At 40.7% G+C, this 288,358-nt stretch overlaps 3 protein-coding genes across 18 annotated transcripts; 2 read left to right on the top strand and 1 right to left on the bottom strand.

Moving 5' to 3' along the window:
• Positions 1 to 55,773: 55,773 nt before the first annotated feature.
• On the top strand, positions 55,774 to 120,861 carry ACVR2A (activin A receptor type 2A). 2 transcript variants are annotated; one of them, XM_086750325.1, is made up of 13 exons: positions 55,774 to 56,848; positions 56,991 to 57,643; positions 93,425 to 93,632; positions 95,895 to 96,004; positions 97,402 to 97,556; positions 106,469 to 106,492; positions 112,005 to 112,148; positions 112,463 to 112,606; positions 114,329 to 114,474; positions 115,491 to 115,605; positions 116,974 to 117,112; positions 118,768 to 118,898; positions 119,921 to 120,861. In XM_086750325.1, exons 2-13 carry the CDS (start codon positions 57,589 to 57,591, stop codon positions 120,113 to 120,115), a joined length of 1,566 nt encoding a protein of 521 aa, XP_086606451.1. In that variant the 5' UTR covers positions 55,774 to 56,848; positions 56,991 to 57,588; the 3' UTR covers positions 120,116 to 120,861. The 2 variants fall into 2 exon arrangements, with proteins under 2 accessions (XP_086606451.1, XP_086606452.1); XM_086750326.1 differs by lacking the exon at positions 106,469 to 106,492 and having other exon boundaries at positions 55,774 to 57,643.
• Positions 120,862 to 123,725: 2,864 nt separating this feature from the next.
• Positions 123,726 to 142,759, bottom strand: ORC4 (origin recognition complex subunit 4). Of its 7 annotated transcripts, none has more exons than XM_086750333.1 (14): positions 142,703 to 142,759; positions 140,395 to 140,468; positions 138,548 to 138,624; positions 136,741 to 136,831; positions 134,814 to 134,889; positions 134,321 to 134,406; positions 131,997 to 132,045; positions 131,329 to 131,480; positions 129,353 to 129,526; positions 128,911 to 128,997; positions 125,679 to 125,787; positions 124,964 to 125,059; positions 124,809 to 124,876; positions 123,726 to 124,050 (listed from the first exon to the last, which is right to left on the bottom strand). In XM_086750333.1, exons 2-14 carry the CDS (start codon positions 140,464 to 140,466, stop codon positions 123,862 to 123,864), a joined length of 1,326 nt encoding a protein of 441 aa, XP_086606459.1. In that variant the 5' UTR covers positions 140,467 to 140,468; positions 142,703 to 142,759; the 3' UTR covers positions 123,726 to 123,861. The 7 variants fall into 7 exon arrangements, with proteins under 7 accessions (XP_086606459.1, XP_086606454.1, XP_086606455.1 ...); XM_086750328.1 differs by lacking the exon at positions 142,703 to 142,759 and adding an exon at positions 142,013 to 142,032; XM_086750329.1 differs by lacking the exon at positions 142,703 to 142,759 and adding an exon at positions 141,972 to 141,990.
• Positions 142,629 to 275,620, top strand: MBD5 (methyl-CpG binding domain protein 5). Of its 9 annotated transcripts, none has more exons than XM_086750317.1 (16): positions 142,629 to 142,768; positions 191,727 to 191,824; positions 215,604 to 215,739; positions 219,356 to 219,547; positions 224,152 to 224,209; positions 232,993 to 233,110; positions 233,540 to 233,674; positions 237,359 to 237,461; positions 238,125 to 238,305; positions 241,533 to 243,671; positions 257,510 to 258,538; positions 260,339 to 260,550; positions 262,278 to 263,486; positions 267,861 to 267,973; positions 270,686 to 270,764; positions 272,511 to 275,620. In XM_086750317.1, the coding sequence occupies exons 7-16, from the start codon at positions 233,562 to 233,564 to the stop codon at positions 272,580 to 272,582; spliced, it is 5,250 nt and encodes a 1,749-aa protein (XP_086606443.1). In that variant the 5' UTR covers positions 142,629 to 142,768; positions 191,727 to 191,824; positions 215,604 to 215,739; positions 219,356 to 219,547; positions 224,152 to 224,209; positions 232,993 to 233,110; positions 233,540 to 233,561; the 3' UTR covers positions 272,583 to 275,620. The 9 variants fall into 9 exon arrangements, with proteins under 9 accessions (XP_086606443.1, XP_086606444.1, XP_086606441.1 ...); XM_086750318.1 differs by having other exon boundaries at positions 233,487 to 233,674; XM_086750315.1 differs by having other exon boundaries at positions 233,245 to 233,674.
• The last annotated feature ends 12,738 nt before the right edge of the window (positions 275,621 to 288,358 follow it).

The following is a 288,358-nucleotide window of genomic DNA, read 5'->3' as shown; positions in this document are numbered from 1 at the left end:
ACAACTCAGCCTCAGAGTTGAGTATGACAGAAAATAATCATAACTTTAAAAGACACAGAAGAATTTACCCATCAGACCACTTTTGTCCATATAATAATATATTTTTTAATTTAATTTAAATATTTAATACAATGAAATTTTGTTATAAAATACTCATGCTGTACATATTAAAAAATTACTGGTCTCAAACTCTTCTCTTTTATATTCCTTCTGTCAACAACTAGACACATTTTGCTTCTTTTTTTTTATGCAGCCATTTCAAGAAATGTCATTATTCTCTAGTCACAACCCATAACTTCATTATAGTTGTCAGCCTGCTCCTTGAATATTTATCTCTAGGATTTTTTTCCACTTCAGTGGCATAGAAGGACTTGGAGGGATGAAGATCAAACAGACTTTTTTCCACCTTGTGTTTTATATTGTTAGGGCTTCATTCAGGAATATACGCCTAATTTAACCAGTACGCTTAATTCTAAATACCCAAACAGTCCTACTGACTCGAAAGACTCAGATTTTGACAGAATTAAAGAAAATAAAAGCATATCTAAAAGCAAAAAAAAAAAAATAATAATAATAATTAGAGATGGAACTGCAATAAAGGTAGATGTTCCCATGCTGGCTTCACTCTACCACACCCAGGTTAACCATTGCAAACCTGGCTTTGACAAAGTGACATAATGATATATTTAGAAATTAGTAACAAACAAAAATAATTCTATTAGCATAAGATAAATAAAGTTACATGCACATTTGTAGCCATCTGCTATATAGAAAGAGCTGGATGTTAGAAGCATTTCCCCAGAGCAATCTCATCTGTCTTGTTGTCTGGGGAGTTAAACATTTTGATGACTAAAATTGAAATCTATAAATAAAGATTCTGTATAGTTTTTAATTTATACTCTGGAGCCTTTCATATAACACAGCTTTTCTGTATTCCATAGCTTTCTCCATTCTGCTTTCATACTCCATATGAATTCTTGCTATTCATATAGCTTTTCTGTAATCTGGAGCCTTCTGGTCTGATTTCCTTTCAGACAGAGATCATAGACTCATAGAATGGTTTGGGTGGGAAGGGACCTTCAAAGCCCATCCAGTCCAACCCCCCTGCAAGAAGCAGGGACATCTCCAACCAGATCAGGTTGCTCAGAGCCCCGGCCAACCTGGCCTGGGATGTTTCCAGGGATGGGGCATCCACCGCCTCTCTGGGCAACCTGGGCCAGTGTCCCACCACCCTCAGCGTAAAAAAATTTTTCCTACTATCTAATCTAAATCTACCTTCCTCTATTTTGAAACCCGCACCCCTAGTCCTGTCACAACAGGCCCTGCTGAAGAGTCTCTCCCCATCTTTCCTGTAGGCCCCCTTGAGATACCGAAAAACCACTATAAGGTCTCCCAAGAGCCTCCTCTTCTCCGGGCTGAAGACAACTCTCTGCAGACAGGCATTTCAAGCCCTCTCCTCCTCCTCACCAAGGTCTTGAGGACATAAAGCCATACACCAGGAAGACGATCTCCCATGCCCACCATCTGCAGACTCCAGACCGGAGTCACCCCTGCCAACAGCTGCTGAGCGTGCACAGCTCCGGTGGGTTTCATTTTCCATCCAAGGCACCATGTCACCATTCTGTTCAGATCTCCCTGCAGCTGCTGAATACAGAAAGCCAGCAGGCTTGCAAGGAACATTGATTCAGGGTAAAGTTTCAGATGCTGACAGATGAGAGGAGCACCCACCTCTCCTCGTTACTAAAACAAATTCTAAAAGCAAGTGCTTGCACTGAGAAGTCTCTCCATGAGATACAACGAGCTGGATCCAAACAAGTCTGGATTTAATCCAGCTACCTGATAACCTAGAGCACAGCTGGAAGTTATTTCAGTAAACAGCTCGAGTGAAAATGAAATACATGACATGGAAAATGTGTTTGTTTTCAAAAGTTCTCCGAAATACATTACTGCAGCTTGTGAGAGACCCTGTCTCAGCAAGCTACCAAGAAGGTGGGCTTGGTGCTCCTGAAGCACTGGTCGTGTAGAACAACATCAGCTCGGCTAGCAGAGCAAATAACCAAAGGGAAACTCTGGAGCTCTCTACTTTCCCTGGCTAAACAGATTAGCAGGCCAATCCCACCCTCCTCAGCCAGGCACCCATTGGTGAGGAGAGCCCAGCCCTGCCCATGATGGGCTTTGTCCTGGTCTCCGACTCCGACAGGAGGAAGAGCGCGTGCCAGTTTAACTGCATCCATCCCTCCTGCACTCTGAGGGTGGACATCACACAAGGAACTCCCCCAGAATGCCTGAAGAGCCCAGGAATTACTGCTTCTGCGAACAGCCAGGACAAACATTATCCCAAAACAACCAGGAGAAGTAGGCATCACTTTCGCAGGCACAGCTCTCAAACCACACAGCTTACTAATTGCTTTTAAGCAACGAGCCACAGTGGAGAAAATACCCTCCTTGCAACTTCTTTTCGGATGGATACCGTTCCGCAGCCAACAACATATCATTAGTAAAAGATAAATATCCAAAAATCACATGAGCACACATGAAATTCACTCTTACCCTTTTACTTGTCACAGCTAAGCTAAGATTTATGAACCTCTCATTTTTTTCCCTGATCCCGAGAGAAAGGAGCTGATGGAGGAAGCTATTTCTCTGATGCAGGGCAGTTTGTTTGCAAGAACACAGGAACACCTTTTTCCCCGAGCACAGAAGGAATTCAACAGCAGAGCTGGTTTCTCCCTCTGCTTTCTCCCTCTCCTCCTCAATAACCCTCCAAAACACGCTGCTCTAACGAGCAATACCTGATGAACTCCTTCGCTCACACCCTGCTAATTAGCTCTGCCTAGACTCTTCAGCAGTGACTGTTAAACCATCTATCTGGTACATAAATTGGGGGGGGTTAACATGAGTAAGAGGCAGAGCCCACTAATTAACTTTTACTCAAACACTAGCAGAGGTTATTAAAAAAAAACAACTAATCAATGTTATTAGTAAAGAGTGTATTGATGCTATTAATTACAGAGAGTCTATTCTACAGAATCAATGTAGGGAACCAGTACAGAAACGTGCCTCGACAAAATTTTCATGGTTCCGTTTGAAGGCTTCTGGTTTCACCACAGACACTCTCTAGGTGCGAACATACTTGAACAACAATTTTAAAAGGTATTTAATGAGGCAGCTTTACAGTCTTGGTTAAGATACTGTCATACTTTTTGTAAAAAAAAAAAAAAAAAAATAGAAAAAATGTCTGTCCCTCAAGACAGACAGTCTTCAATTTTACTTTTCAATTACATCAGTTTAGGCATAAACATTTCTTTTATATTGGTAATTTTTATATATACAGTAATCTGAATTTTAAAAGTATCAGTAGCTTTAAAGGTATTCTCTCTCAAATCAAGAACTCGGTGGTCAGGTTATCAATACCTATTTTAAATTATATGATCCAACTGAGAGGCAGTGGGAATTCTATCTATACATTTATTATTTGAAAATAATGTATTTTGGGAGCATCTCTAGATTTAATATCATATGACATATGTTATAAAAGTGCTTTTCCCTCAGATTTCTCAGATTCAACCTACGTCCATGGTACCTGTGGGACATTTTCTAGTGATTTCATGTCTGATCAGAGCATAAAGACAGAATTCAAACACAGGGTTTTGTTACCTATTTTTCAAGAACTCTATGGAAGTTACCAAAGAAATGATGATTTGGATCACAAATAACACTGCTTTTTTTTTTTTTTTTAAGTTCTGAAATCAATCCATAAATAAAGAAATATGGTAGTATAAATGCATAGTATTTTTCTTTTTACTCAAAAAGCTATTCTAACAGTGTGTTTCCATTCTGCTCCTTGTAACTTCTGCTGCAACGGAAGCTCACATAGAGCTTTTAATTTTTTTTCAATGGACCGCACTGTGCAAACTCCATTCCCACCTACAAAGCAGCTGTTTGGCGAATTACAAAACACTAAGAGATGAATATCGTATTATTATAATGTCCCTACAACATACTCTGTAAAGAATACAGCCTGCTCGTACGGAATAACTGAGATAAAACATTTGCTTTTAGAGAAGCCAACTCCCGAGAAAACAAACAAGAACACCCTTCCGCTGTTCAGAAGGGTCATATGTGAAAATACTAACCAACGTTGCCAGAAATAAATAAAAACACCAAAAAAAAAACCACCCAACCACTTACATGTTGCAGATATTTTCTGCTAACAGCAAAATTCAGCAAATACTGGCACCTACTTCCACCAGCTGGTCTCCTTGACCCATTCCAATCCAAAACACAGCAATAGAAAATTCTTAAAATTTTGCATGGGTACTCTAAAAGGGAATTGCAAGAGTGGATTTTTCAATGTAAAAGTTCAAAGTTTATGGACTGTATCTCATAGAACTGTGGGAAAGAAATTATCATAAATTACTTTGCTAAAAATTAACATCTCTGATGTTCTGAAAATTTTCCCGTGGATTATAGTCTCAAATGACGCCCTTCCCCGGCAGTGAAACTCTGCTCGAGAAGTATGAAACATTCTCTTCTGCAGAAATGGGAATACACAGATGCTAGCAAGAAATTTCCATTTGAACAAATTTGATTTCCTAGAAGAAAATATAACTACAAACTTAATCGGGCCACCTGTCCAGTAAAGTATTCAACATTTGAATCTGGATCTGATTTTAACATGATCTCATATCTAGCATCAATAGATTATTCAAAAAAGATTATTAAAGTATTATTTTCAAAATGCAAATTCTTCACTTCCAATTGCAAACCAAATGTCACAAACACCATCATGGGTTTATGAAACAGTCTTCAAAAATAAATGTCAAAATTATGACAGAGACTTTTTAATCAGTAAATGTTTGTACTGGGGATGACAATCCATAACTTTCAATCCCCTCCCAAAAGACGGGAAATTCAGTACTAATCTGGGTTTAGCCATAAAAGAAAATATTCCCTATGGTGACAGGATACTCATGGGCAACTTCTCCCTGAAAGTAGCTTTAAAACAACTGTGTGTGTTTGATTTTTTTTTTTTTTAAATATATTATTGTGTATACTGCATATATCAATTTGATGGGTTGCAATGTATCGGTTGTATCCAAAAAAAAATCAGAAAGCCCTTGCAGCAAAACGCTTCTCATGTTCAAGTCTGGTTGCTCAATAAACAATTTCCAGCAAAACTGATCTGCTTGGGCTCTGAGCAACCCTGAATTTCTTGTTGCCTCTAAAATACGCTGTGATTACTCAACTATGATAAATATGTTGAGATAAAAGCCACATGGATGTCCTGAGACTCACTCTGATATTTTTAACTTTAGCCACAAAATGAACATAGTTTTAGGGCATGATTCTCATAAACAGGATAAATAGTGAAGTCGAAAATGTCACTGAGAGCTTGTGCTGGTTTTATTTCGGCTCCCCAGGGAACCCACCAGGCTGAAATAATGATAATAAAAAAATACTTTCAACTCTACTAAGCTAACCTCACCAAGTGTCCCTGCAAGCAAGAAAAATACATACATGTTCAACGAGGCACACAGGTTAGTTTTCTATTTGGCTCACTTAAATAGGAAAAAAAAAGTTATTCATAAAATCAGAATCAATGGTTACAGTAATAAATGCTTTTCTAGCTCCCTCCATTATTTCGTTTCTCGCATACAGTGACAGGTGTTGCATCTCGTCTAGCTCACGAACCACCAAATCAATACGTGATACTGGCACAGGACTCAAGCTCCAGATCAAGATCACAGAGGCTGAAGATCCGAAATCACAAGGGGACCTTGTTTGTCAGGTTATGTATGCGGAGTACGGACCGTGTCGAGTGAATAAGTACGTTATAGGAACTCATGTAATTTGTCAGCAGGTTTTAGAATGAAGCTGTAACAGAACTTGGTAAGCCCAAAGATCTGATCAAAATGAACATGGAAGACCAGGAGAGGCTTTCACAGAGAAAGCTCCCATCAAACAACGCAGCCTGCTTACAGATCCATAAAGTTTCAGTGCTGAAGTCTGACCAAACTGGTACTTAATGCAATCAAATCACTTCTAAAGTTCAGAACGAAACTGGTATTTATTTAGTAAACACCATTCAGCCATGCAGATCTAATTTTCAGGACGCCAATAAACACTAGAATTGGCTAATAACAATGAGCAGAAATAATCACTCGGTGTCTGAACTAGGAGAAAATCAGCAATGATTTTTTTTTTCCTTTTTTTTTTTAATTAGCTCATTAGCTTAGGAGCATCTTATGATTAGCTGTGGACTTCCATGTCAAGTTACCAACACCGATGAACGGGTAAAGAAGATACTTACACAGCTGCTGAGCAATTTTTTGCCAAATTTGGATGAGGAAAAAGAGAAGCAGCAATGCAAACGTACGAGGCAGGCAACCAGCACACAAACACCGTGGCCAAGACAAGGAACTTTGCTGTGTTGCCCGAAGTGAGAGGTACACAGAGAGTTGTAAGGGCAGAGATGTAGTAAACTCCATCCCTCCTCCAGTTCACTACGTAACTTATTTGCTTTTGAAACACAGATTGAAACCGAAGAAAAAACTTCTCATTTGAAACCAAAACTTGCAACAATGAATTCAGTTTTGCTGTATTGAAGGTTGTAGAAGTGTTTTATTCACCAAGTTTGGCAAATAACCTTAGCTCTAATTTCAGAAGTAAAATTTCAAGCAGTTTTCATTGAACAAATTCTTCTTTGTAACATTTCAACACGCACGCACATTTGTATCTTTTTAACGAGTTGATAGGATTTCACGGTCTTTGAGCCTGCTCCTACTTAGGGCAGTGTCAAAACTTTGGCAGAGCTCAGTGAAAGCAAAACAATCCACGGGCAAGAAAACTCATACCTCTTATAACAATCTGGTTTTCCTCTGATTATTGGAAGAAAACATAGAAAGAAAAAACGTTACCCTCATTGTCACCTACTTAGTACTTCATTTACAACTCTTCAAATACTTTCTCAATTTTCATTTCTATTCTTAATCGGACACTTTATCATCCCATTTTAGGGGCTGCCCCAGTATGGGATCCCAATTAAGGCCACAGCCACACCAGTGGAAAGCTGCGTTTGCTGTTTAATCACAGTTACACACGCGTTAGGCTAAAACCCTTTGTAAAACTGCTATGCCCGATTTACAGCCCAGACAAACCGTTTGAACGGGACCCTAAGAGGATTCTGCGTTAATGCTCAGAAGGAATAAGGCTCTTTAATGCAGAAAAAGCCTCCTAATGGAGTCTGCGTGTAAGTCTTCGCGACACAAGCGGGACCAAAGTACCTGGCAGTCATTTCGCACCAACACTCCCAACCTCCAAATGCTCCTGGCTCTGACTTTCAAATGGCTAATGCTTACGGAAACGCTCAAGTTAAACACTTCAATTTTTTTTTTTTTTTTTTCCCTAAGTGAGCAATGTTTTCTCACCACACAAAGTGCTAGACGGCAACATTAAAATTGGAACTGTTCCTTTCTAACCTCCCCATTTCCACAATAAGTGTTGTCTCAAAGTTTGTGTTTCAAGGGAAAGGTTCAAAGGCCGAGCATCGGATCACACAAAGAAGTCTTCTGTACTGCAAGCTCACAAAATCATCCATTTTATTTAACGCCTAACTATTTAGTAATTGCTCATATTCAAGCACCCCAGCTTGAATGATTTCAGCTTTTAATGTGCCTCATCTCATTCTGAGGCACATCAATCCAGGAGGAGATCGCAGCACCTTGAAATACTAATGCTTGTCACACACTTTAATCTCCTCTAAAAGGTCTTGTTCCTTGTGTGCTTAAATCTCTTAACAGCTTTTTCCTCTCCTCAGGTTTTTACTTTTGTGGCAACCGATTCTAGTTAGGATGAAGTTTGTTTAATTTTCATTTTAGTGAAGTGCAGGAACAATAATTGAAAAGCCTGAATTAGCACTGTATTAATAGAAAGGTAAAATTGCTCTTTCTAAAAAATGACTTTTTTCCCTGAAGCATAAAACTCTCAAAAATGTACCTATAGTAATAAAATTATTTTTTCAGAATGTAAGAAGACATGCAAGAATTTATATTTGATCACATACAAGGATCACTCAGGTATGCACAACTGGATATCACAGCTAAATTTCTAACATTATTGTACAGCACAAAGTCTGGGAATAACTGACAGTGCTGCAAAACACCTCTCGCAATAATGAGATTACTCTTTTATTCCAGGCTCATTTTTATTCTATTGTCTATTTAACTAGGAACGTGCACTTGCTATCGTTTTACCTCCCTGCACGCGTTCCAACTCCGGATACCCTGCTAATTTCCCTCCCACTCCATCCTCTGTAGAGGACTCGCCTTCGCGGCTGCGGTGAGGTCGGACGCGCGCTGGAGGCTGACGCTGCAGCATGGTAAGATCTTGTTTGCCGTAGGGGCTCCGCTGAGAACTGATGCCTTCACACACAGGCCTGCGCAAAGCGCCGCGTGCTGCCCCCCGCGTGCCGTGGTTCGGTTCCATGTTGTGTCAGCTCTGTGCTCAGACTGCTGCAGGAGTGAGTCACCATTTCACATCACGCCAGCCCTTTCGACAACTTTTCCTTACAAATCAAACCATACCATAACCGATTTCTGCCATTTCCCCTTCCAGCATTCAAAACAGAAATCCAGTTTAAAAAGAATTGCTCAATGGAGCAAACCTTTAGGACTTTCCCCATGGAGAACAGCCATGCCTCTTGGGAGAGCATTTTGAGGCTCAGCTAATACTATCTGGACAATAGCAACAGTTCTTAAAATGATGCTCCTCTGAAAAGCCACTGCTGTCACATACACTTTTTTTTTCATCCTTTACTCATTGCTTATTTCAGACCATGTGAAGACACAGCGTGAAGTTACCTCGTCCCATTATTCAGCCCACAGTTTCAGACTCTGACCTTCAGCCACCTCCAGTATATACATCAAGTACTCTGCTAGTCAACATTACTAGGGACCTGCTATGTGATAAATAAAAAAAACCAAAACCTAAAAAAACCTCAATATTTTTATCTCCTCTGTGGAAATATCATGCAATCTTCCGTGTTTGGGGCTTTTTTCCATCTGCTGTTACCCAGTATACTTCACAATAACTATCCCGAGTCTTTAAGATGGCTGTATTTCAGTCTTTATTTTTAAATGAATGATACTTGATAATTTGAAGTGCTCTTACCTTGCAGTTCCTACTTAAACAGTATTTTTGTAGTAATAGTACCAGAGATGGGGCAGGGTTAAAATATTGTCTTGTTTTAGTCTGTCAAAATACTGGTTGAGACTAACACACCTGATACATTAAAATATTTATGTGAAATCTGTCTGTTCAGCACTCGAGCACAGAACTGATAAGTACAGTCAAACTCTTACCAGCTGTCAATCAACTCACAAACAAACAGAACCGTTCAATTAAAGAGCAAGGATACAGAAGCAGACACGCATTTACACCGCGCGATGCAGTAAATACTGCCCATTTGCACTTCAGTATGCGGGACAATGCCCTCCTCACGCTGCTCCACAGTTCTTCATATTTTCTTTCAAATCCATGAGGTAAAGGAGATGAAAATCAATACATGAGTGTTTCTGAAACTTCACTCGGGCAGTGTAGGAATCTCGCTCTATTCATCAAAGACGATACTTATTTTTTCTGTCAAAACTTTTACTCAAAAAAGGGCCAGCTGCAAAGGTGTTGGCACAGTTCAAACTTTATTCCCATTTGGTTACAATTTCCAAATAGTTTTTCTATTGGCACACTGGGGTTTTTGTTTGTTTGGCCTCTATATATGACCTCCACACTTTAGGAAGAGATCACCAAAAAATACAGCGCAGGTCAACAGTCATCTTGACGACTAGATTAAGTTCAGGTAGCACCTGAACTTCCACATTCTTCTTCCAAACCCAGAAATAGTCAGTTCTGGAGAAAAACTATTTTCTCTCAACACTTCTCATATTTTGTGAGAGGGGAGGGAAGTTCAGCATTTCCTCAATACACACTTCCCACACACTAATACATCTGGGGTTTCTCTTCTCTCTCTCACTGTTCCAAGAGGAGCAGGGCAATCCCAGGGCCTCATGAAGTAGCTGTCCACGGCCACCCCACTGGCAGGGGATGAAACGCCCCGCCTGTTCGCCGCTCTACGTGTGGGATTTCAGCAGAGCCGTCATGGAGCAACAAACTGGGGACCAAGCAAGTGGCAAGCGTGACACTTGGCAGAGCTGTCTGCCAGGATTTGAACCTGTGGTTCCAGAGAGTCTAGATGTTAGTCTAGGAAATTCAACCTGCTGCTTAGATGATGAAACCATCCCCAATTTAAAACTTGCAGCCTTATTCCTCTGGAATGTCCCTTCAGATGAATGGAATATCCAACCATGCTGGATAAGCACATTAACTGGATGCTTTTACTAAAATGATCAGAAGTAAAATAACTCTGTGACATTTAAATCATCATAATCTCTCTGCAAACCTAACACTCCATTGAGGAGAACAGGAACACTTATTACTTGAGTTTGTATCCTTATACAGTAGGATTGCACAATATCCACTTAGATTCAAAAGATTACCTTTGTAGTCAGAGGGCAGTTACATTAAAAAGTTGAAGACAACATCCATTGCACATACATATAGTCATACGGTAAAGGAAACTAAGAATATGATTCCACACATTTTTTAACAATTAATGAGAAATATTGCATCCACAGTGAATAGAACTGCTGGCTGATCAGAAAACAAACTATCTCAAACACATTTTTTAAATAATCAAGTGTTGATTGACCACTGAAGAATGGAATGATGAACTGTCAACAAAAAGATTTCACTCATTTTCCCAAATACTAAATGCCTGTCTTAAAATTACTGGTGCTTAACAGCTGCAGTAACTATAATTGGGTCACTACAGCTTTAATCCCTGCTTTCACATTTGCATCTTGAACCTAAACTGAAAATAAAATCAGAAATGAAGCAGCAAAACACACCTTACATTTCTGAAGCAGCAGCACTATTCTAACACTCCAGAGGTAATTATTATCCTTAATCACACCAGAAATGATTGAGGCTTTTAACAAAAGGAATGCTGCCTTGCAACCGTCTGCTACTACTCAGAATTTGACTGCTATGAAAAATTGTCAGCTGGGGAATAAGCGTGCATTATTCATGATAGGTACGTGATGGGATGTGCAAACTCTCTGCCCAGAAAGGGTTGGGAAAGGTTAAATTCCTTCACTGTTACAAGGGGCAAGTTGCACAACATGCCTTCGCCAAGGCTAAAAGGAAGACCTTCTAACCGTGATATCAAAAATAACAGGTTTGAAAGAAGAGGGTTTAGATCAGGATGTGTTTGTGGGTAGGAATGGATTTCCTAAATACTGAGCACCATTGTTTCTGAACAGTTATTGTTTTAATAACGGTTCATCCGTATACAGTGTTGTTGGACACTGCAATCAAAGATAAAAATATTTTGTAATTTAAAGTCTTGTTATTGAAATTTGTCAAATCAGGCAGGATTTATCAGGTACGATTCACATTTTTCATACATTATCTAACATTTTCTGTTGAATAGCTCCTGAAAGTATGTGCATATTTATATCAGCACCGTGTGAAGAGGACTGCTGGTATTTGGTTTGAAGAAATCAGGGATGTTAAAATATGCTCAAAACAACAGAGCATAGTTCTTAGAGTTTTCCCCAAAGGATTTTACATAACTCGAAACCAAACTGGTCTTCTGTTTTTAAGATACAGAGCAAACCAAAAATCATATGTTGCCTCCTGAGTCACCCTCTGCAGCTCAGATTCAAAAGTCTTTCAACAACAGCTCCAAATTATGTCACCTACAGACAGCAGTTCATGCAAGCACAGTACCTCTGTAAGTATGTGATTAATACACTGACATCTCTCTCAAACGTGCTCGCAGGAACAGTGATGTATTCAGGTAACAGTCTGGAAAAGAAAATACACCTGATCCTGAGAGCTGCTGTGTAGATTCCTTTTTTATTTTGAACTTCTAATGCAAAGACCACAACAGTGACTGTGATCCTGCTGCTGACTCTACCATGTATTCTTTCAAACTCTGTTTTTAAAAAGATAGAGTTAAAAGGTTGAACAGATCTTTGAGAAACACTGGTTTGACTGGGATACTTTCCTTTGAGTTTTTAAAGATCCAGTTTTTTAGGAGAAAGATATTAGAGAATAATAAAGAATCTGAAAATTAACCTCGCAAAACACTCTGATGAAAATTATCCCCATTAGGACAAGCCTGTGCCAAGTCCAACACTGGAGAGTCCTCTCAGGAGAGCAATCCTTTGGAGGGCTGGAACCGTACAAGCTGCCCTTTCATTGCAATGGTGTTCAGATGTGTAGAACACATGAAAAATCCAGATGGATTTATGGAGGTCGAAGGAATATTCTGCTATGCTATTATTTATTATGTTGCAATGCTTTCCCCTTTCTTGTAATACTCCTGACCAGTACTGCTCTCTGGAACAAAAGATGAAGCCGTGGCTTCTAACCATTCTTGCCTTCCTTATATTTACATATTTTAAATAATTATTCCTAAATACTACAATAGATACTATGACAAATACCTTTATGCCTCTCTCTGTTACATGCCAAAACACAGAAAGCCCTTTCTTATATTATAAAGGAAGCCTGTGACAAACTGGGAAGAGAAAAGGTATTTTCTGAATCTTTTAAGTGCCAACGGCATCCAGAATTGGTCCCAAATTCACTTTTTCCATCTTAGAAAGGAAAGCTGTTTGACACACAAGACCGCTAGGTCAATATCAAAAAGCATGACTCATGAGAAAAAGTGATAATAAGAATGTGAGGACAGAAAAAAAATTCAAGAGCATGTGCCACAACATGCAGAAATACTGGGAAAGTTGTGCAAGAAGTGGGAGAGAAGGATGAAAAGCCTAAATAAAGCACAGGCCAAGGGAAGAAGTCCTGTGGCAAGCAGTGACCACCGCATTGGTAAGTAAAGGTAACACTGACAGAGCTCCACTGTTGGAATTACAATCAGTAATTGTCCTATTCTACCTCTTTCAGCGCTCTTAGGCTCCACTACCAATAGTGTGATTATAAAATACGGTTTCAGAAGTTCTCCGTTGAAAGGGCTTTTTGACAACAGGAAAATGTCAGCAATCACCATGCTTTTACACAAAGAATTCAACTCAAGTCAAGATAGATTTGAACTTTGACAGAAAAAAAAAAAAAAAAGCAGAGAAAGATTAGCTGGCAGCTTTTTAGGCAGTTGGCAGGGAATAACTATAAATTCACTTCTCCCACTGGCTTAAAAAAAAATTTGCTCAACTTATTACTGGAAAGAGACTCAGAGTAGATTGTTCCAATCAGAACATTATACAGTACAGCAGCATTTGAGTTCAGAGTTTCAAAAATATTCATGCTGAGATTTCTAAGTCATGTGAGCACTACCTTATTTTCTAATTATTCCTTCTACACTTCGGATTATTTATTTCAAAAGGTATAAACTTAGTCCCCCGCATTTACTCAGTCTCTTCAGAAGTCTCACCTTTCTCTTTCTTACTAAGATTTTTTTCACCAAAGACAAAACATTGTCTGGTACACAGACACAGAAGTGCGATCTTCAGTTTCTCACCGCAAGACACGGTGGCAAATTGTTTAATTTTAACTTCACGGATTACAAGGTGCGCGAATACGACATCTCTGCTCCCAATGAAATAAACACGAGCAGAAAGACACACGGAACGGCTAATCTGCCTTATACAGCCAAGGTCACGGAGGGCACGCCAGGTCAATGCGCTAAGTCCCGAGGGCCAGTAATAGCTGCGCTTCCTTTAAGATGTCACTTTGCATTTGTCTAGAGAAATCAAGGAAGGAGTTAAACAGGCTGTAATGTAGGGTGAGAGGCAGAGCACGCAATTCTTAATCAGTAAATTGGTTTGCAGAAGCAAAGTTTCTGTTAAATTGGCTTTCAACATTACAGCAATACCAGATAAATACACTTTGATCACAGAATGATTCTATTCATAAAGAACTTACCTCATGTAGGACTGTATGTTTTTTGGGTGTTTTTTTTTTTCCCCCCCTGAATTCAGATGTGTAGGTGATCCATGTTCTAGACTTCACATTAGATACAAAATCATAAGAAAACACAACCGCAGTTAACAGTGAAGGCGAGACAGGCTAACACATACTGTCACATTAAGATTTCCAGGCCAGCCCAATTCCCTTTAATTTTCAAAAGCAGACGATAGGAGTGCTTATGTCTCTTTTTCCTATGAATACTCCATATGCTTTGGACACCTAAATATCTCTCGGGCTCCTTTAAATCATAAAATTATCAGAAGGCCTCAAAATATATCTTAATAAGGTAAAGATTTTTTGTGGGTGGTTTTTTTCCTTAAGTCATCGTTGTTGTGCAATATGGCAAAAAGTCAGAATTCCCAACATTTCTTTCAAAGTATTTTTTTTTTTTCCTGGGAACGTACATAAGAGGTGAAAGAATGGAAAGAACTGTAGTATCTCTGGTCGTTGTATATTCTAAATGCCTCAGCAGTGGACATTTTGACTATAACCAGATGGCTACGGGCTGCCAAACTATTCCCATCTTCAGCACAAATAATATTTTAGTAACTCTTGTTTTTCTCAGCAGCATCACACAGGTCAGCCTGTGCCACCCACCTTTTGTCAAGTGTCTAAAACAAGGCTGCACCGCGGCTTCCAACCTTTTATAGCCCAACCTTACAGTCGCTACCTTCTGCCCTTCATACCTCGTCCCCACTACCAGACTACTGCCTCTTCGTTACTTCAAGCCTTCTACCCACTTCATTACAAACCTCAGAATGGACACAATTTTGCCAGTAGAAAAGTGCTTAATTAAAAGTCATCATCTTAGGCTACTTCCATGGAAACAGAGCACAGCAACGCAAGGCCTCAAAAAAAAAAAGAGAAATGTACAGCTTTAAAACCACTGATTTTTATTTTTTTTTTTAACTCTCTGCCCAAGAGCTGCTGCTTAACCAGAGTCGTAACTACTCCGCTATCTGCTGTTCCCTCCCATGCTCCAAGCCACGCAGAAGCATCAGCTGCTGCTCCTGTCCGAAAACCACACAGCGCTTGGGTTTGGCTTTGGGCACGATGAGTTGCTTCTGCACCCTTCGCTGCTGCCTTCCTGTTATACTTGCACTCTCAATATCTGCACTGCACCCAAATTCCTGCTTCCCATGCCCTCCGCTGCCCCACAAACACCTTGCACCCAGCCCCACACCTCTTCACTGCCTCTTCTATAAGCCCCTTATAGTCTCCTTGAGTACCTTTGGGTTTGCATCCTGAACTCTCTCTGGTTCTCTCGCTCCCAGATCCCTCTCCCACTTCCCCACTCTCCATTTCCCTATTTTTCAAACTCTTTCCACGTTTCCAGAATCTACATTGGTCAGAACTTGCCTGTAAGTTTGGTCACTTTCGGAGTGAAATTATATTCACAAATATAACCGTGAGGTCACATCATCTCCGTTCCTAATATCCTGGCTAGGAGAACTATTCATTGTAGAAGATGAATTCTGTATGACAGCCTTGATTATTAAATACTAATTCCACAGCGTAGAAGCCAGCGCAAGTCACTATCTTCTGTGGAAGGCTGTAAGCCATCCCACATCAACAGCGAGTTGTGGGGGACTGAATCATTTGTCTCATTGCCCACATGTCTCCCACAGAAAATACTGGGGAGAAAAGGTGATTAGCATTCCAGTTAATAGAGCCCAAAGCTATTAATAATAAATCCATTAGAACTTTTAAGACCTCAAAAATAGTCAGACAAAATCCACCTCATATAATAAAATAAATCTATCAGTAATAATTAGTGATGTATCCTGTAGGATCAAAAATAATTAAAATAATCACATTTTTAAGTATTTTTAAATAGGTAATAGACTGCTTCAAATAAGCTAATAAAATTACATTCAGAACCTATAGGCTACTGTCCTGGCAGGATATACTTTGAGTATAGTTGAAAATAATGAATTTACAAGTAATTAAGAAGTATCAGACTGATAACTGTGATTAGAGTGGTATACAGCAGCATATGCAAAGATGAAGCACAAAATTCCGATGTAGACAGTAAAATAAATAGTTGTCAGGGGTGGTAGGGACGGGCTTTACTGGTAATGGGTAAAATAATTTCTGATAACCTGGAGATTTTTTTCTGGGGCAGCTGATACGAAAAAAGGTGGTGAGTAAAGAGCAAAGCAGTTAAGAAGCCAGGGCAGCACAAACAGAAAGAACTACGTGTGGCACCATAAAGCTAAAGGAAATTTAGAGTGGGCATAGAGGAAAACACAAAAAAAAAAATACAGAAAAACCAAAATTATTTGTATTTTATTATATAAAGTCTCAATGAACTTGGGCTAAATCTCACCAAAGAAGGCATCCTCTAAAGCACTAGAGGGAAATAAAATCACTGCTGTATAAATTCATTAGTTGACTGGAAGTTTAAATGATCTTATTTGTCAGAGGTTTTCTGCTCACAGGCACTACAGATTTTTTTTTTTTTGCAGAAAATATACAAAAGCATGAAAAACATGCGAGAAAGGGAAAGAGAATTGTACAATTTCTAGGAGGCCTGACAAGTTTAGGCATACAGCTGAAGATTTTAGAAAGCAGTTCTACTGTACATAACTGGCTCTCACCCAACAATTTAGCTCAAATAAGATTTATGTAAACTCCTGTTTCTCAAGACTGAGATCCAAGCTGCGCTCCACCCTTACTGAATCTGCCAACCTTTTTTTTGTTCTTAAACAACCCCATTTGGAGATGTATAGGGCTTCGAGAAAGAGAAAAGGAAAGCTCCATGCTAGAAATCCCCCATTAGGAAATATCTTCCTGGAAAAATTATCAGATGCAGGGGAGCGTAAACAGCTTAGCAAAATTGAAAACATTCTTGAAGAACAGACCAGCATTACGTGGACAAACTGAGGTCCCATGCTACAAGCCTACAGGAAATGGCTACGCTTACAAAACCACCTCTGTGTATAACACAAGAACGCAAAACCCAGAAGCAATGCATTTCTTTGCCCAAAATAAAGATTTGTTTCAATTGAAAATGACAGAATAACATAATAGCAGTGAAAAAGCAAGCCAAACAAAAACTGTGGTAGATTAAATTTCATGCACCTATATAACTGAAGACTCAAAAAATCTAAATTTCCCCAAACAAAACTGATGGCACACTTCTGGTTATTCCTCTTTGAACTGTAAACTGAATTTTCAACCTTTGCTGCAAAACTCCTCAGGTAATATTATTAATACCTCTTTCAGAGAGGAGATATTTGACGCATGGTTTTGGGGTTACTTTGTGGTTTGTTTTTTTTTTTTAAAGTTCTTGGCTTTGCTCTTCAGCCATGGCATAAATAGTAAATATCTTGAAAGGATATTAATAAAAATACGGGAGAATTATTGGGAACAGAAAGCATTTTATTACAATCAGAAGTATAAAATCTTAAGAGGTGATTTGGAAGACAAGGACAGAGAAACCAAATAACTGAGGCATCAAAGTCACGTTTGTCACTCCCTTTGAAGCCCTTTCAATTCACTGAAGATTGCTCTACAAATTTGAACAGGAAAGAGGACCAAGAGAAGAACCAGAGCTTTGTTTTGCCTGGCAGCTGTACGCAGAGGTGTGAACTGTGAGACACTTGTATGTCACTGAGCTATATTGCTGACTGTTAAGCATTCCCAGATGTTTACCAAAGCAGCTACGTTCCCTCTCTCGTTTAGATTATATGTGACCAGAACGCGAGGTGAGATGGTCAGATGTTACGGACGAACATGCAGGAAATGCACAGCCATGATTCTTCTCATCAGAAGTACAGAATGGTGCCATTTAGCTTACCAAGCACCTGACAGGCCGCCACTCACCTGTTCTCACTAGCAGAGAACAGAAAGCAATTTGATAAACGGCTGCTTGCCTGATCCTGTTGCTGAAGACATTTGTCTCTGAGCAGTGAGCAGACTTAAACTTCCTTGATACCACCTTCACTTGACATCAAATCAACAAATATCCCCAAAAAATAAATTTTCCAGAGATAAATAGAAGGTATCACAGACATATCTTTGCTAACTTTGTAATTAAGATGCCACAATCTTTCTATACCCTGGAATGGAAACAAATGCCACGTAAGAGCTCTGCAATTCCACACCGTTAAACACCTCCGATCCCAACTGCATTAGAGAGATCCCATCCTACTGCTGTTTTCTGGGTATTTGTCCAGTACTAAGATCAGATTCTGCACATCCATCTAGAGACCACAGGCACACACACAGAGACTGAAAACACATGCTGCTAATAAATAGAACGCAAAAATGCAGTCATTAAAAGCAAATGTAATGAACTGTTACGTCTAGACTATTCCACAAAGACTGGCAATAGTCTGGATTTTTAGCTCTTTTATTACTTGCCCTAGAATAAGAAGTAACCAACATGAAAATGAATACTAAGAAAAAAAAAATCCCTCAAAGGTGTTGCAGTTTTAAGGAAGAACAATAAAAACATTTTTAAAGGAATCAGAGAGAAGGCAAACTGACAGAACAGGATGAAAAAAAATCTTCAGCTTAGAAAATTTGAAAGAATCAAAAGCAAAGAAAATTATAGAATCACAGAATGGTTTGGGTGGGAAGGGACCTTCAAAGCCCACCCAGCCCAACCCCCTGCCAGGACCAGGGACATCTCCAACCAGATCAGGTTGCTCAGAGCCCCGGCCAACCTGGCCTGGAATGTTTCCAGGGATGGGGCATCCACCGCCTCTCTGGGCAACCTGGGACAGTGCTCCAACACCCTCAGTGTAAAAGAATTTTTCCTTTTATCAGGTCTGAATCTGCTTCCTTCTATTTTAAAACCATCACTCCTCATCCTATCACACCAGGCCCTGCTGAAGAGTCTCTCCCCACCTTTCCTGCAGCCCCCTTTGGGCACTGGAAGGCCGCTCTCAGGTCTCCCTGGAGCCTCCTCTTCTCCAGGCTGAACAGCCCCAGCTCTCCCAGCCTGGCCTCACAGCAGAGCTGCTCCAGCCCTCTGATCATCTGAAATGCTTTTGTAGTGGAGGAAGAAAAAAAAAAATCAATAAAAACCATCTAGCATGGTAATAGTGAATAGCAACTCTATGAGTTAGCAATTGGCAGCTGAACCGATACACGTTTGCACACACTGAGATCCAACTGAGGTTTCTCATTACCAGAAAGACTTATAGTAATGACAGGAGATTCATGGAAGAATAATAAAAATTATAAATTAACAGAGACAAATGAAAAATCATTAGAGCTTTGAAAAAAACCTCAGATATAGACGCCATAGTTCAACACAATTATGAATAAACTGGGGGGAAAACAAGTACTGCCTACACATTTTTAAATTGTATAAATATTAGTGCTGAAACTGCTGTACTTAACGGGAGTTTTGCTATTGTCTTTATGGGGGCAATGAGTTGACTTAGAAGTAAAAAGGGAAAAAAATGTAAGAGACAATCAGAAACTAACTTCAAGTTAGACTTGTTAAATTTGTTAAAAGTAGGGTATTTTGAACTGAGAAGGCTACTTAGAAAAATTGATGGAAGCTTCAGTACATGTGGTACTTAAACTAGCCTGAAAAACAGGGTGGAAAGCACATAGCAGGTGTAGTCCTACACTGAACTTAAACATTCTCAGCAGATTTCTCTGGCTTGTAAATTCACTAATAGTGTTGCAATAATTTAAGAAGTCAATAGAGAGATTGTCCAGAGACAAAGAAAGTTTGTGTCCACCAGTGCTAATTCTAATAATAATCACAGCCCCATAATAGGCTCTGTGCCCCTGTCAGTCCCTATTCTATATTCCTCTGACTCACCATCAGATTCTGTTTCTATATCCTCCTGCTTAACTTGGATGTAGATTGAGCTGGTATTAGACAGCAACACATGGTACAATCTCAGGGAAACTCTTAAATACTTGCTGGTTCTGCAACAGACTTCTGTAAGATCTTAGTCCTTTATTGGGACACGTCCACACATCGCAACAAAGCATGGTGCACGGACCTCCAAGTTAATATTGGCCAAACTGCTGCCACAGCTTGAAATTGGGCCCCTAAAGCAACACAACTGCACCCTCAGAGGGCTGTGTCCAAGCTAACATGCTCTACAAGAAGCTCTTGCCACAAAGGCATGAAGGCATTGCTACCTCGCCCCCGACACCAGAGCTAACTCAAGTGGGACTCAAGTCCTCATCATACCCTGCTCTTCAGAACAGATGTGCTCTAATTACTCTTTTTCAACAGAGAAACAAAATTAGAATCTGAGATGTTTCTGATTATGTTTGGTAGCACCCTAAAATTAGCAACAAGAAAACTCATAAAATAGCAGTCCATAAGCTCTACGCAAATAATTTACGCGTCTCCCCCTCCCACCCAAAAGAGGATGTGTCGGCGTGAGTAGAAGGGAAACGAGCTATCTGCAGAAGCAAACTTGAGAGAAGTGGGAGGTTTTAAGTAGTCTAATGCACTTAACACAGAACAAAAGCTGCAACAATCACCCTTACAAACATACACAGAGATAAATTCACAAAAGTTAAACCCTGCAGAGCTGTGTTAATTTATTTTTTTTTTTTAGATAAAGGATGCCAATGCCCTTTTCTAAGACACACAACAATTCATGTTTCGTATCACTACTGTCAGTGGATCAAGCCTGGGCATTTCAAGGACTACAGAAAAACAGACAGTAATTGAGCTCAATGCAGGATTTTTATCCCTAAAGTAGTATTACATGTACTTACATCACCTCTTCACCTGAACCAGGCTCATATTTACAATCACGGTGTGAAAGACACCCTGCCATCTGTGATTTTTATTGAAAGAAAATACCAAGCCATAAGAAGCAGCTAATACTAACTGCAGCAGCTGTGCACTGTCTCCAAAGAGAATTATGGGACGTGCACTGAACGCACGGCATTGCTTTGTCAGGATTTGATTAGATACAGTTTGGTAAGAAAAAAAATGTTATCCAACAAATAAACAGGCTGCTATTGTAGAAGTTAACTTCCGTATGTACAGCCTAACACATTTTATTTCCTGTATTTCAAACGCAGGGTAATTCCAAAACCAACTTCCCTAGTTAGAGAAGTAATTAATTCTGTCTATAGAATAGAGAGTGAAGCTAACTACAGATAAAAAGTATCTATAAAATGAATTAAAATTCACAAGAAAACATTACTAAAGGCAGTTGACCATTTATTTTTAATGCTTTTAGGAGCATCTACTCTTGAAACGAAGAGCATAACACCATCTAGTAAAAATTTCCCTTTTGAAGAATATAATATTTTTTAGTTAAATACACAGTGTGACTGCATTTAAGATGTTATCCTACAAGTTCTCAAGCTACGACTGACACATATGGTACAAATTCTGTTGTCTTTGAAGTCATAAACTTACTATAACAGTGGAAGCATACAGAGGATTTATTTAAATTTTAGCTCTGTCTACATAAAATACTGGAAAATATTGGTTACTTCTGACTTTTGTTAATCATTTATATCTATTTAAGAAGATTAACAGAAAATAAACAAATGTGTCACTGGAATAAATTTCTCATTTACTATAAGCACCACATAACTCCTACACAACTATCGTTATTGCATATTAGGAAAAATTATGTTACACCCCTTACGATGCAGTTGAAAACTCAGTCCCATTTACTTAACAGCTGTCAGTAACACAATCTACACATTCTGACCTGACATCATCTACAGAACCTTTACTGATGCAATACTTCATGCATCTCTAAAACTTAATGAATGAACACAAAATAATCTGCATTTATTTCCACTGCTTTCTTTGAGTTCTACCATCCTCATTTCTTTCTTTTAATAAAGCAAAAAGATTATCATGTGATATTGATTTTGCAAGTTCTTGAGAACTTTTCTGTTCTAACAGACAGATCACAACTTGTAAGAATCAAGGATGCAGAGCTTTGTTGTTTTGTTTGATCACAATATAAAGAAGACTAATAGTAAATCCCATTACACACACAACTATAATTTTTTGGTACGTGAGAATGCATGACACTTACAAATCATCTTGAATGGTAATTTCTGCTCATGTGACGCTTCTCTAAAATCTAAGAATAAACAAAAGTGAGAACACATCAGGCAATAAACAAGTGGCCGTTCTTTTCTTATAAGGATTTTATACATCAGAGGCTTGAAATAATATGGGTGCTATTTCCATCCACTTAAAAATAACTCATAGTGCAGTATTTTCTCGTTACTATTGCGAGTGGGAGCAAAAATAGCTTTCCAAAAGAATATTTGGCATAGGCACAGTGTGCTATATTTTTTTTAAATAAAAGATCTCATGACACACAGGCATTTGCAACTCAAGAACATGAAAAGTCAGCTGGAACGCTCACACCAGCAAATACAACAAAATGCACTTTTTATTCCTCAGAATTCTTGATATGCAAAGTACATCATAATAATGTGGGATGATAAAATTAAATATACTGCAGTAAGTTGATTTATAGTAGAAAATAAAAACACTATCAGGCAATTAATATACTATTAAGTGCAGTTGAGGCATCCATCAGTGTAAGTAAACTTCTTCCATTAGCTCTTTAGTGGGGTCTGCCACTACACTTCTACTTCAGGCTCTCTTAATTGAGGGATTCTCACTTAGTGCAAAATTAAAGAACTCGCTTACAGGATTTCTTTACAGCAAACTTACAGCACTAGAAGGAAAAACAACTGTACTGGCATTAGTTTATTAGTTGACGATCAGTCTTTCTGCCACACTTCATTCTTACCCCAGTGCTGGACTCTTCCCAAGTATGTGAAAGGAAAGGAAAAAAAAAAATATCACTGACCCCTCTGATACACCATAAAGCTAAAAATGTTGTCCTGGGTTATCAAAATGACTCAAACCAGCAGAGCTAAGCGCAGTAAACAGCTGGTCACATGGCTACACGCAGCAACCCAGGAGGTCATTCTGTAAGGACAGTGTGAGCTTAAAAAAGATCTCGAAAGAAATAGGAAACTGAACCATTAACCGAAATGCTACCATGATCTCATCCCTCATTTTAAGAGATACTGTAGTAGCAGTAGAGAGAATATTAGGACTATTTTGGCTTCAGCTATGCAGGGATGATTAGTTAGCTGTCTACAGGGAAATACTGTTCTTTAAAAATGGCCACATGGCTTTTCAAGTGAAACTGTATCATGGCAGGCAAATAACAGCACTCATTCAGGAGCCCAGCTTCAGACGGTTCACACAATCATCTACCGACAATCTCACCTGGAACTCATTGCAATGAAAACACAGAAAGATTAAAAAAAAAAATGTACGGTCAAGGCAAATCCCAGCACAAACTGACTCAGGTATACTGTAATGTATTGCAAATGACACAAAGCAGTTATTATCCTTATGCTCAGGGATCCATGAGTTGTGGACCTTCTATCTTCCTTTAATTTCACCTACATCCAGCGCCGATGGAGGTACAGAACCTGGGTCTGTATCCCTCACTCAGGGGACAAATCACCCCTCAAAGACGACTCAAACAGCACAGCTTCAGTCAAGTGTTATTTTTACTGTCATATTATTTGTTCCCAAGTTCTAGCCATAATCTCAGAAAGGGCTGGTCAAATCTAAAATGAAATAAAACAAACCATTCACAATATCAAATGTTTTACGTGAGGCCTAGATTTAGGTATCACAGCAAACTTGCACAGCTGGTTTCTCATGTTTACATCAATACTCAAGAGCACAAAGGAGCAACACCTCCATTTTAGAACAGACTAGACTATTTCAGCTGGATCTACAACGATCCTCCGGTCCAATTGCCTGACCAACTCACGGCTTACAAAAATTAAAGCATGTTACTCAGGACATTGTTCAACTGCCTCTTAAACATCACCAGGAGGCACTGACCACCTCTCTATCCCTCTCCTCCCAGCAAGACAAGGATGAAAATCAAGAGAAAAAGAAAGGCAAAACTCATGGACTGGCATAAAAACAGTTTAACAGAGCAGCAGAGAAAGAGAAAACAGAGAGGGAATACAAAAACAACAACAGAATACCGGTAAATACGTACTTTACAGTACAATAGGTCCCACTGGATCCCGAAGAGCTGCTCCCTTCCAAGTAGCAAAACCTGCCCCTCAGCACCTTCCCCACTTTATACACTGAGCAGGGTGTCACATGGGGTGGAACAGCCCCTGGGCTAATTGGGGTAACCTGTCCCAGCTGTTGGCTAATTGGTAACCTACCCCAGCTGTGTCCCCAGCCACAGGTGCCACCAGCTCCAGCTCCTCTCCCAGCTCCAGCCAAAATTAACTCTACCCCAGCCAGAACCAGGGCATCTTAATTAGTCATCTAAATGTCTTCTCATTTCATTCCGTACCTCCACTGCTACAGATAAAATACCTTATTGCAATGTGAAAGCCATTTTTTCTTCAAATTCCCCCTTAAAACTCACTTCTGTCTCCAATGCCCATAAGAAACTGTCAGCTGATAAAGCTTGGATATCTCAGAGGATGGGGCCTCTTGGCTCTACTGACTTAGTGGGATTTTTGTACTCCACAAAGGAAAACTGCTGGTATCACGATCTAGTTTTGTATGAGGAAGTATAGAAAAATGCAATATCCCAATGGATCTCAGAGAATCCTGTTCCTCTCCAGAGAATCCTGGTCCACTTTTTTGGACCCTACCTGCGGGACCGTGACTAGAGTTTTTGTTTCCTATAATGGGATTTCCAAACCCAACACATTCAGGAAATCTAAATGCGAGTACCTGCCATACTAAAACCAAAGGATTAAAATACTTGGTCATTAATACAAGGTACTTTTCCTTCAGCCACACTCAACGCCCGGCAGATTGGCGTGCGCTACACAATAATGAGTCCTGCTCCTCTCCACCAATGTTTCCTGTGCCAACAGTGAAAATGTTTCATGGTGGAAAATGTACAGGACAGCCTGGTCTGCTGTGAGACCCTAACATAACCTTTTTCTTTTTTTTTTCCCTTGTTTAAACCGTGAACTCTTTCTACAGACATAGTCTTTCAAACATCGGTGATATCTAACACAAAATGAAACCCAAGATCAAATGGCACTTTTGTAAAGTACTTAACAGGCAGCAGCTTCTGTACGAGTACTTCAATTTTCCTTTCGCAGATCTTTCTTTCCAAATGAAGGTGGAATACCGATTAATTTCTACAGCAACTACAACAGTGTATAGCGGGCTCATTAAAAAATGTTCTTAGGGAAGGTTAACTCTATCAAAACAGAAAAAGCCATGATAAAGAGAAAAGCTTTGTTACATGGTTACAGCAGAATTTACCTGCCATTTTCTAAGGGTTACTGACAGATGTAGAGTTGTACAGTCCTCTTAGTTAAATGTAAAGGAAGAAAAAAAAAATGATGCTGTGATTTTCTTCCTATAAGACAGTTCTGACTTCGTATTCTATTCTTAACCCTTATTTAATAAATCAAAATAATTGTATCATTAAATAATAATTCATAATAATTATCCTAATTCTCAATGACTTAAAGACATTTTTTTACTTACCAGGTATGACAACATATGTTGTAAAATGATAAAAGTGGAGGACTAAACTAATATCTCCCCCAGATTAGTAAAGTACTGCATGTATGCGAACCACTAACAAGTACGCACTACAGACAGACGTAACAGTTCCTCTGCTAAGATGTTTGCAAGTAAAGAAAAAGATGGACAGCTAGTAAAAGTGAAATTCCAGTCTCTCACTTCTTAGTTAAAAAAAAAAAACCCTGTATCAATGGAACTGTATTAATTAGGCAGACAGAGCAGCCGAAAACGACTTAGCAGGGAACAGCAGAATCTACTGCAGGTCCGCTTACAGCAACGTTCCTGGACCAGCTCTTGGGATCTGTTCTCCACGGAGCAACAAAACTTTCTATTTCAAGACCTCATGAGAAAGACAGTGGATCGCTATTCCAACAATAGGATTAGGAATTTTCTTTACAGTCTTAGGATAATGAAACTTAATTTCTTGCCTGGAAGCAAAGAAAGGACATTTTTAGTCTGGCTAATTATTTGATGCAACTGTAAAAAAAAAAAGCAGGCTATTCAATTAGTTAGGATTGGCAGCAAAAGCTGTAGCATAAACCTAAAGATATAGCAAAAACTCAGCTCAAAAGCAAGCTTTTTAATCCTGATGTATAGGATTTCCTGAAGCACAAAGCTTTGATGACAAAAAAAATTAAGAGATCTTATGAAAGATACGTGATGGGCATGGGCTGTATACCAACACAGCGAACATGAGTTCAGCCACCACCTCTAACCTACAAGACTGCTTGCTGTCTCAAACGTTCAGACACAAGAAAGAAATCAGTGCACATACAAACACTACGCAAATGTTTCCACCAATCCATTGGCAGCCTGAAGGATGTCAACCTCAACAACAGAGGCACTATCAAAGCCAATACAAAAATACTAAATTTTCCACAATTTTTAAAACAAACACTGACAAACTTCATATAATATTTGGGCACAATACCCTTTGAATAGTAACCAGGGGCTCTAGAGAGCTTATGAATGACTATATTCTCACCAACTAAGCAAAAGCAGACCTCAGCATTAACACACGTACTGAGGAAATACACCAACAATTTAAAGTACAGCAAAACCTCCGTTTGAACCATCACGGACTATTACACAAGCGCTGCGCTCAATGCCAAAAGCTGGCTGCGTTTCAGCCATGAGAGAGTGAGTCACAGTTTGCACAATCGGAAAAACTCTTGGGATGAAAAGTACCGTACAAGTCATTCATAGTATCACTAGTGTTCCAGTACTGGAACTGGCTACGCGCACGAAAACACTCCCACTTACTGAAAAAACAAAGCACGACTGTCAAGTGTTTGGCTATACATCCTATATCTACTTACACCTGTTATCTTTGTTATTTTTGGCAACAGCGGTGGAGGAGTCCAGTTTAAGTGTAGATTTCACTCCAGCTCCAGCATACCACGCAACCTGTTGGCAAATTCAATCAAGCGGAGTTCTCCACGCTTGCTGTCGCAGACAGGGAGGTGCAATACAAAGGAAAACACGAAAATTGGAGGTGTGAGCCCCATGTTACGACGCTCCCTTCCAGGATGATGTGCGACTGTAAAGGAAGTAAACAAGGGGATGAATTCTGCAGTGCGCCCGTGCTATTTGTATTCTCTGTTCTCTCCGAGTTCTGCTACTTTGGAGCCATTTCCCTTGGGCTGTGTAGGCAAAGAACAGCTTAAATGGAGAATAAAAACACGGAGCTGAAGATCAAGGACTTTGGATAGATTTTTACAAAAGGGACTGATATCAACAAAATTCAATTTTTAAAAATTTTTCTAGTGATGGAAGCAAAGATAAATCATAAAATGACTATGTCCGCGATGGACAACCATTTGGGTCTGAATAATGCGCATCTAACACATTACCCCGGCTCTGGGCGTCACCAAGGCCCGAAACACCTCTGTCTCCTGCAGTCAGCTCCTTAGGATCTTCCTGAGCAGGAGTTTGTGCCCTGAAAAGTTCTTTCGTGTGTGTGTTTTTAGGTTTTTTGTTTCACTGCAATAGTCACTGATGACGATTTAAAAATCTATTCATGCTTTTGGCCTCCACAGTCTCCGGCAGTAGTGCATTCCAATATTTAATTCTGTGCTATTTAAGAACACTTCACGTTTGTATACTGCCTATTTCATATTATGAAAAATGATGAAAAATGATGTCCTGTGCACCTTTCCCATGCTATTCATGAATTCACAGGCTCCCTCCATAGCTCTCTATTTAGTGTTCTCTTTGCAAAGTAGAAAAATCCTAAACAATTCAATCTCTCTTCACAGAGCAGTTGTTTCATAATTTCAATCACTCTATCTCCTCACTGTACCTTCTCATGTTACTGTCTAGGCTTTGTAAGATCCCAGTGCTGTTTAAATAAACCATTGTTTTCCTAGCCATCGTTAAAAAATCATACTTACAGTTAAAAAACAAATCATAATCACAGCGAAAAAATACAGTTAAAAGTTCTCTCATTCAGAAATATAGGGAAAAAATGAGCACTCACAAGCGACTAACAGCACTATATCACTTACATATGATATGTTGGTCCAAAGATCTCTCATATAAAAGTTTTAGACCTTAGGGCACTGCCTTAAAATGAAAAATCATAATTAATGTTGAGCAGAAAATATGTTTTCTAACCTATAAACAGATTTCAATTTTAAATTTGCAGGAGTCAGCCATGCCGTGAAACTTCCCCAAGTCAGCACGGAGCACTGTGACTGGAAGCTGACAATTTCTTTGTAGCTACCAAGTAAATTTCCCACTGCACGACAGACGGAAAGTCAAAATAACGTTCTGGCTGCCTCATAATTCTCTTCTCTAGGCTTCTCAGAGTACCCAAGTGGAGCAGAATGAAAACTCTTTCCACCACAGAGGAGCAGAGAATCTTAACAGTTATAAAAAGGCAGATTCTATCCATGACACAGAGACTGCATGAGAAGGATGCTGGCCATATCTGTAATTAGAGAAAAGCAGCAGTTATATACAGGTATAAGGTTGTCACTCTGGGTAGATCTATACTGTGGAGAAATACCAAAGAGAGCATATGGGGCAGTAAATCAGCCATTGTGCCTAAGAAGATCTCAGACAGGCAAAAAACCACAGCAAGCTGAAACAGCTGTGCCCCAGGAAACAGCAGAACGAATGGATTTATTACCTCCTGACTGCAGCGATACCAATACCTCTGTAGAGAGCAGCGGGGCAAATAAGGGAAATCGAAAACTGTAAGTTAATTTATTTGATAAACAAGTTATAAATATCCAAAATGCTGCTTCATTTCAGTATTTAACATTGTGTTTTGCTCAGAAAGGAAAATATAGACGACTAACATTAACAGGATAACTCTGACATCAGACATTGAAAATTGGGTGCTATGTTTCACACAAGCTTATGTTACACAGTGCTGACCAGCGACAGCAAAGACAAAAGGATCTGCCTTTCCGTCGCTCTATTTACACTAAACAATGTAGTGCAGCTCTGAGATACAAGACAAACTCTGAATGAGGTCGTATTTTTACGTGGCAGAGCATTGCTGTGCCCAGATACCAGGGCAGGTCTTTAACGTAGTACAGCTGCTTCAGTGTAACCCAAGCTAGCTCACGAGAAACACGATAATCCTAACGCAGCTCGACTGCTTTCGGTTCTGGAGAGGACTTCAACATCGATCTGGGTAGCTCAGCTTGGCACTGCATTGCACAACATGAGCATGCCATGACAGATCCTCTGTTCTTAGTAATTTCTGTACTGTAAAATAGAGAGGATGCTCCTTTATCATGGAATTTGAAGGTGAGAGGTGCGGAGGCAGAACGACTTTCCACTAGAATTATTAACTGAACACGGCCAGCGCACATCCCGTAACACTCTTGGCAAATTCCACAGTATGGAACTGGCAATAAGCAGAACCGAGGTCTTAATCCAGACCAACTGTACAAACCCATAGCCTATAATAAGATCTATTTTGGATTCAGGTGACTGGGTTAAAAGATCACTGCCTTTGGCTGGAGGCATCTACATTGCCATCTTCTTTCTCCTAAAGCAGGTTACCATCCTCTCCAGCATTCGCATAGGCAAATGTTCTCTGATCCACCTGCATCAAAAAGATCCAACCCACCATATAGTAAGTACACTGTATGTCAACAGTCCGCTTCAATTTAACCTCAGCCACTTTCACACAACTGGATTAAGAAACTACTATACGTGCAGTTTTGGCAGAGGCTTTGCTAGCTTCTGGCATAAATGGAGGGATGAAGAAATGTGGAAGTGCCTTCTAATAAGTCTCAGTTGCAACTTGAATGGTACGTCTGGCCACAGTAGTATGTTTTTGCTGCTTTTACAATAGTAAAAGAAAATTATGTAAGCTTGATTTACAATTTATCCACCTGAATTCATTATTATATCCTATTTTTTCTGTATGCTGTAGAATAGGTATTTCATTTTAGGCACCACCTTGTTACCCTGAACATTTGGTGAAGACATCTGATTAGCTTTTAATTAATTCTTCCAGACTTTTTGACAAAGGCCTGGCCTACAGAATAATTATAATACTGAGACTTGTTGGTATGCGGTGAGAATATTGATGCTATTTTATTTCTGTAGGAGGAAATAAAGTAACATTAATTTTAGCATTTAAAAACACACATGAAAGCCCTAAAACATGGAGAAGAGAACAAGGGAGTTAAGTATCAAAACTCATAATGATGTAAAGCTGCTACTGCAAAAATAGCCAAGATACTATACAGTACATTTTAAAAACCTGTAATTAACTGGGCAATTTTCTGTTGTTAATGACTTTGGGTTACTGTGTCCCTACATATAACTCAAGGCCCAAACTGTCTTTTTTTTTTTTTTTGCTAAGTTAGAACTTCTTTTCATTCCAACAAAGATTTTTCCTGAAAAACTACTGAGAAATAAAAGCTTTCTTACAGTTGGAAGAACATAAAATGGTATTTTTAAATCACAGCATGAAAGAATCAAAAGACCCTGAACAAACAGTTCAAATTAAGATACTGAACTAAATTTTGAAAATTCACATAGGGGTTTATTCCAAATTGGCACATACATTACAGGAAATTAAGATTTACTTATAATTATGAAATTGATATGACAAGCATTTCTTCTGAAAAATAAGCTAGAGAAGAAAAAAAAAAAAAAGAAAATTAGTACTAAGGACTAAGTTTACTAACATATGAGAGTTCCATGGCACATAAAAAGAAAATTGCATCTCCCATGCATTTTGTTCCCAGAATTGTTTATTAACGACAAACAAAGAAACTCAAGTTAGAACGGAATGCTATCTTCTCTGCCACCATCTGCAGCGGGAAACCATCCACCAAAAATATTCCTCTGAAAAACATCTAACTAGTATTGGATATCACTCTCAGAAAATTCCAAGTACTGCTGAACACCATCAAACGCTCTTTTTCATTAGCTTGAATTAGTGATGCTACACAAAGCCTTTGACTGGCCAAAGACAAGTCAAACGCAAATCAGACCACAGTCTTCAAGAGCCGTTACCATCTGATTAAATGCTTTACAGCCTGTGTGAAAGAAAAGGCAGGTGTCCTAACAAAAACTGGTAACGCAACTGGCGTAGTATCAATGGCAGTAATGTTAATGTGGTTTTAGAATAAAAGTGCCTAGTTTTACCCTCCAAAGAATAAACTGCCACCTATTTTGTTAATACACATCTAGAAAGGACATACTGTTCCTTTATTTAGCATTATCCTAATATTTAAGGCAAAAAAAATAGCCATTATTCCATCTATTTAACATTCTCCAGCAGCCACCATCAAGTTTCAATCAGTTACACTGGAACTGATCTCGTGAAGGATATTTGATGAGTGTAACTATGTTTAGACACCAAAAAAAAAATTAATTTCCATATTTATCAAAAACAATATTAAGGATGTAACGAGCCATCACGATGGTGTGTAGAGTCAGTTAAACATTAAAATTGATCATAAAATGTTATTTAAAAGTTTATTCATTTGCAGTTATAATTGGGAAACAGGATTCAAATGAATCAGCTTAAATAAATTCCAAAACCTTCTCTAGCCCAGTCATTAAAAAATGTTTTAATGCACCTAGAAGACTGTAAGTATTAAGATATGGCAAAAAAAAAAATTCAAACTGAGTAGTTCTGTATACCAGCACGTATTTCAGAACTGAATTTTTCCACTCCTGTTCTATTGACCCATTTTAAGCAGAAAACACAGCTGAATATATCTGAGTCAAATATAAGAAATGATCCTCCATGTATATTTTATTTGGTTTGTAATGGGTGTTTTTGAATGCTTAACTGAATGTTCATAATAAAGTACCATGTAATTAGACTTCTGAATTTCAAGTTGATTTTTCAATATTTATGTGAATCACATGGCATTATCTTTTATATCAGGCGCTAACTGTCAAAAATGACTGAGAAAGATTAGCAACACAGCACGGTTTCTTGCTGCTGTGTCTTTTGAATTCAGGTGAGGTTGAATCCTTAAACGTTATCAAAGCACTCGCAGTTTACTTTGAAATCTAAGCAACCTAAAAATAAGCTGAAAGAATTTCTGTAAAAAGAGAAGTGTGTAGTAAACTTATTCCAAAACAGAAACTTCATAGCAGAACAAATAATCTCTTAGGCAGGAGATGATGCATGTGAAAAGGATAACCGGCCATTAGAAAAGCTCTATTTGATAACAAACTATGTATCTTTTAAAAATATGTAAAAGTATCTTTTTGCTTATTTAAAAGAAACAGATTAAAAAGAATCTGTTCTGCCAATGATAGCCTATTTTTAAACTAAATTCTATTTACTTCCTGTATATGCTATCATTGTTTACTTAAAGTGGCTTATAAAGATGTATTACAAAAAATAGCATTACATTATTAAATTAGTAATTGTTCAGTAGATGCACTGCATTTTCTTTTCCTCAAATTACCATTGACTTTTAACAAGATACAGATGTACTACTGGATTTACTACAGGAAACACAGTGGGAACTTGGAGGTTCCAAGAGCCTTCCAAAATGATGGGAGAGGAGGAAAAAGCGGAGTTCTGTGTCACCACGTACCAGCACCAGTTGGGTGCAGAAGAGGAAGTACTTTGTGCTTCTAAAGGATGCGCTCTTCTCCATGCTTGTTAATTAATGGCAGACTGAGATGACCGCATCTGTGGCACCATCCTACCAATTTCACTAGCTGTTTTCTCATATATTGGCGTGAGGATTATTGCTGTGCTTCCCCCGTGAGTGATAATGGTCCTTTCCTAAATAACAGAAAAGAGAAGCGGCATCAGTAAGAGTTTTTGAGATGAAATTAGTAGAATTAGCACAAAATAGTCCAAAATAGAAAAGCGGCAGACCACAAGATGAGACTTGTTTCATTATCTATAAGTAGCACGATGTGTAGGAGCATATAAAGTGTGGCTACATTTCAAATATAAAAATATTACCATGAGGCTTCTCCCTCCCACTCTATTATACTCTCCAAGAGAAAAGAGAGTAGGTAGACAATGAAATTCTTAGTTCACTGCCAAGAATTCCAGTGCAAACAAATTATCAGGAGAATCAGATAAGAATAATGATGTGATATTGATAGAGAAAGCAGAAGCTCGGTATAAATTAAAGTTTAAAATAAACTGTAGGAGTGACAGAAGGAAAAGGTAAAAAGGCAGGCAGAGAAAAAGATCTATGTTTTGATAGAGAAAAGGGTATGTACATCCTGTACGTACTACTGGTAACAGCATGAACAAACAGCTCTCACATTCTAGACAGTCGCCTCCTTAGGTAACAAGAGCATCAGCCATGCAAGACACAGCTTATGTAAAAAAGCAGTATGTTGAGCAGAAAATAGCTCAAATTAGTCACTTGGAAAATAACCTGCACTACTAGACTGTGCTAGTATCTGTACTAAACAATAAAGAGCATAGGTTTATTCTACTATTTCTAAGTAAGTTTAAGATTTCAGTAGCTCAGCCCATTTTGTTTAGCTGATGGGAGTACTACCATAGTCTCCTGAATTGCAACACACAAGTAAAAATACTTTTAGCCTGCCTGGCTTACTTTCCAAGGTTATCTAGTCTGAAGTGATCAGGTATGAAATCAGAATTCTCCTTCACAGGCTTTCTTGAACAGTCTCAGCGATAATTTCAATTGACCTAGTTTTTCTCCTTCTAGATAGTCATGCTTCATGGTATCTTACGCTGATGTATTTGATACAATTCTGCAGGGAATTCCCAGAAAGATATATCCCTACTCAAGGACATAGGTTTACTTAGTCTGTTGTAAATGTACGTACCAAGAAACATTGATCACTCCGACAAAGACAGAGATAAAGAAATCGTATATTGAAATCTGCAAAAATATAAATTATGGTAAGATGATTTCATTTGGTGGCAAGTCAAATTTAATCAGTTCAATGAATTGGCAATAGTATGGTACATAATCACAGAATCAGCATTAAATGAAAACCTAGGGGAATTCAGGTGAATGATTGTTGAAAGATAGAGTAACTGTTAAGAAAATGAAAAAAAATTAAGGAGAAGAGGATAGCGTAGCATCATATGGGAAAACATAACAACTTACAAAATAGAAACACTATAAGAAGAGGCAAAACAGCACACAGGCAGACAGTCATGCAGCCGTCAGCAAGGCAATCAAATGCCAACGCAGCTGACCATTGACTAGAGAACTGGCCATGCAGACGCTCAGATTTAAGAAAGAACAAATCACACCTAGTAAAGAACATTTATATTGAACTTTCTCCCTTGTAAAGATGCTCTAAGATGAAAAGTCAAACACTTAAATAAAAAAATATCACCCAAACTCCTGAAGATATGAAGACAACTGATTAAAACATTTTATTTTTTTTTCCACACAAAAGAAAATTTTGACTGTAGAAATTACATGCTTTCCAGCTCTACAACTGGTTTATTATATGGAGAAAAGCAAAACTGCAGTATAGCTCTGTCCTACATTCTTCACCAAGATCAATGATTGGAACTGAAATTAAGCCATTAACATGGATAGTTTTGAATGCTGTCTTAAAACAAAAAGAGGTAAATTAAAAAACAATATTGCTTTGTATATAGTAATGAATCACATCTAACCTAAAGAAAAAAATCCATTACAATCAGAGGAAAAAAAAAATCTTAAAATGCTGATGACTCCTTCACATTTTACACACCTTAACACAAAAAAAAAATACTATGTAGAAGTTAGTAACTCACAAAAGGAAAATTCTGTTACTCAAAGAAGCTGTGAATTAGGTTTCATAAAGCTGGGAAGGTCTTTGCTACCATTTATTTTCCTATGTTTTATTTTGAACGTACTATTTTATTGTATGTAAAGAGCAGTATACGCTTTGAGATACAATGGTAAGGTGCATATAGGCATCCAGCTTGAAGTGTACTACAGACTTAAGTATTTCAACAAAAAAGAAACATTAGAAAGTGAATTGTCCAGCTCTACAGACTTTCTAAAGGCTGAAAATACAGATAACACCTTTCACGCTTCTTCCTCCTTCTTGCTAGACTGCCCGTAATGCTCATACATTTAAACAAGTGCTGGGTCTTATTACTTACCGGGCTGATTCTGAGTGCTTACCCAACACTGAAAGTTGGATATTTTTTTATCTTTAATGGCCAATAGATCCATGACGCTTCTGAACAGGACACTGCTTCTTAGGGTCAAACTTAATATAACAATATTAACAAAAGTATTCATTTCTAAATCATCTGGACTGCTACCCTTGCAAACTCATGTTTACTGTACCATATCCTCACAGTCATTCATCTTTGTCTCATTTGCAACTTCTCATCAATATGAAATATGGTAAGAAACCCTTGAATAAACCCCAAATAATGCATTTGTTGATATTTCAATCGAAAGTGTATTGATTTTCCCTGTCTACATCAAATACTACAAAATGAGTGAACATAGTCACCGCATAACAAGTTAGTTGTAGAGCGGCTGAAACTTTATCATGATCAAAGCTATAAATAAAACCTTATGGAAAATATTAAATATATAGGCTCTAATTTTTTTTTGTACGCATGCTTGTGTTTCACATACAACAATAGACAAAAAGGACAAAAAAAAATGATGTTGAAGCATTTTACAGTGTTTGGTTCTCTTACACTAATTTGACCTGACTTGAAATCTAATGATTTAATAGGTAAAATGGTGGAGAACTACATAGGGAAACATTAATTCCCTTATTTATTTTGATAAGCAGGTCTGCTGGAAAATATAATAAGGGGTACCTGAATAAAGGGGTAGATCACAGTTTGGCTTCTGAATTCATACAGAGGAATCTGATTTTACCTCCTTGCTTCTTAACGTAGCTCCAGATACTCAACAAAATTTGAAATTAAAGGAACAGTAGATCTACAAATCTGTCACAGATTATTTTCTTTGAAAAAGTAATAACTGTAAGATCAGAAAACATTACTCTTAGCATCAGGGTAAGAGCAAATCCAAAGATCTTTGAAGTAATGCCTCGTGTCCACAGAGCCGGTGGGTGAAGAACATGGCTAACGGTCAGAAGCCCTCAGATGTGCCAGTAATGATATAGTTACAATGGTTTTCTATGGGCCAGTTTATAGAAAGAACATCCTGAAAAGCACCTCATTTATATAAAGTATTTGTCATTATCGTATAAATAGAATTCCTTGGAGATACATGAGTTGGGTCTCAACTCCTATTCTATCGCAATAGATTTGTTCTACAAGTACCACTGGATGGGGTACTACATAAAAGTTGATGGAATTTCACATGTCTATGTCCACCCATGCTTGTGCCTAGCTTTATCTGAAGTATTCAGCAATTGTCTTTACCCACATAACGCAATTAAATCTGAATAACCTAGGTACAGTCAAACAGTCGTGGAAGATAAAGATTTTATGTTAGCTGTTTCTGAACAACAACAAGAACAAAAAGACTAAAAGGTCTGAATCACCTGTGTGAGGAGTCAACCATATCAATAAAGTTTGACATAAATATCTTGGAACTCATAGAAACTAATGCTATAAACAGTCTTACTAAGACGAGCTGTAGAGTTAACTTAATATGAATGTTACATGTATTTCATAGAACCATAGAATGGTTTGGGTTGGAAGGAACCGTTAAAGCCCATCCAGTCCAAGCCCCCTGCAAGGAGCAGGGACATCTCCAACCAGGTCGGGTTGCTCAGAGCCCCGGCCAACCTGGCCTGGAATGTGATTCTTTAGCACTTAGAAGTACTATAAATAATAATAAAAATGTAACGTACTACTAATGTTTTACACCTATACTCCACTTAACCGAGAAGTTATGATACAGTTAGAGAGTAGAACCGTGAGTAGTACAGTAGTACAGGACTTTGACTCTTTCTATTTAATGACACCAGAAATCTGAATTGTTTTTTGGAAGTGTCCATATTACCTTAAAGGATGTTTAGGCAAACTTTTTAAGCATTGTGTTTATTACATAATTTGTTTTGAAGGAGTTATACTTTTCTGATTCTTTAAGCTCTTTATAAGTCCCTCATCTCATTTGCACTGCTGGAGATCTTTAAACCCACCCTCCTCATAGTTAAAAACAACGTAACGAGATTAGGCTGAGAGCCAACAAAATCAACTGTGTGCCAATTCAGTCTTCTGAATTCTAATTAGAACATCATTTGTATTAACCTCCATTTTTCTAACATAAGGGCAATACTATTATTTCTATGATTCTATCAGTGGAGTAATTGTCTATTCCGGGAATATATTGCAAGATAGAAACAATAAAATGTAGTACTAATAGGACAACTTGGAGGAAGCTATTAACAGGCAATTATTTCAGAAAACTATATATTAATCTAAAAATGTTTAATAGAAATGCAATAAGGAAATAGCCATTCACAGACAAGAAGAATTTGATAAACAAGAGTATTTATGTCCTAATGTAGGACATAATCTTTCTAGCTGGGCAAGGAATTTCTATGCTTTCACCTCTTCTGACTAGCTTTACCATCTATATGATAACTTACTCTAAACAGAGAATAGCTTTTCCAGTCATCCTTGAAAAATATTTTATTTTCAGCCTCTAACTTAAGGATGACAAGCACTGCTCTTTTTTTTATTCATTTGTACAAATCAGATTACCTAGTGCTTACTAGACGTGCATATTACTAAAACAAATGATCATGACTATTCTATAAAAAAATAAATATCTATAGTCTCCTATTATTTTGTTTAAATAAAACATTAAATATTTTTCATTAACAAAATAAAATTTAAAAAGACTTCATTAAAAACATACATACATAGATTGGAAATGTAGTCTAGAAATGGGATGAAGAGCTTGTTGGATATATGTTGTATATAAATCCTCTAATACCCCAAAATCTATTTAGCCACCAACTAAACACATTCAATGCTTCAAAATACTTTCCTTTCATCAGATCAAGTATGCAATCTCTGTTCCAAACGCTGGTATTGCTGCTCTCTCCTGTCACGTCGCATGTCATTCCATGAAGTGTTCTCTTTCTAATATTTTGTGATCAATCTAGGTGTCAGATGCCTGCTCTACTCTAACCTCTCTCTCCCTTTCACAGGGAAGATCTCCAGAGGCTCCTTCCAACCTCAATTGTTCTGCACAATTCTGTGATTCCCTCATACCCTACATGTACCTCTCCAAATTCCTCCTATGTTTTTGCTATTGTACTCCTTGGGTTAATCTCCCAAGCTGTATTGAGATATGCATTGAAAGAAATCTTAAAAATACACTTAGAGCAATAATTTACCTAACTGCAACTGGTTAAATTAAAATAACATTCATATTTTAAACAGAAAATTACCAAAATTCATCAATGGGCATATATACTCACTGAAACCCATGGCACTCTCTGTGCAAAATAAACCTAACGCAAACCGGATAAAACCGGGGGGTGTATGGAACGCGTGTGTTTATCGTAATACACTTACCACAGTAGAATCGTATATTAACATGAATCTCAAAGTGTGAAAACGCTTATGGCGCATGCTTTAGCACTTGTTTTTCAATGAAGATGCTATTTTTGCATCTATATAAAGACAAGCAAAAAAAGAAATTAGAAAAATCCTTTTAGGTCCACAATCTTAAAATATATCTGCTAAACTTCTAACAAGACAGGTCAAAACTTTCAAGAGATTATTAATTGTGCCTCAGGTTACGGGTGTACAGTTTGAATCCTGGCAGTGATCAATACTGCCTTAAAAAATATTTAACTTCTTCATAGGGCATCTCAAGCTGAGCACCAAAATTATTTATCATCTATGAGAATTTCAGTACATATCTTCTTTGCAGGCAGAGTATTTCGTGCAAGGAAAGACACTTCCTATAAGTCATGAAAAGATCTTTGAATATTATACAAATTAATTTCTCTACCATATAATTTCTTATAAAACACAAACTTATCTATATAACAATCATAGAATGGTTAGAGTTGGAAGGGACCTTCAAAGGTCATCTAGTCCAACCCCCCTGCAAGGAGCAGGGACATCCCTGACTAGATCAGGTTGCTCAGAGCCCCATCCAGCCTGGCCTGGAATGTTTCCAGGGATGGGGCATCCACCACCTCTCTGGGCAACCTGTGCCAGTGTTCTATAACTCGCATCGTAAAAAATTTTTTCCTAATATCCAATCTAAATCTACCCCCCTCTATTTTAAAACCATTACCCCTCGTCCTACTGCAACAGGCCCTACTGAACAGCCTTTCCCCATCTTTCTTGTAGGCCCCCTTGAGGTATTGGAAGACCGCTATCAGGTCTCCCCAGAGCCTCCTTTTCTCCAGGCTGAACAGCCCCAGCTCTCTCAGCCTGTCCTCATAGGAAAGATGCTCCAGCCCTCTTACCATCTTCGTGGCCCTCCTCTGGACCTTCTCCAACTGGTCCATGAACTTCTCACGTTGGGGGCTCCAGAACTGGACACAGTACTCCAGGTGGGGTCTCACCAGGGCAGAGTAGAGGGGGAGAATCACCTCCCTCAACCTGCTGGCCACGCTCCTCTTGATGCAGCCCAGGATGCGGTTGGCCTTCTGGGCTGCAAGGGCGCATTGCCTGCTCATGTTAAGCTTCTCATCCACCAGCACTTCCAAGTCCTCAGGTCTGCTCTTGATCCATTCTCCATCCAGCCTGTATTTGTGCCTGGGATTGCCCTGACCCCCGTGCAGGAGCTTGCACTTGGCCTGGTTGAACTTCATGAGGTTGGCGCGGGCCCACCTCTCCAGCCTGTCAAGGTCCCTCTGGATGGCATCCCTCCCTTCCAGCATGTCGACGGCACCACACAGCTTGGTGTCGTCGGTGAACTTGCTGAGGGTGCACTCTATCCCACTGTCCATGTCGCCGACATACATGTTGAACAGGGCCGGGCCCAACACGGACCCCTGAGGGATGCCACTCGTGACCGGTCTCCACATGGACATTGAGCCGTTGACCACCACTCTCTGAGTGCAGCCATCCAGCCAACTCCTTATCCACCGAGTGGTCCATCCATCAAACCCATGTCTCTCTAGTTTAGAGAGAAGGATGTCGTGCGGGACAGTGTCAAAAGCTTTGCACAAGTCCAGGTAGATTATATCCGTTGCTCCTCCCTTGTCCACCAATGCTGTCACCCCATCATAGAAGGCCACCAAATTGGTCAGGCACGATCTGCCCTTGGTGAAGCCGTGTTGGCTGTCACCAACCACCTCCTTGCTCTCCATGTGCCTTAGCATGGTTTCCAGGAGAATCTGCTCCATGACCTTGCCAGGCACAGAGGTGAGGCTGACCGGCCTGTAGTTACCCGGGTCCTCCTTGTTCCCCTTTTTAAAAATGGGGGTTATGTTCCCTCTCTTCCAGTCATCGGGGACCTCACCAGACCGCCACGACTTCTCAAATACAATGGTCAGCGGCTTGGCAACTTCATCTGCCAGTTCCCTCAGGACCCGCAGATGGATCTCATCAGGTCCCATGGACTTGTGCACCTTCAGGTTCCTCAGATGTTCCCGAACCTGCTTGTGCCTTCCACGGCTTGGGTGGTGAGACAAGAGCCCTTATCGGAGAAGACTGAGGTGTGCTATGCAATTGTTTGTACAAAAGTACACCATTGCAGAATCACCTCTTTGTGTTTAAAGGACTATTAGGGGTTTGATTACCTTAAATTCAACATTATAGTCCCATACTTTAAAAAGTAACTTTGTTGTCTTTGGAAATGAGTACTGCAAGACAAAGGATACTGTAATAAATATGCTGAGACAGATATTGAAATCATTCTCTCTTAGCACTGGTCCTCATACACCTCATTGAGAAATAAGAAATCACAGAGGAAGGAGCGGCCATCTGCAGTACTACGAGCAAATCAAAGCAACTCCAGTGTTTCCAATGGGCCTCGTAGCAATTTTGCCGGTTCTTGCTAAAGGCCTTCTCTTACATCTACGCACCGTGTGAGAGGTCAAGAAGAAACACCTACCTCTGATATATCTAAGTCTCTCAGAGACCAGTTTGGGAACCATTTGAGTAGAAAATTCACCGTTTCTTTATCTTGCTTCTACTTTTTGCAGAAGATTTTACTTCCTCAGGAATTTTTCAGAGGAGTTAGGAGAACAAAGACACTAGAAAGACACAATTGGGAAGGAGAGAAGGTTAGGGAAAAGAAATGTTATGAAAATGAAGAGTGCAAGTTGCAGGCTTAATAAGAGAAGAGGCTGCAAAGAGGAAAAGTGGGAGGATTCCACAGCAGACAAACCAACCCTGTTCTACAGATTGATGTGGAGAACCCCATAGATTCTGTCAGCCAAGTGGGAAATACATATGGGAACTTATCGCTTAAAGCTTTATCAAACCTAGCTGTAACAAAACTTTTTTGATTATTTTTAAAGCCTCTCAGAATTTATCATGCTTTGGTTGGTGTTTTACAAGTCACTATGTCTATTTTTGAATAGTCTTGAAGACAAACATATGACTGGACCTTCCACTTGATTCTCCCCCAAAATATATTGCCTCTGCAGCTCATTTTAACACAGAGCAGAGCAATCTTACATTTTAATGCATTCAGAACTAGGTGAAGTTCCTTCCACAAGAAAATATGATTGATTGTTACAATGACAGTAATTGCATTTTAGTAAAAGTAACCATTATGGTAATTTTCCTCCAGAAAGAGACATTTAACTAACTTAAGTAACTTGTTACTTTTCAACACATTAACTATGGCAAATTTAACGTTACAAACGTACAGAGTTCACAGACACAACAACATGCACCACTCAGGGACTGTGCACGCTTTTCTCATTCTATATATCAAGCAGTGTTTCCAAATAGTATGTGCTAAAAAAATGTGCATACATAACACAGCATTAATTAAACTGTTAAGAGCAGCTACAGTACATCTATTGCCAAGTCTCCTGTTTAAAAATTCTGACTTCAAAGTAGCAAACTTCACATCATTATGAGACACTAATTCCTAAGCATCTACAAAGATAAAATGCCAGCTCTGAGAAAACCATAATAAAAGATCCCGGTGAAGCAAAGCAGATCAACAGTAACTCATGACACACCATGAAGAGAGGTGGGCGGGTGAATGACAGACACAGAAAAGCACTCAGACTACAAAAAATCCCTATAGCTATAGATCACAGTGCAGCAGAGAGGGACAGCGGTGTTTAAAAGACATGTAGATGTGGTGCTTAGGGACATGGACTTGGCAGTGCTAGGTTGACAGTTGGACTTGATGATCTTAAAGGTCTTTTCCAACCTAGATGATTCTATGATTCAGCGAGCACAATTTCTGTGACAGACTACCTGCTACATCACTGTAGTATCTCTAAGTTACTAAAAACCAATATCAGCATTTAATTTCATGTCTTGTTTCCAAGCACCACCTGAACACTAGTTAGAAACCAACCACTGAGAAGTCTGTAGCACCGCATGTTTGAAAGCGGTGCATTATTTTTTCCCAACCTGCTATGTATGAACATTCAATGCAACTAAGGTTGTAGTAACTTCTTATTCAAGGTGTAGCTCCTGATAATTAGGAACTACATCATAAGATAATTTACACATCCGGGTTTTTTTTCATACTACTTTATATGAGTTAACATAAAAAAAACTCCACCTCTACTTTAAAGTTGCTTAATCATTCCGTATGCTTTAAAGGGATTCTAAACCGGAGCGGGTTAAATTTCCATACTATTGAACATTTTTACACTAGAAAAGAACTGAAATTAGTCTTTCTTTAAATGGAAATATTAAAAATTTCAATAAACCAGATTTAAAATTTTCAAATCCTCTTTCCTACCTTCTCTGAAGAAACAGCTTTTGTATCTCCTTCTACCTCCTATACCCTCTTTGAATTGCATATAATGTTTACGGTGCAGAATTACATGTTTGCAACTTGAGTTTTCATATATGACGTTGCAAGGAGAAGCAAATCCTTAGTCTTTCCAACAATTTTTCCTCAGCCCAGTACCATGTTGGAAAACTCATCTGCTCCTCTAGTTTTTCACACCTTGCAAATGAAATACCATTAGCTAATTCATCATAAGAAGGTTTTGGGGTTTTTTTTTTTCCCTGCTTTAGTCAAAGGAGTACTATTCTAAAAGAGGCTCTGCTTCCACGCTAACAGTGTCTTGGCTGGCAGGTCCAGATGAACAGGTTCTGTCCTCCATATCATCAGTAGTGGTACACACTCCTCCCTCCTGAAAATTGCTGACCTTTCAGGTGTGTTAGTTCAACTATGTCAATGTTTAATACTCTAGTCTATATTTTAAGAGGATTTTTAAAATTTATTTAGATTAAGGAGCTTCAGTTTAAATGGTGATTTAAGTATTTAGCTGGAATGACCAATAGCTTTACCCTTCTCTTATTTAAAGCTTCCAGTTCTACTTTTAAGATAAAATAACATAGCTGCTGTAAGGAGACACTAGAGAAAATTCCGGAGAAGCGGGCTAAGAAATAAAAAGTTAGAATATTCATCTTATTATCTCAAAGTCTGATGAACTGCTTTCTCAACAGAAGCCTTCCAGGTAATTTTGGAGAAAACCTTACTTTTTCTTCCTTTTTTCTCTTTTAAATTTTAAGAAATTTCAAATCTTTTCAAGACTTTAATCCTTCCACTGCTGGCCATCTTCTACTACATTATAATGAAAGAAAATTCTTTAAAATTCAAAAATAGTTTGGTTGCTCAAAGATAAAGTGAAAACAGAAATAAATCAGTCACTGACACACAAACAGCAATAACCTGGGGTACATGTTAAGAGCTTACTAACACCCATTCCACTACGGAATTTTGTAAGACTATTTTTATAATGCAGTGTCCTAGTTACTTTTCAGAAGAGAAGGAAACTTACATTTTAAACAGAATTGGCAGTTAACCTCTATAATTAATTCTTTACCTTCTCCATGTCTTCTAAATTTCACGAGGCAAGCTACATTCCTGAATTTTGCTTTGCAGATGGTAGGAGTTAATTCTTCAATACCAGCTGAAGAAATTAATTTCTTAGTGTCTCTGCAGTTCCAGAGGTGATGTGCTTTACTCGATGCAACTCAGAATAATGTCTCGACGTTTGACCAGATGTTGAGGTTAACTGTTAAAAAAAACCCCACAAACAGAAGCACCAATCAGTGGTGTAGCGCAACTTTTCCATGCCCATGCCCATGGACTGCCTACTGCAGAACTGCTGCCTATTTTCTGTAAAGAAAGGTCTATGCTGGTCAGGTCACCCAACACAGAGAGACCGCAGCTGGGAAGAGAAGACCTTCCAGTGGAGCAAAGCGACAGCTTTGACAACTCCAGCAGACTGCCGTGCAGCGTCACAGCCTCCTTCCATCCTTTCCTTCAAGCATCAGGTCAGAGAGAAGCAGCAGCTGTGGTGCAGGCTCGCAATGTATTAGATACAAGTGCCAAGCAGGGAACTACAAATTGGGACTTACAAGAATAACTCTTGCACATAATGCATTAAATTTGGCAGGCTTATAGTGGAAAGATGGGGAAAAAAATAACATAACTAGTATTTGCATTGTACTAAAAGATTATTTAAATTAAGGAGAATTTATCTCAAAAAAAAAAGGCATTTAATTTTTATTGAATTAGCTGTAATTGTCTCAGAAATTCCAAGAAATACAGAAGTATGCATGAGTACTATGTAAGACCTGTAAGATTAATGAAAGGAGTTGATGCAACTATGATCCATAATTTTATTCTGATGTCCAACAATGTAATAAATGAGACGTGAATGTGTTTTCTAGTATGTAATTTGGGATGAGTGAAACTCTGTAATTCTTTGTAATCCAGAGATAAAACACTTAGGAAATGCATAAATTATCTTAGCACAGGTTTGGAGAAAAGCAATGAGCTACTTAAACTGTCAGACTGTAATAGTGACAAGCACAATCCATCTAAGTCCCGTATTTTTCTCCAATTGTTTCATTGCATAAATGCTAAATGTAACTACCTAATATAGAAAATATCTGTTGCGAGAAGTCGTTAGAGGGTAGAAAAACATTTTAGTGGGTGTGGAAACGTGTTTTGGTTAGCCATAGTTTGGATCTCAGCCAATACAACTTGAAGTTCTTTAGAGAAAAATGGTTAAAGGCAGGCAGGTGATGTAGGCAGAATTAGTCCACGGCCACACCCTGGGCTCTATCCAAGGTGTGTCTGACACAACTCAGGAGGCAGGGCGTACAAAGATGACCATTAAGCCTCCTTTAAAATGCCTGGCTGTTTAGCAAGGAGCCACAATTTAAACTGCAATTCTACAAGCCCTTTAAACCAGCCCTTGCACAAAAAAAAAAAAAAGCAGCTCCTGTTTTGCGAAGGTGAAGACCCTGAAGCCAGCATAAATATTTGTGAGGCTAGTTATGAAGTGAGTTCAGAAACTAGTTTAAAGCTAACATTTTGTTTTGGCTTGATTGCTGGCCTAGTTGTACCCCAAATCCGTTCCCCAATCAATTAAGCATGCAGCTGCAAGAACATTTGTGCAGGGCAGGGCAGCATCTCTTGGCTTACGCTGGCTTAAAGTGTTTGTGGAAGTACAGCATAGATGTAACTAAAGATATGCTATAGCCTAACACTGCTCATAATCCACAAATGCCATTCCAGAACACAGGAATAGCTGAAGCATATAAATGGCCTTGCCATGTGTCTTGTATAGGAGCTTAACAGAGGAGAGCTTAGAAATTGCTATAATAGCTTAAAAAATACGTACGTTTTGAGGTAACCGTATGTTCCAACGGCAAGGACAAAAATCTGATTCCCAAGGCACTTGCATCCAACTACAGTATGATTGATGATAACATGATAAATGTACTTACCAGATCTCTCTCAATGCAGCTTCCGTGAGAAAGCTGATGATGCACTTAGTGCACTCTTCCCACCTCTCTAACCCTAACCTGTCCTGCCATCATTTGATCCTCTTCAAACCTGCCTGCAGTCAACAACTTTCCTTCTCTATAATAAGGCCACTTCTAAGCCTTTCAGCCTCTGCCCTAAAATTTCCAGTAATGCTCCGCAGGTAACAGAGAATCAAACTGGAGTAACAGGAGAAGTCCCAGAAGAATCAAGATGACATTCCAATTTTCCCATTATTACTTCATTGGAATATAAACACCAGCCCCAGACAATCGGAACGCCCTTACTGTGTGATTGCACAAAAAGCTGGACTGGACATGTGCACATTCACAAGCGTTGTCGTTACTTGGAAGCGCAAGCTTGGTGCGTCACTATAATCTACAGTGCCTAGCCTGTCTGAACAGTTTATCTTCACTGCTGTATTGACACAGCAACTCTACCAAAAGTATTGCCTGTTTCAAGTATTAGGAGCTATCTATCAGAACTTGCATTAAAAAAAAATTATTTCATGCTGACTGTTTTCCATAAGATTTACATAAGATTTTCATTTTATCTACCTATTTTTAAGAAACTTTAGATTAAAAGGTTGCAATTACATTCTAGTTAAATAAAAAAAAAAATCTTGCCAAAAAAGCACGTCTTTATCTTGTACAAATCTTAAGTAGAATTTATGCCAAGCGATAATGTAGAAGAATAATCACCTGCTAACATATGTACACAGACATACATTATATATCGTGCATATGCCACTAAGTTTTCCTCAGGTGGGAATCAGCTAATAGGGCTTAAAGATAACAGCATGCTATTATTGAAGAATAATAGTTTAAAAAGGTTTTTTTTAATATTTTGAAGCTTGTTTGCTAAATATTTGACAAGAAGTCTTCACTACAGTCACTAGTCTAGAAAGCAAATCTTGTGCCTGAGAACAGTTTTTCAACTGTCATATATAACTGGTATCGGGCTGCTAGAAGATGTAGCGTAATGCTGATGATCCTAAGAAGGTCCACAAGTAAAGGAGTTATTTATACAATTCCTAAAAATATTTGGACTATTTCCATTATGAAATTATGAAAAAGCACAGCAAATAATCGATTGACACACTAAGCTGAAGAATGCTCCACAGTTGCAACGTTACTGCAGTTCAGTCGTATTAACTTCATTAAACCTGCTTCGGAAACCATGATTAACTGAGTGCTTCCATAGTATTTAGTTGGAAAATGAGAGGGAGAGAATCTGTTCTTACATTCTAATTTGGTTTCTCCATCACTGCTACGAGAGGCAAAATGGTTCTATAAAATTCTTCCATGTTAGCCAACGCAGGTGAAACATCCAACCACATCTTAGTCCTTCCCACCCATCGCACAGCTGTTTACATGACTCACTGATATTTCAATGACAATAAAACTTGTAAACCAATCTAGATTGGGACTAGTAGTTGTAAAAAATCATTAAAAGAAAAATGTGATCCAAATAAGAAAAAAAACCTGCCTCTTTCCTTCCACTTGCCGTAGCCAGTGCTTGAAAACTTCCATGGCAATGTCCATTAAACTTGGCAAGAAGTGTTGTCTGAGCTTTCTTAAAGGTGAAGCACTCAGCGTGACCTCAAGATTCAAACTCTGAGTAAGCTTAATAAAAAAAAAAAATGTAAAACTAGGTAGTGCCATGCACATTTTCAGGAGAAAAAAAAACCCTGATCTTTCAGCCCAAATTGCAGCCACGCAACTGTTCCAGTGGAACAAGCCTTCAAAACCATGGGAATCTCTCTCCTGAGAGCTGTTTAAGCTTCCTCAATGCTTCTAACCCACCTTGATATTGAAATGCTAGACACACTGGCACCCATCTTCCTACTTCCAAATAGCTGGTCAAGTGTCTGAGAGTTTCTGTTCTCTCAGCGTAGATCCTAAAAAGCTCCAGGACACAGGCTAACTGGAGGTTTCCACAACTGTGCTTGTGGCCTTCAAGAAACACCTTACTGGAAGTGAAAACCTCTCATGAACTTTGAGAAAAAACAGACTATGGTAATGCTGAAACAACTAAATAAACCCCTCCAGAAAAGAAAGACATTGTTTAGGAATCAGCACAGAAAGAGGGACCTCTAAACTACACTGCCAGCTCTACTGGCTATGCCATTAATTAGTTCACCAGTATTCACAGTAAAAAGATAAATTACGGTCTTCTGGCTGAGATGATCCCTGTTTGCGTAGGAATCCTAGGCCAAAAAGATCTCACTTTCATTGCACACCTTTAGAAACTCCATTATCTTGCCAACAAATATATATCCTCCCAATGCACTCATTATCAGAACTAATCAATAGCTTCGAAACAGTGGTGTTCAAATGGAATCATTCAAATATTTCGGGGCAAGTATGCACATGAGTGGAATTTAATTTTTAAAAATCTAAAAAAAATCTAGTATCTGTGTGTGTGCACTTCAGCTTCCCTCCTTCTTCATATAAAACAAAAATACTTTCCTCTCTGCAGTTTTATGAAAGTTAGTTACTTGATGTTCCTAAAACAGGGTGGATGCACTATGTGTCACTGAAAAACAACCTTAGAAGCATGCTTTCGTTGTCGAAAGAAATTGAAGGAAAAAAAAAATGAGTCTTTATATTAGAATGGTTGACTGCTAAGTACAAAACTTTCTAGTTAAACGGAAAAAAAAAAAAAGGTTAGCTTCTGCTCATTTTAAAATACCCTGAACTGAAAGAACATCTCACTATGACAAATGAAATTTTGTCACCTCAGACATTAAAACATTGTTTGTTCAATGCCAGAATTGTAATTATTATAAAATATTTTGTAGATGAATCTACCCCAAAACTATTTAGCAGTAGAAGCTGGAGAAGGATTTCGCTACCCAATGAGCTGGACAACGACTAAGCATAGGTAACAGCAGTAGGCTGGGATCTTCTGCTGGTTGCAGAAGCAAGATTATAGGTTTTACCTTACAGAACTTTAAATCGCCTTGGATTGGCTCACCCCATCCATTTTGCCAAAGGCACAATCATCAGAAGGAAATGTTACAGTTGGATTCTCTTTACAAAAAAAAAAGACGGGGACATCTAGTAGGCGTTTCTTGAGAGACTCCTGAGACTATAAACATGCTCCATCCTTCTTTAGATCTCAGACAGGTCAAATTTGGGAATTTTCCATACTCTTCACAAGGAAACCTGTAGTGTGCCAGATTTTCAGGAATTACAGCACCTGGGGAGAGGTTTGCTTTTTGTAACAGTGAACAAGAACAAAGGGGTATCTGCAGGCTGAGCTGCTGTTGACAGGATTATTTTAATGCTACTTAAATTCTGTGCAGAAATTACGAAATCCCTAAATCACTGATTATGGGCTGAAACCAAAACACATTAACTTAGACCAATTCACATGTATTAGGCAACGCTGTCCCAGAGCCACACTTCTGACTTCCTCGGGATTCCTGCTAGATTTCTACAGAACTACCTTCAATAAAAAGCACTGCTGGTTACTTGGTCGATCAAAGAAGTGAGATGCTATGACAGGCCTGAGGAAGATGCAGTTTAAGATGAAGCACTGAGAGGCAAGAGCAGCTCTCACCTTTAATGCTGTCAGATCTCATTGCTCAGGCACTGATGGAATAGATTTTTTCTGCTACCCATCATTTAGAAACAACATTTCACTGCGCTACAAAAATACAACCCACAACAAATACAACAGAAGCTCTGGAAGCTCCCCTCCCCGTTGTAATTTTACTCTGTATCAGTATTCATTAGACGTAGCTGTTCCCCTTTCACAATGGGAATTCTAACAGTCACTATTTGCTGCCTGGAGTGGAGTATTCAGATAACAGCAGGAGCATCCTTTCTTTCAAGGCAGTGGGCCTCAAATCATATTCCAATCATTTTTCTTTGCAGGAAGGCTTTATTAGCCCATAACCGCTGCCTCTAGGCACGGGACAACTTCTTCTGCCACGTAATATATTTGTGAGGGTGAAGTCTACGTTCTTCAGTTATTAGCCACAATGAAACACAAAATTATTAGTAGCTTGTTCATTACCACGGTTCCTCACATTTCTTTTCTAAAATTCCAAACGACCAATTTTCAAATGCAATACCCACAGATTTTTTTATAGATACTCGACTCCCAGCTGCCATCTCCTTCTGAAACCAACTAGTCACATTTTGGAGCCTCAATTTCTTAGCCTTTTAGCAAAACCAGTAACTAATGTTTGAGCCCCAGTATCCTCCAATCCATCTGAATCTTCAAAAATTCCACTTCCCATTACTGTTCTTTAACAATACTGTTGGGAACTTTCTTAGTAAGTTATCTATTGAACCAAAAACTGGCACTCATTCATCTTCCCCAGCACTCACCTTGTCTATGACATCAAACTGAATCAAATAATATTGCCAGGAATGTTATACTTATTGAGGTTTTAAATTTCTAAAGTGGGATAACAAGACCTCTCTGATGGATAAACTCAGAAACGGCTGTAAACATGTAGTCTCACCCAAGGCCTCTCACTCTTGCTCCAGGCAGCCAACTTCCATTCGGACCTGCAAACCTTTGATTCACTCCTCAAAGCGTTTCTTCAGCCAACTGTCACTGCTCATCTCTGCTGGTAAACTGTAAAATCCACAAACACATATCTCAAATTCCCTCTATTTCCTGAAAACCTTATCTGTGACAATTTGGCTACTTGTAAGCTGGCTGGCTCACCTGATCACTCCTGGCTGCAATTATTACAATGTAATTTAATAACCTATCGAGACCTTCTGATTTGTTGTTCCAAGACAGACTTCCAGAAGCGATATTTTTACTTGTTTTCATAATATAGATTAGGGTTTTAAGAATTTATCTTGTACTCTTCATGGCATTAAAAAAAAAAGAAGATTGTATAGTATAAATGAGGACTAGAGAACAATATTTAGAAAATTTAATTTTACTATGAAATAGGCATGGAATCATACATGATAAATGCCACAGTAATAAAAATTTTGACACAACAAACTGCCTCTAAGAGACAGTGTTGCATCTGAAAGCAACAGGAAGCTGTAGTCAGATGATCTTTTCTGACAAGACAGTGCAAATCCTAGAAAGAAACATCACTCTATCCTGCAAGAAAATAGGTTAGATATTTTTGAATCTCTGCACAAGTATTGTAAGGAAACAAAAGCGTGGACAGTAGATCAAAAAAAAGAAAAACAACCATTGGTATAAAACTAGTCTTTAATGAAAATTACTTCATGGAGATTGCATTTACGTGTTAATTTCTGTAAAACTATGTATCCATGCATTTGTTTTTAAACATGAAGCAGGGAAACATTCATCTTATTGTGGTCTACAGGCTCCAACTGATTACATTTAAAAGGACTTTGTCACACAGACAAACTTGCTGTAGGAACAGCTTTACATAACACGATACACGCCAAATCCTGTTCATTTGTAGTTATTGGTACTGCTCACATGAGTAAAATGAGCACGATTTAGCCAACATACCCGAATCCTAAATACGGCTATGATTTCAGCACGTATTTCACTTTGTCTTTGTGGATATCAGTTGGATTCATCAACTGCATGTAAAATGTGTAAGCTGGATTACAAGAGTAAAAGGAGAAAATTTTCATGGACGTATATACTGACCCAATCCAAAAGCACACCAGAGGCAAGCTTCTGATTTCATTTCAGTCCACCAGCACTTAAAAGGTTGATTAATTCTACATTTTCTTGGGCTTTGTTATCCATATAACTGCAAAGCATCTCAATAGTTTTGAAACAGAGTAAAACAAATGCAAAATAATGGATAATTTGTAGTAATTATGTTGATCTGTCCAGTGCACTAAAATTGAAAATTTGTATTAAAACGCCTTTAAAGTATTCAGAGTTTCAGATAAGTTATGCGTACTCTTATGAAATCAAAATAACTTTAAGGCACTTGTTTTCCCTTTTTTTTTTTTTTTAATTAGGCTGTTCTCCACTATTTGCACTTCTCCCCACAGCATGGAAAGCTAAGCTGGGTGGTAAAGAGGAGATCCCTGAGAGAGACTAATTTCGTGCGGTTTCCGTCATTTTCGTTTTGGTTATGTGAGGTCAGTGTCTGAAATGTGGTTCTCTCTTCCTTCAGAGTTTCAAAGGGAGAATTACTTAGATCATGAGGGAAGACTAACGAGATAATGACAAGGGTTGTATCTGTCGATGCTACTCCTGATGTTATAAACCCCATGTTTCCCAATCTACACCCTAAAAATGCTCATATAGACACTATGAATGAGTCTGGCACAATAGCTTCTTACCTACAGCGCTGTTTCTGCGTAAACAGCATTCATTCCGTGGCAAGTGTGGAAACAGCAAAGGCACAGCCGAAATCCTCCATTCCTAGCAGTGTTCTGACGAGAAAAAAAATGAGACATTGCTGGGTTTTAATTCTTCTCATTATTCCCTAGAAGGAAAGTTATATTTGTGCTGCCTCTAGGCAAAGTACCAGCCCACATGAACAAAAGAACGAAACTAAGATCACATCCATTTCATCTTGCTGCTGCTATTCCTGCACAGAAGCTCCCCACAGATGCTCAAGTCCCTGACACTGTATCTTCAGTGCTCATATGTCACAGTAAATGATTCATTAAAAATGCACAGGCAGATTGATCTTGGAAGAGGGAAAAAAAGGTCTGGATAGAAACGAAAAGCCAAAAGGTAAAAAAGGGACACACTCCCAAAATTCACGTGAGAAAGGCACGCAAAAAGACATTGAAAAAGAAAGAGGAGACAGCAACTGTGCTGACATTTAATAAGTCTACTTGGGATAAAACTCATCCTTTTATTAGCAATAAAAGCCACAGCCTCAAGAAAGCCCAAAGCCCTTAAAGCATTTTGCATCAAGTACCTCACAAAAACAATAGACAATTTCTGCTAAGGTCTGTAAAATATTTGCACCAAACCACTTTTTTTTTTTTTTTTTAATGTAATTAAGTGGAAGTAAACCCCTAACACAGGTATAGATAGCTCTACTGATATTGTGCCTACAGTGACAACGTTATGGTGTTGCACCCATGCGACAACACTGGGTTTTACTGTTTGCATACCAAAAAATGAACGTATTTGTACCACCCCTTATTTGTTTCTTTTCCTGTGCTACATTAGGTAGGTCTGCAAAGGATGCAAGGCTTACACGCAGCACCAGTAGGGCTGGAAGCAGACCGAGTCGTACAATAACGCCGATGCTTCTGGAGCGGTAGGAAAGTCCGATCTTAGTTACCAGTAGTCATCCTAATTCATATACCACTTGCCACAGTCCCATTCAGCCTCAGAACTGGGAAGGTAAAAAGAGAAAGATGTGCTTCATTTGTGATCCCTGTGGTCTTGATAAACACGTGATTGACAAGACTAATCCTATACTATTACTAGTTTCGTAATATTTCCTGGCTGGCCAGAAGGCTTTACTCTGCCAGAGGGATCCTGGAAGCAAAAAAAAAACACCCATGCTTAAGAATAATAAGCTACTTGAGAAAGAGGCACCTCCTTACTATGACATTCATGCAAATGGTGTCATACAGGTGACATATTGATTCCTTTAAAAAAAACCAAAAGGTAAAATATGAATATGGACCATAATTTACATTCTATCAGTAAAAAAAAAATTAAGCTGAATACCTACAACGGGAAGTATATATATATATTCACACACGCACATGTACAATAGCAATATTTTTAGCTGTAATTTCCTTCATGTGGCAACATGACGAGCATTTAGAAGAAGCTGAGCCAAGTGAAAATACAACCTGCAGAACAGGTCACGTTTAAATATTCTGCTATTGAAGAATATTAAAAACTACAGATTAAGTAGGAGTGTTGTAAGACTTAAATTAATTAATGCTTGTAAATCATTCTGAAATACTTGGATAAAAGATGGCATAAAAAGTGTTGCCACATGTCTTGATGCTTCTAGATGCACACAATCCCTCACATCTTGTTTTGCTTTATGGATGTTTCAAATCGTCAAAAATAGGTCAGTGGACGAATTTCGTGCTGGTAAGTGTTTGAACACAGCGGAGAAACACCAAGGATGCCCAGGTCCTGATTGAGAACTCCAGCAGACACCTCAGTATAAACAGACTGAAATATCTACGTTTCTTCACGTCTGAATCCCAAGTACTGGTGGTGGCTCACCGGGTCTAGTTACTGAACGCCTCTGTCGATTAGCGAATTAGCACGGCTCAGAGAGCTCAGCAATGTTGCTCAGCCTTGACTTGGGGGTGTACCCGCATACGTGAAGCATCTTATACATAATATACATTTCAATCTAGTACCACCTAGTATTCATATCACCAAAAACCTTAGAACATGCCATCAAGCGGCTTGAAAAGGAAGGTATCCGAAACCACTCAATGCATGTCCATGGTTAGTAAACCACATACCAGTTTTCAGAGGACTTGGTACTTCTTGCTTATGCAAGCACAGCCCTTTATAAAAATACAGAAACGAAAGGCCAGTGTTAAGGCCCTTATGCTTTCCCGCATTGTTCTCCATATCTAAAAGACACATTTTCCTTTTTATTCAGAGACAGGTAACCTATTTTAGGCATCCATGTGAAAAAAATAGTGTAAGGAGTCTCACCAAATGCACGAAGCAGCAAAACTGCTGTCCTTAAGAGGGATAGTTTAGCGCAAAAGTGTTTTATCTGGAGGGACACAGAGCACCACTGACGTATGCATCTTCCTCAAAAGGTGAGAACACTAGAAAGTATTCATCCTTGCTGCTCTCTCCCTCCTCCATTCCCAACCGAGCACGTGTGCGACTTTGTACCCATGTTCCGGAGCACAGAGCGTTTGTTTCGCTCTTGCACAGCACATAAAACAATGTAGTGTTGTGCCCGTCTCAGGAACTTCTGAAGGCTGTCTCACCACAAATAAATACTGCAAGCCGCTGGTCTGCGGCAGGCGGCGGACGAACAATGATAGGAAACAGGAGCCGGTTGTGATTCGGAGGGAGGCATGGGACGAGCAGAGCACCCTGTTCCTCAGGGCAGCCAGCGCAAACGCAATTAATTGCACGTGATAAGGCCGCGTAGGTACAGCCACTCATTAATGTCACGTCTTCGCGTGACAGCGCCCGAAAGCAAGGCTGCGAACGCTCCGGATGGGGCAGCAGCAGCCATCGCCTGCCATGGGGACCACCGCACGCCCCCTCTCCTAGAAGGACTCCCTGTCGGGGGGCAGCCGGTGGCATTTTGGGCGCGGGGAGAGGGGCTGAGGGCCGGGAAAGCAGCGTTTGGCGGCAACTCGCACCCTCGCACCAGGTCTCACGGCGGTTTTTACAGCAGGTTTTGTTTGTTTGTTTGTTTGTTTTTTCAATCTCACGCCCCCCTGTCAGCTGAGAAGGGCCGCGGTGAGGAAGAAAAGCTCCCGAACACCAAAAAGAAGCCCCGCGAAGGTGAATTAATAATAACGGCGGATGGGACCGGGAGGCGCCAACCCTCCTCCTCCGGCGCCGGCAGGCCCGGGCGCAGCCAGGCCCGTCCCTCGCACCTGCCGGCCTCCTCCGGGCCGGCGCCGGCAGCCCCCCGGCCGCCTCACCGAGGCGAAAAGCGACGGAAGCCGCCCCCACCGACCTTCGCTCGGCGAAGCGGGCAGGACGGCGGCGGAGGGGCGGTGGCCGCGCCCAGGAGCGGGCGGGGTCGGGGAGGTGCGGGGAGGGGGGGGGGGGGAGAGGTAGGGGCGGTGGGAGCGCGCGCCGCTCCCGCCCTTCGCCGCGGCGGCCGCGCTCCGCCCCACCCCGCCCCCCGCCCCTCGAGTAGGCGGGGCCAGGATGCCGTCGGGCTGGGTCGTGAGTGGGTAGGGCGGCTGTCAATCCGCGGCGAGGAGGGCGGGGGGGCCGGCGTCGCGCGATTGTGGGGGGGAGGGTGGGGGAGGGGGGAGGAGGAGAGGAAACAAAAACAATCGTCCGGGCGCCGCCATCTTGGGTCCGTTCTCCACGCCACCCAAGTGAATGGGTAGATATGAAATTACCACAGGGGAGCAGCAGCGGCAGCAGGGTACGGAGGGCTGTTCCCAGCTGCCGGCTGGATTCGGGAGACTGTAGAGACGGCTCCTGCCGCCGCTCTGAGGGTATCCGCCGGCTCGGCCTTTTCTCCTCGCCAACCCTTAAACTGCACTCCTGGAGGGACAAAGTTGGTCTCAGCCGCCCTGCCTCCGCCGCCCGGGAGACGAGAGAGTTGCGCTCAGCGGCGGTATTTTCCTCGGAGCCGGGAGTGAGGCGGGGTCGGAGTTAGGAGAGAGGGTGCCGAGGGGGTTCCTGGCCCCTCCGCCCTCCGGCCCGGGCTCGGCGGGTGCCCTGTGCGAGAGACACGAGGAGGAGACAGCGGGAACCCAGCGGGCTTTGCCTTTCCACCCTTGCCATTTCTTATTCCTGTCTCCTAGAAGGAAAAAGAAAAAAAAAAAAGAAGGGCGAGATACTGGATTGGCGGGGTGGACGACGACTGCTTGAGGTGTCGGCGTGGACGGCCGTGGGGCGGGCGGAGGTGGCGGCCAGCGAGAAACGCGTTCGTGAGGAGTTGGAGAGGAGCGGGCGCCGGAGCGGAGGAGCCACAGGCCGGCTTGGCGCGGAGGGAGGAAGGAACCTGCTGACCCTCGGACCCGCACCGAGCGAGGGAGCCGCCGCATCCTCCCGGCAGCCTGCTCGCCTCCAAAGAAGCCGAATTCTCCTAGAAGCACGGCACTCAAGGAAGGAAGGATTTGCCACAAAGAATATATCACCCTCCTCCCCAGCGGCTGGATACTGCATTTTTTTTTTTTCAGTCACTCTTCTGTGTTTAAATACCAAATATAGCCTCTGGGGGGGGAAGGGGATGGAAATCTCTTAGAAGAATTTGAAATCTTCCTCGGATTCGGGAGTGCTGGTGTTGCACGGCCCGGGAGAAGGACTGCGGAGACGGGGGAGAGAAGGGGAGGTGTGCTGCTCTCACTGACTGGCGGCAGGACGACAGATTTGCCACTTTTCGTGAAAACCGAAGGTTGGTTTTTTACCAAACTGTTGTTTCTCCCCTTTTCATCTTCTGGGTTACGCTAAATCCCTCAGCATTGTTAAAGAAAACCGAAGTGTTGCCCACGTGTAGCCGGTGGCTTTCCTTTTTTTTTTTTTTTTTTTTTTTTAAGGTAGTTTTTCATCAATAAGCTGACAGAACTTCCTCCCTTCACCCGGAGGCTTTTGATGTTTGAAGCTGAAATGGAGCTACTTTTCTCCCAAACACTACATGTTGTATAAGGGGAGCCGGGACGAAAAAGATCGTGTTTACTGATTTCGCTAGGACTCCCCGACCGACGCTCGGCACCCACGAGGGATGCTTCACGGAGCTTGATGTGGAAAAGCAAAGTTGGAGTGTGCTCAGAGACTTCGTCGTGTCCAGCGGCTTAGTTGTTGACTTTTTTTTTTTTTCTTAAAGTGGATTCGTAGCATACTTTTATGAATTAAATTTTGCCACCGTTTGTACAGAAGCCAAATGACACGTGTGTTTTGAAACACTGTTCCAAATATATCCATCCCTCGACTCGGATTCTCACTAGAAGGAGCCAGAGGGAGATCGTCAGTGTCTGAAGAAATCTGATTTTACTGTTTTATGAACATTTATCTGCTGCACAAATGTTGCTATAGATTGCTTTATAACGGTTCAGCAAGAAGGAAGATTTTCCAGCTTGCAGGACCCAGGAAACTGGATATTTAAAAGTCCCGTAAATGTTTTAACAGCATTGGAAAATGGGAGCTGCTACTAAGTTGGCGTTTGCTGTTTTTCTTATCTCTTGTTCTTCAGGTAAGTGAATGTTCTTGCTTTTGTGGCTTTAAACGTAAGGCTTGGCGGTTAGCATTTGAAAGCTTGAGGTAACTTTTTGGAAATTCGCGTGAGGGGAAACGTTTCTTTTTTTCAGGTGTCAAATGTTTGGGGATGGCAGTGACTGTACAGGCAGAAGCTGTTTCCATCGTTATTCTTAAAAATGTATCATCTGAGCCTTTCAGACGCGTGCAGCGCTGGGGATGCAGATCAGTTTTGTAGAACAAATGTGGAGACATAACCACCTAGTGTCATATCCAGTAAGCTGGCAGTACAATTGTTAGTGTTTCGTGGTAGGTTTTAATCAGGAATAACCCAGCTTTTGAACATCAATTAGATCTTTTACTCCGAACTATCCACTGGTAAATGGCAACCTTCATTAATGCTTCATTAGTTCAGGATAGGTACTCGTCCTTTAATGATAGCGAGGGGCGTGTGCGTGTATAGATGTGTGCACAGAATCGGGCTGAAAAGGCAGGCTTTCAGTTTCTAAGTAATTGGTAACGCTTTGTATTATGCTATTGAAATACGTCACTGCCTTGTAGTGAAAAACAGACAAACAAAAAATCTACTACTTCTATCTTTTAGAAGCAGAAGTTGGGTTTCAAACGCCGGCTCTTGAGTCCTGAGAAGCCAGCGGGCCGTGAGGACTTTCCCAGGCTTCTTGAAGAGGGAAATGGTTATGGGAGCAACCAGTGGCCGGGGGAACTCTTGGTACCCTTCTGCTTCCAGCTCCATCAGTTTCACAGAAAAACTGTTACGGGCTGTGTATTTGTTTACATGGCCATCCTGACGCTTTCTGCTTACCCTTTGGATGTCTATTTAGTCTTCTGTAGGTTTGGATGCACTTTTCAGCGTTCTTGCAGGGCGTGCAAAGGTATTCTTGTTTATCAGGCTGAAAGCTAGCACACAAGTGCTCGGCTTTTCCAGTGTAACTGGTGTAAGGGAGTAATGAGATCCATGTAACAGTGCCTTTTAAAATTTCAGTGTTATAATGTGCAGGATTTTGCTGAACAGGATACTTTCTTGTGGTTAGTAAATGGATGGTCTAGTCTTATGTCTGTAGCGGTATTGATCGATTCCGTGTGCGCTAAATGTGCTGTGAAATGGCGAGCGCTGCCAGAAATAAACAACAAAAAAAATCCTTTCTCTTTTAGCCAGAGAACAACAGAGCAGGTTAAGGACAGTCAGAGGTCTGGGGTTTGTTTTTTTTTTTTTTTTTTTTTGCTAGAGTATGCCATTTATCCGCCTCTTGAAACAAAACACAATTTCTTCTGACAGTTTTGTTTTGCAGTAGAAGTGTCTTTCATCTTTTCTGGATACCTTGCTTTTAAGTTACTCGAACAACATTCCTCTTAACTCCGGAATATTTTCTGAGGGGAGCTACCCCCCCACACACCCCCAGGACAGTTTCTGAAAGACTTGGTGCTATCTGCCCTTCGTATCTGCCTCTCCCTTCCAGGTCCTTCTCTTAGATCCTTTTACCCAGAGCACAGAATAATGATCTTGTTGACATTACCTATCCTGCTTGTCAAAAAGAATGCTTAAGGAACAAAAGCTGTCTTGTCTTCAGCGTTTCTTGCTCAGGTTGTTCTTGGTAAGGCGAAATGAATGTTTCTTTTGCCTGTGAAGATGAAATTATCTTTGCTAAATGAGCAGGAAACTGGCTGCAATTCGGACTGCTGCTCATGTTAATGACATTGTTTTGGTGGTTATTCCAGCATTACACATTAAGTGTTCCGGTATTTAACAGTTATTAAACTATTTTCTACTCGCCTAAAATTTTAGAGTATCTGCAGTCCCAGTGTAGGTCTAAAAACAAATAAATTCAACAGTGAGCTTTTGTTTTTACGATCGAAATCACACGGTTATGTAAGCTTTTAGCACGAAGTACAGGCGTTTGGATAAGTAGTGTTTCTTTTCTTCACTGTGACTTGTGTCAGTTTAAAGTCACACCTAATCAACTGATGCTGTCATCATGGTCAGAAGAAGTGGTTTCCTTTCCACTCTTTAGTCTGAAAAGAGTCTACCCAGGCTATATATTTAAAAATACTGGCAGTGGTTGAAGAAATCCTAGAGTTCAGGTGTGAAGCGATCTGGTTTGTCTTTTCTCCGGTATGCAGTCTCCAGCTACTTGGAGTGTTTGTGTCAGGGAGTGGGGGTGTTGGGTTTCTGTATTTATTAATTTATTTTTATACGGAGCTATTTTCTGCGCTTGTTTACATAGCCAATTAGTACCAGTGTTCTTTAAACAGGTGAAAAAGTTGTAGGATTTTTTTTCTACGTGGTGAGTGTGGAAGTGGTCTTAGGTTGAAGACACTTTATTTTACTCTCTGTAAACTTGCTGGGTGCAATCCTGTAAGTGTACTTCAGATAGATAGGAATTCCCCTAAATAAATCTAATAATCTTTGCTAAGGGAGTTTAAATATTTCTCCTTTCTGACTAAGATATTTGAGAAAGAGCATCTGTGTTATGTTATTAGGCTTTTAAATATTTGTAGATGCTTGGATAAAAGTGGGTGTAGATTTGTACTAATTCAAGAGAATGAGGTGAATACATATTAACTAAACATGGAAACAAAGTGCTGGGGTCAAGGTTCTCCATGTGCCCTCTAATATACTTTTTAGATAAACCTGTGTGTATTTTTGATTTAATAAAGAACAGAAGATCCAGAAGTAATAATAAAATACTTAGGAACTATTGAATATGCTTCCTGTGCCTGTCCTGTAGGCAAGCTTAAAAAGAAAAATAGTAAATAAAATAGCTTGTTCATCAAAGAACACCTCTCTTTAGATATTATCTATGTTTTCCCCTCCCCCAAGGAAGTGTGCTTCTGCATCCTCCAGTTTTTGTGATTGCTGAGTTAAACTTTGTGACATTTCAGGAACAGAGTATGTGTACTTACATACTTTTCTGTGATGTTTCAGAATATGTATCCTGTGCAGCTGAAAGTGTGGGAGATGTTGAAGGAGTGGATTGTCTTCAACCAAAATCATCTTTTATGGGTGCTATAGTTTGTAACATCTCATGGTTCCTTTTATTACTCTTACATGCACTCCGTATTTCCCAAACCGTAATTTCTTCTCTTCTGAGGTGCCTGCTCTGTGTTTGGTACCTGGCTGGTCGGTCATCAGAGTAGTTCTGCAGCTCTTAAGTCTCTTGCAAGGGAGGAGACCTGTATTTGTTAAAACTCCCTTAAGGCTTAATTCATGCTAAAAATCACCTAAGCAAAAGGAAGCACATCAGAAAAGTCTTGGTCCTCTTTCTTTTTGCTAATGCTAGGTCATTCTCAAGCCACTCAGAAGGTCTTGAGTAATTTTGCTGAAGGAGATGGCATGTCAAAGATTCCTTTGTAGTTGAAGTGGGATTTTCACTGCATGGAGAAAGTTGTATTCTTTGATTTTTAATTTCTTCTTCTCTTGTCTCACATGCATTATTATCGGGGAAATTATTTTTGACATTTTTTTTCCCAAAAAAAAAAAAAATTCTAGATGGAACTGTGAAGTCCAAGATGCTGCTATGGCTTCAGCTGCTGAATGGTTAGGTGTTCTAAAGGAATTGAGGGGTGGGAGGTGAGGCTCTTTCTTTAATTTTACTAGTGTAGCATTTTTTTTTTTTCTCTCTGATTAATTGGTAGTGCTTGAAAATCCTACCAGAGATTTAGGAGTGTTGTTTGTGAAGTTGTTTCTGCTGGTGTGTTCTCTGCAAGCTGTCCATAATTGTAGTTGAACTCTAATCACTTTATTGCACAGGCAGAGCAATAAAACACTTGAGACTTAGTACTGCTTTTAAAGTAAAATCCTGCTCAAGATTCCTTTTTGATAACTGTATGCTGTTTTTATACTGAATATGTTAGCTTTGGGCAATACCCCAGCACTCCTGATGTCACTGTTGAGAGCAGGACTTGTAAACCTACTTAATACTGGTTTTGGGCATAGATACATTTAAATAGATGTAAATATTATGTAGTTTACAAAGTTTCATGGCTCCAGGTTGGTGTTATAACTTTCATTGCGGATCAAAATTGTGTTACTAATTCTATGTAATCTGTTAATACTTAACAACAGTTACAAACCGTAAATCTCCTGGGTTATGAAAAATAGCTGTACTTGTGTTAATGCAGTATTAGAACATGTAAGCGTAGTCCTAGTGGAACTCTGCTTGACAAATGTTTCCGCAGAGATGGGTTTATTTGTGTGTCTAGCTTTCAGATAGAAGTCTTTTCTCGTAGGAAAAGCTTCAATAAGTTTGTCTTCAAATGCTGGATGCGATGTGAATTGGTGGGGGGAGGTGTTCTGTATGAGGGCAAAGCTGTTTTCTGCTGTATGGGGGTGAAAGAAGGTAATTACTGCTATCATGAATAATCGTTTTCAGCTGATTTAATGGAAAGTATTTGAATGCCTTTTTTTTTTTTTTTTTCCTTACCTATGTTTCTGGAATTTTGGGGCAAAAGTCCTCAGGTGAAGGGGTTTGGATTATTTGCAAACGAGAAGAGATAAGTACTCACCCCCTACCCTCTGTTTAATTGTAGAGGTTCATTTTTGTCATATCATTAGTTTCAGGTAGGAAAAAAAAAAATAACAGTAACTCCAGTGTATTTGATTCTTACTGATTGTACATTCTCCTCCAACTCACAGAGCTTATTTCTCTTTGGAACTGGAATACAGTTCTATTTCAAATCGTCATTATGAAGTTTACATGTGAAGTGTCTGAATCTCTTACAGGATGGTAGTAACATTTTGTTTATGCACAGACAAAATGTGGTGGACAATATGCGAAAGTAGTCTTTTGGAGACCTATATGATTCGTAGCTCAGATAGCGAGTCCTGGGTACTTACCCTTGGCAAGTCATCTGGAGAATAACCGTGGGCTGTAAAAAGACAGAGGTTGACAAGGAGTCTGATTGTGGAAGAGATTTCTTGGTGAAGGGGAGATGCATTTCCACTACTTAATTAACAGAGAGCAGATTAATGCAAATGTCTGCTTCAGCTGGTTGGTAGAATACATGGTCTGTTAGCTATCTGATGTTCCTGAAAATGAGAACTCTTTAAAAAGATCAAGAAAATTGCCAATTTTACAGCCAAGTTATTGTGTGATGAAATCTTAATGTGTTTTTGTTGCCTTGGTGCTTAAAATTCAGCACATCTTATTTCCATATGGAAATTGAAGTGTTATTGGATGCCAGTGACTTTATGTGGCATCTCTTGTCTTAGCTACGCTATTTCTGTGGTGGTGGAAGTTGGTTTTTTTTGTTTTGTTTTTGTTTGTGGTTTTTTTTTTTTCCTTAGAAACAGTTTGACTATGGTGCCAAACAGCAGAGCATATTTAGGCTTAATCCCACAGAAAATGAATATTTACTGCCATATTGTTTATATTGCATATCTTTGTGGCTAAGAATGCCAAATGTAGGTTAGGTACATAAAATATCTCAATTGTTGGTGGAAAGAGAGTTTATCCACTGCAGTAACTATTGCTAAGGCACCATTCCTTAGTAGTTTCACAGTGAAGTAACCCTTGATGAGAAAGGTCAACATGACGTTTTCTTCTGCCTTTCCTAGTTAAAGCTGTAACTGGAAGCAGTAGTCTGTGTAGGAAAAAAAAAATAGACAATTTGCTTGCTAACTGGAGGCATAAATCTTTGGTTATGTGGTTAGAGGTATTTGAAAAAAATTTGGAAACGAGGGAAGCATTTGTGGGAAGACTGCCTGTTCCTGCAGCTGGGGGTAGCACTGGTGTTATTAAGATGGGATGTACTGAGGCTGGATATTGGAGGCATGAAGTACTTCTTTGTACCCACCTCTAGTTAGGTGCTGTCACAGAAAACGGAATTACTTTAGATAGTTCAGTGAAAGAATGTACCTTCTCTTTCTGTCTGCCTCGACTTGTATTCCACTGTTCTCCCAAATTAATCCCGTTTTCAGACTTGCAGTCAAAGAAGGATGAGCAGGATGGTAGCCTTTACCTCTCTTTCTTTGGGACTTTCTTTGTGATGGTCCTCCTAATGAACTGTGCTGCTCTTGCTTTCAGGCAGGAACTTCGTTATGGAGAAAATGGGCAAGTGGCATACTTAAAACGGTATTGATGCCAGCAAAGGTCTGAGTGAGGGCTGTGTAACCTAAAGTCTTGGTGACTTTATATTGTAGCAGTGGAAGAACAGGAATGCTTGTGCGTATTACCAACTCGATGTTTCATTGATTTTTTGAGGGTAAATTAAGTATTGCTGAATTCTAAAAACATTCCCTGTACTGATATTCTGGTATTCTACTGATATTTCTTGTTAAATCGGTGCAACATGATCTGTTTCAATCATGATGCAGAGTCAGTCCAAAGTTGTAATTATTTCAGTGTTACTCTTGAGTTTTTCACTGGGAAGGCTGGTTAATAACTGTTAAGCCACGTTGACTTGGCTTTCCTAGAATGTCGAGTACCTTTAGTTGCTGAGAAGGCTGTGTGTTGTTGAAGTAATTTAAATGCCAAGATACCACCTTTTGAGATTCCTTATTTTGTTAAGGTGTAATTTCTGATTTTAAGGATTTATACAAAGCTGTAATTAGGAGGTAATCCAATTCCAAGTGGTGAAACCAATGTAATTAAAAGCAAACCCCTATATGCTCTTAACTGTGGGCATGTAAGAAGTGCCACATTATGGGGTTTTTTTGCTTTTATAAGTCTTTGTTGCAGGAGGGAAGCATTGCCTATGGCTAGTGAATTGATCTGACTGAAAGGTAAGGTACTTGGGAAGTTAACTTTTACTGGTTTAATTGTTAACATTGACACATTTTAAAACTAATACCAAAGAGTTACGTAAGAATCCAATGTCATTTGAAAGTTTGTAGGGTTTGTTTTTTTTTTTTGTTTTGTTTTCCAGAAAGTGTCTATAATTCTTTTTAAAACTGAGAATAAGAATCTTGCTCAGAATTTGGTTGTTTCATATAGCTTTAACTCTTTGCATGTTCCATTTCTAAATGGAATGTGTTCATTTCACTGGAAGAGAGTCAGTTTTTGTAACTAAAGTTGCAGAGTTTGTTGTGTCAGGTATTTTAAGTTGGATGGTATATCCATCGTTTTGAGAAATGGAGAAGGGAGAAAGTGGTAAAAAAAAGTTTAGGATATTGTTTCTGTATTTTTCTGAAAGATACCAAATTATTTATGAGGGGAAACTGACATGCAGTTCTTATTCTGGAAAAAAATGGAAAGGAGTAAAGCAACTCAGCGATTCTTAAGTTTTTTTTACATGGTTGACTGTAGATCTGAAGAATATTTTACAGATGATCTGTGGCTTGTCTCTTTTGACTGTTTCTGAACTTCTTAGTGAAATGAGGCTGCAGAGTGAATGCAGATACCGTTTAAATACTAGTGCAGTCTTTCTTTTCTGATACTTTCTTAGCTTGTGCCAACTGGTGTCTAATGAGATGGCATGCAGGCACAGTTTGAGGGATAGTGCGGGCAGGGGGCCAGTGCCAGTAGGCAGCACAGTACCAGAATTCCTGCAGCTTCAGCACTTCAATATGCCTTCATCTCCTATCTGAGCATGGAGAATATCATCGGTATGCTGTGAAAACATGGTGATTTACACTGGGTACAGCTTTGCTTTCGCATTATTTTGGACATTTAAACAGAAAAACTGTCCTACTTACTACAGAAAAAAACCAAAAAAAACCCACAACCCGAAACCTAAACAACAACAACAACCCAAAACAACAAGCCAACCTATAACCTGTTTTGAAGCCAGAAGAGCGTCACACAGAGCCATGAGGGGTCCGTGATCAAGTGCGACGTGGAGTGGACATGCTCAGCCTATGGCATGTAGCCTAGGGGCCTGTCAGCAGTCCTTGGGCCTGTTGTGGTCTGCAGTGTAGATACGTGCTTTGAATTAAAAATGCCTGCTTCGTATTAAAAGATTATTTCTATTTTAGATTAGTATGAAAGTTTTGATACAGGAACAGTGCAGTGGCGGCTACTGTAATCTTGCAGTCTACCTGGTTGTTAATGGATCTGAATAGAAATGGTAGTTTCCTATTTGAAATTACTTTTTAAAAACATAGGAGCATAGATTCACTTGGATCATGAAGCTGTCTTCTCCAGTATTGTGCTCAAAGCAGTGAATTGTCCCCCACACTTCCAAGCTCTTTTTAGCAGTGCTGCTACCTGGTCTGGCAGTCGCTGCTTGTACTAGTGCAGAAGGTGCTCTCTTGGCCCACCCCACTGCTCTTAAGTCCTCCTGAGTGCCATCCCTGCTGTTGAGAACATCACCCTCTGACATTGTCTGCAGACTTGCTGAGGTGCTTACGCCGCCTCCGCCAGCCATCGCTGAAGGTGTGAAACAGGATGGGTCCTGGGTAGGCGCGTGGGGGACTCCGATTGTGGTACTTGGCGTCCCGCTATGGACGTGTTCTTGCGTGAGCGGTTCTATTGCATTCACATGCAGGCTGTATCTCGAGCTTTATTTACTAGCTTGCATAGCTGATTTTAACTTCATTTCAGCAGCTTCCTTCCTTTTGGTGGCTTACAAACTTGTGATTCAGAGGTTTTTTGTAATTGACGTTGTAATAGCATGACCTTATTTTTTGGGGGGGTTCAGAGTTCTTATCTTGTCTAGATAACGCTAATCTCTAGTCTTTAAATACTACCTAAACTATCATTGTGATCTTTATTCTGTCAGCTGTATTTTGAATGCTTGGATTTCAATATCAATGTCTAAGTTGAAATTTCATCTGTTTTTAAAAGCTATTTTTAAATACAACTAATCATTTTATCAAGCTTTCTAACTAACTAACTATTTCATTCTAGGAATTTTGTGGGAGATCCACATAAACATGGAAGTGGTTTAATTTTGTTGTTCAGTTAGTGTTAAGTGTATAAGACAAAATTAAGCTTTGCAGTAAGTAACTTAACTTAATTTTAGGAATTTTTGGTAGTATTTGTCAGTAGAGGGTACAGATCGTTCTCTTTAGCTCATAGCAATTACATGATGGAAGAGTTTTAAATATTTCCATGTTTCAGGGTTGAAAAACATTTAGACTGTGAATACTGCAAAAATTTTAAATTGCACACAATTGTTTGAATTACTGTGCTTTTTATAATAAATGTATATATAATAATATGACTGGTTTTTATAATTTATAAAGCTGCTTTTAAAAGTAGCATAGAGAAGACCACTGGTTAAATATTTTCATTTTAATTCTCTGATCTTTAATTTTGGAAAGGATCTGTTTTGCAAGTTATCCCTGGGCATAATTGTATTTCATTAAATTTAACACAGAGCCTGTCAAAAAGATTGTCTTAAATGACTTTTTAAAATGTTACAGTTTGATTACATTTCATTTAGCTTCAGATTGTGGCACGTACTGAGGGGGACATACCCCAGCAAATTAAGCCTCATCTAACCTTGCTCACTTGGAATAATAGAAATCAGGAGTGAGATCTTAATTGGTTTATATGTGCCATATATGTACAAAGAGCAAGATTTGGAACCGCAAATAAGTTGTGAGAAGGTTATTTAAAACCACAAGATGGCTTTGCTCCCATTCCTGCCCCTAAATGAATTCCCCCCCTCCCCGAATAAAACAACCACCCCAAACTCAGTAGTGAGGGGTGACTTAACACCATTCTGGAAAACTCTCTATGGAGAAAAAAAACAAACCCAAAACTGAAAGTCTTATATTTCTATTCACTTGAAAAAATACCAACTCACATCCTATTAGGTGAGAGGGTTTCAAAGAAGCCAAGAGTGCTCACGTCCTGCTTCTTATTCCACCGGAAATGGAGTGGATCCCTCATGAAAAATCTTGATGCTTTGGTGTGCAGCTGTACTTTTCCAGTGGCTTAAAAACATCCTGAGGGATGGCAAATAGAGCAAAACTCTATTGGGCTTTTGTCTCCTTGAAATGAGGGATCTGTACTTTTGACAAGTTGAACTTCAGTGTCCCCCAAATGATGTATAATAATTTCTGTGAAGCATTACTTTTTAAAACAAATTTTAAATTTTTTATATATATGTATATATATTTGAGATAGGTGGAATGTATTCAGAAAATACATTTGAATGCTGTTTGGACCTGTGGCAACAGGTGCTCTGGAAGCTTTGTTTGAGGGAGGGAGAAATTTTGTCCTATCCTCACTTACACTATTGTGTCCCAGCGGACTGTGTGAGGGCAGAAACTTTTGTTCTTTTCTAGCATCTCTTAATATACTGACTGTGTGCTTTTGAGAATAGATAATAGATAACTTGCAAAACACCCATTAGTAATCCAGCTCTTCAAATTATGAAGAATTATGACTGGAAGGAGAATAACCTACAGCATATCCTAAGGAGAACCATCTTCTAATGATCTGTCTTGAGGATTCAGCCATAAAACAAATACGGTTTTTGTTGTTTTGATGTTGGTTTGTTTTTTGCTTTTTTTTTTTTATTTTAAATCTTGCATGTAAAGAGTGATGAGAAAATGTACCAAAGGGAAGGTATTCATATTATTCTGATAATGTGTGAGAACAGATATGGATTAATCCTTGGATTTCATGTAATAAATGATTAATGTGTTTTAGAATTTGGTGAAATATCTTATCTTATAGTTTTGGAAGGAGAATGGTGCCAAATACAGTGGGGTGAACTTTTTAGTTGGCAATTGATGAAGATTTTTTTTTTTTTTTTTTAAATTAGAACCTTGCTTTGACAAAATATTTCTTCTGAAATTTAGTAGTCACAGAAGTTTTTTCTCTCACCATTATTTAAAAATACTTTGGTGCTGGAAGCTCTTGAATTCAAAGTGAGGGTGAGGAATGGTATCTGTGTAAAAAATCTATTGGCATTTTTTTTACTTGAGAGTAATCACCTTGGCCAAAGTATGAGGCTTCTTTTCAACAAATAATACATAGCGCATCAACTCTGGCAGTTAAAATCCTACCAGCTGAGTGCTAGCAGACTTCAGTATGTGAGAGAAGAGGTAAACGACAAGTTCCATTTCTTCATATGTAAGGGTAAAAATGTGTGTCTGAATTTGATTTTGATAGACTTTAGAGATAGTTGCATGCTAACGAAGTATGGTCTGGAGGAGTTTCAGCTGGCCATCTGAACTCTTCCCCCCCACAGTTTTCCTTCTAGCCATAGTCAGTGTAGGATTTTTCTGAGCGAAGAGCTTGTTTGCAGCTTCAGTGCTTGTTTGAGAAATCTGTTATTCAAGCATGGACTGACACATTCACCATGCAGTAGGTCGCAGACTTTGGTAGAAACTCTTGGAACGTTACCAATAAACTGCAAAGTCCTTCTTGCAGATAACAAACAAGTTGAGTGTCTAGCGTGTGTCGGATTTTGCTGGTTGATGGTATCATTAGACAGGATATTCAAGCAGAAAAGAAGTCATTTTGAAACAGAAGTTCAGCAGTGAAATAAAGTTTTAAAAGTAACCCAGCAAAGTGCATGCGTGTTAATTGTTCCTCCAGTAGCTCAGCCAGCTTGAAAAAACAGCTGATTAGCTGCTTCTTGTCCAGAAGGGTTATTTCAGTTGCACCTGTCGCTAAAGGTGAGAGCCACTATTTCTTAGTTTAGCCATTCAGGGCAACTTGTCCTGCTTTAATCAAAACCAGAGGAGTTTCCTTCTGTGGAGAAGTGCTTGATTCCTTGTGTGGTAGAAAGTTATGTATTGCAAGAAGTTAAGTCTTTCTTTTCCCCAGGTGTCTTAGAAGTGTCATTACTTAAAATTCCTATTGTATGGCACTTGTAGATTATGTTTGTAACTTCAGGCCAGCTTCTCTATTTGACATAGTTTGAAGAAGACTTCACAAATTATACTTAATAAAAAATATTACATGGTAGAGTCCTTTCAGTTCGTGTCTTGTAGTACCATCAGCTTTATGTAGGGTATTTAAGAAAAAACTGATCAGAGAACTGTGAGACTGACGGTTCCTATTCTCCGTGTCCTCTTCCTCATCCACATGCCCACTTTGTGATGAAGTTACACTTCACTGGTGGTTCAGCCCTCTTGTACACCAGCCCTTGTGGCTGTCTGACATTGTGCTGGGCTGTTCCAGTTTGCTAAACCAGCAAAAGTGACTTGAAAAAACAGCAAGTAGCTTTCTGCGAGCAGTATCAAATGAGGGCAAGAGTTGGGTGAAAGGTGATAGGAGCAAGAGAAGAGATGGGTGGAATAAGGCCTGGCAGTGAGTCTGCATGAATTGACCTAGGAAATAAATTATCAAGGGAAAACGACGCATCAGAGTTGGTGAATAAAGCTGTTCTGTGTACATGCTGGATATGAAAGGAAAAATGACAAAATTAAGTTGCACCCTCCTCCATTGCACTTGTGCATATTTCACAGCGGAAGGTGAAGTTTCCATACTTAGGGAGAGCATGTCACAAACTGGTAGAGCTGGAACTGCATCTGTGGAACCTGATTCAAAGGAATAGGTGATAAAATTCACTCTGGTCTCCCAGGTTCGCTGGTTACAGTGAGGTGGGAACAAAATAGGAGCTTCAGACTGATACAGTGGGCTGTGAAACCCAGTTGCATCCCAAGTTTAAGGAAACAATTTGGAAAGACTATTTGCAATATAACCTTACTATTGTCTCATTTGTGGTACTCAAATATTAACTGCAAGTTTTCTTAGAAACTTATTCTGAGCAGGTACTGATAAAACTTTATGCAAAAACTCTGGGAAAATTCAGATCCAAGCAGAGAATAGACAGTGCTCACGGATCTGCAAGTGATGGGGGAAGAGTGTAGGAGAAGTCTTTAAAGTAATGAACCTCATTTGATAATGCCTGAATGCACTGAATTCAAAGGATTAAACACAGCATCAGTAACCATGTTTACAGAAAATAGCTGATCTGGTGATTTTCACACATTGGCTAAACAGCCGTGTAGCAGTTATGTCCAGGATCCCCATCTTCCCAGTCTGAGAGGACTCCTGTCTCATGAGCGTCTTCCAGTTTCCAAGAGAGCACGTAAGAACCAAGCTACTTGTCAGGAGCTTGTCATGCTCTTACCATGACGAGTGTGAGTGTGTCTACGCCAGATAAGCAAGCTGGTGGAACCAGGGCAGTCAGGAGTGCAGAGCAGTTATAGAGTGTCATTGAATTGACAAAAGTCATAAACCAGGGAAATCTTCCAGGCAGCAGGGCACGCTTTCTGAAAGAAAAGGCGTGGCTCTGACAGGTCAGGATGAGTTTTTGGTGCTGAAGAGTTCAGCTGCTAAACAAGTCTTTGGGGCACCTACCAAAACTCCTCAGCCTGTTGTTACACTCTATTGTGGAGTATGTCTCAGATTTTTATTAGGCTATGTTCAGGCTTGTTGCTTTTAACTCTCCCTGAAACTACATGAGGATGACTTCTGTACTAAAATACAAGCATAAGCACCAAAAATTAGATATGCTAGTCCCCAGTAGCAATATTCTAAAATTCTGAATAAAACATGTCTAGAAGTCCAGATCAGTTTCAAAAGCATGAAGGAATCTTGCCCTAGGTGTTACGTGAAACCTGTCATCTTTGTTTCTTCCCAGCCATGGCCTTCTCCAGCTCAGCACAAAACCTGCTTCCCTTGTAGGGAAGAAAGCAACTAATGTTCCAAGACCGAGGCTGCAATTTCCAGCATCCTGTTCTTTTGTCTGCTTCCAGTTAACTATGACATTTAAGTTGCTTTCTATTTAAACAAAGCAGATTTTTTAAACCCTTTCTTCCCGGAGGTGATAGCTTCTGCTGAGGGCATCTAGGTTAACACAATAACTTATTGCTGCCAGAAGGCAGAGGCTTAAATCTGCATTGTGTTTTCTTTCTGTCCACCTTCCCTCTAGTGAGGCTGTTCATTCTTCTCCTGGGAGCATAATGTTCCGTTGTTATTTACCTTTGCCAGCACACCTTTCTATTCACCTCAACAAAATCTCCACCCTACCCCCTAGTCCCTGAAAAGTGTGTGTTTGTTTGTTGCTGGAATAGTTTTCTGGACTTGTAGAGACTAAACTATCTTATGGAGAAGTCTGGTAAGTTCTGGAGGTTAGGATGAGATAATGGCCGTGGAAGCAGAGGGGCAGATAAGGGGCTAGGGAGCCTCACACTCTTCGTATCTTTTTCCAGGCAGATTCAGAACATTACAGGCAGAAAGCACATCACCTCTTTTTGTTAGACTGGTCTTCAGCTTGGCACGTGGGAACAGTGTATATGTACATGGAAGGAGGCAGAGCCCTGGTGGGATTGATGTGGGCTGCCCTGGAATTGCTTTCACAGAGAGGCTGAGGCAAATGGAAGTGAATGACTGTGAAATTCCCTGGTCGGATGATCTTCAGCCCTTTGTGGAGTCTGACTGCTCTGAGGCTGACAAGGTAATTGAAGCCTGAGCACCCTCTTCTGAACTGCTGAGCTTTTTACACAAAAAGCTTTTATGCAGAATAGTTGGGATATATTTTATGCTGTAGCTGCCTTCTCCTGGAGAGTGAGCTCTTCTCTAGTATGTGCATTCCTGAAAAAAAAAAAAGAAAAGGTAATCTAAGTGAATGACTTCAAGCCTGGGAAGGATGGACTGGATGGAGTCATCAAGTCTGGAAATATAACTTCTCCTGATTCGCTTAGGGCAACTCTCCGCTCTATGATTAGGAGTCCTGTATTTCTCCACTGACCGTACAGGGAACCTGAATACCTGAGTTCACGGCGTTACCAATCTTGGTGTACCTGCATACGTAATACTGTAGTCAAATAAACAACGTGCGAGAAGAAACAAAGGCAGTCTGAATGTAACATCCACCTTAACTGTAGAATATTACTGTTAGATATATTCAAGATGAAGGTAGGTGTCAGTCTGTTGTTCAATTTGTTTTATTTGGTTTTTTTTCAGGGAAGCTTTTGTTACAAGGAGGGTGGCTCAGAAAAGCCTAGAACTCCCTGTGTTGTCTCTAAAACACCAGTCTTGCCACTCCTGATAGGACAGAATAAGCCACTCCTAAGAGTGCTACGCAGAGAAGTTGAGTCACTCTTGCTGTTTGGCCACTGATTTACCAAATACCTCTTGGCTGTGTTGACTACCTGTAGGTAATCATTGTCCTGGGGGAAAGGAAAAAAAAAATTGTTCTCATTTGAAAAGGCTGTTTTGTCAATCTTAGTGATACAGCTTTTTGTGGACCCGTTTAAATACTCCTTGACTACTGCGGAAGAAACACCTTGAACAGGCAAGACACAAGAATTCTCCCATTAACTTTTTTTTTTATGCAATTGTGAGCTTTGATGTTCTTCTGGACTGCCAGGAGAACTTATTGCTGAATGAATTCCTCACTTCTGACCAGAGAAACACCTGTTTCTGCCTGAGCAGAAGCACTCCGCCATCAAAGACAACATCTGGCTGTAGAAGCCCTTAAACTTCTGTTTATGACTTCCCTTTCTGTGTAAGAAACTCCAAATACATCCTTGGAAGTTCTTTTGAGAAAATAAACATCAATATAATAGGGATTGCTGGCTATCTTAAAGAAAATACAGCTCTAGAAATACGTTGTCATTCTGTCTTTAATACCTGAAGAGACTTTATTTTACTACTAGAAATGCCTTCTTTTGGATATTTATTTTTCTCAATAACTAGGATTAGAAGGTTCCATATGACCGCATATGTAACATAATCTAAACTAAATGTAAACAACTTGAAATCTGCTTAGTTGTTTTCTGTTCTCTTATAAGTGTCGTAAGTTTAGAATTCCAAACATCAGACTGGAGGATTTGGCTATTAAGCATCGTTTTGTTTTTTTTTTTAAATCAGGTTGGGAATTTGAAGTTGGTACTGTAGACACAAGTGCTGAGCAGTACTTTCTCCATCTCTGTCCGCACCAACGTACTGCCGCTGCCTGATAACTATGAAAATGCATTTGGGGATGCTTTGGGGCTGACCTTGAGGACTTGTCTTTTCTTCCTGATGGCCAGCTGCTTCACATCAAATCCAGTGGAGTGATTGATGAAGGTTCTTTAAAAAGAAAAAGTGCATTTACTAATGATGAGTAATTAAACTGTAGAACTCAGTGTTTTAGAACATGTGGAAGTAAAAAATGGTCTCTCAGATGAACAAATTCAGGGAGGATAGTTTGTTAAGAGGTGCTTAATCATGGTCTGGAGGGAACTTCGACTCAAATAATTCCTGATTGCTGAGTACTTCTGACAAAAGCCTTTAGTTAAACCTACAGTTAATATTGTCTTATGCTTTTGAGACATTCTCCCCAAAAGGATATTTCTGATGAGAATTAGGCAGGCCTGCTGTTTTTACCTGAATGTGCTCTTACACTGAGCTGGCACCTTAATATCAAAATCCTTTTATAACAGGGAACTGCTGTTTCAACACGCTGGTTTTCTCATCCCTTCCAAGCAGGAGTTCTAGTCTCAGTGTTTGCACTTTGCAATTTTTGTATGACTATGTCTTTTAGAGGGCAATATTAAAGAATTGTTCCTTGCACTTAAGATTCCCTTTTGCTTCACAGTTGATCTTGTGTAACTACTGATTCCCGCTGAAAAGGGAGCGGTCCTTCCCCTCCCGGGACAGGTTTCCACAGCCTGCCTCGTGCTGGACCCAGCAGTTGTGTGGCAGAAGGGAGGGAGTTGAATCAGCAGTTACAGTCTTGTGCAAAGTTCATTTTGCTTCCATTTACCATATGTTTTTGCAAACTTAAATTATAGGTCGTGTTGTAGCTGTGATTCTGCAGTTACTTCTTTTGCGTAGTCCCGAAAGAGTATTTTTTAGGGCATGAAGGGGACAGAGGGTGCAAGTAAGGCAGGTCCTGAACAGTTAAGTCTATGGTGGTAGGTTCATGGGAAGTGCTGGGTGGTTGATCTCCCTTTCCAAGTTTGTACTATTGATCCTGGGCGGAGTTAACGTCTGAATTCTCTCCAGACTCTGCATGTTTGAATTGTACAGTGTCAGCATATTCAGTGTAATGTGCTGCTTGCTTTAAACTTGCTTATTCTGCGTTACTTTAGTCATAGTGTCAATGAAGATATTGCAAATAATACAGGCTAATCCAGAGTAAGGATCCTGGATTCTTTTTCAGTTGAAGTGTTGAATCCTCTCTTTCTGCTGCTTCTTTATGATCAATATTGCTTAACCAAAATAGATCAAAACTAGTTTATGTATAATGATGCAGTCTGTGACTTGTACTCCTGATGTCTTTTCCCTGGTCCTAAGAATTGTGCATTAGAGAACTGTGGGTTAAAAATTCTGATTTTCTGGTTATCTCACCTAGGTCATTTATGGTCTGAAAATATTCTTGATCCTTTGTGCTGTGTGCTGAGGTGGATATTCAAGGAGTTGTGTTGCCAGCTTTGTCAAAGCCTGAGTTGACACAGGGTAACCTAGGCTAGTCTTATTTTCCAGAATGCTGTGAAACTAGAAACTCAGCATAATTACTTAATATTAGCCCACGGTACAGTCCATTAAGAGATGCTTCTTTGCCTCTTACCTGCCTCCATGTGCAGTGGGTGGAGTACTGTTGCTAAGGGATCTTGTGAGAAGCTGGCATTATTGTAAGCAACTATGCAACTTCTACCACGGCTTAAGGTATAAATTGGGAAATTCTTGTGCTTGTTAGAGAATGACGTTAATAGGCAGAATTATAACTTCTTTTTCTGTTATCTTTTGGGCAGCATCACTGAAAAACTGTCATTTTCCTCTTGTACTGACAGCGTCTGATATTCTGGTAATTTTTTAGAATTGTTGTTAAAGACGTCTGATAACCTGTCTGATAGATGCTCTCAGAAATAAACTAGGGGAGTGTACCTGGGTGTCTTTGCCCTCTTATCATTGATAGGCAGGAGAGATTGGTGCCATTGCCTCTGGGTGGGGGGAGAATGTGTGGAAAACACGTTTAAGGGACTCTATTTGAGACTCTTATTAGTGTAGAACTTAAGAGATTTAATCATCAAATTTAAGGCTGTTGCTTTGTCTAAGTGTGGAGAGGCATTTTAATGTAGTGACAGCATTCATGTTCTGGCTTACACTGTGTTCTTGAATAAGAAAAATAAGGTCAAAATCATCCTAAAGTGCCTGCAGGATTTCAGGTCAATAGATGTCCCTTTCTTAATTGTTATCTAAATTTAGAAGATAAATTAACTTCTAGTAGCAAGTACAGTACTTTCACCTGAAAGCTTTTGTTTGTGGTGGTGTTTTCTTCTATCACATACATCTCTGATTCATCCATGGACTACCAGATTTTTTTCTACTCGCAGCTTGATGAGAAGTGTCAAAACCCGAGTTGTCTTTGCATAGCCACAATGTTATTTCTTCTAGGCTGTTTCATTCCTTATTCCACAAAAAAAAAGGCAGAGTAATAATTCTTACCTGTGAGTGAGGCTAGCTTTCCTAGGTGAATTTGTAATCCAAAATGTGCATCCGTGAGATTCTCCTAATAAACTGTAGTTCTTTCATATCAAGCTCCTTAGACAGAAGGGGCGTATGCTCCCAACTTAGATTATTAGAGTTTCCAAACAGCAGAGCTTGTCTTCTGAAGGGCACAGCAGTTCCCTTAGCAAAGAGGTAACTCGGGTCTGGGGGAAGAAGCCAGAGCGACAGCCTTGAACTTGATGTGGCCGAGGGAGCGGATCTCGGTAAGTCACAGACACTGCCTGGTTGGTAGTGATGGGCTGTTGGGCGGAATTACTGCCAAATGTGCCAACGTTGTTAAATAATTTATAGAAGTAGATCAGTATACAGTTGCACTCTAAAAGAATGAATTTTTCTTTTTTTTCAGAAACTTTCAAAGGTTAAAGTGTTCTTCGGGCTTCTGGGGATATGTATTAGCAGCATAGCCGTATATTCATTGTGACATTAAAAACAAACAAACAACAACAACAACAAAACCCCAGATAATAAAAATTCAAGTTTATATAGCTGCAGTGTAATAGAAACTACGTTTCATTTGCTAGGTACAAACCAATAGTAATCTATCTAGTTTTATTCTGTGAAATTTACCTAATGAAAATTAAACACAGTAAAAACTTTTGTAGCCAAAACCAATCCCATATTTTCCAAGATAAGTAGCCAAGCTCTGAAAAAGTCTCTGCGTGATCTTTTGGTACTTAAAATTTCCTACTCTCTTAAATCCTTTCTTTTTTTGTTTTTCTAAACTTATAATATTGTGGTGCAATTCATCAGGTAAGCAAATTGAACAACTGGCCAGAAAGTAAATTGCCTTGGTGTGCCACTACAAGGTGGCCCAGTTAAATAACAAAATAACGCCATGTGTTATGTCCTTGTGCACTCATTGCATATACCAGTCCTACGTGCTTTTGTTTGCTTTTTGCCACCATCTCGCTGCCCTGGCAGCTCTGCAGAATTCTCCTGCTAACTCTGTCTCCTCTTCCCAAGGAAATGATGAACTTAAAGCACAGTGTATGAGGACATTTTGCAGAGCAGTGTATTTTCCACAGGTGTAGGAGTCTCAGAAGGTGTGCAGAATATCCCTTTGTTAAACTGCGGTTTTTAGGAGATTAAAGTTTGCTTTAAAAAAAAAAAACCTGTTGTCAGTAAGACTAAAATAGGTAGTTCTTTAAATAGATCATAGGCAAATGAGCTACAGCACTACAGAAATACTGCAGAGCTTTAGGATGCTACTGCCCCGCATGTGCAAGAAGAATAAAACACAGGTGCTGGCCATATTGGCTTCAAAGAACTGGTGACTAGTGCAAGAGAAAATTACTGTGGCATTGCTGAGATTATTGCTGAAAAAAATAGCTATTTTGGTGCTTTGACTTCAAAAGTGAAGTTGACAAGTTGGGATGGATTCAGAAAAAAGACCTGCAAGAATAATCTTTTTGTTTACAAATCCTGTGTTATTGAGGAGCTAGGAAGAGTTGAAGAAGCAGCATGATGGCTGGCAGTTACCTACAGTGAGAAGGGATTTATGACCTTAAAGGTGTTTAAGACAGTATAAATATTAAAAATCAGTATTTAGAGTGAATCCTGATGAAGATGAGATTCTGTACAGTGTCCATTTTCAACTGAGAAATTTAACGCTGAATAAGAATCATGAATTTTGAATTGGCTGCTGCATTTTGTTAGGTTTCTTGTGGGATGTGAGGTTGTTTAAAAAGTTGTGAGCTTGATGCAGAAGTTAGAGTTCTTTGCTCCTGCGAGTTTAAAAATGTTTTAAATTTTCACAGCTGTTGCCTCAGGTTTAAAATATTTTTTGTGAGTATGCTTAGGAGGTGCCTGTTGAAGAGCAGATCGTATGAAAATATTGGCAGAAGGGAGAACTTTTAATACAAAGATATTTTTAATAAAAGAAGCAAAATGATTGCGAGTGAGTATGCAAAATCATAAGTGAGAATGAACCAGAATGTAAGCAGAACAAATGTGCTCAAGAAATAGATTATTTTTGTATTAAGTAATATGTATTAAATCACATAAATATTCCATATGTATATAAGCACCACTTCTCCAATTTTTAATTTCCTTTAACAATGTAGGAGCAAGATAATTTTTTAAATAGAAAAAAACAATCAAAAGAAAGCTGATTATATTCTCAAGTCATTTCCCAAAGTTTAAGAAAACTGTGTGGGGACGATATCTTACACTTTATTGCTGCCTGCTGAGTTACAGTCTTAAACGAAGAGCAAATCGGAACTGAATTCAGTATTCAGAGCATCCCCGTTTTCCACCAGCAGTGCAAAACCAATTCTGTTGCTGTTCAGTAGGTTTCCTTACCATTGCTTTCTTCTGTCCTGTACGTCCCTGAATCCTTTATCCAGGGAAACATGCAAGCGTATTGAAAATTACCTTAGCGTATTTCAAAGTCAATTTAATAGCTTTGTAATCAGTGATAAATATCTAATTTAAAGATAATTAAAAATACTTGCTGTATGTAAGCATATGATTTTAAAGTAAAAGTTGTTTCTGCTTGCTTGGGAGGTGATAAGATTGTGGACTAAACGTGATTAATGTTTTTGCAGATGTTGCTTTATATGCTTAGGCTTTCAGAAGTAAAGCAGTCTAGACTGTCTGTCTGCATTCTCCTGCAGCTTTGATCTTGATTAAAACTTGTTATATTACATTTATCACCTTCCTTTCTGGAATGCCAGAAAGTGTCTTAACTGGTTTTTTGTATGTATATATGTTTATATAGAAAGAACCTAAGTATCTTTTTTGAGTACTGTAAAAATTACACACTTGGATATCCTCAGCAAGTGGCAAAAATCAGTATTTTGTGTCTGGAAAGCCTTGAAACTGTAACTTGGCTTATTTCAGATACAGCTGATGTTATTCAAAATGTTAGTTAAATTCATAGGGAATGAATGGGGTTAACATTTTTAAGTGGTTTTTTCCCTCCTGTTGGATATACATCTAAAGATAGGCAGTGGCTTCTTTGATCTTCTTGGTGCAGTCATCTGTATTTCTGTCTGATCTGATATATTAGTGATCTCTCATCAGTTTCATTTTACTAAACCAAGATTTTTCTTCCTGACTACCACCCTTGCAGCTTGGGGTGATTGAACGGGACCTCTTCAAGCTGTGTGAAGGGGTCAAACGCAGCAATGACATGTAGAGTACCTGAACAGAATAAAATTCATCAGGTACTGATAAATTTTTATCGTTTTTTTGCCCGCTATGTGGCGAGCAAAAGCACTGAAAGCAGTGAGATTCTCAGATCTTTGTCTTGGTATTAAATCTTTCACTACTCAGGAGATGATCCATTCAACACTTGTGTGCACCAAGTACAACTGGAATGATTTTTCAGGATTTGGAGTTGTCATATTCTCTGATTATTTGCTTATTTATGAATTGAAGATTGTATAGAACTGATTTGAAAACTTAATATATTTTGTGGGGAAGTTTTAAGTGAAAGGAATCCTTTTTTTGCTAATAAACTGTTTGATGGTCAGTCAGTAAAACATTTTGGGTAGTTCCATTGAATACTGAAGTAGGTGAGGTTTATTTCTGTTAGAACTTCTGCTGTTGCCGCCACTGAGTGCTTTATGTAAATCTGTTGGTTAGAGGTGTTTATGAAATGTTTCTAGCTTCCAGACCCCGGAGGTGTCTTAAATCCAACTTTGGGGACGTGGCTTCATGCACTCATCAAGTATAGAAAATGGATGGAGAAGCAACTAGATAATAAGATAAATAATAATTAACTCTCGTAAAACAGTCGTAAATCTATTATAGGAGGTAGAGAGTTGTGCGTTGATCTGTACTTTGAAATTCCCTAATTTTTTTGCAAATCCTTACATACAGAATGCTAAAACTGCTTTGATTTTGATGTGTCTGGGCAATGATGTGTGTGGGGTTTTTAAATTTTTTTAATTATTATTTTAAAATTTTGTAACAAAATCTAGTATTTTTCTATTAGAGCACAGTTATCATTATGGAGATCTGTAATCTTGCCTGAATGTTGACATAGCTGTCAGGAAAATGAATTAAAATAAAATATTTGAATACCAATCTCCCACAGCAAATCTGGATTCCCTCTGTTTTAAAAGCATTACCCAGTACGTAATTGATGTAGTGGCTCAACCGGAGTTGCCATTCTAAATGTAGATTCTCCAGGAGCTGAGAACTGTGTAGGACTCTAATATAAACCTGGGCTTCTGGAGAGTAATTTCTTAATAAAATTCTGGTAAATTATCTTAATACTTTGAATTAGCATATTGAAAGGTTAATAATAAAAATGTTATACAACATTTTCTAAAAAATGGATTTTTAAGGCTTGCTTTCAAAGTTAAAATGAACCAAAACTGGTTTAATTGAGTACTTCAAGGCAATTTTTTCATTCATTTGCATGCTATAAACTTCTTTAAATAGTTTAGGATTATTTTATGTCCGAGGTGGGCTATACATGTGATATTAAACATGTGATTTGCTAAAAAAAAACAAAAAAACAAACAAAAAACCAAGTAGCAGGAAGTTTTAGTGTGGTTTTGCATACTTTTCACAACAAACATACGGTAAAGAATGGTCCTGTTGACTTTACTGAGCTTATGTACATGATTCTTAAATAAGAATTTAATTTGATATATTAATTAGAAAATGTTTAGATGTTTAAAGCCTTTAAAACATGCCTTCAGCCTCTTCATGCTTTGAGATAATTCCAGCAATAATCTTGAGTTTCTAAAAGGTTTTTTTTTCTGAAGTGAGACATAGTAGTTTGATATTAAATTACAAATTTTTTGTTGTTCATACATAAATAAGAATATTTTGGTCTCTTTATTATTTTTTTTTTGTTGAATTTGTTTCTAAATTACTTGATGTTGGTGGATTATAAAAGTTTTCAAATATTTTTATTTGTGCATTTTAGGGAATAGAGAGATGATTTGAAGATTACTAGAATTGAACTGGTGTTCACTCCAATAAGGGAAAAGAGGAGAGGTTCCATACTGTTTTTCTAAGTTTTCCAGTCTATATGTTAACTTACAGCAATTCAGAACCATTTTTCTGGTGGAAGAATAAGAGCAATTTTCATCCACTTTGGGATTTTTTTGAGAAGACTTTCTGGAGATGTTTATTTCTTTTGCCACTTCAGCAGGACCAAATGTGAGAAGCATGTATGTAGTTACCTCTTTGTACACAAGGAACTGTTGTAGTGTTTATTTGGAGTTAGCTCATCTGTCGTTGAGCTCTGATATTTTCAAATGTCTATGTACCTTGCTTCATGCTGAACATCAAACAGCCTTAGAAAATGCACTTCCCCCCCCCCCCGTTTTCTTAAGAAAAACACCGAAGATAAAAACTTAGACTATTTGTAAGTGCTTGTAGGCGGGCAAGAGAAATAAAAACCGCTATCTTGAGTTACTTTTGTATTGATTTGATTCTCGTGTCAGATGAGTGCTGATTTATTTAAGGCAGCTGTTGCAGCAGTTGCTGCATTTAACTGTTCTAATGACAATAAATGTGCTGGTCGTCCAATATGTGGCGTATTGTTCAAGTCACTAGTACAAAGTTATGCTTTAGAACACTGATGAGGGTTTTACGAACGTAGTTTTAAATTGTTCCCTTTTCCAGTCAGCTATTCTTAAAGCTCTGACAGTAAATACAAAATGAGTTACGTTTTAGTATGTAGCATCCTGACTTCAATAACCTCCTTCTGGTTTTGAAGTACTTTCTTTTGGGGTTTGTTCTTCTAGTTGTTGATCTTGCTTTTCTGAGTACAATTAGTAATAATATAAAAAAAATAAATGACTAGTGGATAGCAAAATCTACTTCATGAGAATCCATAAAGATTACAAAAAAATGAGCAGGAGTGTAGTCTAATCTTGAGGTATGTTAGAAAATTGCTTTGTTCTGTTGCTTTTTTCACCTTGTTGTGAGCCTTAAATACCTGAAGTTTTTTGACAGTTTACCAGTCACTTATATCAGAATTTATTCTACATAAAAAATGACATAATGATTTCTAGTGAAATTCTGTCAATTCTCACTTCAGGGTAAGCTCACTTTGATGTAGTGTCTTCAGAGCATGGGAAGATGATGATGGGAGGGTTAAAAGTAGTAAGAGTATTTTAATTATTACATATGGTGAAAATGTTTGTTTAATGAAGACTCCGTAAGATAGTTGGAGTCTGGGTTTCCCTGATCTTCTCTAGAAAATAAGTTCAGAACAGGTACCTCCAACAAAAAAATCCTGGTACTCTTCTGTTCCATCCTTCAGTCAGTACTTGGATGATCTTGGTTGAAGATGGGCGGTGTGGTTGAAGAAGAGTTGAGCTGCAGCTGAGGTGTGGCATAGCTGGAACTGCCTGCGGCGCTGTGTTTGCAGCTTGGGACAGAGCTGACTTAGGAGCGTGAAAGCAAGAAGAGTAGGTGCTTGCCATATGAACAATGCTCTTGTCCATAAAAATGCAGGTTGTTTCAAGCTATGTGAATGGGAATTTCTACATAATCTTCAGATTTACAGTCTGATACAGTGAGCGAAATAAGGCAGCCTGAGAGGGGACAAACAGAAAATCCATTTCAAGTGACAGCCAGTTTAGCTAGAGGTAGAGATAATATAATCTGTACCAATTTTGGAGCATAAAGGCACAAATTTTAAAATTCTTCAATGTAGAAATGTTTGGAATTTTATATATATAGGACTGGACAGTAGAAATGGAATTGAACAGACACAGCAAAGTTTGAGGTTATGCGGATTTTTGCTTTAGGTAGAGGCTTCAGCAGTCAAAAACACATTAGCATTTTTATGATGATAGGTATTTACTCAGATGTGTAATGCTGCAGTCTGACATTTGTAGAAGTTTAGTGGCTGAAGGAAGGAATTACTTCCACTCGTTTGTGCCAGTTCAGCTATTTGTGAAGCTGTACAGCAGAGTTTGCTTTTTTGATTGCACTACAACTTAAAAACGTATTTCAGACTGTGGTGTTGCATTCTGACGGATACCACGAGCTACTGATGTGATTTGACTGTGATGCATGCGATCCAAAAAGGCTCCTGAAGGAGCATTTCCTAGTGAACAAAACCAATGTCGATACCAGACAAGTCTGGAAGTGTCAGAAGTACAGAACGTAGTTCAAGCCAACCTGTGTAAGAAAGATGAACTTGGAAAGGCCTGTTGTTGTGAGGAGGTAGTGAAATGAAAAGGAGAATGAAAATACAAAAAAGCCCCTGGATGATTGACTATGTGGAGTCAAGACTGAAGCTAAACTTGATGATTCTTCTTAAATATGTTGGAGAATTAAAATAAGGGAGGGACAAGGATTGGTTTCTAGCTCAGTTGAATTGGGTGAACCTTTGAAGGCTTGAATTTTTTGATACTGGATCCTGCTTTTTCTCCACTGTGTTATTCTGTTTGCCTGCATGTCCAAGGTAATCCCTCTTTCTGTTTACACAGATCTGGAACCTGTCTTTCGTACTGTTTAGCTGCCATCTGGACAAGGGCAGCTGTAGCTTGTCTGGATCTGCTGGTCAGTGTACGTGCGCTCATGAGCCAGCCAGCTACTGCCAGTCAGCTGCTGGCGGAGCCAGGCCAGACAAATAGCTTAGCAGTTCATAAGTTTTCTGGGCCAGTTTTAAGCAAAAAAAAAAAAAAAAAAAAAAAAGTTGATGCTTTAAGAAAAAAAAAAAAAAGGTGGAAACCAGTTGGAAGTATGTTTCGGCTGGGATTTTGGTTGTAACCACAGAAAAAAAAATGAAGTATAGTGATGGGAAAATAATGCTAATCTTAAATAAGAAGCTTGATCAGCATATGAAGGATAACTGTGTAGTGTTTTTGCTTGCAATAGCACAGAGTGGGACACAACGCCCACGGAGAGACTTGTTTGAGATCTGAGTTTTGAGACAAGATCACACTGGTCTTGTTGTCTTTTAAGTAGTTATATAAGATTCTGAAAGACAGCGAAAGAAGCGGGGGTAGGATGCATCACATGGAGGAAACATCAAAAGTGAAGTTGGATGCTTGCCTCAGAGATGTCTTGACTGTGTTTTTGTTTGACTTAGTGTTTTGTTTGACTGTTTTCTTTGCAGTCAAACTGTTAAAAAATTGCATTGAACTTGACTGATTTGGAAGGTGGAAGGTATACTAATTTTTCCTAATTAGCCTGACTTAGTTCTTCTGTGGACATTTTTTTGAGGGGTCAGAAGGGATTCTCCTTGCAGGGAAGTGGAGACACTCCTGATTTCTCTTTATATATACTGGTGAAATGCTGATGCTGATCATTCTGGATTCTGGAAGATACATGAAATAAACACTACAGGAAAGGAGTTGGAGAAATATCATTTACTGGTCTTGTCTGTCTTATAGTCTAATCAGATAAGGAAATTTGAAGACAGAATTCTTAGGAAGCTTTAAAAATGCATTTTCATGAAGTGATTAATACACTAGAATTTCCCATCTCCATGAGATTGCAGGAATTTCAAGCTCTTTCATGTTAGAAAGTTCTTTGAAATGTTTCATAGTTCACAGTTGGGAAGTTCTTACAAAGTTTCATATGTCAGAGAAAAACTTTTACAAATACCAGTATTGAGAAAGGATCCTTTGGATCAGAAATACCATGGAGATTCACAGCTGGGTGTTACTGAGGCATTGCTCTGACCAAGGTGGGAAGCAAACTCTCATCCCTGAGAAGTCTCCACTTTTTTACAGCTTTCTGCAGACTGATTCTCTCTTGCTGTATGGAGAGTTCAGATTATTCACTGCAGTCTGTAGAGAGGGAGGAAGTTTGATTACATCTCTAAGCTGTCAAGACAGCATTTATTTGAAAGTAAATCTTTTTTTCTCATAGTTACCAGAATTCTCTGTGACCCCTGTTTTATCCTTGGAAAATCCAGCATGATAAAGAAGGGTATGAAGAAAAGCAGAATGTTTTCACCTGATTAGTGCCCTCCATGTTAGATGACTGCTTGTGTAGAAGCTTTGAACGGATGTGCAGGCCCCTACGATGAAAAGAGCCTACCCTTAGTCTGTGCGCTGGCAGCGAAGCACTGCAGGATTCCACTTGCTGTGGGACTCTCAAATCAGATGAACAGCTGTGACAGGTATCTGAGATCACTGCTGGGAAACTCGCTGTCAGGCCTCAAAATAGAAATTCTGCTAGTTGCCACCACCAGCATGATAGTCATCCTTCAAAACGATTCATATCTTCCTAATCTAGTTTGGATATCCTGAGGTGGTTTGTTTAGGCTTGAGGCTGGGAGTGTGGCTGCCAGTGAAGCGCCTTAGTTTTCAGTTCGGTAGCAGCGTTCTAAGACTCTGTGTGGAAATGGCATTACTGACATGTGTACAGCTACTTGATGAGCAGCTGCCTTATCTGAGCTTCATCCGGAGATGATTGTAGATGATAGCTCCCAGATAGTCAGGGTGCTGCAGAACTGCAGTTTTCAAGTTTTAATCTCCAAAACTCGGTTGAGTTTTTCAGTTTTGTTTATACATTCAAACCTGGATACAGTATTGAGGGACAGTAGTGCCTGTTTAGCCCTGGTCTTTTTTTTTTTTTTTTTTTTTTTTGGTCTGAATCTTGTATAATGTAAACTTTTCTGGTGAGTATTGAGCCCTGTGTAACTTGTTGTGGCAGATTTTTGTCATCTTGTAATACCTTCCCTGTTGGGTTGAGGAGAGGATGGTTGACAGGTAACATCTATAAAAGCTACCGGCATGTAGTGAGTGCAGTCCCAAGGCTGTGCTTCAAAAAAAATCAAACAATTTACAGAATCTTTCAAGCTTTTTTCCCTTACAAAATCGTTAGACAGTAGATGAGAAAGTTTGTGGTTTGTGCTGCTCACGTCTTGCAGTGACAGGAATGGCATGTTTGAACTTGAAAACATCAGCCTGTGTTTTAGTGTGTTCCCTTGAAGTAAAGAAGTGTGAAAAATAGCACTTATCTTATTTCTAGAGATTCCCAGAGGATGACAGTCTTTATTTCAGAGGTAGCAAGCTGATGCTATAGATGCCAGTTGTGCACCTTAATTTCTGCCTAAAGAACATAGATGTTGACTGACCCTTTTTCTCCATTTTGTGCCACATGCTTTGCTCTGAGATGATTTTGGAAAACTTGGACAGGAGAGGTCTTCCCCCCCGCCCCAACTTCCTTAAATTCAGTCTTAAATAAGATATTCGGAACTACAAGGCAGAAAATGGGAGTTCTTTACAAAATCCTGTTATGACATTATTAATTTCTTCTAACAATAGGACAAACTGCTTGGAGGGACTCTGGGGAGGAACACGTATTGCAAAAGTAATTTCAGCTGCTTTTTTTCCTTATGCAAGAGTTCATGGAGATTTAGATGCCACTGTTTTGCCTGCAGTGGCCTATTTGAATACTCCACATATGACAGTTGCCTCCTCATCATCTTTAACCACCCAGTGGAGACTTGACTTTGCGTAGTACGAATGGGGTCCCTCAAACTAACAATTGAGCTAAGAGGTTCCTCATATTTACTTGCATCCTTTTTCTTGAATTGTGGCCTCACCTCTTGAAGAAGCTTTCCATTAGTTCTGCCACCACCATTTCTAAAATCTGAGGTCTCTGAAGACTGAAGCTCTTTGTTTAAATTAATAAAAACTTCAATAGCCTCTCTTAAATATTCCTCTGGAGAGGTCACAAGACTGAGCCGACAGTTTTATAGATGCATAGGTTTCTTCAGTGTGGCTAATTACTGAAGCTTGAACTTTGAAAGGTCAAATGGCCACTTTGCGTAAGGATTTCCAGGTAGAGAGTATCTACTGTCTTGGATATTCAGCATGTCTTAAGGGCATCTCTTCTAGAAATTCCAAAATCCTAGTTCTTTCATTTGATTGTATGTAATTTTGTGTTGCAGGTTATGTGTGGATAGTATTTCTTATTCTGAAGTGCTCTTTCTGTTCAAAAAATTGTATCAGTTATATGGTACTTAAGTCTGCCAGATCTCTTCTACTAGAACTACAGCATTGCACTGCCTTTAAATACTAAGTGGAACGTGACTATAAAAATGAGGTGTTGATGACATTAAGAATGTTGAAGTGTTTTGGCCCATTGCTTGCACGCTGAAGAGAAACAGCGATCTACTGAAGCTGTGTACAGGGTTCTTCAAGTAGGTATTAATTCTGTAGCTCACCTCAGAAAGACTGATGCGTTGTGCACTGGCTGTTTAATGACAGAAAAAACCTAATGAATGGTCCAACTCCAGAGCACCGACCTTTGGATCTGCGACAAAAAGAGAGATCAAATGCCATGTGTGCTGTCTGATCATTTGTTTCCAAAGTAAAATATGTGTATTACCTGTTTTAGCTCTCTTGGATCCAGGAGTGATACCTAACAGCTTTTGAGTTGCTTAATTTCAGAAGCAGTTGAATGGTTCAATATATTGTCTACACGGAGTAGAAACTGTATTCACAGTCACTATTTTTTTTTTAATTAAACAGAGATGTGTAGGGGTGTGTGTATATATAACAACAACATCGAGTGGCTCTAGCAGCTGGCTTGTTTTGAAATGATCATCTGTACTGATACCTGTAAATGCAGAAGACACATTTCTAGTATAAAAGTGTTTTCTTCTTATTATCTGTCTAGCAGACAAGGGGGTGCAAGGAATTTTTTAGCAGTAGAGTATTGGAGTGATGATGTCTTTTTTCCTTCCCCTCCTTTCTCAGCTGTATTTATTTGTAGGTGACCTCATCCTCCATCATTTCCACTGTATTCAGGAACTTACAACTTAGTGTAGTGCCGTTAGGTAGATCATTCTTCAGTATTTCAGCACTGGATTCTTCCTCTGGAAAGGTTTTTTTTAGAAGTGTTCATCTCGGCTAGAGAATTTCATACTTCCATGGTAGGCTTACCTGTACAAGTTTTCCATTTTAACAACTGCAAAAAAAAAAAAAAAAAAAAAGAAATACTTTTGAAGTATACCATGAGATATCTAAACAAATACCTAATATTTCCTGATATTCCTTCCCTCCTCCCTCCCACCCCGGGCGTTCATACTATAGTCCTGGGGAACTGAAGTTTAATATAGCTATTGTTTTCCAAAAAGCTACACTAAAACTTCCAAGTTTACTGTAAGACTCATGTTGAGCTGCAAACTCATTTATTTTTTACTGTTTAATTTTTATTTTAAGAAACAAGCCTTTTAGAACGTCTGATCAGTTTTTGTTTTTATTTTAAGGTTAACCTTTTAGCCTCTTAAAAGATACTAAGTCTTGCAGATTTCTGCGCAGAGGTGCAGCACTTTGGTGGCATTTCTCCATTCTTACCCAATGACTTTTTGATTAACTGTGATGCAGCCTTGGTGGAGCGTGCTGAAAAGGAGAATGATAATGAGAAATCCTACTCTGAAAAAGATAAGCATCTTCTGTATAAGGCAGCGTGACAGCAGTTCAGGTCATTTGTTACTTTACCGTCTGGTTTATCTTTTTCCTTATTCTCACATTGTTTAAGTTCACTGCTGTTGTGTTTGTATGTAATTCATGTACTTTGGCTCAGATTATATGAAGTACAGTCTTTGTTTGACCTGTGAGCCTTGAGAACAATGGTAGCAGGACTAATTCTTGTCTAAAGAGCAACAAAATATGTTTTGGGACATAGTGGTGTATGTAAGAAGGACAGAATAGGTGCCTTCTGTTGTAACTCAGTTTGCTTCCTTAGGTTGAAAATAACCTCTTCATTTTTCCTTTGAGAAACATTCACCTGGGGTGTTCCCAGAAAAAACACAGAATGATGAAAACTTGCTTCCTGCTTGCAGAAACATCAAAGTTGGGCCTTTTTAGTAGTTTCAGTAGCACTTGTAGTCTGTTAAATGTATTTGTGGGTCTAGAAAGTGTATATGAGATCACTGTGGAAACAAATAGGATACAGATATGGACAAGTACTTGAAAAATGTACCTGTACAGTAACTTAAGTTTTTTTCAAGGTGCTATTTCTATTTCCGCTACATTTTCTGCCCTTTTTTTGTTCCTCTAGAACAGCGTGTGCCAATTCGTATCTCTTAGCAAATGGGCTGTTCTGCCTGCTCAGTAACTCTCTGTCCAGTCCCTGTGGTGCTTCAGGCCATTCTGCTCAACTAGTTTATTAGAATCAAGTCCTTAATTCCTTGTATATTTGTGGATCTCGGTGCTCAGAATGAGCTCAATTAATCTCAAACATAATACAACTTAAGTAACCTTTCTACTGTAAGTGTGGGTAACTGCCACACTGAACTTCACCCTTACACACTTATATACTAGGTTTTCTAGAGAACAGCAAAAAAAAAAAGTTATTTTCTATCATATAAGTATCCCTGCATATAAATCCTTACCAATACTGTCATTAGTGCTTGTAATAGAATCAAGTTGAAGTGCAGTATAATGGACTTGTCTGGGTAGATTGTGCAGCCATCAGATACAGATGTGATTTACTCTTTCCAGACCTCAGTGTGGCCCGTTGCATCTCAGGCCTGAGTATAAGTGCATCTGAGAAGATACTAGGTGGAGAAAAAGTCTGCAGTTCTGTCTAGTGCTGGAAGACATGCAGAAATCAGTTCAAGATTTTGGTTTTAGTTTTCTTATAGTTAAGGATGTGAAGTACACACTGGGGAGCATCCATCAGAGCAATCTACAGACTGGCTTTCACAAGACTTGAGGTTTTTTTCCATGCAGATGTCTTAGATCTCAGCACCACCAAACTAATCTTTGTAGCCTTTTCACTGGTTTTCATGACTTCAGCTTAAAAATTTTGCTAGATTTCATAAACCAGCAAGCAATTGCAGATTCGTCTTCCTTTAGACTGGAAACCTGTAGTATTTATGTGGTGTCACCAACCATGTATGCTGCCAAAGTAATATTTGGGCATGGGGGCCCTCTTTTGAAGTCTTCTCGGGAAACAAGGGAGATCATGATCACGTTTCAGGCTTTTTATGAAAAATGTCATGAAACTGTTTTGCGATACAGACCAGTATGACTGTGTTGCTCAGTTTCAGGTTTACTAAACAAAGCTGGATGATAAACTCCCAGAAGCTGTTTTTTTCCCGCTGAGTGTAATGTAGTGGTATCTGTAACAGAGAATTCATATTTCATCCAGTATCTGTTTCCAGTAACCCCTTTATTTATAAAGACTATGTTAGTGTAGTCGTTCTTATTAGCTATGCATAGATTTCAATTTTTGCTCCTTTTTTAAGAGGACAGACATTCATAAGGTCTTTCTACTTGAAATCATAGTAGCCAGTCCTTCCAATTCCTACTAAGGTGAGGTTTTCCAGACTGCACATGTGCACTCTAAAATTGCTTTCTGTACTGCTAACAATTACAGTGTATCCTGTATTAACAGCGGTTCAGAAGTTCACTAGCAAATGTTTGGTTTTCTTTTCTTACTGCAGCTGTTGTGGGTGAACACAAATGTATAGTGATACAGGAGCACACTGACTGCAATGTGGTAACAGCAGATATTAAATGTGATCTCTCTTAACATGCTGAAACCAAACTCTATTATATACTGGGATATTCTTTGCTTTTTCAGTATGTTTTCCTCTCAAAAGCTTTTAGAATTTTAAGTTCGGTCCATAGGATACTGCTGGTGCTTTCCTGATGGCTTCTTTCTACAGCAGCATTTTTCCTTTTGAGATTCAGTAATACATTTCCTGAAGACCTGACAACTTAATATGAAAACAACTTGTCAGCACTCAAAATAGTTATAGGAGTTTCATTATAAACATACTATGCCTGAAGTGGAATGCAAATGAATTTTTGCTTTTGTTGTAAATGCCAGCTGCCCTTCTCCTCTAAGAGTTTGGTTCCTGTGGAGGGGTGGCAGAGCTGGCTATAAGCAGGTGCTTCCTTTGTGCAGTGGGCTCAGGGCTGCCTTCTTTGTGTGGTTCCCCTTCTCTTCTTCCCTTGCTTCCACTATGTTCTGCTTTTCTACTTCGAAAGATTAAGCCAAGGTTGTCCTGGTATGTCCATACATCAGGTTAGTCTGGCCAAACCTATTGCAAATGTCTGCTCAGTCCCTAGAGAACCCATTACGGTTTGATGCTCCAGTCGGATCCAAAGGCACTAAACCAACAGTGTGATTGCTGGCCAGTTGGGTAGGTTGAATGGATTCAGAGCGCTAATGGATAAGAAAACCTGACTGTAGAGAAGACATGTATATAGAGAATATTTGTACAAAGTTAATTTTACTATAGTTTCTGAAATTTATCAAATTCAGCTTGTCTGTGGTCCTTCAGAGCTAGACTTGGCAGCAGAAGGAAAGGAATGGCACGTATGAGATAAATCCAGGACTTCTGCTTTATTGCACTGACAGAACCAAATTGTTCAATCTGTTGCCTCATCTGTTTCTTGCCGTAGCTGCGAGTTGTAAAGGTCAGGCCATCGCAGCACAAAGAATATAATAGTTAACATGCTGCATCTCGCAGTGTTACCAGCTGGTTAGTGCATTTCTCCCATTGAACATCCAGGCTCCTTCCCAAAAAGCGTAAGCAGCATCCTCTGCCTATTTTGGGAATGCGTCAAAGTCAAAAGTTTCCGAAGGTGGTAATGTGGGATGCCCAGTATGGTCCATGCTGCGCTCAACTCTGACGTCCTGCGCTGCACTGCAAGAGGGCTGCAGCAATTTTCAGTTTAAAATAATTCTCGTTAGCCTGATAGGTGCTGCTTTTCTGGTCCCTGTACAGTTAGATCTGTAAGAAAAATTACCTTAGTGTCAGCTGTGTGTGCTTGAGGGGGTGTTGTGTGATGGAAACCAGTGTACCAGTCACCCTGATCCCCACCTCCTACCACTTTGGGGTAACAAAGATTTCATCCCCCGAGAGATGTCAGGGTTATAGCTGCTCTGCTTACTATACCCTTGTGTAGGAGAATGAGAAGTGTGGCTACAAGGCAATAGCTAGTGTATTGAAATTATCGTGAGTATATGTGAATAAAGGAGGTAATGAGTTACACAAATAGGTGTGAAACTTACTGCTATGGAAGACCTTTTCTGTTTAACATGGTGTCTAATGTACCTGCCTCTCTTGGAAACACCGTGTGGGTGCATAGGCAGAGTAAACATGCTTTGTCATCCTCCTGACACTTCGTAATTTTTAAGTGAGTCCTCTGACTCTAGCCCTTCAGTCTTCCTCTCTGGTTTTCCATGTTTTTCATACAAGTTAAATAATGAAGCTTGCATGAAGATTAATGGCACACTCTTGGCAGTATTTGACAAGATAAACACAGAAGTAAAGGCCAGTTATTTCTCCCTTTCAGTGTTTTTGTTAACGGCTTTGCATCTGAACAAGCTTTTACCTTTGAAGAAACCAGAACCATACTTGGTATTGCATTGAAAGTATGAATTAGCTCCACTCTGAGATGCCCCAGTCTGTTAATATTTGCTGGATTCTGCTGTAGATTGTCAGTAGGCATCGATGAATCCATTACCTTTGTAATTTAAAAGACAAAATTCAATTCAAAAATTCAGAAACTCTTACTTTAAAGAATACTGGAATGAAAAACAACCAACCAACCAACCACATGCTATCAGGGTAGGGTAGCTCGTCTGCTAGTCTGTTCCGGTTCACCGGCATGTTTAATAGAGTGCATCGGTGCTTTGGCCTCCGAACACCACTTGGCTTTTGTTGCCTGAAGTGTGCGCGTTGGCTGTTGTGACTGATCCCACTGCGTATGCTGGACGTGCACTGTGGGAAGGGGAGATGTGGCCACGGGCCCTCGGAAGGTGGAAGCACCTGGTTATCGAGCTGTGACAAAGATCTAATGCCTCTGATGTTGCAGCTGATGGAGTGGGTGGGACCGCACAGCAGAAAACCAGCGCTGTCTGTGGAGATTAGGGACCGTTGCCTCACACCTATTGGTCTCGATTCCAGTTGCTCGCTTGGCGTATCAGAATGACATGAAAGATACTATTTCAGCATAGTGTGTCTTACACTTCAGTGCTTTGTGTTAAGAAGCTACATCGCAGATGAAAGCTAGGGGAAACGATGTTGATGGTTTAAAACTGAATTTATTTGTTGGATTTAGGTTTTGAAGACTTACTAACTGCTTTTTTGGCATATGTGAAAAGCTAAGAGACAAAAATGGCTTTTGGTAAATTCCACTAGCTAAAACTTCTTGTTTATTGTATTGTAACTAAATCTTTACTGTTTAGTATTTAAAATACTCTGTGCTATTTTTATTCAGGGAAAAGTATTGCCATAGCTTGTTATTTATTTCTTCAAATCTTGGTAAGTTATCCAGGTCACAGTTTGACTTAACAGAAGATCTTTGTTTTATGTTTCAACACTTGGAGCACTTGTGAACTTTAAGTGTTCTCTTTCTTTATTGAAAAAAAAAAAAAAGGAGAGAGGGCATATTGATACAAGTGGTGTATGATATTTTAGTACATCTGGATTTTGACTGTTCATCTCCCTCATCCTTCAGAACGCAGTTTAATTGTGATTTCCTTTTCATTCCTAAAAGGTGCCATACTTGGCAGATCAGAAACACAAGAGTGTATCTACTACAACGCTAATTGGGAAAAAGATAAAACAAATCGCAGTGGTATTGAACCTTGTTATGGTGATAAAGATAAAAGACGACACTGTTTTGCTACGTGGAAGAATATTTCTGGATCAATTGAAATTGTGAAGCAAGGTTGCTGGCTGGATGACATCAATTGTTATGACAGGTGAGTGAGTTTTTCTATAAACTTTAAGTTTATTTGTAATTTATACGTGCCCCTGCTCTGCAAGCAGTACTTCAGACAAATGATAGTACAGTAGTTAATGAATAGTTATCTTGTTTTAGACACATACGTGGTTTTTTTGCTTGCTTGCCTGTGTTTAGGGACCTGACTTCATCTAAGTACTTTATCTTGTTTGCAAGACATGCAAGAACAGCATCTTATGCCTTCTTTTATTTACTTACTATATATTAAAAAAAACCTCTTTTTCAGACTATTTATAGTAGATTTTTCTAATGACTTGTAACTGTCAAACAGTAATTATTGAAACCAGAATGCAAAATTCTGTAGTTCACTTTTCTTTGGAGTAGCAGAGTCAGCACTTTGCATCTGCTCTTTACATAAATGTGGACATATTTTGCCAATTTATTAAAAGCTCATCTCAATGGCAGCTCTAAGAATATTCTGAAATTCCAGTCATTTTTTTATAACAGATGGTCTAGCAAGTACCTGCGAGCAGTAACAGCAGGACGTGGAGTTGGTTAGATATTGGCTGAATAAAGGTCGTGACTCTCTTAGGAAATTGTATTCTAGTTCTTTGAAGTACTGTACTAAGTTTTATTTGACCGAAACAGTTATTGTTTGGAAAGGGAGAGAATTAAGAAAATAAATGCATAATAGATCTTCATTAGAATGTATTTAGAAATTTTTTTAGCTATATTTTAGGAAATACTCCTTTTTTTTCTTAAGTGTTGAATGAGTAGAAGAAATCATTATAGTTATTTCTACCAAATAAAGTTTCCCCACACACTAGGATGTTTTCTCTTTTGATGACAGTTTAAAGCTAGGTTGAACAGTAGTTCTGATTTATCTGTTTCTCAGGGAAGTAGCAAAGCATCTGCAAGCTTGCTTGCACAGCATGGTTGAAATTTGGCGATGCTGGAAGGCAGAGGACAATTTTAAAGAAATCTTATTTGTTGCTATTAGTATCTAGAAATTGTAAGTCGCTCAGGATGGGGAAGTACTTTTGGGTTTGGGTTTTTTTGAGGGGTTTTTTTTTTGTTTTTTTTTTTTGTTTTTAATCCGACTTGTAGCTTTGCAGAAGAAGTGGGGATAATCGCAGCTTCGGAACTAAGTTTATTTCTGCTAAATTTTTAACTTTTAGGACAGAAATAAAATTTGGAAATAGAATTCAGTTCTGAAGCATTGTTATCCCATTAGTTCCACGTGTATCTTTGAACAGTCTAAAATAAGTATATAAAATTCTTCCTTGAGCAAAGAAAATAAATTGGAAGATGAAATAAAATGCAAGAAGGACGGTAAGGAAATAGTTGAAAACTGAGTAAGAAGTTTGTCTAGCTCCAAGGCCCCATTAACTGTAACTTGTCCTAAGAATGCATGCTGCTGTGTTTGTCTAAAATATCCATTAAACAAAATCTTATCTCTAGGAGTGAAGAGTGGTTTACTAAACAGGGAGTTACAATATGATGAACTCCAAACAGCAGCATATTAAGAACATCAAAGAATAAATGTTTTCTGGAAGATACAATACAGAGTAATTGTAATAGCTGCTTCTATGAAATAACCCAAGGTTTTGAAGATGAACCCCAAACTTTTTTAACAATCTTCAACTGTATTTAGAATCCTCAACTGTTTCAGGAGGTTTTTCAAATTCTTCTCTTTCTGCTGTCAAGTTATCCTGCGTGATGCCTGTTTTTCTTTCCTGACTTGAAGAGTTGCTGCTTATTTGTTAATAGAGCTCCTTTCCTGCAGTTAATTCATTGAGTGAAATATGCCCTGTCCCTGAGCATAATATAAGCAGGAGAAGTTATAGTAATCTTCTCTTTTTTTTTTTTTTTTTTTTTTTCTAAAAATAAAACAACTTTTAAAAACTCTCCTTTGCACTTCTCTCCAACCTGTACAACCCTGCCCTGTGAGATTATGGTTAAGCGCTAGCCGTTTGATCTTTTGTTTGTCCTGTTTAAATCTGAGTTGTGAACTGTTCTTCAGCATCCTGTGGTGGTTTTCTTTAACTTTGTCTTAAAAATAGCAAAAATGTGCTGTTAGAGTTAATAATGTCTCATTGCAATATAAAATAACAAAATTTTATTTTGTTTCTTCAGATTTAACTCTTCTTTGGATAATATGTAATCCTGGATTATTTAATGAAGTTCACTTTTAAATTTTAAATACGAGCAGAAGTTTTCTGTTGAACAAATACCCCTCAACTTAAGAGTAGTAAATTCAAGTTATTTTTATCTTTTGTAGGAATGACTGCATAGAGAAGAAGGACAGCCCTGAAGTGTTTTTCTGTTGTTGTGAAGGCAACATGTGTAATGAACGCTTTTTCTATTTTCCAGAAATGGAGGTCACGCAACGTAAGTTAGTCTAACACATTTATGAAGGAGCTGCTTAGCCAAGTTCAGAAATATTTAATATTGTGCCTGTTCAGGAGACAGGACTTCTCAAAATGTTGTAGCCAGTTTTTCCTACCAGAAGGTTTCTGACTCCTGGATGACAGAGCACTGTGTGTGTTCACATAAAGACCCTAGAAAATTGCCAGTTAATTCTTTCAGTTTTGAAAGGTCTCTATACTAGAAGTAATTTAAATTGATAAAAGGTACTTCAGCTCTTTTCTAAGGGTGAGAAGGAAGGATAATCAGAAATAATTGGCTGTTTTAAGATACAGAAGTTACTGTCAAATCTTACCTTAATTGTATAGTTAAGCTTCTGAAAGTGTCTATAAGTCATTGGGCTAAAAGCCATCTCGTCCTTATATCCATTTACCAGCCTATGAATGCTCCTCTTCTTGAAACAATGCTCTTGCTGTTTTTTTAAACTTGTTGGACCTTTGAGTTTCTCTGTAAATTGACACAGTAACCTTTGAAAAGGGAGAAAGAATTTCCTCCCAGGTTACAAAGACAGTCAGATAGCCAGACTTAACAAATAATTGTTTTAAAAAACAATAGCTAAAAGATTATTTGATTATTCTTGCATATCTTCTTCCAGTCAAAGTCTAGTCTCTGTTGGAAAACTGAATAATGTTAATAACTGAACTGAAAACAAGCAAATGTCTTGTATACCAAATAGCCAGAGGAAGTTGTTTATGAAATTAAATAACATTTTCTATGAGGTTAAAATAGGCTCCTTCAGCCCAAGAGATATTCTTGTCATTTTTGTCAGTGATACTGCTAAGGCAAAAACTGACATTCTTCACTCTCACCAAGTCTCTTTTGCCCCAGGGGTCTGGTTGCCCCTGCACCAGCTGCCTCAGAAGCACGGCTTCTCTGGAGCCTTTCTGGAGGTCCTATGGAAGTGTCATCAGCTAGAGATCTCTTACTTGGACCAAATCAACAGTGCATAGAAATGTTGGGAGATTATTTCTGGCTGCTTCTGCTTATTTATGACATCTTATTTTATGGGTTCCGAAGACTAAACCTCTGAGTTGATTCTTTTTTCATTCATTAGGTGATGGCATTCTTGCAGCTGTTTTAAAATATAAACACCTCTTACATGCTGGAGACAGGCAGAGCTTAGAAGCACAGAGAAGTTAGACGTGTCAGTCTGGGGATCTAAGTTATTTCTGCGCTTTCCAAAATGCTGCCTTTTAAATATGCGTCTGTCTGTATTAGGGTACGCCATTTAATCCAGTATTGTTAGGCTGTTGTGCTATAATTACACGACTGTTTAGAAAATCATGATGCCAGACACTTCAAGTACTGGATGATTTTTGTTTCTTAAAGGCTGTGTCCTTTTTTTTTTTTTTCCTCTTCAGCAACTTCCAATCCTGTTACACCGAAACCACCTCTGTTCAATACCTTGCTTTATTCATTGGTGCCTATAATGGGAATTGCAGTGATTGTGCTCTTCTCATTTTGGATGTACAGACATCACAAGCTAGCGTATCCTCCAGTACTCGTTCCGACCCAAGTAAGTGGCTGGATTATGGTTTTGATTTTTTGAATGGTAAAAGTGTTTTCTGAGGAGGAGAGAAGAGAAAGGGGTGTGCATCTGTCACATGGCTGAAGTTGTCTGTTGCTTTCCTGGTTTAGAGGTGCTAATGCTTGCTACCCGCCAAAGCAGAAAATTAAGCTTTACTTAACATCTTATCTCCTTTAATTCATTGGTATTTGATGAATGTATGAGCAGGTTCCTGAAGTTTTTTTTCACATCTGTGGGTTTGGGAGGAGAAGAACTAAACACACAACTTCAGATGGCAAAGACACAGTATTGCTGGACAGCTGTGGGAAGCTTGTACTCCCACGTAGTTAAAAGATCTGGGAGTTGTGTACAGCTGCACTCAGGTACTTGCAGTTGAGCTTTATGTAGTGCTTAGCTTAAAACAAAAATGAAGGAGACACACTAATTCTTAAAGGCAATTTGCAGTGAACAGAAACTAGTAACTAGTAGAAGCTTAGCTATTTTTAAAAAAGCATAGATCTGGGATACAGGAATTGGTTAAAGAAAATGTAAAAAAAACCTTGTGTTAAAGCATAATTCCAGGGCTTGGCACAGATCGTGGCCTTACTGTGATTCCTGTAATCTTTTTCCTCTCCTTTGTTTATGTATTTTGTGTTTTGTCTTAAAATGTTTCAGTTTTATCAGTGTTTGTGTTCTACTTAGAAAATATTATGAGATTGTGGTCTCTAAATTTGAAATGTTTTGATGCAACACAGCCAGTTTACAAACCTTTTTTGGCCACATGTGCATAATTCCTGCTGTTGTCAGGCTCCAGCTGATTCTGTAGGTATAATTAATACTAGAATTCCTCTTCCTTCAGTTAGGTCTGGGGAGTCAAGTGAGATTAGAAGGCTTTTGTGAAAAGAGTTAAGACAGCAAATTATTCAGACCGAAGTAGGAAAGGTGAACAAAATGTGGTAGTGGAAACAGAGAATTGAACTTAAGCTGCTGAACTCGGTGCTGCTCAGAACACGTTGACTTTCATACAGCGATGATACGATGATGCTATTTATGATTAAATAAAATTAAAACACTTGTTGTTTTTGGGATTGCATTTAAAAAGGATTGATGTATTTGTTCTGTACTGTCAGCCTCTGTGATATTTTTGGTGTTACCGCTTGATTTCAGGATGTTCCAGGAAGCAGTATTGCCTGTAGTTAATAAATAAAATTGTTTTGGTTTCAGTTTTGTAGTAATAGATAAGAAATGTTTGAGGGAAGGCAGTGAGCATATGTTCTTGCCAAATGAAAAGAACATAATTTAGAGGAAAAAAGTATGTTTCATGTCCTTGCAGAAAGTACTGCAGATCTTCAAACTTCATGCAATCTGTGAGCATAATTATTTCATCCGTCTCAATTTTTATGAATTCAAGACTTTACATTAGCCTAGTAGTCTTCACTGTAAGATGAAATTCGTGAGTGCTAGTTGTGTGAATAATTTCAGCACGCGTTTTATTTTCGAGATGTAAAGAAATTAATTAATGGATAAAGTGATAGAAAAGCAAGCAAACAATAAGTATGTGTGAGATATCAAGAACTTATTTTTATGTTCTTCCTCCTTTTTATTGCAGTTCTTTTATTGCATGGTTTGTGTTTGGTACAGGAGTGGACACGTCATAGATTTTTAATAAATAGGGTAATAACCTGTTTTGTTAATGCTCAGATGGTATCTGTTGGGATAAGTATATGTTGGTGCTTGAGCTAGTTATGGTGTAATAACATTTTCTTATCTTGTGGTGAATAGGCATTAAGGCTTGATGTGGAAAATCAGGAAAAGCTACTTCTGCCTGAAAAACTAAATGAAATTATTATGGAAATAGAATGTATAAATATTCTCCCATATGCAGCAGAGCAGTATTTCCCACTTGGAATTTGATTAGAGCTGGTTTGAACAGGAGGCAGAGGAAGCAGGAAGAGAGGGAAGAACATTAGTAATTCTATAACCACGAAACAAACATTTAAATGCTCATGCCATTTATATATTAAATATTAATATTATATTTAATAATTAGGGCATGAGCAGAGTTTGTAGGTGAATGGACTCTTTTCTAAATCTTTCTGTAGCAAGTAGTAGAACGGATAGATCAGATGTACAGCAAATACTTGGAAACAAGGATTTCTGTACGAGATGCACCTAAGTTATGTCATTTTGTAAGCGATGGGAGTGCTTAGGTTCACTATGCCCTGGTACTAATCTGTCTTTCAGTAGAAATTAAAGGATCATGAGGAAAAAGGAAAAGATAAAAATGATGAAACAATGAAGAATGAGATATTTTGGAAGTACTAGGAAAAGAAGGAATAAGTAAATAAAAAAGTCTAAGGACAAAAGGGAAATAAATAGTTTGGAATATTTTTTTAAACAGGAAGAAATATACCAGAATAAAATTTTGAACTTACAGTGAAATATAAAGGACAAAGACCTGAGCACATGTGAACAACTGAATTTTCTTTTGAAAGTAGAATTGTTTCACAGTATGTGCACGTATCAGGCAGGGAGCTGAGCTCAGTTCACAGCTGTCACTTAACTTTATATTCCCTTTGAATGTGCGGATAATTATTTTAAAATGTGTAGCAGAATTAGTTTATATGTTTGGTTTAAGATTGGAAACCAGTAGATATTTTTGTCTGCGCCTTACACGTTTCGTTCTGTCTTGCTTTCAGGTATTTGGGTAGGGGGGTCCAGGGGGTGACTAGAGCAGGTAGCTCCTTGCCAGTATCAGAGGCAGAAGGGCTCAGGGGTCCCGAGGCTGTGTCCTGGCCAGCCCCACAGAGCTGTGGGCTCCGAGGCGCCGCTGCCCGTGCGGGGACCTGTCGCGGCTCCTGCCGCTCCCCTTAGTCTGGGCTTACCTGCTTCTTTGTCTCGTGTTTGTGCTGTTAACTGCGTGCCTCGCTTTATTTATTTATCTAGTTAAAGCTGTCAAGTTTTATAGAATCTGTCACTCTTTAAATTCGAAATGAGTTATTAACAGCTGTAAGTTTGCTAAATCCATGTGTGTATGTGTAAAACAGTTTGAAAGAACTATTTTGTTTTCTTATTTATAATTTATTTAATCATGCAGCATATTCATGTGTCTGATCAAATTTACAAAAATAATTTATTAGTATTTTAATATTGGAATCTGTTTATTTTTATTTAGACAGAGATACTCTCATCTGGTTGTTTTTCACTCACGAGCACCAGGTACACTGAGAGTCAAACACTGCTGTCTTTCGACAAAGGCTTTCACTCTCAAATCTAGTGTAGTTTAGATTTCGGACAGCATCCTACCAAATTCCGGGTAGAAATACGAATGTGGATGGCAAGGAGTTGATAAGTTATGCTCCCTTTTTTTTTTTTTTTTTTACATCTTTTGAGCTTGGGCCAGAGTTGTCAGTCAGTGCTAATTACAACTGTAGTGTTACCACTCTGTCATCTGATGGATAGGACCATAACCTATTTTATAGCGTAGCTGACACAAGTAACACTTTTGGGTTTTATCAGTTCACAGAGCTGTGCTTCCCAGCATTTCACATCCGTACTATGCAAAGAGAGATTAACCTCTTGTACTTTTTGTTGAGTGCCCAAGTTATGAATATCTTACTGGATCACAGAGTTGCCTTTTTTTTGTTTTGTGTTGTTTTTAAATTAAGATTCATATATTGAGAGGGTTGGGGAAAAAAGCTGTACAGATTCATAATGTCATTTTTCTTCATAACCTATTTTTCTGCTTTCCTTGCAAATGTTTGAAATTACTTGGGTCAAAGATGCTTTGCCTTTAGTCGCTAAGCACGAGAAAGCCCCAGTCTAGACCTCTTTGGTGTTATCAGAAATCTAAAAACTTGAAATGGACAGATCCTACTTAAAATGCTGTGATCTCTTAGAGTGTCCATAAAAGCAGGCTTGGTTGCTAGGAATGACCATTTCTGCACGTCATTTTGGGTGAATTTTTTTGCCCCATATGGATAAACCTTACAGGTCCTATATATATATATGTATGGAGAACATCCCTTGTCTTCAAAGTCGTGTGCTGTGTGAACCAGGAATTAAGAATAATTCAAGTACATACATCAAATATAAAGCCATACTGGTCTTATCAGTGGTCTCGAGGTTTTTTTGAGCATCAGAGAATACTCTGTGCTTTTGGTTGATGGCGATTTTGGTATGCCTGCCTTCACCACCGTACCATGATAATCTTCCTTCAGTGTATCTTTTCCTGAAGACACCCAGATATGGATAGATCTCTGTAGCTGTGTCATGGTTTTGATATTTCAGTTTCAACTATAAGAAATTAGAATTAAAAACAGCGTCACATAATGTGGGGTGAGTAATGATGAAGGAGAGAAATCTCTAGCAGTGCCAGATGCAGGACATTTTCTAAACTACTGACTGCAGGTCTGACTGCATGTGCAGCAGTGGCAAAACACATTCTGTGTTGGATACTAATAGGAAAAGAAGATGTCATAAAACAAGCACTGCTCTTCGTGGCAGTTTTTGACTTGGGACACCTGGTCTAGACCACCAGCCTTGTGCCAAGGAGTTTGGTGAGCGTGTGTAACTTGAATGGTTTGTATTTCTAAAAAAAAAAAAATTGGAAGTGTTAGTAATGGGAAAAATTTTATGGTTGGCATTAGAAAAGATTTTCATTTCTCTAAATTAACTTTTAGCACGTGAAATAATCTACCTGGTGCACTTAAAATTGCTGGGATAATCTTTGTCCCTTTGCCACAACAGGAAAATTACAGTTGGCTGCTGAAGAAAAATAAATTAAATCATTCAGGTTTCTTTCATTTTTGTCTTCCAGACACATTTTTTTCCTTGTTGTTGTTTATTGATATTTTAATAGAAACATTGTAACACTTGAAAAATGAAGACTAAGAAGGGGAGTGATGTTTTTACAAGGACTTATTCCGAACCTAGGAAGATAAATAGCTACTTGAAAAATATATGGAGGTGAAGGAAATGGGAAGAGAGATTGATCAACAAAGAAAAGCTGGAGCTCAGAAAGAGGAAGAACTAAAAAAAAAAAAAAAAAAAAAAAAAAGGCTGAGTTGGAGCTTGTGGCTAGCTAGGAAGGAGTTAAGGTTGGGTACGTATCAGTGGTTAATGAATGATTAACATAAAATGAGTGGCAGTGTAGCTATTAAGAAGGAATAGCTGAATGATCTCAGGGTTTGGACTGCTAGATGTGGGCATGATTTCACATTCTCCAGTGAGAATTCTTCTGTAATGGAATCCAGTCAATAGCTGGAGTGACACAGGGGAAAGACCCAGTGTGGTCCTTTGATTGTGATACTGTGAGGCACAAGCATCGTTGGTTGTTTAAAGGAGGAAAACAAGAAAAAAAACAAACCCACAAATACAGGGATGCTGTGAGAATGCAGTAGGAAAGTTGCTATAGGTAAGGAGTCCTTAATGTGGAGTAGGTAAATAGCTTATAACTGTATCTCCCTTTTTAGGAATTACGATACGAATGGGTCTTTAAAATCTTTAACAGAGGGCAGAATTTGTATGACAAATAATTGAAGACTAAGTACACAGTGATACCTGCTTTTTCAATGCTTGGTGTACAACCAGACATCCAGAACTTTGGTTCTACATCTTGATATACTTTTAAAAACAAATTTATAGAAGCTTTTTCTAAATCCTCAATTTGCTTTCAGAATGAGCCATCTCCATTTAAATAAACCATAAATGCCATTTTTTTTTTTATTTCAAGAGGTAAGAAAATACAAACCCAGATTTAAGGTATCTTACCATAAATGGCAGCCAAAGCACAATTAAAATTTTTAGAAGTTTCTGTATTTCTGTAGTGAACTTTAAGTTACTTTGTGCTTTTGCATTGGTTCAAGCAGAGCACTGTCTTACAAACTGTGTGTTTTCAATAACTATATTTTATTCCTGGTTTATTAAAAAGTTGATTCGGGAGTAGGCTGTACAGAGTAGGTCTGAGAGGCTGATGCAAGATGATGTGTATCCGTCGGATCCGGCTGGATATAGGCAGTACTTTGTGTCTTATTCTCAGAAATGTTGACTTGGCGTGTACGCATTTAACAACTGACAAGACACTGACGGCTTTTACAGCACTACATTTAATTTACCTTGAGGAATTTCTCTGTTCATTCATTGTAAACAGTAATATTCAAAATAATCTTGGAACAGTTAGAGGAAGGCTGAAATACTGATCTCCAAAGTCTGCAATTGGGCACCTTACCTTCAGGAGCTTTTTAATAATTTTCCATAATAAAGTCCAGTTTGCTGCATATCCTCCGATATCTCTCCTGAGTGTTTTAGATTTACATCTTTCAGATAATCTTTTCTATCACTAAATGAGTAAGAATTACACAATTTCATAAGGTATACAAAAGTAATTAATTCTGCCTTATATTCTCTGAAGAGACTGAGGGACTGGGGATGAACACACAGATGTCATATTTAGGGTGCTAGTTAGGAACGGGGGAAGGAATCAGTGCAGTAAATTTGTAATCAGTAACTTGCGTTTATTTTGAACACCGTGTTTGTAAAGATTTTTGCCATGTGTTTGAAATTCAGAATATGGTTGTGGATAGCCCAAATTTGGGACAAGACCATGGTGCTTGGGAGACTTTTTTTTTTTGTCTCGGTGGTTACAGATACCACAATAATTTCCTTAATCCCTGATAAAAACCTTTAGAAGCAGTTTTCAGAAACTATAAATAGGAAGTTAGTGTGTTAATATACCTTTGTGGCTACAAGATAGCTGTTGGGGAGGGGGGTTAATTAACTCCCAATTTTTATTTATAAGACTTGTGTTCATTCCTGAAATAAAAAAGCACACATTTGCATTTCTGTAATACCCTCATAATGCTTAAACTGATGATACTTGCATTTCTGATGAAAGTCTGAGGTGGTGTTCCATAGTCTGAAGGGAAGGACAATGATTTTAAAATCAGAAGGTCTATGATGTGCGTAAATCTCTCTGAAAGTTTTCATGCATGTCTACTTTATTAGCGTTTGGAGGAAGCCGATCCCCTTAAAAGCGTAGTGAGAGGCATGGGAGAGGACTCCTTCTCAGAGTTTCGTGTTTGCCGTTTCTCATTATAAGAGCAGAAAGGTTGGGTTCCTGAATCTTTTTCCTTATTTCTGAGGGCTTTACATAATTCTCAGGAGTTGGAGAATTTTAATAGCAAATAGGCCTGGAAAAAAAGGACTGACTAATTTTTTACAGCCACAGGAAAGACTGTATGATTTGTTGAATGACTATTTCATACAGGCAGTGCTTTTCAGTTCTTTTAGCATTATTGTCTGTTCTTGGACCACTTGGATTGGTAGAAGTATGACTACACAGAGATATTTCTGTTACTCTGTTCGGTAGCCGTTCCTTATCAGACTCACGGATTGAGTAATACTTTTATTTTGCTTGGCTGCTCTTTCTGGCAAAGGAATATGGGGGGCTTGAAAGAGAAACTTCTTTCAGTAACTGTGCTCGTGGTTTGTGGAGTTTGTGCTGCAGAATCTTATTTGTAGCTTTTCTGAATTTAAGTGGAAAGTAAGTCATTCTACTGGAACCAGCAGCTCAGAGATTTGAAGGTGAAGATGATTAGCTGCTCTGAAAACTGGTTTAAGGGTTTTATTTTCTTTAGTATGGGGATTTTTATTTTTATTTTTTTTTTCCTCCCCTTGTGAAGTGCCCCAAAATATTTGCAGGCTATACAGGTCCTGCAGGAATCTGCTTCACACTTTTGAGGTGGTTGTTATCCTCATCTCCGGCGGTCTGAGGAGGAGTGATCCTGTTGGACTCCGGTGTTCTTCAGTGCTCTGTCAGTGGCAGCAAGCTCTACAACAGTATTTATAAGTCTGACTCGCAACTAATCTAGTGTTCAAGGAATACTTCAGCCATTCTATTATTAATTATTTAGATAACACTAAGCGTGTGCTAGACAGCTTTTAAGCGCAGAGAAAAGCCTCTTGTTGGCCTTAAGCTCTGTAGCATCCTAAGAATGTAAAGAGAAAGGGTGGGAAAAAGGATGATTGCTGTTACGTGGGACCTGAATACTTCAAGTGTTTGAATTTCATGCTCTTGCGACATCTATTTGATCAAATTATAAAGGGCAAAGAAAATGGCAGAGGCAGAAGTACAGGAGGAGGAACGAAGGTGTCTCAGCGCTTCTCTGCTTGAGTGGCAGTGAGTTTGTTCAATAAAGAAGAGATACAAGTAGCAAAAACTTGTCTCCTTAAAATGTGTGTTAAGTTTCAGACTTAGGTTTTTATCATGGATTTCATTCCGGAGTCTGTAAACTCATGTGACTGGTTTGAAAGAATCTTTGTATGTGCTGGGCTTGGAGTTTTCAGGTTCACTTGTAATTACACTTGTAGCATGCCAGATTTACTGATGAAATTTAGTGATGTAGACCTAACGCATGAAGACGTATTTGTTTATGAGGTTTAGTTAGGACTTGGACATTAAAAAGTTCTCGTTTCCCGCAGCTGGCTGCTGAGTGCAGTGAATTTTAGGAAATACACCGCTGCCCTCTACTGTGCAGCTGGGAGCATAACAAGGAATGAGTTTGCTTACCTTGTGTTTGTGTAATTTTCTGTACGTGTTTGTATACAGTCTTATGGTAACATCAATGTTTATACACCTGCAATAGAGGATTCTAGCTTTAATTGTAAGATCAATTCAGGTAATGATCTGTATAATGTTCTTTATTTTTACCCGTTTTTCTTAGCTAACATATCAATATGGACTCTTTTACTTTAAATGATCTGCTATTAGTACAAGAAAGTATTGCTAGCCCCATGAATATTTTTGCTGTTAATTCACAAACAATTTGTTTTGTCTCTTTTCCTATAAACTGTTTTTTTTCATCCCATTCTTGGTGTAAATAGTAATTTCTTTTGCCTGTGTTTTTTCCCTTCTCTACAAGCACGCCTTTCATATAATGATTGAGGTAAGATGCATTGATATTTGTTCATGGTTATGGAACTTTCTGTGGACATGTAAGAAGTTGTTTTCTTGTGATTTTTTTCCATCTTTTGGACAAGAAACTTGTAAGCATGCGTGGTTTAAAAATATGGTTCGTAGCTTTCTTAAAATTTACTCTAGTTTCACAGGCTGTCAAGTTAAGTGTCTGCAGGGATCGATAATGAAATACACAGGGCGTAGTCGGTTTGTGGTTCTTCATCTACAGACCAGCTCGTTGGTGTCACTCCCACCCTAGTGCCGTGTGGTACGAGCGGTGGTCGGGGCTCCGCTGGTACGGCGTTGCTGGTAGCCTTGCTCTCTGGCTGTGGGAGCGGTCCAGCCGGCACGAACCGCGAGGCTTACTGCCGTGGGCTGTGCTGGATGTAAATGGCACGTCCTGCCCACCTCTGTCCTGTCTGTGGGTGTCTGCTGTCATCTCCCACCTCTGGAATGCCTGTAACTGTTTGAGATGTGTGGTCTTCGTGTTGTGACTCTGCGTGATGTGACGGTTTTTTTTGTGATTGAGGAACTTGGAGAAATAGACTACCTGAAGAAAAATGTTTTTTCACTATTAAGTCTCTGCTTTGACTTTTTTTCACTGACCAGAGGTGATTTTTACTTCCACTCAATTGCTGATACTTCATGTGAAACTACAAATAACTGAAAACTGTTAATTCAGAAACTTTGTTATGACTGCTAGGCTTTTAAATTTAATATCGAAAAAGTAAAGATTTGAATTGATATGAATGCTCAATTTCTGTTGTCTCTGTAGGCTGAAATGTCTTGTAAATGTTATTTAGAAGAAAATAGAATGCTGCCATTTAAATGTTTTCCTGAATATCTTGCATCTGTAAAGAGTTTTCAGAGTTACTTCTATTTGTATTACTGTTTTGCTTCGAATGACATAATTTCAGTTAGGGAAGAAGGTGAAGTATCCTGCTTACAAGTAACTACTTAGCTTGTATTACTTTGGGGAATGTGTTTGCAATATAAGATAAAATAGAGGGTTTTACGGGGTGAAAAAGAAATGTAGTTTGATACAAATCATGGAGTCAATTTTGGAGTAATTACGAAATTTAAGAATTCTGACTCCCTTTACTGTATTTGGATCTTCACTTGACAGATGATCTGGCTGAAAACGAACCAATCCCAAATTAGAAAGGGAGGAAACAACCAAGATAGTCATCAGAGTCGTTCAATGAGAACTTGCCAACCATGTTCACAATAATACCTGTAGAATAAATGTAACCAAAGGGAAATATTGCACCCTTTAACAAGGGAAACTTGCATGTGCTGTCGAAGTTTGAGAACTTTTTTGTATTTTGGAGTCAGGAAAGAAAAATGCATCTATGCACAACCCCATTTAAATAATTGGTCTTTTTTTCCCTTTGCACATAATGAATCACCTGGTTCGGTTGCTGTATGAGAGACAGGAGTGGAGATCAAGTGCTGATGGACTGCGTGGGGCAGATCTTTAAACATTCTGTTCAGTTGGTCATCTTTTTAATGGATTTGTAGTTTCATGTTTGTTAAGTGTCTCTGATCTTGAGAACCATTCTTGAAAACACTTAGGGAAACCTTTTTCTGGAAGTTACCATTCTTTAATGAATATTTTTCTCTGTTCCTTTTCTGGTATGACTCGTATGCGCTACCTGACAACTGGCTGCAACTCCCAGCTATAAAAAAACCAGCACGTTTGAGATTTGAGAACTTTACAGTGTACTGTATAACTAGATATCCGTGATTTTGAGATCACCATACAACCCTTACGGTTTTAATGATCAATGGCTCTGAGCTGTAGGAAGAATAAAGCTTGGTTGTCTGAGTATTGTGCGTTGTTTGTCCCAGTCAGATCAAGTCCTTTTTGCCGACAAAGCTGCTCCTGCTTTTCGTCTGGCTGTAGATGATTGTGCAGCAGGATAAATAAATAAATCAAAGCTTTCTGGCAGTGTAGCACACTGCCTTGATTTGCTGTGTGGTCAAACAAGGACCAGCATCAGTCCAAGGGGAAGGGGTCAGGGAAAGCTCGGGAACGGGAAATTGGGCCCTTATTTTTTGACAGCTGTGGCAAGCTGTTAGACTAATATATCCGCATTACAGCTTTACTTGCATTGTATCGCCGTCCTTGGCGCCACAGAGATGACTTTAGAAAGCCATACACAAATAATTATGCCTGTGGCATGTTAAACATTTTTGCTTAGAAGTAGAGCGAGCTGAAAATCTTCTGAAGGAATGTTTCTGTATAAAAATAGTACCTGTAGTTCTACAGTAAATGCCTGATGACTTTAATGAAGTTGTTTAGAAAAAAAATCAGAAAAATAAGGATAACTGTTCTTTTTAGTGATGTTAACAGAATGAAAGTATACTTTCCATTTTATTTTGGGTTTTGTTTTGACTTTTGTATGTGGATGTGTGTTGCTTCTTCATAAGAAAGCCGGAGGTTTTGAATGCATAGAAATGTTTCAACGCAGAAAGGAAATGTGCAGGGAACCACAGGAGGTTGCTGTACAAGGCAGTGGGAAAATACTTGGAAATGCCAGGATTTCCTAGGAAATTTGCAATTCAGGTATCTGGAAAGTAGTGTCTTTGGCCTAACGTGAAAGGAAGAAGCACCAATTTTTGCTGGCCAGTTTTTACTGAGGAGTTACTGCCTTCTCTCATGATAGATGCTGTAATCTTTTTCATCAAACCTTTGAAAAGTGTTAAGTGGTCATTTGCTTGATGGTTGAGAAAAAAAAAAATTGCGTCCTGTGCTTCAAAATACCAACAGATTATTTGAGTGGAGGGTATGGAAAGGGAAGGGAGTCGTCGTAGCCACTAAAGCAAAGTGAGATTTGATTTTACTTCCCACAAATTGTTCTCTTAATTTGGGCAGGTCGTTGGGCTCAAAACTTTAAGAAGTTGTTCGAAGGCCTGATCTTAAATCCCCAGATGCTACACAGTGCTCAGGATTCTTAAAAATGACAAGGGTTGGGTTTTTTTTTTGTTTTTTTTTTTTTTATAAATTCAAGTAGGCTTTTCTGGGTAAACTTGGGCATCTTGTTTTGCTCATAACTGTCACTATTACAAATTGAGGACAGTGATTTCCCTGCTGCCAGAAATATTCCTGAAGGGCTTTGGCACTGAATGAAAGGTGGCACAAGAGGGAAAACTTAACTTCATTTTTTTTTTTTGATGTAACAACTATAAGCATCTGTCACTGTCATGTTTGTGAAAGGATTTAATACTTTTTTGTGTTTTTTGGTAATGCGCCTCTAATTTGTTTTTCAGACATATTTTCTTTTATAGTGACTAATTTGTGGAATTAGGTTACAATTTCTTTAAATTGCTATAAATCTATCTCTATGAAACTTGTTTGTTTTTGAAGAATATACTTGTTTCTTCATAAGAAACAAGGGAATGGTAGTTTATTCCTGCACTTGAAATACTCAAAACCTGTTGGATACAGAAGCACTTGTCTCCATTCTCACAGCAGTCAAGTATACTGAAATCCACAGTTGTTCAGAAAATGTCTTTAACATGCACAAGACTTGTGCGTTGCTAGCTGAAGTGCTCAAATACTTAACTATTGAGTGCTCTCATTTGTTTTATAGAAGCAACTGCTCCAGTGTTTTTCATTCTTTCTCTTTAAAACAGCATTACAGCAGTGACTGGGGGGCGGGGGGTGGAATAAAGATAAGTGCATGTTTCAGAGATTTTTCTTGAACAGTAGACTTCAGGATTTGTTGTTTTTTGGTTTTGTTTTTTTTTTTTTTTTCTTTTTTGTTCTGCAGTGTGGTTATCACTTAAAAGCGATACCTACCTTTCATTCGTGCGTTTTTATTTCACGTGTAATATTGAGACTTGTGGTACAGTTTTGTGGTCTCCATAGACCTGCACTGCTACCAAAAGCAGCCCTTCACCCTCTTCCAATCTGTGACCTAGCAGTCTGCCCCCGTGGTTTCATCACTGGCACTGACGTTTTCAGTTCTCTAGTAAATCAGACTGAGGAACAGGTTGGGGTTTAAACTTATTTGGGGGGGGGGGAACGGACATGGAAGGAAAGTAAAGCTGTTTCTCACAGTGAGAGTGTTGGTAATTCTGATTGTGCTTAGTGACCACTACACACCAGAACTTGACTTGTTTTCCTGCAGAAAACAAGGATCACACAGGAGAGATCGTGTTTTTCTGGTTCTGTGCATAGGGTGATATTTGTTGATGCAGAGGCAGATGTAAATGGGTCTGATGCGTTTGTTTATGGCAGGGAAGAAGCTTTATGTAGGTACATGCTAATCCAACAGGGTAGACCGGGGAGAAAAGGACAGCCCAGAAAAAAACACCTCTTAGGCAGTAAAGTTAAAAATCTACTTATTTTATGCAGATGACGTGTATGAGATATGTAAGAGATAAAATAGAAGATACTCAATAAGCTGTCACATTTTCTTTCCCAGAAAGGGAAAATGTTCAGAACTCTAGTAAGTCTGGTGATTAACTGCACAGCTGTATAGAAGCTGTCTCACTTCCAGTTGTACTTCCCAGATTGTGGAGTTTTAATTGAAAAAGGAGTTACTGGGCTAGCCCCTCAGTAAAGTAAGATATGACGAGATAATCTCGTAAATGTAATTCTAGTTCTTTTCCTAGGGTTCAGCCGAGTACTTCCATTTTAGTTATGTATTGCCTAGGGACACGAGCAGAAGTTTGGGAGCAGCAGAAGTGGATCGGGAGGTTGAGGCACCATTGGCGTGGCTCAGAGCTGACTGTAGAGATGGTGATGTTTGGTTTCCTGTGCCAAACATCTGCACTATGCATGTGGTTCAGTGGTTTCTGAATGAAAAAAAACGTTATTTACATGCTGGGAGACCTTGTAGAGGCATGGCCTGCCTGTGTATTGGTTTATGAACTTAGGTCCCCAGTAAGCAGTGGAGTTTTTGAGGCAGAGCTGTGCTGGTATCTCTCAATTGTGAGAACTGAACCAGTAACTGCAGACACTGAGGGGGTTCACTTGGGCTCTGCACTGCTGCCTCCAGCCAAACTGCTGATGCAGACGTGTTCAGCTTCCCACCTGACAGCTGAGTGACGTGGAGGTGGACTTGGTGGCTGTGTGGAGTCAAGTCAGCAGGCCGTTGAACTGAAAGATTAGACAGGTCACATGTATGTCAAGCGAATGAACAAAACCCCTTAAATGTATCAAAAGTGCTCATTTTAATTCTCTTTTAAAAAAAGTAACAAGTAAAGCTTGATTATTCCTTGATTTCTGCTGTGCCTTTAAGCCTGGTTAGACAGATTTATACTGTAACTGCTGTTATGCTGTAGCCTGCACATCAATTCTGAGCATGTCTTACTGTCTTATTTTTCTTTCCTGTGGAGAAGGGTTTCTGGTTTGTTTGGGGGAATTTGTTGCAAGAGGGTTAGTGACATGATACCAAGTGCCTTTCAATTTACAAGCATTTATTTCTAGTGCTATCATCATAGATAGCACATACAATAGCAAAATTAATGTATTTAACCTGATTTTTCAGGATCCTGGACCACCACCACCTTCACCACTGATGGGTTTGAAGCCATTGCAGTTACTAGAGATCAAAGCTAGGGGAAGATTTGGTTGTGTATGGAAAGCTCAACTACTCAACGAGTATGTCGCGGTCAAAATATTCCCTATTCAGGTAAGCAGAAGTTCTTAGTGTCCTGTGTTGCCTGTAATAAAGGAAAGAAAGCATAGTGTATGCTATTAACATTTTGAGACTGATTATTTAGAAGTTACAGATGTTTAGACTAACAATATTTGTAGTCTATACACTATGCTTTCTTTCCTTTAGGTAGTAAATCCTGACTTGACAAAAAAAGAAAATTTTAGTCATTTTGACAGAACATTTACAGATGCACACTAAATTGTAGGAGGAAACTTTTGTTGGAGAAAGTACCTCTTATTCTCACCGTTGTGGTGTTAACTTGGTTTGATGTGTTCTTTTGTTTAAAGGACAAACAGTCATGGCAGAACGAATATGAAATTTACAGTTTGCCTGGAATGAAGCATGACAATATTTTGCAGTTCATTGGTGCGGAAAAACGAGGCACTAGCATTGATGTTGATCTCTGGCTAATTACAGCATTTCATGAAAAGGTATGTTTAGTTCTCGTGTAGTTTCTCTTCTTTCTATGCTTATGGCAGAGGAAGAACAGCCGTAGAAATTTGTCACAAATGTGAACAGTTAAAACATAAAATATAAAATACTTTTTGCTTACTCTTAGATTATCTCTTTTCATTGGATATTAATTTATTTAAATTTATTTTCAACCAGCTGAGGAAGTTGTCATCAGTCTTTAATAGAGGAGTTGTTTTAGAAAACAAACACAAATTCATTCTACTTTTTTTCTTTTTAGAATGTGTTTTTCTTTCTTTTGGTTTTTTTTTTTTTTTTTATATTCTCCATCTAAACCTGCCTAAATTAAATCAACTCCCTCTGGCAGAGATTGCAGTGGTTTATTTTTGTTTTACTTGTGTAAGTTGATTTGAGTTTATAAGAATGAAGTAATGCATATCAATTCTATTGTGATAACCACAGTAAGACACATAAATATGTGTAATTAAGAATATGTATACAAATGCATGTAACTCTCACAGAGATGTAAGTACAAAGAGGGGAAAGAAAAAAAAAAACTAAACAAAAAAAAGCCCACTCCTCCCTTAAATTTAGCACTGCCACAGGCAGAGGCATTAGGAAGGTGTTGCCTGTAGCAGATTTGAGAAAATATAAATCTGTATAATGTGGGCATGCTAATGCATGGATCATATTTCTGGTATTAAGTGTTACATTCTTCATTCTGGCATTTTTGTCCCACTTCTACCTCTGCTTTAATAATTTAGAAGACTAAAGCTATCCAGCTACTTACAATTTTTGACAGATCTTCACGATCAAGCAGATGATATCAAACTAATTTGCCTTTCTGAAAGGTTATTGCTGTTTTTGTTTGGTTTTTGTTGAAGAGTTTTAAAAATCTTGTTATTGTTGGAAAGATGGTATCTGAGCTGGCTCTAATTGATGGAAAATATGAATTTTTTGATTTTATTTTTGAAATGTAGCCTCTACACTTTGACAGCCCTGTGTTGGTTTTTCCCTTTTGTGTTGGCTTTGCACACAGCAACGTGTGACACAGTGACATCTCAGAAACTGGATAATATGTAAATCCATGAAAATGGGTGTATAGAGTGGGCTGTCGAAGTGAGCTTGAAGAGAAGAGATTTATGTTGAATAATTTTTACTTCACATTATCTCTTTATTCAGAGTGTGTATTTCACTCTGAAACTCTGTTGTGGAACTGGAGTTCGCTGTTGTTGGTCCATGAGACGAGACAGCCTGTCAATTAAAGGTCCTAAAGAGTGGTCGTACACAGTGCAGCAAGATTCTTGAAGGTGACTCTAACCTGCAATTTCCTGTGCCTGGCAGATTATGAATCATGCTTGTGAAAGCAGGGCTGTCTTCAGGAAGCATTTAAATACCTTAAGCCTAGCTCCCGTTTGTGACACTGACAGTTCAGCGCAGTTCGTCGTCAGGTGTGCCGGTGAACGCGAGTTTGCTGCACTGCTTGCTTGTTGCTGTGGTGTGGAGATGTACCTGGGTTCTATTCATGGGCTACAGTTGGTGGAAAGGTTAATTTTTTGTTGTTTAAACTAGCAGTTGTTTGCGTATGTACATGTATAATTACATGGTCTGTCAGAAAACAGAGAAAGGCAGACACGCATATTGTGTTCTTTAATGGCAGAGGCCATCTAGAAGTTTTCTTCATTAATAAAAGAGAATGAAATTGATCTTGCAATTGTTTTTCTTTTTTTTTTGCTGTGCAGGGTTCACTAACAGACTTCCTCAAGGCTAACGTGGTTTCTTGGAACGAGCTGTGTCACATCGCTCAAACTATGGCTAGAGGCTTGGCTTACCTTCACGAGGATATACCTGGGCTGAAAGATGGACATAAACCTGCCATCTCACATAGGTATGGGATATGTAAAATACTTCCAAGTGATTGTTAGTATTTAACTTTGAGCTAAAGGATATGAAATGTGGATAGACAGGAAGTATTCAGATAATTACTCTGTAATACCTTCCTTCCAGAATTACAGAGAGGCTTGTAAGAAAAAGCTGCTCAGCCTAAGCAAAAATCTAGCTGATGGTTTATAGAACTTGGTGTGGTGGTTGTGGTTAATGTCATAAATTCTGGGTTCTATACAGTTCATTTTTAAGTACCCTCTGCAGTATATGAAATAATTGGCACTATAGCTATTTGAAACCAACCGTTATGTATAGAACTTCAAGTAATACTGAATGCCTTCAGACAGAAGCGTGTACTGTAGGTGGTGTTATGCCTGTTGTTGAGTGTAATTGCTGGTTTTTTAATGAGGTAAGTATAGAAAGCTATCAGTGGAAGTAGGGAGCTGAAATGACACTGGTAACCAGAATGAAAGATAGGCATCTAGAGTAAGAGAACTACAGGTTCTGCAGAATTTGGTATTTTGTGAGCAAAACTGCTTGCCTGATGGTAAATGGGGGAGAGGTGCACACAGGACGATGGGAATCCCTGGACTGAGGCCGTTATCTTCTGTTTCTGCAGGAAATTGCGTACCCCTTGTTAGAAACAGTCAAGATTGATTTTTCAAAGTGTTTTTGTTTCCTATTATTTAAACAAACAAAATGTGGTTGTAGTTAAGTATGTGATAACTACATTTTAATTCTATTTCTGTATCATATGTGCTTTTAAATCTCTATGTATTTTAAAACTAAGCATAAAATTATAGTTCCAGTTGCTGTTTTGTATACTTCCATAAGAATAAAGGTGTGCAAGTGTACTCCTAGGTTTTATTATTATTTGTTTGTTGTTTAAATAAACTGCTTCTTTATAATTTTCTTGCTTTTCATATTATTATGTTTGTTTTATTGTGTTACTGTTTCCTTAGAACTTTATGTGGTAGTTGACATTCTAAATATTTATTTTTTTTTCCCTTAACTTTAAAGGGACATCAAAAGCAAGAACGTGCTGCTGAAAAATAACCTTACAGCTTGTATTGCTGATTTTGGTCTAGCTTTAAAGTTTGAGGCTGGGAAGTCTGCAGGGGATACACATGGACAGGTAAATACCGATTTATTTACATAACGATACAACTGTTAACTGCATGTGAATGGAAATCGATAGTTTAGGCGTTCTGCTTGTGCAGGGTACTGTATCATCAAGCTTATTTTCGGTGACCTGTAAGGGATGTAGCAACTTGTGCTTACTTCTCACAGGCTGAAAATTAAACAATTCTTCAGGTAATTACAGATCACAGCCTTCCTGCCTCCCTTCCCATCTCATTACATGGCATCTCTCCTTCCTTGTTTTCATTCTTCCTGGAGGATCTGGACAAGAAAGAGTGGTCTTGCTGTATCTTCTTCATTGTTCTGAGTTCCTGTTCAGAAATCGAGGAATCATGCTGGCAGCCGGTTTCTAACTTTCTGACCTAGCAACAGTCACTTTCCTCAAGTGACAACAGTACTCGTGAAGCACTTGTCATTCAACAGAAATTGTTTTGATACCATGCACTTTTGAAATAACAAGTTTGAGCTTAGAGCATTACGGTTTCTGGAAAACTAAATATATTTCATTTTAGGCAGAACTTCACAGTTTGTGGTTGAGTGACAAAAATAAAACCCTTACAATAAGATTATAAAACCTCAGTAATGCTGCTTAAGAGAAACATAGCTATTACTGTGAAGGTTTAAATGATGGAGTAGACCTTGTTCAGACATCGTGTAAGTTCTAATTTTGTCACATGACATCATTTTATCATTGGTCGTAATTTCATCTGTGGTCGAAAAGACTGGGTATCCTCAAAGTTTTCGTTTAATAGCAAGTTTTGTGTAAGGGATTTAGTTGCATTTTGGTAGCTAGTTTTCCTTTGGTATTTTTATTACTGCTTCTGTCATGGGGAGAGACATAAGTACGTTTCATTAAAAAATAAAAGAATTAAAACATTAAAAGAATTAAGCATTAAAAAAAAAAATAGTGGTCTTCCTGTAATCTGGAAGAAAATAATAGAATCATAGAATGGTTTGGGTGGGAATGGACCTTTAAAGGCCATCCAGTCCAGCCCCCGTGCTGGGAGCAGACACATCTCCAACCAGATCAACTGGATGAAATAAGGAACGGTGGTGACAAATATGTTGAATTCTTACACGAATCTGTTGTTTTAAAATATATTCAGACTTTCCTACTCTGTAAGTATCCTGTACAGGGCCTAATCTATACGATTGTTTCTAATTCGTCTTACCTACTACTGAATATAAGAATACAAGAATCCTCCAGTATTTAGTTCTAAACAAGGATAGCCATGGCTATTTTTATTCTGTGACAAAAAATAGTACTGGTCTACAGTATCACTATAATCAGCACCAGCTGGAGTGGTGATTGTGGTCGTGTTGATTCCTAGTGTATAAATTGTTATCCTTTCCTGTCTCCAAGGTTGGCACACGAAGGTATATGGCTCCTGAGGTACTGGAAGGTGCTATAAACTTCCAAAGGGATGCGTTTTTGAGAATAGACATGTACGCCATGGGATTAGTCCTCTGGGAGTTGGCGTCACGCTGTACTGCCTCAGATGGTAAGCAACGTATTTGATCTATGGAAATATTTAATGCCATTTGTGAGAGGTGTATTTAAAGCAAGAAATAGGAAGGTAGATTATATATATGTAACAAAATATAATGAGGGTGGTAGTCTTGTGGGGAAATGAGTGAAACACCAACATCATGTAGTCTCTTCATAAACTAGTCTGTTCAGGGTTTGGCATCCCAGATAGAAGTTTTCTGGTGGATGGATAGATACCTGTTGCGTTTTTTCTGGTCATGGTAAGGAAGAGAGAATTACTGTGCAACTCCTAGCCTAATACGTTTGATTTCTTCTGAGTTCAGCCTGACATTTTCAGTGCCTGTCGATTTATTGCTTGTTTTCATAAACAAAAGCTCAGATGAGCTGAACCTTGGTAACAAAGATATCCCACCAGCACCTGCTGATAAGTTGGTGTCTCCTCCTGTACGCCTTAGCGTCTGGACAGTGACCTGTCTTCTAGTTCTGCCTGTGGAAGGTGTGCGTAGACTCTTACTGATGTCGGAGATTGTTCCCAATATAGTAAGGGAATGCAAGGCTAAAAGACACAATGAATTTTCATAGGTCTGCATACATTTTATTACAAAGAATTTTATAATCATGGAATGGTTAGGGCTGGAAGGGACCTTCAAAGGTCATCTAGTCCAACCCCCGTGCAAGGAGCAGGGACATCTTCAACTAGACAAGGCTCAAAAATGTTTGGGAGAAAGCTGCATTTTCAGTACAGTTTGTAAAGCAGCTAAATTCAGCTAAGTAAACACAACAGTTTCGCTTGGGCCTGTGATTCTGTTTGTCGGAAAGCTCTCCGGTGAGAGCCCTAGGCAGTGGCAGACATCCGTGTAAAAAGCCAGGATGAACTGGAGATCTCAGCAGCTCGGCGCTGCCACGCAGTGCTCTTCTGCTCCAAGCAGTGCTTTTCTGCCTCAGACATTCCTCGCGCAGTAGAAGCCACTGGGGAGACTTCACCCTTTTAAAAATGTTAAGCTGTTTACTAACAGGATCGACACAATCTTGCACAAGTCTCTGAGGTAGCCCCGCGTTCTGTATGGATTTTTTCGTGCCTCGGTGTACCGTAAAACAACTAAATCTTACTAGAAGTGCATCGTAGGTCTCTCTATGCGGTCTGTTGGTCAGCGTACAAAGCTTGTCCCTCTGATTCCGCTAAGGACAACGCTTAGCCTCCAGCTTTCCTGCTCTTGTCCTGGGCTGCGTGGGCTGGAGGAGGAAACTTGTTACGTTCGCAGAGAGGTGCAGCAGTTCTCTTGCAAGCTTGGTTTTTGTGGTATTGAGAACATTCACAAGTGGCTGCCGGGCACCTGCTTGGTAGTCAGATACCAGGAGAGCCAGCAGATTTGAAAGGAGGACGATGATTTCTCTTACCAAAGCTACGATTTGTTGGAGGAGGCAGGGGAGAGGCTGTGGATCCAAGAGCCTCCCTCCGCCCTTGTGTTTCCAGGCTTTCAGCTGGAAGGGAGCTGGGCCAGGAGCTGCGCTTGGCTGCCGCTCGTGGGAGAGCAAAGGCTCGTAGCTCCTGAAAATGCCACTGCTGCCCAGTTACAGTCATAGACATACCACACTTCTAAGATACCAGCCTTTTTTACCCTTGTTAAATCAAAACTGGTCACTTAACTTTTTCTTTTTTTTATCTAGGCCCAGTAGATGAGTACATGTTGCCGTTTGAAGAAGAAATTGGCCAGCATCCCTCCCTTGAAGACATGCAGGAAGTTGTAGTTCATAAAAAGAAGAGACCTGTTTTAAGAGAGTGTTGGCAAAAACATCCTGTAAGTAGTTATGCAACCGAGTTCTTCAAAGTTCTGTCATGCTTTGAATTTCAAATTTGGTTATGCTGTGTTGTGTTCATAGTGCTGTCTTTTAGGAAGAATTTAATAATTCTCGTAAGAGTTAAATGGACTGTTAACTAATACGTTCTTGATCTTAAAATATTCTCTCTCATCTTGAGTGATTTGAAAGTGAATTATTTTTTTCACCTTTTTTGGCGACAGAGGAGATTCTTGAGAGTTATTTTTGAGTGCACATGTTAAAAATGTTTTTAAGAAATTGTAGTCTTGATTTACTACAGGAATGCTACAAACTGAATGCAAAAACGTAGGATAAGCAGTGTCACGTGAGGAATCTCTGATACCAGTTAGAGAGGAACGGTGTGCTTTCCTGAGCTGGTTTATGGCTAGGGACTTGCAGTAACGCCACTGCTTTTTCCTAGCACTGGTTTTGGGTTTGGGTTTGTTTGGTGTTTTTTGGTTTTGTTTTGTTTGTGGTTTTTTTTTTTTCCCCCAAAAAATGGGTTGTGAGAAACAATAGGTGACACTGTCAGCAAGAAAAATGAGATGATGTTACCATCTGCTCCTTGTAATTAGCATATTAGCTCCGTGTTACTTTGGAGAAAAGTCAACTGCTGACAGATACAAATCCCCTTTTACCGTTGGATTTCTTCATTGAAGATTCATTTGATCACTGGAGAACTCAACCTCTTTTAGCGCGAGATGGTTTAAAATACCACGATGACTTTACCAGCAGACAGCAACATGGTATGGTCAACAGGATCTGCTCGTGATTGTGTATCTTCTTCAAGCAGTGCGAAATGAAGAAGCTGTGAGGCCCCAGCTGACACACTAGGTCTCGCAGCAAATGTGGCACAGCTTCCTGGTCGACAGAAGGGTTAAAATTTGGCAGGCCTGCCTTAAAATGCAGTTTGCTGTTAGGATTGCTGGGTGCCTCCACCTTCCTAAAACTTGCTGCGAACTCTGTGTGCTGTTATTTTTGACGTGGCTTTGTTTGCTCGCAGGGAATGGCCATGCTTTGTGAGACAATAGAGGAATGCTGGGATCACGACGCGGAAGCCAGGTTGTCAGCGGGTTGCGTAGAAGAACGGATTATTCAGATGCAAAAACTAACTAACATTATAACCACAGAGGACATTGTGACTGTGGTCACAATGGTGACAAATGTTGACTTCCCTCCCAAAGAATCCAGTCTATGATAGTTGCACTGGTCACGCGTCTGACCGCCAGGACTCTTCGCTGGAGCTGCTACAGCTGACGGGACTGCTCACGTCGTTACTGTTTTCTGTGTGAAAAGAATGGTAAGTCTCTCCGGAACGTCACCAAGAGGTGGTTCTCCTCTGTCTCCCCCTTCCTCCTCCCGAACGTGGATCCATGAGACTTTCTGCATTCCCTGCTCGCACCTGAAGGACGTGTGACTGAGAAACGATAACGTGCTGTTAAGGAACTTAAATGAAGAATACGGACCCGTACTGGCTAATCGAGCGTTTTAAAAACTGACGTCAGATTTCTTAATACCTGTCAGAAGAGACTAATTCCTTAAATGAACTACTGTTATTTTTTTTAAATCAAACATTTCATTTCAGATTTAAAAAAAAAAAAAAAGGGTAACTTGTTTTTATTGCATTTGCTGTTGTTTATAAAAATGACTATTGTAATGCCAATATGACACAGCTTGTGAATGTTTAGTGTGCTGCTGTTCGGTGTACAGAAACAAAAGTAATCAAGTGGGATATAGCAAAGAGGCTTCCAAGTATTACTTAACCTCCCTCAACAAGGTATACCTCAGTTCCACCTCCGCTAAATTATGAGATTGACAACACTAACAAAATTTGAATAATAAATTGATCCGTGTTTTGTAAATGATGTATTTCAAATTCACTGTGTTATTTAAAAAGGGTAAGCTATGCTTCATGCCAACAGTAAATGGCCATTCCTAAAGCAGTGTTTTTAGCCTTTTCTTGTACTAGCTTGTTGTGTATAAAAAAAAAAGTGCTGTTTATTGAAACAAAGATTTTTCCTTCCCGTTTTAGTTTAAAGCTTTTTCTCTTACCTCCATTTCCCAGAATATCTCATACATTTATTTAACTGAATACTATTTAGGTTTGCTGTGTCTGAGGAATATTTGAAAACTTAAGCATGACTTTTTTAATTTTCTGTGAGCTGTGACACTGGAAAGCTCTGAATTCTTGTTCTTTTTTTTTTTTTTAGTCTTTTTCCTATTTATGTTTGTGAAAAGGTCTGCCTAGCGTGTGTTCTGTTTCACTAAACAGTCTGCAGTGGGTTCTGTATCACTGTTCAGGATCACCTCAGGAAGCTCGGTTACCCCAAATTCCTTGCTCTCCGCTTTGAGATCAGCGACTTCCCTCTGCTGAACGCTTGGTGCCATCTTATCAGAGTACTGCTGAACGTCTGCGACGCGCGGGGCTATCCTGGAGTCACCCGAAATTCTGGCCACGGGTTTCAGACGAGAAATGCTTATGGGTTTCAGGGATAACTCAGTTACGCTTACGACTTAAAATATGCAATGACAGTTCAGAGGTAACGAATACCAGTGGCTGTAGCGGACTCCCAGAAAATGAGGAAAAACATTGAAATTGCTTTCACAACTCCAGCGTTCTCTCTGAGTGTAGGAAGTCATGCCTTATCTTCAGATTACGAAGTGACTGGTAGATAGGTGCCAAAGTGCTTCGCAGAAGTTCTGTTCCACTGCATTCATCTGATGCTTTACACACACTTACCAGTAAAATAAATTTTGTAAGCCTCCAGAGTACAGACCCGCCACTCTCGCCAGCAGTGTGCTCTGCATTGACTCATTTTCTTTGTTTTCACACCAGGCATTCAGAGTCTTTTGAAAGAAGCTTTTAATGTTGTGATGAGGGGCTCACGGTGAGTGTTATCTTGAAAACTGATCTGCGCGGCCGCGAGCTGCTCTCGGTTTCACCTGTACATCAGCTCAGTCTGCGGGAACGATAAGAGGCGTTCCGGATAACCACCACCTGGGAACGGCCCAGCTTGCCGCCCCGCACTGCCTGACCCGCTGTCCCTCACCTGTGGCCCAAGGGTCTGGGTAGCCTTGGTACCGTAGGTGTTCAGCTTGGCTGGAAAAAGAAAGAAATCTCATTTGTGGCCGCTTCTTCGATTGACACTTCCACTTTGCTTCCATTTTTAATCCAGGGCCGTTACTTTACGTGCACAGCAGGACGTGAATGTAGCTGCTGAGTTGTGAACAAATCAGAATCTGCTCGTACTTCACTGCAGACCTCTGCGCTCCCAATGAGTTTGAACCCCTTTACTGGCAAAACTGGAGTAAATGCAGGTGATTTAGTAGGAGATTTGATGGAAAAATGGGTCACATTTGCAATGTGCATCAGCGGTGTGGTACCCTTTAACCCCCGGCTGGCGCGGGTTCTTGCGGCAGCGGCGGGGATGCTGGTGTCGCTCGTACGCGTCACAGTGCAGACGCCGCAGGGCACTCTCTGTCCTCGTGTCAGGAACGGGTGTGCTAAACCTGCCTGTGGGTGTCCCTGCCTCTTTAAATACGGTGCTGCTGCCAGGGTCCTGTTTTGTAACAGCCTCGCTCCGTGTCCCTGTGACACGGACGCTCACAGTATCAGTGCTTTTCAATGGTAACAGCGACGTCACCCTGTCCTGTGGCGCCGAGGAACAGCCAGGCCCTCGCTCTTCGCTTTTAGCTACATCTGCCGACGCGGTGACTCTTGGCGTTGCGTTAGAGGGTGAGAGGTTTCAGTATCGCGTCCTGCGGGACTCTATCACAACTCCGCGTCCCGGGGCGGTTCAGAGCAGAGACCCTGTCTCGTAGCTGTTGGAGTTGGTGAACTAGCGCTGTCCTTTGGCGCAGAAGTTCTGTTCCACCAGGACTGAAATCGCCATCATGAATTCCTGCCTTCTACGAGATGGGGAAAAGCCGGTGCAGTGTTCCAGTGCCAGCTCTGGGCGCGCGACCTGCAGTGTAACCAGACACTACCGAGACACTTCCTGCTCGTATTAGCATTCGACAGAATAAGTAGGGTTACCGCTTTGCTCTTTTTCCACCTTCTCTTTTTTAACTTTTTAATACACTTCCTTTTCTTAGCAACACTTGGTACAAACCGCAGACAGCTGCAATATGTTCATGGGCAAAACGATTCAAGTAGCATCCTTGATGGAACATCATTTACCTCAGATACTCAACCAGCAGTACTTCTCTCTCTTTTTTTTTTTTTTCCCCTCCCGTTTTTTTTTTTTAATGCTGTTTCAGTCCATATACTATTCGTTACCTCTCAAGATTTTTGGTAAGCAATTATTTCAACTTTACTCTTTGTATTTGTCAGTGTTTTGGGCACAGGTTGTTGTACTACTGTCAGAAGGTACTTGCTGTTTTTCTGCAAGTGCTAAAAACAAACCAACCCCTCCCCGCCCTCAAAGTGATTGTTAAATATTGTACAAATAAAAATGTATACTCTTTCTCCCCCGTTCCCCCAGAAAGTTAAAATAAAAAATGTGACTACTCTGAGTTGCATATGCCTTTATTCGAGTTGTAATGCTCTGCTCGGCGGGCAGGGGTAACCCTTCCCTTCCCTTCCTGAAAGGCCACGGTGAATCGTGTGAGCTACGCTGAAACACAGGGACGTGCGTTGGCTGACTAAACACTGTTCTTTCCGCAGCAGTCCTCCAGAAAATACAGCAAAACCTTTTTTTTTAATATAGTTTGCAATGGTGTTCCCATCTAATACCAAATTTATGGCCGCTAGAAGATGACACACCAGTACCATTTTCCTTAAAAAAAAAAAAAAAAAATCCAAAATCTATCAGCAATGCAAACCTCTTCCAAGAATTTATTTATCTGAACACCCTGCTGTGGGTAAAACATGACACCTTCTGGCGTTTACAGTAAACTCCAAAAGTTTTGACTTAGGAAGTGATATTCGAAGTTCCCAGAAGTTCACAGCCAGCTGAGCGAGGACGCTGCCCACTGTTTAACGTCCGTGGGGCAGTTTGGGTACGCCTGCAGAGCGTCCATGATCTGGTTGTTGTCCAGGAGCAGTTTCATCAGGAGGTACTCTCTCTGAACGCGCACAGATGGCCTTTCTAGCGGTTTTACCAGTTCCAGCTGTAGTAAGTGTTCAAATGCCTTTGAAAACAAACAAACCAACCAAATTAGGAAATGAAAGGTGGGGATGGCTCCGGGCTGCACTGCTCGGTTTGGATGACCTGCGCCCGCTGTTTTGACAGAAGCCTGTGATGCGCAAGCTGAGGCAGAAATCACTTTTCTTCTTAAAAAAAAATAGTATTTGTGTTCGTGTAACTGACTGGAATGCCTTTGTCATTCTGGGATGCAAACTGGAATAGTCTGTTAGAGCCACGCAGGCAGCGTGACATCGTTCCCAGTTTAACTGAACAACGTTGAATCGGAAACCGAGGGTGCCCAGCTTCGGCGCCGCAGGACTGGAAGCTGAGCTGCTGGTCGCTGGGTGAAGCTCGTGAGCTGAAAACGCGGCACCCGTGTGAGCCCTGTCCGGCCGCTGCGCTCCCCTGGGATTACGCCCTGCGACCACGTCCCTGAACTGAGCGACAATCTCTCCTTTGGAAGCCGTTTCTGATAAAGTCCCTGCACAACCCCAGTCCCAAATCAGTTAAGCTCACTTGAAAGAGAGCCCTCAGGCTGGCACTAATCCTGCCAAGATCAACTCTTGAGCAGCTCAGCACAGCCCCGGGCTCCCCACCCCGGGGTGAGCTGCGGTGCCCAAACCCACCCCGCTGGGTGCTCCACCCCCAGAGCAGGGGGTTATCACCCCCCCTGCACCCGGTCTCAGTCCTAGAGCTGCATGTGAAGAAACAACATCATCTAAATACTTTACAATTAAAAAAAAAAAGACTTTTCATGCTTACCTTCATGACCACTGGCTTCTCAAAGTTGTACATACAGTGCGCCTTCCTTTGTATGAACTTCTGGAATTCTGTATCAGGAACAGGGAGGGAAAAAAAAAGTTACTCAGGAGAAAGTAAGCGATTTAGTGCTTGTAAAGCTCCTGCGTTTCTCTCACCGTTGTAAACCATCTGGAAGTTAAACGGTTCTCCTTCATAAACATCGTTTAAGTGTTTCATAGCGATAACGAGGCAGATTTCCAGGACAGACAAACCTAAGGGGAAAGACAAGAGCTCTAACTGTTTCTCTTGAGCACATCACAAACACAAGCGGTTCACATACTATTTTTATTTCCCTATTTTTATGTGCTGTACATATATTTGTCTTCTATATTGGTCACATATTTGTCTTCTGTATCTTTAGAACATTAAAAAAACCCAGAATTGGAGAGGCCAGATAAAAGAACATTTGTTTTCCAGATATTTGGAGCAAGAATGTTAAGAAATGTGCTACTTCCATCGTAGAACGAGACATTAAGTATGAAGAAAAGCCATCCTTGCAGACTGTATGGCACAACACAGAATTTTTAGCAGCACCAAGACAAGCTCTGTGTTCCCGTACAGAGTGTCATGAAGAACGAGTCTGAAGAGGTGATTTGCTGTTCAGAGCTCAAGAAACGATGCAGGGAATTGGCTCCACGGCACCGAGGAGACTCTGGGAATCAGCGGGCCGAGCTAGAGCAGAGCCCGCGGGCGCGTGTACTCCCCGTGCAGCTCGCACCAGCAGGGACGCAGCGCTGGGCCGCATCCCTGACCTCAGGAGGATTCTGGGGGGGGGATGTGACGCATTCCATGCTCCTAAGAAACGCCTGGGGCGAACAAGCTGAGGTTTACCGTGTACAATGTTTGCTTTGGAGTCCGTTCGATACTGCTTGTTCGCCTCGTGAAGATCGGATGCAGTGACGAGCGGGTGATGCGCAGTAACGTTACATACAGCCAGCATCTAAACATGAAGCGGAAGACGTTTTTCATTTAATTACTCATTACCAGGCTTACTTTCTACTTGGAGATGGAACGCAGAAGAACACATTTCCCCTGGAGTCACCTACTGGAAGCATTAATGAATAAACCCTACGCACGGTAGGCTCAGGCTGAAAACCTTGTAAATAGCTGGTAGCTACAACTGCATTTTGCCAGGAAGATTTTCCAGGCTTAAAACCTTAAAGCCTCCTCAGCAGAGGAGATAAACACTCATTAACTTGTTTATATTGATTTTAATGGATTAGCATACTTCAGTGATCGCGGTAAGAATGACTTACAACTATTTTAAACACACGTTCGCAGGCAGAGCTACAGCGCGCCGATGTTACTGAGGGTGCTGAGGAGGCCTCTGAAGGCGCCTCTCCGTTTGCAGAACACAGAATTCACCCCGTCAGAACAGCGGCTCAGGTCTCGCGTCGCTGCGATGCCAATCTGGAACAATCTGCGGCTGCCTCTTGCAGAAAGTGAGTTCTGAACGCGTGCAAGTGAACAAATACACAGGTCACCGACCTCTCCCGACACATCTCTTCCACAGCTACCGATCATCCAGAGGCCGTTACACGGCAGCAGGCACGCTGCAGTGACCTTCACCTGCTCTTCAGGGCTTTAAGCATCTGCCTTGCAGACACTTTGCAGTTTAATATTCATCAACAGAAAAAAAAAAAATGGCTTTTAGTGACCACCTCCGACTGTGTGATGAAAATCTATTTATATTTACTTCATCCATTTAACTGAGGTCTTTTGCTGAGAACATCTAGCAGCCCTTTCCAGTCCTTCTCTCCTTACAGACGTCGACTGAACAGCCCCCAAAAGCTGCACGGGCATTCAGCCTTCCAAAGGCACGGAACGAGGTTTTATACGATAAAGGCTGAAAGGAATTCGGACGGGGTGGAGAAACAACAGCCCCAAGCCACTAACAGCCACGCAGAGTGGAAAGAAGTAGCAGCAGCACCGCAGTATTTCTTGTAGGTCACTGCTCCTCTGCTTCAGGGCTGCTGAGGTTTGCGAGTAACCACAGCAAACAGAGCCTGGAGCACTGGGCACCCTCCGGTTTACCAGGTTCAGGATCAAATAAGGAGCTGACTGCATGAAATCACTCCCACCAGAGAAACCACGGGGAAAACGGCAAATTTCCAAAAGCAAAACCAGATTTTACCAGCTCAGTTATGAGCTATCTAGTTCTACTTAGGTAAAAAATTACCACTTTGATAAAAAAACTTGTTAAATTGTTCCAGGCTCTTCAAGGTTCTGCACAATACCGTTCAGAGTACTGCAACAGAGACAGAACTGGGTGCTGCTAAAGTAGAAGTCATCTGCCGTCTTGTAACCAACTCAAATAAACAGAGGACTACCAAAGAGAGCACTCTGACCACGCTCTGTGTTTCAGAACTTGAGCGGAAGCCTGCGCTCTCGTTTCCAGAGCGGCTGTAAGCGCAGCGCTGGGCAAAGCTGTAAGCACTGCAGCCCAGGAACAGCCACCACGGAGCTGAAGGCTGCAATCTGAATATTTGCACAACACCAGATAAGCAGGTACGTTCAGCGGGCTTTTCACGCTGACAGAAGCACGTGGATATTTTAAGACGGTTAAATCGGTGTTACTTATCTTCTGTAATTAATGTTATTGCCTTCATATCAACAGTGTTAAAAAACAGAAGTGAGGGAGGCAGATTAAAGAAAAAAAAAACAAAACATAACAAAAAAAACCCACAGACTCTCCAAGAGAGCCTGACCTCGCGTTAAGCTTCAGCTCACTTGTCGTGACAGGAGGAAGCTCACAGCCAGCATTTCCTCCTGCTTCCTGAACACAGAAGTCTCCTCTCAGAGTCAGCCGGAGGCAGCAGTCTCATTTTTCCCCACAAGGTGAGGAGGCCTTCCTGCTCTCCCCTAACATAGCTAACCGGGAAAGGCTGAAGCTACCAAGTAAAATTCTGAAAGCTGCCTCAGGTCCTTGCTGTCAGACAATGCGATCACTCGCAAGATCAGCATTAACCTCCGTCTCAGTATTTCAAGGGATTAGTAGCCTCCAGCTTCCAGCACTTCAAGACTTAGAAGATTAAGATCCCATTTCCCGGAGTAGCGTCACAGTAGCAGATGAATTCAGGACAGCATCCAGGCTACCTGAATTGCTCCAGGTATGAAACCAGCTCTGGAAAACAAAGCCGTGCCTTATCACACTGCTCATAAAGTGACTGGATCTGATACTCTGCCTAAGAAGAAACTGGAAGTGGTAAAAGAAAGCAAAAGCATTTCCTCTGCGTGAACAACAAGACGGTAGATGTACGGGAACTCTCTGACTGAAGAGGTGTCCATAAACACAGGTCATCTCTGCTCAGGAGCACTGTAGCAAGAAAAACAGTTTCGGAAGAAGGAGGAATGGAAAGAGGGATGACAATAAGAAATAACTCAGCTCTAAGTGGCGGTTATTCCAGTGCAGCACCCTGTGCTTTTATGTCCAAAGTGCACGTCCCACACAGAGGGTTACTCGGGAGTCGCTGAAGAAACCCCAGCAGCGTCAGGAGGAGGACAAAGTGGAGAGCACAAGATGATGCAAGAATACAGTGAGAGACCGTAATAAAAAAACAAAAGGGCACCAAAATTTACTGATCTTTGAAGAACAGACATTGCTGAAGAGAAGCAGGTTTAGTATAGTGACAGATTTAGTGAAAGACGAGGAATGGAGGAATATTCAGCTGCAAAAACAGACTTAAAGGTAGATAAAGTAGGGTTTAGTACAAGCAGTTTTCAAGATTCACCTGCAACCAAAAGGACTCAGAAAAAAAAATAATATTTTGAAAGTATTTCACCTACACTTTTGCTTTACAAATGGAAAAACTTGGCAAAAGTTATTTTAAACATCAAAACCCCACCACTGTTTTTATTAAACAGTGCACCCTCACAACGTAACTGCTCCAGAAACTGGAACTGCTCAAATTCATTAACAGAGCACGGACTGATAAAGCCTGCAAGAAACCGGTACTGCCAAAAGACCGCCCAATAAAAAGACGTTTCGAGAAAAGCTCAGATAACCGGCATGAAAACCACAGGTGTTGTTTGCAGGTTATTCTGTGCATCTCCAAACACATACCAACAGCAGGTGGAGCGAGCGCAGATCTTTAGTGTAGTGAAAGAGGCTCCGCAGCATGTCTTGCACAGTTTTATCCTCCGAGAGATGCTACAAAAAAAAATATAAATAAATAAATAAATAAATCAAGTGATATTTTAATCATCTCAGCAAATGGTTCACACTCACCTGACAAAATAAGTTAGCTACCTTTCAGAAAGAGCTCAGCTTATGCTTTACAGCGCAGTTCTGCGTGTCCAGCCTTAACCTTCTGGTCTTTTTTTGTGGCATTTATAATTTTATCTCCAGACTTGAATAAGCAAAGATTCTCCATCACAATTTGATTTATTCCATATAAAACTCAAGTAGTGAAAGGAAATACTGATCTTAGGCAAAGGCTTTACACTTCTAAACTGGTCTTTTTTTAGAAGTTTTACTAAAACCAAGTATAAAGAGCTTTAAATACCTGAACATTATTATTCCATTTTTGTGCAAAGGACTCATCAGGAAATTCAGCAGGAAGAGACAGCTGTTCCTTGAATATCCTAAGGTATTGTTTAAAATCAAAGGAATTCATCAAATATATCTGTCGGTGAGAGAACCTTGATTTTACTCTCTTCTCCAAGAGCTCCAGGATATCCTTGTTAAAAAAAAAAAGTAAAAATAATAATTAAAAAAGCAGACGCATTTACTGCATTCCTTGCTACAGTAAAAACTACAAAAGGAAAACACCAAAGGAAATCGTATTTAAAAAAGTGATTAAATTCTCAGGCTCAAAACCGTTCCAACGAGACCTTTGCTAATTATTATAATTGATGTGCCTTGAAATGCCTAACAACTAGCCATTTACCCCAACCACGTGATGCTCTACATCAGCCAGGATAATCAGTTGCTAGGATACCCAGCCGAATTTCTCCATAGATTATGTAAATATTTCAGTTACTTCACTCTGCGTTCGAGGTGTTTCAGCCTATCAGGGCTCAAGACAAGTTGTCTGTTTAGCAGATACGTAGACTGGCAGCTGTCAGTTCACCTGCCTTTGTCAGGCTGAAAGAATCCAGCTTTAAAAAAAAAAAACACACCAAAAAAACCAAACCCCAAACTTAAGAGAACTAAGCAAGTCTGCCATCAAGTTGTTGGTTGCGGATAACAGAAAAGCTTACTTTTCTCAGAACGCACAGCAGTAGCCTGGCATCAGAAACCAGCTGTGGGATTCATCCATTTAGAGAAACACAACACTCTTCCCCCACCTCATACTGGGACGGAACGATTCCACCCCTACTGTCTAGGAATTTCGGATGGGCCTTTTTGGGTTTTTTTAGGGGTTTGTGGCGTGTTGGTTTTGTAGTAAAAAAAAAGGCTTTAAGAACACTGAAATTCCTCACCAAAAAAAGAGCGATAAGAGTAAACAGAGCACCAACGGTGCAAAATAGAAAGAGCCCTCTCGATTTAGAAGTCACGTGCAGCAGGGACCAGTGATTTAACAAAAACAAGAAGCAGCAGCTGTCGCCACAGCCACGGCACAGCCTCTGAAGACTCCACCTTAACGACAGCCAAAAGCAGAACAATACGGGGTTCTGCATAACAGGGGATGAGGACACCACGCTCAGGACAGTAATGAAACAAAATAAGATCTTGTAATCTACTGAATTAACTATCAACTATTCTATTAAATTCCAGAAATCTGCCCAGCTAAATATCACCTAAACCCAAACAACCTCAGATTCAGGCTTTGATGAAAGATTTTAATTACTCTTCCTGTCACAACCCAGCAAGCCTCACCACCAGTCCAGTTTACTGAGCAAAATATGAAGTATCAGCTTCCACAGTGTTAGAAAGTAATTATTTCCCAGTATAAACATTATCTGTCCACAGTTCCCTGCGATGCCATTGTAAAAATCACAGCAGCTTTAACGTGGATCCTAAATCCATTTTGAAGATGTTAATTTTATAGCAAAAGCACCCTACTGAAGTGTTTGCTTAAAAAAAAAAAAAAAAAAAAAACCACCCTTGTCCTCAGATTTAAAGACAGCAGGTTAATAGAAGTCTAGCTGCTGACCAAGAAACTGCACTGCGCAGGAGCCTCTCCAAAGAGCGAACAGAAGCGTAATATTAAACAGGCACATGGATAAATATGGCTCTTCTGTGGTAATACAGGACAACAGCCTTGTGTCTCCTCAGAAATGTAGATCTGCTCCTCTAGCAGTGAAACTGAAGGCTTTGTAGGGTTTTGGTCATCTAAGTTCGCTCTCAACACAATTATTATTTTTTTTTTTAATCCCACTCACTCTCTTTCCCAAATCAAAAGTCAGAAAAACGGATAATTGAGAAAAATCTCTTAGTGGATTAAGTAAGGCTCCAAAAAGGAGAAAACATGCCAACTAAGACGAAAGTTTCTTTAAAACAGCCAAAAACTTGGAATGAGAAAGTGCCGTTTCTTACCTGCCTACATGTAAGTCCAATAACTGTCACTGGAGTCTGTGCCGACTGGGATATATCAAAGAGGTTGTAGAGCAGCACCTGATTCTTGTGATGGACAAACAAGTCAAACTCATCCAGTATAAACAAGACCGGGCAACTGCTAGTTCGATCCCCTGAGACAGCAATTGTAAAAGTTAGCGCAATAGCTTCATCATCAGACTTGCATCGGTACAGTTTTCACATTTTCTGGTTTTAACCCGTTTACATTTTCTTTCAGCTTTTCACTAAGCTCTCCTGTCACACCTGTGCTGCTACTACAGGAAAAAGAAAAATACACCGAAAAATTGGTTTTGTAGTAATCCGCGAAGCATCACTTCTGGTTGCAAGGGAAGATAGACTTCTGTGGCAAATTTCTAAAAGAACATTACTTTTAATAGCTTAAGTGTGGATAAAAGAATCTTTCCTTCAGAGCTGACCATCACACACAAGCCCTTAGAGCGTTATGTTAGGTCTATGTTTGTTTAGTATTACATATTTTTTTTACATTATTTTGTAACCATGATGCATTCTTGGGCTAGATTTCTTCATGCCACTTGTACAATTAGATTAAAAACCACGCACATGCTAACTTTTCACTCAGGTGACAAACACGCACATGGAGTTTCAGAACAGGGGCGACCAGTGCATACCTTTCTTTAAAGCTTCAAGAAGGAACGCAAGATTTTCAGCAAAACTGCCCTACAGAGAGAAGAAAAACGTTTCACAATAGATTTTCAAGGTCATTCTCAGAATTGTGTAACTACATCAAGTTCAGACATGTAGTGAAGGCCATTTCCTTCCAAACCCCTGCTTTCAACACCAGTGCACAGTTGGAAAATTTACAGCTTGAAAATGTACAAAATTACATCAAATGTCGTATAATCGTAACCGCTTTGGGACAGGACAGCTGATAGTTAACTCTACACTGATCTACTTGCTTTCCAGTCTGAAAACCCAAAACTAATTGCCTCAGACAGGCAAAAGTTAGCGCTTAGAAGAATGTCTACAACAAGCTAAATTTACACGTAGTTTTCTCTTTCCTTAAATAGCTGTTCCATACTCATTTTCCATCGACACACACGCAGAAACTGCCACCTAACATGTTCCACCGAGAATGATCAGTATGCGGTTTTTTAATTTGCAACATTATTAAACGGAGGAAAGCACCAAACATTGCTGACAGAAAACAGTGAATTGCTACGACGATCCCGCTTCGGTTACACACAGATTTGCAACCTCTGAAGCGCGCAAGTTGTGAGAGGGGAAACAACTAGAACTGAAGATCACAAGCCCTTTTAAAGAAGGCAGACAAGCTGATTCCCTCTCTGAATGCGAGCCGCAGAAGCTAAGAAAGGAAAAGTTTGTATGGAGGGAAGTAAGGACGCTCCTGCAAATCAGTATGGTCCATCCCCGTGTGCAACCGAAAGGATAGATGGCCCAGAGTTCCAAAGCAGTACTGCACAAGAACTTAACGAGGAAAATTATATGGGAATTGAGCATATTGAAGTCCAGTTTTGCCTCCAGTACTTTTGGTAGTGGAGCTGTAACCCTTGAAAGGTTGTTCTCATTCTCTGTCGAAAAAACAACTCATTCAAATGGCTATGCTGAAATGAAATACTTGCTATTTCCTTTTACTACTGCAGCTGTATTTGGGAAAACTTTAGCTCACCACCAGAAAGGTTTTTCCATTGTCTGTATCTAAAATCATTTGGGATAAGTAAGAAACCAAAGTACAGCCTAAGAAACAAGCATTTCCAAAAGATAATAAAGCCTTGTAACTACAATCTGAGCTTCATCCTATATTCCACACTGCCTCTAACCTAGTTCTCTGGTTTCTCTTAACTGAAGTAGTAAAATCTCACCTCTTTAGAAGCTTTCCAAATGCAACTGATGAAAACAAACCTCATTTATTGAGATTTCACCTTTCTCCTCTCTCATAATTCTGCTTCAGCCATTTGGCTTGGTATTTGCCCAGAAAGGTGGTAGAGGCCCCATCTCTGGAAACGTTCAAGGCCAGGCTGGATGAGGCTCTGAGCAACCTGACCTAGTCAGGGATGTCCCTGCTCCTTGCAGGGGGGTTGGGCTGGATGACCTTTGAAGGTCCCTTCCAACCCTAACCATTCTGTGATTCTATTACACAACTCAACTGTGTCAAGTCTGCCAATCTCAAAGGCCCTGCCTGGGAGCAAAGGAGGAGATGGTGCTCAGAGGGACCTTCTGCCGTAGCAGAAGATGGCCTCTCAAGAACACTCACCAAATAACAGGCAACAACCAGGGTAGCTCAGATCACTAGCCCCAGTTATTTTGCACTCAAACGAGCAAAATTTAACCCAAAACACTTCAGTTATTGTCTTTATTACTGATTCCAGTTTCTTATCTTTGGGGAAAGGTCAATAGAAGCAAATATTTTAACAGAAATTCTATTCAAAATGAGAGCTTTAGGAAGCCAGAAGAGATCTCCCTAGGAACTAGAAAAGTTTGCAGATATACTGAAGAGCCTGCTTTTTGGCTGATCAACTGGCTTACTCTTTGCGCTGAGTTGTTAAAGCTGATGTTTCCAAAATACTCTATCCCTCTGAACAAAGTTTCTTCAGAATCCTTTATGTTTGTTTCATTTAAAGGCTTAAAGGAAATGTTAAAGAGAGCCTTTCCATTCTTCCTCCTCTGAGACAAAGTTGATGTTTTTTGATAATTCGATGCATTAATATTGCTCACCTAGCAAAATGTAACATTCAGCACTTGTGTAGAACACAAGCACTTGTTGGCGTGTTCGAAGTGTTTGCAAACCCGAGTTTTCACAGGTAAATGCTGCCACAGTTCACCGCCATCAATTATTAAATAATTTAACAGAGAAAGCTTTGAGAAAACTGAGACAGCCCATTGCAGTTCTGCTGAAAAACTCTCAAAAAGCCCATTTTCTAGGCAAGGATTTCTGTGGGAGGTAAGCGAAGAGCATAATAAAGTTGATACTTACAAAAACTTTATCCCCAACCACATTTTCCAGGTGCAACTGCCTGGTGATCTCCTTCAGGGCCACTTTATCATTAGTCTGCAGAAGCCCTGAAAGAAAACGGATTTTTCATGAAGAACTGGCTGTTCTCTCACTTCAAGAGGCCACATCTACAGCCACTAGAAACTTATCCAGAAGCCTCTCTCCATTTCCAGCCTTACAAAGCTACGCCTTTTTATAAATTAAGACTAGACAGTAATTTTCCAGATGTAATAAGAACTTACTTAAAACAATTTGGTCACAACTGAACCGATTTTTAACATTTTGAAAAGTCAGTAAAAGCAGAAAAGTTCTCTTTATAAAGAGAGATACAAAGAAAGGCATTTTGGAGCTCACGGAAAAATGTGTCCGTAATCGTGGCTAGATTACAATTGCTGAAACCAAACTTCTTGTTTGGTACCTACAGTATATAGCAATTTAATATAACATAACCTTTGAATGATGCTGCGTTACTTGCCATTCAGATGAACTTCCAAGAGGTTCTCTCGAACTTGTTTCATTTCCCTCAGCTCTTTCAAGACATGATTTAATAACTAGGAAAAGAAATACATAACTTATTTATAAGAAGATTAAGGCATTAATAGTAAGAAGAGTGTACAAATGGATATTATCAGATAGGAAACAGTATGTGCAGCTTCATTAGGTTTCTTTGGTTTTGAGTATTTTCAAGACTAAAATACTAAAATGACAACTTGGAATTGGCTGTCACGACTGTAGCAATTACATTTGTTCATTCTGCTGAATTCGTAGGGGAAAAAATACAAAAATAACTCCAGTATTTTAGTAACTTATTTTTGGGGTACTTACGAGTTTGAGATGTGAAAGAATTTATCTTTTGAGTTAGTATAGTGTTTGGCTTCATAAGATGCTATAGAACAAAAGTCTTTGCTTTAAATCTTTAAAGGCATTATGCATATTCTTTCCTCTTGAAATTAGGCAGCATGAGACAAGTTAAATTGCACATTATTACATCAACCACTGCTTTAAAAACTTAGTGGTCCCAAACTTGCAGTCCCCCAAGAAGTTGTGCTTGATAAAAGTCATAAGGAGTTTGTATTAAAAGACATAGAAGCAGATGAAATGTTAACTTTTCATTCACTTGCTACTTCTTTGCCTTTGCTTCCTCAGCTGAGGACTTGCAGCTCCCATCTACGTGTATGCATACATAGAATTTTCTTGTTTCCAGCACTCTTTTCTGAGAGCTAACATATTTCACTTGATGTAGGATAAGAAAACTATTCATTTCCCAAACACGATTTGCTTGCTTATATTCTGGCAGGAAGGATCACAAATTTTCATCTTCGCTATCCTTACATAAAAGGTTTGGAAGAATTTAAACTTTAATTAAATAATAAAAACAGTTTGAGTTTTGGTGATTGGGGTGGCATGTGGTGTTTGAAGGCCACTTGCTTTAGCACTTGGGAAGACTTCCAAAGTTTTTTTTTTGTAATTTTTCAATCCTGAAAACTTTCTGCAGTAACAGCCAACCAATTTATCACGTTATATACTCACGTCAACACAAAAGACTTACGTATTTGCCTAATATCGAAGTATCTAACACTTAAGCTAGATGTCATCCCTTCACATGCCACAACTAAGAGTTCTTTTAAAAATACAAAACCTACACTTGTAAACTAGAACTACCATAAAATATTCTACCTCCTAGCAATTTAGGTAACAATACTCTCTGACACGTTTAAAATAGGATTAAGATACCTTACCATTCTCTACTTACTAACAGCTATGTAGAAATCCACCCCTTAGTCTACCCCTTATACGGTTTTTGAATGCTTTTCCAGTCATTTTTATAGCGGAAGTTCAACTTTTAAAGAGTAAGCAAAATGTGGCTTCGGTTGCAAAGATGAACTCCTCTGTGGCATGAATCATTACAGAATTGTAATAAGAGAAATGCTGAAAGAAGGCAGATCTATGACATTGTCAGATCACTGAATGACAAATGCAACTTGTTCTGAAAAAAAAATTTCCATTTAACCTGTTTCGGGTACCTGCAGCATGTCACGAAACCTGGTGGAGGCATGCAAAGAATTCCACAGCCATGCCTACTTCTGCAAATTATTGTGAGGATGGACAGGTACATGTTTTTGTCAGCTGTACGTAAACCTGTTCATTTTACAAAATCACCAGGAATTCAGCATTTGAAACATTTCAGAAGGTTGTTAGGAAACAGATTTCTCCATACCGTTATTCAAAACAATTAGCTCACAAGAAGTCCTAAAATATTTTGAGATTATAGGCAGTTAGCAATTCTCTCTTTAAAAACAGGCAGAGATGAAAATTTAGCTCCAAAAGCTCCCAGGACTTCAGTAAGTTATCTACCTCATGCTTAATTTGACCTTGTATAAACTTTTAATACATGCTTATACCGCAGTCTTTCCTGATCCTCGAGGTCCAATAACGAGGGCAGAATTACTTTCTCCGTGAACTGTAGTTCGTTTCAGCAGTTCCAGCAGGTGTCTGTGTTGACAACAGCAATAGGTTAAAAACTTCAAACCGGACAACACTCACTAAAACTATGGAAAAATTCAAATTATTTTTAGAACATTAAAGAAAACCTGATACATTTCAACTTGCTCTCAGAGCCAACACTAGCGGCATGCAAAATGCAATACAATAAAGTTCAAAAGGATGAGTGATTAGATTCCTTTTAAAAAATCAAAATATTAAACATGCAGAAGTCAGGACTATCACCAATTAATAAAGTTCTACAATTCTCCGCCTTAAAAGGAAAGACTTTCAGAATTATTTTTTTCTTAAAAACAAAACAAAACAAAACGAAAGATTACTTTCTGTGATATCACTACAGTTCGCAAAAAAATAAAGACTGGAAACATATTGAAGGAAAACCTTGACACCAGTAAATATTAATAACCTAGTGGAATATATTCATTTTGATAATCTTCATAAGACTGATTAAATGCTAAATTTAGGCATTCAGAGCTCGTGAACAGTAACAGCAAAACTGAACTTGAAGTCCATATTCTATTCCCACCCAAAAGAAGGAAGAAATAACAACTGAATTATCTTCAGACAGACTTACCACCTAGTACTACCTTTAAAGTACTTACAGAAACTCCTGACACTTCCAATTCCCCAAAGTTTATAAATGCCTGTATTTAATATGCTTTTTTTACTTAGCATAGTGACTTCACGGAATTGCTTCTAAAGGAGTGACAGACTCACAGAAGAGCTGTAGAAAATGCACGTGGTTTCGTTCATTGCTTGAGAGTTGACTACAGCCAAGAACCCAAATATATCTTGGGAAAGAAAATTTAAAAGCTGGGAAGTTCATTGTGTCTTCTCTCCAGTAGGATTCATCAACAGCGGCATATTAATGAGAAGAAAGTCTATAAACCGCTTTTCAGAATTCCAGTATAAAGAGAGGAGGCTCGTTTTGTAGAATACTAACATCATCGAAACAGATTTTCTCACAACAACAATAAACATGTCAGCATGAGCCCTGCAGGTATATTACACTACACTTGTTTAGTATCAGAAATGTTATTTTCCTCCCTGTAAGGGAAAGGAAACTAATGCTCACATCAGGTGATTCAACTTGCATAAAGTTACCCTTGGAAAAATCAATTTTTAACACAAGTTCTTCAGATACACGTTTGTTATTTTCCGAATCTGGCCCTGCACCTGTAAAAGGATTAGTGTCAGGACAGCATTATTGTCACAGTCAGGCCCTTCTTCCTAACTTTAACCTCTGGATGACCTCAAGAAACAGGTTTGTTTTAAATATGGGCCTCTACTTCAAGAAACATGATGCTGGCACTCGAGGTTCAAGACTTACTTTTAACACACAGCTTACCCATAAAAAGTAAAAATAAAGATTCACAACAAGAGAATTTAACTTTTCGCTTGGTCAGGTCATTAAACATAGCCTTAGAATATGCACTAAAAGTATCTTTCAGGCTCAAAAAAAAAAAAAAAAAAAAGCGTTTCGAGAATTACAGACTTGAAACAAGGACAAGAAATCCAAAGTCCAGAGCCTGACAAAACAGCAAGGAATAGCTGTAGAAAAACTCTTAACATCTGAGGCAAACAATTTTAGAAGCGTTGTGCTGCAAGTACTTTAACCCTGTATAACTTAGAGAAACAGAGATAGCAGAATATTTTTTTACTGTGGTTAAGGTAGAAAATACTTGGTATTTGAGCCTGCTCACTCACCTGTACTGATGTTCAACCCCAAAGAGTTTTCCAGCAGCATAGTGGTGACAAAATCTTTCACGTAAAATCTTTTGCGCCTATGGATATAACACAAGACAGAAAGAATGCCTGGAGCTTCAAACACCAGAATGTACCAATAATGTAATTACTGCAATGAAATAACGGTAAAATACATGTTTCTGTGGTGTTACAAATACTCTGTAACATGTAAAACTTGATTATCATCAATGATACAGGGGTCTTGAAAGTAAGAATAAAGTTGTAGTAGGTGGAACACTTAACAGACACTTTTGTAGCAGAGAAGTCTGTTAACTTCTATGTGTCTCTGGGCCCTTCTGCTACATTTTCTTTCCTTGGCCCTGGAAGGATGTTATACTTGTCAACAAAACGACATCAACAGTTCATCTAATTCATCAAACTTATTGCACAACACAGGCAAGAAAACTTTCACCAGCTGACTTAAACAAAACATAACCCCCTTAGTTATTCCCCCAAATCCTGAGTGAAAACACTTTTTGCACCACTCGCAACTACGCTGCAGCCTACCACATTCAAACACCAGAAAGTACCAAATTCACAGTTTCTTCGAAAATTCAGTTCAGATACTTGGTTCCCAGAAGTCTGGAGGTGGGACAGGAAATAGCACGAAACATTGCTTACAAAGGACAGAATGAAGTCTATCCAGCTTGATTCTTAGATCAAGTTCTGAAGTCTTTCCAACTGCACAGGGAACACAGTTATTTTAACTATTAATTTGGACGTATTGCTTGGGATATCTTTGGACATACATCTGCACTGACTTCTGTTTTCCAAGTTAAGAACCGCTAATTAAAATTGTACCTTCCGTTCCCAAACGGCCAGCCTCCAGCATCGCAGCAGACTTCTTCCTGCCACCTGACCGGCAGCACGCAAACTGGACAATCCCAGTCTTTATGAATTTATAGGGGTCTATACGACTACTTCTCCCCAGCCCTGACTTAAGCCATCCTAAAATACCTGTGTACTCCATCCTTTTGTAACACTTGGTATCCAATTTAAGTGCTCTTTGTCAAAGAATTTCAGAGATTAAACTGCAAACTGTGAACGACAGAAGAACAACAGGTATCTTTTCTGCCAATAACTCCACTTTCCAAATTTTTTAATATGCGCTGTACTTGTCCACCTGATTTCTCAGTTATTTTTTCTTCTATCATAGTCTTACTAATTTAACTTGCAGATTTATTCTGTTTTAGTGAACAATCTATCTGAACAGTCAGCATCGTCCCTTCACAAGTGAAAAGGTTTTCCTCCTATAAAGGGGTTTTATAGGTAAATGAAGGAAAGGTATTAAAATGTAAGAAATCACTGAACCTGAAGCAACTCACTGCAAGACATATCACAATTTTTAAGTAGCTACTTTGAGAGAAGAATAAAACTTTAAAAACAAAACAAAAAACAAACCCATACCTGATTCAGCAGCTGCTGTCCAGCCTAACCTAAGCTGTTAAAAAAAAGGCCCCTAGATTCTGATTCACCCTACAAACCGCAAGATAAAGAATCTGACTAGGTAAAAATAGATTCATGCAAATCAGTTACCACAAACAGCTGTAAAAGCGCAAGACCGTCCTTTACCATTTTTATTAAGACTCCAAAAAGTAGATCATTACCATAACACTTGAAGCAAGCAAACGTCAGGTGAGAAGCTGAAAGTAACACAGAACACGAATACAAAACCCATTTCCAGCCCTAGAAATTACCTCAAGTATCTGTACATGCCTTTTAACTCGTCTAGCAAAAAAAAACTACAGATGGCAGACGATGCAAAAGTTTCCTAACTTAAAGACAAGGTCAGCCAATAAAGACATTACCTGTGAAATGCATTCTCCACTGGTTCCGCTGCTCTCCTTTGACTTACGTTTACTCATTGCAGAAGTTTTCATCTCTAAATAAGAAAGAGAACACAACAGTGAGACTAAATTACTGTTTTCCAAATAATTATGTTGGTCAGAAACTGCACTGAGATGTTAGTAAACTAAGTTTAGCACAGGAAACACAAGGCAGTTGTTCATTCGTAAGAACTTAAGTTGTAATGACGGTTGTTTCTTAGCTGATAAAGACGTAGTAGCTCACCTTATGAGTAAAAACAAAAAAAACCCCACAACTGAAGCATTCTATATTCATTTCTGATCAGATGAAATTCACGTTTGCACACAACTTCTGAACAGCACTTGTTTTAGGATCCTCCAACGCAATGCAAACAGTACCTAACGCAACTGATAAGAAAGTTTTTCTTCAAGTTTTCTTCCAAGTTTATCTAGCAAGTTCTTAACGGCAGCGATGACACTCACAAGTTTGTGAATGACGTGCCGAGTTCCAACCCCCCTGCAAGAAGCAGGGACATCTCCATCCGGATCAGGCTGCTCAGAGCCCCGGCCAACCTGGCCTGGGATGTTTCCAGGGATGGGGCATCCACCGCCTCTCTGGGCAGCCTGGGCCAGTGCTCCACCAACCTCAGCGTAAAAAACATCTTCCTTTTATCTAGGCTGAATGTATTCTTTTCTAATTTTAAACCGTTATCCCTCGTCCTGTCACAATTACGCGTTTGAAGCATTGTATTTATGTTTCTGCAGGTGGCATACAATTTAAGTTTATTTAAAACTGCCCCAGGTTGCCCAGAGAGGCGGTGGATGCCCCATCCCTGGAAACATCCCAGGCCAGGTTGGCCGGGGCTCTGAGCAGCCTGATCCGGTTGGAGATGTCCCTGCTCCTGGCAGGGGGGTTGGGCTGGGTGGGCTTTGAAGGTCCCTTCCAGCCCAAACCATTCCATGATTCTATGATTCTAAAACAATTTAAGCTTATTTTCACATAGTCCTTTCCCTCCTTTCCCAGTTCTGCTCCTTCAGTCGCAAGGCCAGCACCGTTCGGCCCCTGGCACAGCAGCTACGCCTGCAAAGGACGAGACGGGCTGCCACAAAAAAAAAAAAAAAACTAAAAAAAAAAAAATAAAAAACATAAATGACGGGGTCACCGCGCGAGCAGAGGGCCAGGCACGGGAAGGCGAGGCTGGAGAAGCCGAAGCGAAGCCGGTTTAAACCGGAACAGCAAGAACACCGGAGGAGGAGCACGCCCGCTCCCGGTTATTTCACCCGAGGCTCGGTAAGTCACCCCGCAGCCAGCGAGGGCCGCCCGCACCCGAAAAATACCCCCCCGCCGCCGCCCCCTTCCCGCGCTTTGCGCGCTCCCGGGAGGAGCCGCCGCTCCCGCCTCGCCCCCCGCGCCGAGGGGCAGCGGCTCTGCGGCCTCCGCACGCCTCCCACCGTTCCCCGCCCCCCGTCGCCAGCCGAGCCCCCGGGGGAAAGGGGCGGAAAAGCGGGAAGGGGTGCGGCGGGGGCGGGGGGGGGGGGGAAGCGGGGGGCGGTAATCCCCTTCCCGCCACCCACCGCACCGGGGGCGCGCGCCGGCGGCGGCCCCGCGCCGCTCCCTCACCTGAGGCGGCGGGCACCCGCCCCTCCCCCGTCACGTGACGGCGGGACTCCCCTCCCCTTCCCCTTTTCCCCCCCCCGCCGCCGCCGCCGCCCTCCTCCTCCTCACTTCCTGCCCCTTCCCGTCACTTCCTTCCGCCCCGCCGCCCGATCTCCTTCCGGGTGCGCGCGCGCGGCCCTGTGGGAAGGCACGTCCCTCCCTCTCTCTCCCCCCCCCCTCCTCCGCCCCCCCGCACCCCCCCCCCCCCGCCGCGGCCTCCCGAGCTCCCCCGGGGCGCATGCGCAGTGGCTGCCTCCCCTCTTCCTCCCCGGCAGCGCCGGAGCCCCAGCCGCCGGAGCAGCAGCAGCAGCTGACGATGAGGAGGAGCAGCAGCGCGGGGGGGGGCGGGGGGGCCCGTTATTTATACCGTTAAAGGGACAGGCCGCTCATTCCGCTCGGCGGGGGCGGGGGGCCGGTGCCAGGCACCCCGAGTTTTCCCCCCCCTTCCCCTTTCCCTCCCCCCCCCCCTCCTCCCTTCCTACCTCCCCAACCCCGCCGGAGGAGCCCGGGGAGTTTCTTACCCCCCCGCCACCCCCAACCCCGGGTCGGCGGAGGGAGAGCGAACCGGAGAGGGCGGCCCCGGCGGGGAGGCACCGCGGCGGAGGCAGTTGGGCAGCCCCCACCCCCCGCGCTCCCCTCCTCCCCCTTTATTACCCTTTGTGTGCGTCTCCGCCTGCGCCGCTCCGGGGCCGGCCGGGAGCCGGGGGGGGGCCCGTTGAGGTGAGTGCTGGGGCGGCGGCGGCGGGGCCGGGGCTGGGGAGTCGAGGGAGGCCGTTGGGGGGGGGAACGGCGGCGGGGCCGCCCGCTTGTTTACCTCAGGGAGGGAGCGGGGGGGGGGGGGGCCGGCGCTCGGCCGCGCTGGGCCGCGGGCGGCGGGGAGGGGGCGCCGGGCGGCCGCCTGTCACTTTCCGGCCCCTCTCGGCACCGGGGGATCCCCCCCACCCCCATCCAAAACACACCCACCCCCCTCCCTTCCCTCGGCACGGTCCTGCCGGAGCTTTGTTGTCGCCGGGCCGCGGGTGATGGCTCCGGCCCCGGCCCCCTGCTCCTCTCCCCGCCGCCCCGGGGGCTCCTTCTCCAGGGTCCCCTCAGCCCCGGGCCGGGGCGGCGGGGGTCGGCCCTCGGGTGAAGGCCGACGGTGTTGTGAGCAAAGTTGGGGGTTGCTGAGCGCCGGCTGGTCCTAAAAATGTTGGGGGGGTTTGAGTTTTGGTTTTTTTTTTTTTCCGATTTTTTTTTTTTTTTTTTTTTTTTCCCGGGCCTCAGCAGGGAATCCGGTGGCTGGAATAACGGCAGGGTGCTGGGGAGCCCTCGGGGTTCGCTGCCCTGGTTGGGCTCTCTGAGGGGGTTTCAGGCCGTTATTTGACTTCTTAAACCCTGGGGGTCGTTAAGGCCCCGGTTGTACAAAGACCCACCGGCGAGCTGAACTTCCAGGGATTCTCCAAGAACTGGACTCGCGGTGAACGTTGACGTTTGCAAAATTGGGATCGGTGTTGCACGTTTGATAGCCGTCCGCGGTTATCGTTGGCAGCTGGCTATATTTGGTCAATGGTTTGCTCAAATATATATGCGTGTCGTGATCTGGTTTTCCATGGCCTTTCCTGCTGGGAAGGCCAAATGTCTCCATCCACGCTTACGGTGTTGCTGGTTTGTTGGGTCAGGTACCACTGGTAGGCTGGTCTGAGCGGGTTTTCTACTGATTGAAAGGAAAGTTACGTGTCAGAACGTCTGAAATAAGTGAAAACGTAAAGGGGCAAAGTAAATGCTGAACTCAAGGAGATATTGGGAGAAGCCTTCTGGAGATTTGCAAGAATCCAGAAGTAAGCATTAGCGCCAAGTTGAAATGAGTCCTCTGTGTAAGTAGGATGTTTATATTAAACTTGCTGTTGTCTGCTTATTTCTGGAGCTTAAGTGTGTCCTCCGTAATTTTAAAGAGATGGTTTGAGCACTGTGTGTATTAACTGCTGTGGAGCATGCTGAACCATGAAGTAGGCCATGAGTACGTGTTTCAGTGGGGCATCACGGTTAAATGGCGGTCAGCAGAGAGCGTGTCATCTCTGCCTCACGCTGGAAGGACACCCACAAGAAAGAGCTCTCCTGAAGTGCTTTGGTATTTCCCATTGCTAATTTGTACGTGCGTGTCTTGTGCGAAGCAGCAATTTTGTGATACAACTGGAAAGAGTTAGAAAAAGCCGTAATTTGGTGGGTTGAAAAGAATGAGGGAAAAATACGGTTGGACCGATGCTTAACAATATTGCGAAGAGTTGAAGGTAGCAGCTACAACTGTGGTTCTTTCTGATAGTTTGGGTTTAGTTTTCTGTTAGCTTGTGAAAACAAGATGACTTTGGTTTTAAACATGTAGAAAAATTCAACAGCGATAATCATCATCAAAATCGGCAGATACACGTGTAAAAACCCGTTCTTTAAATGTGTGACTCTCCTTTTAGTTAGTCTACTACAGGCAAGAGCTGGACAGCAAAAGGCTGTCCAGGAATAAAGGACACAGTTTTCTTTTTTTTTTCTTTTTTTCCACGACAATGCTTCCTTTCTCAACCTGAGATACCATTGATGTACTTCATCCATCCATGGGAAAACTACAGCGGCTCCAGGATTACGCTCCCAACATATGGAGAGCTGCAGATCTGCCTGCAACTTTCATAGCCTACAGCTGATCAGATTTATTATTTATTACGGGGATTTAACACTTTAATTTCTCTGTGGTTTAGTGTTAAAAATAGGTATGACTTGATTTAATATGGTTGCTCAGTAGAATACCCTAACAGAATTCTAAAACGGGGCAGAGTAATTCAAGGGCTTCTCCTACTTAAAATCCGAGAGGTAAAATTACTGATAAAATATTTCCGTAGGCTGATTTGGGGGGATTGGGTAGGGAAGGGCCATCCTAAGGAACCGCTGGGATTCCGAGTTGTGTCAGAGGCAATTCCTGCATTTCTGCAGCGCCAAGCACAAAGGGGTCTAAAGCTAACTTGGGGCTTCTGGCTGCTGTCACAACAACCTTCTGGAAACTGGAAGAATTGAATCTCTCAATCTGTGTTAGGGAAGACCGCGTTATCAACAGCTGTAACTAAAGGGCAATACGGTTTTGTTTGGTTTGGTTTTTTAAGCTCTTTTTGCCACTGTTATGAATAGGTATTTACAATTGCGAATTGCTTTTAGGAAAACTTTGTGCACGTTTTTCGATTGTTTATCTTCTGAGCCCAAATTAATAGTTATTGTCCTCTATTCTAGGTTGGTGGCTTCCCAGACTCTAGCTCAGAGAGATTGTTATGAGTTAGCAAGGAACCTGCCGTGGCAAAACGTAGGCTGTCTCTAGACATAGAGATGCTTGTCTTGGACAATCCTTCTTGGAGTTTGCCGCCTCACCTTTCTTTGTAGATGAATGTGTTAGTTTCTACTTAGACTAAGTAAGCAGATGTTTGAAGAGAATCTTTATGATGCAATACTTTCAAGAGTTGAACTTTTCTTCGCTTGCAGTCCTTTCGTTCTTTGACTGTGGGGGGATAAGTCTTTCTTCATGTTAAAAAGCCCTGAAGATCTTGGCTTGAGTAGAGGTCCACTCAAAAATGGAATTCTTTGGTTTTCAGCCGGGTTATTTAATTCAGTTTCAGTAGATTTTATTTTTTTTCATACTGTTGTTCATTGCGATTCCTTGTATGTGAAAATCAGTAACTTGAATAAGGTCTGTAAGTACAAAATTAGTTTCTGAATCAGCAGCCAGGGCTTCTCGTGGATGTTCCTTCTGGAAAGCAGCAGACCAGGTGGGTGGCCCCCCGCGCCCATCTGGAGCCCCACTAATGTCAGCGTGTCTTTCTATGGGCTTAAGTGACCACATGCACAAAGCAGCTTGCAAGAGAAGAATCTCATCTATTAATGGCTCGGGACACAAATTTTGAAAGTGACAGAGCTTCCTTTTGAGACATACTGTTAGAACTTTCGGAAAGTGGGGAGTCCTGTTTCTTTTGGGCTTGTTTGGTTGTTTGAGGGCTTGGTTTTGTTTGGTTGGTTTCAGTGGAACTGAGTATCAAAATTACCATTGATTTCAACAATAAAAAGATACAGGATACGTTTTTGAAAGCTCTTATGTCATTAAGGACCTGCTTATTCTCTTTAAGAGTTACTTGAATGTTTCAAACCACCGGCTTTCACCAGCTTTTCTCTGTAATTATTTTTGGAACTTATTAGGTGGAATAATACTGCTCAACCAGTTTCAGATAGGCCTACACGGGAACCAAAGCCTGCATGAGGAATAAAATTTTGGAAGAGCATTGGAGAGAGATAAAAACAAAAGCATCCTGAAAGCTACGTAACTACCGTTAAACCAAGTGGGGTGCTAATAAAAAGCAGCAGTTAAGAAATTAAGAAGTGCTGACTCTTTTCAAATTCTGCGTTCTTTATTATGGCAGTACCTGGGGTTGTTTGGTGGGTTTTTTTGGGTTGTTTTTTTTTTTTTTTTGGATGCATCGTCTAGGAAGAGTTCAGACTTTGCACCGTTTTTAAATTGAGGTGAAATTTGTCAAAAGCGCTTAGACTACAAAGTTATACAGTGTATGAGCACATACGCATGTATGTTTAGCTGCGTTCCCAAATGCATACAAACAGTACGTAAAAGAAATGTAAAAAATAGATACTTTAAAACTACTTAAAATTAAAGCGACTGCGTGGCTCCAAAGGTCTGTATTTCCAGCCTTTTCCCTCCAGGTTGTTGTTTTGCTCTGGCACACGACAGCAGGAATCGGTCATCACGGTGAGGCGGCTATTCATAGAGCTTTGTGAAATGAGTTGATCATCTCGGTTTATCTGCAGCTTGACAGGTGTTCCTGTGACAAAAATCTCCATTACCTCCTGTCCCTCCCGTGGGACTGAGTAAGGAGCAAATCGTGGAGAGTGGCTCCGAGCGTTGGCTCACTGGGTTGGAGCTGAGGGACATTGTACAGGGCAACACAGAGATGCACGAGATGTCACGTTGTTGTTTGGGTTTGTTGTTTTTTTTTTTTTCTGAAATCCTCTGTTTCAGGAGCTTTAAATTTATATGTAAAATGAAGCAGTCAGATGTCTAAAAAATGTTTTTGAGGTTTCTAATAACTTTTTTTTAATCAAAGAAAGAATAAAGGATTTCACTTATTACTCTGGTTAAATTCTTGAATGTGCTGTTTTACTTTTTTTATTATTATTTCTTCTACTGGAAATACTATAAAGTAAGCAGGCCATATTTTAAAACCTCTTGTCTTGTCACAATGTCTGGTAACTAAGACCTATAGGAGCAATATGTTAATTACATTATTCCTATATGAGGTAAAACTGAAGCCCAGGATTAAAAAATATATATTTTCTCATAGTTTTTTGATTAGTCCACGTTTCCAGTGACATTAAATCCGAGATTATTTTGGTGACTTACTGAAGGAGGAGTAATCTGAAATGTAAATAGCGTCTTAAATATTCGGGCCTGTGGTTTGCAGCGTCGGTAGCGTGGCCTCGCGAAGAAAAATTCCCAAGTGAGGGAACCAGAACAGTTGTCAATTGTTTGCACAACAAATCCTCTTGGATCAAATGGTGATATTCTCAACGTTTAGATAAAGAGAGGCTTGCAATAATGTTGCCTTGTACCCCGCTGCCAAAGGAAACAAATGCAGCCTAAGTTAGGAGAAAAGTAAAAGTTGGCCAAATAGAAGGTATGCCTACGTGTCATAAATATAGATAGTCTCATTTTTCCATTCAGTCTGCCTAATGTTTCAAAAACATGTGAATTAAATTGCAATTACCCAACTTCAGACTCTTTTTTTTTTTTTTTTTTTTTTTAAGCTCTGGTAGATTGTTGTCAGCACATTATTTAGGGTTATCTGTGTGGCAAACTAAAGTCTCTATAAAAATGTGTAAAACGTTTGGGTTTTGTTTTTGTCCTTTAAGCTTTTACCTGTATACCTCATATATATTTTTATATATATATATAATATATATATTTTTTCATGCTTGCGTATTTATACACACGTGTATGATTAGCTCCACTAGAATGAGTACAAATTTCATGGGTTTTGGTGGGACTCAAGCTGTAACATTGAGGATAACAAACAGCTGGCACTGGCTTTATATTTTGACTGTGGTTGTGCCTAATCTGCTTTTAGATTATGTATTTTGAAAAATTTATTTGTTTTTTTTTTATTTTAAGATACCATGAAGATTTGTGCATCTATTTAATTTTTTTTATATAAGCACACTGTTGACAAGGAGGTAAATTTTATTTATTTTATATGTATGTAGAAAACAGGCAGAAAAAAGTTTTTGCTGGATCTTTTCATCCCACCTCTAGATGAGAGGAAGAATTTTTTAGTATTTTCTGTTTTTGTAAGCAAACACTGCAAAAGGGGACAAGTGAGATCATTGATTAAGGAAAGAAAGTAGTCAGAAATCTGTAGCAAGCTCGTTTTTTTAGAACAATTTCCTTTTGTCTTTTGTTGCCTTGGGGGTAGAAGAGGGGGATGTGTTGTGCCCTCGTAATCTTTATGGGGATGAAGCTCTGCTAAAGCAGATGATGAGCAGGATCAGATTTAAGAGGTGGACGCGTTGGTATAAATTGGTGATGCAACGTGGTTTTGTTGTGTGGTTCTTGAGCATGGCTACTTGAAATGCGAAATGATGCTGAAAGATCTGCCGGTATTTCCAAGTTCAGTAACTTTTCGTGATTTATTTTGAAGTCTTAACAGAAAACGCCTTTGGAAAAATATCATTCTGTTTTGCAACCATTTGGTTTAAAGTTTTCTGGCTTTTTATTTTTCTTCGAAGGATCAGACCGTGTTTCTCAAGGATAGTCCCCTTTGAAAACTTAAAGTCCTTTTCCTCAGAAGACTCTCGTTCCTACCACCTTAGGAGAGGTTAGGCGTTTTTAAAGGTACTCTTTCAAAATACGTTTCCTCCTCTAACATTTTGTCACACAGGAGTTCTTGCCGAAGGGATTCTTGGCCGCTTTAGAAACTGTAATCTAGTTAAAAGGTTTGTTTATGCTTCCCATCTCTGTCTGCTGATGGTATTAGAGCGCGGGCCAGAGCCAGGCAGCTCACTGTTTATAGCAGTCAAACTTCAATTAAAGCTGCAGCCTTCAGTTTACTAAATATCAATATGTTCATGGCAGCTGCAAATAATTGCAGAAAGGATGAAAGTAGAGGGGTGGCCTATGTTTTTTCTCAAGAAGTTCTTTTTCTCGTGTTGTTCGTTTCATATTTAGAATCTTGCGTTCTCTTTCAGATTCAGAAATGCTTTGCGCTTTGAAAGAAGCCGTCTCTGAAAGACAGAGATCTATATTTGGAACTGTGTCTTTTCAAGGCAAAACATTCATTGATTTCCATGGAAGTTTTGCCCTAAATAAGGGCTGTAGAATGTGTTCCTCTGTAGCGGAGCAGGTATCAAAATTCTTCTACCGTGACCGTTTCATAGGCTGTTGTCCAAACTTAAAGCACCACCGACTTTTCTCTACTAAGATAATTTAAATGTTAAGTCCCGCCTTCTCAGGGGAGCCGGAATGTGCTATATTTAGTGGACAATAACTCAAGAATTTGTGGTTTGTTTTTTTTTTTTTTTAAAAAAAAGCGAGCTACTGACATAGATTTCATTTAAGACTTTCAACTGCAGGCTGATGTTTGGGTTTAAGGACTGTGTATTTAAAAACACATGAATTGTTGGAGCATTTTAAAACATGCGTGGCTTTTCTTGAACTCTGCCGTGGTGTTATTAAGTAATAAAACACGATGGTGTCTGTAGGCTGTCTGAACTGAAGAAGCAAACCATATCTGGCCTCTAGGCTATTGGTTCCTCACCTCTGTTTTAAAATTAGTAAAATCATTTGCAGCGTGATTCATTTCTAAAAATTACTTGTCCATCTGTGCAGAGCGTACTAGCTATAAAGTTGCAGCGCTCGCTGTGATAGTGTTGAAGTTTTTTTTCTGAAAGTTGTATTATTCTTCTGACATCTTTGTTGTAGCTTTTGTGTCCTGCTTTGGCCAGGCTGTTATTCTTTGATAAATAGGTTTGTATTAGCTACGTAGTTTGGGGTATTGTAATAGTGCTGTGTAAGGTGATTTTAATTTTTTTTGAACTATCGATACAATATTTGTCCTCTTGATATTTTGTTATTAAAAATCTATATATGAAATCTTTACACTAAGGAAAAAAAGAATAATAGGTCTATTCTGTTTTCACTGATGTCAGTGCTAAAATATTTACTGACTTCCTTGGGTGTTGGGTCAAGCCCTAAACCTGAATTTTTCATGAGTTCTGACTTCGCAAAGGTAGTGGGGAACGAGCTGTTCTAACCATGTAGTCATCCCAAAAGCTGGTCGTTAGGCAGCTTCTTAATCAGCTGGTATGTGGATTCCTAGTGGATCACCTTACATATTTAGCTTTCTTCCTGTGCTTGTGGGTTTTGCTGGTCTTTTTCCCATGCTTCTTTTCTGAAAAACTTCACAGTTATGAATCAATCTTAATCACTTTTTGTAACTCAAGCCGTTATCTGATGTAAGAGTTCTGCTAAGAATCTGCAGGCACATGGTGAGGTAGAACTTAATGAGCATATCCCTGGAACTGAAAAATGAATAGCATATTAAACGATAATAATTTTTAAGTCTTTTTTTTTTTTTTTTACTGTAAAAGGAACTTATAAGTACTTTATGCCAGTAAAGGTATTCCTGTGTGTAGTAACTACATTGTTTTCCTTAAATAATAACTTATCAAAGAAATAAACTTTGTAGAACCTGTTGTTTACAATTTTTCTTTTATTTACAAACAAAACTTTTTTCCAGATATTGATCTAAGCTGAATAAAAGTAGGTTTAACTTTATTCAGGTGTTTTGTTTTTTTTTTTTTTTTTTTTTTTTTTTGGAAGTTGTATGTTTGATACAGTAACCTGAGATACACTCACCCCATAGTGGAACTGTTTGGAAGTATATCGTTCTAATTTTTATTATTGCTGCATTTAACAAAACAGAAGTCTGTTAGCAGGCATCCTAGAGGTCTCTGCGGAGAGGTGGTATTTTAATTAAGATTAGGTTCTGTGAATCTGTATGTTCATCAGAATTTTGCGAATAATTACTACTTTTTTAATCTCTGCAATAATCCTGTCCAGTGTAATCTGTAATCTGTAATCTTGTTCTGTCCTTAATTTGCATAGACTCTCCTATTGTTTATTTTTGCTTCACTCAGATATTTTATTTTACCCCGGTTAGAAATACCTAAGAACGTACTAACTGTTAGTCAGTCGAAGAAGTCGTGTCTGATGCTCAACTTGGTGGCGTTTTTTCTGTCTGTCAGTAGCACAGTGAGTTTGGAATGCCGCAAATAAACTTGAAACTTCACAGAATGCGTCACCAGGTAGAAGTATTTTTATTTTTCAGTGGTGAAGCCTGCTTCACTGGAGAGGCAACTTCCCTGAAGCTGCAAGGTGCTGCCTGTGGATAAGTCTCCCTGCTATTCACTGTGGTATTCAACTTAGGTACACTTATTTTAAGGGGAGATGATGTTTCTGTTCTCTGTAAGAGAAAGGAGAATTGTAACTGAAAGCTTCTGGAGAGGCCTTGTGGCGTGGGAGGAGGAAGGAAACGAGCAGCGAGACGTTAGGAAGTAGCAGGCTTTGGGGAGAGGGGTTGGTGGTCAGGAGCGAAGCGGTGAATGGCACCGGGGAGGGAAGCGGATGGAGGTGAGGGAAGCGCTTGGAGAAGGGTTGAAGAGGGGTGGTGTGGAGGTAATCGGGGCTGTAGTGAAAACGGGGAGATGTTTTGGGAAGGGTGATGGAGAGGAGGAGATCCGGAAACGGACATGATGGGAAGGGGAGGTGATGACAATTTATGGGGAAAAAAAAACCTGGTAGCTTTACCAAAGACATGAGTGTGAAGCCCCGTGGTTTGTATTTTCACAGTATGAAGTAGAAAGCGCTGCTTAGTCGCAGTCTTTACATGTAATAGTACCTCAGGAGGGTTTGAAAAGGGAAACAAATAGGCATACAACTACTATCGGCCATATAAATAATTTCTTAGTGTTGTCGCTGTTCCTGCCTGGCCTTGGAGGAGCTTAAAGTTGTTACAGTCTAGATGATCAGGCATATTTGGACACCAAGCCCCGCTGTTTTCAAACGATAACCGGTATCAGTAGAAAGGAAGTGCTTAAACATCTTTGAGAACTTTGGCCTAGATGTTTAGGTTTCCACCGGTGAAGTCTCTAGGCAACTGAATACATGACTTCAGTTCAGCTTTTTCTTCTTCGTCCGGCTGCAGTGCCGGCTTGTGGCTGTGGGCTCCACGTCCAGGTTGGAGGAGGGCGTCGGACTGTTCTGCCCTTGCTGTAGCATAAACAGATATCTCCGACCAAGACCTACATGTTTAGGTTTTCATTAGGAAAAGCGTCCCAGCATTCTGTTCAGAAAAGGGGGACTGAAATGCTCAGCGTGCCCTCTCTGGCTCGCCATTATTTTGTTTACTTTGACCATATTCTTTCTTTCTTGTCTCTTGAGTAAACAATTCTAATCCACAAGTCATTTTTGTTAGTTATTTCTGAACCTCCCTGTTTTTTTATGCATCCTTTTGACATGAGATGACCAGAAGTAAACGCAGTATTCCTGGTGAGGGGAAACCACTGATTTATATGGATTGTTCTAATCCAACGTCATGCAAGCAAAATCAAAAAATAGTTTGACTACCTAATGATTCAGAAATGCAGAAGTGTTGCCAAAAAAATTTAGCGTTTGTTAGCTTTACACTTGAGCAAATGTATTCTGGTAGAGAATTTAACTTTTTTTTTTTTACTCTTATCTTCAGAGTTTTAAGGCTACTAATTTGTTCCACAAAGCAAGACGCGTATGTTTTACAATTAATAAAAATATGAAAATTCTTTTTTACGTTGCTTGCATCTTCCTTTTCAGATTAATATTTCTAGACTTACATATACAAGGACAAAGGTTCTGCCATTGAATACAGCCAGAATTTATTTTTTTTATTGAAGAAGAGCTTTAATATGATTTAGCATTTTCTAGTTTGAGATAATGGCCTGAGGAATGGCTTGTGCCGTAGGGAATAAATTCAGTGTACCTTAGTGACGAAAGGAGTGTCTCCTGAATAACAACAGTTTCTGTGTATTTTGAGTGCTTAACTAGTTCAACAGAAATAGGAACAGGATTTTTTGAGGAACCTGAGCAGAAGTAGGAACCAGATGTGCTGATTTGGTAAGCATTAAGCAGTTTGCATTTTAAGAATTATTCTCTGATCCCTTTGAATCCAATGACTGACTAAATTATTTTATGTGCTGCTTCTGGACGGTGTTTTTCTGTTTATTTGTCAATCATGAGTGAAGCCCTGGTATTACTGTAGTATAGAATAATAGTAATAATGAGGGGTTTTTTTTTTTCTCATTGACTTCTGTGAAAATTGTTTTGGACCTAATACAGGGGATCATTTTACATAGTTCAGTAAAGAATAAAAAAAAGAAGTGATAATTTAGGTTGAACAGTAGAAGATACTTCTTATAATGAGAAAAACCTGATTTCTAATTTTAATTTCTATTGGATAGCTTAAATTCTAATTGCTGATACTCTTCTATGTTAGTTTCTGAGCTTGGCTGCAAGGGAGTATCTCTGTGCATACATGAAATGAACTTAATTTTTTCATTCTTTTTTTTCTGTTCAAGAATTTTCTAAAAAAAAAAAAAACAAAAACCAAACAAACAAAAAAACCCAAACAAACCCAGAAACAACAAAAAAATATCCCCCCAAACCTGTCCCAAATACTTAAATGTATATTTTTCTCCAGACTACAACAGCTGTGCAACATTGTTTTAAATAAATATTCTGATACAATCCTGCCAAAAACAAGAAAAAGGGATTTATTCAGTCAACTGAAATAAAATTATCTGCAAAGTAGCAGTGAGTTAGTTATGCATTTTCCCCATGATTCAGCATTTGATGAATAATGCGTTAATTGCTTTAAGTTAGGGAACCAGATCTGAGACGATTTGGGTTTGTAATTTAGATTTTGCACAGTAATACACTGGTCAGTTGGCTATTTGACTTCAGACGGGTTGGGGGAGAACCTAACAAAGTGAAAATGCCTGTTCTGCATGGAATATAAATACGTGCTCAGCAAGTGGGTTAATCTCTGGTAATCTTTCTTTTTAGATGTTTTTCTCGCTATTATAAAATACAAAATTTAAAAATCTAACTTAATTATTTTGGGTAAAAATGAGGAAAATAATAAATTTCTGCAACATTCCAGTATAAACGATGGAGATGTTAAATGTGCTGGCCTTATTTTCTTTTATAGCCAGGGAGCTTTGCATTACTTTTACATGGCTCTTACCATGACTTTGTACTTCAAAGTAGAATGTCTTTTCCATATAGAAGAGTAACAGTCATACGTTCTGTCACTTATTAATTTTTAATTTATCTGTATTTTTATTTTTAGTGTTAAGTACTGTGATTTGGTGCTACCATTACAATATTAAGTGTTGTTAACATGGTTTTTGGTAAGGAAACTTGAAAATAATATCTGGCCAGCGCATTGTCTGTTTCTGTAGAGATGATTGCTCTCCTCAATCTGAATAGCGTATGTTTGTGTGCGCGTGTATGTGGTTTTTTTGAGGCTACCTGTTTGGTGGTATTGTCTCATAGGCATTGCTTCCCGTTGAGGTGGATGGGACTTGCACCTCTCTGAGAGACGAGCTGATGTCCAGCAGTGGAGTGGAGCGTATTTTTCTCTGTGCCACAGAAAAAGCAGCTTATGGCTTGGGCAAAATGCTTTCCTCATTTCTGTAGAGACTTGGGTGTTTAGCGTCCAAAAAGTTTTTCATAAATACAGCTATAGAATACCTAAGGCTATTCAATTCATCTTTTCAAGGGCAAAGGGTTTTTTTTCTTTTCTTTTTCTTTTTTGATTAAATTTTTTGAGAAAGGGAGCTGTCAGAACTGACTTTATAGTTTTTCCTTTGTTGAATTGACACTCCATAAAGTTTTATTTTAGCAGATTTGATACAAGAAGGAAGAAAACAATAGACTACAAGTAGGGCACAGAAGAAAGTTGTAGGTTATTAAATCTTTTCAAGGAGAAAAGGAAGTAGTTCAGTGTGCTCACAGAGGTTCCTGTGTCAGCATCTGAGAAGCCTGGAAGAGATTATCTTCAGCCAGCAGTAGGTAACGAAGGACAGGATGTGAAGGGAACACTGAACTACCAGCATGAAGGAAATTTGAGATCTTAGCCTGTTTCAAAACTGGTTTTGCTTTAGGTGTCGTCTTGCTCTGCAGGTCTTGAGCTCCAATGTGAGAGAGTTTTGAGCACACAGATTAATAAGTGAATGCTATTGTCTTGAAACAGACATTTTAATAGGCTTTTCGCTTTTTTTTTTGTTGTGTGTGAATTTATCATTCAGGAGAAATGATACACACAACACAACAGGTAAACTGGAGCCGTTTAACACTTCACACACCTGTTTGGTTTGGGGGGTGTTTTTCCTCCCCGTACTGCTCTCCACATCTGTGTACATTTTACCAAGAACTGGCTCCTCTCTGGAGGGCACGGGCAGTATTAATAGAATTAGTTAAGGGTCATTTGGCCCAAGGGTTCATGCCGTAATCTGTCAGCTCGGTTCTCTCTGGCAGGTGAGCCGAGTGTTAGGCCATGTGTATCGCTCCACCTGTGGCACTGCTGTTCCGCTCTGCGCCCCGCTGAGATTGCTCAGCTGGGTTTTACTTCGTCTCCAGCACTGGATTTGTCAAAAGGACATCCACGTTTTTAAAAACAAAAAATGTTAGCTGTCGTCCCAACACCTGAGCGTTGGTCATGCTTCTGGAACGTACGCTGGAGAAAGTGGGGCGTGTACGTATTGAAGAGCGGAGCAGGTGGAGCCGGGTAGGCTGTGCTGAAGCTATCAAGGCTCTAAGATCTGTCATGTCCTTGCCAGTTGAGACTTGCGTTAGACTTGCATGTATCGTGAGCATTATCCTTTGCTTGGATGCCTTTCTCACAGAAAATTGCTTGTTATTTTAGGTGCGTGGGATTGGCCTGGCTAGGTGCTAGACTGATACTGGCCCTTTTTGATAGCAAGGGTAAATATCAGTGTAAAATAATATTTCAGAGTATTACCTGTGCAAAGACTTGCACGCGTGTGAGCGTGCGTGGAGCCCGCTTGCAGAGCCCGGTACCTTAGCAGTGCTGTGTGTGACCCAGATGTGGATAGCTGTCTCTTGCAGTCGCACTTTGTTGTTGCTAACTTTCTGAAGTCGTGACTGCTGTAGCCTGCCTGTGAATTATTACACACTGTGAAAGACTGTTTTTGTTCCCCGTAGACTCTCTTGCACAAGTGTTTTCCACCACCTTTTTCAAGCGAAAGTGCAGCAGATTCAATTATGTTCTTCATTTCTGCCTTTTTCCAGCCAGTGCCAAACCCCAGTTCTGGCGCTGTGGGCTGGGCTGCACCTGCTTGGGGCTGAACTCTTGTTTCAGCCGGTTGCAACCAGAGATGTAGTGAGAATTACGGACAGCTTTCCACCAGCCCCTTCTGAATTCTAGGAGGCACTGGCTCCTCGCGGAGGGGAGTTTTTATGGCAGGCTGGAGAACTCTGTTAAGCAGCTACTGTAGTTTCTGGCTTCTGATGCAAAGCGGTTGAAACGAGATGAAACCGTTCAGATATGAATACTTGAGAACTTCTGTTAGGAAAGTCAGTCATACATGGAGCTTTTCTGAGAGTGTGCCACTTGGCCTTTGTCTAGCCAGCGAAATGAGAAATATTACCGTAGCTTGAAAGCAGGTGGACGTTATCCAGACTGCAATAGTATGGGAGTTTTGGGAACTTGTCATTTCTGCAGTCATGGAGACGCTCATTAAATATGTCACATTCAGTAGGCAGTTTCTTGAGTGGTTTACTGGCAAATGCAACAAATGTATCTCGAGTGATAGCTGGTTTTGGAGAGGAGGATCTTCCCTGGGTTAATTCTGTTCGTATCTGTTGGTGAAATTGCAGTTGTGAAGATTGCTCTGTGGTAACACAGGTCGCCATGAGCCCTATTGACTCTCTTCCAGTTACAAATATAACAGGGTTGTGTTGGCAAAGTGTGGAACTTCATGCCACTGGGAAGACCTGCCATTGATTTACTTAGGCAATGGTAGGCCTACACTTTCTAAACAATGTGATTTTTAAGAGGAATATTCCAATATTTCAGAAGATTTTTGCCCACTTTACACTTACGCGACTAACACGGAGTTCCTGGTATGGCCGTGCTTTAAGTACAAACCTAGCAGTTACAGGATGATGTACTTCAGGATAAAAACCTGCCGTTTGGATGCTGTAAAGCCAGCGCGATCTGTGCTGCTGCGTCATGCTGTGCTCTGCACCACAGAAAGTGTGTGTGTCATTGTTTTAATCTGAAGTGGGCAGAAGATGCCGCTGTACAGAGGCACATTTCAAACAGGCGCGCAGCTGTCCCAGTGCAGGTCCAGGTGAGCAAGGAACGCTGCTTGGTGTTAGTGTCTTTGCCTTGTGTGAAGATCTACCAGGAGAAAACCCAGCGTGGTGATAAGGAGAATCTGCTCTCCGCTGTGTAGCCTTTGGTTTGTTGGTTTTTTTGTTTTGGTTTTTTTTTTTTAGGTGCTGCTATTACAAACCCTTAGACCTTTCAATGTTGACATGAGAAGCTTGGGTGCAGTTCCTTGATTCTTCTTACAAATCTTAAAATGACATTCAAAAAAGCCAGTTAAAATATAACACAGCATTGAACTAACCGAAAGTACACAGAAAAGAATTGTGGTTTCTTGTCCACTGGTAAGTTTGTAGTTAGAACAATGTAGTAAAAAAAAAAAAAAAAAATTATGCCCTTGGAGAAATTCTACAAGGAGTCTGGAACAGTGACTTTTTCTGCACTGAGGCTGCCACTAGATTTATACATTGTACAGCTCTTCTAACACAGATAAAAGGGCCCAGATCAATGATATAATCTACCAATTTAGACCTCAGTTTCTATTTTTAAGTAAGTGATAACTTAAATTTTTGCCGTAGGGGTTTGGGAGCTTCTTGTGAAGGACCGTTTGTCCTCTGACCATTTTGGATTATAAGGCCAGAATAAACACGGAAGGGAGAGCATACTGAATTTATAAAATACCAATCTGAGCAGAACAAAAGGATTCTTTTTATCTCCTAACTGAAAAATACTCTGATTCTTCACCACCCCCAACAGAAGGAATAAATGAACAAAGAATTCAACTGAACCAAGACACCAACAGAAGCAGAAAAGGTGGAAAGCCACAAGCAGTGAGGGAGGACGAAAAGGCGGGTCATAAATTGATTTGTTGTGTCATACACAGCTTGTTAACGCTGTTAATGATTGAACTGTTTATTGGGGATTACAAAGGGTTAGTAAACTACTCAGGAATTTCGCTGAATCTGATGGAAATGAGCAAAAGCAAGGTTAGCAGGATGCTGAACTAGGGCTCGGAGGTTTGCCAGCAGAAGTCGTTCTCCCTTGCTGAAGGTCCCCAAGCCTGGTGAGGCTTCCAAGGGTGAGGAGCCCAAGCACAGAGGGCTTCGGGGTCCTTCTTCGCTTAATTTAGCAGCTGGACATATTCAGACTGAGACACTCCTCTGATGCCAATAACTATATAGCGCTATTAAGTTACCAGTGTGATAGAGTTACAAGGAGCGTGGAAGCTTACACAAATATGCAGTAATACTTGCTAGACCTGTAAATCTAGTTTGGCGGTTAGGTTTTTTGTTTTTGTTTTCTAGGGTTTTTTAATAAATGCAAACTTCCTAAAATCAACAGATAGGTATTTGTTATTTGCCCTTGCTTTGAGTCCATCTTAGTTGCCACAGAGAAGGTAAGGAAAATAGTGTTACTAATACCTTTGCGATTGAGGACACCCAGCTTGGTACTGACAGGGTCCCTCCTAACTGTACTGTTCTAGTTTAAAAACTGGAAGTCCCTTCCTCTGTTTTATCCCATCGTAATAAAGATTACAGCTGCCACTTACTCAGTTGCAGCTCTGGCTGTTTCCCCTCTGGTTGTTCTTTAGGTGACTCAGGTTCTTGGGCTGTGTCCCCACGGGTGGCAACCTTGAAGAGGGCTCAGGGGAGCACTGTGACCTGTTCTGTGTTTTGTTCTGCTCTTCCAGTCTGAAATCATCTTGCCCGTGTTCACAAACCTATCATGCAGGATCTGATCATGAGGTCTATATTTAGAAATGAGGGAGGAACCTTTCAAACTCCACGTAGTAGAGGTGGGAAGAGGAGGAATATCCAGACTCGTCATTTCCCCACAGAAGCAGCTTGTTTCTAAACGCATTTTCGGTGTTGTACAGCACTATGATCACCCTGTGTTCGTATTTTAAGTAAGCAAATGTGTATTTCTGATGTTTCTCGCAGAGTCATAGACTCTTTTTTTTTACTCTTAATAGCTTTTGGACATGTTATTCTCAATGGCTGGCTGTAGAATAGCAATTGGATTTCAGCTGATTCACATAAATCGTGCGAAATGGCGAAAAGGTTTATTTAAGCAGTGCTGGTTTTCAGCAGTAGAAGATTAGGGGAATAATGAGCAGATAGGAAAGCTGTAGCATCTTGACTATTGTAGGAATTGCAGGAATAATGTAACATATCAAATTACACACACCCTCCATTTGTGCAAAAATCTTTAATCCAAACCACGTGTTTGTACGCGCTTTTATTTTACCTATTGATGATACGAAGTCTGGGGCAGAACATGTCTGAGTAAAACTGTTGGCGTATTCTACACGGGAATTCAACCACCAGCAATGTATCGAGTTAGCACAATTTACATTAATTAGCAAAATTCATCAGCTTGCCAATCAAACTACGCTGAGCTCCAGTTTTGGCTGTAAGTTTATGCTTGCTGGGGCTAACCTGAGTGTAGTAATTTGAGCTGACTCTTGCTGCGAAGGTGAGCGGTTGCTTGCAAGGAAGCTCCCGATGCTTGGAAGCTGTTCCGGCGGCGGGCTGTGACGGTATTTGGTATGCATGCTCTCTGCTCTTGGCGTGTTATGTTCTGGGCCTGCTTTGCTCCTTCGTAATGTAACGTGCCGTATAGTAAGTACAGAAGTATAATGATACAGTAGTGAATCCATCAATTTAGGATAAATGAAACCTTTTTTGTTTGTTTGTTTTTTCTCATAAGTTGTTCAAAATTTGATGCAAAACGTTGCATTCAACGTTGGTGTACAAAAGGATAGATCAATACGCTACTTTGCTGTGTAAGTTTAGGTTCATCTGGGAACAGGATTTTGGACAATCCTCTCCCTTCCCACAGAAAAAAAAACTCAGAAATCTACTTCTAAAAACTCCTGAATTTTTGCAGCTGTGTTTTGGACACTGGGAAGGAGGGAAAGTGGATGTGACTGAATTGTATCTAGCGTTTCAAGGTATCGTTTAGGAATATTTTATGGTACAATTGTGTTCTGCAGAAGCTATAGTATCCATGCTCATAAATAATTTGTGCTTTTTCTGAACCATCCTCCTTTAGAGCCTGCTTTGTTAGCAGTAAGTTTGGAATGAAACCTCCCTTGATGAACTTGAGTTTAGTAGTTGGTTAACGAGCAACCAGCTTAGGAGCTGTGTCCTCTATGAAGCTGCCTTCTCCATCCATCGGCTCTTGGGGAAGCGGTCTCCACATTGTCATCCAAGCATCTCAAACCAGGGACTGCAGGTACTTCCTTGGGACTTAGAATCATAGAATGGTTAGGGTTGGAAGGGACCTTCAAAGGTCATCTCGTCCAACCCCCCTGCAAGGACTTCTCCTAAGTAGCTGCCCTGTATTCCTGGGCGTCCTTAGCCTGTTCCAGAAGACAGCTTAAATGTTTAGCTGTGCAAGGCAGACATCCCAGGCTGCTCTGGATCTAGAAGGCAGCACCGTGTTAGCGTGTATCCAGGATAAGAGATCTTACTAGTGTCACCCAAACACCTCCTGGGCTTCCCAGGATCACGCTGGAGAGTGTCTGTATTGTCCCAGTTATGGAGGAGAGGAGTGATAGTATCACGTTTTCTTATTTTATATATAGATATTTACAGACAGTAGATTACTCATATCTGCCTTTCTTCTGTACAGTGCAAGAAATTTTTCTGGCATTAGAGTAGGTTGTCTCAATTTGGAGTTTTTCCATCTGAGAACAAAGCTTTTTACTGCAAAAGAAATGTGAGGGAAAAGTGGTTTGGTTTGGTTTTGTTTTTCTGAAATCAGGGTGCGCGTACAAAATGATGGCTGGGTACCCACCCACAGTTTAAAGAATTACTACCAAGGGTGGTACTGTTCAGAGAGAGCAAAATTGTCGCATAGAGACTATAAGTGGTAGAAAGTTGCTGCTGCCTGTTCTGGGAAAATGCAGAGAACGAATGTCTGACTTCAGATGAGAACTTGAATTACAAACTTCTGAGAAGGCAGGGTGGAAGTTCTCCAGCGTACACTAGTATTTATTGCCCAAGATACGTACTTGTCTTACTCTCTTTAAGAGGCTCTGCAAGACTGGTTGCGTCTGAAGTTCACCTACCTGCTAGAAGTTTTTGGTGTTCCCAAGAGAGGATGAAGTAGGTTCTTCTGACTTGTGATGGCTGTAAGTTCATAGGTAAAGCTATGCTTTCTGTCTGGGTCAGGCTGGCCTAAGATGTTTGGAAGGACCTCTTCGTGTGCATCTCAGTGAACGCTAACAGAGCAGAAGACGTGCCAATGGGCCATGCTTCAGCTTAATGAGGAGCACAGATGCGTTACGGGTGCTGCAGTGTCCTGTGTGCATTGTGTTTTCTTCTTGCTGTTATCACAGGGCTGCGATAGAGCCGCCTGACACCCACCTCCTCCTTTCCCCAGCAAAGCCTGGCTGCAGACATGGCATGACGTTGCTGGTTTGGGTAAATAGTTTCCCCTGTGAACACCTCAAACCATGAAGTAATGTAATTGCGTGACACGATACGTTGAGATCCCAATAAGACTTTTTGGTTACCAGTAGTGTGTTCAGTCCCGTATAACGCACAAATATGAATTTGTCGTAAAGACCCCACACTTTGGAAAGGAAAGAGACCTTGTGAATGCATCTGAGGATGTGTTTGTAAACCCAGAGAAGTTTCATGCGGGAACCTTTTTGAAACTGAAGATGTGGCAGCTGCTTTTTGTTGCCCGGTGTGTCTGATTCTTAACCGTACCTATACTTCTGATGAAAAACTAAAAGCAGTTACTTGGTGTTGTGCTGCGGTCCCTCATTAAGGTGGAAACGCATGCCACTGGATGAGTGGCTGAACGTGGACTCTGTAAATTCGGCTTTCGTTGAGATGAGGTATACCCGAGCAGGTTTCCCTTGTCTCTAAGGAACAGAGGGATTTCACCGTTTGGTAGTTGGTTTATTTTCCTTTTGCAGGAAAAGTTCAAGTGTGCTAATGTAGTAATCCTCATTCGTCTACCTTCTGGGTTTTATTAAATACCTTACAAAAATTGCTCTGGATCCCTTATTTACCTAGAGCTGACTTTTTGGAATGCTTGAATGAATATTGCCATCGATACTCGAACAGAATGTCCTTAATCTTGTGTGCTGCTGCTGCAAGTACTTCTTTGGTCCGTGTGGAGAAGAATAGGTGCTGGTTTTATTATGAAGCATTTACTTGAAAGCAGGTTTGTTCCCCTACTCCACGGCTTGTTACCATGGTAGTTCCCCGTCAATCTATCCCACAAATGTAATCTCAGATTTGGCTCATCTGAAATTTCTGCTGTCTGTTGTAACCTGAGAGAGATGCCCCAGAGACACGCAATTTTTCAGGCTTTGGTGTAACAACAGGTCAGCTCGTTTCTGTTTTTTTCCATGGTAGTGTTAAGATGATAGAACAAGTAAACTGGAAGAGTTTTGTCCCGAACAACTGATCATGTCTTCGGGAATGGTGAAGTTTACATTGAACTAGTTTTAATTTTCCCTATGTAAACTTAGGAAACTTTAAAGCGAGAAGAGGACTTTGTCCTTCCTCCCCTTAGTTGCTTCACTTTCCTGGCCCAGAAACTTTAATGTTGTACAAATACTTTAAGGAAAGGGCTTAAGCGTCTTGGCGTTCCTTAATGTTTGTCAGTACCGGGTTCATCAGCAGGAGATAACAATTACATGTTTGGTGCATGGGATCATTGCTAGGGATGGGAGAGAGGAAGAAAACAAAAAAAAAAAAGCTGCCAGTATCTTTTTGGTTTTGTCGGGACTCTTGCTAGGTCATGGAGAGCAGAGCTGTGTCTCAAAAGGAAATAGGAGGAGAAAAGCTCAGCAGAGTGCTCAGGTGACTGTGGGAAGCATGCTGGCTTGGAAATGTGCGGCTTGCCTTGTTGCGTATCTGCCAGAAGTCCACCTCCACTGTGCTGCTGTAGGGTCTTTATTTCTTTAGTGATCTGGTTACTGGGAGAAGAGGTGGCACCATGTATTCAGTGGCGGGCCTCGGAGGTGTGACTGCAGCGTATTTAAGCGTACGCGAGCCGGCTTGGGTACAAAAAGCAGGAAACCCGCGGCAGAACAGGCTTCAACACGCTCCAGCCGCTCTTGCAGGCGCTTCTGCTGCTGCCTTTTTCCTTGCTGTTTGTACCCAAGCTGGTGAGATGAAAACTAGGTCGCGTCTGTCTGTCTGCAGTTCCGCCCTGGTGCTGGCAGTGTCGGCGCACCTGAAGGTGTTCATTATGCCATTATCTTGGCACAGGTAAACTCATCCGAGAGCCCGAGCTGTCCTGTTTCACGTGCTCGGGATCATCACGGCCCTGCCTGGGCTTCTCTGAAGACTGGGGGCAAGTCCCAAGCCCGCAGATGCGTTTCTCATGCCCACGCGTGTCATCCGCCGTAATCCCAGGCTGTGGTAATTATGTCCTAAAAACAACAACAAAAAAATGTTTCTAGGCAAAAATAACTAAGTTTTACTGAAGTCCATTCATATTTGCAGTGGCAAATATCCAGACATCCTTCTTTTTGCCTGCTTCCTTTCCCATCCTCCACTCTGCACATTTTTTTTTTTTTCTTAAAGAAAATAAACTTTCACTTCCAGATTCCACTGCATTTCTATTGCTGTACATCTCAAAATAGGCAAGTAGGAGTGGAAGACTTGCAGGTAAAAATAATTCCCTAAAATCTAACTCTGTCCTGTTTGAGGCATTCATTCCTTATTTGTATCTTTAGTTGAAAATATACAATTAATTTTTTTTTCTGTGCTAAAGCTACTTCACAGAGGAAATGCTAAGCAGAGGTGTTTTATACCTGTACAGATTTTTTTTTTTGTGTGTGTGTGAGTTCAGTCTAGCTGTAAGGTATGTTTTAAATAGACAGGAATTTTGAAAATGTATTGGTCTTTCAGGAATGCATAGTTCACGTTGTCATAATTTTTCAACTTACCACGATCCAAACTTTATTTTAAACAATGCAAGCCAGATGGGTTATTGTTAGTTTTGTACGCTAATATTTGTGTTTAGGATTTCTAACGATTTGTACTACTACTGCTGAGGCAGTATGCATTATAGAATAATGATTAAGGATTTTTTTTTAATATTTTAGCTGCTTTGTTTGATTTTCAATCGTAGTTACAGATCAGGTGTTACAAAGATTTGATTATTTTGTATTTCATTAGGAAAAAGGTTGCTTAAAAAACAGTTTCTGGTATGCTGTGGAAGAAGGAAGAGGAGTAGTTTCTACAAATGCGATAAATAAATAAATAAAGCTAGAAAAATGTATGCAAGTACAATACTGCAGGAAACATGAGACAGCATAAAACCAGCCGCCTTTGCGGAAATATTTGATCCAGTATACCTCTTCCTTGAGAAGGAAAATTCGGATTAATAATTGTGACAGCTGTCAGCTTCTAAATATGATCAATCTTTTATAAGCTCAGTCACAATTTATTTTCTTTGTAGATCATGATTTCAGATAAATGTCACTAAAAGGCAATTCTGAGCTGAAGAAACAAAGGCAATTAAATTCTACATTAATTTGTTTGCTGGTGTCACGTGGAATAAATCGACTGTAAGTTTTCATATATTATCTGGATGTGCCAGTAGAGGAATAATTTTGTAGAATATTCGAATGGGGAAATCTGCATTCTTTTCTGTAGTCATGTGTTTAATTAAACATTAGGTAAATGATACTTTATATGACAAAAAATGATACAAAACAGTGGTAATGTTAAAATTAATGTTGGCCAAATTATGATGGGATGCCAGGGCTGACTTTTAGGTACAAAAGCAAAAAATGCAGGGAGGGAAGCAGAGGCAGAGGAGAAGCTCGAATCCAGGACTTGCTTATTCTCTGTTTTCAGAGGAATTTCTCGTGAGCGTAAGCCACATCCATGGAGCAGTACATATTAGCTTGAGAAGATCAATTTTGAACTCTTTTGGTTTTAAAGATAACCTTTAAAATGTGAGCCAATGCAATGTGGAGTTCCCAGGAATACAAACAGAATCGTTGCTTCTGCTTCAAGCCTCACTGGATGGCAAAACAACAGCAGAAAAAAAAAATTAACAGTTTTGGGTTGGTTGTTTGGGGTTTTTTGTTTGTGGCTTGTTTTTTTTTTTTTCCTTCTTTGAAGCACTGCAGACAGCATGAAAATTAATACAAACATCTCAGTTTCCTACTGTTTGGAAATCTGTGAGTAGGAATAGCAGCTTCCCTTCCTCAGCGACTGATGCCTGTGCTTTTCTGGATCTCCTGATCTTTTTGCTACTGCCTAGATGATAGAGCTGTAGAGTATCCTGAGCTGGAAAGGACCCAGGAGGATGGAGTCCAACCCCTGGCTCCACACAGGGCAACCCCAAAGTTAAACCGTGTGTCTAAGAGCATTCCCCAAACACTTCTTAAACACCGCCGGACCTGCGGCCGCAACCGCTTCCCTGGGGAGCTGGTTCCAGCGCTTGACTGGAACAGGTAAGGGATTAGTTGCTGGTGTTGGCCATAGTACCCTGCCTGTAACTATTTCTTGCGCTTAACTCTTTACGTCTTTTGTGTTCTCTACTGTATCTTTGGCTGAAATGAGAAGCAACTTCTGTATTTTTCTTCATTTATAAAGAGTTTCTCTCTGTTACCTGAAAAAATATAGATAAAGGTTTGTCCCTAGCGTTAGCTGTGAGCCAAACATGCACGCTCGGTTCTTCTTTTATTTCTAAACATAAATACAAGATAACAACAGCGATTAAAGTCTGCTTTATGGATTTTTTCCATCCTGATATGCTTAGATTGTTATCGTTTTCTGTAATTATTTTATGGTACCTTCAGAGCGCCTAGTTTGTTTTTTTTATATTTTATAGATTATTTTAATGATTTCAAAGTTGGATCTATTGGTGCGTCCTCATAACGAATTAACAGTGGAAGAAAAAAAATGTGTTATTTGACAAGTGACAGCTGAGAGAGATGAAACAACTTGCTGAATTCAGTGTCAGAGTTGGGATTAGAAATCTGTTCCTGCTGTAATCTCTGAACACTAGATTATGTTGTTATTTCTGTCCTGAATTATAGTCTAATAAAAGTTATTTTAGAAGGTACTATGGTAAGTATGTCTTCTTGCCATTATTCATGTCTAATTTAATCTTTGCAGAGCAGGATTTGTCACCCGTGTCTAGGTGCTGTACCATCATCCTTCATTGTTCAGCAATTAAATTCTCTTTTTTGGTGTACGTATGTAACAACTGTTTGTAGAGATACCAGTTTTGAAAGATAATTGAAGTAATTGTCGTATACCTGTTTTCACTTTGAAATTAATTCCATGCCTGAAGGAATGAATGTTGCTTGCATGGGAAGAGAAATGGAATACTAAACAGAGGGGGCAAACATTCTGAGCTCTCTTAAAACTTCCAAGGATGAACATGATTTAGATTAGATATTGGGGAAAAACAATTTTTTACAGTGAGGCTTGTGGAGCACTGGCCCAGGTTGCCCAGAGAGGCGGTGGATGCCCCATCCCTGGAAACATTCCAGGCCAGGTTGGCCGGGGCTCTGAGCAACCTGATCTGCTTGGAGATGTCCCTGCTCCTGGCCTAGATGACCTTTGAAGGTCCCTTCCAACCCAAATCGTTCTGTGGTTCTATGAATTGGTCCAATAAAGGCGAGGGTGAGTTTTTGTTGCCGTTCTTCAAGTAGAACCGTGAACCTGGACTCAACGCCATTTAAAATGAAGATGTTAGACAAGTACATATACCGTAATTACACACATCACCACATTAATTAGAGAAATTAATAGCAAACCATCATAAGGCTAACTTCTGCTGCTCTTTATCATTTTTATGCTACAAATAGAGTAAGGAAGGACAACTCAGGAGGCTTTTTTTTAATGAATATGATCTAAATCTATGGAAAATACTTTCAAAGCAGTATGTTTTGCATAGTTGTAAGTGTGCTGCCTAAATAATATCAGATATCAACATAGTTTGAAAAAAAAATACTTTCAAAGTAAGATTATTTAGCATCTCTGGACATGAATGCTTTAATGAATGCTACTTTTTTGGTGCTTAGGATACTGAATTAGACTGCTGTGGTTTATTTTAACATATTTTAAATATTGATCTTCACTGAGTAAAAGCAAGCTTGCACAGCAACAACTACAACTCAGTTAAAAAGGTGAAAATCTGAAGTCGAAAATGTCAAAATAGAAGTTGGTCAATGTGGATTGTCCAAAAAGACCCCAATCCAAGTGCATCTTATTTTACTTTTTCAATAGATAGAGAATTGGTAATTTCTTGAGTGGACTTGGAGTTTGTCAGAAGAGTGAATGGTCATCAGATGAAGAGCTCTTATCTCCACAGGTTTGCCTGTCTGCCTTTGAGAGCAGCACTAATTGTTACCTTATGATAGGTAATAAAACACATCTGTTCTTTAAAAAGGAAAAATAATGTTTTCTGCCCTTTCGTCAAGTCTTCAGCTCAAGTCATCCTTTACAAATATCTTTTATTATTTGATTTTCCTCTTCTGTACAGTTAAGTACTACCTATGCTTGTCCTCTCATGAGAATAACTTCTTTAAAAAACTCAAAATTGTCGTCTGAATGTGCAGTGTCTGCGACTCACTAGAGGGCAATGGATCCCTGTCACATCTCCATGGCTTTCCTATGAACAGCGGAGTCTTCAGTCATCCTTTGGAGAGGGACAGAAGTTCTTTCTCTTTGATTCTTCTTGAAAGCCACCACTGCGTGATCCGCAACGATGTGAGCGTTTGTCAGGCTGAGAACACCTTTCCTGTGCACCAGTGGGCGAGAGCACGCCCACGGGCACGAGGAGAGAGGGCAGCGTGCAAGAGGAAGGGTGTTTCGTGATGCATGAGGCTCAAAGGAATTAACGTGAGCGATAACGATGCAAATTCCTTCTCAACATTTCCCTCCGTGTTGTTGCAACCCACAGGCTTGACTGGATCTTCCAGAAGGAAGAGCTTTTTTTTTCATTTGAGCTTTCAGCGCGTCATTAAGAGACGTGAGGGGTCTGTGACCACTTTCTCATGTTTGTGTGGCTAATTGATAAAAGGAGGTGTGTTTGGAGCAGTCTGGCCGAACAATATTAGTGTGGGAAAAGGTTGTCTGGTTGTTAAAGACGTGTTGGGGTGCCAGGGGAGCATATGGTCCGTGGTGAAAGGTCTGGGGCTCCAGTGGCTGAGCCGTATTCTCAGCGCTGTCACTTGCTTCCTCTGTGCTGCCGTATTGATCGCGCTCGTCCGCATCTGTGCTTTGAGAAGTGACTGATGGCAGCCTTGCGTCACTCTGAATGTAACGCTAAATTTATTCGTGTTGGTAGAGGGCTCGGGATTACAGTAACTGAGTAGATGAAGGAGCTGAAAATAAGTATTCCTGACACGGTTTATGGTGGTATAATTTCCAAGTTATTTAGTGAAATTTCAGCCATGTAAATTGTCTGACTCATGCTCGCAGTATTCAAAGTCAGCTTTTAAAATACACTTTGTGAAGTTCTCAGTGTTGCAGGCAAAGAGGAGAGCATGCGAGTAATAAACAGCAGATTAGAGGGCTCTGAGCGTTCTTAGCACTTGTGTAACTCCGATATAAATTTGCATTTCTTTATTTATTTTTTTGTTTTGCTTTTAAGTGGCCTTTTCATGATACTTTTCCTTTTCCCACTTACGGTGAGGGAGAAATTGACTGCTGTCAAAGCTACAATGTGCCAAAAAGGGGAGAAGCTCCTCACTTCTGAACTTGCGTAATGATTTTCTGTCACGTTCTGTCTGTGTTGCAGAAGTTCATCATTGCAAATACCGAAAATGTCACGGTAAAAATTTCATATTTGATTATGTAATTAGAGAAGTCCCAATATGATTTGTTTGGGGTTTGCTGGGGTTGTTTTATTTTATTATTTTTAGATTAAAGGAAGATAAGGTTGAATGGCATGTGCAGTACCGTGCTTTGAGAAGAACAGTTCAGGTTTGTTTTCCAGCTCTGGATAGATTTTTATATAAAACTTTGCAAATAATAAATTATCTAGATGTTAAGAGGACTGGTGGCAGGGACCTGTGTAATGGGCGTGCTGGGAAGAACTGGGAGAAGGCAGGACATATTCCACTGCTGCCAGCCGCGGGAACGGGCCACGCCTCGCGTCTGGGCGAGCTCGCCTTGCGTCCCACAGCCCGTCCCCCGGAGTTGTGTGCCGCTCAGCCCCGTGACAGGTGGCCTCGGCGTATCTGCTAATTGCAGCCCGGCACAGCATGTGCGAAACGCTTCCTGCCGTCTGTCCCGCTTGTGGGGGAGCCCTTTTGGCGCGATCCTGTCAGGAGGCACGGCAACAGATGTGCTCAGAAAAGGCAAGAGCTTGCGTTTCATTCAGTTCGGTTCCGCGTTTTCACAGGACCATATGGTTTAGATAGATGTTTTGTATACATCTTATCTAGCAGATGATTAGAAGCTAAGGATTAAATGTGGAATCAAGTTTCTACTAAAAGTCTGTGTAAAGCGGCATTATCAAAAACATGATGGAGCATAAAAGTGACTGACCTGCCCGGACATCTTTGTGTTTGAGAATATAGAGCTAAATGTCCATTGAAACATATTCTAATACAATATTTAAGAAGATTTACATCTTGGAAACCACTTGGAATTTCTAACATCCACATACAAAACATTTTCTTCTCCTAATTATTGTTGCATGCAAAGAAAAAAAGCTGCTCTTCTCCACGCGGTCTTCCGTTGGTCTTCGAGCACCAGGCAAAGAGGTGGCACTGGGTGCTTACATTTAAGCTGGATCCCAGCCTGAGCAGCTGTGATACACATTAAGGAATTGTTTTCACACATGGGATACCAAACTTGGGCTTTTCCAGCTCCCAGGCTTGTTTCTCAAGAGTTAGTCTAAGATGTCTCCGTTATCACAATGTATTACAGTTTAAGAGAATACTGGTGAGCTTAAAAAAAAAAAAGGGAAGCGTGAATATGCTGAACATCTCTTCTATGAGTTTCTGTTCAGCCTTGTTGAATTCAGAAAAGGAACCTTTTTTCTGATTTAAGAAACCAAACTATTGCAATTGCAAGTATCTAATAGAAAATTTTAATTGATTTTAGTGCACAGCCGAAATGTTTAGTTATTTTTGTCGTTTCACTTATTGCTAATGATAAAGCATCATTAAAAATAGCTTTTTTTTTTTTTCTTCTGTTTTCAGAGCATTTGGCTTTCTACACAGTTTTATATAAAAGTGATGTGGGAACTTATGGGAAATTGAAATAGGATCCTATTTAGATTGAGTAGCCTCAGAATTGAACAACCTTCAGAATTTAGAAAGCATATTAATTTCTTGAATTAAATAATAGATGTGTAAGTCAATCCTCGTTAAAAACCATCAGGGTCTTCATTTAGGTAGCAGTTGTGGGACCAGTACCATGGAATACCAGTTAAAGGCATCTCTGTTTCAGGTGTCTGAAAGGAATCTCCTCAAGTCTGAAACCATGGCCAATACAGGACAGATAAAAAACATTGAGTGTTTTGGATTTTGGGGGGGTTTTTTAACCTCCTGTTCGTGGAATCTTGCTGTTTGGGAAGATGGTGTTGTATAGCAATGGCAGCTGAGTTGCCCACAGTCAACGGCAGAGACAGCAGCAAAAAGTGCGGTCAACGGCTGCTTCTTGTCACGCGTTGTCTGAAGACTGCTCTTCCTTCCAGCTTCTCAGTATGCTTGGACAAATTAAAATGGGGCATTTTCCAGAACTCATTGATGATTTAATCAAACTGGTTAAGATATACCTTTATATAATGAGTAGCCATCCAAGCTCAGGGCAGAAAGCCCAGTCAGCACTCAGCAGGCCAAGGGAGATGTAGCCTCCAGATATCACCTCGGTTCTCCTGCTTGACTCTCTGTTAAAAGTAATTAAAACATTCCATGATAAAAGAAAAATCTGCAATGAAAATCATAGGGCTGCATCCAGCCATACAGAAGGCAGAACCGCTTGTGTCCTTCCATTGCCTCGTACAAAACCACATTCTTTTGGGCAGTGGTGGAGTTTTGACCCGCAGTATTATGATGAGATATTTTTAGTTCCCTAGGAGCTTCATCCTTTTCTGGCTAAGATAAAATTTGGGCCTTCAGATTTTTATGGGAAGGTTGTTCTGCTTCAAAGACTTGGATCATTTTAATTGTGGTTTAATATCAAAATAAATGGTATATGATGCATCTGTGTAAACGTCACTTCCATTTTTATAGCTATGAATCAGCGTTTCTTTCGTGTTTATAGTAACTGTGCACTTAACGTCTCACATATGGCGACATTTGAAAAGTGACAATGTTAAAGAATGTTGAAGCAACCTCATAAAGGATATCTGAAGTATCTAAATTTGGTCAGATGACTTTGTTCATACATTGGAAAACAAAACAAAAATCCCAAACCCTCAAACTAATCCTTTCACTGCCTTTTTTTTGTATTCAAGCCTGAACATTTGAAAGTTACCCAGAATATTGTGTTCACAGAATTGAAGGTGTATTGATGCAGAGGAGAGTATATCCCTGGTAGCATCCCGAGAACTTACAGTTTCTAAATAGCTTTTGAAAGCAAGGTGGTTTTCCTGCAGAATGGAAATCGTGTTTTGCCACTCACAAACTGACTACCAAATTTTAAATATTTACTTAGAAGAAATCTGTTCGTTAATTCATTGAATTTTTCATTGACTAAAGAATTCTTGTACAGCCAAACCAGTTTTAGGTTCATTTTTAAATTCTGTAATTTAATAAGCTTTAGAAACAAGAGAATTCCTTACGTTATGGTATTTCCAGTATTGAGTTGTGAATACGCTAATATAAATTACTATATTCTGACATTTGCAAGTGTGAGAGATTGCATTTAAATAAAGTACAAGGAGTCACTCCACCTGCGTTCTCTCGAAACCGGCCGTCTCCGGGTGGTGAGCTCTGTACCCGCCAGGCGTAAACGACGCCGAGTGCGAGCTTGCTGGTAGGAGATCCTTCAAACCCTCTTCCAAAATCTTCTGAAAAGAAGGTATAGTTGGCAATTACTGCTACTGGTAGTCTTGGGGTTTTTTTTGTGAAAAGTTTCTGATTTTTCGAAACAGCTGTGGACTCTTTTTAACGATGTAGTTCTAAAGGGCTCAAGTTGCTCTTTCTTGCATGAAGCTGTTACGCTACTGAGTAATAGGAAGCGTTGATGAATGAAAATCCTCCGGCATCCTTGCTCTAGGTGCGTATGCTGTTGCCCAGATATATCTGTTCTCCCTTCATGCAGAACTGCTTCAGATGTGCTGTTTTGAAGCTTCCAGCCTTCTTAACCTACTTGAAGCTATAATTTATTTAAATAATACTGTGAAAGTCATTTTTTGCTCCTCTTGACAGTTTGCAGTGACTGATCTCACTGTGTGATCTCGGAGTAGCACAGACTCTAGCTCAAGGTGGAATTACAGTCACCAGGATTCGTTTGGTGTCGCCGGGGGGTTTCCGAGTGAAAGGAGCTCGGAGTTGCAGGGGATGGGTGGTCATCATTGCCGGTCAAAATCGGTGTCCATCAGACAGCAGTTCTGCCATCCCGCATGCGTTCAAAGGTCAGCAACAGATGGTCAACTGCTGTGTACTTTTTGGTTTCTTCTGATGTAGTTTTCATGGACTGTTACTTCAAGGATTTGACTTCTTTTGAAAAACAACAGTAGTGGAAACGCAACGGAAGTTGCACTTTGTCATCTCTTGAAGTTGTCTTTTATAGTTCTTCATGTGTGATTTCCCGTGGGGGTTTGTCCCTGGAGCTCGCGCTTTGAAATTTTCTTAGGAGGCTCTTCTGAAGAACAATTCTATTTCTGGCGTTTCGGCAGCTTTTCAGCAGTTGATGAGTGGCTGCTCTGTGATTTTGGTTTTGGGGAATGTTTGCCTTTTGCCTGATGTCATTTTCCCTGCCATGCATGTTCTTGCAGCCTTTTATGAAAAGCTTTTGTTCATTTTGGTACTACAGCTTCTTCTCATTGAGAAGCTCATTTTAAAGATATCTGGTGCCTATAGAGCATCTGCCTGTAGTCTCTGAGGCTTTTATAAATATAATAAATAGTTGCTCTATCTGGACTTCTAAGTTATTTGTGCTTCTCAATTCAATATCAGTACTAGATAATCTTTATTGTTGCCTATTTGTAACTTTTTTCCTCGTTTACCCAATGTGCCACGCTCATTTTATGTGGAAAGCCCTGACATTGAACATACTCACTTGACAATTTTTCCAGCACCTCAGTTACATTTTTACCTGTTCCTTGATATACCAGATAATACAAATCAATATATTTCATCGTTACTTCTATTAATCTGCTTTCTTATTTAGAAATTCAGGCACGCGTTTACAACACGTATATTTACATATTTTAAACAACTCTAATATGTGTTATCATTCAAAATACTAATTAATGCAATTATTAGTCCAGATAATTACCCTAAAAGTTGTAATAAATCCTTTCTTTGCTATTTTTTTTTCTTCTATGGACTCTAATGTTTGCACTGGTGTTTACCTTACTGTTTACATTAAACACCCATGAAAATGGAAGTTCTTCTCCCAGAAGCAGGAGTGGTTTGTGACTTCTTAACCAAATTCCGAGATATCCCTAAAAGAGGGCTCCTGGAAAAATCGATTTAAATAGTACCTGTGGGATCTAAGCTTTGTGTCTGCTTATTCTCTGTTTTGGTTTGTTTTTACTTCTCTAAAAGATTTTAGAGTTTAAGTGAGGAAATAGTTCGTGTGTTTAAATTTAGTAGTCTGCCTGCTCAGGCTGAGGTTGCAGTTTGTGACTCCGTCTCACGGTGAATGCAGCTTGGTTTAACAGAGGAAGTAGTAACTGTATTGTGCTCTAAACAAGAACGATTTCGACATGGAAATATTATACTTGCGTTATTATTTTTACACTTTTCGCGTGCGATATGTAATTGTAAAATTTCGATTTCAAGTTTTATTATTCTGTGTCATGTTTGTTTCTCTGGGGTTTAGTCAGCCTCCCGGGGAGGCTGGTGTTGAACTGTGGCTGACAAATCCTAGGGTGGAGCGGAACCTTCAGAGCGCTGTGACATTCCTGGAATTACTGTCTCAAAATTTGTTCTGTTTTATCAGGGAATGGGGGTAATTCATGAGCTAAGCTTCTGCCTACTAGAACTTTTAAAATAGCCTAGTGTTTCTTGAACGTGAACATTTTTTAATTTTAAGAGAATTTTCTGTTCTTTGATTGTAGCTGGGGTCGAGGCTTGCTTTCATCATCTATCAATCTCAGCTTTGCAAAACTTCTGCCAGCTAGTTTACAGACCTTTAACTAGGCAGTGTTGGAGTTGCCAATGAAAGAGTTGTATTCTTCTGAGCAGTATTAGCCGAACGCTTTGCGTAGGAGATGAAAATAAACACGCAAAGGAAAATTTGGCTGAAGCTTTTGCAGACAGGCAGTCACACTGACTGGAACTATCTGTACCACCCATTCCGACTCTATCCCTGCAGCAGACTGCGCGTGTCCTGTGGTTTGGGTTTGTCACGTTCTTTTGTTTGCTCTTTTGCAGTTACTTCTTCACGCTTTTTGTGAGAACCCGGGGCCTATTTGATGGAAGCTTCCCCACAATTTTATGTGAGAAAATACATGACGTATTCACTACGTTGACGTGCAAGGGTAGTGATGGAGCGTACTTCAGCTTTTCTACCTGTGGCACAACTGGTTAAGCGTAGAGAAGATGAAAGTCAGAAGATATAATCATATTGGACATGAGAACTGAAAGTGCATTAGGCAGAGAGGTTCCTCATGTGAGGAACTATTATCTGACTGAAATGAGGTAGTCGTGATATTTTTAGTTTATGAGATTGTTATTGATGTAAAATAAGAGAATAAGGAGCGATGAGGAGAACTCGCATCAATAGAGAGAAGACACAGGTGGATATTGGATGTGATTTAATTTTGAGGATGAGTGGATGAAGAAATTTCGGGAGCCCAAACGACTAGTTGGAGATAAGAGATCGATTTGGGGCTGCAGTGGCAGAAAAGCAAAGCTTGTAGAAAAGAGAGAAGGAAGAAAAGTCATGAAAATAATTACATTAGTGAGGCTTCTAGTTTTTAATATAAAAAACTCTTGCTCTTGTGTTGTCAGCCTTTGTGTCTGAACTCAGATTTGTGTGGCGGGTGGAGGCAGCAGCCCACGTTTCTCCTGGCTGCCCTGTGGTCCGAAGAGGTCTGTTACTTCAGTAGAGCTGTGCCGGGTCAGCTCTGTGGCCCATCTGTAGCCCTTTCCGTATCCCGTCTGTGACGCGGATGGCGCAGGTGCTTAGCAATTGTGGATGTGTAGATGTATACTTCATTCATTATCAGCACCTCAGATACCATCAGGCATCCAGAAACAAAGCCTGGACTCTCACTGCACGTGTTTAATAGTTACTAATGGATCTGTAGTCCATAACTACTGTTTCCTGTTGAAGGCATTTATGCTTTTGTCCTCCAGAACCTACAGCATCATTAGGGAAGCTCTGATCACTGTGTATTGTTTTTAAGAGTATGGGATCATCTTCTTTATATTCCTTAGACCACACTGGAGGTTTCCAGTATGGCAGAAGTCCCTTCATGGAGGAGGCAATGTCTAGGAGGCCCTGTGCTTGTGGCCACTCCTGGTCTTTCTTCACTCCCACCGGCAGGCACGCTCCGGATGAGATCCTGCTAGAGCACCTGCACGCTCTGGGAGGATAAGTCAATATTCTTGAGACATTCAGGAACTATCTGATGGGAATTGTTGGGGAAGAAGCTGGGGAGGGGCATTCAGGGAAGCCAGAGTGGGTTTGGTATGCGCTGGTGATGGAGGAGGAGGCAGGTGGGAGTACCCAGGGAGACGAATGAGAGATTTAAATCTTGGAGCTATTTTAGACTATGTTATTCGCCATGGGGAGCTCCCGTTCAGCTAAGAACGGTGCCAATCTTGTAAAGCATTTCAGTGAAGCTTTGTGATATAATTTTATATTAGAAACTATAGTTAAACTCTAGAATGTAGAAAATACTACCAGAATTATCCATCTTGCCAAGGCTTTTAAAAAACAAATTACTGTTAGTGTGGCAGGAAGGGGAACTGTCAAGGTAGCATGAAGTTAACACAGGAGGTTAAGGACAGCCTTAACACAGATTATTTTTTTTTTTTGTATTTGTATTAATGACTTTGACACCAGTGAGAAGGCAAACCTGAAGAACAAAGTTAGGACGCGTCACTCCAGGGGAAAAACAAACAGGGCGTGAGAGCCGGCTGCCTGTGTCCCTGCTGCTTCCTTCTGCAGAAGTACCAGCGTTTGTGTGACCAGGAAATGGGTGGAAACCTTAAAGTAAAATGAGTTGGATTTGGAATGGCAGCTCATCCCAAGGTGTTTGAATGAGACTGTGCTGGGCCAGATGACCTTGAAAAGGGAGAGAGGTGCCCAGAGCAGCTGTGGTGCCCAGCTGGGTGGTGGCCAGCTGAGTCCGACGCCTTGCAAGAGTCTTGTGCTACGGAGGAACTCAGGGCGGTGGCGGGAGGATCACGTGCTGGTGGTGATCTGTGGTTACAGAGCGAATGGAGATGGAGAGACAAAGAATTTATTTATATAAATTTATTAAATTTATGAATTTAAATTTATTTTTATAAATATTTCCCTGTGTTTCAAAAGAAAGAAGAAAAACGTGCTGAGGTATTGAGATTTGTTGGCAGTATCTCTTGCTCTTACACTACACAGAATTCGGAATATCTCAGACCTTGACAACCAAGAAATGAAAAGTTATGGTAGAAGAAAATCCAGATTTAAATCTTCCCCTGCTGAGCTGGCAGCAGCGACTGAAAATTATTTGCATGCTAAGGTGTAGTTGCACTAAACAGTGGAAGGAGCAGTTGAAATATCTAAATGGAGCTGTTGGTTGGGTTTAAGGAGATTTATTAAACCTCCCCTGTTCACCTCATGTACAGGCCTTCTGCGTGTTTATGCTTCTTTTCTACAGTAAAGGGGGCCCATTTGCTACTGTAAGGTGAATAGGAGAGACACTTGTGGGTTTGCTGGGATTCGAAGTACGCAGTTGATTGTCATCCAGGGAGGAGGAATTACAAAAGTGCATTTCCACTGGGTTGGAGGGTATGGAGAAGGCAAAGGCAGACTTGTTGTAGAAGTGCACAGTGAGAGGCAACGGACACAAGATGGAAAAAGGATGTTCCGGTTAGATGTAAGGAAAATTAAATCGCCATGAAGGTGGTTGGTCACTGGAGAGATGGTAAAATCACAGAGGTATGTGAAATTTGATGGGTCAATGGCCTGAGCTTCCTGATCTAGCCGGACCTGCTTTGAGCAAGAGGTTGGACTGGAGACCTCCAGAGGTCCTTTCCAACTGGCATGTTTCTATGATTCTAACCTAGAGTAGGTGTAGATTTTCTGTGGAATAAGTGAAACGAGGTTGTAGACCGGGTGTACTACCCTAGGCCGACATACATTCAGTATGGGTAACTCCAGCCTGTGACCACGATGACTCCAGCGTTCAGAGGCCTCCACCACTGTTCTGCAGTGCTCCACGTGCCCGTAACTCTCCGTAGCTACCTTCTCGTGCTCTGCTCGTGATAAACTACCAGAAGACGCCCGTTTGTATTACCGCGTTGTCACGGCCTGCCTTTGCCCGCCGAAGTGTTTGCATGATGAATTACATCAAGAAGTTAATCTGAGCTATAATGAGGACAGCAAAGGAGCAGGTTAGATTTCGGTGTCGGCTCCTGGTGTGGTTGGTTGTGTTAGTGCTGGGGGAAAGGTGGCGTGTAGGGCAGAAACAGATGAAGTGCAGAAAAAGTAGGATGGCTTCCTTCAGCAGCTGAACGTGAAAATGCAGGAATCTGGTATCAATTTCTGATCGATCATAAAGTCACATTTATTCTGTGCTAATTATTTTTCTCTCGATCCAAAAGGCTATTGCCATGATAACGCTGTTTTCGGACGTTCAGGATTATCTGTGAACATACAGACATTCATCTAGGTTGGTTGCATGTATTTGCTGTACAGAGGTTACCAAAATCAGAGGATTTCAGGAAATACCTGTTTTCTTAGGATTTTAGTACCGAAGCTTCACGCATCAGGGCGCGTGAGAGCTAGACACAAATACAAAATTTTAGGACTACGATGGGCTAAAAGGGTGGTTGGCCTTATTTATCAGAGACGCTTGGACGTGCCTTTGGGCTCTTCAGGAAGTAACGTTGTGGAAAGATTAAGAGAAGAGAACAGTCAAGACAAGACTTAACAGCCTACGTATATCTCAAATTGTAAACAACTAAAGATAAAAAGGAAATATTCGGGCTAGCGTAGGGGCTTATAGCTAGAAATAACGCCGGGAAATGAAGAAAGAGAAGATTAAGGCTAAATGTCATGAAAGAGCGTTCTGCCACAGTGGTGGTTTTTAAGATGACTCTTCCAAAGAAAGCAAAGAAAAAAACATTTCAGGACAAAGGCCTTTTTAAATTTTTTTTTTTTCTTTCCCTCAGCTTAACCACTCCATGTAAAATAACCTCATATGGGCATATGTAATAATATATTACATTTTTGAGGCATGAATGTGAATTTCTGCGTCCTTGGGAGTCACTGTGATGATGCAGCTTCCCAGTCTCTGCCATTGGGATCTCGCAGTACCAGTTACTGATCTTCTAAACGCATGGATGGTGGTAGGTCTGTGCACAGTCTGGTTTCAGTGGGATTTCGTAGGAGTGGAGAGATCCGTGTAGGTCAGGATTTGGTTTTAGATAAGTTGAGAAAGAAAAAAAAAAAGTAAAACCTGTTTGGGCTGAAGTGGGCAGAGACAAAGGGAGGAAGGTAGGAAGAAATTACAAAGCCTTTATAGGAGTTTTTTCTTTCTTTTTTGAATGCATATAAAAGAAAAGCTGCTTTCCTTACCATCCGCAGGACCTAGATGGCAATTCTTCTAGTAATTCTAGATCAGAATAATTCAGAGCAAGAAGGGCATATGTATTTGTGGTCTGTTAACCACCAACAGGAGGTAACAAAGCCGAAATCCTGAATTTCAACTTCAAAATGGGTTAAATAGATCACAGTTTTTAACAATATCCTTGTTTTGACATGGATACTCTTAGCTAAGCTTTTGATTTCTTTCCTGAAAAACCTTCTGGTATTATCTCCAGTGTCATAAAGTTCTTGCAGATCAAAATTACCGTCGTCGTTCAAACTGGGATTAGCAGCACTGCTGTGAAAGGGATACTTTGCGGTTTTCTCCAGCAGCCAAACCGGTTGAAGAAACTTCTGCCCACTTCCTCTTGGCCCTTCATTCCTTCTCCACATGAAAGTTTTCTCCCCTTTTTTACTTGCACCAGTGCAAGTTCTTGAGGTGGTGTATCTGTGGGCTAAGGAAATGGCGCAGATAGTTTTTTGTGTGTTTGAATTGGGAGGGGGGGAAGGCGGTTAGCTGGATTCTGCAAAATTTCCTCCAATCGGTTCAATTTTTGTTTCTTTAGGGATTTTCTGTTTGTTTTATTTGTTTGTTGTTTGCTGTAAGCGCAAATAACTTCAGTGCTGTGGTTTCCAGTGTGGCTCTGCAAATATTTGTCTCAGCACGTTGGGGCGGTTGAGGCGCTGGGAGGGCCGGGTGGGAAACACGCAGCTGAGGACCAGCAGCGATTCTGTGACAGGACTGGTACTGGAGGAGGCATACAGGCAAAAGTGCCCATGGATTTTTCTTTTTCCCCGCACATGTATTTCCAGTCTTCTACGTATCCCAAATAACCGTTAGAAGCTGGTTAAGACATCTGTTAAAATATGCAGTGCTTCTAAGAAACAGGTGCTGTAGCTGAAGATGAAAGTTGTTTCTAAAACTGTTTGAAATTATTGGAGCTATCAACATCACCTTATTTTCATTTTTAGTAATATAACAGGAATTATTTTTTTTTTCCCTTTGCTTTCTGCGCTTTTCTGAATTAGAGCAGTATTCCGGCTGAACTCTGGAATCTGACAGTCGTCACTCCCAACCCGGTAATGAAGTGTCGCCTGGGTGAAACTGGAGACTAGCCTGGCTCCAGGGCGCTGGTGTGTTTGCTCCGTATTTAAAGAAGAGATGTTACGTGATATTTTGTCCAATGTAACAAAAATAGTTAAATCTCTCCTTAAGATTTAAAACACAAGTTTTCCTTGGGCTCAAATGCCTCCTTGCTGCCCCAGGAGGGTCTGGTTGAAACGCAGAGACTCCATCTTTCCCTTTCTTAGAGAGCAACCTGTCTTATCAATTACTTCCATAAAACAGCATTTACTACAAACACCCTTTCTGCTGTTAGACTGTGGAGAGACAAACTTCGTCCCTGATATGTCTGGATGCTAAGGAAGTTAAGCACCACAACCCTTGTGATTCCTCCTGACGGCTGTGAAACGGGGATGTGATGATTACGGTTCTCCTGGGAGATGCCTTAAAAAATTAACAAGGTCGTTTTCTTAACAAAAATTTCCTAGCCTCATTTCGACCCAAGTAGGAAGGGAATACTGCTTTCATCTGCTTCTGGCTTAATTGTCCGCACGCCTGTTGTGGAGATGTCATCGTGCGATAGCGGTGCTGCTAACGCAGAGAGGTGCCGCAAACCCCTGGGAGGAACAAGGCAGTTTCTGTGAAAGATTTTCCTTTTAGTAAAGATAAGACGGAAAGAGTAATGACGGAGAGACAAAACTGATAAAGGCAGAAATACCAGAAGGAACGGCAGGCTAAAGCCAGAATTTTTAAAGCCGCATTAGATGCGTCTTCAGAGCTGGGAAGGCCATTCAGAAGAAGTTACCTACATTGCCAAGGCTTTTAATAGCAGATGATGTTTTCTCCGCAGAAGAATAAAGAACACTGGGTTCATAACTGAACAGGGATGTCCGGCAGCGTGAGTCAGGTTGGCCTCTCGTGCTCTGGAGAGCACTGGAAGCCCAGAGAAGCTTGGTATCGCTGAACCTGTGAAGGCTGGGTATGGGATTTGAGGGGCCGTACAGAAACGAGTACCTCTCCTCGATGCCGAAGTCCACTTGGTTAATAGCACAAAAGTACAATTGAACTAAGCTGATTAAATGGCACAGATTTGTCACGCAGAAGTGGTGGTGTTAATCTGGCAATGGGGAAATGAGGTAAAAAGCCCAACTAAGTCCGTCCAGACTTATGATTTTCCTTATTTTAGGGGGGGAAAATGAAAAGGCAAAAACCTACTAAGGCTTTTCTTTTTTGAGTGTGTCTAGAAGGGCTGCTTTTCAAGAAGGCAGCACAGTGAACTGGGAGAAAATAGGATTTTATCTTTTATTTAACCAAGGAAAGAATACAGGCATAACTTCAAATAAATTTGCTATTAAAAAAAAATTACATTATTACATTTGAGGAGTATTCTGAAATTTCTTGGAGTGATTTGCAGGTTCTGTGGAACCTGCAATGTACTGGGCACACCGTTGAAAAGGGAGATAAATTCCTTTCTGTTCGTAACGCAATCATCTCAAGGTATTTTTTTTATTAAATTAGACCTATACAACTAAATTGCTCCTGATGCCGTTTGTGGATGCTCCTGAATCATCAGCTAAATAGCAGCTGATCTGAGTTTGGCAGAAGGAAGAAGTGAAGTTTTGGAAGATGATACTCATTGTTCCTGATAGCAATCAATCAGAATTTGGTACTTGTATACAGTCTTGTTTTAAAAGCATTGTAATTATGGCAGTGCTACAAATCTTATGTTAATGGAGGAGGAAAATAAAAAGCAAATATGACCCATACGTTGAGCTTAAACAATTTGTGGATGTTACTTGTAGAATGCGTCCCGTTTCCCTTAATTAAGGTAAACGGCAGGATTAAAAAGATCACTTTCCCAAGTTTTTTCTAGTATAATTAGAAGCAAAAGCAAAGTATATACTAGCTTACCTGACTAATTAGCAAATTGTCATCTTCTGTTATTTCCTGTTTAATTTGTGCTTTTGGTAACTATTGTTTTTCTTCAGAAAAAAAAATCTTTGCTGTATTCTAGGGGTCTCTTTCAAAGCAACACTGGCACAATGAGAGAGGTTGGTGCTCAGGGTACGTCGGCAGCTTTCACATGCTTTTCCTTACTTCTCGTGTTTGGTTTTTCCCGTTCTGGGAGCCGGCGGTGCCTGCTCTTCGCCGTCCCTGGCAGCAGCTGGTTGTGTATTTGTTCCAGGAGGCGGGTGACCCTCCTGTCCTGCTTTTTTGCCAGACATCAGGGCGAAGGGAAAGCAGGTAGAGTAATAGGGGTATGTGAATGTAAAGCCTGAAAAAGGGGATGTCAGGCTTATATATTCAGATACATACATTTAAAACATTTTAATCTTACATTAAAAGTCTGGCTAGATCTCAGTTTGATGGGGAGCGTGCACTGCTAGTATAAAGAAATATTCCTCTGTTAAATCTTGTGGGATTTGAGGGCACTTGTGAATGAATTTGTTTCTAGAAGTTCCATCAAAAGAGAAATCCATTGTAAAACTGCAGATGTTAAAATAGAGACAAAAAGTGCTTCTTGTTCTGGGAAGTTGTACGCAGTTATTAGCCGCTGAATATTGACGTTAAAATGTAGAAAAGACCCTTGAAACCCACTAACTATGATCCTGACATTTCAGAGAAACGCTTTTCCTAGACCTTCTTTGCGGTTCCTTTCCGTAAAAATAAATAAGATATTTACAAATGCATGGAAATAGCTGTATGGTTTACTTAGCTTCAGCAACATTACCGGGAGCTCAGTAAATGGCAGCGCCGGGAGAACACGGAGTAGCGCGGATGTGGGGGAAGCCCCCAGCCGTGGCCCTGCCCGTACGCGGGCCGAACAGCTCGCCCTTTCATCCCGCTATGAATGCATCTATTACACTTGGAAACCCAGCGACTCCGTAGGAGTTTTCGTTTTAAATCTTCTACCTAGAATGACTTTGAGGATTTAGCACTGCCCCATTCCGAATCCCCCACTCTGTGCACGCGCGGACACCCGCGCTCCGCTCCAGCAGCGGTTGCCATCCTTTCTCTTGCAGCGACATGACCCCATGTGGCTATTCCCCTCATGTTTGTGGGATTTTGTTAGTAGTTCGGTTCGGTTCGGCTTGTGGTTTTTTTTTCCTGTCAAGTAGGCATAACAGGATGTTGAACTCTTTGGAGAGCCTGCCCAGAGGACTGTTGCTCTACAGAATGCCACGTGCAGTTGGTGCCATCAGCCATCTGACCAACCTGGTACCTGCTGTTAAGGTGTGACCGCTGGAGGGATAACGGGGGCTCTAATGATGCCCCGTCGTCCTTCCTCTTTTTGGGGCCAGTTTCCTACAAAGCAGTAGCGTCCTGCCTATCGGTATTTGAAATGTGGTATAAAACACTGCAGTTTGTGCTGAATAATTATGCTTCAGCTAAATGAATGGGAAAATACTGTTGAATGGGAACCATCACAAGATCAGCCAATTAATACAATTTTTCTGTTGCGTTTGATTGCCTTTTCTGTTCTTTAAAGAAGACAGAAAATAAAACAAGAGACATATCTGAAGAGATGCATTTTTTTCCTATTGGTATGTAATCATCACAGATTCATACATTCTGAAATTTACAGCATTTTGTGCTTGTAAATGTTTCTCGTTTAATTTTGGAGGAGAAAAATATTTCCTCAAACAATTGAGGCTCAACACTGTGCCATTTTTTCCATTTTTAAAGGAAAGTCTGTGAAGAGATGTCAGTGTTTTATCTGCTGTGTAATGTCCTCTTTTCAGGTTTTGATTCAGTGTCACAATTTCTGGTATTCAGTGTTTGAAAGCACAAGAACACTAATTATTTTGTAATAATAAATGTCATACACAGTTTTCTCAAGATCAACCAAAAATAGAGCTTTAGTCCAACTTGTGGCATCTTTGCAGGTTTTAAACGCAAGCATTGATAGGAAACCGCCATTTAGAAACTAAAGCTTTGTGTCTACGGTTCTGTAACGCAGCTCCTTCAATCTTTAGTTCCATGTTTAGAAAAATTATTACTGTGGCATCAGTTCTGTACAGATTTGTTGTGGGCATCGGCTGCCCTGGGGCTATAAAATGCTGTTAGGGTGATAGCAACTGCCACAAATTGGAGGTGAATATTTTTGGTACTGTCTAAGCAGCAGGGGAAGAACATCGTGTTATGAAGTGCGGTGACATTGCACAGTTATAAAAATATTTTTCTGTTTTCCTTCTTCAATCCAAAAATAAACACTAGGTAGTATTCCTGATCTTCTCATTCATTTTTCCTTGATTTATACATTCTCACATTTTCAAACAATTTCAATGATCTTTACGGTGTTGTAACCACAAAATTACAGATGACAGAAGCTTCATATTTTATTTCCAACTGTGTCACCAAAATACCGAGAATTTGAGGTCACTATAAATCACTCCGCCACAGTTTTCTGGTAGTAAAGTAAGAACTCTGTCATCTTCACGTGGCTTGGGGAATGAATTACAGTCGAGAGCCTATTTTTAAATGCACTAGATGTTTGGATGAATGGCAAAAGAGATGCAAAGTATTTTCTTCTGTATGTAGAAGATTTAAAAAGATGAAACCATCTTTTTTGGAGAGAGACTGTTCCAATTTGCTAACCTCTCATCTTCACTGAAAGGTGAGGTACATGTGACTGGTCATTTAGCAGTTATTTTAATTAGTCAGAATTCAAAAGAGTACTTGGGTGAAATGTGAGTACATCTCATTGCTTTGACCGTGGTTGCTTAACTACAAATCAAGTATCTATTTAGTAAACCTACTCACTTCTATGACCTTGTTTGCTATGGGTAGTAACTTTCTTATTTGTTTTACTTTTCCCCCACTTTTCCCCTGTTTGACTTTAAAAAAATTGAGGGATTCTTCTTCTCTCCCATCTTAATTTCTGGGCTACTTATGGCAAGGCGAGGCTCTTCCCGTTGGTGTCTGTAGTAACTCCTGGTTCCCACTCCGGCTTCACGTTGGTCCGGTCGCCATTCTCCTCCTGTTCCCACAGAAGTGTTCAGAGTGTCCCGATTTGTCGTTCCTCTCTGGTGAACTAAGAGTTTAAACCCTACCTTCTTCGTCGTCCTGTGGCTGCGGGTGGTAAGGTACTGGTTGGGCAGCCTGATTCCAAGACCGGCTGAGATGTGATGTAAATTGATGCAGAAGCTTCCCCGTGCTTGGTTGAATGAGTTACGTGGAGTGCTCTAGCGTTACGAGCGTGCTCTGCTTTTGAGGTAGCATCAAATAAGCGAGCAGAAGAACGAAAAGTCTAGGTGCTTCCTTCACATGTTAGTGAATGCGGTTGTGGCAGAGTGGGGAGTGAGGTGAGGGGAGCACGCTTCCGTAGTGGTTGGGTTAACAGGGGATTTGGGGGGAGGTTTGTGTGTTTGTTTTGGTTTTTCTCTTTGAGTTAGTTCTGCCCATTTTGTAATTTTAGTTTCCAGTGATACGCAGCTTAAAGTCCTGTGATACTCCAAGAGATGGTTGCACGTTGGACAATCTCCATGGAGAGTTTTGCTTTGGCTAGTTGTGGAAGAAGTTACACTGTTGAGCTTTAAAGAGAGATGAGCTGTTAAAAAAAAAGTGTTTCTAAATAACCTAGAAAGGCAAAAAGTGTAGGTATTCATGTTTGGAAGAGAAATGGGGTTTCTTCATAATGTAGTAGTGTCTCATTGAGGGTGGTTTTTTTCTTTCAGAAATATTGTTGAGGTTCTCCAAACTTTTAATAGTACTGGGATTTTGTCTGTATTAAAAAAATAAAGTATGAGTGTAACTAATACATAGAGAACACATTTTTTTTGTTTCAGATATGCTTATAAATACGATATTTACATGTATGCACATATGGGTTAGACGTAAGTAGAGCATATCTATCTATACATGCAAGTGCCTGGTACAGAAGCAATGCCTAAACGCAAGCAGCCCGCCCCGCGGCGTTTTGCCCTGAGGGCGGCCGTGGGCTGCATCACCAACTCCACGTTGCTGGGCGCGATGGCGAGGGAAGTGTCGGTGATGACGCGAGCCAAGTGCTGCTGGAGAACGCTCGGGAGCTGCCAGGACTGGCCTTCTGCAGCCTGCTGCTGATCAGATCACTGAGGCTTTCATACTTTTAGTTAAAATGGCTTTTTTTCCCTACTGCTAATTAGAAATTTAATTTCTATTGCTGTCAATAAAAAGGTAAATAACAGTTACAAGCAGGATGAAATTCTTCCTTAGAGCAATATTGGAGCCGAGTCATCTGTCATGTGATCTCATTAGTGCTTGCTTGCTCATCTCTGACAAAAACAAGATGGACCTGGTTTATTTATTTCTCACTTAAAACTATTCATTTAGAAAAATATTGAAGCTGCCTTTTCTGCGTTATTGTGGAACAAAAAAGAAGCTTGGATGATTTTCCTTCTGTTCCTCTTATGATGGTATACCTTTGCAACGGAGCTGAATCATCTCGCAGATTCTGAAGCCAGAGGAGAACGTAACCTGGGTGTGGATCGCAGTGCTCGTTCCTGTTACGTTCTTCCTCTCCCAGTGCACGTATCAGGTGTGGGCGTATAAAATAGTGGGGTGGGGGGTATAAAAGCCTTTGCAAAGGCTTTGTAGTGTTGGGGTTGATGCCCCCTCCCTGGAAACATTCCAGGCCAGGTTGGCCGGGGCTCTGAGCAACCTGATCTGGTTGGAGATGTCCCTGCTCCTCGCAGGGGGTTGGGCTGGATGGGCTTTGAGGGTCCCTTCCCACCCAAACCCTCCTGTGATTCTATTTCTGTGGGAGTGCATCTCACCTATAGTCCCGTATCGACAAGAAAATGGCCTGAGATTTTACCCCTGTCCAAGCTGAGGGGTTTCTCTGAATCCCTAAACATCACTAGGAAGCTCAGGTATGTTTTTCACCTGTGGGATTTAAAGTAACCGTGTAACTTCATCAGAGTTACTTTTGCTTTATGCCTGTGCAGAAGTTGGCTCTCTTGAGAAGCCAGTTTGCTGAAGCGAATGCAAATATTTAATTCCTGAGGGTAGAGTGTCTTTTGTTTGCGTTTGTGATGTTCTAATTAAAAGCAAACCCCCAGCAGGAGGTGGATGCGGACAGTCGCCACAGCTCACCGCGGAGCAAGGTTTCACCATCAACGCTCTGGGCCGGCCGGAGACCTGGCCAAAGAATCCTGGTCGGGGGGTCAGGGTGCTCTGCGCTCCATCATTTCCTGTTTTGTCAAATTTTTGAACAACGCTTTGGGCTGTTGTGTCAATAATAGTGGAAAATCTACCTTCTCTTTAATAGTACAAAAATAGAGTACAAAAGCAATTTACAGTGGGAACAAATGGAAAGCAAATGACATCAGAAAAACATATTGATGTTTTTGCATAGCCATGCAATAAAATAGTTAGGTTAAAAATAAATCTAATGGGCTTAAGACTTAGTAGCACCCACAAGCATAAAAAATAACGTCTAAAACCAATTTATAATTTTTCCAAAGTTGCTGTTTGGGAATAAATTAGTGAAAATATATTCGAGATTTAGAAAGTTTCGTTATCTCAGAAGATACGAAATGTTGAGTTGGATCTAAATAAATATTTTTGTCCCCAGTCCAGGAAGAAAGTTAGGAAAAAAAAAAAAAATCAAAACAGATTCGTACATTTGAGCAGAGACATATGTTTTGTGGGTTGGCACCAGACTAGGACGTAGAATCTTGTAGAACCAACTCTTCATACTCTAGGATATTTAGAGGAACAACATTCAAAACAAGGTGCTTGTTTTGAGAATTTAGGTTTTCTTTAAGGCAGAAAATGTCTGTTTTCTGTCTCTTTTTGACTGTCTCTTTATTTCTAGTGCCATGTAACTGTGTCTTTTTTGTGTCCCTGTCAAATGGCATACAGGAATTCAGATATTGTAAATAAGCTAGTGTGCTATCAGAAAGAAAATGTTTTAATTTTATCGGTAAATTGGAGATGAGATCATAGTGACTCCTTCTGGCTGTTAGGATGATGATCATAAAATCATGTGAAGAAAAAATAACAAAACCGTGGTGATGTTCAGCAGAACGAACAGGTCCCAAGAGATGTAGAAGATTCCCCTGAAACGTGGTTTAACGCAGGAGAAACTTTTTCCCTGTGATGCAATGCTTGAACTCCTTCGGGGAGGCTCAGAGGGTTTGAGAACAAAATTAACGATACCGTCAGAATTGCTGCAAGAATTATTTAAAATGGCACAATGAAATGCTGCATTCATTTCCCTGTGGTTGCTGCGTGTTACGTGTTCTCTCTTTAAAGAAAACTTGACTCCAGTTCTCGGTGCATCTTCAGCCTGAAGATCTCCCTGTGAGCGGCTGTGCTTTCTGCTTCGTAACCCCTGATAAGCGTTTTCCATGCTGAACTCGCTAAACAAATCTGTTGGTGGATTCTGTTTTGGTTTCCATACCAGTTTATTCCTCTGACTTGATTGGTTTGGCATGTAACACAGGTCACGTCCGGCCAAAGCCGAGCATAGCTGACAAAAGCAGTGTGCCTCAAATGCTGTGCGCGGTTTGGGCCCCTCAGTACAAGAAGGACGTTGAGGTGCTGGAGCGCGCCCAGAGAAGGGCAGCGAAGCTGGTGAGGGCTCTGGAGAGCAAGTCCTGTGAGTAGTGGCTGAGGGAACGGGGGTTGTTTAGTCTGGAGAAGAGGAGGCTGAGGGGAGGCCTCATTGCCCTCTCCAAGGAGGAGGGTGTAGGGAGGTGGGTGTTCGTCTCCCAAATAACTTGTGATAGGACAAGAGGAAATGACCTCAAGTTGTGGCAGGGGAGGTTTAGGTTAATACTAGCAAACACTTTTTTACTCCAAGAGCGGTCAGGCACTGGAACAGGCTGCCCAAGGAGGTGATGGAGTCACCATCCCTGGAGGTGTTCAAAGAAGGCATAGACGTGGCACTCCAGGACATGGTTTAGTAGGCATGGTGGTGTTGGGTTGATGGTTGGACTTGATGATCTTGGAGGTCTCTTCCAGCCTTAAGATTCTACATTGCGACTGCAGGAGCTGTAGACCCGTTGAACTAAAGGTGGTTGGCTGGGGTTTGACGTTCACAGGGCGTACCTAACCTTAACACAGCAACGCTTGGCATCTCAGACAGAGTTTAGTGACTTGGAGCAGCTTATCAGCAGACCTTGTTGTTCACCTGGTTGTTTCCCAGACTCCTTCTGCGCACTGCAGGGTATTTCATTAGCCTTAAATTATTTGAAACGCTCGTTTCCATTCCTTCCTGTGCCTCAACCATGTCTTGAACCATATCTGAAAATGCGGTCGTAGTCTGCTGGGGAGGCGTTGCTTTCCGTTCAGGCACAGCAGCTTTTTGATACTTGAATAGGGTCAGTTTTAGCTGGAATTTTTTCCCCGTACCAATCCATCAGCTCTCGGTTTGGCAAGCAACAAGGCACAGTGTACATCCCATTTCTTTTTCAAATTTTTCATTAGAAAATATTTAGCGTCATCAATGTAGCCTGTGCAGTTTTATTTCAGAGACTGATCTAGTGGTTGTTTTTTCTACAAGGATTTTAAATTTTTGGAGGCAGTAGAAAGAGCAGAGAGTATCCATTTAAATATTCAATAACTTGGGTTTTTTTGTGGAAGAAGTTGATTTGAAAGGTGTTTACTCTCAGGTGGTGGAAATTGAGTGGGTTTGGTTTTACTTCTGAAGAAACAAACATGGACAATTCTGATCAAGTGTTACCATAAAGTTGAGATGGAATAATTTTTTCATTGATACAGGTGAACTGCAAAAACACGGTGGTTATGCTATTAGAGGTGTTTAGCTATTATGGCTTTGAGCAGGAGTGAATCCTCTGCAGAGGCAGCAAAGTGGTCTGATCTGCTTTCCACACGTCTCCTGACTGCTGGCAATCAAGATGTTCCAGGCCTGAAATAAATGAGTCAATAGATAAATCACATTTTAAAAAAATATATTGAAGATAAATTAGTTGCTTGTGTTAATTCAAGTTGCGTTGCTGTGGTGCTCGTACGCTGTCGGGGGTCAGCAAAAGGTTTTCCTTTGCCTTTACTCGAGGTGGGACTCCTTTGGAGTCTGAGAATGGCTAACACGAGTGGAATTGACTGAGTAGAGGGAAGGTTGTGTACCAGGCTTGATCGATCTTCAGGTTAACGGTTGTGTTGTTAAGTGAGGAATGAAAGACTTCACAAGTATTGCGGCGTACGTTAGGTTATACGGGTACCGGTGGGGCTTAATTTTGTGTATGCCGTGGAGAATGTATGTGAGGGTTGGTTATACGGACTGCAGCCCGTTATCAGACCTTCTGTCTCATGTCACACAGCTACGCTTTGAAGTTCCTTCATGAAGGAAACGTTCGCCAGAGCAGAGAATGTCAGGACATTCTGGACATCAGGACACACTTGTTGACTCTTAGAGTGGTTGACCACTGATTGCCCAGAGAGACTTGAAGTCTCCATCCATGGAGATGTTCAGAGTCCAACCAGACACAGTCCTGGGCCACCAGCGCTAGGTTGCCCTGCACTGCAGACGCAGTGGGCCAGATGCTCTCCAGAGGTTCCTGGCAACCTCGGCTAATCAGTGGAAATTTTATCATGGTTGTAACGGGCAAGTGGTTTCTCTTTCAAAGAAAGAAGTTGAGACCTGAAAAAAAAAAAAGATTGTAGCTATTCGGCGTTTCAGCATAGGTTGGTTTCCAAAGTACATGCGTATGTAGGCTAGCTCCTTTGATTCTGACCTTATCATAAAAGTAGTAATTATTTTTTTTTAATTCATCTTTCCATAGTTACATTACTGAAATAAGAAAACAGCACTAATAAATTATATTATACGTTTATACTGTTGAATAGGGGACTTTGTTGTTGTTTTAAAGCCATAACTGGCATTTTTAGCGACATTGTCTTAAAGTTGCCTTTAATTTGGCTTTTCAGACTTTAAGGAGGTGTTTAACTTTTTGTAATCTATTAGTGCTTATAATGTAATACTTCAATATTAATTTTTTTTATATAATTTGTCTTTCCTAATCTTCAACTCATGGGACAATTACTGCTGTTGTTATTTTGGTGTGATAAAAGTGGATTTCCCAAGTTTGGTGTATTTAGTCTTAAATATACTAACGTGGAGTAATTGTTACGTACCTCAAGCAGATAAGTGCCTCCCCATGTAATGACTGTGGTGCTTGTCTCTCGGTTTTTGACAGCAGCTAATAAATTCATGTATTGTATGATATAAGCAATTTTACTTTGTGCCTTATTAATAAATAAAGACAATTTAAAAAAAATCCGAAGTCTAGTTGCAACTAACCTGGCTTACGTACTGCTTTGTGGTTTTTTTTCTCCAGATCCTTGTTGAGGATGGTAGTCATTGGAGGCATAAATACTGAGGAATATATCATTTCCAGACAAGATCTTTGAAATCGGTTTCCTTCAGACAGCAAAGGTAAGAGGAATAATCTCGATTATGCATTTGTATGTAAGTAATAAGTTAGTTTTTGTCCTCAAAAATAACCAAGATTGAACAGCAGCTGAAGTCCAGGAGCCCGGCTACACATCCAAAAGTCCTAACTTTTTTTTTAGTGAGTTTATTTATCCTGCTAATGTGAAAAATAAGCTATACTGAAGGAGCTGGGTTTCTTTTCCTGCTTTTATTTGCAAGAATATGAGTCCTTAGCTTGTCCTTAGTACTCAAAAACCAAAAAGTTCATGTGGAAAAGAGACAGGCAGCAGCACACAAAGTAAAATAGTGGTCGATATCTTGACGTTTTCTATAGGAGTTTAGAAATGTGACTTCTGTTTAATTAGATATTAGAGATACGCATCTGATATGCACTCTTGTGCTATTTATTTTGGATGTGTGGACTCTTGATAAAAATAAATGACCCTTCAGGAGAGTTTTGTTTATGTATTATTTTTTTCTATCTTGAAATTAACTATATAGAACACTCCAGGTAATATGGGAAGAATTTTTCCTGTTATGGAGATAGAGCTAATTTTTCCACTCATTATCTGCTGTTAATTTAACGTGTGGCAATATTTGAAATGTAGTGATGATTATATGGCAGTAGATTTTTGGTTAGCTGTACAGCTCATCCTTGAGCAACCCAATTAAGGCGTAATTTCAGAATATAATTGAACTCCTGATGGGGCACTCTAGTTCACTACAAGTTTACATATACGCCTGCCTTTGTTTTAAGTAGACAGGTCCAAAATGAGGGTACAGCTTCATTTTTGAACTTCTGGACACAGAAACTTCATCTGAAACTTTTCAAAAAGGAAGCACGTAAAACGCTGTTCAGTAAGAGGATGATAATTCGTGACTAAGCTACTTGGTTCTCAAATCTGAGCTTTGAATAGCTCTCATTAGCAGTTTATTTGAAGAATAAAACTTACTGAGGTGTTAGGATGCTGTGGACCTGGTGATACTGTTTTCACCTGCCGTGCAACACAGTGAAAGCTGATCTGCTTAGCCCTAAGTTTGTTCACTGTTCATAACTAATTTTTTTTCCTTTCTGTAGTGTTTGTGACACATTTCTGCTTTACTGCCCATTCAGAGCTCTCCTATGAAACTCTTTCTACTTTTTTTTGAGGGTTTTTTTCATCCCAGTTTAAGAAGGGCACTAAAACATTCTATTATTGAAGCATGTCACTGTATGCAGTGGACTCCGGCAGATGCATCGGGGCTACCGCAGCCGTTGTTCCCTTGGGTTTGCGTCGTTCTAGGATTTCTCGGTTCCCAGGTGATGCTGTAAGAGAAGAGGAGATAGTGAAGAGTTAAAAAGCGTGGCGCGCATAACTGAATTACATGTCCTAAAATAAGGAAACAAACAGGAGCTGCTTGATAGGGGAAAGCTTAGACTAAGAAAGAAATTAAGACAGTTCTCTTTTCTTTCTTTCTTTTTCTCCTTTTTTTTTTTTTTACCCCTGGAACGGAAGACCTTTTTTATTTAAAAGATCAACACTGCCAAGCTGAGAGGGATTATTTATACTTCTGCCATGTTGAGGTGGTTGTTTTGTTTTGGTTTTTTTTTTTTTTTTTATTATTATTTGTTTTGTTGTTACTGTCCTTCAAGGCTAGACCTTGGAGTATGTTTTTACTCATTCCAAAATGGAAGCCTACGACATTTAGTGAAGGAAAACCAAGTATTTTGGGGGAATAATTATTGAAGTTTGCATTTCAGTTAAGAAGAGAGGTTTTTTTTTGTATGGGAAAAACTGGGACATGGAAAGTATTTATTTCTGTAAGGTTAATGTTTTACTGGTGATTTCCTTAAAATTTTAATATGTACACGTGGATAAAACTTAGAATGCTTCTACAAAATAATAAAAAAACAACATTTAGCTGTCATTCTCAGCATCTTAGCTTTTATTTTGTACTTTTTTTTTGGTCTACCCATACTGAAATGTTCGCAGCTGTATAGGTATGTGCAGGCACTGTTTCTATTCCGTTTGATCTATTTTTAAATGCAGCGGCTTTTTGTATTTAATACGCATTACTGTGCTTGTAGCCTAATACCTCAAAACCCAGTGACCTTGGTTCACCCACTTGTACCTTGCACATAATCATGCAGTCTTTAATTATGTGATAACGTGTTATTTTCCTCCATAGAAGGAAATCCTTGCGTTAAATAGATGGCATTTAATCAGCATGCAGCTATCTAGTATTTTTAATTGTTCAGTGTGTCTTTCCAGATCTTCTGTACTATACAATTTTCAGACCTTGCTCTGAAGATTTAAGAGTTTGCCTTTATGCTTTACTGTACTTTTTAGCAACAGGTTTTCTCTAAGACTTTCTGGCAAAACCCAGTCTCTGAAGCCCAGGTTATTTTGCAGAAACGTTTTCAGTCCTAGCAGCTTCCCTTGCCAGCTCTTGTGATGGGCTGTTGGGGTTTGTGAACTTTTCACGCGGCTGCGGAACTGGAATACTTGCTCCATGAAGATGCTTTCAGGCCAGAAAAGCAAGAGCAGTGATCCTTCGTGAAAAGCATGGAAATTAAAAGGGTTGTTGGCCTAGGCATCTTTTTTGAAGTAATTGTTTCATTCTTCTTGGTTCTTGGTTTCACATTCAGCCATTCTTACTTGTATCCCAGTTCCTTGGTGTGCCTCGTGTCTTGCATCTCTGTTTTTGTTCCCCCTCATCCAAGTGATTTCTAATGTCAGTTGGTTTCTATTTCAAGTTTGTTATCCAATCTCACACAGTACCAGTATTCCTTCGTTTCACTTACTCTCCAGAATTACCGTTCCATTCTGGCTCCAGGTTTGCACCCCTTTTTCTCTACATGGGTCTGGTGTTGAAGGTTGCTGTCTTTCTACCCGCGCTCAGTCAGCTGACGGCAAGTCCACCTCGGTCCAGCCGCGCTGTAGCTATTTCAGCGTGACTGCGCGGTGCTGCGGAGGAGCCGAGGCTGCCGCCGCCGCGCTAGGCAGTTTACACGCGACCTTGCTATAGCGCTTTCGTACATGGAAATTCTGCTTTTCCAAAACTGCATGTCTCAAAAAGCTTTAAATTGTGTATTGCGAGGCGGTTTATAGTTTATGAGTGGTTTTCATACGCGTATAGCAGTTTTAGCGTGGACACCGTGGATTTTCCTCATCTGTAAACTGAGATGGCAGTGATTTATGGATTTATACTATTTATTTCAGCGTGTGAAAGAAAACAGAATGATACAATTCCTTCTAATATTTTTTTCTTGTTAGTCACTTAGAAGAGTGCAAACATATATCAGAGAAATATAGCATTAATGAAATAGAAAACTGGTTATGCAAGCTTAAACTCACTTGTGGGTGATACCTACGTGCTTCTTGTGTTTTATCTTTTTAAACAATCCATGGAAAATTCTGGTAGCTAGATGAAATTTTATACCGCGTGATAAAACGCTAGACATGTTTAGCTCCGTGCGTCGTCTCCAGCCGCAAGCCACGTAGTCTTTGAGAACTTTCTGAACTGCGTAATTCTGGAGCTCGTGATATATCGCTGCACAAGATCGGGCCTCTCACTGTCCAAACTTCAGGATTTATAAGGCTGTTTAATTATACTGAAGTATGTAACCTATGACTCGGTGCTGCATGCGCAGTGCTTCTCTAAATAGTTTGTCTTAAACTGCGGCGTTCCTGATGTCTTGATTGTAGTTACGCTAAGAGCGAGCAGGAGCAGCGGCGTGTTGCGTCATTTTTCTCCCTGGAGCAGTCTGCGGGCCAGATTGACAGAAAAATTTTCCTGAATTGTCATTAAAACCAAGGAGCCCAGTTGTCTTCTCTGAAGCTCTCATTTTTTTCTGAGAGCAGTGAATTCTCTGTCTCTCTCATCTTTCAATGTGAAAGGGCTGGGTTTTTGTGAAATCCCAAGTTACATTCTCTATGGCAAGACAGAAACTGATTCTGCCTTCTTAAATAGAATAAAGGGAAACCTACTGAATTTGGAACTTACTTCTCCAGAAATCATTTAAAGGATTTTGGAGGGGAAAAAAAAAAAAAAAAGATATTCCTATAATGTTGCTCTACAATATGACTACTTTTAGGTATGTTTTAGAGACAAATTTTAGAGTATGTTTTGAATATATTGAGTTTGTTAGGTCAATTCTGCCTTAGCAGAAAATTTTGTAGCTCTTCTGCCAAGCTTTTCATGTGTCACCAGAGCAAGAAGTTTGTTTTTGGTGGTGTCCATTTATTTTCCATCTGGTCCTTCTGAAACAGTTTTCAAATATTATATGGGCTGATGTTTTTAACTCTTTCTGGAAGGAAATACTATAAATAAATATTGCAAACTACGAGGGCTTTCCATTTTGAAAAATTGGAACAACAGGCACTCTGAACAAAAGCAAATATTCCCAACATGTTTTATTGTTACCGTATTAATGAAGCTCAGTGGTTTAATTGGCATTTCAAAGTTAAATATTTAAGTAATGCAAAAATTTCTGATACTGCAGTGCATCTCTCTTTAAAATTAATACCATCATAGCAAAACTGTTAAAATTCATAATTTTTATCTGTAATTTTTCTTAGCGAAGCTAGCCGTGCATGCACACAGCTTCTGAATTAGTTGTGTAAGATCTGGCTTCATACAGCCACAGTAACCTGGCTGTCTCAAAGTTTTGGAGTTTTTATTATTTCAGTCTATGATGTTAGAAAGCTTTACGAGTACCTATCCTTATGTTTTCCTGCAATATATCAAGAAAATTCTGTGAAGTAAAATGCACATCCTCTTTGTTTTTCCTTAAAGAGCTATGAATTTAAAATAATAGATAAGAGCAACTACCATTATTTGTTAATTAGACAAAATATTTTGAGAAAGAATGTAGTTAGAATGTAATATCTAAAAGAAAGTGAATTATTCTCTTCTGTTGTAACGCCAAACCAAATTCAGATCTTTGATTTTTTTTTTTTTTTTTATAATTCTGTCTGAAAAACAGTGCTCTTAAGATAAACTCAAAGGTAGCAAACTTAAAATCTATGTGTTAATGAAAACCTAGGAAACCATTGTTTTTCTTTCCATGAAGATGACCTGAAAGGTTGTAGAGGTGGTTTCTCTTCCATTTCACTATTTTGTTCTGGTTTATTTTCCCATTACGATAAATTCACATCCTTGGAGACTCAGTATCATGATGAAACTCTATCAAAAAGGCTAAGGAAAATCAAAATACAAAAAAAAAAAAAAAGAAGAGCTGTCTGTGCTGTGGTTCATCAGCCAGCAGCTGCTTTGGATAACTGGTGCTGGTGACTGACCAGAGGGTGCTTGCTCCAGACACGAGTGTCACCGCAGCAAAGGCCTGGCCTCGTTGGCCTTTCTCCTCGTTTCTGTCCTCATTATGATGTGCAGGGAGAAGACGCAGGAGCTTTCCTTGAATGTGTGCTGAGATGTTTGCAGTCATCTCCCGTTAGGCAGGAATTTGGTGCTCTAAAGGGACTGGTGGGAAGGGATGAACTCCCACGGCTTTGCGTACAGCCCTGGTTTGAAGTTGGCACGTTCAGCTTGGATCACCTGCGCGTACCTGATCGGGCCTTGTACCGCTGAGAGCTGCAATCCATGTGTTGTAAGTAGAGCCACAACAGCCTTCCTGCAATGAGAAATAAGAGCTTTGAAATTAAACTGATTCTTACTTTTGTGGTTTATCTTTAAACAAGGCGTCGTCATTTTTCAGATTCTGGACTGGCCTTTCTCAGCGTGTGTTTGCTAAAGGGACATCCCTACCCCAGTTAGCTTCCGCCGATCCAGCTCAGTGAATCTCAGACATCTTTGTCTCTCCTGGGAGGATCCTGATTCAGTAAAATGCTTTGAAGTTAAAACCAGTGATGCTTTTAAGTTCAAACTCGTACAAAGTTTCTAAAGAAAAGAGGCACTCTTCCTCTGAAAACCTGTGGTGGTAGGCCAGAACTGTCATTCAAAATGGGATTTTTATTTTTATTTTTTACCACATTCCTGAAAAGTGTTAATGACAGGTAAGACTTTCACCAAGATGGCGCAGTAATTGCAGCGGTTTGCTTTAACTTAGTCTCCCAAACAGAGTTTACATCACTTCAAAAGATTCATTACATTTCCTGATGGTTTTTATCCTCAGTGTATGAAAGGCCCTAGGCACCGTTCTGAGAGTGAGGGCAAAAACCCTTGAGCTGCGGCAAAGGACAGGTGAACTAAACTTTGAAAGATGCCATGAAAGTGAAAATACCTCATCGTTTTTGACCAACTCCGTCCGTTTGTTGAGTCCTTAATACAGGAACTAAAACTATTTAGGACATAGATCCCAGCATGAATTTTCCAAAGGAACTGTAGTATCTTTGAGATGTACGTTGTTTAGATGTTAGAAAACAAAATGCTATTATTTTTATGCTATTGATACATAAATGGAAATGTTCATTGTTGAATCTTTTGTATAATTCGATAATAGTTCGTGCGAAGATGGCGGCATGACAGAATTCTCATTTAATTGCTGTCCTGACAAAGGAAATGGAGAAGGAATCTTGGCCACAGGTGCACCTTCAATAAAAGGCAGAAGAGAAAAAATTATGATGTATATTATATTTATTATAATGTATATAGTTTAACCTCACCTAGATAATTCTAACACAGCGTTTTTGCTTATGCTACGAATTCTCGTTTGGAAGTTTCACAGATTTTCCAGTGTAGACATTTTTGTTGGTTCAGGTGTATATCTTTTATTTCCTTTAATTTTCTTTTTATCTCAAGCATAGTTCAAGCGTTTGAGTGACAGCAAGTGACATTTTGGTAGGATAGATTCCATAAGCAAATGAACAGTTGACAAGTAGGCATAATGGCAGCCTGGAATAGTCTGACATGTAGGTGTTCTGACTGGAAGGTACTTATTGTCTTGAATTAGGTTCTCATGTAGTAGTTTACAGCCTATATTGTATTTTCATAGCGTGGAATTAAATATATACCCGATACACGTGTGCTTCAGATGTTATTTTATGTAATTTCATCTCTTGAAGAAGTAGTATAACATAGTCTGAAAGGAAATGCAACAGATAGATGCTGATGTTAGTCAAAGTCGTGGGCTTTTGCGTTCTGTAGGTGTGAAAGAGCGCGATGTCTTCCCAAGTGGGTAAATACACTGTGTTCCTGTAAAACATGTCTGCAATTAGTTAAGAACAACCCAAAATAAAGGTCTTGATTTTTTTGGAAAGAGGAGAGTGCACTTGGTTGTTAGTTGCATGCCAACTTTTGGCCTTTCGATGGATTTACAAACCCCAAATATTCATATTCAAGAGATCTTGGTGTCAAGTACATTGTGTGCAGTATGAAATTTCACAGCTGGAGAAAACAAGAAAACTTTACCTGATTTAAACTTTGATGTCGGTATTTCCATTGACTTGCAGAATACTAGATAATAATGTGAAAGTCTAAGTGAACTGTCTTTAACGGCTGTATGCACAGAAATTTAAGCACGTGCCTTGATCAAGTCAATACTTATTAAAATTGGTTCCGATCCTTGGAAGACAATTATTTGGAACCGGTGATGGTAGAGAAAAGCACTGTTGTTTGGGCAAAGGGACATTTTAAAACACATTGCAAACTCATTAATGTTATGAAACTGCAAAATGTGTATCTTCCAGTGTAGCAAGTTAGCAAATCGCTGATTTAGATGATGTTACTTTAAAAATGCCACATTACTAATATGTAGCTGATTTTGCCGTCTGTCTTTAATAGTATTAAGACTGTGGGTGGCCCTGATACCTTATCTGCATACCTGAAATGCTGTACAAACCAGTTGGTTTAAAGTGTTTTCTCTTAAAAATAATAGAGAAGAGTAAAAACCGAGCCAGGCATCTTCTTCAGGATGATGGCATAAAATTCAGTGGTTACCACCAAAAGTGTTTCCATAATTCCCTTGGCTTTGTGCTTAAAAGACTTCTTTCTAATACCTTTTCAGGGGAAATTATTATGAAGACATAGTAGATACATGAAATGATGATTTTCATTGTTTTTCTTAAATGGGATTTTGTTGTTCATCTAAAATTTGAAATACATTTCAAATCTCTAAAAATAGATCTGCTGTTTCGAATGATAAAAAAAAAAAAAACTTCACCTTTTACCTCCCTGTTGAAGGTGGTGGAAGTACCATCCTAAACACCCCTGTTTTTGTTCAGTCTCTTCTCTGAAAACAAGAACCACCTTGTGTTCACAGTGTGAGTAGAATATTGATGTTTGGCAGAAAAGATCTTGTAAAATGGTGACTTTTTTTGCGCTTCTGGGGCGTAAGAAGGATCTTTCTAGGTTTTTGTTAGCGAAATGGGTCATTGCTTCAGGATGGTCTGGTCTGCAGGTGCATTTTACCAAGAAGGTTGTCATGCTCAGTTTAACTGAAGAAAATAAGCAAAATGTCCGCCGTAGCGACTGGGTGAGATTGTCATTCAGCTGTAAGATGCGGTGTTTTGAAATCCCCTCTCTCAGATTAGATTATCACAATTGCCCCATCTAAACGTATGAAATCACATGTTCTCTCTGAGTAGTTTTGATGTGAGCTACAGGAATGCAGAGCTGAAATTCCATCAGAGACAGTCAAACGTTTATAATTACACATGGATCAGCCTGGCTGCAGCTGCAGGAAGGGGTAGGGAACGCGCTGATGAGGGTGGAACAGCGAGGTCCGGGGATCCAGACCACGCACCGCGTGGATGGCGCTCGTTTGGGAAGCGGGGCGAAGAGAGACAAGCCGCGTTTCCCAGAGCTGCCCCCTCCTTCCCCAGAGAAGCAGCCTCTACAAACGCCTCCCTCGTGCACAAAGTTCTATTTGAGTCCTTTCGCAAAAGAGGAGAGTGCAGCTGATCAATGATAAAGTGCTTTCGAACTAGAAATACTTGTAAAAGTGTGTCTTCAAGCAAAGATGGGAGCGATGCCTTCAGCTGGATGTAGATTCTTCAGTTGCGTTTTCCATCTTTATATCTGCTCTGCTTATTTTGTTTTCCTGCCCAAGATAACGTCTGGTTGGGTTTTTTTGAGTGTGTAAAGGAACTTAAAAACCCAATGGCCAGAAGAGACCACAGTGACTTCTGTCTTACTTCAGCATGCAGACGATCAGTTTTCTTAGAACCTAGCTTAAATCCCACCTATATTAAAGCCCAGATCTTGTTTTAGAGCCTGGGAGTAATACTGAGCTCACCATCTCACTTAGAGAACTGTTTCCATATTAGTAGCAGTAAGAAATAACTTTTTATATAAAATTAATACTGCTCTACCTTTCATCTGGAAGGACCTATCTATTTTCTCTTTGTTTATACGTACTAAATCTTTTGTAATTGTATTGTTGCTCGTTGTCGTTACGGTGTGCTATACTTTCTTCATCTCCTTTAGCTGTACACATGCCTTAGCAGTTTCTTGCATTATTTGCAGAAAGAAAAAAATGACGCCAATTGGGGAAAAGTTTATGAAAGGCATTTCTGTGACAATGATCTGCCAAACTGCGCGCTAAGAAATGCGGCCTGGCCTACTTCTGCTGTGTGTATCTAAAGCCTGCGCTCCAGGTACGGACGTAGGCAGGATCCCTGGCGCTCCGTGGCTGCCGCAGTCTGTCCTTCCCTTGTTGAGCGAAAGCCGTAAGTGAATTTTGGGTTGAGTTCAGGGGCATTGCATTTTTGACTGGAAGGCAAGAAGGGTCTGACATCCTCCTCCGTGATCAATTCTTAATTCCAGAGCTAAGTATATAGGGAGTTAAAACCAGTTGGACGGACACAAGAGTAAGTTATTTGTTTAGGTAGAAATAGAAATTTAGAGAACATGAATCTAGGATGTAACTATGTATCTTAGCATTGAACTAAGCGTGGTCGTTTAGTGGTGGTTGTAAAGCAGCCGGGTTTGAGGATGCAGTCGGTGTTCGTATGCGATTACTGGAGTCTGAGTTAGGTCCTGGCTCCGTGGAAATTGAAGGCAGAACTGGAAAAACTTTTCAGTCGTGTTCACAAAGTACAGAGACTGAAGTATTTCATTGCTGCATTTTGGATGGGCATCTCATTTGAGATACCTGGCCCTTCTTCTGGCTTTGACACATTCAGATATTTTTGCAGCATGGTTTTTAATATGAGCTCTAGGCTACAGATTCTGTATCTGTTAAATTTTTCTTATCTGTCCTTGAACTCATCTAGTATTTTGTCCCATCTGAAAACTGTTCGTTGGCAACGTTAAGGAATGCTGTCTGAATGCTGAAGCCGTCCCTGTCATTCATTTCCAGGATTCTTTTGCTCTAATAAAAGGTGAAAAAGAAAGATTTTTGGAGGAGTTTTGAAGATGTTTCCAATGAGGTTCTCCGGTGAAGGTTTTCTGGAGAAAGTAAATATGGATTTTTTTATTTTATTTTATTTTTAGTAGCGGATTTTTCCATAACTTCTGTAACGTGGTGATTTAAGTTGAATAAATTACTGGATTCAGAGTTTGACCAGCAAATTTAAATGGTGGAATAACCTTTGACATATCTGGATTTGTCCAAATTTGTTTTATATGTTTGTCGTGTACTCCTCAAAGTTCTCTGCTGAAGAAAAGCTCTCCAGAAATTGGTGTCTGACCATGCAGTTGCCCACCCGAGATCTTTGAAGACTGCACAGACCATCCTTTGCCCCCTCGTACTTAAAGCACACGTTCTCAGGTGGGTTCCACTTCAGCGTCTCCGAGCACTGCTCGCTCCCGACAGGTCGCCCATGCGGAGGCAGCGTGCCCTGAGCTCGGCCTTGTCCGCTGCAGTTCAAGGCTTGACAGGAAAACAAAATACGGAAGCATTTCTGAAAGCCCAGAGCAGAGAATGCTAAGTTAATACTTAGAAGCAAGGAAGTACAATAAAAACCCAAACCTAATCTGTACTTCTAAAGAAAATGTGCTAAAATAGCTGAAAACTTGCTACGCCTTCAAGGCAGTCTTTGAACGTTAGGAGAACTTGCATTTTATTTCCTTTTCACTCGCTCTGCCCCTCATGTACATGATCTTGGTGTAATTCCAAATGCAGATGTTGATGATCTCTAGAGCCGGTATGCTTCTTACCTTTGACATTTCATAACTACTTAACGAAGAACGGTAGGGCTAGCCGTCTACCTCATCAGGCTGATTTAATTTTTTAACACTCAGTTTTTGATAGATTTCACACACGATATCTTGGATGTATTTTGACAGGAGTACAAGATTGAAGGCCTTTGGCCAGTCCTTTTCAGGAATCAGACTGTCTCTTCATCTGTTGTTGTTTCAGTGCTTCGTGTATACAAGTCCAAAAATGGCTTTAGAGATTTGGGATGCAGGAGGAGAGCTTTCCTGCTTGTCTGTTAATTTACTCTGATCTGTATTGATGCCAAAAAAAAAATATATTCCTGATAACTCACCAAGAGAAGGTTTCCATTCTGTTTGGACGTTTCACCAGTGTGGTGGTGAGTGTAGCGTTTGGTGGTAGGACATCAGCGCTAATGCTCTTGTGGTGGGCACTTGCATGGCGTGGGCAGTGGTTCTCCGTGCTTCGAGTCCCAGGTGATGCCGAGGCTTTTGACAGAAACTGCGTGTTGTCATTGTGCAAGTTATCAGTGTGCATCCGTGAGGAGACAAAACAGTCAATCGGTTTGGAAAAATGTGTTCATTAGGTGTTGTAAAAATACCAGGTTTTGCAGGGTCCCAAATAATAGTTGATAATTAATAGCTGGTCACTTCACCCCGTTGAAGGCAGGGTACCTCGGCAGTTGGGTATCCGCAGGTCGTGCGTGGGACGATTGGAGAGGCAAGCGGGAGCGTCACGCTGGGCTGCAGGACTGGGAGCGACACCTGCCTGGTAGTGACAGCAAGTGGTGAGCTGCGCAGAACACCTGTGACACCAGCGCCAGGTAATCACTGACGACTACGTTAGAAGTAATAGGCTTTCAGGTCACTTTGCACAGTCTGAAGAATTATTTCCTGTGTGAAGGGAGACGGGGGTGGCAGCAGGGAGAGTGGGAGGAGCTGGAATGAGCCCTTACGAAGGAGCATAGGGAAGCCTGATGTGTTACATAGCCACTTACAAAATATTTTTACCTTAGCATCATATGCTGTCAGTTCTTGTTGCTTTCGTAATTTCATCCTATTTTTTCATTTTGTAAGCTGTTTATGCTCAACATGTTTCTGTTGAAATAAAATCAACATTCCAGGAAGCTACGTGGTAACTGTTAGCATGCACCTGAGCAGCAGCATCGCTTTTTGTGCCAAAAAAAAAAAAAAAATAAATCGAAGAATATGTTTAGCATCACTGTTCAAACCAAAAGATAACAAAAATAAATCAGATGCTTGTTCCTTTTTGTCCCTTCTGAAACACAAAAGCTGCACTCAGAGGAATGTTGTATCCCTGGCACTTCATGGAATCCAAAGCAGGGTCAGCGCTGGAGCGAAGGAGAGCGCTACGTTGTGAAGGCTCAAACCTGAGCAGTGGTCTGAGAGCTCCGAGCTGCCGGACCGGGAGCCTGGGGAAGTGAAGGAGACTTAGAAATCCTGTCTACTTTCCAGTACAGGGAACTGATAGATGGCTGTCCGGCCAGCCACTGGAAAGAAATGTTGTGCTTTGGCATGGAGAAATCCCGGCGTATCCGTGCGTGTGATGTATCTGGGACGGGGAGAAGAGAATGCCGCCGCCTCTAGGAAGTCCTCTTACACATTTCCGTGATTTGAGAGAGAGAAAGTCACGTTAGTACATAGTGGAAAGAGAAAATGAGCCTTGCTCTAGGGTGCTGGAAATCAAATGGTTAATAGTACAAGAAATCTTTATGGCCCTCTTGTAAATCTTGCTCAATTAAAGGGAACATAGCAATTTTAAATGAGCTGTCCCAGGAAATCAACACTGGTTTTCAATGTGTGCAAATTGAAAACAATCTATGCCAGAACATCTTGTGCTAGTGCCAGCTAAAAAGAAGAAAGAAAGGAAAAAAAAAAAATCAAATTGATAGGTTTCAGAGTTGATAATGGTGCTGGAGTGCTGTGCCTGGAAATCACTGAATAACTGTTCCGTTGATACAACAGTTACTGTATGTAAATGTATATATGGTGCCTTTGCGGTAATAACAAAATACCTGAAATCCTGAATTCCTTGCTAAGCGTGCAGCATTGCGGTTACTAAGATACAACCCGATGCAACGTTTTGCCATTTGCCTTAACCTGAGATGATTCCGTGAATGTCAAATAACATAAAGCGAAGGATGTTCGAAATTCATGCAAAACATGATGTCGGTATGTGCGACCTCAACTCCGTGGTAGCATAATGTGTTAAATTATCTTGCTGTAGTTCCAAAAAGCTTCATAGATTAAGTTTTTTACAAGTGCTACTCTCTGTAACAGTGGGAAATTTTGAAAACAATTTAACATTCTACCTCTTCAGCTTTTCGGTTTGCCTTAGCTTCTCAAAACTCCCATATCTCAGACTGTTTTTATAGTACGATGCTCCCTGCCTGTGTCCGTCGTCATTTCGGACAGACATCTTTGCTCTGAACGTGTCTTGGATCTCCTTCTCGGTATGACTCTTCACACTTAGTTACATACATGGCAATCTCCAAGTGGTCTTTTATTGCTGGTTGCACGGAAATTTGAAAATGGAGATTAAAATAAAGTTATGTGCCCTTATATTGGTTTTACACGTTGGTCTTCTCTATTGGTAAGTGGCAGCAGGAAGGCGTGCTACAGAAATGCATTTGTATCAAACGTATTGGCAAAATTTATACAGAAATGCTAAGTAGTCAACAATTAATAAAGTTCAAGACTGTAGAGTTCGACTGAGAAAAATTTAGAAGACCAGTGTGAAATCCTAGCACTTCAGAAGATTTGTGCTCTTTAATGCTTGTAGATAAATTCAGTGTTCCCATCTTTGTGGCCTGTGTTATAAGGGCCCAGGCTGCCGTTCACTGTACGATTGCAACAAATTTAGAGTTTGCTGTGGGATTTGTATCGGTGAATAAAATTGATAAAGCAGAAAGGATCGTTTATTCTGTGCTGTCCAATTAACTGTGCCACTCTGGCTTAGTTATAGCAAGTGGGAAGACATACCAATACAAAATATTTTGATACATGGGTATAACAATAGTTGTTGATGACGTGAGGAACGTTAGGGTACAGTGTTACTGCTGGGCAGACAAATTCATATTTTCTGTGTTTAAGGTTTCTTTACAAGGTCTAAACCAAAGGTCTATTTAAAGAAAAATATTTTAAACAGCTTGTTTTTATCTGCTACTTGACGTACAAACTGGGTCTACCTTGGTATAGCCCTCAGTTGGGCTGACCTACAGCAGTCCCAGGCCAACTGGTTTGAGTGTCTCCATTGACTGCAGTTCCGTGGGTGTTTTAGGATGAATGCTTGCCTTGAGTACGTTTACACCGCTTTGTAGCAAAGCCCTCGTATGCAAGATGAGGATCTAGCTGCATGAGCAGATTCTTAATCTTAGTAGTTTCGCAGAGGATGTGTTTATAGTTGAAAAAGTAAATGGTTCAGAAGACTGGATCTGGTTTGTGTTGACTATTTGGAGCCCCACCCTTACCTGTTTGGTCATTCCACTTAGTAACATATAACTGTTACCTACGTGAACGACAGCGTTACGACTCTTTTTAGTGATGTTTGTATTCTGCATCGTTGCTTGGTTAGCGTTTCACATTATAATAACACATTTGGAGGCAAATTTCAGTAGCACTCGTGTTGGCTCTTTGCAATTACATCAGGCTGGCTTTCTAAACCTCCTCTGAAACTCTTGTTTTGTGTGTAAGGCCAGTCGCTTTCTCTAGCACCAAAACTTTTGCGGAGGTACGCGTTGCTGGAAGTGTTCAAGAGAGATAGTAGCTACTGGAGTGGAGGAAAGGATTGAACGCCGTACCTGCTAACGCAGAATTTCAAGAAGAGTGTACTGATATATTCCTCGTTTAGAGTGCTACAAGGCTGCTAGGAACTTTGGATGCCGTAGAGCAGAAAACTCCTTCAGTTAGGAGAAGAGTTACATGCATTTCACTCACGTTCGAACCAGCAGCTTTGCTGGGAAGAGCGGCTCTCTTTTATGGGTGGCTCAAGAACAGGAATGATAAAAGTGATGAAGCCATAGCTGATGTGCCTTTTTTTCTTTTTTTTTTTTTTTTTTTTTAAGCTATATCATCATAAACACATACCAACGTATGGTCTAGAGATGTATTCTAGAGTTGGCAGGTAAACATTAGGTAGTGCTTCTTAAGTATTTCATCTTGTATAGCATGATAGGGAAGTATGTGGCACAGCTGCTTAGAATCTTACCGCTGAAGTTTGGGCTGTTAAAATTGCCGCATACGGTTGCAGAGATCTTGGTTCAGTGAGAATTAAAGGCTTTCTCGTCTGTTTTTCAGGCCATCATGATATTTTTCAAAATAATTCATGTTACTCAGACTTCTGATATTTTTTTCTGTTCTCTGAAATTGAGCAGCAGCTAAAATGGGTATTTCCTACCGCAGTAGTGCACGCAGCCATTTTTCATATCTTCATTTTGTGTCTTTATGTATGATCATGTGTTTGTTGACTTCTGCTTACATTAAGATGAAACTACGAGCTTTTAGTTCCTCAGATGAGGGTCCTGTTTGTCACATTTGTTCATCACCTTGTTAATCCAAAGTGAGGGTGAAAGTAGAATTTTACACGGTTATTTTAGGCCCCGACTTTTGTGTAAGTGTGTTCGCCACATGTTTCCACATTGACATTTTCAAAAAAGCTGACCAAAAATTTCTCCATTGGCACAGCTGTGTCCTGCCATCCCTTGAAAGACATCTTTAAAATCCGATCAACTTCTCTGTGTGTGCAGGTGCTTTTACCATGGGTGCAGGCCATCGGCCATCCGAATAGTTGGGCCTAGCGCGTCAGGCTTACTCCGCGTCAGACCAAGGCCACTGAGTGCCGCTTCCAAAAATCTGGGAAGTGTACTCTTCCAGCTGGCAAATTTAAAGCAAGTTTGCGTTAAGATGAAGATGGGCTTTAGTCCTTAGGCTTCAGCTCACTGTTAGTGTCTCAGCACTGGGTTTGAAGAGAAATCTTTTTATCTGCCAGATTAGTAGTTGTCAGGGGATCCGTTTGTCCCATCCATTTCCATCTGGCGGAATTCAGTACGAATTTAAAGGTTGTTTTTTTTTTTTTTTTTTTTCTTCTTGAGCGATGTCTCGATGCTGTCTTTGGGAAATGAGTTCTGTCATCTGGAAGCTCCCACTAACCCCTTCCTACCGGCTGCCGTACCTTTAATTAGAAAAGTTTACAAGTACAGAAGAGGAAACAAAAGCTTCAAGGTTTGGAAACTCTCTTGTATTAAGGCTAAGTCCAGATAGTGTAAAAACATGCTGGGAGTGAACAAACTGGGACACTTAGCTTGTGACTCTGTGAAGAAGGAAAAAATTCTGCTTTAAATTAGACCGGTTGTGACATTGCGTTCCCAGATCCATACGAGTTACAAGGCTGTACTGCTATTACCCTTAGATTTTTTTTAATTACTAAGATAACTTGCAAAGCAATTTAAAGCGTTTGCTTCTTGTTTATGAATGGAGGCCTTAAACGATGTCAGTCTTTTGCATTGTATGGTAGAAGTTTCTTTGGTTTGAAAGGGGATTTTTTTGGTGGTAGAGAAAATTGTACATAAAATCTTGTAATAAAAAAACCAAACTCGCATGTAACCAAGTTGTCTGTTGGCTGTTATTGAAAGTCTTGTTCTCGGATCCTTTTTCTGAGATGTGAAGAGCTGGCTAACATGGAGCGAACAGCAGTTGTTTGTGTGAGAGGCTTTTCTTGATCTCTGTATGACAGCATTAATGCAGCCGTTCGTTGGGTTGTTTTGGAAGCAAGAAACGTGATGCACTTTGTATGTTCAATTTACGTTGTAGATTTTGGAATACAACAATGAGTAATAAAAAATAATTTAAAAATAGGAATTGAAAGGTAGAAAACTTTGTATTTGTAGTGATCTGCAAATTGGTTAAAAAAAAAAAAAGGTTAAAAACCAGTCAGACAGCTGGGTTTGAGTGCAGAAGTATCAGTAGCCATTTACATGATGCTCTGGGAATTACTCTTTTTCCCGGTGATGAAGAACTGTGCAGCAAAGCTTCTCACTGCCTATCCTGTAGCTTTCCGCCAGCTCGCTCTCAGTGCTGCAAATGTTAAGCACGTGCTTCAGTATCTCTGTTAGGATATCGAACAGTGTCGGAACCTGATTAACTTACTGCTATCGGATGATTCTTGTGATCAGCTTGCTGTAGGAGATGTTCAGTGTAATGCTTTCTCTCTGTCAGCTGTAGCTAGTACTGCAGCCATCCCCACTGAGTGTGATTTGTCCTTTTTTTCCGATTACGATCCACTGCAGCGAGAGCGCCTGCCGGAAAGCGAGGCAGAAGGCACCACGGATGCCCAGGTCCCAAGGCATCCCTACCAGGTCCCCTGCCTCCTACCTCTCTGAAACTCTTAGAGTAGTACTCACAACCTCTGCATGGTGTCCTGCTTTAGGAAGTAGGCTTGGTTTTGGTCATCCTGATTTTTGTGATGTTAGGAAATCCGACCGGTGACCAAGTCTGCCAGCAAGACCGTTGTGGCTTGCTTGCTCGTTTACTTGGAAATACTCTAGGGAAGAACAGCCTGGAAAGAAGCAGGGAGTAGGTATGGATTAGGAGAACTGTCTTCATTCTTGCTTTACATGCACAAACTGCCAGCTTAGGTTTTCATCTATATTTAGGTTTTTAACTGAAAAAGTCTGATGTGACTATAAACATTTCCATATCCACCGTTTGCGTGAACTGGCCTGTGACCATTCCTGTCCGTGACGTTCTCCGCCAGCCGCAGCTCTCAGTTCTAACGTCATCAGCAGCCTCCCTGGAGGAAGGTGCCTGCGTTCCTTCTGATGCTTCTCTAAACTAGGTGAGGGCTGAGGAAATACACTGGGACAAGTTTTCCCCTGAGGAGACTCTACAGAGAGATACTAAAGAAGTGGAGAATCACGGAAGAAATTCTTCCCGGTGAGGCACTGGCACAGGCTGCCCAGAGGAGCTGTGAGTGCCCCGTCCCTGGCAGTGCCCAAGGCCAGGTTGGATGGGGCTGAGCGACCTGGACTGGTGGGAGGTGTCCCTGCCCAGGGCAGGGGACTGGGACTGGATGGGCTTTAAGGTCCCTTCCACCCCAAACTGTTCTGGGATCCTATGGGTAGCAAGAGAGAGTTCAGCTGGTGTCAGAGTGAGATGTGTTACGACGGTTAGGAGAGGACTTGAGCAGATGAGGAAGCATTTCAGGACCCTACTACTCAATATGTGTGGGAGATTTTTTGTATTTTGTATAATTAAATAATGTGCATATTGTATATTTATATGAAATATTATATAGATAATAATATTTTTACATTTCAGTATGAATCAGTGTTCAGAATGTAGTTTCAGGGAAAATTTGGCTCTGTCAAATTCTGCAGCGAGGATAATTATTTTTATTATCACCACGGTGGCCAGAACAATACACGATGTGTGTATCAGTAATTGCTCAAGATCAGCAAAGCTTCCAGACTGGTAAATACGTTAAGACATCATGAGGTCTGAGGTGTGTTTATATATAAACTACTGTTGCCTGAGCTATTTTTCTCATCTCTGACCTTTTCGCAAACTCAGAAGGCTTCAGAAAAGCTTGCAACGAAGAAGTGGGTTTTATTAGCCTTTTAGGAGGATGGGTACTTTTTTTTTTTATTTTTAAAGAATTTTGATCTCTATTTCTGAATAAATAGCTATTTTTTTTAAATGATCAAACAGATTCAAATAATAGGGCATTTTATATAAATATAGACTCAGTAGTGATCCAGTGTGAATTACATTGAACTCGGTGGGAAACCATCTATTAACCTCACCCAGAATAGAATTGCAATTCCAGAAACTGAGTTCTGCTTTAGGAGCTGCGTGTCAGGGGATTATTAAAATACCGTCCCGATACTTTATGAATGAATTGGACAATTAGTAGTACTAATTAGCAGCAACATCCTTTTGAAAGAACTACTTAGAGGAAGCGCGGTGATGAATATTCCTCGGTGGTGAAGGAGAGGGCCTTCTGCAGGCGGCGTGCTCCGTGCTGGGTAGTGAAACAAAATTCCTTCTCTGTATCTATTTATTTTGAACTCTTTAAGGCGGGATACTTGCTGGAGTACAGACTGTCCAGACTTCTGTAGCCTGACAATGTTTAACACCTTGTAAGGCGCTGCGGAGATATTCAGTAACGAAATCTGTGTGTGAGATAACTTTGGTTATTGTTTTACTGGGAGATGAACGCTCTGTAGCCATGGAGGGATGGTGGAAGCGAGGCGTACGGAAAGCGCGAGTGCTGCGGTGACCAAGTTGGTCGCATCACTGAATAAGCAAAGAGTAAAATTCAGAAAAACCCTTGGCTCTGCAGGGAGTGGTGGTGAAAGCTGTTCCCTGTACCTTCCCTAAGGTACTTCCCCTATAAAAAGGTTAGTGATGAGAGGATTGTCAAGCAACGACGGTTTTGGTCTTTTTCCTTTTTTTTTTTATTTTTGCTTCTTTAAGAGTTTCCAAATTATCTTGTAACTGAAGAGTAACAATTGAAAAAAAAAAAATTCATGTGGTATTCCCATACTGGGGTGGGTTGCTTCCTTTCTATGTGAACTTTAGATGTACAAAGTAACATTTCAGATTTAGGATCAAATTTTTAGGAAATTTAGGAGAAGATTTCTCTGCCACTGAGAAAATTGATGGCAAAGCGTCTGCGCTGGATGCCAGTCATTGAGTCCTTCTGTCAGCTGCGATGGGCGGCTGCATTTGGCCTGTCTGAGACTTGAAAATAATCTAGATTTGCCAGTTATGGAGAACTGTGCCAAGAATTTTTTGAATAAGAAATAGCACAGTTTAGAAAAGTTTGTTATTTTCTTTTTTCAGGATTTAATTTTAAACAACGGCATAATATCAAGTCTAAAAGAAGGCACTTGATTGTGTGATGATAAAGTATCATGGGGCAAAAATATAAACTGTTAGTGTGCTTGTTGCATTAAATTTCTTCTTTCCTAATGTTCGAGGCTTTGGATAAGAGATTAACTTTCGAGTCCAGGTATCCTTTTCTGTTCCTTCTGCTATTTTTACGTTTATTCAAGTACTGTTCAGCTGCTGACGGCATGTTCTTACAGGAACCAAAAAGCTTACAGTCTTGGTGTCAACACAAGTATATTTATTTAAAATAATCTGAATCAGAATATAGAAATGAACATATTCTGGTGCGATGAGTTAGCTCTTACCGATGAAAGAGGTGTTCCAGCGCGGGGTGGAAGCTCCCAGGGTAGCTGGATGGGCAGGAGGAAAGCGATTCAGCTGTCTTGTGCCTCATCTATGTCAAGCATTTCAAAAAAATGTATGTTAATATAAATAGAATGCGTATAACTATTGTTATTGGCCTTTATGCAATCTGTAAATATGCTTTTGAGACTCTTTCTGCAAGTTGTATGCATTACAAAGCACAGGAGAGGTTCGGAGTTGTAATCCAGGACCGCTGAGCCCGCGGAGGAGTTTTCTGATGTAGTTTCCGCTGCCGAGGTATGATGCAGTCGAATAAATGAAGCCGTCTATAAATTATTTCTTTTATTGTGTGGCAAGAAAGAGAGGACTGTATACACTTGCTGATAGTGGAAAACAGCATTCCTGTCAGAAGAAAAGGGGCGGGTTTTTTATTTATTTATTTATTTTAAGTATATGACTTACCAAATTTTGTCATGGATCTTTGTTCAGTGGGTGACAGCTGAGGTTGCAGTTGCTCTGGTGGGGACCCCTGTGGTGGGAAGAAGATTGTTTCTCTCTCCTTGGGGTTATTTTACCAAGTATGCTCGCTTTGGGATATTTCTATTTTGTATGTTAAGGCTTCACGTTAGCCACAGAAATCAAGAAGGAAATGGATGAACGTTGTCCTCTCCCCGTGAGAATGGCTCTGGTACCAACTGCAGAAAGAAATTCAGTTATTTCTTAGTTTCCAGTAGTGATGACTATGTAAAATTTGTGACTAACTCATTCTTATGTGCCTCTAACAACATTTGTTTAGGTAAAAAAAGAGGGGGAAAAGACAAATTGGTATCGTACAGAACTAAAATGATTTGTTTATTATCTGAATTCTCATCAGTTTCACAGTTATCTATTAAATTAAAGATCAGTGAAGGAGAAAAGTAGATTCCATTTCTGTTGTGATCTAAAAAATAGAAATGCGTGTGCAACAGGTGCACATGGAAATAAATCACAAGTTTTTAATGTGTTGCAGGTGAATGAAAATGCTTTTAAATTATTCATTAATTTTTAATTCTAACATGTTTTCACAAACCCAAAATAAATTGTAAAGCATGTTTGTTGGAGAGAACCTTTAGTTTCCATACCTTACAGGTCCAAATCTCGCGTATTAACTTCATCGAAATATCCAGAACGGGGAGCAGGGAAGGTATTCCCGTTTAACGTACGGCACACGGGCAGACACTTGCCATAGCAACCGGCGGTTAGGGACGGTGAGTGCCGCCGTACGCGGGCCCGCGCCGCGCTCTCCTCTCCATTACCCGGGGTTGTGCAGGAGGGATTTTATGGTCAGAAACCCATCTGTCCGTCCGTTCGTGTTCGTTCCCTTTTTAAATGGCCAGGTATGCTGTTTCTGAATAGTAGCATGCACCTTTCCTGTCAAAACCAAGGCTTTTTGTAAAAGAAAAGTAATTTCGGGGTTGTAAGATGTGTTATTAGCGCTCATCGCTTTCTTTATGGAAGTACCAGATGTGCAGGATTTATAGGATTGAGAGTATTGGCTGAAGTGATGTCTCTGATTTTTTCCTCTTGCCAATTAAAAATCCATTTCTTTTTTTTTTTTCCTGTAACTGGAGAAAAAAAAAAAAGCAAAAGAACACCTAGATAGTGTCCCTTCTTACATCTTCTCTATTCCAAGCTGCATCCACTGAAACGACACCGTTGCCAAATCTGTGAAGAACGTTAGTATGTTAGCCTGATAGCTATGTATCGCATACGTAAAACAAATATGTTCCTCTGTTAGCCTTCTAGCTATATATCACATAAATAAAACAAATGTGTTAGCACGGTAACCTCAATAGCTACAGCTAATTTTTAAATTAACTTCTCCAAAAGACCTGCCTGTTGTTATTGTATTTCTTTTTGCTTTAATGTTGTTCCACTCAGCGTATCGCGTTGTTAGGCAGCTAAACTGTGTTTTTGAAGTTATGTTAATATGGCCAACTTGTTGTCACGCGAAAGAACGGCATGTTTGAAAAAGGCCATATGTTTGTGCAAAGGTAGCCCTGGAAGGTAGGATATGTGCTTCTTTTTTTTATGTCATCTGTTATGTTTTAACTCCATTTTCTCCAGATACCATGTCTAGGAAATACTCAGATAATAGATGTGATGTACTCAAAACAGATATTTTTTTTTTTTTTTCACATGCGCACCTGCTCTTTGGGATTGTAACAGTTAAAATTTAGAATGAGGATCATACATTTTGAATATGTAGACAGCTAAATATTACCTTTATTTAAACAACGAAATACACTGAGATCCTCCTATGAAAACAGGAGGTGAGAAGGTATTTTGAATACTGCAGTGTTCTAACATGAAATAAATGAGCAAACATGGAATTTCCCCAAGCGCTTTGGACAGGCACGAGCCAAATTCACTGCTGCGCTTCCCGCTTGGAGTTCCTCATTCCCGTACACGTGCCTCTCCTTCCTGGTCCAGCACAAGCACTCCTCCGGCCGCGGAGATTAGGGAACCGATCTAGGTTAAGACTAATCCCACAGAAATACCCAAATCGGCTCCCTTATCTGCTTCACCGGGCCAGCGCTGGGCTCCGCGGAGGAGAGGGAGCAGTGCCGAACCCAGAAAAAATCCGGTGTCCCAATAGTTTCCAAGGTTTCTACTGAGGAGCTACCAGAGCCCTGATTTAAGCCAGGTCTTCTGGGTTGATTGGGGTTCCAGGTCTACACTGGGGAGACCCAAAAATCCTGTCACCCCCGGTTAGTTCAACCGTAATTGTGCAAAGCCATTTTCACCAGCTGTTTATACTGGTTTATAAGAAAAAAAAAATTAAATATGAGACTCTGCTTAGGCTAAGTGCGTGATTCTCCATCACATGTTCCAGTCACAGGATGTTTTGGGGGAAAATGCCTACAAGTCTACAATGTACTTTCAATGATATCTAAGCTACTTCAGGGTTTTTTATGTTAATTTATATATATGTATGTTTGTGAGTGTATATATATGTAGAGGTGTGCATATAAATTAGATATAAATAAGCAAAACTGGGCATCTTTTTTACAATTTAAGTTCTCTGAAGTTTTCTGGTAGATATTCTCAGGAATATCTCGTTAGAAAGTCCTTTTATCCCCTCTCCAGCTGTGTGGGCTCTGTTTCTATAGCCATAAATTCTGTGGAAGGGTAAAGCGGTGGAGGACGTAGCCAGAGGTGGACCCTGCCCTTGGGCAGTAGAATATTCTTCTGATTTTGCATTTATGGTCAATGAAGACGAGATCCTCCTACAGAATACAGCTGTATTTAGCATCAGATGAGATAAATTTATTTTAAATCACACCTTGGACTCTGCCTTTCTTCACTGATTACCGAGAGCACCTAGGTGAACTCAGCAGTTTTGTTCCGTGTTTGCTTTCCTGAACGCGCCCGTGGTTTTAGAGTAGTGAAGCAGTCTGCTGGAGAAGCCGTGCAGCCTACGTGAAACACAGGTTTTGATAACTTGTCTTTCTGCAAATCTTATTTTAATACGACATGTATTTACTTTCAGGAAGAAGAGACTTTATCACAACAAAACGGGCAAGGAAACATAAAGACTTGAAGAAACAGCACTTCTCTAACTCTTCAAAAGCTCAGAGACCCACCAAAATCCAGTGGATTACCTCTGCCAGCCTTCCTCGTTTGAGGTAAGGGAATTCTCTCTTTGCCACTCTTTCTCTTCCTCTCACATCCATATGGATAGTAAGCACAGACTGGATGCTTGGAAACAGATCTCTGAGCTTTTGAGCTTTTTTTTGTATCTTGGGAGCCCATGGCTCTGGGTTGGAATATGCTCTTTTGGAAGAGCGTTTTTCAGTCATGCTGCAGCGTAAACGGGAAGAATAACCTGAGAAACAGCCCGTAATCAAGTTGATTGGTTTAGAAGAAATACATTTAAGACCTACCTGAAGGAAAAAAGAGAACTGGCTGACTGCCATTCTCTTTCAACTGGGCGTTTGTGACAGCGCACAGCTGAAAAGTTATTGAGTTTGTTTCTGTTAGTGGAAGATCATTTTTTGGCATTTTTTCTTATGGAAAGTAGAGTATCTTTAATTTTAGATACATCAAATACCATAGTTGTAAGAATATTGTATGTATCTTAAGAGATTAGATGGGAACAGGATTTTTTTAATCTGTTAGCACAGACTTGTTATGTAAATAGAAAGCTCCCAAAGCGAGCGAGGCAGCACACGCGCTGCGAAAGCAGATGTCTCTTCCCCAGAAATCCCTTCCCCATTACATCCCTGCAACTTGGTGAGAACTCACTGGGAAGTTTATTGTTATGGATATGTAAGCAATGGAAAAATAAACGTGTTGTAGTCACTGTGTAAGTTCTGTGAATGATAAAAATAAAGGGATCTTTTCATGGATGGTGCCGTGCTGTTTAATAACAGGACAGCCTGTGACAATCACCTTTTTGTGTTAAGTAGCAGGCTTCAGAAGTGCTTTTTTTTTTTTTTTTTTTTCAATGTCAAGCATCCATTTTTTTAACTGAAAAAAAATAATCCTTTAAAGTTTGTGGGTTTTTTTTTTAAGACGATTATTTGTAATTCTTTATCACAAAGCCTGGTGCTTCCAAATAGGCAAAGAAAGACAGGAGGGTTGGTTAAAAGGAGAATGAGAGCAAGACTTTTGGGAGGGGAAAAGCGATGCAGAACCTGTTGACTTAGCCCCAAAAATTCTCTTGGCTCGCCATATGGAAGCCTTTTGGTTATCGTGAGTGGTCTATGCTTAGGATTTACAGATCTGTGTCCTGTGGCTGGTCATCTGCCTCTGTGGTGCTGGTGTTTTGATGCCAGTACGTTTGTAAATGGCATATGCGTAATAAAGGTAATGGCTGTTTTTTCAGCAGAAACTTTGAATTACGTCTTTGCTTACACATTTCCATTTCTGTATACTCAGTATGGACAACTTTTATCATTAATTTCTTGTTACTATTTTATTTAGATGTTTAAAATCAGGCTGTTTGTTTGAATTCATTTTAATAACACTTTTCTGTAGATTTCTTCAGGCTTTTATCAGAATCTTCTTACTGACACTGCTTCAATCCCTGTACCGTCCCCGTGACCCGGTTATTTTAAGCCCTGTCGTGACTTAGGTTTCATTCTTGGGCCGTTTCATCCACCTGTTGGAATTGTTTCCAGTAAATCAGTTTTACAGTGTTTGCTGTGATTAGCATTCTATGCTCGGGGGAAGTTCTTCCTAAAAATGTTTCTTATCAATACCTTTCAATGTGTTTAAACATGAATAAATAATTTTAGCTGAGGAATGTAATACCCATAGTGAAAACATGATCTGAAATGTATTTGTGTGCAAAATCTTTAATGGTAGGTTATATCATCTTTCTGTTTATTTCGGTACTGTAAAGACAAGCTGTGTTGGGAAGCCATGGATTCTTATTTATTTATAATTTGATGAGTAACCTACATTAAAATGCTCATTCTTTGAAGTATGTCACGCAGCTGATGTACAGCACAAACAAGTTAAGATTTCTGCCACTTCTAGAGTTGAAGAATAAATTCTTACGTTTCAGTTATGCCATTTTTATGTTAAATTTTAAAATTTAGAATTTCTGGAGTAATCTAGAAAACATTGGCGTTCAGTTTCCTGATAAGCTGAAGCAGGTAGCTGCAGCGTCTCAAACTCCCTAAGGTTTTTATCATTCTTTCACAGTGTCTGACTTTGCTGGGAGTAACCTTTACTGCAGCTCTGTCCATCCGATACCCCAGCTCTTCAGCTGCTAGAATTGAAGTTTTGGGTTGGGTTGGTTTGTTTTCAGTGATATGTATTCAGTATTTAGAGCCCTATGACTCCATGCATTTATAAACTCATAGTTTTGTTTGTTCAACAAAGTTGTTTAACCCTTTCAACTAAGGGGAAGAGGCTTTGTTTCACTAACAGCAATAATATTAATTTTTTTGTTATGCGTGTTCTATTATTTTTTTATTTTAATAATATCTGTGGACTGGGTGTGCCTTGTTAGTGCTCTGGATACACAAAAATATTCAGTATTAAGCACAAGTAAGCCCTGTAATGTTCAGAAGCACTAAATCTATAGTGCTGAAACATGGAAGCTTTGTAGTCCCCCTGTCTTTAAGAAATTCTGAACGTATATTCATAATTTTATAGGAGCATCAGTTTGAAAGTGACACTGTTTGGGGAAGAGCTTTAGTGAGTCAATAATTTTTCTCCTGAGTAGTTTGCGTATGACAAAGCTGTTGGCTGAAAGGCTCTGCCGGGTTGGTGAATGCCGTCTGAAACAACCAAGGCTCTTTGGAACCCGTCTTTGCAACGTGCCATGCCCCAAGGTTTGCCCTTAGATTAGGAAGGTGCTGATCACCAGATGAGTCAGTTGAATTACTGGTACTAGTGAAGTCGGTGAAAGGCAAACAGCGGGTCGTCACCAAGGAAGCAAAAAGGTCTTGCTTGTAAATTTATCTAAGATATTTTAATAATCCTAGTAAATACTGCGTTTGGCATTTGCAGCCAGTGTGCTTTGTGACCTATGTGCTTATACCCTGTTTGTTTGTCTTACCTGAAAATTTTTGGTCACATTTTTTAATCTATATGTTTTCTGTTAGAGGAGCAGGATTTAACAACCAAGACCTTTACTGTAACGACAGATGGCTTTAAAAGAGATTCCAGTTACGCGATCTGTAAATCGGAGCAAATGCATTGGGCTTTCTGTAGGATTCCAAAAGCATTGATTGGCTATGTTGCATCTCTTTTAATTGAAGTTTTATTTTTTTTAAATACAAAATCCTCCATAATTCTGGAAATGGCTGGATAACTGGCGGGTGTTATGGAATAACCCAGGTTCTGTTCAGCTGGGGGTTCACCAGTATCTGCGTACCTGTACTGGTGGATCCCTTTAGGTAACCGAGGCCGTTTGCGGTGTCGCGACTCTTTAAAGCCCAGACTTTTTGCCTTTGTGGTTGAGGGTTTTCAGCACATGTCAGTACAACTCGAGTTGTCTGAAGACGTGACCTTTTTTTGTATTGCATACGAGTGCCATCGTAAAAATCCATACTCATTTTTATAGCAATCTACTCATTCTTCTGCACAGTGAACCATCATAATGTAGTAAAAGGTATCTTTTTTTAATCAGTTCCAGTCAGAGCCATCTTGCTCTTCTTTAAAAGCAAATATTATTACAGTTTATAGTACAAAGTAATTGGATAAGGGCTTGCAAAGCAATCAAGAAAAGTGAAATAAAAACGTTTGGCCCATTCTTTAATTTAAATAATGCAACTGTCTCAACAGCTGCAACGTGGGCTGCAAGAGTTCCTCAGATGAGGGGTGTAGTAAGACAAGGAGCCAGCCTCAATGGACATAGCCCATTATCGAGATCCAAACAGGAGACTATCTAAAGCAAAGCCGAACGTGCATCAAGAATTTTAAGAAGCCTGAAGATCCCCAAGGTAACTAGAAGCAAGACCATGAGCAGTAATGTAGGTAAGTATTCAAAAGTAAATCACTGCTTTGACTAAGCTGAGAATCGTTTGATTTTCTTTTGATAGCTTTATGCTATGGTAGTAAAGATTGTTGCAGAATGTGTTTCAGGTGATACAATACAAAATATTTGAGCCAGTTTTAAAAGAATTAGTCAGAACAGCAGACATCTTCAACATTTAACGGTGCCAAGGTAGAAGAATAAACAATTTAGCGACTCATATCTTTGCGCAAGGTAGACGGTGCACCCCCGTAAGTGGACCTTTTTGATAACGGAATAAAGAATAAAAAAGCATTCTTGACCTAGATTTAACAGGTTGTCTTGAAACAGCATCTGAAGCACAGCATTTTAATGGTAATAAAATTACCACTTTGTGACAGCGTGATTCATATGGAGTATTGGTCATAACTGGTAGTAATATATTTTGACATAATTAAACAACAGAACTGCAGTTGTCTGTATCAGAAAATGTTTCAGCGCCTTTCCTGACCTAGATTATATTGCAGTAGCAAAGTGTCGCTGCCGTGCCCTGAGATGAAGCCAGAACTTTACAGTAAAATCTAACGTGAAACGCGCTTATTCTTATACATTTTCTTAATGAAAATATAAGGTTATACCATGTCAACAACCAGCAGATGGAGAAAAAGAACGTCCTAGGAAGCTCAAAGAACACGCTAGGAAACTGAGCTATAAATACCAGGCTAATTCCGTAGCTTTAAGATTTCTCCAAAGCTTTTTTAAATCCCTCCAGAAAAGACTGAAGAGATCCCTAATCTGAAGTGCCCCAGTTGAAGAAACGTGTACGTTTTTATTTTTAAATAAAATTATGTTAATCTATAATGGATTGTTTGGACATCTTAATGAGCGAATGTAGTATCTGGACTATATTCATGGCTTCAAAATAAGGTTTTTAAACATATTGGTATGTTTTCATTCTTATCAGTGCTTATTTCTTCAGAGAAAATACAGAATTCTGTCTCATCGCCTCTGAACTGATATATATATATAGTATTCCCACGGAATACTTGATGTTCACAACTCGTTTTGAATCTCTTTTTTTAGAGAGCTTTCCCTTTCAGTAGAAAGAACTGAAAGAGGAGCAGTCTTATTTGGTAGGATTTTAGGAAAATTTAGAAGACCTTTTGATATTTTTTCCTTTGCATTTATAAATTATACTTATGGAACCGAACATTGTGGCTTTATTTAGAAATATTTGGTTTTCTGGCTTCCAGACTTAAAATTATAAATTCTTGAAAGCAGGCTTTTAGATTCCACAGCATTTTAGGGAGGATGTTACTCTCATGTTGTAGTTGGAGTTGGTGAATCTGCGATGTGAACAAGTTCTAAGGAAGCATCTCCAATAAAGTTGGGATGGTGAGATAAGGGAACTGTTGAGTGTGGAAGTGGAAGGATTCTTTTCTCCGTCATGTTGGATGAAAAGATGTATGCGCTTGTATGGCTGAAGCACTGTCTTTCCTCTTGAAGTTAGCGAAACCAGTAGCTGGGGGTGTCATGAGACATGATTGTGATGTAACCGTAGAATGATACTGGTTTGAAGGGGTGTCTGGAGGTCACACAGAGCAACTGAGTTTGGCAGGGATCTCTGGAGGTCACCTTGTCCAATCCCCCTGTTCACACAGGGTCACCTAGAGCACGTCACCCGGCATCACGGCCAGACAGTTCTTTAATATGTCCACAGATGGAGACCCCACCACCTCTCGGGCAGCCTGTGCCAGTGCTCCATCACCCTCGCAGTAAAAAAGTGTTTCCTCATGTTCAGAATGAACCTCTTGTGCTTCTGTCTGTGCCCATTACCTCTTCTCCTGCTACTGGACACCAGTGAAAGCACCTGGCCCCATCGTCTTTGCACTCTTCTTTCAGACACTCGAGAAGATCCCCCCAGAGCCTTAATTTTCCTAATTTGTAGTCAAAACTTTCCATGTAGCACGTGTCTGCTGCTTGTCCTTTAAATGAGGACGTCAGAGGAGATTCTGACTCCATCTTCTCCTGAACCACATGTGAGCTGATTGAAGACAGCAGTAAGATCTCCCTTCACCTTCTCTTCGTCAGCTTCTTCTTCCATAAGGATCTCTTCACTCTTTAAAATTCTCTCTTACTTTCTGCACTCGTTTTCCTTTAGAAAATGCATTAAAAATATTATCTTTTTCACAAATTTCTGAGTTTTCATTGCATGTTCCCTCTATAAGAGGAAGGCAATTGGAGAGCTTGAAAAAATTGAAGATCACAAAACTCCCTAGAGTGCTGGGAATTTTTACGAACAGCGTGTAGCGACGGTGTCTGACACAAGGCTCGGTATGTGTTCACGGTCAGCGAGACCTCAGGTAGAATTTATTTTGCAGGAGTGGACACTGCCCTTGAAAGAAAATATGTATTAGCCAGAAGAAGGCAAAGCAGAGAAACAAGCTAGCGACAGATTTAGAAAGCAGGGCTGTTAAAGAACAGCTGAAAGGATTGGGCTTGTTTATTCTAGGAGAAAAGAGAGCATGGTAGGATGGGCATAAGGCTTTAAAGAGATAAGAGGTTTTTATAAAAGCAATGGTGACAGTTGCTCTGTAGATTTAAAAAAGTTTAATTTGCGCAAAGGATAAATTAGGATAGATGTAAAGAGAAAACTGTGCCAACTTTTTTGTTTTACCTCATATTTGGCTGCAAATAGAGATGAAAAACTGAGGTATTTTACCTGTAACTGTCATGAAATCTAAGATAGGAAATTTTTTTTAAAAAATGCATAAAGAGGCAGTTTTCAGAGAGAATCTTGGTAATTTTGACCTTCTGCTGCTGGCAGTGGGCTGAGCGGATCGCTCTCCTGAGATCCCTCTTCAGATCCTCAGTTTCTGTCATTCTGTCAGCTTAATTGTGGGCTTGGCTTTGGTTTGTGTCCCTGCAAACTTTTCCTGTTACTGATAATATACCTTAGTTTAAGGTATGTGGTATTTAAAGGCTTTATGTGTGGCAGTTTTCATTACAAAAAAAAATAAATAAACAAAAGGACCTTTTTTTCCTAAATGAAATGTTTTGGAAAACTCTTATTTAAAATTGAGCAAAATTCAGTTTCAGCAGCCTTTGGAGGTTTGCCACTGATTTCCTTGAAAGCAGATTTCCATTGGGATGATAGGCTGAGATGTAACATAAGAAATAAATACATTGAAAGAAATGTGGGACGCTATCGTACCTGTCTGTAGCTTGATTTCATATTTCTTAGATTTTTTTTTTTTTCTGCCAAGAGTTTATGGCGTTTGTTCGTGACGCTAATGGCTTTGTTTATGGAGGTTTGTTGTGACAATATCTCTGCTACTAAATTAATTTCTTTTGATCAAGCTTTACATATGTTGTGATGAAGAGCTGACTTCATGGTTTTTTGCCTACATTTGTTCCAAAAACTCACTTTTGGAGCGCGGCGCCAGAACATGCGAAATATCTGTGTTACTCCACGTTTCCTGAGACTTTTTTCAGAGAATAAAGGACTGTTTGAGTTTTAAGTTAGTAAGTGGCACAACACATTGTCCTTCAGCTCGGATGAAGTAGCGTGTTTTCCAGGCTCTCATCTTTTTTGGAGCTTTGTTCTTCAACTCTTGATGAATGTACTGCATCCTTAAAGGGACACATGGTTTGAATTTCTGGGTGCCTGTGGTCCTTACTCTCTTTTTTTTTTTTTTTCTTTTCTCTGCTTTGATGAGCTGGTGGAATTCTCTCATACTTGTATGTGATTCACCCTTTTGTTTAGCTCCTTCTGAAGAGAATCAAACCTTTTTTGTCTAGCTTAGCATATATGCAGCCTATTGCATGTATGGTAAAATCAGGTTTTATAGTGAGCAACGCCATGGATACCTGGCAGGACGGAGTTGAGCATCGTTACCGGGTACCACCTTGCTCTGCATTAAACCTAACGATGCCGTGTCTGGATGGCAACACACCTCCAAGGAGAGTTTCACACTGAAGTAGAGACCAGAATGCTTTTTATTAGCACAAAACCAAATGTCCCGTTTTCTAGGAGCCAGGCTGCAGCCTTCACAGTTTATTAGACGATGCCATTTTTCCTAATTAAGGTGTCAATGTGGGTATGTCTGATAATTGTTATATAAAAATTCAACTCAAAAATACACAGACAGTAACGTTTAGATACTTTGCTCGTTTTAGTAGGCTGAAAATACCTCAGCTTTCCTAAAAGTAGATCTCTTGAGTGAAGGGGATGGGACAGCCAGACAGGAAAGAGGTTTTTCACTCGTGAAGCACAAAATCTTATTTGAAACTAGTGGCGTGTGTACAGTCGAGAACTTTATCATGCTTCTTGCTGGAATACACATTAAACTTTAGTAGAGTAAATTGTACATTAGCATTTTCTTAAATATTAGATTTTTTAATGCTCATAGTGTTTTATGGAAATGTGTGTATAAAATAAAAAGTGAAAACAGTTCTTTCAGAATTTCAAAGAAGGAATGATATTCTAAGAAACCTCTCTGATTAAATGTTTATAAATATGAAGACATAATTAAGAATCATTTAATATTGAAATCTTAACTTCATAGATGGACTGTATTGCATACTATTGCATATCTTCTGTTTCATCTGATTCTTTATTTTTCAGCTTGGAATGAACACGATGAACATATCCACCTTCAGTCTAGTGCTTGATGAGGAAAAAGGTCAGGCTTTTTTTTTTATTATTATTTTTTTTTTAAATTCCTGTGCCTTATGTGTAATTACTATGTTAAGCAATTCTTTATATTTGCATTACTTATTTCATAGATCTTAAATAAGAAACCAAGTGTGGTGTTTTAATATGAAGGTGAGAAAGATTCTTTTAAAATCAAATGGTATATTCACAAAACAGCTGACTCAGACTGGTGCAAGTAGAAAAAGAAGCTATGGAAGGAAAGGTCGTGTATACAAATCTTCATAGTAATTCATTTGAAAATGATTAAACTTATAATTAATGATCCTCTTTCTGTATCAAGAAGGAAATATTTGTCATAATTTTCATGGAGTGAAAGCATTTAAAAGAATTAAAATCACCCACTTTTTAAAAAAATATCCTTGAACTTCTGAGTCCGCTTTTAGCAAACAGAGAACTGTCTAGTTCTTAAATAAGACAGTGGGGCCAAATTCTCAGAATTCTTACACGTTCAATTAGCGCGTCGCTGCGGGACAGTCAGTGGTAAACTACCAATGCTAGCGATTCATCCGTCATCTTGTACGGGTCTGGAGCAGCCCAGGCTCTCAAACACTATTGCATTTCTGCCAGATAAGGCTGTCGAGTTTGCATTAAGGGGTCTGAATGGCTGACTTCTATGTTATCATATTTTTTTAATATCTTAAGAGTATTTTCATGAGGGAAATTGCTGAGTAGAGATACATAATTCAGTAAACAATTTAAAAAATAGCACTTGGAGAAAATAATTCCATGTGTCTAAAAATAGTGTAGTCACGTGACTTATTACTTGGGCACAAAAGCATAATTTCCAGGTTTAATTTGCAATCCTACTGTGTTTCTGACATTCTCGTGCACAGAAACTCGGTCTGAATTATTCAAATGATTTAAATATTGCTGTGTCCTGAACTTCAGGTGTCTCATACAAAGGAGCTTTATACAGTTTATTGAGGCCTCTGCGTTTGAGATGTGGGAGTATGATTTTCATTTTTACCATTTATTGCTTAATTTTTGATATTGCAGTGCACAGTTAATGGAGATCTGGGGCTAATCCGGTAATTGTTACGCCAGCAGCTCAGAGCCTTTCACCATATTTCCAGCAAGATGACTTTTCCCTTTTTTTAACTGCTTATCTAAAATCTAATTGAGTTTTCATGTTCAGGTTTTTTAAATAGTTACATTTAAGTATTCTTTTCTTTTAAAATGAACTTTTTTATTTTCGCAAATTTATATTTTCCTAGTAACCGGTAAGTTAATTTAAAAAAAGCAGTCAAGTAGAACTGAATACTTACAAACAGTTATTGCCTATTTATTTTCTACATCTATTAGATACCTTAAGAACATTCTGTATCGAATGTTTCTAAAATTGATATAATCCTTATTATAAAACCATTATAAAACTATATTTAGTAATTTTAGATTTTTGGAAGCCTGAAACATGAGGATTGAAAGCAGCTTATTTGTTTATTCGTGTCCTTGGATCTCCTGAAGTCATTTTAACTTTGGTCTGAAACTTTAAAACATTTATAGCTGAATCATTTCATGATAATCAGTGTGTTGCTATTGGAGTTTTAAGTTTATGTTGATTTTAAGTTTCTTATCCCTTTTTTTGGACAGATGTGCATGTTTGCAGTGTTTTTTTTCTGATGAGTCTGTGTGTTATGTTAGTGAGAAGGATCCCACTGTGACAGAGCAGGTTTTTCTCTATTAATATCTTCTTCTGTTGTGGCAATTGGTCTTGAAAGGTCTGAATTCTCTCTCTTGTACGTGCAGATTGCTTTTTTTTTTTTCTTCCACATTTTGCAGTCATCTCTTATTTTTCTTGACCTGCAGTCATGGTGACTTTCCCTGATAGACTATTCTAGAGCTTGATAGTTTCTTAGCAAGCTAACAGAACGGCAGTTGGTGTAGCAAAGTTTCAGGGGTATAACCATGGAAAATACCTGAAGCCACAGAGAATTAAGGTTTACTCATGTGCTTGTTCCAAAATACTGAATTTTAGAAAAGCATTACATCAACAAAAGCAAAATATTTCAAAAACTGTGGCTTTCTTATGGCAAGATATGTTTTAGAGGAGACAAATTCCTATTCAAACAAAGCCCCAAAAAACTGAAAGCTTTAAAATTATAAAATTATAAAAACTATTATATTGTAGAAAGCTATAAAATCCTCAGCTAGGAACCTTACTGCAACTGTTCTCTGCTATGGAATACTTGACTCGCTGTCTTGTTTCAGAGAATAAAAAAAAAAAGTAGCCAGTTTGTGTAAGATGTTAAAGCTAGATGCCTGCAGATTGAAACAAGAACATTGAAATGTAAATGTATGAATGACTTTTGACCATTTAAAAACAAAAAAGAGAGAAAACATCCAAATCCAGGTTTGCTTTTCCTAGATTTGTAGGTTGCTGAAGATGAACACTGTGTATGATACAAGTTTCTCATTTCATTATACGAGCTCCCTAAAGTGGATGTAGTAACGTTTCTTCACTTCTTGCTAACGTATACTTTAGTAATATTCTATTTCATAATTTTCCCTAAGAGAGCTTTTGGTAATGGTGACATGAGACTTATCTACAAAATAACTGGGTTGATTTAAATCGCACATCAAATATTAGTCATAATTTAAAAAAAAAATCTGAGTGCTTATGTTATTTTGACAGTAAAGTAGGCCGTCTCGCATGCACACAGTTTGACCTATTTCCTTTGTAAAGAAAAAAACTGATGTGGTAGAAGGCCTGAGAGAGCATTATGACTCTTCTGTATTTTTCTGTGGACTCTATCGGGTGACGTTTGTATTTATTAAATTCTTATTGAGTAGACAGAGCTGATGTTTAAAAAGAAAATCCTTTTGTTTCCTGCCATCTCTTTTGGTGTCGTACAGTGTAGTTTTGCTCTTTATCAAAACCCTTTGAGATGCTCGGTGTATGGATACGTGCACGCGTGTGCACAAAGGAGGTACTTGCTCTGTTCTTTCACTGGCAGTGAAAACCTCCACTGCTCCTAGCCCTGCGAGTTACACACATAGATGTGTTAAAGGCAGTCATACTTTGAGGAAGTTTCAAGTTTTGGTAGTATACCTGCACTAAATAAAGGATGCTAAAAGAATCGTATGCCTTCCCAGTTCAGCCATTGCCTTGGAGAACTGTAATGGCACAGTTAAGTCTCCTGACTTGAGGATACATTGCAGCTCAATGAACTCCAGTTTTGACCTGGTAGGAAGGAGGTCATGTGTAAGGGTTACAACTTCTGATTAGTTAACAGCATGCTGGTCCAAAATGGTCCTAGAGAAAAGAATCAGATTGTGTGCTTGTTGTAATTTAGCCCTGACTGGGACCAGACTACACAGTCTCTCTCTCACTTCCCTCACCCTCCGAGAGAACAGGGGGAGATAATATATGAAAAAATGGCTCGAGGTTTGAGATAAGGACAGGGAGAGATCCTTAAAGTTGCCATTACGGGCAAAACAGACTCCTCACATTCCTCCTCTGCTCCAGCGTGGGGTCCCTCCCACGGGCCACAGTCCTTCGTGAAACTGCTCCGGCGTGGGTCATCTCTTCCACGGGGTGCAGCCCCTCCAGAACAGCTGTCCCAGCAGGGCCTCCACGGGCCACAGCCTCCTTCAGGCCTCCACCTGCTCCGGCGTGGGGTCCTCCACGGGCTGCAGGTGGATCTCTGCTCCTCCGTGGGCCTCCATGGGCTGCAGGGGCACAGCCGGCCTCACCATGGGCTGCACCGCTGGCTGCAGGGGAATCTCTGCCGGGAGCAGCATTACAGCTCCCCCTCCTTCTTCAATGACAGCATCTGCAGCCGTTCCTCTCACAAGAAATTCTTCACAACAGGCTGGCAGACGCCTCTCAGGATCTCTTCACATCATCCATCTCATCTCCTTTCCACTTCTTGCGGCCGGGCCGGGCCGAGTTGGGCCCAGTCGGCTGCCCGGCGGGAGGCCAGAGGGTGAGGCCTGCAAGGCCCATGAGGCTCGCGCCTCCCCCTCTCTGCCCCCGCTCAGCTTCTTCACATCTCTCTCTTTTTTTTTTTTTTTTTTTTTTTTTCTGTTTTCCCCTTCTTAAATACCTTATCACAGAGGCATTATCATTCTGTCACCAATTAGCTTGGCCTTGGCCAGCAGCAGGTCCACCCTAGGCCAGGCCGAGTCCACTGAAAAAGGGGAGCGACTTCTAGCAGTTTCCTACAGAAGCTACCACTGTAGCTCCCCCTCACTAAATAAAACCGGAACACTGCTCTTAATGAATCTGTGAACATAAGTCAGTCGCTCTCCATGAGAATCTCTTCCCTGTCTGTCCGTGACACAGCTGAAAATTGTTTTATTAGCATAGATTCCAACCTAGTAGGTCTGAAGTGGCGGCTTCTGTCCATCCACGTGGAGATAAAGGCTGGGTGAGCTGGGGGATGTCCAGTGGGCTACTGGTACAGGAGATTGACTGGATCTAGAGACAGGTACAGTGGCCTGGACCTTTGAAATTTTTTTGCTGTTTTTGCATGAATTCATCCAAATAGCTGTCATTTTATAGAGTGGTTAAGTTGGGGTCTTCCTATCCTAAAAAGTTCTACGGCATCAAAAGTAATGTAAGTTAGGAATGCATAAGCCTTGTTATAGTACAAAATGAAGCTGTCCCTGATACAGTTCAAAATAATTTAATAGCAAAGGTAGCTGGGCTAGTATAAACTCTTTCTACTGTATACGGAGTATATCACACATACAGCTGTCCTACAGTCCTGGATACCGATACAATGAGCTAAGAGCGAAGGAAGAAAGGTTGCCTTTATACTTCAGGCACATTTGTTTGTTGAATCACTCGTCTAAAAATAGGGCTTCATAAAGTATTCAATACCAATCTAATTAGTCAGGCTTCTTTTCAGAATGGAAAAGCATTCCCAAAAAGTGATGCAGCATTTGGATCTAATTGGATGATACAGGAGAATCCTAACTAATTGCATTGATAGACTTAGGCAGATTAATACTGTGCAAGCAATAAGTAAATAAAAACTCATTTTAACTCCGTGAGGCTTGAAAATGCTGCTTTTTAAGCAGCTAACACTTCCTGTTAGTTCTAAAACCCCAAGACTGATTTGAGGGCGTTTCTGTTTCTGAATGTACTTTGTAGATTCTCTGTGATCAAAAGGAAAGCCTGGGAACTGAGATCGCAATTTGTATCTATAAGCAGTGTTTTCTGTACATTCTAAGTATTTGCAAAACTTTTTATACCCCAAATCTGGCCGTTCTGTACATAAGAACGGGCTTTGTGTGTCAGAGAGGCGGTCGGTGATTGTAGACCTCTAAGTGGCCTTTGTGATACCTGGAATTGTTGGGCACGCTTAGAAGTTCATGTAAGAAAAAAGTATTGGAGCATCTTTGCAATATTAGACTGTCAAAAATTGTCTTAACTGGCTTTATATCCAGTTATTAATAAAATAGAAGTTATATTGGTGTTCATATCGTGTGCGATAGATCTGAATCCAGACTATTCATATCTAATTTAAATTTCTTTTTACTTTGTACCAAGTTTTCTATTTCACCACATGACTAAAAAAAATTGTTAAAGTAAACATTAACAGCTGAGTGCGCAGAGAGGCTTCCTAAAATGCAACATTTCAAAAAGTGAGGCAGTTGCATTAAAAATTGAAAACATACTTTCGGCATATGAAAATTAAGATGACATTTTCCGGGAAGGGGAGGGGGGGGATTTGAGGGGGCTGAAGGGAGGGAAACAATTCAGCGTAGTTTTCCATAGTTCTCCAGTGAAATATTTTTTTTTAAAGTGTATTGTAATGAAACTGGACTGCAAAACAAATCTAAACGGCATGTCTTGGCGCACAGAAAAAAAGAAGTCATTGATTTAGATGTGGAAAGTAGTGTTACTCGTGGTGAGATAACATGAGTTGTCTGGAGTTGTTATGACGTTACAGAAAAGAGGTATTTATTACATGGGTTGATGAAAATCAGGCCTTTGGATGGAATCCAGTGTCCAAAACACTTCTGGATTTGGTCCAAAATCCAAATATTTTCTATCCCAATCCAAAGTACTTCAGATAGAATACGTTGATGGAGAAGGGGACAATGGTTTGTCAAAAGAGACGGGAGTTTTCTGCAATCGACTCGGAAGATTCCAGACTGGTAAGAAAGGTAGAAGTCTGAGTAGAGAAATGGATGCTCTGTGTGTCAGGCTGATCCCTGCTGGGACTTAAATGTTGGTTTTTTTTTTCAATCGCAGAGCATTTTGCCAAATGTAATAGAGCGGTGCCACTGTCCCCTCCAGTTGTCCCTTCAGACTTGGAGCTTCTTGTCCAGGCTGCCTTACCGTGTAAAATGTGTTACAAAACCGGCCTACACCAGCGGTAGGGTGAGAAAGAGCCAGACCCGGCCTGGTTTAAGTCACTCTCATCCTCTTTTTCACTGCTCTCTTCCTTAGCTCAGTTTTCTTTGGCTGATGACTGGTTATTGGGAAAACGCGAGGAACATCCTTTGAACCGGATCCGAGAGGTTGAACTCCTCTTGAAGAGACCCGTATTGTGCTGAACTTTTCCGTGGTGGTGTGCCGTTAAATGAAATAACGCATAGCAGCTCTGCACGTGTGCTTTAGTGAAGGATTTCTGGACCAGAAAATCAATGTTAACCTCTTACTTTTGCCGTTCATGCCTAATGGAGAAGCGCAGTGGTTACGATACGTACCGGGTGTTTTACTGCCTGTAGAAGTCCACACGGGACTGTGCTGGGTTTTAGTGAAAAAATCTCACTCCCATGAACGTTTTCCTATAAAACATGGCTACATACACACTGATGAGCTGCGTACCTCTACGTGGCTGGTTACACGCTCATTAGCTGTGTACTAAGAAGCTTCCAGGGAGCCTTAGCCCTCTTTTTTGTAATTCATTGAACGCATCGGGGTGTCCTCGTAGCCCACAACGTGCATATGAGCACAGTAAATTGCAAAATAAAAAGGTCAAACTCGGGTGGTGTGAACAGCGTCATTCACTGTTTTCTACGTAGGGTGTGTGGTGGTTGAAGTGGTTTTGTACCTGGGGAAGAATGTGTGTTCTGATTTTAATGTGTTTTAGAAAGTTAATTCTCATTAAAAATAGTAGGGGAATCATTTGCCTATTTGAGCCTTACATGGGACCCGTAATGAAAATGCCCATGCGGCGTTCGGCAATGATGCGGAAACTTGACGGTAAATTCTGCCTCGGTTTTGATGAAACATCATCTGCTATGTTCTTAATCAGGATGAAACCGATCAAACCTCAAACTTCTAAACTGAAAACCTGAGGGAGCCTTGAACTGTTGCCAAGTGCTCTCCAAATCCCATTTCTGTGTACCAGATTTAGAGATTAAAGGGCAGATTGTTTTCATCTAAGAGATGGCAAGGTGTTTCGTGTGACATTCGCTCTAACCTTCGCTAGCCGGTACAGATCCCAGCAAAACAGTGCCAGGCTTCTCTGGAAGGCTTCATCCTGCAGAAAATCACACTCTTTATTCTGAAAGTCACGCTCTGTTCTTCAAATTTCAGCGCCTTGGTCAAGGGGCTGTGTCCAGCTGGCTCCTTTCTAGGCCACGTCCTTCTTGTAAATACCATGGCTGTTTTGGTTTTTTGTTGTTTTTTTTTTTTTCCCTTTATGTAGTACTTTGAACTTTACATTTATAAGTAGCACATTTAAAGAGAACATACTGCAGAAGTGTCCTTGAGGGAATATTTTCAAGAATATTTTCAAGGACTGTATTTATACCTCTGTAATCTTCCTTTAGAGGTCTTGAAGGAAGGAGCTCTTGTTACCATTAAATACAGATGTAACGCTTTGCAGAAATGTTGTAGGATCCTAAGCCTTTGCGTTCCATTTCTATCTCAAAAAACCTTTTCTTATTAAAATCAGTCAGGTCTATAGTAACATTTACTGTGTTTTAAAACGCTGGCGTAACATTAGTGTTAGGAATAAGTCAGAATTGACATGGGATTCCAAATAAAACCTGTTAGTGTTGTTATTACGGTAATCATCAATGCCATCTTACATTTGAGATCTAGGATTTTTTTTTTCTGACATTTACTGTTTGAATGGCATATTCCGTGTTTGTCTCACCTTAATAAAACATCCAAGAGTTAAGTCTGGCCTGGTCAACTTGAAAAACACTTTTGGGGGAATGACACAGTTTGCATGATTCTGAACTTTTCATGAAGATTCACTCATGCAATATAATCATATAGGGGGAAATTATTGTGATATTCAGTTTGTTTCACAGGTATTCTGAGATCAGTGCATTGATGCTGGCTTTTCCTTTTTTATTATACAATTTTTTTTCTAAGAAATAATTCTTCTAATTTAGTCTAAATGAAGAGTTTTTCCATTTCTATGGATATCGTCAGCCCTAGAAGCAGCTTCCTTCACGTTAAATTCATTCAGTTTTATAAACAATTTTTAAAGGGCATTAATTGAGCTACTCATCTGATCATTCCAAATAGAAGCATATGTGAAATTATTCAGTTAAAAGAGACATCCCTTAATTCACCCAAACTGTACATTAACTATTTAATAATAGTTGCGCTCTCGTCGCTTTTAAGATGCAGCTCCGTTGCATCCACATGTAAATAGAATACGCTAGCGGGATTATGTTTACCCTAAGCCTTATTTTGATGGTTCCATTGACATTTAAAATTTTGATTCTAGGCTCTTTAAATGGATGCAGCTGTATACATCTTCACGAGTTACTGAACTGAGCTGAAAGACTTCAGAAAATGGCTCACGTGTTTTCTATATCTGTATTTTTCAGCCTGTTTTACTGGAGCCAGGGAGTCATGAAAGAAGCTCAAGAAGACAACTTGGATAATGAACGGAAGATAAAAAGAAAACAAAAAGAATGTGGCATATAAAGGGTATAATACCTGGAGGTATTAGATCTGACTCATATTTATAAAAATGAGACAAGCTTTCACAAAATACAAGTTATCTTAGACAGTCATCAAGCTTGGAGCCATGCTGTTGAACTAGAAATTCTCCTTTTCCCCATTCTCCTTTCTGACAGGTAACAGAGGATTGGTGAATTATGATTTTCCCAAGTTGGAAGCACTAATTTTTATCTATATAGTTCATCCTTATGAATATATAAGGAGCTAAACATTGCATATTTAATGTGGATTATAATGGGAAACTGACTCATTAACAAAAATGGCCACTTTTAAGGACTTGGTTTCAAACTGAGCTGGAGCCTCCCAATGCACTTTGTACAGTTTGGGGAAAAGTGTACTGAATGGCCTTCTTTGGCAGGCCATGATGACATGTAGTAAAAGGATATCATCTTACTGTTGATATCTTTGAAGACTCATAAACAGAAACAGAAAAATGAATGGTGGAAAGGAGTGTGACGGAGGGGACACGGATGGAGGGCCACCAGCAGTGCAAGTTCCCGTTGGTTGGCAGCGGCGGGTGGACCAAAGCGGAGTGCTCTATATCAGGTAAGCTCATCTGAGGTGGTGACCGGTTTTGGTTTTGCTGTAGTTTTGCCGGAACGTGTGGTAAGTTAGTGACTCAGCTAATCTTTTGTACTCAGAAACTTCAAGGGCTTGTTCTTCTGGAAGTGCGAGATATTTTTTTTTCTGCTGATACGAGTGAAGTTCACTTGTGTCAGTTGCGCCATTTGCGTGCCCTTAACGTACTCTCAAATCTAATATTGCTTGGTCTTGAAAATTTTATAATCCTTACTATACATTTTGCTTTAGGCATGAGTAGTTCTTTATTACTTATTATTGTCATGTGGATTTTAAAGCTGAGCTGGGTTTATGTTCCAAGTCTCCATTATACTTTTGTATACTTACTCTCTTTCGCAAGGAAGTTTAGGTGGTGTAACTACTTAGTAGCTGCAGAAAACGTCAGTTTTTCTATGCCCTGTGAAGGTTCTGTGTTCAGTATCGCTGGCATTATCCAGCAAGATTTACTTCTGTGGGTTCCCCACGTTTCTCATGTAGGAACATGAGCCTAAATCCAAAGGTTTAGGTATTTCATTTGTTTATTTTTTTAGCTTATTGGATTTTTTTGCTTCACCCTGGAACAGTCACAAAGAAATGCATTGAAATTACTATTTAGTGAATGTGTTCAGACAAACAGACTGTAAATTAAATGTTATTGGAAACAAGATCTAAGTTAGCTTTAACAAAATGTGAGTACATCAGGTTTACATCACAGAAGTCTAAAATGAGTATCAGTCTATTATTTGCTTAATCCTATTCCACTGTTCTGTGGTTAAAGTAACCACTTCTTCACAACATTTCATGTATTACCAATACAAAATCCGTTAATGAGTCAAAGCATACTCCAGTTTTACACTAAACTACCATAAAAGATCAAATGCATTCCAGGATTTCTTGTTTAGATTCTCAATTGGCAGAAACAAACAAAATCCATGTCAGGGATACGCATGTCAAAGATAAATCGCCTTCCCCTTGTATTTCTCATTACAGCTATAATTTACTGGGCCTCTGCCTTAGTTAAAAATCAATCAGAAAGGAAAAGTTGTAGGTTGGTCTTTTTTTTTTTTTTTTTTTTTCCTCCTATTATCTCTATATCCAGGCATCAGGACATTGCTTTGGTGTTTTTATATACCTGGTGATCCTGATGGTTTTTAAACTTAGTTTTCTACAGCTGTAAGAGGCAGGCCGTGAAGCTTGTGCTGCTGCTTCAACCGTGGGTCTTACGTGTTTATAAACTAGTAAAAGCTGGTGTAATTCTCAGTTATTTGCTTTGCTGTCTTCTTTATATATTTTTTCTCTTTGTTTAGGGAGACTTTCTTAAAATTTCTGTTCTGAATTGCCCTACACAAAACACTGGTTTTGTTCTAGTTGACCCTGGTTTACCAGTTGCCTTTTTCAACTTGGGGAGGCTTGTGTTATTCCTGCCCTCTTCGCAGGCTTTGCCCACAGTTTGTTTGTTTGGTTGGTTTTTTCTCTTTAATCCAATGGTTAGTTTTCTGATTGTCTTCTCTAAGCTGTTCCAGTGACAGGGAAGGCTTGGTATGGTCCATGGCTCTTACGCTCTTATTTGGTGAAAGGCACAGGGTAGGACACGTTGGCTGGAAGGAATGGAAGTCAAATGGTCCAACCTCCTGCTTGACCTGGAGCATCCACAGCGCTCGGTCAGCTCAGCCCTTGCTTTCACCAGCAGCATCCTCAAGGATTTGAGTTTCCACCGCCTCTCTGGGTAACCTGCTCTAGTGCTGCACCGCCCTTCTGAAGGAACAGCCACCCTGAAAATGCGCACAGTGTTTATTGAGAGAAGGAAAGGTCAAACAATATTGGCTCAAAAGCTATCCAAGGGAAAATTTGTGTATATCCTAAGATCTGACATGATTTAACTAGAATAGATGATCCCAGCTGAATAAGGACTCATCCTATTTGTGCTTCCTTATAAAGCACGCACACTTTCCTATCAACCATCAACAGTTGTTTTGGATTAAATCCATTAATTAACTATTTCTTGTTACCTGGTAAGAGCACTGAGTTGAGTCTCAGTGTTTTTCTTACTGAAACAGTGCTGCTGCCTTAAAGTAAGACCTAAACCTCTTCTTCAGTTTACTGTTCATGAATAGTCAGCAGTGGAATAAACTGAGAAAAGCCTTTTAATAATGAGTATCCGGACCTTACTTTACACCCACTGATCGTCGGTGTGGTGCGTGTGTGCCTTGCAGGTCTGGTGTTTCCAGGCTCCAGTATCTCGTCTTTCCAGGCTCCAGTATCTCTTTGCCCCTGAACTGGATGTGTGTGCCCAGATTGCCCAGGCAAATTGCACGCCGAGGAAGGTTATTTAAAATTACTTTATTCTAGAAATAGGAAAACCCTCAACTCTGATGGGTTAGCTTTACTCTTGCGGCTCAGTAGGTTTATTTACCAATGCAAATAAAATAGCGTCCTGCCTCCAGAGCATCTTCTCAGGGATGCTGTTTACCACGAGCTTTTTAGGCGTCCCGGAAAGCGTCCACAGAGGTTTTGCGTGTGGTTGGGGCAGTGTGGAGCACGTGCCATTCTGAGTTTCTCCCGTGGGAAGCAGCTTCAATTGTGGACCTCGCCTGGGGTGAGCGGTTGCCCCTGCACGCGCCGGCCGGACAGGTTGGGAAAGTCCAAAGCGATCGGCCAGCACTGGAGATGCGGAGCCAAAGCAGAGAACAAGCGATACTCGCCGAGTTAAAATGTGATAATGGTAGCATCGTGGTTTAACAAATCTATAGCTGAAATGAAGATTATTTTGTTGTTTGTTTGTTGGTTTTTTTTTTTTTTAAAGAGTAGTTTCGCCCTGCTCCCCATCACTGCATGCCTGTACCGTTGTTTTATCTTTTTTATCTCGCTTACCCTCAGAACTATCGCTACACATATTTAACCTGGGCAGTTCTCTCTAAAATGACTATTTCAGGGCAAGTCTGGCAAATAAATTACTTATTGAAACTGTCAGCTTAACTTTAAGTGTTGCTTGCAGATATTGCTTTATAGGTGACTCAGTTGTTGCACAGAATTTGGTGTTTATACATTGGGTTTTAAGTACCAAAGTTTGTCATAGTTTGGAATTTTGACTCTTGGCTGTTTTCATGACCCAAACCATTCCCCTTAAGTTGTTTTGTTAAAGTAAGGGCTATTTACAGCTGCCATTAAGAACCAGTGTTTTAGCCAGTCCTCATAAATGACTGTGTTCTTTCTCCGATAAACAGTTTAGTTGAGTAATAAAGAGCAATCTGGAAGGGAGAAGCTTGTGACACGAGAACTTTTTTCATCTTATGAATTAGTGATTTTGCCGTAACAGAATTTCCAGTGGCCTATTTTTGGCTATGAAGATAATGATTTTCTGGTGGGAGTCAGAGAAATCCCAGTGCGTTTATCAGAAACTCACTGGCCTGGCTTCTTAGTGTCATATTTCTCACTTTCAGTGAGAGGGTTGACATTTTAGGTGAACGAAACCAGATTGTTTGTGCAGCTCAGAGACCCAGCTGCAACAGCTCTGTTACTGCTCCCCCTTTTCTGTATGGGTTTTCTCATACTTCTTGAAACACGCTTTGGGGTTTTTTCTTCTTAAATTAGTTCTGTGTGAGCTGTTGGAATGGTAGCTGCAAGTCATGGCCTATCGAATAGCTTGTATTCATCGTTTCTGTTCCTTTACAGTCCCAGTGGGTCTTTATTGTCCTGCTTGGAGCAGGTGAAGACTTACTTGCTGACTGATGGAACGTGCAAGTGTGGCCTAGAATGTCCTCTCGTTCTTCCCAAGGTAAAGAAAAGCATCGTTTTGGATTTCTGTGCTGTAGCCCTTAGCAGTTGTGTCAGCTGATGTGCTGTGCTATGACTTGATCTCTGTTCAGATTGTATATATAAAATAAGTGGTATACACCCAAAGATTTATCATAAAATATGAAGTGAATCTCTCCAGCTCCTTCTCCCCTCATGGAAAACATCTGACTCAATTTTTATGATGTTATAACATTTTCATATTAAATTGGAAAGCTGCCATCAACAGTCTCATGTTAACATGCGAGAGTTGGACCGAGACACTGACTTACACAGTAAAACTGTGAAGCTGATACTGAAGCTATCGTCTCTACACAAATTGTAAACTTTTCTTCTTAATTACAGGGCGATCTCAAACACACGTGGTCCTTTTTCCTATTTTTTTTTCTCCCTACTCTTTATACTGAGAGGTTTTAAACCTCTCTTGCTAGATAACTACTTCCATGGCTGTTAATGTAATAGAAATATATTCACTATCATTTCGAAACCTACTGTAAAGGTTCTCTCTTAGGCAATGTAGGAGCAGTCAGATAGCTCGAAAGAACAGAGGCAAATTTAATTTTCTGTACAATTTCTGATTTAGGTGTATTTGGTGAGTTTGCTGCCTATAATCATTAGTTTCAATGTTGGAATTGTTACTCTCAAGGTCTTTAATTTTGATCCTGGAGCTGCTGTGAAGCAGAGAACTGCTGAAGATGTTAAAGCGGACGAAGATGTCACCAAACTATGCATACACAAAAGGAAAATTATTGCTGTGGCTACACTTCATAAGAGCATGGAAGCACCGCATCCTTCACTAGTTCTAACTAGTCCTGGTGGTGGAACAAGTGAGTAAAATCACTCAGAATGATTTCATTACCTAATTTAAAATACTATACAAAAACACTCCTGAAAGTCTTATATACCCATGAGTACACTAGTAAACAGATTCAAGGAAAAAGTGGAGGCACTAATTAGAGAGATGTAGGTAGATAGAAAATGAGTCTAAAAAGCAGGTCATCCCAGACTAAGAGTATGATTTTCTTGGAAAAGATATCAGATTGTTCTAGACAAAGAAAATACATTAGCTCTCATCTTTTGGAACTGTAGTAATATGTCTGATATTCTGTCACATGGGAAATTAGAGAGGCAGAATAAAGTGATTATAAAGGGATTAGAATGTGGCTAAGGACTTGGCTAAATGGGAAATTGTATTGCAAGGCAGAATGTACAGCAGGAGAAGATCTCCGCTGTAATTTCTCAAGGATTATTTTTGGGGACCAACCTGGATTAGCATTTTAATTATCCATGTCAACCAGAAATGAGGTAATTGGTTGATGGATGGAGTTGACAGGTATTATCAAAACAGGAGAAGATCAAAACACATTGAAAAACTGGGGGATCGTTGAGACCTGGAACGAAGGAAAAGGTGTAGCAACAAATCCTGTTAATTGTAAGGTTATTCACCTGGGGACTAGTGAAAAAAGCTATTAGCTGTAAATTATTGAGAAAAGACCTAGATATAGTAGCTGATCAAAGATGCCTGTGAGCAGTACCAGATGGCAGTACGGTGCAGATCAATGTGACTCCGAGAGAGAAGTACGAGTGCTGTTGTACGCTTACTGCCTTCCTGCACCGCCATTCTCGCTAGCGGCACTCCGGCTGAAGTAGAGCAGAGGCTTTTCTTTTTGTGAACTGCAAAACCTGCTTTATGAAAGTCACGGAAAAGTGTTTAGCTTGTTCAGCCTCGCAAAATGGTGACTGGAAGGAGATAGGATTGTCGTCAGTAAAGGCATCAGGAGAGTCAGCACCAGAAAATGAAGCTACTTAAGCTAAAGGACAAAGTCAGCCGAGAAAGAAACAGCTACAAAACCAGCTGCATAGGAAGTTAAACTGAAAGTTAGGTACTTTCTAAGGATGACAAGAGAAGGTTCTGACGTAGTCTTACAAATCCACATGATCAGTTTGAAGGAGTGAATTTACTTTTAAGACAGAGCTCGGTCAATTTATGGTTAATATGCTGGGATGCATGCAACTTCTGGGAAGTGGCCCTTGATAATCTGAGAGATCTTTTGCACCCCTGTATTGCTGTCACAATAGCTGGCTGACTGCTAGTCCCTCTGCAGCCTGACTGCAAAGTGGAACGTTTTAAGGATATAAAAATATATAATAAATTTCAGATAAGTAAACAATGCTAAGATACTGATGGTGCTCTTGCGTTTTCAAATGGCTACGTATGATTTTAAAGCTTTGTTGAAATTGTGTCTTGCAATGTAATTTATGTTTTTAAAACGAGTAGTGCCATTTTCCAAATTACCATGCATTTTCCGTATTAATTTTTTTAATTCATTATGCCTGGTACTTAAATTACATTTCTGTTTCCAAGAAAATTAGCAAAATGAAGGAGGTAAAACCAGCTGAATATTAAAGACACAAGTCACATTAGTGTGGTCTTACCTTCTCTGTTGATCAGAGCACTAAGCAAAGAAGAAAATTTCCCAATAAATTGCCTTTGTAAACGAAGTGTCTTTTCATTTATGCACACTTACATTTGACCATTTGCTTAGATCCAGGATTCAAGGTGAGGGTTCTCGTACGTATTTCATTTTGCAGTTCAGTCGTGAGATTTGTCCCCTAAATGAGACTTCTGTTGTGTTTTGGGAAAGGCAATGTGTTTGTTTCTGCCATGGTGTAGCTGGATGAGCAAATAGGATGAAGGCAGGATTGTCAGTGCCATCTGTCTCCTAGGGCCAGGATGAAGGAAGGAAGGGGATAGGGTTTTTGTGAGTAGGGGAATTTAAAGGCACCTCTGAATTCATTTGAAAATGAAATCTTTAGCTCATTACTTAAGTTTAAGTTTGCATATTCAGAGGCTGCATGCCAAGAATACATTCATTTTCCTTTACTGAGCTCACACCGCAAGCTGAATTACAAATTTCCAGAGCAGCAAGTCCACCAGACTTGGAGCTGCTTGTGATGATGTTCTTAAAGTAAAACATTGAAAAAGATATGTTTTTAAATAAGTCTGATATTAGTGGACAGAAAAGGAAAGTGGTCTTCTGCTTGTAGGAAAGTCTAGTCTCAAAACTGGAATTTACAGGGAATTTTGCTATTGTAGAGGGGTTCACGTGTCTGCATGTGCAAATATCCCCAAGGCTTTTATCCTGAAAACAAACATGTAAGGTAGAGACCCTTCTTAAATTTAGCGTTTTCACCCCAAGCAAAGCTTGTTGCAGGCGCTGCAGGAGAAGCCTTGATTCAGTAAAATAATACAGGCCATGAGATAATGTATGTCCTCACGTTTTTAGCAGAGCAGTTCCCGGGAACAGATTAACTCAGAGGACTGGAACTCGGTGCCCGTGGTGCCAGCGAGCGTTGCGCAGCAGCCGGAGAAGCTGCATCCTGCCTTGCACAGGCGTGGTCTCTTAGGTCTTTGCAATTAAGTGCTTGGCTGAATAGAAATCTGAGCCGAAGTCGTATGGCACAGCTCCCCAGTCATCCTCATCGGGGACAGCATTTGGGGCAGGACCCTTTTTTCTGTAGGTCAAGGAGAAATTAGTCTAAATTGTTGGGTTTTGTTCCTCCTCTACTCAATAGATGGTGCCAGAGGCTCCTTTTCCCTGCGACGGTTTAGCCGGCTCCTCCTGCCAGCTCTTCTAGCTGTCGCCAAAGTGGTGATGCTGGAGCTTCTGGAGTAGGACACTGGAGATGATGATTAGAGGAAAAAGACAAAAGGGGGGAAAAAACCCTGAACTTTCAGGAACTGATGTTTCAGAAGGACCATGCTAAAATAAATTTAGGTAGGAACTGTGCTTGAAACTTCAGAAACACAAGATTTAGTTGTCCATGTTGACGCAGTCTTTATATGGTGTATGGAGTTAAGGTCTGCACAACTGCGCTTTGCAGTAGGGCAGCATGCACCGTTCCAGCAACTCCTTGGTGATGGAGGCATTATTTCTGTTTAGACAGAAGTTTAGCTTTCTAGCTTTTGTGAATATTTTCACACGCAATACTTTTGCACAGAAATGTGTGATATTGGATTTCAAAACAGTAACTGTTGTGTTTTTAATATCAGGTGCAACTCCAGTAGTTCCTACTCGAGCAGCAACTCCAAGATCAATGAGGACTAAATCGCATGAAGGAATTACAAATTCTGTGATGCCAGAATGTAAGACTCCTTTCAAGTTGATGATAGGGGCATCTAATGCCATGGGTAGGCTATATGTGCAAGAAATGGCTGGAAGCCAGCAACAAGAACTTCATTCTGTCTATCCTAGGCAGAGATTGGGTAGTAATGAACTTGGACAGAAGTCTCCGTATCGTGGCAGTCATGGTGGGATGCCCAGTCCAGCTTCATCGGGATCACAGATATACGGAGATGGCTCAATCTCTCCTAGGACTGACCCACTTGGAAGTCCTGATGTTTTCACGAGGAACAATCCCAGTTTTCATGGAGCACCCAACTCTAGTCCTATTCACATGAACAGGACGCCTCTGTCTCCACCATCAGTAATGCTACATGGTTCTCCCATACAGTCATCCTGCGCAATGGCTGGAAGGACTAATATACCTCTTTCCCCAACCTTGACCACAAAAAGCCCAGTAATGAAAAAACCCATGTGTAATTTTTCAGCTGGTATGGAAATACCACGAGCAATGTTTCACCATAAACCGCCCCAAGGTCCGCCCCCCCCTCCCCCACCGCCTTCTTGTGCTCTTCAGAAAAAGCCATTAACATCAGAAAAGGATCCGCTTGGCATACTTGACCCTATTCCTAGCAAACCAGTGAATCAGAATCCCGTTATCATTAACCCAACTACTTTCCATTCAAACGTCCACTCTCAGGTACCCGTGATGAATGTAAGCATGCCTCCTGCTGTCGTCCCTTTGCCAAGTAATCTTCCTTTGCCAACTGTAAAACCCGGTCACATGAACCATGGAAGTCATGTTCAAAGAGTTCAGCATTCTGCTTCGACTTCCCTCTCTCCTTCACCGGTGACGTCCCCGGTTCATATGATGGGATCCGGGATTGGAAGGATCGAGGCTTCTCCCCAAAGATCACGTTCTTCTTCCACGTCGTCAGATCATGGAAACTTCCTGCTGCCTCCGGTAGGACCGCAGTCATCCTGTAGTGGTATTAAAGTTCCTCCCAGGTCCCCAAGGTCAACAATAGGGTCACCGAGACCATCTATGCCATCTAGCCCTTCCACCAAGCACGATGGGCTTAATCAATACAAGGACGTCCCTAACCCATTAATTGCTGGAATGAGTAATGTATTAAATCCTCCAAACAATGCAGTTTTTTCTACTGCATCGGCTGGAAGTGGTTCCTTGAAGAGTCAGCCTGGTTTGCTGGGAATGCCTTTAAATCAGATCTTGAACCAGCACAATGCTGCCTCTTTTCCAGCAAGTAGTTTACTCTCAGCAGCAGCCAAAGCACAGCTAGCAAATCAAAATAAACTTGCTGGTAACAACAATAACAGCAGTAGCAATTCTGGACCCGTTGCCAGCGGTGGCAACAACGAAGGACACAGCACTTTAAATACCATGTTCCCTCCTGCTGCCAACGTGCTTCTACCGACGACCGAAGGGCAAAGTGGGCGAGCGGCACTGAGAGATAAACTGATGTCTCAGCAGAAAGACCCTCTGAGGAAAAGAAAGCAGCCGACCACCACGGTGTTGAGTTTGCTGAGGCAGTCTCAGTTGGACAGTTCCGGAGTTTCCAAAGCTGGATCTGATTTGCTAAGAAAGCCAAGTCAAAGCTCCTTTCCCATCAGTTCTATGTCCCAGCTACTTCAGTCCATGAGTTGTCAGAGCTCTCACGTGAGCAGCAATAGTACCACCAGTTGTGGGAGCTCAAATACTGCTTTGCCTTGCTCTGGTAACCAGATGCATTTTGCAGACACCAGTATGAACTCTGGCAGTCTCCAGAACTCGCTGGCGCAGAGTTTACCCTTGCGAGGGGAAAGCGTGCACTGCCAGAACACAAACACTAACTTTGTCCACGGTACTAGCCCGGGCACAACCAACCACCTTGCAGGTTTGATAAATCAGATGCAGGCTAGCGGGAACTGTGGGATGCTCGGGCAGACGGGAATGGCTTTAGGAAACTCATTACATCCGAACCCACCTCAGTCGAGAATCCAGGCATCCTCCACTCCAGCGATACCAAACAGCATTGTTAGCAGCTGTAATCAAACGAGTCCTGAAGCAGGTACGTTTCCTTCTAACAGGATACTCCTCTCTCTGACTGCTTGGGAAAATGTGATGGCCATTTTTAAATGGGTTCCTTCTACGTATCTACTTTTACATTTGAGTTTACCAATATGAAAATTCTGCCTATTTCATGCTGATGCCCAGAAAATAAAACAAATGAGGAAAAAACAGTGGTAGCCTAAAATATATCTCCCTTTTCCTGAACTAAATCATCTTGGCCTCCTTCCTGTGACAGTTCTTGCTTTTATTAATTTCCACGTGCTCTGCATAAATAAAATCCATGCACTTTTGTACATACTCAGCTTTTGGCACTTTCCCAAATAAATTGGAGGGGTTTTTTTGCGGCACGAACTGCTGCTTTGACCCTGGGGTGCGCTGGCTAATCTGGCAGCGTGTGTCCAGGCTTTACGTGTGTTCTTTACTGTGTTACTTTCTTAAGCAGATAGAAAGCCTTCCATTTGGTATGTCAGTCTTTCAGCTTGGTTAACTTTCAAAGCGAGCGTTTGATACGATTGTAGTTCAACTACCTCAGGTCACACGGAAGTGACTGTAAGCGTGCAAGTGGTCTCTCTCATTAACCCACGAAAAAAACCTGGTACGTATTCCAGAGCTGCCTCCAAGAGAGCTGTTTATTCTTTAAAATACACAACAGAATTGTATAAAAACTGAATTATATAAAAATAATTTGCTAATATTAAGCTGGTCACGGTTTCTGATGACTTTTAAGGGTTTCTCTCCATTCCTTTGATTAAAAAAAAGGCATTTTTTTCCTGAGCTATATTGGTGATTTGTGTCGCAGGCAAGTGGCTATTAATCCTTGCATGGCTCTTTTGCCTTGTCATGCTGACAAGGAGGAGCGTTTCCTGCTACAGTCTGTCTTTTCTGAGACTTTGTACTCTTCTGAACAGAGCAAAGGTCTGCTTTTGCCTTAGGAGCTTGCTTCCCTGTCCCACCAAGCCCTGTCCCACAAAACCCCTTTAGCAGGAACTCTTTGGGTTGAGTTCAGTGGAGACCAGTGGTACGTATGGGTGGTTCTGTATTGTCCCCGTCTGCGTAGCTGAAGCAAGCTATGAAGTTATTGCAGCATTGGACTACGTTAACATGCCCTCCAGAGAACAGCAAAGACTGAATGTTACGCCAGATAAGAGCCTCTGCGTCACTGGTTACCATCAAGAAAGAAGCTGAGCAGTAGTAATTCACCCCGTGTAGAGTAAGGGTTGAAAAGGTTCAAGATTCCTGCATGAAATTCAGACTGGAACTGATTAACACAAGTTTTACATGATGGAAACATTCAAGCCCAGATTGAACAGGGCTCTGAGCAACCTGATCCGGTTGGAGATGTCCCTGCTCCTGGCAGGGGGGTTGGGCTGGGTGGGCTTTAACAGTCCCTTCCCACCCAAACCATTCTGTGATTCTATAAAAGTTACCAATAAAATGTTGCTTAAAGACTATTAAAGTAGGCTTCTAAGAACAAGAATCCAAGTTTATCCCCACGTGGGGGGGGTCTTGTTCCAGCTCCACCGCTGTGAGCCAGCCGTACGCTCCAGCCAGGCCCTGCTTTGGTGTGTTGGTAACTGGGACCGCTCGGGGAGGCTGCCCTGGGGCTGGTGGCACAGCTCGTCATGCTTCCTGTGTTAGCTAATCAGTCCTTGTCTTTGGGCGAGCTGAATTTCTCCCCGAGAAGACAAATGTTTGTATGAGGGAGAAACAATACTAGTGTCAGCTATCGAACCTCAGCAGCAAGAGAACAAATCTGCGCGTGCATCAAAGCCCCGTGAAGAAAGGTTTCAACGCGAACAGCCAACTCTGCTCTCAGCAATAGAGGAATAGTGATGTGTGTATATCCCCACCTGAGAACTTCGGCTCTGCTGTGGTGTTTCTGCAGGATGGTATTCCTAATAGCTGGAGATAATCCCCATCCCTGGAAACATTCCAGACCAGGTTGGCCGGGGCTCTGAGCAACCTGATCTGGTTGGAGATGTCCCTGCTTCTTGCCGGGGGGTTGGGCTGGGTGGGCTTTAACGGTCCTTTCCCACCCAAACCCTTCTGTGATTCTATAATGGATAGAATTACAGCAGTGTAACTATAGAGTCTTAAACTGACACTTTTGTTCTTATCTAAATGATTAATTATTTTATTAAATATCCCTGATGACTAGAAGCCTGTAAGACCTGTTTTCTTCTTGAAGATGAAATTTCAGATTCAGTTATCTTTGTGTCGTTCCCAGGAGGAAGGCCCTAAAACTGTGCATAAACCTTCATCCCAACTCCTGCCTGAGTCATCGCAGCAGCCCGGGGCTCAGGCGTAAGGTGGAAATCTAATCTGTAACCGGGAAAATCCAGACAGGGGCATTTTGTTGTGTTTGCAGGAGAATGGAAGAGTTCTTTCCGTGGAACGAGGGTGAAATGTTGAGGATTTTGAGTCAGTGATAACCTTTGCAAATAAAAGTTAGCTACCAGTCTGTGTTCAGTTATTTAGGCAAAGCTGGTAAGAGCTTTGCAAATTATAAATATTTGCAATAATATATTGCGCTTTATTCCGTACGGAGGCGTAGCGGGTCGATAGTTTTGGTGGATGGAGCTGAGCAACATGAAACGTGCTGTGCCAGCACGCGTTCAAGAGCTGCTGAATGAGATGCCTCCACAAAACGCTGGTGTTCATATTTGAGTTCGTAGCTTTTTTTTTTTGCTTTAAGTATTTTAATTGCTAAATCTGTTTTCTCTTTCTGTGCCAGCGTTCAGAATAGCTACTAATCAGAAAATAGTTCCTGAGAGGAAAAATCCTGAGATTCACCACAATGAGATGGCTGGTTATTGCCTAAGCCTTTAATTACATTTTAACCACATGGACCAACTTTTATTATTCTAGCTTTTGTTTTCATCTTCTGCAGATCGTATCTTTAGTTTCCAGGTAACTTTCAGTATGAGTGTGATGAAATTTAAAATTAATAAATGTGAAACTTAAAAATTTACAAAGTAGAAAGCCTTTGCAGTTTTCCAAGTTTGAGCCCATGAAAACCAGTTTTGCTCGATTAATTTGAACAGTTCTTATAAATTAACAAATATTAACAATTTTGGTGTCTCAGTTCTATAGTACTGGGGTTGCAAACACTGTTTAATAACAGCTGTCTTACAGGAGGAGCTAGCAGCAGGTCTGTATAGATTATTTAGGGCTGTTCCTCTAGAGAGTCCATTTTCCACCAGGAGACTGGATTCTAGACGCATTTTTTTTTTTCTAACAAGTGGTGTTAATATTTCTGTCCACCTTTGACGCCATATTCCTCATCAATCAAGCCCTCGCGTTTCTGATACAAACTGAAGCTAGAATCCAGATTGCCAACTCGAAAGCTTTAAGATGTATTCATTAAGCCACTTTGCCTCTCCAAATGAGCCTTTGGATTTGTCTTTTCTTTTTCTAAAATATATTTTATTGTAGAGTCTGGGTCATTTATTCTTTTTTTTTTCTTGCTGTTAGCATGTGCCATCAGTCCAGAAGTTCACAGTGTGGAAAATCTGTGTGTGAGTGTTGAACGTTCAACGTGCAAATCCTGCTAGGGATGCAACGTGCAGAAACGGTGGGATAGATGAAAACAAGTGAAAAATACTTGGGAGTAAAAGCTATATACGCCTGATAAGGGAGGGCAAGGCAACTAATACGATAACCGTAGCAAATAGAAATAAAAATGATAAGTTGTCTCAAATATCAGAACATCAGCAGTATGAGAAACTCTGGGTTTGGAAGTTCAGTAGTGACAAATAAAGGACAGATTTGGCAAACAAAGGCTGTATCCCTTCCAGAGACTCAGAACTGTGATTTTGACTGGTGAACCTTGCAGAATAGGAAATAGGAAAATATCATTAAGTGGGGAGGAGCTTCTGTCCCACTCAAACAGGATTTATGTAGCCAAGTACAGTGCAATGTAATCGGGAATGGGACGTTGCCTTGGAAAACAGTGACTCAAGGGTTTGAGGAGGCTTTGATTTCATAGGTATCATGCAAACTGTCAGATCAATGATACTGAGAAAAACAAAACAAAAACCAGAAAAACCCACAAAATAGAAACTGAGTGGCTCCTCGCAAACATAAAATTGGGAATACACGGTGGAACTGGGGATGCTCCTGGCGCCGTGTGTAGTTGAGAAAGGCGGAGTTAGGATGTGGCATTTTGGCTAGTGGTCACTCCTCGTGGAATTCTGGAGGTTTCAAAGGAGGGTCACAAAATTGACATGGGTGGTTGCCGATCAGACCTCGGGGTGTAAGTCTTAGGAGCAACGTCGGTGCTCTGTCTTATCAAAGATGCTTTAGTCAAGCTCGCCTCCCACCCTGTGAGCTTCTCAGCAGACCAGATGCCAGGGAGTCAAGCTGGGTGCAAGGTCCTCCCGTGCTTGGGAGTGCCCTGGAGTCTGCTCTTGGAAAGAAGTCACCAAGAAACAGTATCATTTCCTATAAGCATTTATAGTGGGGCACTATCTGAAAAGGTGGAGGGCTGAATTATTTTTACCCTGTTGGCAGACATTCAATGACAACTTCCAGTGGCCGTGAGCCGGTAAATTCAGGATCAAAGAAATGAGTGGTCTCCTTTTTGTGAGAATACTAAATGTTGAAGTACTCTGCCAGAGGACATGTTGAGTATATGAACAGAAAGAGTCTGAAAGAACTTCCACAACCCAAGTGTGTACAGGATCATTCTGGGTGATGAAGGTGATTGCTTCTGACCTTGGCATCTCCTTGGCTCGGTTCCCCTTGTGCTGCCCTCCCATGCCAACCTTCGCGAGTGCGGAGAACTGCTCAGGATGCTTGTACCCCTGCGTTAAACATTATAACATAACCTCGGTATCAGGATTTCATCCCGGTATAACCTAAAGGACGCGTGAAAGATTTTGTTTTCTGCCAAGCTGACAGTTGGCTAGAGCTAGTCAAAGTGGAGATCACGGATTGCCTTCCCTTTGCAGGATCGGAAACAGTCTTGTTGCTAACCATATTACAGCTCAGAGAAAAATTCCTTTCAAATCAGACCAGCCTTTGGTTTTTTCTTCTTAAGCAGCATGGGATGTGATCGCTGGGACATGTCCCACTTCTCCACCATCTGTAAAGTTTTGCTTTCTCTTGCTTTTTGCCTGTAGCACAAAGCTGTATCTCCTGAGGAACGAGTTGCTTTAGCCTAACTGAAGGATTTGTCCTTAGCCTAGGTAAAAAATACCGGTCTGTGCTATGAACAGCATTGCTTCAGATTTTAATTTCTGGGACATGAGGGGTTTTTTGGTAGTTTGGGGCAGGCATTCTCCCTTATGTTCTGGGAGAGCTGTGAATGTGAATGCTTTAGATGGAAAGGAATGATGCTGTGATCGTGGCCGTGTCTTGCTGATGTGAGGAACCTGAAGCATAAAGCGTTACATGAAGAAAAGTTAGATCTGCTGCCGGATGTGGTGGTAGTCATCGACATACTGTAGGCCCTTGCTTCTCTAACGATTGTCTTTTCTGTCTATCAAAGAAGGTGGGATATTGTAGAATATATCACATTAAATGTGCACAGTGGCGTGTTCTGGTATGTCAGCCTCTGCGTTTGCTCCCCAAAATTGCTCTCATATAGCAGGAAATTACAAAATGAGTAGAACTTTTTGACTTTGCATTTGGAAGAGTATCTGGCTGGCATCCTTTATGGGGCGTGTTATGTCAGAGGAAAGTTTCTTATTAACTTAAATAACCCCTAGACAGGATGCCAACCAGCTACTCTTCTAATTACAAAGCCAATTGAAATGCTCTATTGATTTGGGGGCTTTTGTGTTTATATAAATGTACAGAAGGACTTGTCTCTGAGGGAGAGGGGGAGAGAATATAAGGAATCACTGTATTTAAAATCTGCCACTACTTTTCAACATTCTACTCTATTTTTCCCATGTTATTTTGGGGAGAAAAAGGTGATTATTTTTCTATTCAAATGAGAACTGTAAAGAACGGGGAAAATGTTCTCCATGAAGAATAAGATTTGCAAGGATGAGACACGTATGGTACGTCAAGTCTGCTCCCTATTCTGCCTTTGAAGTGAATATTCTCATTTATTTGCTCTTTTAAACTCTTAATAGAAGATTTATGCCCAAAACCACTCTCATTCCCTGAACATAAAGGAATTTACTGACTTAGCAGGCATCAGCAATTGTATTAGGTAAAACTTAATTGTTAACATGATAGACTTCCATACAGTTAGTGTGAACGTACTTGCTATCATGAGATTTACAATAGAGGGAAAATGTGGAAGTGAAATAGATTTCTCTTTTCAAATTACCTCTATTTATGAATGTTTATTGTTAGCAAGCGCTAGCAAATTGGAAAAACTTAGGAATCAGCTCAATCTCTGCTTAATTAACTCGGTTGTTTAGTACAGGGAGCTGAAATGAGTAAGCCTCTAATTTTAGATGAAGTGGAAACAGGAAATGTAGGAATCATTTATTTATAGCTGTGAGACATCCTGGTTGAGTTTTGGTCAGTGAAGATGAGAAATGGTCAAATTAACTGAGCCCTGGCTCGTTGAGGATTACGAAGGGATCGTGTACCGCTTCTCCCGCATCCTGGTGCTCCGCGCGCGAGGCTTGGTCGTGAAAGGTGCGCAGTTACGTAGACCTCAACGTTGCCACTACGTCCTTCATCCTTGTCCTTGACTTGATGCCGTCAATGAACAAAGATTAAAAGTTCAGCTCTGCTGAGCTCCGCTTACCGAGCACATCGCTTGCTTAGACACACAGCCTAGGTTTTTCTTGCGTTCCTTTGTTTCTTGTAATTTGAATTTGTTGGTAATTCACAGTCTTTTAGTTAACCTGGCTCTTGTCTGGGTAGTGTTTTAACCGCCGTACATTCTTCTAGGAATTTATATTATTCAAAGTTAGAGGATTTGTAAAAGTAATAATAAAAACTGCAGAAAGTTGGGTCTTATTTTATTAAACATATGATTGTGAAGAAAAACTGAATTAATTATATGAGAACTCCCATACACATTTAGATCTCCACACCTTCTGAACATATTCTTAAGCAGAACCAGTAGCTAACTCCAGAATTTGCTTGAGGGTGGATGGGGACTATTGAAAGAAATAATGTTTTATATTGAATTTTTATTTCCCAGATTCGCAGTAAAGTGTTTTACTTCATCTGCAATGCATCTCCCACAGCTGTGAATGGGGGAATGGTACAGGGCGAGATCAGACTGAGCGCCAACGCTGAGAAAACACTGAAAGACTGTTCCTTCGTTTGTATGCTGTGGTCTTGACAGATTTTTACTAGAGGACTCCTTCTGCTCTCTGTTAACAGCTAAGCATGTAAGAACAGTTTTCCAAAAGTAATTTTAAAACAGCAGTGATGGTAAAATACAGAAGTCGGAAGAGACGGGGCAAGGAGAAGAGCCAACATGGAAATTCAGTCAGGTGGTTTTTTTAAAAAAGCCTAATTTTAAGCATTTCTGTTTTCCTAGAAACTGCTTTGAGCTTTTTGCCCTTCCCCCAAAATTTTGACAGGCTCATTCTTGCGTAAGTCACTTTTCGGAAGATGCAGAGACTGCCTGCTGTAGTCCTCAGCGATTTTCCTCCTTAAAATAATCCATTAAAGCAAGAGTTTGAAAAACACCATTGAGAGCAGGGCCAACATTACAGCTGGTTTGTTGCAATAAAAAAAAAAAAATCATCATGCAGCATGATGCCGTTGGTAGTCATGGTAATGCGCTCGGCTGGTACAGTGATAAGCGTGATATTATGGATGGGCCGTTAAATCTGTTCAACGGAAGAGCACGTTCTGTGCGGGCAGAGCGTTGTATGCGAAGGGAGTTCACGGTTTTAACTGGTTCTGCTGGGCTAGGAAGGATATTTTATTTATTGGTCCATTGTTCATGATTTCTCCGTTGTGTCAAGGCAGCGCGTGATCTCGATAAGGAGAGCGACTGACAGTAGTTTGCCATTAACTGCTGAATTACGATTTCTTCGGAATTGAAAGCACAGTAGTACATGTGATACCAGATAAATATCTTCAATGCTTTCCATTCCAAAAAGAAAACAGAGAATATAATTATAAAAATGTATACCTCTTGGTTCTGAGTGTATAGGTAAGTGATGGAATGTGTAGTTAAAGCAAGAACATGTTATCTCACATTTTTTAAGGAATACGAGGTCGTATCACTTCCATCAACAATTACACTTCTGGGGAAGTTAAGCCCCTTAAAATGGCTAATTTAAAAATATTGCCACTGGTGCAAACTATCTCCAAGCTGATATTAATTCTTACTTCCTGTGAGCATTGCAGTAGCTCCTGGAGGCCTTGAGCATGGATTGGTGACCTTGGGTGGTAAAAGTTGCGCAAACCATTTGAGATATCATAGTAATTACGATGCTGAAGTGATCTTTTGTACTTTCACACCTCCATAAGCTCAGGGTAAGGTGTGCAGTGAAACTTTCCACTCTCACTGGGTCTCGTTGAAAGAACTTTGCAGGTTTCTTCTGTAGAACTATTGAGTTTTACCCTTGGAGAGGATGGAAGTGGCAGAGCTTTGAGCAAGGACCTCATTACGTGACCAAGGAGTTGAATGTCAGTTTGTGGCACGGGTTTAAAAAACTTGACATGTTCCACATCTAAAAAGCAATAAAGAAAATATAAAATTAGGCTAGCTGCATTTTTATTGAGTATGCAGAAAAGTGAGAACTGAGAAGGTGGTATGTATAATTGATTGTTGAAATGTTGATTTGTTTTCAACTCTTAAAACGTTTTAATGCCTGATGAGCAAGTTCTGCACTTCTAGTTTCCTCAGTGCTTAATACACCTGACTTACTGGTTGTTTTTATTCTACAAATTCCAGCAATGTACTGTCGAGACTGTGGAAATATTGGAATACATAATGGATAGGTTCTTACAGAGAAATGCGTTGTAAAATATTATTTGCATTATCGTTTTCTAATCGGTATATTTAACTGCAGTTTTTAGGAGAATACATAGATAGTTAACATTCTTTAATCTGGTAGAAGAACTTTCAGGATCTGTGAAGACTACGATAGTTTGCTTTCAGTTTAAATTGTTTGGTTTGTGAGGAAGCTGAGCGTTATTCACAGTATGTGAATAATCACAAGGTGATTTTGTAATACCCGTTATTTTATTGCATCTGCTTAAGAATACCTGTCAGCAACACTTTTAAAAAAGGAACACAGATGAAATCCACACAGGAAAACAAACCTGCTTTCAAAAGAAAACAAAATAAAAATGCTCTTAAATAAAATACTGTAGCCCACAAAGTAATAATTTAAAAACGTATGTCCTATTCAATTTCCATTTATTTACTCCCAAAACATTTATTTAACCCTCTGAGAGAATAATCGATCTGCTTTTCCAGCGTTCTGTGTATTTCTGCTTCTCACTGCATTACAAAGACAGTTCCTTTTGCTCCACAACTGGCAAGAGAACTTTTGGCAGACGTCTCTGTCTGCAGGAGCTGGGAGCCAGCGTTCTTCTTGGGCTTTTACGGCTTTTAGTCTAACTCCTTCATCATTTTTTCATTCTACTTTTAAGAGCTTCTGATTATTAAGGATTGTTGTTTACTGAGCTAACACGTACGATGCCGTGGGTTTCCAGGATTTGAAATACCGTATTTTTATGAAACTTGGAATCAAACTTGTGATTTCCTTCTAGCTTTCAACTCCTATTCGCGTTTCTCACCAAAAGCCTCCTAACTGTCATCCCGCAGCCTGGATGCAGTAATAATGAACGGCTTCCCGGGGGAGTTTTGGGTGAGCTAGCGCGCTGTGGAAACTCTTTGGTGGCTCATCTTCTTTTCTTCCGGCTGTCATCCTTCTCCAAGCCTGAGGGAAATGCAAGCGATCAGAGTTGCAGTCCTGCTTTCCTTCCAGCGCTGCTGGCCAAGACGACTGATATGTGTAGGGGTCTTTTTCTCATCTGATGTCCACCACATGGTTTCCACTGTCATCCTGCCCTCTTTGAAAATTCTAGTAGATACAATATATGGGTCTAGATACCACTTGGAATAAATGACGGACCTCAAAAGACATCAGTCGGTTCTAGACCACCACTGCTACAGCCTGGTTTGAAAGGACAGACCTCTTATTAGGAGTCCTCTTCTCTGAGACTGCTCGTCTCCATGTTGGTGCAGCGCTCTCAGTAACAACGATGGAAATTTTCTGTGTTTTATAAAGGGGAAGAACTAAACAATTGAAATTTTGTCTTTTGGATGGGGGCCGAACGTTCAGAAGATGTCTAGCAGCGCTGTATTTTAATGAGAATGGATGTGCATGCATTTCTTCATCTGGAATGTTGGAGGTGGTGTTTTGGAAGAGATCCAGCAATCATATTCTAGCAATTCAGTCTGTTGCTGGAGATGGATTTCTTCCAGAATGCAGTTGTAAATACTGTATTGGCTACTCCCCAATTCAGGACTTCTCTGCACCAGTTCCTACTGTGGTTTTCTGTGAGGCAGATTTAACAGAAGCTGGGGGAGAACATTTCCCTCGTTTTCCTTTTCCTGATGAAGTCTGGCTGCTCATCGCCTCTTCGGCTCTTGAACTTCTCAAGTCTAGATTGAAATAAGAACACATTTTCTTCCTCCTACTCAAAATCCATCAAGATTTTTTTTTCCCCCAAGCAACAATTAATTAATTGCCCAATTAATCTGCAGAAAGGGCAAGTGTTGAATGTAGACTAAACCTCTCGGGTTAGATCTCCAGAAGCGGTGTTTGATGGGGGATAGAAATCAGAGCAGTGTTTGATGAAAACCTAGCAACAATTTTACAAGTTTGAGGTTTACTTCACACCAGATACTCTTCCGTGTGGCCATTTACCTGTGTGGAATGGAAAATAGGATCATAAATAAATTAGAAATTGAGATTAGGTCCACTTGAAAATACCAAAATTAGGTTTTATATTCATGAGAGCTTTATATATAGAACAGTCGCCTCACATCTGAATTAACAGTCTATCCATGTGCTGCCTAACACATTGAATGTGATTTCTGCTAGCGAGGGAAGCCTTTCTTAGCGACCAAGGGAAAAGCTCGTGTATCTGTCTTTCCCCTATTGCAGGAGTAAAGAGTTCCCCCAAAAAATATTGCCTGAAATGAACTCATCCTTAGAAAGCCCAGTATATCAGACTACTCCTGCAGCACAGGCTAAGCTGTGGTAGCCTGTTTTTATAGACTAGAATAGAATCACTGAGGTTGGAAGAGACCCCCAAGATGATCAGCTCCAACCATCAGCCCAACACCACCACGCCTGCTAAACCACCTCCTGAAATCTGTATCTGTACAACAGTAAGATTGTATGTGGAAGGTCGTTCTCAAGCAGGAGGAGTAGCCATCCAAAGATGTTCAGGTGTTCCCTGGCCGTCTGAAACCAGGTTACGACGAGACTGCCTCACGTTAAGTGTGTTGCAAAGTGCGGTGACGGAGTTCTGCTTCAGTAAGCGATTTTTCAACAAACATCAGTTAAGAGGCCCTTGTGTCATTTGGGTGGTCCAGCTGGTTCTTCTGTTAAAACCTTATAGGAATTACTTTGTCATGGTATTTCTTAAATCTGTAGTTAGATTTGGGGATTTTTCCTAATACTTCAATCCTTGGAGTGCCAGTTTTGGATACTGATTTAAACAAAACAAATCAAAAATTGAAAATTTCCTTTTTTTTTTGTGGGCAAGCAGGTCCCTGACGGTTAGTAACGTGTGTCACTATGAGCTCTGTAACTCACTCGTCCGTTACGAGCCTGGCGCGAGAGTTGGAAACTCTTACAAGTGGGCGTGTTTTCTTTTCTCCAGTGGAAAAAAAAAAGGGAATTTGCTTTTAGCCACAAAGATCATAAAGATTTTTCTATTCTTTTTCTCAAAATGCAGTTTAAAATATTTCGGTGATGAGTTAAAAAGAGGAAGATGTGCAGTGATATTTCAGTTTAGGTTCTCTGGGATTTATGTAATTGAATTTGAGTAGCCAGAGTTTTTGAAGTGCATGTATGAGAAATCTTTTTAACATGTTAACTTGGTAGGTCGTGTACACCTTGATGTGTAAGCACGTGCTTGAGAGAATCTCTCTTTTTTCTGTTATGTTCCACGTTGGAGACGTTGCCAGAAGCTTCTTGTCTCCACCGAAATCTGTATTTCTGAGCTGGAAGGCCAGGAGGGTGTGGGTGCCGGTTTCCCGGGTATCTCTGAGACGTTTAGCAGGCCTGGGGGTGTCAGGATACAGAGCGTGTGCCATTCCTGCCTAATCTGAAGCGTTAAACACAAACCCATGGGTGGAAATCCAGCGGGACATCTATTCTCAGTGCACGGTTGGGTTTTTGTTCCTCAAGTGCTTCCCTGGTTTTTTTGTTCCAAGCTGCTGCCTGGAGAAATGCGCTTGTCATGAAACCGCTTTTATTGCTTTGTTAACATATTTCTCAGCACAGCAGAATAGGATGGCCTCTGCCTCGTGATTACTATTTGTTCTCGCTTTACCTTTTGTTAATTTATTGTTTAATTTCCCTACTGAAATGTGATCGTGGTACCTGGAGGGAGGGTGTGAGCCTTCCTCCCCTGAGTTCAGCGCGGTGCCTCATGTGCCGTGTTAATTCTGTAGCTTTTTGAGTTGTCACGATGTTAAGGATCTCGAAAAATGGCATTTTAAGTTACAAATGGTGTAAAGATTTGATTTACCAGCTAGCAGTGGTGTCGTATATCCCTTTTCAAATAGCGTTTGGTTAGAAAAGCGGTAATTGGTGCTTTCTGAGAGGGACCTAATCGATGCCTTCTGCTCTCTGCCGTGTGAGCTGTCTTTGCAGGCCAGTTGAGAACGGAAGATGATTTTACTGCATCAGAACCGTAGTTAAGTACATCTGTAATGACACAGTTCTATACATGCAGTACATAATTTAAATACACAAAATATTCTCCAGTGCACCATTGTGAACAAAGCAGAAAGGCGTCGTTGAAGGCGATTTCACTTGCTTTAGTTCTCCTGGTCTCCTCTCGCGTGCTTTTTTGTGTATGACCGCTATCAGTTCCAGACTCTGCCTTCAGTAAAAAACAATGAATAATTTCTTTTATACTTCAGATATGGTAAAGGGGTGTAAAAAGACTCGAGCTTTATTATTCTGCCCTTCTTTCCATGTAACCTCACAGTAAATCTACCCAGTTGGCCTTTCTTTTCATGCCAAGTCATGGATATGACTAGACCACCTCAGTTATTTACTTCTTAAAATTTATAACTTCTTGGGGCTTTTTTGTCCGCTGACCTACCGTGACCATAATATATCTTGCTCATTAGATTTTATCATAGGCATCATCATGACATGTAATCATCGTCATTGTATTTTTTTTCTTCAGGATGCTTTAAATAATAATTCTCCCGAGCCCCATTAATGGAATAGAGCTGGAAGCAGGAGAGCATGGGGTTCACAGCCACGTTTTGGTCATGTACTCACACTCTTCCACCCAACGTCGTTCATGTCTCCCATTGATCCATCTTCCTAGTAGTTCATTTCACACTGCTCCACGACTAACTGTATTAAGTTATGGTTGCTTTTAGGTTTATGCTGCTCAAAATGTGTGATGGATGAAATCCTGTTCTATCCCCAGTCAAAGAAATTCAAGGAAAATACAAGTGTGTGGTTAAATCCTTTCCGATGAGCTGTGGCGCAGCGCGTAGTGTCTGAAGTAGCTGATGACAGATTCATTCATATTTTAAAAATACTCAAGTTTGGATGCTCAAAACATTTTCTTTCCCATGTGTGGGTGTCAAACATTGCTGGTTTGGATTGGCCTAGTTACTTTATAACTTGGACGGCTGTCTCCCAGCCGGCAGTCCACTGTTAACAGTTCTGTTCTTCTGCATTCCAGGGGGTTCAGGACCGTCATCGTCGATAGCCATAGCTGGCACCAGCCAACCTGCCATCACAAAGACAACATCTGTGCTTCAAGATGGTGTTATAGTCACTACCGCCGCTGGAAACCCGCTTCAGAGCCAGCTGCCCCTCGGGAGCGATTTCCCTTTCGCTGGCCACGAACACTCGCTTCATTTTCCGCAGAACAGCTCTTCAAACAACAATCTTCCACATTCTTTGAATCAAAACCTCCTCAATTCTCTACCTATCTCTTTGCCAGTGAATCAGCAACATCTCCTAAACCAGAATCTATTAAATATACTACAGCCTTCAGCAGGAGAAGGCAAGTCTGAGGTCAACCTCAACCCTTTAGGTTTTCTCAACCCGAATGTAAATGCTGCTTTAGCTTTTCTCTCCAGTGACGTGGATGGGCAGGTATTGCAGCCTGTTCATTTTCAGCTTCTAGCAACCCTCCTTCAGAACCAAGCCCAAGCAGCTGCCATGCTTCCCCTACCATCTTTCAATCTGACCATCTCAGATCTGTTGCAACAGCAAAATAACCCTTTGCCCTCAGTAACGCAGATGACAGCCCCGCCCGACCATTTGCCGAGCAATCAGTCAGAAAGCAACAGGGTGGAGACCCTTTTAACCAACCCCCTGGGCAACCCCATACCCAGCTTTTCGGGCACTGACACTACTTCTAACCCCCTGCTCCTCCCCGCCGTCTCTGGGGCCTCAGCATTAATGGCCTTGAATCCCCAGCTGGTGGGAGGTGTCCTCAACTCCGCGTCGGGCAACACCGCTAATCATCCAGAGGTTTCCATAGCCACCTCCTCCCAAGCCACCACTACCACAACCACTACATCATCAGCAGTGGCAGCACTGTCTGTCTCCACCCTGGGTGGTGGGACAGCAGTGGTGTCAATGGCAGAAACATTGCTGAACATATCTAATAATGCTGGGAATGCATCTGGTCCAGCTAAACTCAACAATAACTCTGTGGTGCCACAGCTACTTAACCCTCTACTGGGGACAGGTTTGCTTGGTAAGTTCAATTTCTTCACAGATATAAAAGGAAAAAAAAAATAAAGAGGGTTGGGGAGGGGGAATTTCGGATTCTAGTTTCTATTTTTAAAGACTCCACTTTATCATACTTTTTTTTTTTTTTTTTTTGTAAGGATTTGTATGTTACAGCTTGTTTATTGAGAAAAACCTGTTAGTGTAAGAAATTTAAAATACATTCTCATTTAATTCAGTAATATTTAATACTGGTTTTGGAAATTATTTTATATCCCATTCTTAATTCTGATGCCACCTCGACCTACTACACACACCTTAAAATTCTGTAAGCAATCGGACTTGTTTCATTTTTCAAGTAGCGGGAGCCCGGGCGCGTCTCCGGGCCGCAGCGTTTCATTTCCAGTGCGTGTGGCATCACAGGGTTAGTACGAGTGGCTGTGCGGTCGGTGCAAAACACCAAGTGCATCGTTCCAAATGAACCAAAAGCGCCAAAACCATGAGCACGCTATCCGTAAAACACTCGAACGGGTCCTCGCACAAGTTCAAAGAGGGTGGTTGCCCTTTGAGCCTTGTATTGTGTATTTGTATTTTCTCGTTTCTCTAGTTGTTTTTTTTTTTACTGGAGCTTGTAGTTTAGAAACCCAGAGTCTCTCACTTGACAAACAGCTACATCACAAAACAAGTGATTAAAAAATGCTGAAATACAAGGGGTTTTTTTCCTGTTATTTGTACCGAGAGTATGTAATGTAGTTAGTACTCGTCTTGTCTGGCCTACGTAACCTGAGAAATGGACTGGTAGGAGGAATTAAATAGTGGCAAAGACCTGAGAAGTATTTTAACGCAGTACCTCATACTTACCTACTCAATGGCCACCATGAACTGAACCCTACTTCTCGTTTTCCATGCGAAATGTGACCAACCAATGATTCTGCAAAGGGCAATTTTAAGGAAAACAGGAGATTTTAATTAAAAAAAAAAAAAACCAAACCAACGCACCCCTTAGGAAATGGATATATTTTTAAGCTTTATTATTTCATAAAATCAGGTTCAACAATGTATTTGTATTTTCATGTATACTGAGGTTTTCATGTAATACAAAATGTTAATCCAGTTGTTTCTCTAGAATGTTTAAAAAAAAAAAAAGTTTAGAGTGTTGGCTGACGTGTCTGAGAGCCAGAAAGCCTTTCCTCATTTGCAGTTAGCTCACATTATTTTGTCGTAGTTAATGAAAAACTAGTTTTGTTGGGTTCTTAAAATTATTTTTCTCTCTCTTCCCTTCTCCTCCTCCTCCCCCTCACCGCCCCAGTACTGTTTGAAGCAGTCACTCTTGGAAACTGAGTAAGATTCCAAGATGCGAATCTTGGAATCCCATTGTTCCCATCCCTGGAAACGTTCAAGCCCAGGTTGGCCGGGGCTCTGAGCAACCTGATCCGGTTGGAGATGTCCCTGCTTCTTGCAGGGGGTTGGGCTAGATGACCTTTGAAGGCCCCTTCCCACCCAAACCCTTCTATGATTCTATGAATATCGTAGAAGCTCGTGCTGCCGTACTTGGCTGTGTACCCTTCCAAAGGCCAGGACGGCCGTGTCAGAGCCCTTTAGAGAGAGTGCAGGGAGATGGGACAGGTGAAAGAAGCAATACAGACGAAGTGGAGGAATAAAGAGTGGGAGACACGTGCCTTGAGGACCATTCTGTAGAAGATTGAAGGGAAAAAGTGTTGTTTTACCGAGGCGTTTGCTTAGCAGTCAGTTAAAATTTGAGTCGAGGGAATTCCTCCTGACTGCTGAAAACTCTCCTGACTTACGTTTCCCTGTGTTTGAATTACAGGTGACATGTCATCTCTAAACACTACTTTGAATAACCATCAGCTGAGTCATCTGCAGTCGCTGTTAAACAACAATCAGATGTTTCCTTCAAATCAGCAGCAACAGCACCTTCTCCAGGGGTATCAGAACATGCAGGGCTTTCAAGGCCAGCCCCCGATTCCGAGCCCAGCTAACAACCCGAACCCCATGGCGTGTCTGTTCCAGAATTTCCAGGTAGAAACCAAAATGAAATCAATATTTAAACAAATACGCAACTCTCAGAAGGTTCAATTACATCCTCCGTAGTTGGATTTTTACTTTTTCTGAGTGATTAAGGCAATATGATATACAATTCCTTGCCTCTTTCAGTAGGTTTTGGATTTTGCAAATCAGTAGCATTTGTTACTGAAATTTTATGTCTTCTTCCTCAGAAATGGGGTATAGTTTCTTTGGAAAGAGTTACGCCGCGTGTATCAGAAAAAAAAAATAGGCTATGTATGTTCTGACAATTACTATACATTTTTAGCAAAACTATTTTCCATTCTGCAGAAATTACAATAAATTCCCGTTTAGACTGCTCTAATGGTTCAGTGGTGAGACATAAATACTGATAGCGCTTTACGGTAATTAAAAATGTAATAAATTGTTGTAGGTGACCGTGTGTACCAGTCCTCTTCTATTCCCGCTGAAATTGAATGGAAGAGCTAGCTGTGGTGTGGATTTTGTAGACTGAAGAAAACAGGCGTTAGAGTGAAAATACAATGAGAAACTGCAAAAATGATACCGAAGTAGACAATTCTTCATAATGCAAGGTGAACTATCCAGCTAGCACACTGACAGGAAGCATAGCAACTCAAAGGGGTAATAAAAGCAGAGTTACAGTACGTATTTCTCGTTGTTCAGTATTACCGTGGCTGCTGCAGAACTCGAGGCGTGGCGAGGGAAGCGCGCGGGTAGTGCCGAGTGCTTTTACCCTTGCGGAGGGAAAGCGAAGACGTGTCATTTTCTCAGCGTAGACGTTTCACTGCCTTTGCAAAATCGCAGCCTCTACCCGCCCATTACCTCTCCTTGGTTATCTGTGAATTTTGGTAGCTTTATCTCCGTATTTTTTGCTTCTCAGTTACGTAAGCAGTCATGGTAAGTATTTAAAGGAGCTCTTGGAAATACGTTGCCCGTGGTTTTTACAGTTTTTTGTTACAGCACTATTATTGCCGTCGCCTTCACTGCCTACGTGTGTGACAAGAAATATAAATATAAATATAGTTACGTTCACCTGAAGGTGGCGGTTTAGCGTGGCGGTGCCCGACATGAGAGCTGCAACGCGAAGGGATGCAGGTGTGGTTCACAAGGGACTGAAGTAAAAAGAGATCCCTCGAGGGAAGCAGATAACCAAAAGGGAAAAAGTAGAAACGTTAGCCATTTCCGAAAGGACAGTGGTGGCCTACGTACCAGAAACTGAGCGAGGAACGTGCAAGGAGCCCAGAGGAACAGCTGGTAGAGAGGAAAGAAGAAAAATTAGGATCTGGGAGGGAACGAAAGAGAACTGAGAACAAAAATACTGACCTTGGTGGTGTTTAGGGCTTGAGAGAAAAAAGGAGGGTGCTGTACTTCAATCTGAAGAGGAGATCCCTGCAAAGCCTCTGAAGGAGAGGACAGTGTAGTCTTAGCAGTGTGTGGTAGGTTGTATCATTTCGTGCAAGGTGTCTGTTTTGATCTGCGAGGCAAAGCCTAAGAGCCAGTGGTTTTGTTTTCCTCTGAATTCTGCTTTTTTTGTTTTCTGTCTAGCTTGTTCAGCATTAAACTTTGTAACTGATGTATGACCAAAATACAATTATGTGCTGCAACAAGTAGTCACCCTGGCCACCATCCTGATTCTTTAATTAAAATGAAACAGAGTTTGTCTATTGCAATGGAACTTCAGGTAGAATAGCAATTTCCATCTTTTTCTCCGCTTTTTCCAGGTGAGAATGCAGGAGGATGCTGCTGTCCTGAACAAAAGAATGATCACTCAGATGGGAATGGCACCGGTTCCCGAGAGCTCCAACACTATGCTTCCTCCTTTCCAAGAACCATCTTGTGATTTGCAGCAAAGAACCGAACCATCTCTCGGACAACAGGCAAAGGAGAACCTCAACGTCGCTGCTCAGGGTGATACGTCGGTGGACGCTATCTACAAAGCGGTTGTAGATGCTGCGAGCAAAGGAGTGCAGGTGGTAATCACCACTGCCGTTAGCAGTACAACACAAATGAGTCCCATTCCAGCTTTGAGTGCCATGAGTGCCTTCACAGCCTCAATTGGTGACCCGTTAAATCTTTCTAGCGCTGTCAGTGCAGTAATCCATGGGAGAAACGTTGCCGTTTCTGATCACGAAGGTAGGATAAGGAACGCTAGAGGAGCACGGATACTGAAGAATTCAGAGCACGGTAAAAATTCCAGTGAAGGGGATGGGTATGAATATTACAAATCAACGAGCTGTAACACACCCAAAAAACAGTGGGAAGGGGAGCAAAGTCCCGTCGGTGAGATAAGCAGATGGAAATGTGATGAGTTTCTAGACCACTCTACCCACATCCATAGTAGTCCTTGTCACGAAAGGCCCAATAACATCTCCACGCTGCCGTTGTTGCAAGGCGAGCAGCATCAGATACTGTTGTCACAGCGGAACTGTCAAAGCGATAAAATGTTGGAGGAGAATTTCAGGTATAACAATTACAAAAGAACTATGATGAGTTTTAAGGAAAGACTGGAGAACACTGTGGAACGATGTGCACACATAAACGGAAACAGGCCTCAGCAGAACAGAGGATTTGGGGAGTTGCTGAACACTTCTAAACAAGACCTGGTTCTGGAAGAGCAATCTCCAAGTTCCTCCAATAGCTTGGAAAGTTCGTTAGTTAAAGACTATATCCATTACAATGGAGATTTTAATGCCAAAAGCATTAACGGGTGTGTGCCTAGCCCTTCGGATGCTAAAAGCATCAGTAGTGAAGATGACCTAAGGAACCCGGATTCCCCTTCTTCCAATGAGCTGATCCATTACAGGCCGAGGACGTTTAACGTTGGCGACTTGGTCTGGGGCCAAATCAAAGGACTGACTTCATGGCCTGGAAAACTAGTAAGAGAAGAAGACGTTCACAATTCATGTCAACAAAACGCTGAGGAGGGGAAGGTATATTTATATATATATGTGCATATCTATATACACCTGTACCTCTGCCCTTACACGTGTGTAGCAAAACTGTCCCGGTCCATTCTTTTTTTTTTTTTCTTTTTCTCTTATTTTACTAGTACAAATTGCTTTTTTTTTTTTTTTTTTGTCATAGCTATAGCTTGCAGAACTGAATTTTTCCCATAGTTTTCTAATGAGAAACCTCTACCAATGCCATGAAACATGACATTTTGGCCTGGTTATGCTTTACTAATTTGTGCACAAAAGAGTTGCCACACAAAAAAAAAATGTTGTTAACAAGAAATTGTTTAACTTACAGTGTGTATTTAGTTGAACTTCTGGCTGCGTCCAAAGAAACTGATAACGGAGATCTCTAAAAGTGTTGAAAACTGCAAAAAGGAAAGCTGATCTAATCAGACTGAGGAGGCTGTAATAAGTAAAGGCTTGCTGATTGACACGTAGACTCATTAAGAGGAAATGCATGCACGTTTTCACCTTCAAAGGAGGTTTTGGACATCTTTTAATAGCGAGGAAAGCGTTCCAGTTCATTCTTTCATACTCAAATCCTCTTTTTTTGGTCAGCAAATCATACACTTGTCAGGGAGTATACAGAAAATACAGTTACAAAGGAGTTACTGGTTATTTTATTATGATAAGTATTTCTAATTCTTGTCTCCACTGCTCATATAACATTATATTTTTGTAGTTCCTATAAAACATTTCATATCTTCCATATAGGAGCTTTTTGAGCTGGGACTCGGTAGCGTAACCAGTGCTGGCCTTCCTGCAGGTCGTGGTCGTAGAGTTACTGGAGGCAATTTCCCCAAACAGTCCGGCAGGTCTGAGATGAAGCGGTACTGTAAATAACTGGCGCAATGCTTGGCCAGAACGGTTTCACCCCAGCTGGAGAGAACTTGAGAACCTCTCTTTCCAGATGGCTTCTCTGTTGCTCTCCGTAGAAAAGTTTCAAAGAGCTCCGGTCTGAACACTCGGAACGGAAGTATTGACTTTAGAGAGACCAACCTGCTTTCCTAACAATGTTGGAACGCTTGAGAGCTCGCTCCTTGGAAAGGTTAGGTCCCCAAGTTACCAGTCAGTTTATAAAGTGGAGGCAAATGAGAGAGACCGCAAAGTAGAAAAGATTAAACAAAACAGGAAAAAATCGGGAGGTGCGCAATATCACTGTCTCGTATGGATTACAAGGGCAGTAATTGCACTGCGCGTCTGTTCCAAGTATTAACCTCACAGAATTGTGGATCCAGATCTATCCGACTGGTTTGATGCATTTTCAGAGCGTATTTTTTATGACGTTTGTAAAGGGGTGACATTTTTTTCCTTCTTCATTCCTCAGAGTTTTATGAGTTTACTCCCCAATTTCTGCTCTTGTGCAAACCTGCCTTCCTTAATTTTCTGTCTCTATGTACGTTGCGTAAGCATTGTGTGCTGTCATACTCAGTGGCACAGATTTTCTTGTGTACAACTACGGGGAAGCAAACTGGAAATGCAGACGCTGCAGCTCGTGCAGTACTGGCCAAGGCACTTGCGGAGGCAGCAAGAGAGACTGTTCAAGTTCTTCATCAGGAAATCCCACGGCGTGGATCCACCTCTCACATCACAAAGCCTTTTAAGTTAATAATAATAATTTTAATTTATTTTTTTTTTAAGTACGTCTGAATTTCTCCAGCAAGAAGTACGGAGTGAAGGACCGTTCCAAAGGTCAGGGGTTGAGATTGAAAAGTGGGATGCAGGGCAATACCAAAGAGGTGAAGATGTGCTGTCTGCTAGCGGTGTTTCGGGTTGAAAACAGGGAGGAACGCCCCTGCGCAGTGGCAGTCCGCACACGTGTTCAGACACTCCTGGAGCATGTGGTACAGCGACATTCTTCAGATGTTTGGGCAGCCTGCTCTGAGGAAAAGGAGAAAGAAAACGAGAAAAAAACCCCACAAAACAAACAAAAAAAAAAACCCTGCACCACACCAAAAAAAAAAGCCAACCAAACCTTGAAAATCAAAAATAAAACCTTGTAAATCAAATGGTCCTCAGAAATTCTGCACATCAGAAAAGTCCTGGCAAGTGGCAATTCGTGGTGAGAGTCCCTAGCAGCAGTTCTGAGAGTTGTGTTTTCTGCAGAGCTTTCTTCAAACGGCCTTTAAACTATTTGTATAACCAAGTGTTAACCTTCGATACTGTGACGTTAGTTTTGCTGTGCCGGTGGGGTTTCACGGCGCTTTATATACTCTCTGTCCTTTATCTCGTGCATAGTCTGAGTTTTGTTTCCGTGTGAAAGACTTTGGGTATGAAATGTAATAAGGCTTCTGTTTGAAGAGCAGCTGGGACGGTGTTTCCCTGGCAGGAGAGGGAGGAATATTGCACCTCTGTTTCCTAACGAACGCTTGCTTTTTGGCTGTCGGAAAATTAAAGAGGAACCCAAGGGAATGGCAGCAGTAGCAGCAGCAGTTTCGGAAACGGGAAGAAGCAAGGCTGAAGCTCCGTGCATCCTGAACCGGAGGATGTGTATTTCATTCAGTAATTAATTAGATTATGATCCAAAGCGAATCACCTCAACAGGGACAAGGTTTTCAGAGCAGCAGTGCAGAAGCCGCCGGGTTTGCGTGAGCAGTAGTTACTGGTTTCAGTGCGTTTCACAGGAATTCTTACGGGGCGAGTTGCTCACAGTAGGACCTTCCGCCAGTTAAACTCGGTTTTTAAACTGAGCTTTTAGAGTTCTACAGATAACAACAGGTGTGATGTATCGGTGGCCTGAAAATCCCGTTTGTGTGTATTATGTAACGTTGTCATGGTTTATTGTGAATGGACATGGATAAGGAACAACTTCGTTTCTTTTTAGCTGGTTTTCATTCTATAGAATGATCCATTTCATGCAAACAGAAATCTTGCCTCCCCGTGTGCAGATTTCCCCAATAATTACTCTCGCTTGTCGGTTCCTGAACGAGCCGCGTCCCCGATTTCATTGTCAGATGCGTGAGTTCAAGACGTGAGATTTGGTCCAAACGTGCGTGCTACGTTAGGCCTTATTGCCAGCGGTTTTCACAACTTGCTCACTCATTAACTTCTCATTGTCATGCCTAAAATTCAGTTAGATCATGCAAATTGTAAATGATTTAGTAATTGAAAGATAAGGTGTAAAGGGAATTTGCATTTATTTTTCAGATTGTGTATAGGCATGCTTAATAAATTATATTTATAGACATAATTTTCCTTGTGTCAGAAGCCAGGCTGTAATTTTAATGAAGCAAACTCTCTGTAAAGTTCTTGTTAAGCTATGCAAAGATTAAAAAACAAGTCAAGCCAAATGTAGCAATACTGAGAAAGAAGAAGGAATTTATCCGTCTCTTTTCTTTGAACTGATGTGCTTAACTGCCTCTTTTTTTTTGTTTTTCCAAGCAGAAATGACTGAGCCAAATCAAAATAATACGCAGAGTTAAGTGGACTAGTGTTCTGAGAATGCAAACGATGAAGTCATGTAGATTATGTAATTAATTTTCTTTCGTGGTTTTTGTTTATACTAGCACGAACTGGTCCCTACCCAGTGGGGCCAGTGTTTATATGCAGCAGTTTATATACAGATTGCTCAAAAAGTGATAATTCTGCTCGATTTCACGAGAACTCAGATTTCCAGTTAAATACTGGCTCAGCAACGCTGTTGAGCCCGTGCTCGTATTCATTCCTGACTCAGCAGATCACTAAAGTACGTGCTTAAGTCCAACAAAATTTAAAAGACCGTTCTCAGGACCGATAAATTAGCTGGCTAAAGCCAGGTCTCGTTAAGACTCGTAGTTCTTAACGCATAAACAAAGCTGTTCAGCCTGCCCACCCCCCTTTTAAGGCCGTAGGGCTTTAACGTAAGCGCGTGCTGTGGCTCTCTGAGGCGGGGATGGATTTGGAGGTGCCGTTAGCGGCGTTGCTGAGGCTTCATCCAGAAATCCGAAGTGACGTGAAACGCTTTTGTGTTGACGGCGTCTGAGAGAACTCTGTTGTGTACCAGGCAGCGTGGTATTTAAACGCCTTCCAGGTGGTCTCCAAGGTGTAAAATACATTTGTAAAATGTGAGCACAGAGCATGAGACTGAAACAGCGGTGGTCATATAAATAATGCAGAGGCAATGTTTAAAATATATTATTTTCCTTCTGAGTTTTGTTTTCTTAAGTGGTTTTGGGTTTTGCATTTCTGTTGCTAGCGGTGTGGACATCTAGAGAAATTATAATGTGTTCACGTACGTAGGAGAGGGCGCGTGTAGCCCTACGGTGATTTGTTTTTGCCGGGAAGGCTGATGTCCGAGGGACGCGGTGAGGGTTAGGCTCCGTGACGATGCGTGTCGCGCAGTGAAGTAAAAGCGGTGTTTGGTAATTGCAGGTCTGGGTAATGTGGTTTGGTGTTCATACCTTCACTCAGGTGGAGCCGGAGAAGTTGAAGACACTAACGGAAGGTCTAGAAGCTTACAACCGAGCCAGAAAAAGGAACAGAAAGTGAGTAAATGCTCCTTTCTTTACTCTTTAAATGGAATAATTAAATTATTTTCCTTCCTAGGACTCTCGTCTTGGGGAGCTTAGCAGATCGAAAGAGTTAATTTTCTGAATCCCTTGTGTTGGTTGTGATAATCATCCGAGTTCTTTGATATCTGCATTTTTACTGCATCTCCTGATATTTACAGTAGCCTTTGTGAAATGTCAGCCTACGTGTTTGAGCTTTCATGTGTAGGATTTCTAATTTCCAGCAAAAAAAAAAAGTTATTACATCACAACTGTTCTGACCAAATAACGCTTTTCACCGAGATCTGCCCTTCTTATCTCTTCCCTCTCCCTCTGGCAGCTGCTGCTGCGGGCAGAGCACGGGTTTATTCCGATAAATCCAGTTTATTTCCCGTTGCTGAGAAATGTTTCGGAATCTGTGAAGTCTGGCTGTATTTAAGCAGAGAAGGGGCTCAGCGCAGAGCTTTCCTCCCTCACTTTAAATCTGTGTGAGAATTTGAAGTCAGCTTGCGATTCTTGTCTTTAGCACAGTGAACACGGGCTTAAAGCAATTAAATAATTATTTGTCTTCAGCTCCTTTTAAGGTGTAAGCTTCTCTTCTATTTATATGCCACGCGGTGCTTAAGAGAAATATTTTTTATGCCAATGAGACAGCGTTGGTGGTTGTTTTCTCCAAGAAATCTCGTACTGGAGGTTAAGGATGTGTGGTGAGAAGGTAGAAGGGCTTTTGGCAGCTCCCCAGTTACCCGCTCGTGTCCCTGAGGCGAAATACGTGACTGGAGGAAGGTGACACCAGGAGCAGATGGAAAGAGGTGTCAAAGCTGAAATAAACAGCACAATTGAAGAAAAACTCCCATCTTCTGTTTTGTGTTTCTATCTTTAGCAGACTGCAAGGAATTGTCTGCGTGTCCACCGCATCCAGTGGCCTTTTTTTGAGGTGCTCTGGTTCTGGCCCATTGCTTGCCCGTAAGGAAACGTGAGGGATCGAATGGCCCGGACACCCTGGAGCGCCTGGCTGCCCCTTTCCGAGGGCTGCTTTACAGCGGGCGGGTTTTTCCTCCACGTTTCTGCTTGTACTCATTTCATATTGCGAATCTTTTGGCATTTCTTCCTCTTCTACCTGTGTGCTATTTTAAATTTATTTGAGGAGTTATTAATCTCCTTACGGTCTCCTCTCTGATCGATGTCTCCGTAGTATCTTGTTACGCGCAAGTCCAGGTTTTTTAAAAAAACATTCAGCATTATTTATAACTGCTACGTGTAGAATACTCCTGTTTCTGTTTCCTGCCTGTGTGAGTACTCAGCACTTACGCATCGTTGTAGACTTCCGTAGTAAAGAAGACACGGGTGAAGAAACCCATGAGGAATTTATCTTGAGAGAACATGGACTAGCATCACACAGGTCTAGCTTTTTCAATTTTTTTGTGCAATTCATGCCCTGGCATAGCTCGGATGAGCAACGCTATACGGTGTTAGGGGGGTATCTTCCTGTGAATAACGAGTAACGGACCCTCCGATGTCCCGCCTCGGATCTCCCAGCTGTACTGATGGCTGTGGCAATCATTTTGCTGAGCTAGCGGGATGGAGTTACCGTCGAGCAATGCTGCTCACGGCGTTCATCTGCGCTACTTCCTTGTCAGTCCTTGGCCAACGCTTTTAGCTGCTATAAATCTCTCAGTCCCAGGGAAGAACGTCGTGGCTGACGTGATGATCTTCCTTTCTTTGTTAAAAGAGAAGGGTTTTTTTAGAAAGCGTCTCCTGTGAAGGATGGTCCTGGTGACCCAACCAGCAGTGCCAGCTTGGGACCCGTCTCTGCCGTAATCTTCCCTCACGAGGCGAGCGGCTCTCTTCCTCCTCCCCGCGTTTCTGCATCTGCGTAGCAGGGATAACGGTACTTCCTAGCTCCCTGAGGATACTGTGATGGATGCTCGTAACGCTGTCTCTCATCTCGTAGCCAGATGTTTGTCTTCAGGTTTATTGCTCTTCTGAACGTACCTACTCAGTGGAAGTCAAGAATGGACCAGCCTTTCGAAACAGATTTATATCTATACACACCTGCTTTTAAGGACAGATCCTCAACGAGCCATCAGCAGACGGTAGTAAACTAATTCCATTTTGTGCTGGGGGTAAGAGGAAAACTTTGCAGCTCGCACACTGACTTTTTGAGAAGACACCAGCGTGCGTATTTAGTCCTTTGTGGAAGTATTGCCGAAACGAAACCGCGTTTACAAAGCGAATGCAGCGCGTAACACGGAGCGGGACGCGGGCACTGCGGCGTCAGTAACACTTGAAGTCTTTCAGACGACCCAGAGTAGCTGGAGCACTCCGCGTCCGCTCCTCGTCGCACCCCTGGGAGTCTGGCCCTTCGCTAACCGTTCTAAAAAAGATGGCACTAGGTGCTGCGTTGCCGGGAAGTACTCCTGCTTTTATTCGTGGGCGTCATCCGTCTTGTGGATATTGTGACTGACCTTACAACTCGTTGAGGTGCTGGCTTTAATTATTCTTCTATAATTAGAACACAAGGCTCTAGTTTGCATAATGTTGTGTGTAGCTCTGATCCTGCTATCCGAGCTGTAACAAGCTGGGAGGCTCTACAGGCAGAGTACATCTGATGAGTTCACGTGTTTATGATGAAGTTATTTTACCTGGTTTTTTTTTTCCTGTTACTAAGAATTACTGATGGCATTATTTATTTTTTTTTCTTCCTAGAAGTGGAAAGCTAAACAACCATTTAGTAGAAGCTGCTATACACGAGGCCATGAGTGAGCTAGACAAAATGTCTGGGAATGTAAGTCTCTTCTCACCTTCGCAATAATCTGCTTTTTCTGGGTTTCCGCGTGTGCGTCAGTTGAAGACTGGGAGTGTTGGTTTGGGCTTTCTAACATTTTGTTTCCGCTTTCTTAAATAATGTGGCATTTTCAGTGTTTCTCCTGCATTAAAAACTGTTTGCAAATGTCTGATCATTCTGCCAAATAGGAAAAGTTGCAGAATTTTAGTAGTGTTGCCAATTATATTATTTTTTTACAATGAGAAGTTCCTGGATGTACTCTTAATGCAGCCTGATACTGTTTGGCTGGGTTCCAGTCCCGCTCAAATCCCAGGGGTTTTCTCTGGCCAGTGCCACAACATGAGGCTCATTTGTTTCTCAGTTTGAGTAGCCAGATATTGAAACCACGTTTAAAATAGCACTTCGAGAAAAAGATTTTATTTTTGTTGACTTTTACAAAATGGGGTTGAGCTTTGATTTAAAACGACGCGTGTTTTCCTCTTGCCTGTGGAAGGAAAAGGGAAGCGGGATCTGGGTGTAGGTCTGATGGGAATAAACAGGGGGTGTGTGTGTGGCACACACATCTTCCGTGCCCGTTTGCCACCACTTCTGTTTGGACTGGACCACTCTGCCGATACCCCTTTTTATTTATTTATTTATAAATCCAGAAATACTAAAATCTGTACGCTAGGTGCGTTTTAACTACGATAGAGACTGGCTCAGGGGAAACTGTAATTGCATTTGCGGAGCTGGTTGTTCCGTGATGCAGACAAGCTGAGGTACCAGCACGCGTGATGTTGATTGATATTTTAATTATCTGGTCACAAAATTTGTGATCAAGGTTTATTTCCGTAAAGATTGTGATTCCTAGAAACGCTCACAGGGAATCAGTGGTTTTCATTTGAGTGACTTGCATTTTTTTCAGCTACTGCTGTTCAGACATCAGCTACACTTTAAATGAAAAGCGTGTGCAAACAAGATAATTAGCTCAAAGCATTCATTCCAGTTTGATTTAAAAGAGCCAATAAACACGTAGCGAATGTTAGTGGGCTGCACGAACCCAGGGCAGACCCTGGGAAATCATTCAGCCGCGTTGCTGAAGGAAGCGTTGCCGTTGCCCGGCTGCTCTTCCGGAGCCGCAAACTCCTCTTCCCCGAGCAGCAGCTCGCGGCCGCCGACAGATGGTGGTGGTACCCTGCGCCAGACGCCGGCGCTGCCGCCGCGCCTCCCAGCTCTGCTGTGGTTTTTACCGGGCGGGCGGTGATGAGAAACAGTTTCACACTCCAATTAATCTCCCATTCAGCTCGAAATTGAATATTTCCTTTTAAAAATGAAATGAAGACAGGGTTTGCTAACCATTGCTGTCCTACCGCAGGCCTGCATGTGACTTCTCTTCTTTTTCCCCGTTAGCAATATTTTCTCACCACCTCCCTCTCACTTATTGATCTTTCATGGTGATGTGTAACGGTTTGTCTCGGAGAATTTGAGATAATGGCGCTTTTGGGTTCGGTTCCCGGTCATGCCGTGTCGGGATTACTACGGCCAGGACCTCTCTCTGAGGTAGCAGAGGTTTGAGATGCAGTATCACCTTTTCCTCCCCAGTGCCTTAACGTTCTTGAATTTCCTTTTAATTCAGAATTCCGTGTAGACATGAAATAGTCCGAACCATTTCAGAGCAGCACCTCAAGCAATCCTGTAGCTCGTTAATTACTGGCTGGTTACTTCAACCAATATTGCTTGCTAACTTCTAAATATACTTATTTTTAGGTCCACCAAATCCCCCAGGGAGACAGACAAGTGAAGCCTCCAAAGCCCAAGAGGAGGAAGATCTCTAGATAACATTGAATGTCTTTGTTACTGGTCCGGTCCTTATCGACACGAGCGTGCGCACGGGTCTGTGTGTAGGTATTGGCATGGGCGTGGTGATATCAATATTTATGTGACGACAGACAGACGCCATCCCAGGGCGCTGCGCGGAGTGGTGGTACAATATTGTGGATGACGAGGAGGGGCAGCGGTTGCTGGATAAGCCAATCAGAAATCTCGGAAGGTTGCAGTAACAATGTCAGATGATTACTGAATTTTTTTTTTTTTTCTATGATACTAAAATTGTGATTATAAGAAATAGTCCAAATGTTTCTGAGAAATTTTCCTTGTGTATATAGATACTACAGAATTTCATGGCGATACCTGCGGTGTAAATATTGTACAATATTGTCATGTACAAGCGTACCTAATGCACACTTTATCTTTTATTGTACAAAAAATAGTGTACAAAATTCTTTGGTTTCTATTGAGTACACATACGAGAGACTACCAGTGTAAAGTGATAAATAAAAATACAGCCTAAATGCTTTTATATGATAATGTAAAAGATGCTGGTTTTGTATTTGGCAGCAGAGAGGAGGCACGACTCTGTAATAGCGTCACGGTGACACGCGCTTCACGCCACTGAGTGTCCGTCGCTCCTGCCTGTCTGGAACGAACCTTCCCTGGCAGCGCTGGCCTCCGTCAGGGCTCCGTAGGGAGAGCGCAGCGTTGCAGATTCCGATCGGGGCGTGGGATCACGGCTCTAATTAATAACTGAAAGGCTGCAACCGTCGGTTGCGTTTTTAGTTACTTAACTTTTAAAGTAGAGTGCTGTAGATTTTATTAAAAAGGAAAAAAAAAAAAAGTAGATGGCCTATTTTAGTCCAACATCTCTGTAGGTAGAGTTTCACAGCCACCTGATAAACTCAACAGCTTCTATCCCCCGTAACGTTGGCCCCTCAAAACCCCTGGATTTCTTCGCTTAAATGATCTAACGTCGTTAACCATCGTGTTTCCTCCTAAGGGGCAGAGGCCCTGCTTTGATAACGCGATCGGCATTGGTGACGGGCTGGTTTTGCTGCGCAGCATTCGGCAAAGCAATGCCAGTATCCATCTCGCAGTATTAAAACAAAAAAAAAAAAAACCAAGGGTGGCTTACAAAACTATTAGCAACAGTAATTTTTATCAGTATTATGTAACATATCAGATTTATTTTATTTAAAAAGAATTATTTATACCATTAACAGATTCTTATATATATGAATGTGGCTGAGATGTGCAGGTTAAATCTATTAACCAAATTATTTATGTTATATGAAGTGAGAAATGTGAAACATATGTAGAAAAAATTAATACACGACAGATTTAAAAGTCTAAAGCTATGAGCCATTATAAAATTAACAAACGGAAGTGTAGCACAACATGATTTCCATTTTATTTCATTTTTCTTTTTAACACGGATGGCGGTGATGGTGGTGGAAGCAATGACATCCTCTGTCTTCAGGGCTTCCCGAAATAACTCGCAGTTCACCATTCCCGGTCCCGGGGCGGAGTCCGTAAGCCCCGCCTCTTCGGCCGGGCCCACCGCTTACCTCAGATTTCCTTTTTTCCCCCCGAATCTCGCTCCCTAGCTAAGGACTGGCAGCGATCGGCCTCCTGGGAAGCTGGCGGTGTGGCCGCTCTCCAGATCCCCAGCGCCAGGATGGCGAGCCGCTGCTCCCCTTCGCGTCCGCCCTGCCCGAGTCCCACACTCCTCTATCTGAAGGACGTGCCCGACACCAGGCGTCCCCGAGGGCGACGGGACCCGGCGGCGTTCCCGGCCTCGGCTCTCGCGTGCCAGGGCACGCGGCTCTACCTCTGGGCTCGCCCCCGGGCTCTCTCCTTGCCCCAGCCCCAGCGATCGCGGTGGCTGCGCTGGCTCCGGGGCCCGGAGCCTGGAGCCCTTCCTTCCGCGCGGGGAAGGTTCATTTGTCTTCTCCGTATAACGCCACGGTCCTCCATGCGAGCTCGTGTGAAGCGATTGATTTTATTCAATTTTAATTTTTTTTATCTGAAGGGGGGGGAGGGTGTAGTTTAGCCCACGTTTTTCTGTTCCCAGTTGCTGTGTTCGTTTCAAGAGTCGCTGTTGTCCGTTTCCCACGCCAGCCCGCTGCCGTGTGCCCGCCCGGCGTTCCGTTCATCACGACGCGCGCGCGTGGGCGAGCGCCTGGCGCGGTTCAGTTTCCTCCTCCCTCTGCTTTGCGTCCCAGAGCGGAGTTTGTGTCGACCGACCCTTCTTTTGGCGTTTGAGCGGAGTAGGTTTGTGCTTTGTCACCGGTGTGTGCTTCCCATCCGTAACCACGTCGAGTATTTCTGTGCACTGGGTTTCGTCGGTTGGTAACGGCGTTGATGTGGGTGCTAGCAGTAGTTTGTTTCAGTCCATACCGATTTTTTTTTTTTTTCTCTTTTAGAGGTTTTTATGGTTTCATGTAAGCAGTTGATGTAAATATTGTGAGCGTTACAGGTCATGCGGTGTTGTAACATTTTAAAAAATGTTGCACCTACGTTACGATTAAAAACCTGGTCACTCCTACTTGAATTTTGCCCATAGAGCCATTTCTTTCTCTGAGCATTAAAGCATAATCTACTTTTTTGATGGAGGCCCAACCCTTCTTTCTACCTTCTTATTTTTTGTTTAACAAATCTCTATTTTTTCTAATAGAAGACTTAAAAATGAAAATTTTAAAAATACTTTTTGCCTACTTTCTAATTTAAGAGAGAATTCCTATATTTAAAAGGTGGGGGAAAAAAAAAAAAAAAATTACTCCATTGTGGAAAGTGGAAGAACGCTTTCATTTGTCATTCATGTGGCACAATCACACCAAACCGAAGCGGCTGAGCAAAGCGAGCCCACGACGTCAATCAGGATCTCGGTAGCGTAGGGAACCACAGGATTCTTCGAGGATGTAAAGTGTTACGGATTCTTGTCTATTTATTTATTTATTTGTTGTGCTTTCGGTTGCGAAGTGGGTGACAATGTGGTTGAGTCATTCAGACGACATTCCAATTAAAGGAAATATTCCTCTTTCTATTATGGTGCATTTTGTGAACACCATAAAAAAAAAAAGTATTTTCATTTATTTCAATGGATTTTCTTCATATTTTCACTTAGGACAAAACATTTGGCTGGTGTCAGCTGCAAAAATAATATACACATGATTTAAAAAAAAAAAAAATTAAAAAAAACACCCCACCTCTGGCGCCCCAGGCCTATTATCCTCACCGTCTAAGGTTTTAGGGGTTAAAAAGAACGTGGAAGTGTCTCCTAAATCAGCTTTGCAGCAGGTTTGTAAGTAATGCGATATCCTTTTGGAGTCCCTGCGTTTGGTGGAGTAGAGATATTAGAGGGCTCGTGGTGGACTGAATTACCTTAGGGCTGCGACCTTCTTAGCTGCAGTTTGTATTTTGCTATGTAGGGCTGTGATGTGAGAGTTCCAGAAGAGCAGTAGCATAAAAGTGCTTTTCTATTTTTAAAAAAAAAAACCATTCTAGTCTTACTAAGAATTAGAGATTTTTTTAATATCAGTTTTGTAATTTTTGATAAAGCTGTCAATATTATGATTAAATCACCAGAAAAAAAAGTTCCTGTGATGTTCTCTTCGGGGCAGGGACTCTGTCTTCCTGTGTATTTGTAAGAAGCCACGATGGGACGCCCAGTCTTAACCGGGGCCACGGGCACCGCTGTCAGATTCAGTAGCACCCAACAACATTGAGGTCGATTGAAGTGCGTAAAAGCCAAGAGAATTCGCAGCTGAGACCGGAAATCCCATTGCCTGTCCTTAGCTTGCCTGCCGTGTCCTCCGTGAAGGTAAGGCCATCGGGCGCGACGTCCGACGGGTAAGTCGAGGAAGCCGATGGCCGTTGAAGCTTTTGCTCACGCAACCCAGCCCCTTCTCATCCAAGGCAGAACGGATCCGCTCCGTTACCCCAGCCCTCCGTTCCCTCCCTCTCTATTTACCGGTTCTAACAGAGCGACAAAACATTCACGTTTCAGGATTCCCAAAAAAATACTGTTAACCCAGTGGTTTCAGCACGTTATAACTTATTTACAGAATCCCAAACACATAATCAGGTCATTTAGTTCAAAATTCACTGCAGGCACAGTTCACCGGTGCTGAATCAACTCTAGAAGAACACTTCCAAGGCTTCAAAAAAAAAAATCCTATCCAAAAAAACCTTGTCTCCTCCAAGGACACGAGTCCAGGGGCTTCCTGGGATCCCACCGCCCCCACACCAAGCATTTCTGCCCCGCTGCTGGCGCCTCTCGACCTGGTTATCGTATATTTGCGCTACCGAGGACCAGAGGCAAACAGTAAAAGCGAGCCCGTGCTCTCCTGTTTTGTGCGCGCTTGCTCGAACGCAGAGGTTACGGCAGGTTTGTGTTGCTGGCATTGACGCTGCCCAAGCGTACGTACCCCAGAACGGCCCGCCAGCCTCTTGCACCGCTGCGTTATTTAAACTGGAACGGTAACGTGTTCTACTGGCTTTGCATTTGAGAGCTAGGCTGTGGGAAGTCAGGTTCTACAATTTCTTTATTGGATGTGAGGACTTAAAAGCAGTTGTTGATTTAAAAAAAAATGCCAGAGATTTGGTTTGAAATGTCCCCCGCGAAAGCATGTTCTGGGGAGATTCCATCTCTCGCGTTTTTCCCTGCTGTGAGATAGGTGTTTGGAACTGAGTGGAGCCCCAACAGAAGATGAGGGGCTAGGATTTTGAATAGGGAAAAAAAAAAAAAAATATATATATATATATATAAATTCTTTCTGGGAATTTCTGTTGTGGAGAAGGTCTGGGAAATGGGACTGGTTCTGACCGACTTACCCTGGACGAAGCGGAGCAGAGGAGGCAGAGCGGGAGCGTCCCCACCCGCTCCCGTGCACAAACCCCGAGGACGCTGTAGCGTAGGTTGCCAGGAGCCGAGGAGAACAACCGTGCAGGTGCGGTACCGGCCCGTGTGTTAAAATCGCGGGCAGGAATCGATAACCGGTGAGCTGGGTCTGGCCACGCCGGCTCTGGGCCCCGGTTTGGGTCCGGCTTGGAAGGGCGCAGACCCAGTTACGGTGCGGAGGACAAAGCCCATCAGAGCCGCGTCCGCCTGGTCCCGTGGTGCGGAAAATTTACAGGTGAGTCCCGAGTTCGCTTCACTAACGACGTTAATACCTAACAGCTTAATTAAAACCAACCGTCGCGAGGGACTGCGCAGATCAGGAAGTGTCAAGGTACAATGGCTGCAATGCAAAAACCCTGAACAGTATCTTAAAAATACAGAAGAATAAACGGTTTTGGCTCAAAAACCATGTCTGGAACTTCTACTCGGCCGATTTCTGCTTCCCGTGTACCTGCAGCGTGTGAACGTGGGCGAGGGGCTGCCGCAGGCTGTGCTGCGGGGAGCCACCAACTTTTCAGGTGGAAAACAGATTTCTGGAGCAGACTTTTCTTAAATCCTGCTTCAGAAGTTTCCATCCCGTCAAATCACAATCATTTCAGGTCTTTTTGGAAGAGAAGCAGTTCTTAACTCCCGGTAGAAATACCGCTCATTTTCGGTTTCAGGAAAGTAATTTGTTGCTCCTCTTGCTGATTTTTCTCTGCAAAGAGAAAAAGTCAGAAAAATAACAAAAAGTATTGGGGTTTGCCATTATCTGCTCTCAGGCACGGGAGCTACTCTGCTTCTGAGAAAAAAAAGTGAAGATTTACCCCTGAAAAATAAAGGAAAACTTTTTTCTTTTCTCTTTTTCTTTTTTTCTTTTCTCTTTTTTTCTTTTCTCTTTTTTTCTTTTCTCTTTTTTCTTTTCTCTTTTTTTCTTTTCTCTTTTTTTCTTTTCTCTTTTTTTCTTTTCTCTTTTTTCTCTTTTTTTCTCTTTTTCACTTGTCCTCTTTTTTCTTTTCCTCTTTTTTCTTTTGTTTTTTTTTCTCTTTTTTCTCTTTTCTTTTTTTCTCTTTTCTTTTTTTCTCTTTTCTTTTTTTCTCTTTTCTGTTCTATTCTTCTCTATTCCATTCTATCCAAAAGGAGAATCTCTAGTTCCCTGACTGGGTCTCCATACACCTTAAGATCTTCAGACAAACAAAACAACAAGAGGAGAACCTGTAATTCTTCCTCCCAATATCGCTACATCCAAAACCTCCAGCCCGATGGAGCAAACCTGTTTTCCTGGCCACCAAGGTGTCACCACAGCACACAGCTGCAAGGAGCATCGCTGCCCTCCTCCCTACATCCCCATCCCGCAGCCCTAAGGCTGCATTGGCATCCTCTGCCAGAACTTTTTTTTTTTTGCGTAATAATCGTGTCGGTGATATTTTAAGTGGAAGTTGAACTAAATGCAGTATAAACTATGTAGAACAGAAAATAGAGTTTTAAATTTAAAAAAAAAAAATGTCAAAAGACTTACTGGATACCCATGGTTTGAGTGTGTGGATTTGATCCCTGAGTCGGAACGAACAAACTAAAAAACTTTTCCCTGGGAAAACAGCAGGAAAGTGACTGGGAGCCCACCGGGCCACACAGCCACCGCTAGCTTCTCTCACAACGGCAGGCAAATGGCAGGAAAACCTGATCCTACCTAAACCATCATAACTCCTAACTTGGTTATGGTGAAATAATTAAAACAGAAAATAAAATGTTAGAATTAAAATTAAATTTTAAATTTTTCAGGAGATTTATAGAAGTACAAGCATGGAATTTGCAACCGTCAAACCTGCAGCGGGGCAGTAACTTTTATAGAAATTGCGTATGAAGTCCTGCGCTGACACCCACTCTGGCAGGTTTCTGCGGAGATGCTGAACCCAGCGGTACCCTCAAACCGCTCCCCGTTTCCCCTCGGGCCGGAGGGAGGCGGGCGCCGGACGGCTGTGACGCAGGAGGTCTTGGTGGAAGAGCCCCGCCAGCAGCCGCGTTTGCGCCCGCACAAACCGTTAGGTGGAATGAGTTTGCCTTCACATGAGACGCGTGTAGGCATGGAGACGGGCGGCCAAGCGACATGTGATTCTTGTTAAAATAGCTGGAATAGTTGCGGGAGAATTAGGCCGGAGCCCAGTAATGGTGCGAATTAAATCTGTGCAGAGCATTTCTATTATAGGCAAAGAGTTCTCGCCGGGGAAGTTCTAACGTGGGTTTAGCTGAGCACACATCCACGTTTTACGGAGTAACAACCAAAATATCTGCGTTGGTTAGAACCCATCTACCTCGCTCACAGCAGAGCTAATAGGAATAGACGACAGGCAGCAAAGCACAGCAAGCAACAAACGATGAATTATTCAACGCAAATGTCGGGTTTCGGTAGCGAACGGGGATGTAAATCTTTTTTTGGAAGGCTAAGCGTTGCCATTAAGCAAGTCCATATGACACTGCATCTGCTGGCTCTCTTTTCAATTTGTATCATTGTGTTTTTATGTATGCTGGGGAAAAGTATTGGGAATTTCCACGCTGGAATTTTAATAACATCATTTCCCTCACTTCTGTTGTCTGTCGAGTTAATTTTTGAGGAAGGGATGATTTTCCTGGCTGAAACGAAGCCTCCGCGTACTGAACCCAAGAAGTCAGGTCAATTTAATGGGCGGCCGTTTCCAGAGCAGCGCCTCCTGATCCGGCGCTTTTCAGTGACCTTACCCTGGGTGTCTCTTTGAGTCGCTCCATAACGAATTCTGGGTGTGTGGGGAGAGTGCAGTCCTGATCAAAATCTGTTCAATTCCCCCTCAAATCAGCAATTACTGATGTCTCCACATTTTTATTTTGCATTGCCTCGCTCTTGCCCACGTAAGAGACAGGCAATTCAGTCCAGTTTGTCCGCTCTCTTCTCTTTTCTTTATTTCGGCGTTGTCACGTTTGTCCCCAGCAGCTGCATTCAAAGCCAGTTTAATTTCTTGCAAAAGCAGAGAGCGGTGACGTACAGCAGAAGAGCGAGGAGGGATCCGTTACTCTGCAGATGTATGAGAAGCCTGTGCCGCGGGACTCCGAGCTACTCGATATCATCAATCTGTCCAAGGATTTCTATAGCTCCCATTATCCGGCGTGCCTCCAGGATAAGGAGCCGAGAACAATCGCCCATTGTCAGTTTATGAAGCAACTTTTTCATCTTCCTTCCCCAAAGACTAAATACTTAATTAAGTAAATTAAAATTAATTATGGAATCTGTACAACAAGATGTTATCGCGTCTGTCCCCCGAACCGAGCTCGCTCTGCTGTTCCTGCACGCTCACCCTCCTCATCGCAGAGTCACAGACAGAATCCCAGAAGGGTTTGGGTGGGAAGGGACCTTCAAAGCCCACCCAGCCCAACCCCCTGCCAGGAGCAGGGACATCTCCAACCGGATCAGGTTGCTCAGAGCCCCGGCCAACCTGGCCTGGAATGTTTCCAGGGATGGGGCATCCACCGCCTCTCTGGGCAACCTGTGCCAGTGTTCCACCACCCTCAGCATAAAAAATATCTTCCTCTTTATCTAGCCTGAAGCTGCCCTAAGACGGGAGGTGCCCAGCGGAGCAGCTCGGGTGGCCTTGTTCAGCAGATCCCACCCGGAGGTGGGAGCGTTCCCATCGCCTGGCCAGGCCCTCAGCCTCGTGAAAACATCTTTGCACATTTAAGGTGATGCTCTGTGAACCAGTGAGCCGATTCGTAGCGCGCGTGGTTAAAAATTGGCTTTTGTCTCCCAGAGCTGAGGCTGAAAAGATCATTTCACATTAAGCAATACCTAGACACCCAATGGGCAAAGTTGGTTTCTAACAAACCTCAAAGCATCTCTGCATATTTTTTAATGATTTCTTGTGCTTCGTTAGCAGGAGCTTTAAACTGAGCTGAATTCCAAAGGACAAAAATGTTGGCTTTCTATTAATTAGTTTTCAGATTAGGATGTTGTCATTAACTATCTACAGGGATCCTCTTACTAACTGCCTGATGAGGGTGACTTCAGTACCTAATAAAATGATGGATTAAACAGCAACAGGGAGTGGAGTCTGTCACGAGGACAGCTGAACCTGCAGCAAAAAGAACGCAATTATTTACCAAATGAAAGGAAAGCGTAATATGTTTGTCGATTTTGATCTTACAACTTTTAGGTGATGAACATCCTGAAGATGTCAAGTATTTTTAGAAGAGCAAATGTACCCGTTCCCCAAGCCGGTCAGAACCAGGAGAAGACTTCTCAGCAGCACGTGCAAGTACAATCCAGGCCAGGCCAAGGAGGGACCGTTTCCACCCTGGGGCAGGGGTTGGAGACCAAGCGTACAACCAAGAGGGAGCAGTGGGGATGGCTGGGAGTGCTGTCTCTCCCCAAAATAGCTCCTGAACCACGGCTCTCATTAGGAAGCTGGGATCATAGAATAGACAACAAATGATGTTCCGGAACCAGCGGGCTCTAGGAGAAGGGCAGCGAGGCAGCATGTCCTGCTGGACACAAAGTCATCTCACGCTCTGCAGCTGTGGTGAGTGATCCAGCAGCCAGGCTGCTTCACCGCTCTTCACTTGCTGAAAAATTTTTGCTAATGGAAACAAAGATGCGTTTTTGTGCTCCCTTCCTTCAGCTCCATGCTCTTCTCAATGATGGGGACAGCAGATTTCATCGTAAGTTCAGACATCGGTATGAGTCCCCCTGAGTCCAGCTGTTAGGGCATCACTCAGATTATCTGAATGGGTAACGCTCAGGGTCTTCCCAAAACGCGGCCACTAACGTGTGTTATGGAGCTGTAACTAATCATACGGCATTTAACTCTCAGGCCCACAGACTTGTTTGTGGGGTTTTTTTAATAATTCTTAAAAAATGGAATGAGGTTTCTTACGTTTTTAAGCTCCATCAGGCTGTATTTGACTTTTTCCTCCCGTTGTTTTGATCGGGACATCATCCCACAGTAGCAGTCCTCTTCTGGTTTCCAACCTACATTTGCTCAAAGCTTCTTTTCATCCATTTGTTCTTGTTCTGACTCAGTTGTTCAGCTTCTCTCTCTGGTTCTTCAGTCGCTGATACCTCTGCAGCCAGCAGCCATATCCCTCCTCGACTGTCCCTCTGTCAGAGCAAGCAAGCCGCCCACCCCTCATCTCCTTCCATATGCCAGTTTCTCCAACCACTTGTCCATTTTGACAGGCATTTGTTGCCCCATTCAGTAATCAGTTATACCTGGCATTTGAGAAGCGATCTGAGCAGTGTGCTGAAATAACACCAGTACGTAGCTGTTTCCCTCCTAAATACCCTTAAACCATCTGAGCCGTACTTAGAGCTTGCGCTCACGTTGCAATCCACTAACACATATAGCAGGTTGTCGGTTGTTTCCAGTTAACGAGATTTTATTTTGTTAGCCCAAATTTTTATTTAGAACTAGAATTAGTATACGGCACTATCCTGGACTGGAGATTGACTTGCTCGTGCCATTGGTATTCCTACTCTTAGTACAGAGGCAGAAATTTGACATCTCTCTGCAGGAACGTGCCCCCTGTTGAGTGCATGGATTTGCCCGTGGTAACGAGAGAAATGTATTTGTAGGCACGTGGCGTTCAGAAGCACAGCTCCGGCTGGTTCTTAACAAGCTGTGGCGTACAGTCCATATTCCTCCCGGAAAACATGGTATGTCTTCTTCCCTCATTCAGATTTTTCATCTTTTGAGGGCTTCAACTGTCTTTTTGTTGAATAGCGTCTTTTACACGGCACAAAGTCCTGATCCGTAACTAGAGCTGCTGTCCACCAAAAGTAATTGGCGATGGTATTTCTCAACCAAAGCCAAATGGACTTGATTTATTTTTCTCAACCATTTGCTCTGTTGTGTGATCTTGTTCGAATAAAAGCACAGTCGGAAAATGAGAAGGTGCCACTGAGCTGATTTTTGGTGGTGCTTACGTTGCTGGAGGTATTGACCCTACCACATCACTGCCTCTTCTGGCTCTGTTGTCCAGCACTTTACCAGCAACGGCTTTTCTGCATTACTTTCTCTAAAGTAGCAATTTCTTGGTGTGTTTGCTTTCCTAATCGCCCGTTCTGGTTAGTCTGGCACTGAAGAAAACTTTCTCCCTTGTGAGGAGGCTCCCAGCAAAAGCCCAAAGCTGAACTCATCTCCTTGAAGCAGACACTTGAAGAACGAGATGACCCCATGTCATCTTCCGATTCTCCTCTTGGTTTACTTGCTAAATCCTCTTTATTGTAGGGAAGTCCTAATCATCTTCGGTTATAGAGTTTTAAAAACTATAGGAGAAAAGTAAGATGTCCTAAGACGGTAGGACTTGCAAATCTCTAGGGATTTTTTGGTCAATATAAGAAATAAAAATAAAAACCAACAATTTTTTTCGTATTCCTGTGTGTAAAAGTTGCAATTCAGAATATAGCATTAAAAATATTGCCTAAGTCCTCCTTTTAGTTTCCAGAGGACTTTACACCTGCCAGCAACTTGCAAGACATTGCAGAATATTCTGGAAAAAAATGAAAGTCTGCCAAAGCTTTCTCTTCTCCTAGGATGTGATTTAGCAGAAATATTCTGTAACAGATTGAGTTATGTTTCCTTCTAGCTCAGTAATTGGCTTCATGTTTCAAAATATGAACCACCACAAATGATGTTTCTCTCCTGTATCCAGAGGTATCTCATATTTATATCCCAATAAGGGCATAATATTGAAGAAGTATGTTGGGTTTCAGGCCTTGCATGACAGCTGTAGCTCTTTCAATCATTATTATTAAAGAATATTTGCACAAGTTGCCACCTCTGTCATTTTAGAAATTTTTTTTTTTTTTTGCAATTTTGCAAAACAATTTGCCTCCCTTGATCTCTGCGCGTGTCGTAAAGACTCCACTTACTGAGCTGAGAAAATGTCACTTGTTGACTGCGTATTTTTTCTCTGTTCAGCTGTAAATTAGCCTGGGCAGAAGTCTGACAGAAGATTAGTTTTTGTTTTAAGGAAGTTAATCGTTGCTGTAGCTCTGATCTTTTCTGCTTTTATTTCAGACAAACATACCTTCCCTGGGTTTGTTGGGATCGATGAGTGAGAGTATATATTGGGAAGCGGTGTGGGTTTGAAGTGGGATTTGCTTTGATATTTCTGTGCAAATCCATGTGATAGCTGACTGACTCATCTAGCTGAAAATAGGCAGCGATATCAACCACAGAATTCTTTACAGATTTTTTTTTTTTTTCTCGTTTTCTTGCTTAGCTAGCTGCTCTTCCAAAAAATACGGGTCATTATTCAAATCTGTGCTGAGATTAAAACTCCAGATAGCATCACTCTTACTCATAGATGAATCACGCAGGAACAAATTTTGGTCCTACTGAGCAAACGATGTGTTGCCTTAGTCATAGGTTTGTTTAGCTAATCACATGTCAGGCTTAAATTAAGCACTTGCTTAAAGCAGATTTTTTTTTTTAATCTGGAAAGTTTGCATGTAAGATCTTTAGTGATTTACATAGATAAGTTTTATATTGAAAACTTCTCAAAGCAAAACTAGAGAATGAAAAATTCTGTCCAAGATATAGGCGCAGTCTTTCTCCCCAAAAGACACCAGCTCAGCTTCTAGCATTCGGGCAGAAATAAACTTAGTTACAACTGTTGAGCATCAGAATATTAACCTATTCTATTAGAATACAATCAGCTGCTGAAAACCAGGATTTGCAAGCAAAACGACCTATTCTAGGTTTCACACCCCAAAAAAGCAAATTTCAGGAACAAAACAGAGAGGGGTAATGCCGTGAGTTAAAATACGAGCAGATGTTGTTAGCCACATACCTAAACAGACTGCCGGAAATACCTGAAATTAAGCTTGTTTCATCAAGTCTGTTTCTAAATTGGTTTGAAATGTTGGCTTTTGGAAGCGTTTGGTAAGCAGCACGAACCCACCCTGGGTGCGGCGATGCCCGCCTGGCTGCCTGCCACCACCCACACCCACGGGAGAGGAGCACGTGCCGTGTCCCCGCAGCCTGCGCTCCGTTACCGCTGACGGCAAATGGACCTTTCTCAAAGAGGTGGTTGGTTTTTTTTAATTGCTTGCACCTATCCCTATGCCAATACAAAATTTGCACTGAATTTTTTTAAATTATCACCAAATGGCCATACTGCCCAGCCATGAATGAAGACAACAGGAATGAACCTGTAATTAATAATTTTAAAACTAAACAGAGAATAGATACCTAAATAAAACCATCTCCAAAGCCACTTATCTCAGAACAGAGCACCTGCGAAATTTTATTGGAAGGAAGGGCAGGAACCGGGGTTGTGATGTTCAGATTATAAATCGCATGGCAGAAGGAAATGGGGTTGGGTTGGACCCGTCCATGGCTCCAGCTCCTGGGTGCCTCATGCAGAAACATGAAAGTGGAAAGGAACTCTGAAAGCGTATTCGCTACAGACCAAAGGTATGGTTAAAAGAGGAAAAAAATCATATAATTTAATATATTCAAAGCATATCCTGAATGATGATGTGTCCACGGAATAGGATAAATGCAGAAATGAGACTGGCAGATTAAAGCTAAACCACAACGTAAGCTGTTGGGAAAAATATCGTCAAATCTTCTGATATTGTAGCAGACAAGGGCTCCGCTCTCTTTCTGAGCTGGAGAAAAGCAAAAGCTTTTGCCATGCTGGTGAAACATGACCAAGTCTCTGCCCACAGTGCAATGAAGACCTGAGGAGCTGCTCATCAGGAAATTAATAACCCCAGCCATGTGCCAACATCTGCGCTTCCTTGTTGTGGTTGTCTTGTCATATGGAGAATCTGTTCCCTTTCCAATTGGTAAGAGAGCAGAACAAAACATGTTATTAAAGAGATGCCAGCAGGAAAACAAGGTCGTGTACGTGGAACCATAACTTCCCAATTTAGAGTATTTTGATATGTCCCAGGTGACATGAGGCCACAGTTTTTTTAATAATCTTCCAAGTTGGTTATCTAGATAGCTGAAGTTAGAGTGAAACTCACCATCACACAATAACTCAAGGGTAGACAAGTCATAGAATCACAGAACGGTTTGGGCTGGAAGGGACCATTAAAGGTCATCTAGTCTAACCCCCCAGTCAACTGGATGTCAACTGGTACAAACCTCGCTGCAGGACTGGGAGAGCCCCATTCTCCTCTGGGAAAAGGGGGTGTTCATCGAACCTCTGATGTCCAGGAGCCTGGGGAGCTGAGCTTGTAACGCTGCTGATTTCAGTACCGCTTCAGCCTGGGTTCTTACCGCACATTAGCCTGAAGGTACGGCCAGCCTTGGTTTTCCCGATCCATCACACAGTCGGTACGATGTACTCCCAGGTGGGCCGCTCGGAGGTCTACGTCCAGCTACAACGCTCACAGAGGACTCCAGTCAAAGCTGAGGTAAAGAACACGTGTGCTGTTGGCACAGCAAGGTGCATCTCGGATACTGAGTGGCAAGAAGACGTATTTTGATAATGCTGAATTTTCTCAGCCACACTTGACAGCGTGAAATTGCTGAGTGGCTGAAAGAAAGTGAATTAGTTAAAAATTCGAGGAAGATTTAGAATCCTTCAAAATGAAAACAATAATTAATCTTTGTCTCTTCCTGCTTCAAGTTTGTCACATAAAAGAAAGAAATATTTTTAAAATACGACTTGCTTGTCTGCATTTTTATGTACGTTTTCTACTTCTATTTCAATAGATACGCTGTTATGCGTATCTGTTCTGAAGTGGTACTGTCTATTAACAATCTAATGAGGTCTAGGGAAGCCTTTTGTTAAAAATAGATCATAAGAAAATTCTGTTTCAGCTTAGCTAAGATCCATATTTGGGGAGTAAAACTAAAATTTTACAGAAATACCATGAAGTTTGATACCAAATCTATGTGGAAACATTTTTAATGTATTTTTCACTTTCCCTGAGAAATTCAGGAAACTTGGAGTCTAAATTATTAACTGATTTGATGTTTACGATTGATTTCATGGAAATAAATTTCTGCTTTGAGAGCCCCTGAAAAACACATCGCTAAGGTCCTGGACTGTCTTTTGCTGCTTTGACATTGTTGTGACATTAGTTGTTAAAAGGAAGAATGAAAAAAGGCACCTAAATTATCACAGACAAAGCCACTTAAACCGATTTTTAAATTTTAGCAGCTGTTTGACCCATCCGGAGCCTCAGCTCCCAGTCCCTGGAGATCAGCATGACTGAGAATTCAACCCCAGGCGCTGCTGAAAATAATGTCACTTATTGTTAGAGGAGGATCACAGTTGTGAGACAGTTCGGTTTGATTTTGCAGGGGCTGAGGGGCTGGAGAAAGAGAGGAAGCTTCACCATCTCCAGTGAACAAGATTCCCCAGTTTCTCTGGGATGCTGCATCAGTGTTTAACCAAACTCACCGTGAATTTTTTTCCTTATGCTTAACCGCTTTTCCTTGTTGCTGCTTGTAACTCTTCCCCCCTCTTTTTGTGGTGGACCTCGAAGAAGAGCCTGGTTCTGCTCAGCAATTAGATCCCTCCTTCACCTTCTCTCCCCACATGGAGCAAATCCAGCTCTCTCAGGTGTTCCTCATACGTTAGGTGCTCCAGCTCCCAACTGTCTTGGAAGCCCTCTGGACTTGGCTCCTTTATGTCAAGATTCTCCATATGGAGTATCACAGTGAGGAGTACAGGGCGAAAATTCACCTGGAGCTTAGCTGTGACTTAGTGGACCTCATTGTGTTTCAACATTTCGGTTGTGGGAGAAGGGGAGTTACAATACACAGCCGGTGTCCAAGCCTTGCAAGTGAGGAGTTGATGCCGCTGGGCTGACTGGGGTGTTCCTGGAGACACATTGCTCCTACTTTCACATGAAAATATTTTTCCTGGGACATAGCTCATGGCTTGAGGAGTTGAGCCATCTGGCCCG

The sequence above is a fragment of the Chlamydotis macqueenii genome, chromosome 6 (assembly GCF_036417535.1).
Source record: "Chlamydotis macqueenii isolate bChlMac1 chromosome 6, bChlMac1.mat, whole genome shotgun sequence".
Classification (NCBI taxonomy): domain Eukaryota; kingdom Metazoa; phylum Chordata; class Aves; order Otidiformes; family Otididae; genus Chlamydotis; species Chlamydotis macqueenii.
The sequence above is the reverse complement of the archived record's forward strand: the minus strand, read 5'-3'. Positions and strand labels throughout refer to the sequence as shown.

Excerpts from the sequence above, each read along its gene's own strand:
- ACVR2A (XM_086750325.1), top strand. The coding sequence starts at position 57,589 with ATGGGAGCTGCTACTAAGTTGGCGTTTGCTGTTTTTCTTATCTCTTGT. Across the intron at positions 93,633-95,894 it reads GACATCAATTGTTATGACAG|GAATGACTGCATAGAGAAGA; the intron begins GTGAGTGAGTTT and ends TATCTTTTGTAG. Across the intron at positions 118,899-119,920 it reads AGTGTTGGCAAAAACATCCT|GGAATGGCCATGCTTTGTGA; the intron begins GTAAGTAGTTAT and ends GTTTGCTCGCAG.
- ORC4 (XM_086750333.1), bottom strand. The coding sequence starts at position 140,466 with ATGAAAACTTCTGCAATGAGTAAACGTAAGTCAAAGGAGAGCAGCGGA. Across the intron at positions 136,832-138,547 it reads GGGGTTGAACATCAGTACAG|ACACCTGCTGGAACTGCTGA; the intron begins GTGAGTGAGCAG and ends TTGTCAACACAG. Across the intron at positions 134,890-136,740 it reads GAGGATCAGGAAAGACTGCG|TTATTAAATCATGTCTTGAA; the intron begins GTATAAGCATGT and ends TTCTTTTCCTAG.
- MBD5 (XM_086750317.1), top strand. The coding sequence starts at position 233,562 with ATGAATGGTGGAAAGGAGTGTGACGGAGGGGACACGGATGGAGGGCCA. Across the intron at positions 233,675-237,358 it reads AGCGGAGTGCTCTATATCAG|TCCCAGTGGGTCTTTATTGT; the intron begins GTAAGCTCATCT and ends GTTCCTTTACAG. Across the intron at positions 260,551-262,277 it reads GTCTGTTCCAGAATTTCCAG|GTGAGAATGCAGGAGGATGC; the intron begins GTAGAAACCAAA and ends CGCTTTTTCCAG.